The sequence below is a fragment of the Carassius auratus genome, unplaced genomic scaffold (genome assembly GCF_003368295.1).
Source record: "Carassius auratus strain Wakin unplaced genomic scaffold, ASM336829v1 scaf_tig00214714_1_2670353, whole genome shotgun sequence".
Taxonomy (NCBI): domain Eukaryota; kingdom Metazoa; phylum Chordata; class Actinopteri; order Cypriniformes; family Cyprinidae; genus Carassius; species Carassius auratus.
In genome coordinates, this window is record NW_020527778.1 from 2073043 (window position 1) to 2361400 (window position 288358).

At 35.1% G+C, this 288358-nt stretch overlaps 13 protein-coding genes and 2 long non-coding RNA genes across 27 annotated transcripts in view; 9 read left to right on the forward strand and 6 right to left on the reverse strand.

Moving 5' to 3' along the window:
- asb10 (ankyrin repeat and SOCS box containing 10) overlaps positions 1-4429 on the reverse strand; it is a 6801-nt gene extending 2372 nt beyond the window's left edge. The window contains exons 1-3 of one of the 2 annotated variants that reach the window (XM_026258531.1): positions 3991-4429; positions 2079-2346; positions 831-1335 (exon numbers count right to left, since the gene is read on the reverse strand). In XM_026258531.1, the coding sequence (XP_026114316.1) occupies positions 831-1335; positions 2079-2346; positions 3991-4285 (1068 nt within the window). In that variant the 5' untranslated portion in view covers positions 4286-4429. Of the gene's footprint in view, positions 1-830; positions 1336-2078; positions 2347-3466; positions 3904-3990 lie in introns of those variants that run through there. The other variant, XM_026258532.1, reaches the window with a different exon arrangement.
- Positions 4430-16526: 12097 nt separating this feature from the next.
- On the forward strand, positions 16527-83978 carry asic1c (acid-sensing (proton-gated) ion channel 1c). 5 transcript variants are annotated; one of them, XM_026258426.1, is made up of 12 exons: positions 16528-18050; positions 71450-71600; positions 72423-72550; positions 74779-74929; positions 75497-75553; positions 75724-75877; positions 76002-76093; positions 76180-76259; positions 76345-76416; positions 77802-77854; positions 78031-78066; positions 81066-82974. In XM_026258426.1, the coding sequence occupies exons 1-12, from the start codon at positions 17487-17489 to the stop codon at positions 81142-81144; spliced, it is 1617 nt and encodes a 538-aa protein (XP_026114211.1). In that variant the 5' UTR covers positions 16528-17486; the 3' UTR covers positions 81145-82974. The 5 variants fall into 5 exon arrangements, with proteins under 5 accessions (XP_026114212.1, XP_026114211.1, XP_026114208.1 ...); XM_026258423.1 differs by lacking the exon at positions 16528-18050 and adding an exon at positions 66741-67519 and having other exon boundaries at positions 81066-83978; XM_026258424.1 differs by lacking the exons at positions 16528-18050; positions 78031-78066 and adding an exon at positions 66742-67519 and having other exon boundaries at positions 81066-83978.
- A 451-nt stretch (positions 83979-84429) lies between these two features.
- Positions 84430-97922, reverse strand: LOC113092840 (autophagy-related protein 9A-like). The gene is made up of 15 exons (XM_026258607.1): positions 97831-97922; positions 97245-97395; positions 97063-97106; positions 96721-96785; positions 96447-96617; positions 94605-94746; positions 93225-93973; positions 91690-91843; positions 90333-90512; positions 89932-90177; positions 88438-88676; positions 88224-88326; positions 88059-88137; positions 86596-86760; positions 84430-86432 (listed from the first exon to the last, which is right to left on the reverse strand). The coding sequence occupies exons 2-14, from the start codon at positions 97351-97353 to the stop codon at positions 86615-86617; spliced, it is 2427 nt and encodes an 808-aa protein (XP_026114392.1). The 5' UTR covers positions 97354-97395; positions 97831-97922; the 3' UTR covers positions 84430-86432; positions 86596-86614.
- Positions 97923-98440: 518 nt separating this feature from the next.
- On the forward strand, positions 98441-105566 carry abcb8 (ATP-binding cassette, sub-family B (MDR/TAP), member 8). Its single transcript, XM_026258528.1, has 16 exons — positions 98441-98682; positions 99009-99336; positions 99427-99582; positions 100044-100138; positions 100240-100345; positions 100440-100601; positions 100681-100766; positions 101874-101971; positions 102056-102161; positions 102303-102336; positions 102413-102549; positions 102650-102744; positions 103916-104049; positions 104154-104301; positions 104773-105023; positions 105112-105566. Exons 1-16 carry the CDS (start codon positions 98576-98578, stop codon positions 105193-105195), a joined length of 2127 nt encoding a protein of 708 aa, XP_026114313.1. The 5' UTR covers positions 98441-98575; the 3' UTR covers positions 105196-105566.
- Positions 105567-105749: 183 nt separating this feature from the next.
- On the forward strand, positions 105750-111297 carry cdk5 (cyclin dependent kinase 5). The gene is made up of 12 exons (XM_026258530.1): positions 105750-105974; positions 106913-107001; positions 107078-107145; positions 107859-107919; positions 107997-108053; positions 108191-108286; positions 108479-108553; positions 108627-108723; positions 108813-108882; positions 109313-109373; positions 109554-109634; positions 109714-111297. The coding sequence occupies exons 1-12, from the start codon at positions 105938-105940 to the stop codon at positions 109798-109800; spliced, it is 879 nt and encodes a 292-aa protein (XP_026114315.1). The 5' UTR covers positions 105750-105937; the 3' UTR covers positions 109801-111297.
- A 2457-nt stretch (positions 111298-113754) lies between these two features.
- tmeff1b (transmembrane protein with EGF-like and two follistatin-like domains 1b) lies at positions 113755-129134 on the forward strand. Its single transcript, XM_026258563.1, has 10 exons — positions 113755-114375; positions 122865-122974; positions 124148-124277; positions 124911-124937; positions 125542-125641; positions 126875-127023; positions 127138-127188; positions 127710-127830; positions 127943-128104; positions 128349-129134. Exons 1-10 carry the CDS (start codon positions 114222-114224, stop codon positions 128419-128421), a joined length of 1077 nt encoding a protein of 358 aa, XP_026114348.1. The 5' UTR covers positions 113755-114221; the 3' UTR covers positions 128422-129134.
- On the reverse strand, positions 127997-141330 carry LOC113092816 (uncharacterized). 3 transcript variants are annotated; one of them, XR_003287624.1, is made up of 10 exons: positions 139689-141330; positions 139143-139276; positions 138905-139037; positions 138408-138498; positions 137380-137570; positions 137077-137202; positions 136772-136946; positions 136538-136669; positions 136216-136386; positions 127997-128111 (listed from the first exon to the last, which is right to left on the reverse strand). It is a non-coding gene; the product is annotated as an uncharacterized LOC113092816 (long non-coding RNA). The 3 variants fall into 3 exon arrangements; XR_003287622.1 differs by having other exon boundaries at positions 138905-139276; XR_003287623.1 differs by having other exon boundaries at positions 138666-139276.
- cavin4b (caveolae associated protein 4b) lies at positions 130247-134782 on the forward strand. The gene is made up of 2 exons (XM_026258564.1): positions 130247-130905; positions 133162-134782. Exons 1-2 carry the CDS (start codon positions 130540-130542, stop codon positions 133750-133752), a joined length of 957 nt encoding a protein of 318 aa, XP_026114349.1. The 5' UTR covers positions 130247-130539; the 3' UTR covers positions 133753-134782.
- Positions 141331-143255: 1925 nt separating the features above from the next.
- LOC113092823 (uncharacterized) lies at positions 143256-144373 on the reverse strand. The gene is made up of 3 exons (XR_003287625.1): positions 144249-144373; positions 143579-143662; positions 143256-143482 (listed from the first exon to the last, which is right to left on the reverse strand). It is a non-coding gene; the product is annotated as an uncharacterized LOC113092823 (long non-coding RNA).
- Positions 144374-147161: 2788 nt separating this feature from the next.
- Positions 147162-167896, forward strand: LOC113092711 (epidermal growth factor receptor). Of its 2 annotated transcripts, XM_026258405.1 has the most exons (27): positions 147162-147410; positions 154013-154164; positions 154309-154516; positions 154702-154827; positions 155015-155083; positions 155169-155287; positions 156065-156206; positions 156862-156978; positions 157092-157218; positions 157310-157383; positions 157809-157899; positions 158028-158230; positions 158342-158474; positions 159321-159411; positions 159949-160106; positions 160179-160217; positions 161475-161616; positions 161694-161816; positions 162538-162636; positions 162706-162891; positions 163817-163972; positions 164113-164188; positions 164974-165120; positions 165319-165416; positions 165544-165714; positions 165799-165868; positions 166828-167896. In XM_026258405.1, exons 1-27 carry the CDS (start codon positions 147308-147310, stop codon positions 167124-167126), a joined length of 3519 nt encoding a protein of 1172 aa, XP_026114190.1. In that variant the 5' UTR covers positions 147162-147307; the 3' UTR covers positions 167127-167896. The 2 variants fall into 2 exon arrangements, 1 of the variants encoding a protein (XP_026114190.1); XR_003287618.1 differs by lacking the exons at positions 159949-160106; positions 160179-160217; positions 161475-161616; ... (8 more) ...; positions 165799-165868; positions 166828-167896 and having other exon boundaries at positions 158347-158474; positions 159321-159410.
- Positions 167897-169681: 1785 nt separating this feature from the next.
- Positions 169682-178414, reverse strand: LOC113092714 (regulator of MON1-CCZ1 complex-like). Its single transcript, XM_026258407.1, has 20 exons — positions 178230-178414; positions 177556-177632; positions 177231-177315; positions 177085-177141; positions 176554-176640; positions 176300-176440; positions 176044-176147; positions 175785-175874; positions 175583-175688; positions 174966-175074; positions 174411-174455; positions 174267-174320; positions 173701-173829; positions 173449-173555; positions 173241-173360; positions 173054-173131; positions 171361-171465; positions 171148-171216; positions 170174-170399; positions 169682-170061 (listed from the first exon to the last, which is right to left on the reverse strand). Exons 1-20 carry the CDS (start codon positions 178326-178328, stop codon positions 169982-169984), a joined length of 1968 nt encoding a protein of 655 aa, XP_026114192.1. The 5' UTR covers positions 178329-178414; the 3' UTR covers positions 169682-169981.
- A 10-nt stretch (positions 178415-178424) lies between these two features.
- On the forward strand, positions 178425-191171 carry LOC113092737 (V-type proton ATPase 116 kDa subunit a). The gene is made up of 23 exons (XM_026258418.1): positions 178425-178562; positions 178990-179085; positions 179437-179900; positions 180119-180834; positions 181303-181381; positions 181877-181974; positions 182107-182235; positions 182869-182990; positions 183102-183228; positions 183644-183726; positions 184310-184403; positions 184519-184731; positions 184865-185015; positions 185875-186008; positions 186143-186303; positions 186395-186488; positions 186925-187043; positions 187410-187617; positions 187706-187813; positions 188936-189013; positions 189167-189284; positions 190453-190624; positions 190985-191171. Exons 4-23 carry the CDS (start codon positions 180718-180720, stop codon positions 191070-191072), a joined length of 2493 nt encoding a protein of 830 aa, XP_026114203.1. The 5' UTR covers positions 178425-178562; positions 178990-179085; positions 179437-179900; positions 180119-180717; the 3' UTR covers positions 191073-191171.
- Positions 191172-191836: 665 nt separating this feature from the next.
- LOC113092713 (uncharacterized) lies at positions 191837-205793 on the reverse strand. Its single transcript, XM_026258406.1, has 17 exons — positions 205637-205793; positions 204307-204413; positions 203951-204084; positions 203562-203722; positions 203186-203338; positions 202633-203092; positions 200482-200583; positions 198186-198276; positions 197752-197969; positions 197412-197654; positions 196628-196726; positions 196351-196544; positions 195065-195239; positions 194764-194920; positions 193880-194033; positions 193599-193710; positions 191837-193517 (listed from the first exon to the last, which is right to left on the reverse strand). Exons 1-17 carry the CDS (start codon positions 205649-205651, stop codon positions 193315-193317), a joined length of 2778 nt encoding a protein of 925 aa, XP_026114191.1. The 5' UTR covers positions 205652-205793; the 3' UTR covers positions 191837-193314.
- A 925-nt stretch (positions 205794-206718) lies between these two features.
- LOC113092647 (anion exchange protein 2-like) lies at positions 206719-243020 on the forward strand. Of its 5 annotated transcripts, none has more exons than XM_026258315.1 (25): positions 206719-206802; positions 214144-214353; positions 214464-214528; positions 219278-219460; positions 225701-225851; positions 227000-227217; positions 227376-227503; positions 229969-230168; positions 231328-231467; positions 233220-233400; positions 234343-234478; positions 234708-234900; positions 235568-235673; positions 235928-236112; positions 236230-236446; positions 237006-237212; positions 237690-237838; positions 238140-238334; positions 238414-238659; positions 238779-238868; positions 239528-239694; positions 239843-240096; positions 240495-240664; positions 240849-241022; positions 241472-243020. In XM_026258315.1, the coding sequence occupies exons 4-25, from the start codon at positions 219401-219403 to the stop codon at positions 241550-241552; spliced, it is 3648 nt and encodes a 1215-aa protein (XP_026114100.1). In that variant the 5' UTR covers positions 206719-206802; positions 214144-214353; positions 214464-214528; positions 219278-219400; the 3' UTR covers positions 241553-243020. The 5 variants fall into 5 exon arrangements, with proteins under 5 accessions (XP_026114100.1, XP_026114103.1, XP_026114101.1 ...); XM_026258316.1 differs by lacking the exon at positions 206719-206802 and adding an exon at positions 206827-207237; XM_026258318.1 differs by lacking the exon at positions 214144-214353 and having other exon boundaries at positions 206721-206802.
- A 29832-nt stretch (positions 243021-272852) lies between these two features.
- Positions 272853-288358, forward strand: part of LOC113092790 (nuclear receptor-binding protein 2-like) — a 17537-nt gene continuing 2031 nt past the window's right edge. The window contains exons 1-12 of the mRNA XM_026258529.1: positions 272853-273275; positions 283046-283168; positions 283850-283951; positions 284369-284458; positions 284545-284585; positions 284673-284767; positions 285036-285059; positions 286387-286473; positions 286574-286629; positions 286736-286831; positions 287609-287741; positions 288298-288358. The exon at positions 288298-288358 is cut by the window's right edge and continues 42 nt beyond it. Of these exons, the coding sequence (XP_026114314.1) occupies positions 273156-273275; positions 283046-283168; positions 283850-283951; positions 284369-284458; positions 284545-284585; positions 284673-284767; positions 285036-285059; positions 286387-286473; positions 286574-286629; positions 286736-286831; positions 287609-287741; positions 288298-288358 (1028 nt within the window). The 5' untranslated portion in view covers positions 272853-273155. The remainder of the gene's footprint in view (positions 273276-283045; positions 283169-283849; positions 283952-284368; positions 284459-284544; positions 284586-284672; positions 284768-285035; positions 285060-286386; positions 286474-286573; positions 286630-286735; positions 286832-287608; positions 287742-288297) is intronic.

A 288358-nucleotide genomic window follows, 5' to 3' on the forward strand; every position in this document is an offset into this window, starting at 1 on the left:
TTAGTGTGTTGCAGCCATCAACATAAAGCTTTGGAAATCTTTTCTTTGTACTTTTGTCAAATAAAAAAAGATTAAAGAGAATTTACAAATCCCAGATTATAGATTTTATTGCATTTTCCAACTTTACTGGAATTGGAGTTGTAGTAGTCAGTAATGTATACACCTCAGAAAATCTGAATTTTAACAGAATTGAATAATAATTTGGAACCAGTCCTGATTAGATATTTAAACAAATAGTCAAAATAAGAGTAAAACAGGTAAAATGTGGATAAATATATGAAAAATATAAAATTTAGTATATCCACCAGGTCAGGTCCACTTGAGTGACTATAAAGATTTTATTCCCCATAAAATTGGTTCAAAATTATTATGAAACGAATTAGCATTCCTCGACTACACACTAAAAAATGGTGCTAAATAACACTGAAAACGGTTCCTTGGCTCTTAAACAAATTGGAACCACTTTAAGTGCTATACAGCAGCTTTGTCAAATGGTGCTATATAGAACCATAAGAGGAACCCCATTCTCCTCTTTCGATTTTAGACTTAGTACTCCACTCTCCATTTGTTTTCTATGAATGGGAATTTACTACAGTGGCAAAAGCTGTTTTGAATTCACTGTTATGCTTTTCTGAAAAAAGCCTTGTTAAAAGTTTGATAACCTAAGAGAGTAAGAAAGCGTTAGAGAACCTTTAAAGAACTATACAGGGCTTAACAGGGTTTTTGTATGGCATTGGTTCTATATAGCACCTCAACTACCCCAAAGAACAGCTTAAGCACCAAATTCTTTTTGTGTGTAGGGATATAGAAATATAGAAATATATCCTGACCTTGGGGAGAGCTCCAGGCCACACCCTGATGGATCCATAATTGAGAAGTGCCTGTACGATCCTCTCGGGCTCATGGTCCGTCTTGTAGGCTACTACCTTCAAGATGTTATGCATTGGTGCATCGCCTCCATAATCCATTTCGTTGACCAAGGCTTTATACTGAAGCAGTAGATCCACTACGTCAGGGTTGGCATTTTTACATGCCATGTGTAGTGGAGTCTGCTTGTCCGCGTCACTGATATGAATGTCTGCCCCAGCAGCCACCAGCATGTGACAAACACGACTGTAGCGCTCCAGAGAAGTGCAGTCCTGTGGCTGGGAGCAGGCGGTGTTCAGCGGTGTGTTTCCATCGTCATTTTGTAGGTTCAGCGCAGCTCCGTGATGTAAGTAGAGCTCCACGTGATCAGGAAGGCCATGGCGGGCCGCCACATGAAGGGGTGTGTTGTTATCATCCAAGCTTTGACCATTGATCAAAGCACCGAATGCCAGTAGATGTTTGGCACACCTGGACAAAACAGGAAAAAACTAAAGTCTGGCTTTAACTCTACCAGTCAAAAGTTTGGAATAATTATTATTTTTTAAATGTTTTTAAAAGACGTCTCTCATGCTGATCAAGGCTGCATTTCCTTGATCCATAATGCATTAAAAACAGTAATAGTGTGAAATACTATTAAAATAAAAAATAGGTGTTTTCTATATGAAAAAAAAAAATTATAATATATATATATGTCATTTATTCCTGTGATGCAAAGTTGAATATTCGGCATCATCACTCCAGTCTTCAGTGTCACATGATCCTTCAGAAATCATTCTAATATGCTGATTTAGTGCTCAAGAAACATTTCTTATTTATTCTTATCAATCAAAGTTCAGTTCTGTAGCTTATTATTTTTGCAGAAATCCATGATACAGTATAATTCAAAAGTTTAAGGTACGACGGGCTAAGTTAAAAAAATAAATAAAAATTAAATAAACTAGACTAGACTGACTAAATATTCAGCTTTGCATCAAATATATATATATATATATATATATATATATATATATATATATATATATATATATATATATATATATATATATATATATATATATAATTACTGTATTTTCAAATACATGCAGCCTTGGTGAGCAGAAGAGCCTTTATTAAAATATAATAAATAATAATTATTCCAATCTGTCAGTCATTTGAAATCACAGAATTCCCCACAGGTGTTCCTGTAATTACTGTACTGATCAAGCACTTACTCAAGTGACTGGAGCTCAGTGCATACGTGCAGGGGCATCTGGCCGTCTTCATTGGTTGCGTTGGGATTGGCTCTGTACTGCAGCAACAGCTTGACACACTCGGGCTGGCACTCCACACAGGCCTCATGCAGGGCAGTGGTGCCCCCAGGTGTCAGGTCCACTCGAGCGCCCCTCAGGAGGAGATGCCGCAAACATTCGGTGAAACCCCGGCCAGCGGTGATGTGCAGTGGTGTGGTCAGCTCTTGTTCATATGTCAGCGACCACAGTCCTGAAAAAAGAAGACTTTTTATTATCAATATTACAGTTGCAAAACACGTGAAAACCCTGATTAAAATAAATATGATTTTATAAATGGAAAGTTTAAAAGAACAACATTTATTTGAAATAGAAATCTTCTATAGAATTCTAAATCCCTTTACTGTCAATTTTGATCAATTTAATTTGTCCTTTTAATTATTTATTTACCTATTATTTTCAAGCCAGATCCAAACCATATGTGGTTGTTTTTCATCATTCAATTTCATGTGACTGTAATGTCATAGTCAAAGTGCAATAGCAGTCTCCTATGAAATACTTATTTTTGTGATCAGTATCAGGAAGTTTCATAGGAACACACATATACACAAACTTATAAAAAGACCCCAAGACAACCTCAAAGACACAGTCGGGGTGGGTGCAATCTGTGCGTAACCGAATCACAAAGGGGAACCAATGACTATGACAGCAGGTGAGTCTGATGTGGAAATACTGGAAATGAAGATGAGCTACTGTAGTGTGACAAAGTTTGAGTGCTTGTGTACACATGCAGGAATCTGTACATTGCTGTGATACTCATCCACAACTAAATGGCCATGACACAAAAGAGAACAGAAATTAATTACAATTAAAATTCTTCTTGTTTCACACCTTTTTATTCTATTTTCTGTGCTAGTAATTCATTTTATGTAGTCAGGTTTGAGATTTCACCCTAGTTTCTTATTTTCATACTTATAAGATTGTCTTATCATCCTATCTACCTCAAAAGCATAAAAATACAGGCAATGTAATTTTCCTCATAAGCTGAAACTGAACACTAGGCATAAAAGTTTCTGCCAAAAAAATGGTTTCATGGTAATAATTCTTTGGTAATAAATCTCTATAAAGCCACTCAGGCAGTTTCAGTTAATGCAACAAAAATGATTAATATAGTCACAACACAACTACATTCCACAAAATAACTAAACTTCACATTTATGTATTTTAATGGATTAAACACAATGAAATTAGATTGTGATAAAATACTCATTTAGCTCATTTGAATTCAGTAAACCGAACAAGCAGACTAAATATATTGTATAGCAAGCTATCTCAACAAACACCAGAACGTCATTTGTGTCCCTGCAGCATACTTAGCCCTCTGTAGTTGAACCTGAAGTTCTTCCACTCCTCTATGTCGCTGGTGTAATATATGGCATCTAAGAGAAAAGCATATTCTGGCTCATCAATGATGCTAACAACAGTGAGGTCATCTCCGACCAGAAGTGCATTCCAGAACTGGAGGATACGTCCTGATGCCTGAGCCGTCGCAATTACATCGCTGTGATATTTCTTTTGTTTGCGAAATGTATTCTTCGGCCCCATGTGTGAAGTAAAGCCAGGAGCAGATGAGAATCCAGCTTTGACTCTGATTGCCTAGGTTAGTCTTAAAACAAGGCACAGTGTTGCAGATGATTGCCCTCAATATATTTGCTTAGTCTGTTGCCTGTTTTTGAAAGAGGCTATTTAAAGGCCGCCTGCCATGACCTTTAGAAAGCTCCTGAAACCCGAGGCTGCAGATCCGAGAGGTAAACAGTCCAAGTAATCATGCCAATTTAAAGACATCTCTTGGGATAGGAGACAATTGCACAGTTAACTCAATCAAACTTGTCCTTACCTCTCACTTTTCCATTTGCACTCCAGCGCATGGCTCCTCCCTGAGGCTGGATGAACAAGTCTGAAGGAAAGCCTTTGGAGAAGATCTCTTTCACGGCTTTTACATTTCCAGTGTACAGGGCATTTTGGACAACAGGGTCCTGGCACACCATCGGAGGGTTTCCCGCGGTCTGCCTCGAAGACGTCCCCCTGTCCCAGGCTTCTTTCCTCAGCAGGTATCCACTGAGAACTGGGGCAGCCAGTCTCATCTGGTGCCTTTCCTGCTCTAAAGAGCACAGAGAGCTTGGTTTATACATGAGACTCCTTCTAGACACGAAGCTGATTGTGCCTTCCTTCACACTAGTTTATTAGAAGACTTTAGGTCTAGTCACTTAAAGGCCTGGGATCTTTTAAATGGCCTTCTGCTTCTTCTCTTTGGGGGTGTTTTGATATCTGAGTAGGAACTTTGCCATGTGCAAACAGAACTATTTTTACAGTGTCACATGGGTGGCTTGCTGTGACTTGATGTTTATATCAGAACAGATGTTTACCAGCAGGTCAGCTCTGTGGAAACCTTTGTTAGTATCTACCCCTTAAACTTTAAATGCATTTGAAATGTTTTTCAAAACTTTTAAATAAGGCTTGGCTGCTTTTTATTTAATGTTTCTATATTTGTACAGTATATTTAAAGCTGCAGTCGGTAACTTTTGACGCTCTAGCGGTTAATAAACAGAACTGCTTGCGTCTTGCGGAAGAACATCGTAGCCGGAACTACTTCTCTCTGTTTATGTCTATGAAGAATCACAAAGGTACTGGGTTACTCCGCCGCGGTACCCCTGAAGCAATCTAAAATAGTCAGAATATAAACACTTATTATAGGTGTACCCTAGTGATTCAGGACAAGCCAAAAACACGGATTGGAAAACGGATTCATGGTGTACTCGCTTATTATATAAATTTTTCTACATTTTGAACACAAACAAAGTTACGGACCGCAGCTCTGATTGGTTGTTTCTTAACGGGAGCGATGTATTTCTGCAAATGGCAATAGGAGCACTGGGAGGAGCCTGATTTTTTTCACAGATTATCTGTCTCATATTCTACTGTCAGGACATAATGACAGGTTTAACAAATATGTAAAAAATATTTTTTTACAAAAGTTACCTACTGCAGCTTTAACTGATTTTAATTAGGCAATTCTGCATCCTGTTCGCTATCTCAGTTCTATTCAAATTTGAATTTAAAATGCTTTCTCATGTCTTCTATATATCTTTTTATGTTTCCTCAATATAAAAATGCATCATAATGCAATAATTATGAATATAATAAATTTCTTAAATGACAATCAGCCATCTCTTTTTTTCCCAAGAAATTTCCAGATTTCGGTTTCTTGTAAAAACACTGACTCGCGATGTCTTATCCATATGTTAATGACCCTGCCAATAGGAATATAAATGACACTTATTCCATTTTGCCATGCAGTAATAGCTGTCACATTGACTGAAGGCGTCAAAAAGTTGCGACTTTGCGAACACACATTACAGGCGAGGCAGAGAATGGGAAGATTGTTTTGCTGCTGGAGTACATCCTTTTAAATGATACACATAATGAGTTTATAATATGCATCTGGGCTACCTCCTCACTACTTTGATGTCTTCCAAATGGCCCGGGTATCATCAGCAAAACATGTAGGCACTTTCCCGCCCCATTGCCTCCCAAATGTATTTTAAATATCATTCCTTGTAACGCAATTATTTAAAACGTTGAACTAAACACTTACTAATGGGGGAAAAAGACAGTGGCTTCCATGAATTCATTTCTCAAATGGTGGACATTCAATTTTTGTGGAGGCAGGACTTTCTCAAGCAAGAAAAAGAAAGAAGTGCATTGAATCAGCACTCCTTCGACTCGTTCGTCTCACTCCCTGCGGACAACACACACACACAAACACACACGCAACACGCATATACATATGCACGTACACAGACACACACTCGTTTGTCTTGCTCCCCGTGGATGGATGTATGTCATTTTGTCCTGCCGTGATCTTAACAGTGAGGCCATCTGTAAGGTTAGGATGGTCTGGTCAGACAGTCACTCGCTGCTGAGGACCGGACTTCCAGGAACAGGCTAATGACCGTAACCTTCATCAGTGCAATTAGACAATTAGTTCCTGCTGATTATCCTCCACTTAATACTGCCATCACTGCTGCGCCTCATGTTAAAATCATAAGAATACATTGCTGAAACATCTACTTGGCGTGCAACACTAGACGGTACTAATGAATTTACTAATTAAAGGAACAAAGAGCAGACCAAGAATTAGAAATGCAAGCTAATTGGTTGAAACTAATTGATAACAATTAATATTTTTTTGAGGAATAACCAACATGATTATGAGCTGTTTACATGGTGGGATGAGATGAAATCTGCCCTGGTGAAGCAAAGACCACCATGAAGCATTCAAGAGCATTAGTTTGTGTTTGTGCATACTGAACATCTATTAGACTTCTATCATTCCTCCAGTCTTCAGTGTCACGTGATCCTTCAGAAATCATTCTAATATGCTGATTTACTGCTCATAAATATTTCTTATAATTAATAACACAATGCTTTTTTTTGTGCAAACTGATGTTATTTTTTTACATCGTTTGAATGACAAGGTCCAAAAGAAGGAGAGCACTCATTTGAAATAGAAACCTTTTTTAAAATTCTAAATGTCTTTTAATTGATTAGTTTAATGCATCCATGCCTAACAAAATTATTAATTTGTTTAATTAATTATTAAAGCTGCAGACGGTAACTTTTGACGCTCTAGCAGTTAATAAACAGAACTGCTTGCGTCTTGCGGAAGAACATCGTAGCCGGAACTACTTCTCTCTGTTTATGTCTATGAAGAATCACAAAGGTACTGGGTTACTCCGCCGCGGTACCCCGAAGCAATCTAAAATAGTCCGAATATAAACACTTATTGTAGGTGCACCCTAGTGATTCAGGACAAGCCACGGTTTGGAAAATGGATTCATGGTGTACTCGCTTATTATATACATTTTTCTACATTTTGAACACAAACAAAGTTACGGACCGCAGCTCTGATTGGTTATTTTTTACCCGGGAGCGGATGTATTTCTGCAAATGGCAATAGGACCACTGGGAGGAGCCAGAGGAGCTTGATTTTTTTTCACAGATTATCTGTCTCATATTCTACTGTCAGGACAGGTTTAACAAATATGTAAAAAATATATTTTTACAAAAGCTTTAATTAAACTTCTGAACAGTAGTTTACTAGGACGCCTAATGAGAAACGCAACTTTCAGCATCTGCTAATAGATCTTTAAAATAACTTACAAAGTCATTATTCTGAATTGTTCCATCATAGGTCCTAAAAGAAGGTGCTGTAGGCTGATATACAAGTTGCAACAATTTGAAACTGATCTAACAATACAACAGCAACTTTAATGTGGTACCAGACAGTGTCTTCCATTGCTCTCCTCAAGATTGGGCTCTGTTCAGTTCCGAAACATTAACTTTGGGGGATTAATTGAATTTCCGAGGCTAAGACTCATCAATATGCCTCAGTAGAGAATATTATATCAAATTAATTTATGCAGCGAGTTTGCCAAAATTGTGAGTCAACGTTGGCGCCGCCATCAAAAGTTAGCTGACATTATTAGACGTAATTCTTCACGAGACTGGCGTTTATGATATAGTCACATTGTCCCGTTGCTCAAAAAAAGCTTGCAATTCTGTTTTATAGCTGGTTGGTCCTAACATTTTGAGTAGATTATTGAAATTTAGTAACGAGGTGAAATTTGTAAAGATGTTAGGCAGAAGCGCTTGTATTTTCTTTTCTGCAAAATTGCTTTCTGTCATTCTTTCGAGCGCCCGGATCCCGCAATGCACGGTGTATGTTGCTCTGTTGATTGTGTACGATTGGGCACCCTCTTCATTATGGCAATTGAGAGGTTCATATTTCAACCTAATAGCTCTCGATAACTTTAACAATTGATCACAACCTCATTTTATTGCGAGCCGAGTTAATACACGCTTCCCTGCCAAGTAGAACATTTTCTAATGATGTACTTGTGCACCAAAACAATGCGGGGCCCAGCGCCTGCATTAGTTACTAATGTCCCCATCCGTAATGTGTTTATACCACCCAAAAGAGGGGGGGGGGGGGATTGTGTGTGCAGAAATGAGCGCATGGGGATCTATGAGGAAACCAGAAGATCAAGGGGAACATGGTGATGATGACGATAACGCTTAAGACATTGTCATTAATGACACCATCACCCTCGCTGTAATATGTCCATAGACATGCCATCATTAGCATATATAAGATCATCTGTAAAGCTTATCGTAGGAGTCAGGGAGAGAGCGCAGGGAATAGGAAACAACATGTCTGGGCCCAGTATTCCTCAGACTTCCCTGATTAATGAAGGGCAAAGTGTGATTTGTTTCCACCAAAGCTTCCCTCTGTGAAATACTTCATTGGTCAGCTACTAGACTGTAAAATGGACAAGTTATTATTTCAGCATTTTAAATATGAAAATAAAATTGTATTTAAAGCTTCTTATTCTGGTTTATCAAATGCATGTCTCTCTCACAAGGCATGTGTGAATCAGAGCTTTGCATCTTTCACCATAAATATTGTTTCATGTACATAAATACATAAATAAGCTTCAAAGAGAAATGTATTAAAAGTGTTTTTCTTTTGGCAATTTATGTAAAGTTATTACAATTTAATCTCTCTCTCTCTCACACACACACACAGATATATATATATATATATATATATATATATATATATATATATATATATATATATATATATATATATATATATATATATATTACCTTTGCTTCTAAGAATCATAAAATTATTTATTTTTCAGTAATTCAGTAATTTCAGTAATTTCAGTAACAGTAATTGTGATTTGCTAATTGTTTTGTGTTGTAGTTAAGTCTTTGTATTAATTTACCCATACAAATAATTAACCCAGTGTGGAAAAAATACTCACATAGCATATGAGAGTGTTGCTCTATTCCTTCCCAATCTGTGACTAACATCACCAGATTCTGTGAAAATGTTTGCAATATTCCTGCTCCAGTCTTAATAGTGTTAAAATGACTCCATCTAGTGGCAAAAATAGAACGCTACATTGTGAAAGATTTCTACACATGACTTGGTGTAAATATCCAGGGTCACAGACCTAGAGGGTAAACCGAGGTATTCATACATTGATTTGCAAGATATTACACATTACAAACTGCATGTGATCACAAAATATATAAGCTATAAAGCCCTTTATTAAATTGGAGAAGTTTAGTAGAACAAGAATGCAGCATTAATGAAAAACCTTTAGATTTCATTTGCCACAAAATTACATTAAAACCAAATTATACCCTCATATGCTATAAACATATGGTATAATGTCCACATTATATCATATATGTCCACGTATATATATATATATATATATATATATATATATATATATATATATATATATATATACATATACAGAACTTCGTCCTGACAAAATTGTAAAATTTAGTTCCATAGTCTTCATTGTAGGTATGGTATATGGTCGTTCAATATAATTTTTTCCCTCTTTTTCCTCCTCCTTGAGCAAAACAAAATAACATTTCAAATAAAACTGTAAACCATAATTCACTGCAAAAAGCCACTTACAACCTAGACATAAATTTACATTAAAAATTTACATTTTATTGGATGGAAATGTTATTGCATGTTTTAATAATATATATTATTTAATACAATTAGTTTTCGCATGGGGACTGTCAAAATTGTCATGCATTGGTTCCTGAACTGAAACAAACGGTTCTTGGTTCAGTGACTTACAAAGGAATGACTCGAGAGTTGCCCTATCACATACTGTCAAAAAACACACAACTTGAGCTTACATTTCCAATGTGATGAATGAGAACATTAACTTTTATATGCCAACTAATTTTATGCTATAATGGCAAAGTTAGACATTGTCAGAATGCAGTTGAATGTCCAGTGTTGTTCTGTTGCATTGCAGGGTGCTTTGTGCGGATAGTTCTTGAACAATGTAATTCATGTATTTGTATGATTTGAGTTCAGCTTCAGAGACTCAGTTTCAGAGACTCACCCTGTTTGTTATTTGCGGTTTATTGATATTTTTGTAGATTCAACCATACTTGCACCCAATCTACAGCAAATGCACTTTTGAAATCCACAAAACACCTGGCCAGAGAAGGCACAGGGTTCAGGTGGTGAGAGGATGTAAATTGCTCGTCCCGCCTACAGTTAATTAGCTTCCGGCATAATATGGCAATTATGTTAAAGAGCTGCACCTGCAGATACCCATTACAGAACAGCAAGTTATGAGAGCCTCTCATATCTGTGCAACATTTAATTTTGGCCTCAATGCTTTTCAGGAGAGCATACTTAATAAATAATTGAGTTTTGTCTTAGTGTGTATTATACGTGAGTGTTATCAATCAAGTGCTGCTGTTAAAATATTATAGCTTCATTTAGATTAGATTTAGAGTGTGTAACCTACTGAACAGTGGTTGACCAATATTAGTTTTTAAGAGCACGGTGCAAGTGATGATATAATTCTGATGTTACATAGACAGTCCAATTTAACAACTGAGATGTCTAAATATATTGTGAAAATAATTGTGTATTTAATTTTCATTTACTCAGTTTACTAATGTATTTGAAATGAAGATATTGTCCATTGATTGACTAGGCATTCTGGTAGGTTTTGGAGGATTTGACACAAGGAAGCACTGCTGCTTCTCTTAGAGGAACACTCCGACTTTTGGGACTTTAGCTTATTCACAGTATCCCCCAGAGTTAGATAAGTCCATACATACCTTTTTCATTTCTGTTCGTTCTGTAAGTGTTATTTGACGCACCCACCGCTAGCCTAGCTTAGCACAAAGACTGGATGTAAATGGATAATGGTAGCATAGTAATCCCAATAAGTGACAAAATAATGCAAACATTTTCCTATTTACATGATGTGATCTGTATAGTTACAGCGTGTACAAATAACAAGGCTATATGAGACAGAGACCATTTTTAATCGTATAAATACTGGGAACTATATTCTCACTAGGCGTAGGAGCAGCTAACACTTGGGCGGAGTGATAGCGCAGCACACGAGACGCGCCGTGGTGAGGAGCAGAGAGTTCGCACGGAGTTGGAGTCAGCAAATACTAGATAGTAAATTTATAGTGTACAATCATGGGTCTTTGCTGTATTGTAAAAAGCTGCGACAACAAACAGGGGAGAACAGGTAATACTATGATGTTTCATAGAATTCCAACCAAAAACGCTGACCTGATGAATCGATGGCTACTTGTTCTGGGTAAGTTATAGTTCCAAACACACCTGTAAACACCATCACAAAGTATTTCATTTGCTCTGAACATTTTACTGTAGATGACTATTTTGAAAAAATGCAAGTGGCCACACGGACCATGAAACGTGTGCTAAAGGATACAGCCATCCCATCGATAAAGACAGGACAAATTGGATCACCTGTTGCTGAGGTAAGTGTTACGTTATGTTTTGAGATGACTAACATTAGCCATACTGTAACAGTGCCATGCTAATGTAATATAACCTTAGTAGTGACACTATTGTCAATAGGGGCTCCGTGTATCCCCTTTATTGTTATTATTGTGTTGTCATTAACACACTGTATTGCTCAATAACAAATGAGCGGCGCTAAATGTAACTCTCAGGACTAATACCAGTCCCTCCAGAAAAACGTGGATTTTTTTTGTGATTGTTGTGGGCAAAAAAAATTGATTTTGCGGCAGGTTTTCTTAAAAAATGAAGCGAGAGCGCAGCGATATTTTTGCAATCTTATGCGATGAAATTGGGGAACTTGCAAAAACTGCGGTTTGATGAAAAAGAGAAAAAAAGGTGCCCCCCCCCACACCAACACCCTGTTCTCACTAGGCTACTACCTTACTGTAATGAGTCATTTCTTATGACTTCCTATAATAAGCAAGCATACTAAATCACATAATATTTAAGTTCTCATTCTGTTTTATTTCAGACCTTACACACATGGCTCAAACTTGCAAAACATTGAGTCAAACAAGTTCTATGGGAAGTCGTGGCCTAATGGTTGGAGAGTCAGACTCCCAATCGAAAGGTTGTGAGTTTGAGTCCTGGGCCGGCAGGAATTGTGGGTGGGGGGAGTGCATGAACAGCTCTCTCTCCACCTTCAATACCACGACTTAGGTGCCCTTGAGCAAGGCAATGAACCCACAACTGCTCCCCGGGCGCCGCAGCATAAATAGCTGCCCACTGCTCCGGGTGTGTGATCACAGTGTGTGTGTGTGTGTGTGTTCACTGCTCTGTGTGTGTGCACTTCGGATGGGTTAAATGCAGAGCACAAATTCTGAGTATGGGTCACCATACTTGGCTGAATGTCACGTCACGTCACTCTAGCTTTACAAAAGGAATATTCAACTACTTCTGTAAAAATGAATACAAATAAAATATACACAAAAATATACAAATGTGGTTTTACAGGAATTGCAAAGTGCAATCTCTTACTGCTACGTAAATTATTTTACATACTACTAATATACTTACAACTGTAAGGTTTTGGTACTATTCTGTAACAAAAAAGTACAATCTTACAACTGTAGAGGTGCATCAACTTCTGAATGAAACTACAACAGTCCACTGTGAAAATGAAAGCTAACTGCGTAGCCTTTAACACTGGCCTATCATTCGCCATCCTCATCCCTCTCTCAAAATAACTGCCCCCATGTAAATGTAAATAGGAAAATGTTTGCATTATTTTGTCACTTATTGGGATCACTATGCTACCATTATCCATTTACATCCAGTCTTTGTACAAATACTTAGCACAAAGACATTTTCCTATTTACATGTTGTGATCTGTATAGTCACAGCGTGTACAAATAACAAGGCTATATGAGACAGAGACCATTTTTAATCGTATAAATACTGGGAACTATATTCTCACTAGGCGTAGTCCCAAAAGTCGGAGTGTTCCTTTAAGCCTGCTGTATAATACGGTTTTGCTGTCTGAGACAAATTATAGGACTTAAAGGGATCATATGATGCAATTTCAAGTTTTCCTTTCTCTTTGGAGTGTTACAAGCTGTTTGTGACTAGATAAGATCCCTTAAGTTGCAAAGACCAAAGTCTCAAACCCAAAGAGATATTATTGATTTTGTTGCTGCCAATCTGTCCTTCCAGCTGTCAGTGGGTGGTAATGCAAAAATGTGGAAGATCTGTAGTTTTTACAAAAGCCCGTGAGCTGTCAAAAGTTTGGTGGAGTGCATAATGACTTGTTTTGGACCATGTAGCGGAGTGGATGACAAATAAACAGGGATATCTGGGAAGAGGTTACAAGTAGTCATTTAAATATTTTACCGACATTGAAGCAATGCATAGCTGGTTGAAATTCTGTAAACATATTCTTTAAATATGTTGTTGTTTAGTGTCCCCTAATGTTCATGATCATTGATGATTCTGTAGCTGAGAGCCCATCTGGTTTCATTGCCTGTGATCTGTGTGCACTGACTCTTGGTCCTGTTGTCTGTGATTATGATCCACTTTGCCCAAAGATTATCCATCCGAAAGCTTTCCAAAAAAGATTAGTTCTCAGTAAAGACTATGTAGAGAGGTAAAAATTTAACAGCTTGTTTTGTATACCTTCATCCCTGAGTGATAAGTATGAGTGTTGTGTATCTCATTAGGAATTGACTCATATGTTTGCACTGCCGTTCGCTGAGAAAGGTCATCTTGTGCAGTCATCAAACTGCAGTGTGAATTGCATGTGAATTAAGTCAGAGCTTCATAAGCAAGCAAATAAGAAAAAAAAACTGTATTTAGAATATGTGACATTTTAAAAATGCATATATATTTCTATATGTTTACAGTGCTTTGTTAGGTGTGCATGTCTCGTTTAGAAATTGCTTCTGCATGCATTTATTTGCACAGTTCACTTTAATTATAATAGCTTTATAAAAAAAAGCTGCCTTTTTTTCTGCCTTTCAGTTTGTGACCAGTGTTTTGGGTGCTGCGGGGTATTCCAGCTTATGCTCAATTTCACGTTTTTGTTACTGGACAAGACCTTTTGATATTTTCAATTTCACAGTTCCTCCGATCTGACAAGTTCATTGTACGACAGGACTGATGGGTAGCCTCAGGACTAAAGCTTCTCTCCACTCTCAAGAAAGGAGGTATATCCTTTCTTTCATGCCTTCACCAAGCCCACAGTAAAGTGTGTGATTACTTGATGCAAGACCACCTCATAGTGTTGAAACATTCTTTTGGTCAGTCTGTATGTAAAGACATTCTTTTGTCATTTTACAAATGATTTGCTCTTTCAAGAATGCATTTACCAGGAGCAGTGTTATCTTAATATTAATTATATGATAAATAGTATTTATTAATATTTGTATACAATTTTTATTGTCATATTAATAAGTTCATATGAAGCTATTTCAAGTTTCCTTTCTCTTTGGAGTGTTACAAGCTGTTTGTGGACAGAGATTGCAAAGACTAAAGTCTCAAACCCAAAGAGATATTATTAATAAAAGTTTAGACTTGTCCATGCCCTCCTAAAATGCCTCATTTAAACACGGCCCACATGTCTGCGTCACGATGTGGAAAGATTTGCATAATGCTGCCCAACTGTTCACTCAAAGAAAGAAGGTGTAAGGCATGTTGTGGAGACACTGTTTCATTGTGTAATGAAAACACTTGGTTTACCTTTCCAAAATAGGACACCTCAGTGGATAAGTTGTATTTACAACACTGTTCCAGAACAGTCCAACCCAAATATTCAGATGTTTGCAGCACATTTTATCCTGGTAGAGCAGACTACAATGCCGGCGCTTCTGACTCACAGTCTGTAAGCAAGTTTACATATGTAAAGGATTTTCCACTGATGATTCAAATGTGAGTTTTGACCAGTGTAGAGTAGCACTTGTTTGTCATTTCTCAGATCACAAATGCAGACATGGTTTTATGTTTACGCAGCATGATGCAACACAACTCGTAAAAACACAGTATAATTCATTATAATCATATGTCCCCACTGCATGCAACAATAGGTTCGTTTGTAATGGGTTTTATTTTTTTTGTCTTGTCGAAACGGTGTTCTGACTAGGACTTAATTAAACCCAAGTTCTTCACCACAAGTAAAAAAGCCCTCAAAATTACAATGTTATAGCAAGTCGAAGCAAAATTCTTCACGTCGATGTAGTAGACCAATAAACAATCAAACAAAAAGCTTGCAAGTGATTTTCTGCCATATAGTGGCTTAAACTAGCTAATAGTCTGCAATTTTTTAACATTTGCTTTGAGCAGATCTGTTTTATGGTGGATTTGTTGGTGATTTATTGTGTCGCTGATATGACTTCAGCCATCGATCAACTGGTGACTATGTATAATCTTTTATTAATTAAACCCTCAGGTGAAATTAGAAACATATTTAAAACAACAATCACTATCTCCCAGCAGTGGAAATAAAGCAATTAGCACATTCGGTCAGGCCAGTACCATGTAAAATGTTCAATAGTGATGTTTTGATGTGGGAGGCAGCGCCCCCTCTCTAATAATGCTCTGTTCCTCCTTTTTAAGTCCAGCTTTAAGATTAAATCTGTATTTCAGTAACACTGTTTTCCCATCTTTTGCTTTTCATTCTTCATAGTGTGTCTCAATAATATTGCTCTTGTATTTTGCCTTGCTAACAAATAGCTAAATCGGATTAGTCGCATCCAGTAATGTATGGTAATCAATCATGTAGAGGTATGTGAAATATAAACCATTTTTAGTTGTTGCATCTGTCTGCCTTTTACTCAAAGATTGTTTCGGATATGCTACCTACACATGGCAAGCTTTCTGAGTCTAAACATAACAACCAATTCATACAGGTAGTATGCTGTTCACAGTAATTTTCATGTAGAAATATGCAGAATATTATTGTAATATGCTAATCCTCACACTCAGCATATTTGCTATAATGGAGAGACTGTAAACAGGATCCAGACATTACAATATTTGCAAAAGTCAGAATATGAATGCATATGCATGCACAAACGCCAACTGGGATCTGTGAAGAGTTCGGAAAGCTATTTTTATTTCCTATTGGACAGCAAACGAGTGCAAACAAAATTTGACATCAATCAAAATGCATCTATTTAAAAAGGAGACCCTGAAACAAGTAAGTATAAATATAAAATATTATGTCTTTTACTCCCAGCCTCTTGGGATTTTGATTGGATATTGATTTAATTCAGTGGAGTAAGATCTCTAACCCTGGCCATTCAGCCATTGTTATGGTAATTTATCTCCATTGAGCATCACAGCACTTTAGGCTGGATTTGCAAGTGTGCTTGGAAGGGATCCCTGAACTATTAACCTCAAATTGTTCTCTAATGACCAACATGTCTGTTGCCACTCATATTGTGTCTTTTAAAAAAAATACAAAAATGATCTCAAATTTCTTGTCAAACTCCAGCTACATTAATATGCAGGTTTAGTGTGGAAAATGAGGATGAGCTTCCCTGCAAATCCAACATCCTTGGATACAATCAAATGGCACAGATGGTTGCTTCTCTGCAACTACCTGTAGCCGAAATACAGCATTGCACATTGAGAGCTTTTTTCTTTCATACGAAACCAAAGCACCCCCAGCCCCCCTAGCACCCTCCCCCCATGCTTCTTCCACACACACAGGCTGTGGCGAAGCAGACGCTCAGCAGTGGGATGGATCCTGACTACTAAAGAGCAATGGATAGAGAGGAGGGGTGGCAGGCAGCCGGCAGAGGTGCATAAATCCTCATTTCCAGATCTGGAGGAAGAAACGTTCGCCGTCCGGGGTGAGACCACCACATTGGCTTTCCGAAATATCAAGAGGCAGCACTCCCCGCAGCTTTCTGTGAATCTAAGAGAGACAAGGAACCCGGCTGAGGCTGTCAAACACAGAGGTGGGCTAGGAGGAGGTCTATGACCCTTGGTTTTCAGCAGGGGAGTGGCGCAGGGGGATGTAGCTGGCGACGAGCAACAGACGCTTGACTCCTGTAATCTTCCCATTCACTAATTCATTCCATGCCATTGTCATAGCGATGTAAAGCCATTCTGTGCCGACTGGAGGAGGCACACTCCAATCAGCTGCTCTCGCCAAGCGAGATCTTTCATTTCCATCAGTGTCTACTGGTTTCCCTTTACGTCTTTGTGCTTCGTCTCTCAGAAACCGAACGGCGTCACTCTTGTCTTTTCATGTGCCTTGGTCTTTCTGGAGCTGTCATTGTGTTTGGTTCTGCATGGAATGACAGCTGCTTTCTCAGAGACGGCGGAAGAGGTCGCAGATGGAGTGAGGACTGCCACTAACTGGAAAGCTCCTTGAGAAATCGTAAAGAACCTCTTCAAAGGCTTGCTGCTTTTTCAAGCATTTAGACTCGCCTCGTTGCACACATTCTACCATTCGTCTCAGCTATTATCGCTGGATACCAATGACAGCTATGAAGGGAGACTCCGAAGACAGCATTGAAAGCATGAGGCCGTCCAGCTTGCAAGTTTTCGCCAACTCCTCCACGTTACATGGCATGAGCCACATATTCGCCTATGGCCACATGACGTTCCGTCGCTGCCTATGGACGCTGTCCTTCATGGGCTCTCTGGGTCTGCTGATGTTCGTATGCCTGGACCGAGTCTACTACTACTTCGAGTTCCCCCACGTCACCAAACTTGACGAGGTAGCGACGACCAACCTCACCTTTCCAGCGGTCACCTTCTGCAACCTCAATGAGTTTCGTTTCTCAAAGATCACAAAGAACGATCTGTACCACGTCGGGGAGCTGCTGGCGCTGCTCAACGAGAACTATCAGATCGCTAACCCTCACCTAGCTGAGCCGGAAGTCCTCGCTTTCTTGAAGGAGAAGGCTAATTTTGTCAACTTCAACCACAAGCAGTTCAATATGACGGATTTCTACAACCGCACGGGCCATGACATCAACGAAATGCTCTTGCAGTGCACCTTCAGAGGGGAGGAATGCTTCCCTCTAAACTTCACATCTGTAAGTTATCATGGTGGTATATTCTTCTATTGCAGTTGAAAGTTGTGGCAAATTGAAGTTCAAATACTGTTGGTTTATATGCAAATATTGCTCAACATGAGCTACACAGGGCCATTGACTGAGATGGTGTGTACTGAATTATGCAAACAATTTTTTCCCCCTTCAGACTACTACTTTGTTGACGAGAGACTTCTCAGTTTTTGCTGTGTAGCTTTTTTCATTTTGAAGGCATCTGCAGCAGAAAAATCTATAGGTTGAAATACGCAATTGCTTTTATGAATCAATGGCTGCTGGGCAATAAAAATCAAGAATAGATGTCGAATGGCTACTTCTCAAAAGACATTACAAGAGTGCATGCTCTCACTCAGTTATTGACCAAGTACAACTAATTGCATAAATGTACAACCAAACCAAGCAGTAAAGAAATTGGAACATTAAAATGGGAACATGTATAATATATGTATGCTAATGTTTGTAAATTTTCAGTGAGAAAAGCAAGCAGATCTAATCCTAAGAAAACTAAATGTATGAAAATAGTCACTGCTTCCAGATCCCTTATGGGCTAGTTTAAATTAAAATGCATATGATCACTACATAAAATATACATATATATATATATATATATATATTGCATGTAGATTGACACATGCAGCATGTTCTGAGCTACACTGATGAACTTCATTGAAAAGCTTTGCATTAAAATGGTTTATTTTGTCCATGGTACGTGTAGGCTAAAGCATGTTGCACATTTGTGTTATTTAATATTTTTAACTTCATTTAATTGGGATTTTAGTGTTTTCTTTTAGATGATATCTCCTGTGATATTTTCTGTATTTTTCTATTTGCTGCTTTTTCATTTCCTTTTAATCTGGTGTATATGCATGGCTTTTAGAGTTACAGTATGTGACAGATATGACGGATACAAATCCTGTGACTGATTCTAATTTATTCTGTTCTGAACATGTGGAACAGATTACTTCAGCTATCATTATGGTCTAAATTATGATGATGCTGAACATTGAGGTTAATGGAGGTCCACACCTCCTAGGATGAGGCTTTATGTATGCTTTTAAATATCAGCATGCACAATCATAATATGAATTTTGTAGGTGTCAAAAATGGATAGGGTAAGAAATGAGAGTTTTCTGTATGCCTATGAAGTCCACACTTGTTCAAACATACATTTGCATCTTTTACGTATTTGTGACAAGTGAATGCGTTAAGATTGAAGGAATTATTCACCCCAGAATGTAATCTCATGTCATTTCAAATCCATCCTGTTATGACCTTCCCTTTATTTGAATTAAAAGCTCTAATGACCAGGCAAATAAACCTATATGCACGATATGCCAAGTTCTCTGAAGTCATGCAATATCTTTGTGTCAGATGCAAACTGACAGGTTTTTATTCATCATATAGTTTCAGAAAGCTTTGAATATAGTAAATCTTAGAGACTGCTTTAGCTTGCTTTGCCATGTTTTTTGAAGCCTGAGTGTCTCAGTCCCCATTCATAGTAATGCGTTTTAATATTATTTTTACTCCACATTCATAGTAATTGCATGGAATAGAGTGACCAGTTAAGATTTCTCCTTTTGTGTTCCATGCTTTGAAGTCATACAAGTTTGCAAAGACATGAGGGTAAATAAATGACAGAATTTAAATTATTGGGTGAACCATTCCACTGAAATGTCAGTAGGCTGTGCAAGCTAATTTGGCACAATGGCCTTTTAATATTTAAGATACTTCGCAGAGATTATTTGGTATGTTCAGCATACCCAGCTTCCAATTTTGTATCATTTCACTTTAATTTCCATGCAAAGTATCCTAAATGACCAAAAATTAGGTAGAATGTGGCAGTCATTAACTGGACTCCATAACCTCTGCGTGCAAACATTATGCTAATTACACTAAATCTCTAAATAGTGGCTTCAGATTGACTAATGAAAATAAGTATTGCAATCAGGTATCTACAATATGGTCTCCTGAAAATATATTCATCAATGCTTAGAACCAGCGTAAAACCTCTGGACCCAGAGCGCACTTTACCTAGAGAAATCGGTGCTTAATGAAAATTAAGCGTACTCAGGAAAACCCAAGTACCTATTAACATTCAGTGTTGTTCTTGAAACCCTCAAGGGCTGGATCCTGGTCTTTAGCATTCAAAAGCACAATCCTCAACACCTTGAGTATGCCTCAACACCTTCGCTGTTATCCAGCTCGTTTTCAAGCCTCCCGTCTGTCGGCCGAATAACGTGTCCTATACTTTTTTACTTAGGGCTTTCTTCATTAACATGAGTGTTGCCTGGCAACAAGGCATTGCAATGCACTGCAAATCATTCATGGGTAATTGCTATTGTTGTGCGTGATGACAAACACTCACTAGGTAGTTGAGATGACTCAAAAGCTGTCACTTTGTGCATTTGTGTGTGCTTGTACACAAACATGTGCGTATGTATATTGCTTTGTGAAAGTACTGTAATAGCTGTCAGATTACTGCTGGACACAAACATTCATGCTGAGATTCATGATGTTCTGCCCTTAAACAAATCCATTATGTGAGAGACCGAGTAATGCATTATATATTCCTTGTCAAACATTGCACATTATGTATTGCAGTGCTTGTGCTGCTCGAACAGTTTAGGTGTAATAGATGCATTGTCTTTCTTCAGTCCACTAAAACATTTTATGAGCATATAACAGTTATGTTCTGATTAAATAAAAAAAGTCAGAGTGAATGCTTTATGTGGCATTGTCAATATGTAGTGGTTTGCAGCTGATAATGATTATAACAAAAAAATGGGCTGCATTGTTTTCTCACTTTTTTATATAATGCATTATGTGGCTAATAATGATTGTAACACTGAAACTGCATGAATTGTTTTCCCATTAAAACTATTTTTTCAGTGCATTTACATAGAGTGGCATTTATGCATTTCTTTTTTACATTTTATTTAAATTTTATTTTTTAAAGTGTATGTACAGTACATGATATCTCTTGCATAGAATTTAAATAAAACTAAATTGCATATATTTAGGAATTATATTATAGAAAATAATTTTCATGGATAGATTATTAATTAAATTCTATGTGAATTAGGAGCTTGCATTAAATATTTTGCCTCACCTGAGATGGGATTCAGCATTTGACACATGCATAAACACATTGAGCTGTAATGCCCATGTGGGACTCACAGACTCGGGTTAAACATAGGACCGATTTGGATGTTGCCTCTGGGCCTTGAAGTCTAAAGGGCCTTAAGCTGCAACCAGGTTTTTGTTTGTCCAGCCATGCAGTGATTCATTCTAAACAGCTTCATCACTTCATGTTGAACGGGTTTAGTCAGGTTTTTCAAGCAACACAATGACTTTACTGATGGATGTGTGTTTATTTTCACAATGCTGTAAGTTCTGGAAAGTCTTTAATCTATTTGTGGCTGTAAGAATGTTTAAGGTTGTAAGGGAGAGTGTGTGCGCAGAGGTTGTGCTACAAATAGTCAAAGTGTCACTTTGATGGACTGGGATGTACATTTTCGATCATGCTTTATATTGTACTGTCATGAGCTATTAGGTTCACCTGTTGGACCCCATTGGGTAACTGTTTGAAAATGCCTGATGAATAATTATATTTGTTTGTTTGTGTGTTTGAAAATTATTTTTTTTTAGCAAGGATGCATTCAATTGATCAAAAGTATCCTACAAAAAAGTAAAGCAGCACAACTGTTTTCAACAATGATGATAATAAGAAATGTTTCTTAGGCAGGAGATCAGTATATTAGAATGATTTCTGAAATCATGTGACACTGAAGACTGCAGTAATAATGCTGAAAATTCAGCTTTGCATCAAAGGAATAAATTTTAAATCCACATTTTAAATTGTAATATTTCACAACATTACTGTTTTTAATATATATATATATATTTTAAAGTAGCCTTTGTGAGCAGAAGAGACTTCTTTTAAAAAACATTCAAATAAAAATCTTACCAGCCACAGTCTATTGAAAGGTATGTGTGCTGGCATTTTAAAAGCCATTAAAGGTTTAATAACATTGAGGTGACATCCTTTTTGATGGATTTTTGTTCAGGCACTGAATTGAATAGAATTAAAAGTTCTTTCAGCCGATGGAACTGCTTTGGATTCAGTTCACCACAGACTGAATGGTGCATGACTGTGTCATGGAATTATTGTGCTTTATATTTCTATGTGAAAAGAGGCACAAGCTCTTTTACCAATTGGGATTTTACAAGGTTTTTGAAGGAAATAGAATTTATTTGCTTCATTCCTGTATTTTCCTTTTTATTCTGCTCTCACTATGTGAAAAAGACAATAGTTACTGTGTGGACTTGTGATCATGGTCAGATGATTTAATGAACAATATTTATCAAATTATTTCACTGGAATGCATATTTTCTCACTCACATCTCTATCCTAGTTAATTTTTCCTGGAGGTGATTTATTTAAAAATTGATGTGCTCTTGTTTTCACTTCTGATCTTCTTTATCCTCCTTATCATCATCTTCTTCCTCCCTTGATTTTCTGCCCTCTCTCTAAAGTCTCCATAAATAACAAGTGGGAAAGCCCAAATCAGTTGAGGATTTATGAATCTCTGTTTTAGGAGTCTTAAAGGTGCTGTTAGACTCGGCTATTAGTTCCCCTGTCTTCATGTCTTCAACCACATGCCCTCTCTGCAAAACCTCAATGTGCAAACTGATTGACCTGCATAGTGACTGGCAATGACTTTATTTAGCACCGACATCTCAAGACACATTTTATGTGTAGCACCTTTAATTGTTTGAATTAGATTTAAGGTTAAGTTTGTTTGACAGGAATGTTGTTCCAGGACCGACAAAAGATGTTGACTTAGGCAGAGTCACAGTCTCAGATTTCATCTACGCTCAATCTTAGCACAAAATTGGTGTTTTTATATCGTCCAACGAATTGAGTGTTCAAATTGGAGATTTGTTGTTCCGTAATGCACATTACTCAATAAAACACATACACATATTTGATTGTTGCATCATAGCATTCTTCAATGCACAATAAAAGAAAAAGCTCTTCGCACTACAGGAAAACACGTTGTCTAATTGGCCCGTTCACACTAAGAAAATATAAAGAGGTAGAGGATCAACTTTAAGAACAAAACATCACATAATGGATGTCTTTTGAACGGTACCTTTCAAGAACCTTCCGTCTTTATAACACCGTGTTCTGTTTAATGTCAGAAGATCAGCGAGAGCAACTCAACTGCTCATGATTGTAATTACGTAATTTTACTTTCATGCCCTTTCGATTTAAGCCGACATGCTGGAATTCACTCTAGATTACACTATTGTTCACACATCTGTTGTATTTCTGTCGCAAGTTTGATACGGAGTGCTTTAAGAAACCGTGTAAACAAAGCAAGGCCTTCGCACTAGCATGCATCATTATGCGAGCAGAATTATCTTGTGTTCATCATACAAACAGACTTTAGAGTCCCACAAGACGCTTATGTGATTCTTTTTTGCTTTGTCGCCAATTACAAGCTTTTTTTTTTTTTCGTTCACTAATTCAAGTATTTGTCGCTATTACCACTTGCGAATGACAGCTGCTGAAGTCTAATCAGGTACTTTCTCTAAACCCGGATCCTTTTTTTTTTACCTTCTTTGATCAATATTCATCTTGACCTGCTGTTCACAGTCCTCTTTGAGATGAGATTCACTTCGCTTTTTATTTTTCTCACGCTAACAGTTTCTGAGCCTCAGAGACCTGAACAGATTGAGGCAGACTTCAGAAGACGGCGGCACTCGTCTCACGCTCGTCGTTCTTATGATGTTGATGTTCACTGTTTGACTTGAGGGTGATTCGCCAGAAGTGTTGTCATAAATCAGACTACATCAATAACTTTTATGATGCTTTTGGGAAACGACACCATTTTTTCGAGGATCTTCCTGATGCTATCATTCTCCTGAAGTGCGCGAGGGCTGCGTTATAAATGAGTCATGAGAGCCAAAGGCCAGTGTTTCTAGCAGGAGAATGAATGCCGCCACCGTTAAAGGTAATGCCAGGTCAGCATGCCTCAAAATATGTTCACACATTTGCAGTGGCTTGTAAAAAGTGACACTGAGCCATATGTGAACATGGGTTTCTTGGGAGTTCGTGCGTGGGAATTCATTCAGTGGTTTATGCAGATATTCTCAGTTCTGATGCAGTGTGAATAATAAAGCAATCACTCGACAACAGGGTTGGGGGAAGTGATTCACTGATGCATTGTCAAGACAGTCAGAGACCGCTATCTGTTATTAACAGATTGTATGTCAGATGATTTTGTCAAAGCAAATGAATGCATCTTACGGTGGTTGTATTTATCTTTCAAACCTTAATCATAAGTTCTTCCGTGATCAGTTGAACATTGGTGTTGCACTTTGAGTCATAGTTCACCAAGAAAATATTGTCCAGCTGGCTGAAATAGATGAAGGTTTGTTGAATTTGCAGTTCTTTTCGAAGAATTTCTTGGGAAATATCAGTTTGGATAGGTGAAATTCTGAACAAATAATGTTTATTTTAAATATTTAATTGATATTTATGTAAATAATATTCAAAGTAAATAATTTTAAACAAATATTTTAAATAATACATATTTAATAAATAATTATTTTAATCAGATAATTATTTTAAATGTTTGTTTATATAAATAAATACAATTGTAATATTATTAAAATATCATAATGACATAATATTACATAATTTAATAATTGCATATTCATATTTGTATAATATTTAAAAAATACTACTTATAATAATAATAAAAGTTTATATCATATGCCATTAGTTTTTCTTAAAAGTGTGATTATGAATTTTGTTGCAGTGTTGCAAAAAATAATTGAAAATGTTGGCAAATCATACTGACCTAATCAGCACTGGACCAGACTTCCTTATTGTTAAAGAGAAGAAGAAGAATATAAATACGATAAAATCCTGTTAGGAAATGCTTTGGATAAGTGCCATATCTATAAACTCATTTCCAAACAGTATTCTATAGAACAACTTTGCCTTCATTAAAATGACATGTGTTTGTAAAAATGAGAGCAGCAACTCAGTTAAAGAACGCAGTAAAGCTGTGTGAGCTGAGGGGCTTGCTGTAATCTCCTCCTCCTCCTCAACCGTCCCGCTCACGGATGCCTGACTGTGCGTCTGATAGTCACTCTTCACTCAGCTCTCATGGTGCTTATATTAATGGATTTCATGCTAAGAATTTGTGCTGATTTTCTCCATGACTTAAGCTCAGACATTGTAGAGAGATGTTATTAATTTACCAAGTGAGCAGTATTTCATTGATTCTTACTTATTAATCATGTTCCACATGGCTTTGCCGTGAGATGTGTTTTTAAAACAGAAACAGAAATACATGATGCACATGTGAATAATAATTTCAGGATTTTTTTATTTAAATATTGATGCAGCTATAATAGTTTCCAGTTAAATGATACAAATTAATTATCATCTAAATATTAATAATTTACAGAAAAAAACATATAAACATTCCAGAATTTTATTTATTTATAAATTTTTAATTTATAAAAAAAATTGTTACTGTCAAAATAATGGAAAATGGGGCACAATTATTTGTATTTTTATTTTATTATTATTATTTTTTTAAGTTTAATTTGACTTAAGTTACTGACAGCCATTGAAAAGTTTGGGGTCAGATTTTTTATATACATTTTTATGATAATATTTTATTATTTTATATTATTATAATTTTTTGCAACTAATAGAAGATGGGGCATAGTATTTATTTGTTTTTTTTATATAAATTAGTATTTTTTGTTTTATATAATTTTTTCCTGTAGTGGAGGCAGGGAAGATTTATTATTTATATTAATTTGTATGATTTTTATTTTGTAATGTTCTTTTTTTTATTGGGCACAATTATTATAGTTTTTTATAATTTCTTTATTATATAAAAAACAATAAATAAAATTGCATCTGTGTATTTGTAGGTATATTTTCATGTATTTCATTCATTTTATTGTGTTTTCCTTTATATATGGTGCTTACATAGCTTCTAGCAGATGTAATGACTTTAGTTGTCAAATAATTACCCATAAATAAGTTAATATACTTTCTTAACCTTTGTGCCTGTACATTCGATTATATCCAGAAAAGGGCTCCTGCTCTGTGCGCTGTCTCTAGGCAAAGACTATGGCTTAAATGTCCTTTAAATGCCCATCATTATCGATTTGATCCCACTGACCTGTCCATTTTGCTTTAAACAATGCATTCGGCATTGACCTGCTTTAATCTCGATATATATTTTTTTCTTGAGGATTTGCGTCCACTGGAGTGTGGAATTAGTCTTTTGTTTCTATCAGTGACATCTCGGCTCAATTTGAAGAGCACGTTTGGATTATAACTACACCGAGAGATCTGATGGTTTCGTGAACTCCCACGTCACACCACTGCCAGGGAAGAAGCCAGTAATCAAATTAGACGAAGCAGTGATCTCGTCTCGCTCGAACTAGACTATTGTCTGCTGAAGAGGCCTTCAGTGACTCGAGGGGGCAAAGAAATAAGAAAGAGACAAAAAAAAGCCTGCTTTGATGTGGGTTTGTGAATATCGCTGTTGAAGAGGATGATTTCGAAATCTCACTTTTGAGACGGTCTGCCTCAGGTTTGTAGGTGCACGGTTAATGTTCAGTCGGTCAAGGCAAATTCATAAGATGATGAAAGATTACTAGTTTTCTCTGACAAATCATGAGTCAAGACCATGGATGTGCAAACAGGACCAGTTTTGTTTTCATATTGGTTTTAAACCCTTTTATTCCCATATGAAGATGAAAACGAGGCAAAGTTTCAAATATATATGGAGCTAAAGTACAAAATATTTCTTGCTGTTGTCTGTGACTCATTTTGCTCTGAGGGCACAAGCAATATGGGACACATATGTGTTTTTCCATTTCATTTTAGTTACTGTAAGAAAGTGTTCTCTCTTGGGACGTGTTATGATTCTAAAACTGAAGGCTATGAAATATTGTTTTGTCAGGGGACCACACTGAGAAATGTGAAGATGAGTGTGTAAATAATTGTCTGTATTACATCAGTGCATTTCCATGAAAAAAGCCAGTGTGGAAAGTCTTTTCTCATGATTGTGCTTCCTAGACATTGGAATTGTCTCAGTCTAGAAAGTCAGAAATTGTCAATGAAGCATGTATTGATATGCTGCGCTCCATCGGTGCATGAAACCAGGATCATTTCTGAATCATTCACCGAGATGAGCTAATAAGGATAGGAAGGTGGAATGAAAAAGCATTAATGGATCGGAAGGTCGAGCGGTTATGGCTTTGTTTCGAGCACGGTTAGCTCCGTAATGAAGGCGAGAGTGTCTCCCTCCAGCTAGATCTCTTAAATCTTCATTCATGAAAACATTATGAAGACACATATGGGTTATCAAGCCAGGGACTCGGGACAGATAATAAACTATCGTGTTTGATGTTTGAGCAATCTGTCAGATGTATCCAGAAGCAGTTGGTCGTATCTTACGATTGATCTGTTGTTGGTGTATCTTACGTAAGACTCTGGGAAAAGACGTGTTTACTTGGTGTTAGGATCATACTTTCAAGCTAATACTGTTTGCTTGCCAAGTTAGATCCTACTATGTTAAAGCTGCAGTAGGTAACTTTTGTAAAAATATATTTTTTGCATATTTGTTAAACCTGTCATTATGTCCTGACAGTAGAATATGAGACAGATAATCTGTGAAAAAATCAAGCTCCTCTGGCTCCTCCCAGTGCTCCTATTGCCATTTGCAGGAAAACATCGCTCCCGGTAAGAAAACAACCAATCAGAGCTGCGGTCCGTAACTTTGTTTGTGTTCAAAATGTAGAAAAATGTATATAATAAGCGAGTACACCATGAATCCATTTTCCAAACGTGTTTTTAGCTTGTCCTGAATCACTAGGGTGCACCTATAATAAGGGTTTATATTCGGACTATTTTAGATTGCTTCGGGGGTACCGCGGCGGATTAACCCAGTACCTTTGTGATTCTTCATAGACATAAACAGAGAGAAGTAGTTCCGGCTACAATGTTCTTCTGCAAGACGCAAGCAGTTCTGTTTATTAACCGCTAGAGCGTCAAAAGTTACCGACTGCAGCTTTAATCTAAAGTCAAGCTACCTTTTACTTTTTACTACTTTATTTTAGTAGCATGTATTGAACATCTACATTTGTAATTTATTAATGCAGTACATACATTGGAGAAGTTTAAATTCATTAGAAAATATAATTTTTAAATAAAAGTGTGTGGTTGGTAGGATTATTTAAATGTTTTTTCTTCTTTTTTCTTCTTCTTTTTATTAAGTCACCAAGGGTGCATTTATTTAATTAAAACTACAATTTAATTATTCTTGCTTATGCATGTGTATTTATCTTTGGAGTTGTTTCTATATATATTTAAAGCAAAATTCATGTCGCACAATATTTTGCAGACTTGCTGTTAAATGATTGTATTTCTGGAAAGCACATTGTACATTGACAATGTAAATATTGAATAAACATAAAATGTGGGTCATAGACTAAATAAAAAAAATTATAGTTAAAAAAGTAATATTGTGAAATGTTTTCTATGTTAATAAATGTTAAAATATAATTTATCAAAGCTGAATTTTCAGCATCATTACTCCAGTCTTCAGTGTCACATAATCCTTCAGAAATATTTCTAATATGCTGTTTTGCTGCATGCATAAATTATTTATTATTATTATTAATGTTGAAAACAGTTGTGCTGCTTAATTGTTTTATGAAAACCGTGATACATTTAGTTTTTCAAGATTTTTTGATGATTAGAAAGTTAAAAAGAACAGCATTTATTTCAAATGTATATATTTTTGTAATGTTTTTGTATATATATATAATTTTACTGTCACTGTTTGTTAATTTAATGCATGCTTTCTGAATAAAAGTATTGATTTCTTTCAAAACCCCAAACTTTTAATGACCTTTGACCTGTCAGAGAAGTGTCACAGTTCCCTGTCTTCTATATATTATAGTGATGTTTAATGCAGTGAGTCTGACCTTTTGAGTAGCTCTAGAGGCAGATTTCAAGATTTAAGGCTGTTAGTTGTGGTTTGGGCAGATAGAGAGTCTCACATTGTGTACTGGATCAATGCCATCGATGGTATTTGCTGGGATTAGATGCTCTGATTTCTCTGTGAGGTTGGAGATGTGTGAGAGCAGATGAACATAAGGAAGTCCTAGACATCTGAAATCATTTCTGTGCCGAAGCTTATCTGCTCAAGCTTTCTCAGAACTGAACCTGCAACTCTGCCATTGTGTGAGACAGCGACATCAAACTCATTGACACCACATGGTCCTCAATCACTCGCAATAGCCCTAAGTGAAGAGTATGTCATGTGTAACTTCTGACAGAAATGAAAACGAGGCTAATAGTTGAGGTGATGAAAAATCTTTCAGTGTATAAAGCAGTTCAAAAATGTGAAGAAAAAAAAACATTCAAAGGGCTGTTGTAAAAAAAGAAAAAAAAGAAGTTGTTTTCATGAATTTGATTATCTAGATATGATTTTTGATTATTTAAATTAAATAATTATTAAAAAGGGAATCCACAGAAATGATCCAGAAACTGAAATATATTTAATTTGATTAAAAAAAAAGACATGTATTTCATAGGGCCGATAAATTATTGTGAAATTGTGTCAGTATCATTATTTGAATTAATCAGACCTTTTGATTACAAAAATTTTATTCAACCATTAAACCATTAAAATGAAAAAAAAGGGAAAAAACCTAATGGATTTCATAGCACCCTAGATGTATAAATATTAAATATTAACCTTATTTATATTAATCTTTTTAACTTTAATCTTAAATTTAATCATAGATTTGAATACTGTATTTATATAAATAAACTTACTGCTAACATCTCTTATTAGCTATGTATTAATCATACATTTAATAATTATGTAATAAAAAAGAATCGTGTTGCTTTGTAACATTTTAATTTATTGTTAAATGCAAATGTTTTCATTTTTATATATATATATATATATATATATATATATATATATATATATATTTACATTTTTATAAGTATATTAGATTTTCATTTTTATTTATTTGTATTTGTGTATGTGTATATATTTTTATCTATGATTTGGCTAGAAAGAGTAGTCACTATTGTCAATGACCGAACTAAATAATGCAGAGTTATTTCCAGGAACACAACTGAATGGTTATATAAATAAATCTGAAACAACAACAACAAAAAATTTGAATGAACCAACTAGCTAAAATGATTCAGACCTCTTAATTAATTCATTTCATTGCAAGGCTGTGTAAATGCATGATCGTGACGTGAAAACAGCTGTTTAACACTGCACTGCTGGAAAAGTTTCTGGAAAAATTACAGTATGTAGCTGAGCTGAAATGCAGTTTAATTAGTCATTAGTTTCTACATTTATGATCATGAGCATTACAAGATACAATCCCAATGCAACAGACTCCTACAGTGAAACACTGTTCCTATGATTTATATTTCTCTTATATTTCCTTGCGGAATTTGCTGTTCTCATTGTTTTATGGATATATAATTAATGTTAATTATTACAGACATTCAGTGTGATCTTTTATGAATTCGGGGGAGTATTTCATGCAGAGTTTTGTTATTGAATACAAGCAGTAGGCCTTGAGAATGCATTCAAAATGAATATTTGATTGCGTTTAGTCATGCATTATTTGTCAGAATGGAAACGAGGAGACATTGTTTACTTCAATACACTTGCTGTTGCGGTAAACACTTAAAACGAGTTCATTGTGCGTGTGCTTAAAAACACATTCTGACACCTGAAGCTATTTAAGTGCTTAAACTGCCACAATATAAACACCCCTAAAATCCCACAGAAAGACAGGATTTCCACTCAGACGACTTTATCTCGCCAAGCATATTGGATAAATATAGGAAAATAAAAAAGTACACTATATGCAAATAAGGAGGCCAGCGCTGACTGTCGGATTAGAGTTTGTACCAGTGCTTCTTCGTATAGGCTTCAAGACGCTCCGAGAGCTATCGCACTTTAACACATGACAGAAAATGATTAGAAGTGTCAACTTAGCAGTAGAAAAGGCAGAATATTTCAAACCCAGGGCGCTAATTACGCAGGTCTGAACAATAAGCATGCTTTTGCACGTCGCAAGGTCACGGTGAATACTGGATATGTTGAAGGAGCTGCACGCTTTATTTATTTGAGAAATAGCCAAGCCTGCTTTCTCATGTAGCAACCCAATGCTTCAATCATCAGATAACAATCAAGTACATTCAGATACACTGTTGCCTTGGTAACAGCACACGGCTTGTGATAGTCTGCAGTGGGCCTTATTCATTGCAGTTTAAAACCAATAGTCTTTTATCAGAAAGCTGCCTCTCGAGAGGATATTTCTATCAACTTGAGGCAAAATGTAAAAGAGATTTATGTCCTTAATGCAGGAAGTACTTCAAGTATGAAAATGCTAATTTTAATGTATGATCAAATCAGGCTGCATAAACCAAAATTCTCTTTTAACTGGATTGCATGTACTGTATTTGTATCTCGAAGACTGTGACACGATCGAAATGGTGTGTATCAGTCAGTTGTATTCTGGTCGAGGCCACGCTGAATGGCTTATATAATAATGTTGCCATGAGAACTGTAAAAAGCATTGCAATGATTTCAGTCCCACATTTGTCCCAGGTACTGAAATGTGCAGTTATGATAGTTTTGACTGTTGTTGAGGCCTATAGATTGAACATACAGATTCATTATTTTGTTTATTGTATCGGCTAGCTTGAGCATGTAGCTTAAGTGTATTCAGTTCACAACGAAGGAACGATAGAGGATCATTTAATGTACGTAATAAATTGTAAAAAAAAAAATTGACTTTACGCTTTCATTTATTTTTCTTTTATGCATTTCGCAGACACTTCTATTAAAAAATAAATTATTTTTTAATTTGTATATTTGTATATAATTTCTTTCTTTGTTTTATGTTGGGTTTTAATTATTTGATTTTGTGTTTTATTAGATCTTTTTATTATTTTTATTATTATTTGCTTTTATTTAGTTTTATTTGTGTGTGTTTTCTTTGTTTTATGATTAATGTTTTTAATTATTTACTTTTTATTTGTTATATCTTTATAGTTTTGTGCCATTTTATTTGTATTTTATTCCTGTATTTTATATATATATATGTGTGTGTACATATGTATGTGTATTTAAAATTCCACTTTTTCACATTTTTATTTTTATTTTTATTTTATTTACTTTTGTGTATTTTGTTCATATCTTTTTTATATTTAATTTTTAGGTATTAAGTCATGTCATATCATGACTCTAAATTGATTATTTTTGTTGTTAAATTAATCCGAAAATGCAATTATCTAACAGACTAATAGTCGACACAGCTGTCTAATAAGATGCTTCCCATGCAGTGTTAAAATAACAGTCAGAGTAAAATTATTATTTATATAATTGTTCAATTTGTAAATGAAGGAATTGTTTTGGGCATTAGATCAAATTATTAACTTCCATATTTTGGACATGTTTCTATGGCTTCCTTCTGTTCTGTTAGCAGAATCTCTAATGACACATGCTATTTCTGTGCAATGCTCTTATGTTGATAATGAAGGTATCTCAGAGACATCTGAAGATTTTGTATAATAGCGAGAAGAACTCAAATGGCTGAAACATTGCCTTCAGTGAATTGTAGTTTGAAAGCAACATTTCTCATTTTTAAAATATCATTATGTTACAGGATTCATGCAGATGAAAACCTAACGGATTCATGTGTCTGTGACTGATCTCTCTAGTGCTTTCCAAATGTTATCAGTGTAATTTATTGCTTGGAACTAAACGAATTAAGAAAACATTACAGAACAGAGCTGGATGGTGGTTAAGCATCTATCATCCATTTCACTTTTGAGACAAATTCAACAATGTGCTTTTGAGATTGCCTTAATTCAGTACGGCCAGCGTGAGAAGAAACGAGTCGATGCGTCACCAGTCGCTGACTCAGGTCCAAAGGGAGATCTTTTCCGGGCCATAAATTAAGCAGAGACTTCACTACCTTCAACCACATTTCCTGAGATACTGAGAGCTGTTAACAGAGACAGAGTCACATGTGCAAGAGCTTGTGTCAAGTGCTCATGTCAGCAGATTTAGGGTCATTCGGACGCACTGCGTGATTTAGGTGATGCATTTTTAGCAAAAACAACTCAAGTACCCAATAGACAATCTTGGTTATGATACTGTTATCTAGCTTAGCAAATTGATCATTTTAATTTATGTATTTTATGTATGTTCTTTTGTTTTATTAGCTTTTTTTTTGTTTTTTACTTAAATATAACAAAACTAGCAATAAGAAATAAAAGTAGTATTTACTTTTCTTTTTAAAAATGTACTTTGTGGTGTGTTTTCATTTATTTAATTTTATTTGTGTTTTTATGTTTTTTCATGTATTTAATTTTATGTTTGGTGTGTTTTTTTCCGTCATTTTAGATTAGATTTTTTTTGTATTATTTCTGACCTATACAGATATCAAATCGAATTGCATCACAAGTAATAAGGTACGATCACAGTACTACTATCTAGCTTTGCAAATTATGAGCCTTGTATAATGCTCTCAGTCAGATCTGTGTAGGAGAACGTATTCGTTGACGTTTATTCCCAATTTCATTATCTCAAGCTGTGTTATTGTGTTAATAACTGTTAAATTCTTCTTGAGCTCAGTGCCATCTTCTATTACAGTAATGTGAGATTTTTTCAAATGATTAGTTTACAAACAGTTTAAAGTCTTGACATTGTAGGCAATCAATAACCTTTCTAGCAACCGCTTCTCCATGTTTAATTTCACAGAGATAAAGTTGGTGGGTCACATGTGAGAAAGTAATCGGCGCTGCGGGTGAGAATGATGCAGTCTACTTTGTGAAGCACTTTGACAGTGTCTGCAGCTTTTTTGATTACGGTGGAGTGAGTTTGTTGTGTCCCAGCATGCCGCTGGCAGCATATATCAGGTGTGCTGACAGCGCTGTGGCGGCGAGTTTCTCACATACCACATTAAAGTAAATAAAGGTGTAAATAACATAATTTTGCTAGCAAAGAAGATTCTCTTCACTGTTGATTTGATGAAAAACATCAGTTAGACAGATTCTTAAAGGAATAGTTCACCCAAAAATAAAGATAAATCATGTTTTTCTAAACATGCAATTTTCTTGCTTCTGTCAGACAAAGTCAGACACAAAATAAATGTATCAATCAGTCAGTGTTACTTGGCATGCAGTGAAAGTGAATGGTGACCACATATTGTACTTCACAAGCTGCATGAGGAACAGATAAAAAATGTAACGTTATTCTATGAAATTTTCTTTCAATATTTTCTCACCCTTCACTCTCATTATATGTAAAAGAGCAGCAGGCAGATTATACAAAATTGATTTAGTTTTTGGTTGTAGAAAGAAAATTCTATGAATTTGTATTATTATTTTTATTATTATTATTGTATAATATTTTTATAATATTACCTATTATAGAAAATTCCATGGGAAAATCAAAATTTATTAATATTATTATTAAACATGTACAGATAATTTTTGGAGGAATGTTATTATTATTTATACTAATATCTTTAAGCATTTTCACAGATTATAGCATAATAGGTGCCAGATTCAGTTGTGGGATTGCAAATCTAGATTTGACTTGTTACGGCACAAAAGACATGCAGCTACTCCTTTAAAGGAATAACATTTAATAACAATTTGTTTTTGTTTTTTTACTTTAGTATTGGTTCATTGCACTGATGAAATTGTTTGATTTTGAAATTGATTGAGTGTGTTCGTTTCCATCAAACATCAAAACCAAAGGTTTGCTAAACACTGGTTTGAACCCCGCAGATGACACATTTTCTGCACAGCCAATTTGCATGTATTTATCACCACCACGACCCCTGCGAGAGAGGGCCGTCTGTTTGAATGGCGCAAATATCACGACCATTTAAATATCACATATCATTGGTATTCTGCGTCCTGAGTCTGTGAGCTTCCGAGGGGAATGAACAATGCCTTTTGAGCTAGACGCAAATCAATGAGACAAATATGCAGGTCCGAATGTCACAGCTTCCATTCACAAGAGGACCGTTCAATTACTCTCTGTTATAAGCTTGGAGACTAATACTGATATGCCCAGCATCAGTCATTCTGTTTTGAAAAAGCACACGCTTCTCACATACGTACATTCATTCATAACACTACAACACTCTTTATCATGCAGGAGTAAACCGAATGTTCGTTATACACTATATTGCCATGAGCTGCATAGACTGATCATTTATGCTTTACAGAATGATTATGTGTCTCTTAACCTGTCCATGTCGGCCTCTGCTACATTTAACTAGCTTCTGCAGGTGACAGATGAATTAGCGTCAAGATACTGTAATGTGTTTGTCTGGATGCACAGCTTTTAATGTTAACAACAGAATATATAGGAAGTAGGTTTGTCACAATACAACAACATATCAGTCTTTATCAATACTAGTGAAATTTTACAGCACCATTTCTGATACTACGGGAGTTTGGTTTAGTGCCATGATGTTTCCTTGCAGGAATATTACATATTATAAACATCTTTATTCAAGGAAATATAAAAAGATAAAATACTAAATTCTACTACCATTTTTTATATTATTATTATTGTTGATAAATCATTATCTTTAAATATTCCAATAGAATCCTTTGTAGTAATTATTACAATGGTATAGTATCATTTTAAACTTATTATTCAAATTAATAAAATGATTTATAAAAAGTATAATCATCAATTTAATATTGATTTATTACAGTTGTATAATAATAATACATTTTTATTATTATATTATAATTAATTTTTTTAAGCATATGTATAGATCTGTCAATATTCACATGTTTAAAGCAATCAGATCAAGTGCTTTGATCATTTACATGGGAATATCTTATATTTGTTATTAGCTGATATTAGACAGTTTTAACATATCAATATTGTGTATAATATAAATTCTTATTTTATCAGCAAACTGTATTTAATTTAGGATTATTAATATAATATACATTGTATCTTTAATAGTGCATGCTCATTTCTCCTATTTTTAGTTGGATTCTGTTTAATTTTATATGATTTGCATTTTATAGAACTGTCTTTATGAGGTTTATGTCAAACTAAATTGAAAATCTGTTAGAAGGGACTATTACAAGGGTTTACAGACAGGTGGACATATAATTTAACAGTTTAGATGTATGCATTAAGCAGATGCTTTTATCTAAAGCAATGTACAAAAAGTAATTCATTAAATAATTTGGCAAATGTTGCTAAATGTGTAAATGTACTGTTAATTAAATGTTGCATTTCCAACTGTTTCTACTGAATAGATGTCTTATCACTGCACTTGCTTCTTTTCCTATTGACAGGCATGCAAAAGCAGCCTTGTATTGTATTGATGAAATTATCTTTGCATGCAACATGTATTTCATTATATTCCAATATATGTTGCACCAGCGCACAATTATTTTTGAGGCTAGAAATATACAAGCAAGTAATTGACTTATATTTTCCGCCTGCTGCCTTTGACGTCATGTTGTCAAGATTTAATTTCCTGTGGCTTCAGAATCCCACTGTTTTCACGTAATCGACTGTAGAGTCGTGTGGCCTTATGAGCAAACATTGCCAGCTTCAGATTGTGTTTTTGTGCAGTTCTGATGACTGTGAATGCTGACAAATGCTAGTTTTCTCCTCTTATTGAGAAGACCTGATTCAGATCTAATTAGCATTCTGAAACAAAAGAGAGCAAAAGCTAGAAAGCAGCCTTGAAAAGCAAAGGCAAAGTGACTCAGTGTACCAGTGCGTGACTGAATACATATTTACAGATCCAATATCAAATAGCAAAGCAACATGTTGTGATTTGTTGTTGAACTGTGGAAATCAGTCTGTCAGACGAGTGACATCAATGCCCAATAGCTAAAAAAAATGACACCGCTAGTACAGCCCTGTGAAAGCGGTGTCTGTTTGACCTGCAGTTCTCACTTTTGCACATCTCGCCGTATCTTCTCAAGCAGCTCATCTCATACGCTCAATGCCTGAACTTCAAAGCGCTAGTCTAGGCTCTTTGAAAGGACTGTGAGAGCCATCAGAGGTTATGCGCGTCTTAGAGTTGAATCGGTTCATTTGAGATGAACTGTACAAGTCATATGAATGACTGTAGATGTATCAGATATGTCGTGCACAACACAATGAATTGAATTCAAACGCAACTAAAAATCATAATGTTGTTCAAACCATCTTTTCTTTTTGTTTCTTACACGGAACACAAAATGTTTTGATGAATGTTTACACAGCTTTTAAGTTAACTTTGATGATAGCTTTTTGTGATTCATTTTTTTTTAATGAATACTTTTATTAAACAAGAAAGCAATAAAAATAGATCAAAAGTGATCAGTAATGATTAAAATGGTTTTTATTTCAGACTTTGTTCTTTTAAACTTTCCATTCATCAAAGAAAATTGGGAAAAAATGTATCGCGGTTTCCACAAAAATATTAAATACACTACTGTGTGTGTGTGTGTGTGGTCTTGTGTCATATCAGGACACATCTCTGTATAATGACATGGGTATGACACAGGTATTACAAGGTGAAGGTGACTTATGAAGACATAACCCATGTCCCCATTTTTCAAAACGCTTATAAATCATACAGAATGAATTTTTTTGAAAAAGTAAAAATGCACAGTTTCCTGTGAGGGTTAGGGTTAGGTGTAGGGTTGGTGAAGGGCCATAGAATATACAGTTTTTACAGAATAAAAACCATTACGCCTTTGGGATGTCCCCACTTTTCTCAAAAACAAACGTGTGTGTGTGTGTGTGTGTGTGTGTGTGTGTGTGTGTGTGTGTGTGTGACTTTTCAGCATTTAGAAATGTTTCCAACAAATCTGCATATTAGAATGACTTCTGAAGGGTCATGTGACACTGGGACTGGAGTAATGGCTAGATTATCGTAACGGATAAATTACATTTTAAGATATATTCACATAAAAATAATAATAATTGTAGTAATATTTCCAGAGATTACTGTTTTTACTGTATTTCTGATCAAATATATGGAGTCTTCTTTCAGAAGCATTAAAGAATTAAAATGGGTTAAATATTCTTGAACTTTGACTGAATTTGTCTGAAAACCTGGTGGCTACAGTTTTTTTTTTAATTCTGGTCTGTGCACACATGCAGATGGACTTTTTTATTCTTTAGCATCTTGTACTGTGAGCATTCCATCTTAAAAGCATCATGCTCCGTTAAAAATAGTGTTTAAAGCATGTAAAAACACATCATGTGTGAGGGCGTCCTTAAGACTAACTAGTCAGATACGTGTATTTGTGCATTCCAAAAATTACACACAAAAATAAAACAGTGATGCAAATTAGTGGTGAAAAGTATAAGCTGGGAGTATGTTCAGTTAATACAAGATTTTGAACACAATCGGATTTGCCATAAACAGTTCCAGACGTGATATTGGAGCACATGACAGCTAGAGCAGAGATCGATATTTTGAATTGAACGTGTGATTTAAAAACATTTTTTTATTGCAAAAATCTATGCTTGGCCTCACCCGTTCCCCATCTCGTTTAATGATCCACTTTTTATTCTTGAAAGCTTCTCTGCGCTGTAGTATGCATTTCCCATTTTCAGGCATCCTCTCCGTATGAGGCGATGAGTCACTCGTTGGCAGATGCACGGCCGTTACCAGTGGCCACCAGAGAGAGACCCAGCATCCACCTTTATTATTGCGGTGCAGACCTGAGCCCTTTGAAATGACTGTAATTATCTGCTTCAGTCACTACCGTTACAGCCGGCCAAAAATAGATACAGACAGGACAGGAAAGCTAGAATTGTAGCACATACGCCCAGCAGTTCAAGTGTGCGCTTCGGCAGGTTTGATCTGCAGAGCTCATTAGCTGATGTGTTGGGGAAATATTTCTCAGAGCAGAGCGTGGCACTAAATATACTCTCCATAACCCTGCTGCAGTTAAGGAGGTGGTGATGGATGCCTCTAAACGCTGGATAAAGGACTGATGGCCATTGGTCTGTGAAGTCCATTTATCTCTCATGCCAGCACTGTGTACACAGAGCACAGAATACAACAATATTTCAATCAGCTCAGCGCTGGTGCTCAGCTAACCGTTGCATGTCTCTGAAAGTGAACATCCGACGCTGGCTACAGCTGCCAACTTCAACAGAGCAAAATAAGGGACACTCGGTTTCTTTTTTTAGGAGAATGAGGTACACTCTATTCATGTGCCATTTTAGATTTAGCCCTTGTTCTGAGGTGAAAATCCTTTACCTAATTTGGTGTTTCATGTCAAGCATGAGCAACCCTCTAAAAACTGCTTGTAGATCTCTCACTGTGCTTTTTAGCACCAAGTTTTGGATTTAATCTTTTCGTGAACTTGTTTTCTTTCAATTAGCACAGGTTTCGTCTGAATGGTTGTAGGCATCAAACTGTTTTTGAGAGAATATTGGCAAAATTTTCCACAAATATTATTATTTTTTTTACTCAAACACTGAGGTGCATAAGCTCAGAACAATTACGCCTACAATCAATCATTTTGTTAAAAAAGATTGAATCCACTATATGACAATAATACAGCATAACAAGAAATTTTAAAGCAATTTTTTGTAGGTGTAAGTGTAGGAAGGTAAAAAAAAATATTTGTGACATTGTTATATTCTGTGAGAGTAAAGTCAGTAGGGTTTAGTACGATGCAACAGCATTGACCAGCTTTTTTTCGGGAAAAAGAAAATCCTCTCCAGGTCAAAATGGCCAAGACACAACATGAGCATTAATCTATCGGTAACAGATGACATTGTGAACACATTGTATGTTGTGTATAAAAAGAGAGTCAAAAAGGCTGAATTAAGTGCTAAATACGTTTTGGCCTGAATTAACATACACTGTTTAGATTAAGCCAGATTAGTTAAATTATGATATTTTGTAGTTTTTGTTATTTTATTTTTTATGCGCTTTAGAAAAAAACACATTACTGTTATGCATCTTGATACAAATCAATGACACTGACATTGTAAGATATTTCAGTGCAAGGTGATTTAAATTAAAACAGCTCAGGCATGCGTTTTAGTCTGAGACTAGCTGGAAACTGGATACTGATGTTTAAATGTATTTATATTTTTATATGTATGCATTTGCCATTTATGCAAAAATACTTGCATTGCATTTATATTCTACATTTGATCAGTTCAAGCATTCCCTGGGTTTCAAAACCACATTTTGGTGTTGCTAGCGTCATGCAGTACGGGTTTGAGCACATTAATGTTAAATGTTAAAAGTCATTGCATTTATTGTAATATACTGTATTTTAAGATGAACAAATCCAACTTTTAAGCAAAAGTCAGACATTTTAAAGGAATAGTTGACCCAAAAATTGTCATTCCAAATGTGCATGAATTTGTTCGTTGTTAAAGACAAATTAAATGAAAGCCAAAGCTTCAATGAAATCCAATCTTTTTCAAAAGAAAAATAAATCTCCTATGCTCACCAAGGTTGCATTTATTTGATAAAAAAAAATAGAGTAACAAGGTAATATAATGAAATATTGTTACAAACGTTAATAAAATGTATTCAGATAGCAGTAATTATGTAATTTATTCCTGTGATGCCGAGCTGAATTTTCAGCATCATTACTTCAGTTTTCAGTGTCACATGATCCTTCACAAATTATTATAATATGCTGATTTGCTGCTCGAGAAACATTTCCAATAATTATCAATGTTGAAAATAGTTATGCTACTTAATATTTTTGTGGAAACATTTCCTTTTTCAGAATTCTAGAATTCTTTGATGAATAGGAATTTAAAAAGAACAGCATTTATTTGAATTAGAGGTTTTTCCTAAAATTAGAAATGTTTTTACCATCTCTTACCATCATAGTGCAGCTAATTTTCTGTTAAGCAGAAAAAAAGAGGAAGTCATAGAGATTTGAAACGACATGTATAAGTAGAATATTCATTTTTGGATCAACTATCCCTTTAATTTCAACTTGGCAACAAATTCAGTGAAACATGCACTTGTAAAATGCACTAAAATTGGACTGACTGTCTTTGGCACCTTTTACAGAAACACATTGTGATGCGCCTTACATCCAAAAGTGCACAAATCCAACAGATAAAAGTTGGATAGTAGAGTTACTCTTCCTTGATCTTCCTTGATCCTCTTCCCGCTGTCAAGTGTAGTAGCAGCCAATGTCAGGGCTCTCGCACTTCATCCATCTTTCACAAGTCGTTTTTCATTCAAATATGTCTTTTTAACATTGACACTTGAATTAGAAACTGACTGCAGTGCAATAAATACTGACGTGTCCTCAGCTGTTTGGCTGTAAGACGTTCAAATGCAACCTGTGCTTCATATGGATGTAATACCGAATGTAATTTGTTTCTCTTAAATAGAGGACCATTCTGCCTTGACATCCATAATTCAGACTGTCTTGGCTTGTCTTCTAAAATGGCTATAAGAAGGCTTGTTTTGAATTGTTGGCAACTGCTGAATGCGGTTCAATCCTGCGAGCTGTTTGGATGGAAATGAGAAATGTCAATGTGTGTGGTGCAGTTTGTGTGAGTTATTGGAAAGAAAGTTAAACATATCTGCGGAAGGTCATTGGGTTTTCTTTCTTTAAAAAGCCCCCAAAAATGTCAAATAAGACCTCTGGCATTCCCAAAATTCCCCATGTTAAAACATGGATCGTGCACACCGTTGTTGTATTGATGTTTTTAACATTTAAATAAATTAATAAGCACTTGATGGCAACCAAACAAGTGTTTTTTTCACAAAATCATTTTCCTGTTTCACATTATTCCAGAACGTTCTTTTGAATCACAGAAAGCTTTTGTCTCAAGCTCAAAAGAGCCGCTTGATTATGTGCCTTCTGCGAGTTGGTGATAAGAAGCAGTTTCATGTGGATGACTCATCACAGCTGAAAAAGAAGGTATTTAGCTTTTATATTTGTACCCCCTACAAGTTTCATTTCATCTCTCGGTTTACAGTATGTGATGCTTATATCACAGTCCAAAAAATACAGTTTCCTCAAAGATAAACAACAAAAAACAGGGTTGTTCGTGATATTATGTTAATGTGAACAAAATGAGTTTGTAAATGAAGTAGAACTATGCATAGCAGAATAATGTTTTCAACTCTCTCATCTTTGTCTTCAGACTTTTAATCATTTATTCAAACTTTTAGCACAACTTGGCTCTGCACAGCGTCTTGTTGTCTTCGGAGCATCTATGTCGTTTTATTTCTGTGTAAACCTGCATTTGCCTCTCAATATTTACACTACATGCGTGCATCGGTGGGCGTGGCTAAACAAGCAGTGATGTAGAACCAGGCGTTAATGTTCTCTGTGGAGGCGGGGTATTTTATAACTATTCGGTTATAAAGTGGCAAATTGCACAATCTGTTGTTTTGGCAGAATGGCTTCAATATAAGCTGTTTTTAGAATAACAAGACCATTTTGAGTTCTGAAACTTACAGGATGTTTTTATAGTGCAGAGACCTCTGATGTATCTTATAAGTTGTTGTTTTTTCTCACTTTTAACATACAGTTAATTGCAGTGCATTAGAGAAGCGATAAGAATTTTGCAAGTTGAAGTCAATATGTTACCAGTAGGAAGACAGAGATTTTATTTTATTTTATTTTTACTGTAATTAATATTTACTTTAAATGCATTTAATTTAATATTTAAATTACATTATTATTATAAATATTATTTGAATGTTATTTAAATGTTATTTCAACATATTATTTAAATGTTATTCAATTAAATATTCACTATTTTATGCAAATTTATAAACGCTGTTGTGTTTGAATGATTTTGGAAACACATTTTCAACATGTACATCACAACATGTTTCAGTTAAGGAAAAAACACAACAACATTTTTTGTATATGTTATGTTGTTATGTTATGCTATGCTACGCTATGCTACGCTATGCTATGCTATGCTATGCTGTGCTATGCTGTGTTATGCTATGCTATGCTATGCTATGCTATGCTATGCTATGCTATGTTATGTGTTAGCCTTCTGGACTTCACCAGTATGAATGATGTACTTCCTGTTTTTAAGTAATTTGATCATTTTCACAGTGTCCTCCTTGTTTCATAAAGTCTGACCCTAGTTCTTGAGTTACATTCATATCTAGATACCCCAGCAATTGCCCCTCATGAGAGATGTTTCTTTTAAGTTGCTGTGGTATAAAAAATGTCTACTGAGATCAAATGTAACTGTAAATGTACAGTAGGCATGAAATCATTGATAAATGATCCGTGCAAAAATTGGTGCTAGAGCAGCTATAAATTGTCAACTCTTACACTGAATGTCTCTATTATTCAATAATAAAACATAGGAGTGTGAAAAGAATTGCATAGATCATCACTTCATGTTAAGGTGAAGGGGAAAGTGATGGTTTAAAGGTATATTTCACAAAAAAATATATATATTTTTAAGTCACCCCTATTTTTTCATTAAAGTACAAAATGAGAATTAACGTATTAATTTATGAATGTTTTTTGGTTGATAAATAAATAAATACACAGTTGTTCAAAAGTTTTGGGTTGGTAAGACCTTTTTATGTTTTTAAAATAAATATCTTAATAAAGATTCATGTATTTGATCAAAAATACAATAAAAATAAAATTGTGATTTAAAATGTTTTTTCTTCTGGAAAAAAAATCATTACTCCAGTCTTCAGTGTCACATGAAACCTTCAGAAATGATTCTGCTCAAGAAAAAATGTCTTCTTATAATCAATGTTGAAAGCAATTATTTTTGTGAAAATCAGAATACTTTTTTCAGTATTTCTCGATGAATAGAAAGTTTAAGAGAACAGCGTTTATTTGAAATAGAAGTCTTTCGTAAAAATGTAAACATCTTTACTGTTACTTTTATTCAATTTAATACATATTTGCTTTTTTTTAAATCAATAATTAGGTAACATATAATTAAAAAAAATTAATGGCCACATATTTGATCTGGCACAACCCCAATCATGTATGATAAATACTACATTTTATTATATTATTTAAAATAAAATATGTTTTATGCTTTTACCATTTTTGAGCCAAAATCTGACGAGTTTTTGCAAAATGAAAGATTATTGGTGAATAACAACAAAAACGATGACTGTTCTTCGTACAAAGCTATTGTGTGTTACCAGAAGATTTAATTGTAATAATATCCCACATGAGTCATACATACTTTAATGATTCTTTTACTCTACAATTTGGTCTTTTTTGTAGTTTGAAAGCATGAATCAGTTTTATACGTAGAAGAGCAGCGTGAGCCGTATCTTTTTAGCTACATGCAACTCATTATGAGTTCTCTCCCTGAACAGACATGTTTTCTCTCCATTTCTAAAGAGTTAAAAGGTCAGAAATTATTCATCACATCATACGATCATTAGTCTAAAACGTCCTTCGGGATCTGCGAGTCAGAACTAAAATAAAAAAAAAATAATAAATCAGTTAAGTGGGCTTTAAATGTACATTTGCATATTCAGACAGCCGTTTGAAAGACTGACGTCGGTCATCAGCGATTATGGATTTATGAATGTAGATTTATGCTCTTCTATTAAAACCCTGGAATTACTTTAATTCTGAAGTTCATAATTACCACCATGTTATGTCAAAGAGACTCTTACTCACCATGTTGTGTTATTTATGATGCATTATTTGCTTTCGGCTTGAATTTTCCCACCCTTCTCATGATGCTCGAGGTCGTACGGTTATATTTTGATGGCCCTTGAAACCTCGCTGGTTGTGCTGAATGACTATGTGGGATGTTTACTCTCCTGTAGACATTAAGGTACAGTAGAGTGAATACATTAACACCTGCCTCCGATTCCTTTTAACCAGCTCTCCACTTCTACCCCAAGAGACTCGCTGTCTCCCTTCTGCATCATCATCCCTGTAGCTATCAGCAAAGCCTGTTAAAGAGCCATGGAGGATGTTCATTTACCTAGTACGCTAAAGGTATAGTTCAGCTACAAATAAATCTTCACTGTTTATTCACCTCCACACTCTTAAAAATACTGCTCCTTTATTGGCATTGATGGTTTCATGAAGAACCTTTAACATCCATGGAATCTTTCCATTCCATTCCTTCATAGTGGAAAGATGTTTTTTAGATTATTAAACTATTCTTTATACTTAGAAAAACATGGATCTTTTTATAACTGATCACTGAAAGGTTCTTTGGGGAACCAAAAATGGTTCTTCTATGGCATCACTGTGAAATCTCTATTGGAGCCTTTATTTTTAATGCTTTTTATTTCTATAAAATAGCCAAAAGAGACAAGGACAACAACACAAATCCATCAAATATTATACAATATGAACACTGAAATTCAGCCTTTGTGCTGTGCTAAAAAAATAAATTTGTACCTATTTTGGTTAAAATTTGCATGTAAATCTCTGTTTATGCTGTATTATCACCAAACCTTGGATAATTATGCTATATTATCACCAAACCCCAAAACTAACCCTAATCTTTCAATCTCAAAGTACAAAAATTATCCAATAATTTTGGGTAGTAAAAAAAAACTGTCTGCAAAGCAAATTGGTTTTTAACTAACTAACATTTTCGAAAAAAAAAAAAAATTACCTCCTGGTCAAAATGAGCAGAACACAACAAAAAGGTTAAGTCACTACTGAATGAAAATCTTCCCCTCAGATATCACACTTTTCTAAGAGAAATCTGCATGATGTGTTGAGTAAACAATGACAGAATTTGGACATTTAAGTGCTTATTTTGAGACTGACATGAGCCAAAGCATGTTTGATTTCCATTCAGAAAGGCTGGTCTATTCAGTGTCCCAAATCCAGCCCTCTGTTTCTACATTCTCATTAAAGGACAGCGATCTCGCTTTCGCCACAAATGTCTTTGATAAGACAGATTCTGACTGAAGGCAGATTCATTAGCTCTCAGTTCATTCCCACAGAATGGCTCTTCATAAAGTTACCTCAGGGACTGGTCACCTTTCCCCTTTCAAATGCGAATACATTTTTCTGCTTGAAAGGAATTCACGTCAAACTATCAGGAGAGTGCCAGCGCATGACTGTTAGAGTGTCCTTTTGTTTCTTAGGAATTACCTGATGGATGGATAATATTTTGTAATTTTAACAGAATGCTATTTGTTCTGTTGAATCAAGTGGGATTTCTGATATGGTGGCATTAAAGTTAATAATATTACAAAAGATTTTTAATATCAAAGTTCTTTTGAACTTTCCGTTCATTCTAGAATCCAGAATTTTTTTTTATCATGGTTTGCAAAATATTAAGCAGCACAACTGTTTTCAACACTGATAATTATAAATGTTTCTTAAGCAGCAAATCGGCATATTACAATGATTTCTGAAGAATCATGGGATGCTGAAGAATAAATTACATTTTAAAATGTCATAACATATAAAACAGTTATTTCAAATTGTAAAAATATTTCACAATATTAATGTTTTATTTAGTAATTTTTATGTATTTTGGTAAAAAGCAAAATCCTTGGTGAGAATTAAATATTTTAATATTTATTTTCACAGCTGCCTTTGCTCATTTTTGGGGTGCCAATCGTGGAGCGCACTGTGTTGAATTTTAAATTCATATTGGCCATTGCATTACATAACAAAATGCAAGGTTCCCAAAGTCATAAAGAAAATCTTACTAACCATGGAAAAGGTATGGACATTTCTACAGCAAAATATATAATTTTCTGGTGTAGAGCTGCTTTACGATATTTCATCTGCTCATGTTACTTTTGTGTGCAAGTGAAAACTTGATTTGTGAGTGAGCCATTATTTTGAGTTTCTTATGAATGATTTATTTGTAAATCTGTATGAATCAAAACTATTTTTAAAAACCATTGATTACGACCTTGGCATTACCAAAAACTAGAAATGTTAAAAAGTTTGGGAACATCATTCAGCTGCATATATATATGTATATATATATATATATAATTTTTTTTTTCATGACAATTTGTCGTTGTGAAACATTAATGGAATATAACGATAAATCCTGGGTTAAATTTTGGTTTGAATTGCAAAAATGTATTCATGTGAAGTTTTATTTCTGAAAACAACTCTAGCATCATTTCTTTTGCAGATGCCACTTTTTTATAGCTTGCAAAGACCACTTTGAATATTATGTAATGCAATGACATTCAGATATTTTGAGTAGCTTATGCAGGTATGACCAAATGCCTTTTGTGTCTTTTTTAATTGTGCGGCACATTATACATTCAGGTCAGTATTTGAAAGGTCTTGTTCATGCTATTGGAGACGGCCTCTTGTGCTCTAATTAAAAGAAATGCTTGACTCAGCAGGGAAAATAACCAACAGGAGGCAGTATTGAACGTCCGTAGGCTATGATGCCAAATGTCACATTTTAAAGCAGCAAATCATTGGATTTGATGATAATTAAAATCTAGAGTCTGGTTCTCAGTAAGATGATGTGTTGTATACAGTAGCAGCATTCTGTCTTTTATGTCACTTATTACATAATCTAATCCTGTAAATTTAAACCATGCTTCTTTTGGGATCCCTGTCTGTCGGGTTCCCCTGCCTGATGGATTTTCTCTCCTGGCTGCTCTGTACTCCGGTGGTTTAAGACTTGGCTTTTATAGGAGCTAAGTGGATTTGGCGCTCTTCATATACTAACATTGACATTTCCTGCATGTCTGGGAAACAGGGTGAGGGATGTGAAAGCTCGTGCAGGCTGAGATCAGTAATCTGAACACGTGTGAATGCAGCTCTCTGGATGCTGAAAGGGGGTGAAGACTCATTTGGGCCCCTGTACACTGAAATGCTGATGTAAAGGAAGCGGCATGTTAAGGCTTCAGATTATGAGCGTCTGCTGTGCTCCACTGATTTCAGAATTGCAGTGACCGAATGCTGCTCGGGAGATTAACTGCTGAACGCACGTGGCTGTTTGGCTATTTGGGAAGATCAATTAGATCCGTAATAGACAGAAGACAATAGCTAGATAGGTAAATGGATAGATGCAATTTGGGAACAATAAAACTTTAAAAAATCTATCAGACACTGTTGGGTTTTAAGCTGCACTGGTGTAAATAACTCAAACAATCAATTTTGTCTCTAAGCAAGTAAACATTCCATCTTCTGCTTCATTATTTATAGGGAGCGTTTAAAGGGATAGTTCACCCAAAAATTACAATTCTGTTATCATTTATTCACCCTCATTTCGTTCTAACCCTACATGATTGATAGGTTTAGGTCACAAAAGATTCTTCATTATAACAACAGTTGCAATCGATTGATAATAAATGTTCCACTTCCTTCTTATGCTGATGCTTTACAATATTATCAGACATTTGCATAGTGTTTTTTTATTATTTATCAGCATTTAAGAATGCTTTAAATCGGTCAAAAGTGACAGCAGACTTTTGTAATGTTACAAAAGATTTCTGATTCAGATGAATGCTTTTCTGTTGAACTTTCTATCCGTCAAAGAAAAAGGGGGTCAAATTATCAGGGTGTCCAGAACAATGGTTTTCAACACTGATAATAATAATAAATGTTCCTTGAGAAGCAAATCACCATACTAGAATGATTTCTGAAGGATCATGTGACACTGAAGACTGGAGTAATGATGCTGAGAATTCAGCTTTGCAGTATGTACTAATATTCTAAATTATATTTATTAGCAAATAGATGCATCTTTATTTCATTTCACGAATGGTGCAAGACAAAGTTTAATACTCTAGGTAATGACCTATAGACCAATTGCCTGACATTTCTCTCTGTTTGCTATTGGATTTTTTTTTCTTCATTATTGATTAATTTCTATGGTTTCTCATGGGCATCTCCTCATCCTTTATCTATTAATGGGCTAAGTTTCATCCCCACGAAACCCAATCTTTGGCCTTATTTGCCCTCCAAGAATGCACAAAATGGAAACCGCTGTCGGCATCAAAATAGCCATCTCATGTATCTGAACCTCCCCTCGTGGACGGGGGTGTTATGACCTAGCGCCTGTATAGACCGCACCACCCTCACTTCCGAACAATCTAGACTTCGCAGAGGTTAGATTTAGATCGCTAGCTCACTGTTCAGTCCACAGAAACGCAATGGGTTCCACCGAAGAGGAAGAGCAACCCCGGCCATCAGACATCACTGTCTTCGGAGCCAACTGCACCCTCCATGGCCTGAGCCACATCTTCCTGCCCGGAGGAGTGACCATTAGACGCCTGCTCTGGGCAGCAGCGTTCCTCTTCTCTCTGTCCATCTTCCTCTACCACGTGGCTGGAGCCGTGATGGACTACCTCAGCTATCCTCACGTCACCATCCTGGACGAAATGGACAGTCCCGTCATGTACTTTCCAGCCATCACTATGTGCAACTACAACAGCTTCAGACGCTCCAAAATGATCCGCAACGATCTCTTCTGGATGGCGGGGATGCTCGGTGTGGAGCAAAGCGACTTCGATGACTTCATGGCCGCCCTGGGACAGCCGGTGGACGATAGCAAGTTCTTCCCCAGCAAGACCTTCAACATGCTGGAGTTCGTGCAGAGGACCAGCCACAGCATCGATGAAATGCTCCTGGACTGCAAGTATCGTGGAAAAGACTGCGGGCCGGAGAACTTCACAACTGTGAGTAAAGCTGGAGAGATGTCAACTGAATGGACAGGGCTTAGGCATTTTAACCGCTTTTGACTGAGGTGATCACTGTGTTAAGCTCTTTGATAGTCATTTGGTCATTTTTCGTTGGTCATTTGATAACTATTTATATATTATTATGAAGTGATGACTAAATTTATTTTATTGACCTTATTTTTTATTAATTTTGAAAAATAGATTGGCTGTAGATAATTGGCCATAACTGTATTTTCTTTAAAATGTAAAAAATTTGAGGGTGCAAAAAAACCTTTGAAGTTATCCAAATTAATTCGTAGCAATGCATACCACTAATAAAAAATTAAGTTTTGATTTATTTAGGGTAGGAAATTTACTAAATATCTTCATGGAACATGATCTTTACTTAATATCCTAATGATTTTTGGCATGAAAGAAAAATCGATAATTTTGACCCATACAATGTTTTTTTGGCTATTGTTAAAAATATACCCCAGAGACTTAAGACTGGTCTTGTGCTCCACGGTCACTTATAATATATATATATATATATATATATATATATATATATATATATATATATATATATATATATATATATATATATATATATATATATATATATATATATATATATATATATATATATATATATATATATATATAATAAATTCTATGATAATATAATTTATAATTCTAATAATATATAGTATATTTTGACATATATATATTATGGGCAATTATGTATGAACAGCCAAATCTATTTTGTATATATTTTACATACGTGTGTGTATGTTTATTAAATATAATATTATATACAAATCCAATGAATATTTTGAATATTTATAATTATCTAATTTTGGTACACTGATACCATATATAATAAAAAAAAATTATAATGATGAATGTAAAATAATGTCAATTCATTCCTAGTCCTGAGGGTGTCCAATCATCAAATAAAGAAGATAAACCAATATACCCCTACAGTGCAAGTAGTGGTTATTTCAAATTTTGAGGTTAATCTTGATTGTTGTTTAATTGAAACGACAGAAAAAGTCAATGCTACTTCTGAAATGCCACCTTCCACTTTCTTTAAATATGGCCAAAAATGTGAACCTTCTAGGCAATTAGAAAGTGTGTGCATGTGACTTTACGTTTGTTCTCTGTTGAAGGAACTGGTGCTAGAAAACGTCTTAGTCTGCCTGCAAATGGCTGTCAAAGCCTGAAGAAAAAGGATTGCATTTCAATGATATGGCCCATTGATTTGAGTAATGAAAGTGGAGCTGCGCACAGGGTCTGTTGCTCTAAAAAGAATCTGTCCTTTTGCACTGATCAAGTGTCTGCGTCATATCCAAAACTTCATCTTATCCATCATAGTAGAAGCCGCTGAGCTGCTGTTGGACTGTCGGAAGACGGTCTGCTTTTATAAAGACCAGGGTTCAGGATGACACAGACGTCACGAGCCAAAGCTTCTGCTTTTGGGTGTGTGAATATGATGGATTTGTCACATTCGCTGGACTTTCGATTTGAGCTGAATTTCGGTAATTCAAGCTGTGCAGTCAGCTCTAAGTTTAGAGGGATTTGATTAAATATGTATGAATGCCTTCATCGAGTGCATATGTTTCCCAAGCCTTGGGCACAGTGGTCTGATAGTCTGGTAGAGATCCTTAGCAAGAAATACATCCATCAGTTCGCTGCTAATGCTGCGGGGTTGTTCCAGCTCATGAAATGACTTGTAATTGCTGCATTAATACAACCAAGTCCATCAAAAACAAGTAGAGAAATAACAATATATGTTCTAACATTTCATTACCTGTAAAAAAAAAAAAAATGAAATGCAACAAATGCAATCGATAAAGCAGTCGATGAGCTGATAAGGTTTGTGTAAAACAATCCAAAAAGTCATTTACTCCAGAGTTTCTGCACCAGATCATTTTAGAAGTGTTTGTATCTGATGCCTCGTGTAAAGTGGCTGCTGTCCATTACTTAACGGAGACACTGCCACAAGCATTGATCGTCTAAGTCAGCCGTGTGTCATGATGATGCTTGTCTCTCAGTCTGCTGTCCAGACTCGAGACTAATTGTTTTGTTGGCAGTGGACGTGTCTACATAATGTCTTTCATCTAGCAGTGAAGTGTGCAGTTTCCTACCACAGGATTGTCTTTCAGTGGTCAGTGTAATCAGTGTTGTGTGCGAGAATGTTGCTTCAATGTTTTAATGACAGCGCTCAAATAAATAATGATACTAGAATCAGGAAAATTGGAAGTTGTTGTATAAACCACTTAAAATTTCATTTTCATTGTGTAAGAACATGATCATATTTACATTACGTTGCAACTTGGTTGATTGTTAAAAACACGGCATATTGGTCTTGGTCTCATGTATTTTTTTATAATGGAAATAATTGCTATTTAAACTAACAAAAAAGCATGTGACCTAAAGTTGGCTCAAATGAAATAGCATTTTATTGTAAAATGTACTCCAATAACCTTTATTTTTTTTAGGTTTTACTCAATTTTAAAGCATATTCTTACACTATTATATTATGAAAACTACAGTGACTGTATATGAATACAGTACTTCCAAGAATACCATGGTTTTACCATGTTAATTGTCAAGAAAACAAGGCATAAGGAGGTCTATACTATACTAGGCTTTGTAGGCCATGCTAACAAACGAATTGGATAATTGTCTCAGTGTGCGTTAATTGGAAATAATCACTATTTAGTTTAAACACACAAGTGATATAGTTAGCTAAACAGCTTAGCGTTCCTACATTAGCTTTGGCCAGCAGTAGTAAGTTACAAAAGGATTTGTCACTGCAGTATGTGTTGGTCTGAATGCCTCTGTTGAAACCTTTTACTTCAGCGGGAACTTTCATGCCCAGCAGGACTCTTTAGTTTGTGTAATGCGTAAATGAGCAAGTCAGTTAAGAGCGGCTCAAAATATTAGCTTCCTGCCAACTTGGCGTACCCAAGGCAACAGTGGAAAGAGTATTATGGTTTACATTCTGGTCACTCCAGGGTAATCGTGCAAGGAAAACAGTGTGACTGCGCAGTGCATCTGACACAGAAGCTGTTTTACAGCCACATCACACTAGCTGACTAATAATGGGATGGCATGCTCTGCTTCATTATAGCATTAGATGCTCTGGTCTCTTCAGGCGCAGGACTCATCTTCCAGCACAAACAACAAGTACTGTGTTATTAAATGGTTTTTGGACATGCTTTAAGGGTGATGTGAACATCCAAGTGAAAGATATAACACCAACATGTCAAAGAAAAACAAGGGAGTTGGAAAATACTAAGTGTAAATATATATACCACTTTATTAGGTACACTTGTTCAATTACTTGGTAACACAAATTACTTATCAGCCAATCAGATGGCAGCAACTTAATGCATTTAGGCATCTAGATGTGGTGAAGACGACTTGCTGAAGTTCACACCGAGCATCAGAATGGAGAAGAAAGGGGATTTAAGTGACTTTGAACAAGGAATGGTTGTTGGTGCCAGACGGACTGGTCTGAGTATTTCAAAAACTGCTCATCTTCTGGGATTTTCACACACAACCATCTCTAGGGTTTACAGAGAATGGTCCGAAAAAGAAAATTTGCCTTGAGCGGCAGCTGTGTGGACGAAAATGCAGAGAAGAATGGACAGACAGGTTAGAGATCATAGAAATGCAAGTAACTCAAATAAAGTTACAACCAAGGTATGCAGAATACCATCTCTGAGCGCACAACACGTCTAACCCTGAAGCAGATGAGCTACAGAAGCAGAAGACCACACCGGGTGCTGCTCCTGTCAGCTAAGAACAGGAAACAGAGGCTACAATTCACACAGGCTCACCAGAATTGGACAACAGAAGATTGGAAAACCGTTGCCTGGTCTGATGAGTCTTGATTTCCGCTGCGACATTCAGATGGTAGGGTCAGAATTTGGGGTAAAGAACGTGAAAGCATGAATCCATCCTAACTTGTCTCAGTGGTTCAGGCTGGTGGTAGTGTAATGGTGTGGGGGATATTTTCTTGGCAGCAGAGCATCGTTTAACGCCAGCCTAATGTTTCTGTCATGTCCATCCCTTTATGACTACAGTGTACCTATCTTCTGATGGCTACTTCCAGCATTATAATGCACCATGTCACAAAGCTCAAATCATCTCAGACTGGTTTCTTGAACATGACAATAAGTTCACTGTATTAAAATGGCCTCCACAGTCACTAGATCTCAACCCAGTAGAGCAGCCTTGGGATGTGGCGGAACGGGAGATTCAGCCGACAAATCTGCAGCAACTGCGTGATGCTATCATGTTAATATGGACCAAAATCTCTGAGGGATGTTTCTAACACCTTGATGAATCTATGCCACAAAGAATTAACACAGTTCTGAAGGCAAAAGGGAGTCCAACCCAGTACTAGCAAGCTAATAAAGTGTCCATTGTGTGTGTGTGTGTGTGTGTGTGTGTGTGTGTCTATATATATATATATATATGTATGCATGTATGCATGTATGCATGTATGCATGTATGCATGCATGCATGCCAAAAGTTTGCTATTACTATTTTTAATGTTTTTGAAAGAAGTTTCTTCTGCTCATCAAGTCTGCATTTATTTGATCAAAAATACAGAAAAAACAGTAATATTGTGAAATATTATTACAACCTAAAATTATAGTTTTCTATTTGAATATACTTTAAAACAAATAATTTATTCCTGTGATGCAAAGCTGAATTTTCAGCATCATTACTCCAGCTTCAGTGTCACATGTAACATCAGTCGATCACATGATCATTTAGAAATCATTCTAATATTCTGATTTATTATCAGTGTTGGAAACAGTTCTGCGATCTAATATATTTGATGAAATAAAGGTTAAAAAGAACTGCATTTATAAAAAAAAAAAATTAATAATATATATTCTAATGATATATTTTCTTTACTATAAATTTTTATCAATTTAACACATCCATGCTGAATAAAAGATTTTATTTAAAAAAAAGAAAGACAAAAAAATTTACTGACCCCAAATTACTTACCAGTAGTGTATATTGTTATTACAAAATATTTATATTTTAAAAACATAGCTTCTTTTTTTTTTTTTTTTACTTTTTATTCATCAAAGTATCCTAAAAAAGTATCACATGTTCTGAAACAACATTAAGCAGCAGAACTGTTTGCAACTTTGATAATGAATCATCATATTAGAATGATTTCTAAAGGATCATGTGATAATGATCCTAAAAATTCAGCTTTGCATCACAGAAATAAATGATCATTTAAAGTATAATAAATTTAAAAACAATTATTTTACATTATAATAATATATCACAATATAACATTTTTTTCTGTATTTTTTATCAAATAAATGCAGGCTTGATGAACAGAAGAAACTTCTTTCAAAAACATTAAAAATAGTAATGTTTCCAAACTTTTGATCTGTATAAATATATAAATACTATATATATGATATGATATTTAAGTTTTGGACTGAAAGAAAAATTGCAGATGCAAAAACAGATGGAAATGGTGTAGCATTTGTTCTGCCATAAGCTTGTTTTGAAATGAAGGCATGTCTGAACAGATCTCATGATGATAGGTTGTAGCAGTGGCTCTGGAAATGAAAGGAGGATGATGGTTAGTAGATGGAGTATTATGGCATGAGATGGGTGTAAAGATGCCTTTGAGATTCTGGTTGAGTATAAGGGTGAGCCGAAATGAGATGGGGCTGGGATGGAGTGATTTGGGGATGAAATGTATGGATGTGGCATTGATTTAGTGCTGTAGGAAGAGATGGAGCGAACAGAAGCAGAATGTACTGAGCCCCTTTCCTTTCCATCTTAGTCACTCAGCCAGCAGCTGCCCACACTAATGAGCTTGTTTCTGCCAGCCGGGAGTCTGAATCGCTCTAAACAGAAACTGCAAACCAAAAGCATCTCATTTTCCAGGCTAAGGTCTTTTGCTGGACTGAATTAGACTTTTAAATGGCTGTTAGTTGACAAATACGATTTAATTATTCTTGAAACCCAAAATGCATTAGGGAAGCCACCTTTATTAGACACCAAATGGGTTTCTTCTGAACTGAAATAATGTGCCTTTACTTGAAGTTTATTATTTGAAATGTTAGAGATATTACAGATATTACATATTACAGAGGGGTTTGGGGTCTTTGGGTGGTGGGAGGTGATTGTTATAGATTTTATACAATGCATGTGTTATTTTATTTTATTTTGAATAAGCACAAATAAAACAGATTATCTAAAATATATAAATACATAGAAATATACAAGTTTTAGTAGTTTTATGTATGCATATTTATTATTAGATTATGCCTATTAATTATTTATATTTGATTTTATTTGTGTATTTACATAAATATAATATTTTATAATTGTTTTATTATATACATTGACTATTGATTTGTACAATTTTATTTTATTTATTTATGTATGTATTGTTTTTGTTGCTTTTCATAAAATGTGTCAATATTGCAAATTCCAGAATTGAAGGAATCTCAAATCTGACCAGTTAAATTCTGCCTAAATCATCATTTAAAAATAAAAGGTTGCGGATCAATGTCGAACGCTTCCGCTATAGACTTCTTGACTGATCATCCTAATTTCAGGGCTTGACTCTGACAGTTTATTACCCGTATGTTAAATTATCAGAGAGTGCTTATTTTACTAATGCCACATTTCAGAAGTTGCGTTATAAATCACAGGATCATTATGATGGATTCCTTTCATTGTGAATCTTAAAAAGCATAAAAAATAAACAATAAACAGGAAATGGCTCAGGAAATAAATCCATCGATCAGACAGCTAGTGTCACAAACCCTGTGAAAAATCCCAAAACGTTTTAGATGATCCTTCTGAAGGTTTGCATCCTTTTAGAGGGCACAGACTGGCCTTTTTCTATTTTATCTTATTTATTTTTTTGTTTTGTTTTGTTTCTGAATCACAAATGAGGCCTCATGTCCTTTCCATCAGTGTGACCTTGTGACTCGGATTACTTTTCTATGTGCAGAGCTTTTGTTTCCTATAAAGCTGTAACCGATCTATAGCACACATCTTAGTCAGTTCACCTCCATCAACACTCGTGGATTTCATTACAACTTCAGTGTAAACTGAGATTTCCCCAAATAATACGTGCCCTTTTGTATAGCTGATTAAAATCTTCACTTCCTGGACTTTCGGTATACTGTTCGTGGCATGAAAATCTCAGGAGTAATTGCTCAAATGCATGAGCAAGCATTTCAAATCTCTTTTAAAGTATCTGTAATTAATTTAGATTGTGATTAATACTCCGGGGTTGAACTTTTGGCCAGTATGTTCTCAGCTAATGATTTCATTTGCGTCTGATGCAGCCCGGGATGGAAATGCTTGTCGGCTGTGGATGTAATCTTCTGCTGATGGTCATTTCAGATGAGATGGTATCAGCATCTGTGTCACTGTGGGAAATGAATACAGCGAGGCTCAGCTGTGGTCTGTTTGATTCTGTGGACACATGCCTAATTTGATCAATAGCTGCAGCAATGATTTTATATGGGCCTCTTGAATATTTATCATGATGTTGTGTTTTGTTCTGGCACAGAGAGTCATGTAATGATATGCCAAACTCACAGCTTGCCAACACGGCACATTAAATGAAACATTAGGTTACAATACAAACTTTACTGGTCACATTTGTGAACCACAGAAAATAATTTTTACGCAAATCATGATGCACTTACAGTGGAAGTCAATAAGGGTGCATGTTAAAATGCACACTGTTGAAAATGCACACTGTTTTCACATGACTAATGAGTTTGCTTGCTAATTTTGTGTGAAGTGCGTTTACTGTAAATAAATGCATTAAAAAATAAATTGATTTTTAAGAAAGAAAAAAAAAATATATATATATATATATATTTTTTTTATTCTTCAGAAAATATGCCAGCATGCACTTTAAAATAATTTTAGAATTAAAAATAATTATAGAAATAATTATAAATGTGTTTGTGTGATGTTACAAATCGCCTTAAACATTTATTTATTTATTCATTTATTTATAATGACATTTATAGAATATGATTATTTTATAACATAAATATAATATACAGTGGGGATCGAAAGTTTGGGCACCCCTTGCAGAATCTGTGAAAATATGAGTAATTTTCAAAAAATAAGAGAGATCATACTAAATGCATGTTATATTTTATTTAGTACTGTCCTGAGTAAGATATTGTACATAAAAGATATTAACATTTAGTCCACAAGACAAAATAATTGCTGAAATTATTCAAATAACCCCCTCAAAAGTTTGGGAACCCTTGGTTCTTAGTACTGTGTTCTGTTACCTGATGATCCTCGACTGTCTTTCTGTTTTGTGATGGTTGTGCATGAGTCCCTTGTTTGTTCTGAACAGTTAAACTGAGCAGCGTTCTTCAGAAAATTTTTAAGGTCCTGCAGATTCTTCAGTTTTCCAGCATTTTTACATATTTGAACCCTTTCCAGCAGTGACTTTATGATTTTGAGATACATCTTATCACACTGAGGACATTTGAGGGACTCAAACACAACAATTTAAAAAGATTCAAACATTCACTGATAAACATACATACATACATCAGTGAGTGACAGAACTGGTCTGTTCAGGCTGTGCTCAGCACTGCTCTCTCATACGAGAGCCGCAGAACAAGATCCTGGGTTTGAAGAAAACAGCATCTGTTATTCACTGATACAGACACACTCGTCTCCCAGCAGACTCTGTGTTTAGGGAATACAGAAGCAGCCAGGCAGCGGTGCAACTCATTTGATTCCTCCGCTGGCTTCTGACTCGCTCAGTCATTTTGATGGAGTGCCTTGGGTCTTCCTTTAACAATTTTAAAGTAAAATCTACTCTGATCACTGTTTGTAACTAATGTTTTTATGTATTGCAGTATGGCTAGGGCACACACTTTTTGGTTCGGTTTTTAATCCAATTTGTATGTATTTAAAGTATGCTTTCATAAATATATCTTTTTTTGCACTAGTAACATTATTATTTATGACCAACCACACAGGTTAGCTTCTAGTTTTCAAGTGTTGTGTGCGCTTGTGGCCACAAGATGGGGCTGTTTCCAAATTCAAACATTCCAGATTCAATGTTTCCCATCGCAAACTGAAACATTATTGTATTTTAGATAGACTACATGAACTGCACAAAGAATATTTTTTTATCCCCAATCTGGGTCTGTCTCTGGATTTGAGGCTAAATATGTTTTTGGTTGACTACGGGGAGGTGAGGATTCTTGAGACAGATTTAACAGGCTTTTTTTTTTTTTTTCTCAATGAAGTTGGCCTGAGGTCATTTAAGATAAAAGACTTGTTTTTGATTTTCAGTTTTGTTCAATATTATTGAATTTACTTTTTTTTCAGTAACTGTGAAAAAGTTAAATATTCTTTGAACATGTAATTAAATGAATTAATTTAAGTAGGCTATGTTTGTTTTTGTGAAAAGTGGTGACATCCCATAGGCGTAATGGTTTTTATTCTGTACAAACTGTATATTCTATGGCCCTACACCAACCCTACACCTAACCCTAACCCTCACAGGAAACTTTGTGCATTTTTACTTTCTCAAAAAAACTCATTCTGTATGATTTATAAGCGTTTTGAAAAATGGGGACATGGGTTATGTCCTCATAAGTCACCCTCTCCTTGTAATACCTGTGTCATACCCATGTCATTATACACAGTTGTGTCCTGATATGTCACAAAAACAAGAGCACTTATATTTATAAATAATGAAATCTGAATGAATAAATAAACGAAAAAAAAAGCTGTGTGATGCCACAAAGAAAAATATTTAAATATATTTAAATCCAATATATTTTATATAAATAAAATAATGTAATATATGTAATAAATAATGTGATGTAAATACATTAATATAAAGAAAAGGAACATTTGTGACAACACACAGAAACAATATGTGTATGTGTGTATACATCTATATATATATATATATATATATATATATATATATATATGCATAATCATACATAAATATAAAATATATAAAATGGAGTATTTTAGGGTAGAAACCAACCTGTTATTTGTTCAAATAGGCCTCCAAAAATGCTTTAAAAAGGGCCTTTTCAAAGCTAATTTAAATTGGCAAGGGAGGGAAATGCAAAATGCCTGGGCTGTTTTCAGTAAGTTTACCGAAATTGTAAAGGATGTGCAAGATGTGCCACAACTAAAGGTTCACTCGTGAGATATGAATATAGAGATGAGGATTGTGAAGGAATTGATTAATCATGCAGCATTTGGCCTAAGGTTGTTTGCTAGTTTAAGCTGGTCTCCTGAACTGGTTTTTATCTGATTCTCATCTGAAAAGTACAGTATTCAAACAGACCAGTTTGACCAGTGGTCATCTAAAACCAACACAATCACATGAGTCTGATTTAAGACGTGATTTTCAGCAGGGCTAGATGCTTTCTAACACATGAGTTGTGAAACAGAAAAGCTTCTTCCTATCTGTAGAAAGTTACAGATAAATCCCTCTGTAGGCCCCAAACTGCAAAGCAGCGGAAAACAATAATTGCCACAAAATCTTTTTTTTCACTTTAGCTCTCAGTAAATGGAGATAAATCAGCTGTGATCCCTGCAGAGCAGTTTCAGGACCTCTTATTTCCAGCTTAAATAGAAGCATCTTCACAAGAGGACGGGTCGTCCTTGTCCACTCTTCACTAGTCTGAGCGCTGCCTCCCTGTAAAGCTCACACACGACTGGAGATGCGATTTTAACATTTCATTGACACCCCCCCCCCCCAAAGATACTTGATATGATTTAGTGATGTGCAGCGGTACGACAGACCAACCGTCTGTTGAAATGTTAACACTGCTCTCATCAAACCGCTCACATATATCTCACACATGTGCCCTGGGTTGATGCACGCAATAAAACTGCTATGATGAATTCAGTTAAAGTCTTGAAATATGGAGCATGGACCTATAAAGAAAAAGGGAAGGATTGAATTTCGGGACTTCTAGACTTCTATCTGGACAGCATTAGTCTTATAGGAAATAGCGCTTAAGGCCCTTTCGATTTTTTTTCTGCTGCATATTTTAAATAAACTTATGTAAATGTTTTTGCGTTTTAGTTTTAGTGGTTGCTGAAAGCATGATTAAATGTGTCCAAATCTGCAGATATAGAAAATCATGTGGATAATATTTGCTACAGCTTTGATTTGTTACAAATTCTGTTGAAGAAAATGCAAGGGGTGACATTATTTTGGCTATGATTTTTAGTTGAAAATGAATATAAAAGTCTTCTGCTAACTAAACTGTAATGGAAAGTTGCTGACCACTAAGACTCGAGGAGTCTACATTCATGTATTCATTTTGCTTTAATTTGAGTAGTGGTTTTTGGGCAAACGGCATCAGATGAGAACGTGTGAGTACTGATCATTTCAGTTGGGACTCATTTTGCACACTTTAGATGATCAAAATTAAATGACCAAAATGCAAGTTGAATATTATTTTAGAAACTGAGCTCAGAGGAATAAGTTAATGATCCAAGACAGAGAAATATTGACTGTGGCTCCAGTTAGCCGCCGCTCATATATCTATATTTATATCAGCGTGCACTGAAACATTTTACCTGAGAAAGTCTTTAATCTTGAGGAGTCTGGTAAATAAACACAAGAATGGAGTATTATGGAGCACAGCTGTAATATTATGGAATAATGATGATGACATTGAGATATATAGCTACTAAGCAGCTGCAAATGTTATTGATTAGAAGATTAATATCATCTCTTTTCAGCACTAATGAGCTCATGAAATTACCCAGTTTATTTTCTGCTGAAGTAAATGGGCTAGATGGACTTTGTAATTAGTTTCTTTTAGGACGAAAAAATCATGGCAAAGGTTGTGGGGTCAGATCTTTTGAAAGACACTTATGTTTGTGGCAAGCAAACTACAGTATGTATCCACAAGACGGTAAATTTGTTTCACGTTCTGCCTATGACATAATCTTTATTTATTACTGTCGAATGTACATGAAGTCTACAGGTGTTTTGTGCATTTTTCCACACCAGTTTATTATTGAGGCAGCCTCTAAATGGCAAATAAATGCTAAATAAACTGTAGTTGGTTGCATTAAATGTAGGTCAGATGTTTTGTCTCTTTCTATGTGGGCAGCTCTTTATCAGGGTTTATTCAGGGTTAATTCACCCTTCCATAAATTAAAGCCTTAAAAAGGTCTTACTCCAGAGCAGAACGCTTTGAATTGATAATGTTGTGGCATTAAATGTTATATGCATTGCTTAAAATTCATATCTTGCTCTGCATTTTTGTCTTGTTGTTCCTTAAGCTAAAGTGCAACAGCTTTTTTTTTGTCAAATTAATAAAAAAGCAAGAGAAGTTTTGTTTTCAAACTTTAAAGTGTTGCTAATACAACTCGTTTGTCCTCATTAGACATTTGCATAGATATGTTCCCTCCAATCTATTCCTTAAATCTTCTTTACTTAAACATCTTTAAAAAGTATAAGATTTAGATTTAGATAAGTATTAGATAAGATTTAGCCGGGAGTCACAAAAAACTGGACCGTGTTTGTTTCGTATGGCATTGGTCAATACCAGATCAGTCACGAATAAGACGTTTATCCTTAATGATTTTTTTATGATAAATAATCTTGACTTTTTTATGCTGACTGAGACCTGGCTGAAACCAGGGGAAAATGGTGCTTTTACGGAGCTCCTCCCACCCGGTTGCTCTTTTTTTAATACTCCGCGAGCTTCAGGTCGAGGTGGCGGTTTGGCTTCTCTTTTTAAGGACGATTATAGATGCAGATTATTACCTGCTTACTGTTATGCTAGTTTTGAGCTACAATTGTTAGTGGTTGACCTGAATTCACCTGTTTTATTTGCTGTCATTTATCGTCCACCTAAACCCAGCAAAGATTTTATCTGTGAATTTTCTGAGTTTTTGGCTGATGTCATTCCTAAATTTGATAAGCTCCTGATTTGTGGGGACTTCAACATTCATGTTTGTTGCCCCTTAAATGCCTTTGCTAATGATTTTAAAAATGTGATAAACTCTTTTGGGCTTAACCAATGTGTAAACAGGCCAACACATAATCTAGGCCATACCTTGGATCTTATTATTTCCCTTGGTCTTTCAGTTTCAGTCACAGAAATATTAGAATCAGGTTTTTCAGATCACTTTCCCATTAAATTTGAGATCACTGTTCCACAACCTCCTAAACTTGTACTTTCAGTTTCTAAGCGTCGCTGTTTCACACCCTCTTCAGCAGGAGAGTTTGCTTCGATGTTCTTGGACTCTCAGTTTTATGCCAAAAACGGTATGGTTCTTCCATCGTCCTCAGATAACCTTCTCTCTGCTTTCTATTCAACAACTGTAGAAATTCTAGATACAGTTGCCCCTTACCGGCTTAAGTCTATTAAACCTAAACCGGATCCCTGGTTAAATGACAACACAAGAGCCAGTAGGCAACATTGCAGACAAGCTGAAAGGAAGTGGAAGAAGGACAAATTGCAAGTTTCTTTGGGAATGTTAAGGGATAGTCTTGTAGAGTATCAGAGGGCAGTAAAGATGGCAAAGACGGATTATCTCTCATCTGTCATATCTAATAGCTGTCATGTACCTAAGGTCTTATTTAACACTATAAGCTCTGTTTTAAATCCACGTACGTTAGCTTTGACAGAGTCTTCAACCAGTATGTGTGAAAAGTTTTTATGTTACTTTGTTGATAAAGTAGCTTCAGTTAGGCAAAATGCCAGTGTTGATCTTAGTGAGTTTGTGCCTGATGCTCCTTTGCACTATGCTGTTTTTGGGGAATTTACACCTATCTCTTTGTCATTGCTCTCTCAGGTTGTACACCATATGAAACCTACCAGTTGTAGTTTAGATATTGTTCCTGGCTGGTTGCTCAAAGAAGTTTTTAGCACTGTTGGGCCGAGTTTACTCACGTTTTTAAATTCTTGTCTCAGTTCTGGCTCAGTCCCGGATGCATTTAAACATGCTGTGGTTAGCCCCCTGCTTAAAAAACCAAATCTTGATCCTAATGTTTTGTCGAATTTTAGACCAGTCTCACATCTGTCTTTCATTTCGAAAGTGTTAGAAAAGCTTGTTTTTAATCAGTTACAAGCTTTTCTACAACATAATTCTGTGTTTGAGAAGTTTCAATCTGGTTTTAGATCACGTCATAGCACTGAATCGGCACTGTTAAGGGTTCAAAACGATATAGCACTATCCGTAGATTCAGGGGACCCTACTGTATTAGTGCTCCTGGATTTAACGGCAGCATTTGATACAGTGGACCATTCAATTCTTCTTGCACGTCTTGAGCATTGTGTAGGCATTCAAGGCTCCGCACTTAAATGGTTCAGGTCATATTTAACAAATAGGAGTTTTGCTGTTACAATGGGAGATTGCTCATCATCGTCCGCCCCCCTCTATTGTGGTGTGCCCCAAGGTTCAATTCTGGGCCCCACCCTGTTTTCTTTATATATGTTGCCACTAGGGGCTATAATAAACAAGCATAATCTGTCATTTCATTGTTATGCAGATGATCTGCAGATTTACCTGCCTTTAAAATCAAATGACAGTGTCGCATTAAACCGCTTGCAAAATTGCATTAATCAAATTAAGCTGTGGCTTTCTCGCAATTTCCTTACTTTAAACGAAGATAAAACTGAATGCATTGTTTTCAATACAAGACGCATGTCAGCAAATTCAAGTTTAAGTTTGGGAGCTTTGACTCCATGTGCCAAACAAACTGTCAGGAATTTGGGCGTGACTTTCGATTGCAGCATGAAATTTGATACACAGATTAGCAATGTAGTAAAAATGAGCTTCTTCCAACTTCGTTTGCTTAGTAAAGTTAAGCCTTTTCTTACAAGGCACGATTTGGAAAAAGCTTTACATGCCTTTATTAGTTCAAGGCTTGATTATTGCAATGCTCTTTATGTCGGTCTGAGTCAAACATCTCTTTCCCGTCTGCAACTTGTACAAAATGCTGCTGCTCGCTTTTTAACCAGTACTCCTAGAAGAGCACACATTACTCCGGTTTTAGCTACTCTCCACTGGCTTCCAGTGCGTTTTAGGATTGATTTTAAGATTTTATTGTTTGTTTTTAAAGCTCTAAATGGGCTAGCCCCTGAGTACTTGTCTGAGCTTTTAACTCTGGGTGGACAAAATCGGCGCTTGCGATCTTCTGATCAATGCACTTTACAGGTCCCTAAGTCGAAGCATAAACAGTGGGGTGATAGGGCCTTTGCTGTTGCTGGCCCTAAGCTTTGGAACACGCTCCCCCCTGACATGCGCACTGAAACAGACATTGTACTTTTTAAAACTAAACTTAAAACGTATTTGTTTAAATTGGCATTTGATACGCAGTAGCGGTGTAACATTGTAACATTGTATTTTTCTACTCTATTCGAATATTGTGTTCAAATGATGTGTTATTTGTATCTCATGTGAAGCACTTTGGACACCTTGTGGCTGCTGTAAAGGGCTATAGAAATAAAGTTTGATTGATTGATTGATTGATTTACCTTCATAAAACCTGCAGAAATCCTGTTCATGCAGCTCAACAGAGAGTCCAGTGGTTGATAAAAAAGAGCATGATAAACTGGATTGGATGCTCAGACGTATTGGCAGACAAACGAGGACAGACTACAATCTTCGAAAACAGTGATTTGCAGTGATAAATAGTTAGAGAGAGGTGATTTTATGTTCCAGAATGCCCTTGTGTTGTTTTTAAAGACAAACTTAATGGACAGATGAGTATTATTTTGATGACGTCAGTCACATTCAGCTGAAGCTGATAATGTCACCGATGCCTGAAATTATTATTGTTTTTTTTTATATAGGCAGTTTTCTTTCAGGAAGGCAAGGAAGGTTATGGAGCAAAAAAAATAATAATAAAGTGAAAGCATAAACAGAGATTTAACTGGGATTTTACAGATGATAATATATGAAAATACTTTCCTGGTGTGTTTAACTAAATGCATCATCCTGAAAACATGCTGGATTGTACATGATAATGTCTAAGACCGCTTGAATTCTTACATTATTCATTTTTTTTTATTACAGTTTGTATTCTAATCCTATTTTGAGAGAAAAGATTTACATCAGTTTCAGCATTTAAATTAAATTAATTAAAAATCTGATATTTGATGTGATCTCAGACTTTTTGGCCCTACTGTACATATAGAGTTTAATATTCGATAATACAGAAGTAAAATAGCAGTTTACAGGATTTTGTCAAACGGACGATCAGCTGCCTGTCCACTTTATCAGTTTTGCGTCATTCGTAACCAGTAAACAACAGTTCATCTGACCTCACTTGAGTTGATTGAATCCATTATAACGAAATAAATATTATACTAATAAAACTAATATGTCCCATGAGAAGACTGTTGATATTAATATAAAATAAATAACTGTGAAAGGTGCCCAAAGCATCAACGAAGACCAAAAAACAAACAGGTCTGATAAATGACAAACCCTCCAGGGATCTCTTGTGCGCTCTCAGTTGGCCTTTTTTTTTTCTTTAATACAAAAAAACATGTAAGCTTCTGGGTTTCCCGATCGAGGAAGGCAAGAAGCAGGGACAAATGGATCTATATGCCTTCTGCAAATCCTTTGACAGAATAATTTGAGCCGAGCGGGAGGGGCTGGGCGCTCTCACACAAACGGGAACGCAACAAGAATCTGCAGCCAGCCTCACATAGTTGTTCTGTCCAAAAAATGAAGGCGAAGAAGAGAGAAGAGGTGAAGGATTGGAGAGAAAACTCAATCTGATCGGTTCGAGCAACTTCTCTGCAAGACAAATTAACCTGAGGATCCTGGAGAAACTAGGTTGTGAGTGAGACTGAAATTAGCTGTATTTATCTTAATGAGCTTTGTTGGAGCACAGCTTGGTAATGTACAAATCTCTTTTATTATTTGTTTTCTTGCCTTTTTAAATTTTTCTTTGCATGGACAGGCAATGGTGCCAAATATTAAAGCTTAATGAATTAAACTAATTTGATTAATGTGATCATTAGCCTCGGGATCATGTTTCTACATCGAGACCAAATGCATGATGCATCTTGAAACTTTGCAGCCAAGGTTCAGAGTTTAACAACACTATGGAGGATTTGTCTGCGTCCAATCAGGAGGCAATAAACAAAGACTCTCTGATGGATGATGCCAAGAGAAGCGCCAGCCGGCAAAGACTCAGAATGACTTTAACCCACAGCGTTAAGGATGCAACGGCCGCGTTTGTTCTTAGAACAAAAGTCCACGGGCTAAAGCATGCATTCTCACCACACAAATCTAAAAGCCAACACTTGTTTTGGCTCTTGGCTATTTTTGTCTGCTTGGGGCTCCTCTTCACATGGTCGAGGAATCGAATCCTGTATCTTCTTTCCTACCCGGCCGTGACCAAGATCTACATGGTTTGGTCTCACAACATGACGTTTCCAGCCATTACTTTCTGCAACCAGAACCTCCTCCGCGTATCCAGCCTCACCAAAGCTGACCTCTACCACAGCGGCTACTGGATGGACATCATGCACCTGAACCACACGGTCAACCGTCAGAGCGTTTCCATGCTCAAACTCAGTCGACACCGCGAGAGGATGCTACACCTTCTGGACTTCTCCAACTACAGCCCGCCTCCTGACCACCAGCACAACACCACAGAGATGATTGACAGGCTGGGCCACCAATTAGAAGACATGCTGCTGGACTGCAGATTCCGGGGAGAAAACTGCACTCACAAGAACTTCACCCCTGTATGTAAACAGCACTTTCACCTTGATCAACAGTTCAGATGACACATTTGGATTTAGCATTCGTTGCACGGGATAAGCCAGTAAAGTTGAAATTAAAAGCTCTTAAAGCAATTAATCAGACTACCTGAATAAAATCAGCTGAGGGGCTTTTGTTTTGTTTCTACGAATGCCTGAGAAAAGCACAGGGCAAGGTGATAAATTGGATTAGAAATGAGAGTGTTTCCCATTTTATCAGCTCAGAGTCTATCAGATGAGAGCGCAAGAACCATTTTCACTGCATTTACGTGTTTTATGTGTCGATGGCTGCATCTTAAAATCAAAAGATTCACCTCAAAATCAAAGAGGAAGAAAATAAATATAGAAATTTAAATATGTATAATATAACTATTGAAATGTATTTAAATGGTAAAATATTTGTAATAATTATATATTAAATTCTAATTATATATATATATATATATATATATATATATATATATATATATATATATATATATATATATATATATATATATATATATAATATGCATGAAAAAATACTAGGTTTAAAAAAATTGTGAAGCTTCTCACTTCACTTCCATGTAATTCTTATTTCTCTCAATGGCAGCAGATTCTCATTATTTTTTATAAATTAAAAACAATTAAAGAAGTAAATCTAACCGTAAATTAAATGCATTATATTTAACATTACTGTTTTGTATAAATATACATAAATAAATATAATATATATATATATATATTAAATTATATGAATAAAGTAATATAACATTTTTGTATTTGAAATTAAAATATGTAACATTTATAATATTATGTAATATGAATTATGTATTTTTCTAATATACATTTGTTATTTTTATTTATTTATTTTTTGCATCATAACAAGAATGAGTTTTTTTTTTTTGCGTTTTTAATAATTGCCCTGTTTTTTTTAATAAGTAAAATGTTCACTTCCAATAATTTATTTGCAAAACTGAAGGCTGCATTTGTATATATATATATATATATATATATATATATATATATATATATATATATATATATATATATATATATATATATATATATATATATACATATATATATATATACACACATATATATATATATATATATATATACATATATATATATACACACATATATATACATATATACATATATATATATATATACACACATATATATATATATATATATATATATATATATATATATATATATATATATATATATATATATTTTTTTTTTTTTTTATGTTTTCTTTTCTTTTGTGGAGACGTATGGCAGATATAGAAGACTGTTCACAGAAATCCTGAGGCTAAAAACCTCAGTAACATCTACTAGTACAGAAACTGCACTGTACTGTATTTCTGGGTAGAAGACACATGAATTATTTAACAGCTGAGGGTGCTTTGCACAGATGTGTTTAAAACCTGCCTCCAGCTAAACTCCCTTGCTCAATATCTTGATCCTTGTTCTCCATTATCCGATAGAAAACCAATCTCCCTCTCATAATTCCAAAATCCTTTCCAGTGTTTAACCATATGAAATTGTACGCATAGCTAAAATCTGATGTGAAATCAACATGACTGCTTTCAACGAATCCACTCTCACTTGTAGATTACATATGCACAAAGCTCTGAATCATCAGTCTAAATGAGTTTTCGCCTGGTGCGGCGCGAGCTTCGTTAATTACTTGGGAAACAAGGAAGAGAGATTGGCTTCCACTATTGTTCAGAAACATTGTGCTCGTTTGGTGCATTTTGGTAAACCGTGAACTCGACATGGCGAACACCAATTCTCTGTGATGCAGCGATGTGCTGACGACAACGGTTCATTTTAGCTTGAAGCACTTCATGTAAATTGAGATTTTAAGATAATCAACCTCAACCTCACATCACTCGTCAGACGCTTGATAAGAATGCAACAGCAACATCAGAAATTATACATCACTTGAAAACTTAAAACTTAAAATATGTCCATTTAAGATGTCCAAATATATCCTCTAGATGATTTTCTAAGAACTTGATGCAAATCATTTTCTAAGAAGCCAGGACGTCTAAGAAACTAAAATAACATTTCCATCTCACACTTGTCTTGAACACACACACACACACACACACACATTTGTTTTTGAGAAAAGTGGGGAGATCCCATAGGAGTAATGGTTTTTATTCTGTACAAACTGTATATTCTATGGCCCTACACCAACCCTACACCTAACCCTAACCCTCACAGGTAACTTTGTGCATTTTTACTTTCTCAAAAAAACTCATTCTGTATGATTTATAAGCGTTTTGAAAAATGGGGACATGGGTTAGGTCCTCTTAAGTCACCCTCTCCTTCTAATACCTGTGTCATACCCATGTCATTATACAGAGTTTTGTCCTGATATATCACCAAAACACGAGCACACACACACATCAAATGGATTTTCTGTTATCTCTCAGCTCATCGAAAACTCAAGCATACTGAAGCACTCAAGTCTAAAAAACACTCTTTAGTGAAGCAAATAATACTACTAATAATATAATAATTACAATAATAATAATAAATCATTTGTGTTTGTATGTGATTATTAGTCCGTTCTTTTAAATGAAAACATTAGAATGGCTTACTTGTAATCTGTGTACATTTAGATAAGAGAACCTGTTTTAACCCTGAACCACTGAATCACATCATCTTTCAGTAACGTCAGGTGTTCTTTATCTTCAGCCGCTGTGTTTGCCCTTCATTATCCTGCTTTTATTCATCATTCTCTTGCTGAAACGCCTTAGAGCCCACAGGGATGAAGTAGGCAGAATGTAGCTGTACCTTGTTGGAGTATTTTGAGCTTGTTTCCTGAGCAGTGAGTGGGAGACAGTCCTTGTCGAAACCCTGGAGCCTGAAGATCTCCCACTCATTAGTGTCACAGCGGGGTCAGGAAACCATGACTGAACACTGTTACCGGTGTCTCTACCTACATCACTGTCAAAACACTGTCAGGACCAGCAGATTTAAGCAGCTATTATCTACAAAAGAGATGAAACCTGTTCTTTAAATTGCTGTCAGTTAATTGGATTTCCCAACCCGATCTCACGGCAATTCGTACATTTTTCACAAGGTGGCTTATTCGTACGAATTCATACGACCACACTCGTACAAATTCATACGATTTTTGCAAAATCGTACATATTTTACGAATTGCACAGTTTGTATTAATTTGTACGAATGACCTACACCTAACCCCGCCCCTAAATCTAACCGTCACTGGGGTTTAGACAAATCGTATAAAATCGCACAATTTTGAGTGAGGTCGTACAAATTCGTACGAATAAGCCCACTCGTAAAATACGTACAAATTGGTCATGAGATAGCGTTGGATTTCCTTAAAGTGAAAGTGTGTCGACATCAACCGAGAGGTCATCTCATCATTTTTCTTGCTCTGAATATGTGAGGAATTGTGATCAGCAAATCATCTCAGTTGATTAGGGATCAGGAAGATGCATTTATTTGTTCAGAAAAACAGTAGAAACGGTAATATAGTAAAATATTGAGTACAGTTTAAAATGGCTGTTTAATATTTGAAAATATTTTAAAATGTAATTTATTCCTGTATTTTTAGCATCATTACATCACACGATCCTTCAGAAATCATTCTAATATACTGATTTGTCCATTATATATTATGATTATATTATGTTGAAAACAGTTCATATAATTTTGTGGAATAATTTTTTTTTTTTTTTTATAAATGTGTCAAAAGTATTCATTTCTATCAAAAAAAATAAAAATCCAACCTCAAACTTTTGAAAAGTATTATACAGTATAGGATTAACATGTAAATACCATTGGATATTGCTATAAATATATAATTTCTGTTATATATTTATAGTATAATTTTTGGGGGGTATTTTTATATTTATTTTTTTATGGTTTGTCCACCCACAGATTTACACAAGATATGGGAAATGTTACACGTTCAACTCTGGTCTGGATGGAAACCCCTTGTTGACAACTTTAAAAGGCGGAACAGGAAATGGGCTGGAAATCATGCTGGACATTCAACAGGATGAGTACTTACCGGTTTGGGGTGACACAGGTAATCAATACTTAAAAAAGACATCAGTGATGTGTTTCTCATCATTTATTTACTGATGAACAGCCACCATTTCATTCATATTACTGACATGTTTCTTCAATAATTGTTTCAATTCAGAAGTTTCAGACAGAAAGTTGCATAATATCCAAACATGATGTATTAAATGAAACCTCATGACAATATGCATCCCTCCAGGCTTGAAATGCTGCCACATTTTAAATAAGACAAAACCAGTGCATTGAATTATGTTCCAAAAAGTATTATGCTTTCAAAAAGACAAGATGCATCTGATATGCAGCATTGCTCATTAGCATAATACACCCATAAGTGCTCGCCCCAAAATGATTTCACTTGTGGAAGAACATTAAGAGATGGAGATAACAAGGTTAAGTCTTTGTTTTGTTTTTTTGGTCATTTTTTACTGAGTACACCTGCCCTATTACTGCTGCGTCAGACGCCCCGTTTATTTTCTGTGGCATGCTACGATTTAATCATGCACAGAAAATAAATATGAAACAAAGAGTAATGAGTATCAAAGTGCAGTTTAATCAACTATAGATGACATGCGGTCAGTGCTCAGAATTGATGTACTTGTATGCTAGTGAAGATTAAGTATTTATAACCTATTAATCTTAGTCATTTTAATGGCTCTAGAGCAGGCTTTTTACATCTAGTAGCAAAACATGGATTGGCATTCTGGATAAAGTAATTATAAAGTTCATTATAAACTCATTATATATTATATATATAGATATATGCCTCGAGGCAGTAGACATCAAATCTCAGACTCTGTAAATAATCTGGTTTATTGTCTCCCCGCAGATGAAACCTCGTACGAGGCGGGCATCAAAGTTCAGATCCACAGCCAGGATGAGCCGCCCTTCATAGATCAGCTGGGATTTGGTGTGGCCCCTGGTTTTCAAACTTTTGTGTCTTGTCAGCAACAACTGGTACCTAATGCTAAACATATCGCATTTATCACATGTTCATCTTATTTTAGCTGCCCTGCTTATTCTCCATCCACACTATCATCTCTTTAAACCTGGAGAGAAATAGACATGTTATTTTTGCTCATAATATTAAGAAACACAAAAGGTTTTAATATTGATCGTAATAAATGTATGCAACTTGAATGCATACAAACTTCTGTGGAGTAAAGTGACAGTGGAGATATAATAATAATGGATAATTATAATAATTGCAATGTTTAAATGGTTTAAAAGGTGCATTTAAAATGTATTCATTTACTATTATTATTTTATTTTTAGTTGAAAAATACATTTTTAAATAAACCATTTTAAATGTCTACTTTTTGTTAAACATGTAAACAACTTTTAAATATGTATGGTATTTTGTGCATTTAAAAAGTGATTTATCAATTTTTATTTGTGAATTACAGGGTGCATTTAAAAATTATTTATTCATTCATTGTTTTAAGTAATATTTGCACATTTAAAAAGTGTTTTATTCATTTCTATTTTGTATAAGTGTTATTGTATTGTATAGTGTTCCTGTAGCTCAACTGGTAGAGCACTGCGCTAGCAAGCAAGCGCAAGGTTGTGGGTTCGATTCCCCGGGAACACATGATATGTAAAAATTGATAGCCTGAATGCACTGTAAGTCACTTTGGATAAAAGCGTCTACTAAATGCATAAATTTAATTTAATTAAATTTTAATTTATTTGTGTATTACAAGGTGCATTTCAAAATTATTAATTAATTAAATTTTTCAAGGTGTTTTTTACTATTTAATTTAATTTAATTAAATAGACATTTAAAACTCATTTCATTCTATGACATTTTCAAACACAAATTGAATAAACAATTGTTAATGTCTTGTTTTATTTATTTCATTTATATCCTCCTAGTCCTCTGCAGTGTTTCTGTTATTGAGTTAATCACAGCCGTGCAAGCAGTGTTTATTTCTATGCATGGTTGTGTGCACTGAGGTCATGTGACTCCTCATGAGTATCTAATTCAGTTTCTAGGGAACATTAATTGGCAGGAGGTCAGGAAAAGCGCTCGTTTACAGGCTTCACTGGATCAAAGGCAAAAGCAGCTCTCACGGCCAAGATCAATATGTCTTCATTCATGGACTTAGCAATAGATCAATTAGCTGAAATAATCAAGTGCTAAAGGCAACTGGGGGCTCCTAATCTTGCTTTCAATTTACTGACCTTCATTTTCTACTTCCTCTTCATTTTTAACTTCAAAGCACTCAGAATCCATCATAAACTCTCTGTTATGTGATGCTTTTTGCAGTCAACTTCAAAAAGCGACTTAATTTAATGGGAGTATAATCTCTTTTTCTGGTGCCATTAGATATGCAAAATGATATAAAATCCAATTATTTTTTTTATACTATTCTTATTAAAAGGCTCTTAAATTTAATAATAAGAGAATAATATAATTTTAATGACTTAAGAAATGAGCAGTAATGTTGCTTCCAGTAACTGAACTGTTACGAAGCCCCGCCTTTATTACGTTATTGACCAATCCTGCCTCAGCAACTGTTTTTCTATTTTCTAGTGGATCCGTGTTTGTATCTTTTTATGGAAATTATCCCCTAAAAATTCTCATTTGCATATTAATTATGATCATTGCAGTGTTGATAGTAACTAAGAGTGTGATCACATTTAAATGAGGCTTTTCCTTTTTCAGGTGATTTTATTAATTTATTATTTAGTTGTTTTATTTAGCTATATGTTTAACTGTTTTAAAGATCTATTTATTTTTCAATTTAAAAAAAAGATTTACTTATTGTATCATTTAATTTAACTACATAAATTGTTTTAAATGTCTAGTTATTTAATGCTGCAGACATAAACTGATATATATATATATATATATATAATATATATATATATATATATATATATATATATATATATATACTGTGCATATAACAGCATTCATTTCTTGTTTAGAAACAGTAACCAAGCAAAGAGTTAATATTTTCCTTAAGTTTCACTGATTTCCATCATGTTCTTTCTATGCAATTTTGCATTCAAAACCCAGATGCTTTTGTAGATTGTGAAAAGTGGCTGATTGCAGTGTGGGTTTTATTATATTCAGCTGATGTCCTCTGCTGTTAGTCCTTTGATTGCGTCTCAGTGTGTTTTGATTTGTCATTGAATAGCTTTATCCTGCCAGTAATGAATAAAACTTTATGTTCTAGCTCCAGTATCTTCCTCCACCGTGGGGCGACTGCAGATCTGAACCGATGGACTCTGAATACTTCTCCACTTACAGCATCACGGCCTGTCGCATCGACTGTGAGACCCGCTACCTGCTAGAAAACTGCAACTGCAGAATGGTGCATATGCCAGGTGTGGAGACGGCACATTACCAGACAGACCCAGACCTTTACTGCTTAAGCATTGAAACAATAATCCACAGTAGAAGGAAACAAGATGCTTATGTAGATTTATATAGATTACAAAAACAATGCATTTTCATTTCAGCGCCCATATTACCAACTTTTAAATTTCTTTGATATATTTTTGAATGTGCAGATTTCTTAACTTTTTTGTATTTTTCTCATAAAATATTTTGGATGTAGAGTTTTTTTTATTTAAATTATTTTATTTTATTATTTTTTTTACAGATGATTAGCAATTTGAACAATATTTTGCCTTTTTTTATTTTTTTATTTCTTAACTTATTTATTATTATTATTATTATTATTATTATTAACTTAACTTATTTCTTAACTTATTTATTATTATTATTATTATTATTATTATTATTATTTATTTTCTTTTTTCATAAAATATTTTGGATGTAGAGTTTTTTTATTTAAATTATTTTATGTAATTTTTACAGATGATTAGCAATTTGAACAATATTTTGCCATTTTTTTAACATTTTTTTATTTTATTTGCTTTCTATCACAGGCACTTCCACCGTCTGCACACCTGAACAGTACAAAGACTGTGCTGATCCAGCTTTAGGTAAGAGGACATATGGACTAATTTGTGTATTTTCATTATACTATGTATTTCTGTCTCTATTAAATAATGTGTATAAGTCATGTCAGACCTTTGCAGATTTTATAAAATAATCTAATTGTAATAATGTTCTTTTTAATAACTGTAATAATAATAAAAACAATAATTGACAGATTTTCTAGTGGAGAAGGACAACGATTACTGCGTTTGCGAAACGCCGTGCAACATGACTCGATACGGTAAAGAGCTGTCCATGGTGAAAATACCCAGCAAGGCTTCGGCCAAATATCTCGCCAAGAAGTTCAACAAAACTGAACAGTATATTGGGTGAGTTTACATTATAATTCATATTAACTACACACTGAATTCGATTTGATTTATTGTGTTGTTTTTTATTTATGTCCTGGAAAGTTCATCTGAACAGCCGTTAGCCATGCATTTAATCTTACAGGGACAACATATTGGTGTTGGATATCTTTTTTGAAGCTCTGAACTATGAGAAAATTGAACAAAAGAAAGCATATGAAGTGGCTGGATTACTTGGTAAGTGCGCAGAAAATCCACAAATTCTACACCATGCCTTCCGCTTTCATATATTTTATTTTTTATTATATTGTATATTCTTTCAGGTGACATTGGTGGTCAGATGGGTCTGTTTATTGGAGCCAGTGTCTTGACAATATTGGAGATATTCGATTATTTGTATGAGGTCTGTTGCGTTGTCCTTTTTCTTTGCTTTAATGTGCTCATGGTTACAAATAATTTGCTGACAGAATATTTTATAAATGTTGCAGGTTTTTAAGGACAAAGTGCTGGGACCTTTCCTACGTAAGAGACGGCCACAACGTAGCACTAGTGACAATCTGGTAATTGTGCTCTCCGTGTTGCTCTGCATGCTCAAAAAAGATCGTCACAGAAATGTTTTTGGTTTGTGTTGATGTTTTTATCATTTCCTTTTTTCTTTTTTTTTCTCTTGAGCGCTGCATGCATCTACTTGCCTTTTGTCTTTGGCTCAAATTCTGGGAAATGATTGATGAAGATGGCCTTTCCACAAAAAAAAAAAAAAAAGGGCTTATATTTGAGTAAGGGCAAATATCAAAACCAGAAATGGGTACGTTTTAGAAATATTAAGCATGTTCATCGCTGAAAATCAATTAGAACCTCATGTCACCCAATTAATATGCACAGCCCAAGCTAATAAAGTTTATATATGTTTTCTCTCTGTCCTTCAGATCATGCCTATGGCATTGGAGGCTATACATGGGTTATATTTAATACTTTAATTTTGGAACATTTGATCTATTTTAAATAGTATATTAGTTGATGAGAAAGGACTGGGATTGAGATTATTTCACATCGTTTAGTCATCCTCATATCAAACTATTTTGACTTCCTTTATCCTTTCCATGGAAAACAAAAGAGGATGCTCTGTGTCAAAGCCTATAACCATCAGAGGCTGTCAGTCAAGCTCTTCTAGAGGACAAAAATCCACCTAAAAGCACTGCTACTGTGGCTTCTGAAGGACTCTTTTTGGTGATTTTAGCTTGTTTTTGAAACTTGACAGCCGTGTTGCCATTGTATGATAAAGAGCTGTTGAGTAAATGATGACCGAACGCTCATTTTTATACGAGCAATATGACAGGACATTGAAATACTGTAGCACAACATCAGTGTCATTCACCATTATCATACCATAGCAGACACAACAATCCATCGTTTATGCCTTCCCAGCATGCACCAGGACAGACTGACCAAACATTAACATGACTTTAGAATTAACATGAAGTTAGTTTAGGTTTGGTATTCAAAGTGTTTTCCATTATAAAGTATGCTCGTGATTTTGAAATCATGGCAGATGCTGTTTTATTGTTTTATATTATGTTTTGACGTTATTAGCAACCATTCAAATAATTGGATTACATGTTTAACTTTAAATAATATATGTAAAATGCATATTTTTAAAGAAACAACATGATTTTAAACAGTTGGACCATTGCTCTTTTCAGCGCGGGATTATTTTGTCATAAATCTGGTGAAGGGTCAATTCATTTTCAAATCAAATAAATGCAAAATATTTCAAATATGTATTTATAGAAATGTAATGACACCTGGTCAAATATATTTAATTGGTAAATATATTTATTTAATGACATATGTCTTAGTTTCATATTAACAATACAGTCAGTTGGAAGTGAATTGGCCTCAGCCTGGGTTTGGTCATCTTCATCTCTTTCCATCGTGTTTATTTCAGGATTTCCCCGAGAATCCCACCAGCCCTGGTGTCACGCCTAACCATGTCCCCAGGTAGCGCCGCCATTAAGAATATACCAGAAAAATTTCATTCTGTCCTTCTGTAAAATCCCTGCATTATTCACATCATTTCGAGTCTTTTCCCTTCGTGACATTTAATGTCAGTAGTTCTAGACATGCACAAATGTCATTGTTACACATTCTAAGATCCCTTTCTCAAAACCCTGTAGCTTTCAAGATGGAGATGATGTTTTGCAGAAGTCCAGGTAAAACGACACCTGTAGCTTTCATTTGCTTTTTCTTTCTTTCGGTTTTCCTCCCAACATGTTTTGATTCCTTTTTCCAAAAATGTTGCTGTTTAACAACAAATGTTTATTTCTCAATGCTATCAATGCTATTATAACCAATTCGTACGTATTTTACGAGGTGACTTATTTGTACGATTTTGTACGACCTCACTCATACGATTTTCTACGATTTTTCTAAAACCCCAGTGACGGTTAGGTTTAGGGTCGGGGATAGGTGTAGGTCATTCGTACAAATTCATAAGAATTGTGCAACTCGTAAAATATACATACGATTTGGCAAAAATCGTATGAATTTGCACGAGTATGGTCGTCCGAATTAGACACCTCGTAAAATATGTATGAATTGCCGTGAGATCGGGCTGATATTTTTTGTATCATAGTTACTATACCCTTCAAAAATCTGGGGTCAGTGAAATAACCAATATTAAAATGACATGTAAAATATGAAAATAAAATACAAAATTAATACATCAGTCAAAAGTGTTATACAAATATATTTGTTCTCTTTAAATTTGTATTTTATCAAAAAATCTTCTCAGTTCCCACAAAAATATTAAGCAGCACAACTGTTGTCAACATTAAAAATAATAATAAATGTTTCTTAAGCAGTAAATCAGCATATTAGAGTGATTTCTGAAGGATCATGTGACACTGAAGACTGATGAAAATTGAGCTTTGATCACAGCAATAAATCACATTTTACAATAAATTCAAATAGAAAAAATATTTTTAAATATAATTTTTTCTCACAATTTTACTGTTTATGCTGTATATTTGATCAAATATTATTGCAACTTTGGTGAGCAGAAGAGTCTTGTTTCAGAAACATAAAAATAAATGAATATATAAAAATTTACAAACTCCAAACTTTTGAACAGTATATATATATATATATATATATATATATATATATATATATATATATATATATATATATATATATATATATATATATAATGTGCTGCAAAAACGATTGCAGAAGAAAGAAGAAAAAAAAAGTGAGAGTAAGTTTTTCAGTTAAGGTTTCTCAAATATTTGCACAATTATACAGGTTTTCTCAGGCTTATATCATTAACTACAGAAATGTTTCCAGCCTAGTAAAGATATGGTATGGAAACTACTTAAGCAGTTGTAAGTTTGGAGTGTTTTGTTGATAAGTGAAGAACCATATCTGGTATGTTTTTGCCTGTTGATGAAATGATTCCTGCTGACAAGGACTTCTGGTTCTCCGCTTCATGTATTCTATAGTGACGACACCAGGGCATTATTAGGGCAAGATTTAGATGATGTATATTTTGGTTGAAGCTTGTGTTATTTTGAAGGACTTGATGATGTCTGTCAGACAGATGAATGATGATCAAGGTAGTAATGTGATGGAAAAGGACGTCTTATAAGAGAAAGTTCCCATTTATCAAGCTCTTGATGCGTAAATACGGCTCATTGCATGAATTTTTAACATACATGAAATTAATTTGTGTGTATTCATTATATATTAGACTGTAATCCAAGAACTAATCTGAATATGTTCGTCATAAACAAAGCAGTGTTATAGGATGCTATAGGAAATGTTAAGTGAAGAGGAGACGAGCTTCAGAGGTTTATTTCAGACAGAGTAATTATTTCCACCCAACGACACCTTTCATAAATCTGTCTACAAGACTCGGCTTATGAAATATGAAAAACAAGCCCACTTGTCAGAGAAATTACTGCTACACTGTTTTTATCTTTTTTTTATCATATAATTTTTAGCAGTCGAAATCCAGGGTATTGCAGTTTCAAAACAAGTGAACCTCTTTTTTTTGCATATGTGATATGCTTTTAATAACCACAGATCATTTCAGTTCATCCTTCATTTCATTAAAGCAAGCGTGCACTTACAGTGAAACACTGTTGCACTAACTTTAAATGACACGGTTTTATTGATTTGTTTATACAAAGTATAAAGTTGTATAATTTTTTTTTTTAATTGAAGATCCAGTTAAAGTTTAAGTACTAAATACTAAATTATAATTCTGTTATAATTAACAGAAGTGCTTTAACAAATATACAAGCTGCATTTAATTTAATTCATATAAAAATATACAAGTTGCATTTTATTTTTTATTCACAATGTACAAATATACAAGCTGTATTTATTTTATTCTATTATATTTCTTGCCTTTACAAACAAAAAAATTATTTACATTTATTATGTGGCAATCAATAGGAAGATGATTCCTACTGTGTTGTGTGTATATACTGTATATATATTACTGTATATATATTACTGTATATATATATATATATATATATATATATATATATATATATATATATATATATATATATATGTTTATATATATATGTATGTTTATATAAGAATATAAGTTTATAAAAGTATATAAGAAATGATTTTATGTCTTTACTATAAATTTAATGGGGAAGATAAATCCAGAGTTTATTCTGTTTGATCAAAATTTGAGTCTGAAAGGCTGAACTGGCTTCCATTGTTTCACTGTGATGAGATCTGTGTCCAGTAACATCACTAGATGCATCTCTGTTATGAGTATGACTATGACACACACACACACACACACACACACACACACACACACACACACACACGGTTCAGTTGAATGACACTGAATTATTTCTATGCATCCTGCTGAGTTGTGATTGCAAAGTTCGCCGGTAGATTTCCAGAGCTATAGAAACCAAACTAAGAAAACTTCTTCCTTCCCCACTCCCCTCCATCCATACCACTTTATCCATAAATTCGTCCTCCTTTTGTTCAAATATGACATGCATTCTTCATTACTGATGTTCTGTTTTCTGCCACGTTTTATTCACACCCCTTGTTTATTTACTTATTTCCATTGTTATAAATGGGTGTCACTGACGTGAATTCATCTCAACCCCTCATCTGATCTTCTCGTATCCCTCCCATCCCTCGAAATCTTCTGTTTCCTCTCTTTCAGAGCACATGTGACACACTCCGGAGTCACTCGGACAGTCTCGGATTCGCGCCGAACGTGCTACCTAGTCACCCGGCTATAGGCAACTTCGAGGAATTCGCTTGTTGATGACAACAGGCGACGGGACCACAAAGGGACGGTTTGGGATATGACGGAAAACTGTGAAATATATATCAAATAGACTCCAAAAGAAGTGTAAGTCCACGAAAATGTACATGTTAAATAGTTAAAAAACGAAACAAAAAACACCTGATTAGAATCAGTATATCATCATCAAGTACAAATAGGCAACACTTCCGAAACCAAACTCAGGTTTTATTAACATCACAGCCACTGTTTTTTGTTTTGTTTTGTTTTTGACATTGTGGAAAATCCTGGTAGATTTCATGCTATTTCTTTTCAGGTGATTTCAAATGAACAAATACTGTGACGGTATTTCATAGAGATTATTTCAGTATTTCCAAGAGAGTATTATTTTTTTTTTTCTCTGTGCTTTTCTGAATCCTGTACAAACACTGTGGGCCTAATTAGATCAAGCCGCCTTAAACAAATCTGAAAAATAATATTTGCACAAAAATTGTTATAGATACAGTCGGTTTGGCCGAGGTTTAAATCTATTTTGGCATTTCTTTTGTACAAAAACCATGTGAGCTTTAACCACGTTTTGACTGAACTCAGCCCTGCGATAGTACTCGAAAATATGTAATCATTTAAAATGTTTGTCTCTGTTCATATTTTGTTTATATAAGTGCAATAATATGCATAATGTGTTAATGTTACCGTATATTACCTTCAAGTCTTAATTATTAGCTGTCAGGTAAACAGAAGCCACCTGAGTTACCAGCAATTTGCTTTTCATGTCGTTTTATTCCAACGCGCTGATGTTACTCTTATTTATTTTGATTTCCATCCACTAGGCTGTGATGAGATGGGATGTTATTGAATGATGCATTATATGTGTAATATTCATAAGTTTCACTTATCCAATCCCACATGTGAATCCATTCATCAGATTGTCTCCTCCGAGAGTTATTTCATTAGTGGCAAAGACTGTATGCGATGTGTTGATGTTAAAGTCAAATCATCAGTCGCTGAAAAGCTCTTGACTTGACGAGTTTCATGCTTGCATTAATTATAATGAACATTAAAAATAGACCACAGTTCCACATCCACTAGGAAATATTCAATTATTTTAGATGATACAGTTGAAAAACTAGACACATTACTCGAAAACTGTTTGATTTTGATTATTTTATGTTTTGGGGGTCTACCTTGAAGTTACAGGTGTATTCCTTCTTCTAGCATGAACTGCTCATATATACATGTTTATATATATATAGCCCAAAAAGTATCTGGACACTTAAAAGTAAAAGTTAACCTAAAATGAGTTTTTTCCTTCATCAGAACAGATTTGAAGAAATGAAGCATTCAATCACTTGCTCACCAATGGATCCTCTGCAGTGAATGGGTGCCGTCAGAATGAGAGACCAAACAGCTGATAAAAACATTGCTTCAAACAGTTGCTTCCAGCCAAAATATGAGTTTAATATTGCTTTCTCCAGTGAAAAAGTTGCCTGTCTGATTTAGGAGAGAAATATGCATAGATCAAGCACCGTAACAAGTGAAAACAGTCCAAAAACATGTTGGTGAGACAACAGGAGATGGACTTGAACTTGACAACTTGACAACTGGAGCAATGATCTTGATTATGAATTATGATTATGAACTCGTATTTTGGTTTCAAGTTAGAACATCATTATGATGTATGTGTTTTTTACAAACATGCAGCATTTCATTTCACAGGATGTTAATTGATGGACTGTAGATTATGGTGATGTTTTTATCAGCTGTTGAACTCTCATTCTGGCGGCACCCATTCACTACAGAGGATCTATTGGCGATCAAGTGATGTAATGCTAAATTTCTCAAAATCTGATCTAAAACAAAACAAAACAAAAAATCTCATCTGTATCTTGAATGGCAAATTTTAATTTCTGGGTGAACTGTTCATTTAAAAAAAATGTCTGAAAGTCTTTGCTTTAGATAAAAATGATCAAACCAAGCGGCATTCATTTGAAAGAAACATAGCACAAGCACACTTTCAAAGCAAAACATTTCACAAACTGAGGTTGTTAGGTGTCAAATGGTAACAGATATATTGCACAACATGAAGACAATGGATCATCATTCGTGTGATGAACTACAAAAATCCTCAGTATTATAAATAGCTTGGAAAAATCTATTTAGTTATAATGCAGTGGTATTTTTGAGTGTCCAGGTACGTTTTGGGGCACGTCAGCTTCACTACAGTACATTGCAATATGGTAAAAGGCAAGATATCATCTTCATTTATGTTTTCTGCACTCAGCTAATGTATTATTGTATTGTTTTATATAAACTACAATGGGATTTCTAGTACAGATATCACAATTTTAAAACAGAGAGTTGTGACATGTAAATGATCCAGTATAATAAACAATATATTTAACCATCTCTTAACATGTTGTCTGTCTGTTGATTCTGTATGTAATCCAGTGCTGCTTTTGTCCAATTATATGTAGATGTTTTGTTGTCCTAGTCATGTGCCTATAAAATATATATATATAAAACATATATATTACATACATATTAAAATTTTACATGCAACATAGATAAAGTCATAGAAATTAATAGCTACACAAAGTATTGTGATCCTAAAATTCAAGTGTCCTTGCAATCTCTGTCATGCTCGAATAGTCGATTGTTTCCTACAGCGGCGACTAGTGGTTGAAGTAGTCGATCACTCCACTAGTCTATGGAAGCCTTTATATATACACACACACATACATATATATATTTGAGCTTTGCTCCAATTACCAAAATGTTTTAATGAATAAATCTTGTAATTTTTGTATTTTTATTTTAATGAATAAATCTTTTAACAAAATTACTAAAATAAACGTAAAATTAAAACTAAAATTCCAATTAAAAATATTCTTACCGTATTTTCCGCACTATAAGTCGCACTTTTTTTCATAGTTTGGCTGATCCTGCGACTTATTTATCAAATTTAATTTGACATGAACCAAGAGTTCACATTACCGTTTCCAGCCGCCAGAGGGCGCTCTATGCTGCTCCTGTAGTCTACACTGTAAACATAGATGTAACGCCCTCTCGTGGCTGGAGACAGTAATGTTTTCTCTTGGTTCTTAGTTCTAAACGAATGCGACTTATAATCCAGTGCGACTTGTATATGTTTTTTTCCTTTTCGTGACGTATTTTTGGACTAATGCGACTTATAGTCCGAAAAATACGGTAAATACTACAGTTGTACACAAGTAATACTAGAACAACACTGGTGCGTGCAAAAGTAAACCAAGACAGCAAATCCCAGTAGATAAGGTTTATTTTTTTCTAGAGTTATTTCGATCAGACAAAAAAAAAAATTGATAAATATTAAAACAAATTAAATATACACATTCATAGCACCTGACACAGTCCAACCGCAGACTGTTAAAACAGAAAATTATGATAACAGAGCTTTAAAACAATGTGTTTCACTTACACAGTCTTGTGTGGAAACCCCTCGAATCCTTAACACTGTAAACTGCACGTCTGCAACTACATCCTGATGACGTTTGTTCAATAATGTCCCACACAAATAAATACTGTACATACACAGGAGGTATTTCAGTGGGTCTGATATAGATGTCGTTATCTTTATTAACTACGCTTGAAGCTACTCTCTAACTGCAGTATTTCAAGTAGATGATATCTTAAAGCATATGTGGCCATGCTCTGGTCACAGGAAGTTCAGTGTTTTACAAGAACTGTGGGTATATCTCTGACCAGAGTGTCATATACCATGTGTAAACTGTCAAAAGCCCTTAGGTTCTCGTGGTAGTACTATATTACAGAACCAAGCCTTCCTACGCTTTGAGAGAGTGCATTAGTTAAAATCTATTTTGTTCTTGATAATGGCAGATCCTAGTGTGAGAATTGACCGAACTTTTAATCGCAAACACAGCACAAAAAACACACTCTTCAGTTTTGGTAGACACGGACACAGGACAATAACAGCTTAAACTGATGAATTCTGTGATACGACTTCTCAGATCATCGGTCAGATGTGTAATATTTAATTCAACACGCTGGAAGAGATTGTTATCAGTTAGGTACGGAGTACAAATCCTAAACCAACATCAAAAACACCACACTAACATCTTCAACCTGCTTTTTATCTTAAATAGAGTTTAATTTTAACTTCTTAAGTGGTTCAATAATCTGCGGTTTACAAGTATTTTAGAAATAATGTCCCAATGGCTGTGAACTGGGACTAATGTCTGGCTTTCATTTTAATCATTTACTCTTTTTTTTTTCACATGAACTCTTCAGTTTGATAGTTAATCATTCTCATAGCTTTAGCATTATTTAAATTAAATTAAATGTATGCATTTAGCAGACGCTTTTATCCAAAGCGACTTACAGTGCATATTCATTCTATCAATTTTTACATAACCAAAATCCTTTAATGCAGTCATAAAGTCGTCTAAGATGTCTATTTGTTGCTGTAGATGAAATGCTACTTTTAGACAAACCACAAAAAATAAGACTTTTACAATTTTTATTTAGTTTAAGAACTTGTGCGTTCCCCTGCAAATCAAAAGCTTTTTGGTAAATCAAGATACATTTTTTTGCTAAAATCTTTTTTTGTTTACATTTTTATTCAAGTGGTTATTGATAAGATTTATCAAAACATTTGCAAATGCAAATTTAATTTTAATTCAAATTTTAAATAAGGCAAAAATCCTTAAGTGTATTTATATTTTCTTTAAGGAAAAAAAAAATCATATGTTTTATAATTTTGAGAATTTGTTTCTTTTTTTCCTAAAGAGGCAACTGGTATGATTTTACATTCAGTGATATTTTCTGTGACATAAAAGTGAAACTAGCAATAATACACCAAAGGGATGTTTTCATTCAAAAGTAAATACTCCCTGGCTCTCATTCAAATCCGAGAGGCGGAAAACATAACTTGCTCAAACCCAAATAAAACGGACATTGCATGAAAGAGAATGCAATGGAAATAAATACTGTAAAACAAGTGTCACCCTGTTGTGTCATAAACAAAACAAACACACACACACACTCCAACACACAGCACTCTGAAATATAAATGTAAGTGACGTGACGAGGGAGGGAAGTGGCAGACATACTCTTTCAGTCCGTTATGTCACAGTTCCTCTAAACTGGAAGATCCAGAGAAGCATCCAGAGAACCGAACGGCTCCGACGGGCTTCTTGAACGACATGCTTTGTGTGGCGTCCCAACATGCTCAATCAAAGGCTTTCAAACCAAAGTGAGGCCACAACTACCAGAAATGAACAAGAACTGCAAACCAGGAAGAGAGAGATGATGTTAAAATACTTAAACACTAATTAGATATGTAATGATATGAACTAGTTTGAGTCAAAATGGAATCCTGTGGATTGATAATGCAATGCAAGTATTTTGTGCTGTGTTTGATTGGCTGAAGGGATGTGGTGAAACACACTGTTCAGGTTGAAGGCACTTCAGCTGCTCCCTCTGCTGGTCTGATCCAGCACAGGGTTGGTGTTTATCTCCTCCTCCTCTTCCTGTTCAGCCCAGCCGCCCAAGCGGCCAGAAGCGGGCGGCACCAAGGTGACTGTCTGTGCAGACTGTATCTGAGGACCTTCAGCTGAAAGAAAGAAAAGAAGCCTTCAGATCCTTTTGCATCATTTAACCATGACCAGGTACGCAAAATGAGACATTAACCAAAAGATTCAACGTTTGATGTCTGGGTCTGTCTGCAGCTAATTCTGAAGAAACACTCACTCATGTGAAGGTCCGACTGGTCAATAAATAATACCAAAAACTTTGTGGTTAAGAGTGATGGATTTTATTGCTCAAATATTTATTTCTTGTTTAAATTTAGCTTTTTTTTATGTAGAGAGAGGTATGCAAAGCGATGACGCAAAGATTTAACTTGACTGACTGGGACTGTCTGCAGTTTGTTCTGGTTTAGAAACACTCGCTCATGCAAAAGGCCGACTGAATAACTCGTAAAGCATCCAACCATAATCTGAAAAATAATTGATTAGTCGAATAACATCCGTGGTAAAACAATAGCACATTATAATAAGGGTAAAATCGTCAGTATTTGTTCATGCATTCTGTATCATGAACTAGCAATAAAAAAATGTTTTCACTTATATTAATTCCAAAACATTTTTACTTAAGCTAACACATGAACATGTCAAGTTGTATAGATTAACAAACTATAATATTAATATTGATCTTGAACTAGCTATGAAAAATATGTTTATTTATAAATTATTATATATATATATATATATATATATATATATATATATATATATAATTATGCCGTATATACACAAACACACACATATTAACATTTATGAATTATTGTTAATGAATTAACAATGAAAAATAATAGATTTATTTAGAAATATTTAATTTATATTTATATATTAATAAATCATACAATGTATACTGTACGTATACATATCATTTATATATTTCTTAAACTTGACATGTAAATTGATTAATAAATTCTGATACTTAATGCATTAACTAATGCCAACAAATGTAACCTTACTGTAAAGTGTTAAAATATGTCAAATTAAATTTCCATGAAATATTGCTAATTACTTTTTCATATGTTTTTAACATTTTTCATCATAATTTGACCTGTTGTTCATACACATTAAATATATTTTCTCACCAAATCTCTTATCAGTCTCGCTTTTAATAAATGCATTGTGCAGCACTGTGACTGTGTGGAATGTGGAAGATGATGCGGTGTGCTTTCAGGGGCGCCAAATGGCAATATTTCCATTCTAATTGATATATCTGATCCTTTTAGCATTGTTTTAAAGTTTTAGAGTACTTAACTTATGTCCATCACTATCTGATGCATCTGAAAGCCATTTTACATGCATCTCATACATGAGACGATTCGTTTAGACTCACCACAGTTGGTGCTCAAGTCCTTCATTGGCACACAGGTCTGAATTGGTCCAGATGGATGCTGGGTCTTTTGCTGATGTACCTGAGGGAATGACCAAAAACTATTGGAAAACTATACTGGATTATGAACGATTTCTTTTAGTATTTGAGTATATTGTGACCGGTCACCTCGTGCATGTATATAGCATGCAGGCTCATCTCGGTTGATGCGAACTCTGACGCCAGGGCCGAATGAGACTGGCTGAGCACTCTGGACTCACTTGCAGACATACTAATGAAAAGGTAACATCGATTACTTTAACCTTACACAGATCTGAATCGAAGAGTGCAGGCATTTAAACAGAAATGGCTTTGTTTTTTTCGAGTGTTTAATGGCTGTTACCTGTGGTCCACAGTGTGGTCGCTGCAGTACATGGTGCTGTCGTGGTGCAGTCGGGACGGCAGGAGAGTGTGTGAGCGAGAACGGCCGGCGTGGGGCTGCTGAGAAAACGAAAGGGACGCCAGGACACTAGCAGCAGCGGAAGCCGCACTGCTCGGAGGGATAAAGCGCCGATTCCTCCCAGGAAGTCCAGAGGCGGTCAGTACGGGGTGAGCCAACACACTGGCTAACAGGTTATCAGGCTGAAGCACAAAAATAATACAAAAACACATGCATCTCATTAAGAGAAGTGAAAAAAGTCTCTGTGCTCAGGATTATGATCCGTGAAATAACCAATCTGAGCAATGCAGAGGCATGAAATGAAATGTCAATATTTCTTGTCTTCTGGCAGGTTTTTTAATAGACTGAATGCCTTTTTTTCTTTCATTTTCCCTTCGCAATGGAGTGTTACTAAGTGTGTCCCTCTCAGTAAATAAAAGCTCTACTCTGGAGGAGTATCTCCACTGAACTACCACAACTATCCACTTCAAGATAAAAAATGTTTAGATAAACTTTTCACATGAAGGTTTAAAAAAAAAAAAAGATTCATTCAGATGAAGTTTGTAAAACAAAACTAAAGCTTGATTACTATTAATAAACACTTTATTAAGTCTGTTGGATGTACAGTATATTATAATAAAAATAAAATAATAACAATAATTATATGTTTTTTAATAATAATAATAATCACTTTATATTTACACTACCATTCTAAAACGTTTGGGGCCAGTAATTGTCTTTTTTTTTTTTAAAGAAATTACCACTTTTATTTTTTATTTCTATTCAGAAAGAAAAGAATACTTGTGTTTTATTTATCTTAAGAACATATTGATAATGTTATAAAATATTCATCTGAACTGAAGAATTCTTAAAAAACGTCTGAACGGTAGTGTACGTCTGTATATATCTTAATAAATATTTCAGTAAGTGTCCCTGGCATGATTTTGATGATTCATCACTGCACATTTACATAGCAATTTATTACATTTTCATATAGTTTATTAATAATAATACAATATATCATTTTTGCATAAAGAAAATTGATTTAAAACTAAAAATATTTTTTGCATTATTTATTTTATGATACTTTTCTCACCTAAATTAGTTACTGTTAGATAATAATAAAAATCACCAAAACCCCAATGGTAGAAACAGGTATTTATATATCAGGGTAATATTTATTGTTTTTAGCTTAATTATGAGTTACACTTTAAAAAATTATGAAGAAATCTTAATTATTTAAAAAAAGATATCAATGCAAAAAGATCTTGATGAAAAGATTAAGTCCTAAAAAAGTTACAATATAATTTGTGTGTGTGTGTGTGTGTGATTACAGCAGTTAAATGTGTTGTGAATGCAGTGTAAAAAAGTGAAATTGATTGGAACAGATAATAGAAGATCCTTATACAGTCAAGACAGTGGCATGTTTCATGATAAACATGATAAAGCGTGACTTACACCCGTGGCGGACTCATTGGACAGCAGCGAGGTACAGAGAGGAGCCTCGGACAGCAGCAGCTGAGGAGACGGTCCTGTCTGAGCGTCCTGATGCACCTTCTCCTTCAGGTGGCTGATGAACACTGAGCTCTCCTGTGGGGGCTCCCAGCGTGGGTTTTTAATGGTGAAATGCATCAGCGACAGCTCCGTCTTCCCATTCTCAGCCTGCTGGTACACTGAGGCCTCCGTCTGACCTTCAGACATCCACTGAGCGAGAGGGGAAAAACAAACCATGAAGCCTGTTAGGATACCAAGAAGCAGCTTTCACATAACAACACACTTTTATGATTTTACCCCCCAAAGGGCGCTGGATTACTGCGAGCTGAAGCATTAATAACATGCATGCATGCGCTCTTTGATACCTGTGGATTTCCATGGCGCCTGATGTCCATCTGGGCGAATGAGCAAATGTCTCCCACCCCTGCCACATCAACGGTGAAGTTACGGAAGAAGTCGATGATTTCTAAAGACTTGCTCCGCAGGGGGAAGATGAGGATGAAGGGGGTGATTATGGGACTCAGAAGCTCCTCCAATATAAAGACCTGCAGAAAAATAAGAGAAACTCGGTAAGTGGAACTCATAAAAACAGCAGCGCAGGTGTGAAACAGTGCTGGAAACAGATGCAGTGAAGACTAAAACCTACTCAACAGTTGTGCAAAACTCTGACAAACCTCTAGGCAACAGGTGCAGAGCGCTAAGGTGTAATTTCATACTTCAAATAACTCAGAATACTCAAAACTCTTAGAGTTACTCGTCATGTATGAGGAAAAAAAAATACGTCATGATGAGGAAAAAAAACAAATATAAGTCGCACCGGACTATGAGTCGCATTTATTTAGAACCAAGAACCGAGAGAAAACATTACCGTCTACAGACACGAGAGGGCGCTCTATGTCTTCAGTGTAGACTACAGGAGCACTGAGCAGCATAGAGCGCCCTCTCGCGGCTGGAGACGGTAATGTTTTCTCTCGGTTAATGTCAAATTAATTTTGATAAATAAGTCGCACCTGACTTTAAGTCGCAGGACCAGCCAAACTATGAAAAAAAGTGGGACTTATAGTCCGGAAAATACGGTATATAACTTCAATAGACTACAGACTAAAAGAAGTCAAATCCAGACTATTGTAACCTTATTGTTATTTAAATAAATTACTCTAATTTATGTTTCTGCCTGTAGGAATGCACTAATTAAGGGGTTTCCAAACTTCAAAATATTGTCACATACAAACAAAAGGATTTTTTTTTTTTTTAAATAAATGATTAGCTGTTTGTTGGTACTAAAGCCTAATTTAAAACATTTAAAACATATTCCACTCAAATTTATTTGTATAGCACTTTTCATATTGAATATAATTCCAAGACAACTACAAATTCATGAAATAGTGCCATACAACTAGTAAGCAAACTAAAAGTGACAACAGTAAGAAAAACAATGCAAATAAAAACAACTCTTGAAAATATATACTTTGCTATGAAAGGGAGATTTTTTATTATTATTATTTATTATGCTGTAATAAAAATACTATATGCAATTTTTACCTACAAAACAAATTCTCACCAAGCCAATATTTATTTGATCAAAAATATGATAAAACTGTATAATAAAGTCTAATATTATAACGATTTAAAATAACCGTTTTCCATTTGTCAGCATCATTCCTCCAGTCTTCAGTGTCACATGATTACAATAATAATCTGCCTATATCATGCAGTTCTTACGGTTTTATATTGGTAAAGCTGTGCCATCTCGTCGCGGGTCTCGCTCTTGTTGGCGTTGCCCTTCCAGTGGTCGGGCATGTAGTGGATGTGGGCCAGGACGCACTGAAGCAGCTGTTCAGGACACCACACCATATGTTCATCTGGAATAAACGACCTGTAAGACAGTCAGACGCATTACTGAAGCCAGGGGCTGAGAGCGGGCCATTCACTGTACAGCTCAGAATTATAATGCTTGGGTGTAACAAGGTCAACGGAGCACATGAAACAGCACTTATTCTTTGACCTGACGTTAGAGCTGCGGAGAGTAATCGTCTTTTAGACCAATATGTTTTGTGTCACATGAGTTTACAGCACAAATCATTTCCCATATTAGCCCTGTCCCAAAACAAAGAGAGCTGCCTCGATGTCTATTTTGACTGATTTTGAAACTCTACACAGGCAGCAGCAATTAAGAACGGAACAAAATATATTTTAGAACATTTCTTAATGGTAAAACTAAAACTGCTAAATTGTTAAACATAACTAAAAAAAAAAAAAAAAAAATTGAAACACAAAACAAAGATTAAAAATGTTGCTGGCAAGTAACTAAAATAAAATAAGTTTAAGCATTAAATTGACTAATATTTTTAATGTTTTTGAAAGAAGTTTCTTCTGCTCATCAAGCCTGCATTTATTTGATCAAAAATACAGAAAAAAAAATGTAATATTGTGGTATTTTATTACAATTTAAAATAATTGTTTTTAAATTTATTATACTTTAAATGATCATTTATTTCTGTGATGCAAAGCTGAATTTTTAGGATCATGATTTATGATGATTCATTATCAAAGTTGCAAACAGTTCTGCTGCTTAATATTTTTTCAGAACATGTGATATTTTTTAGGATACTTTGATGAATAAAAAGTAAAAAAAAAAAAAAAAGCTGTTTTTAAAATATAAATATTTTGTAATAACAATATACACTACTGGTCACTAATTTGGGGTCAGTAATTTTTTTCTTTCTTTTTTTTTTTTAATAAAATCAATACTTTTATTCAGCAAGGATGTGTTAAATTGATAAAAAGTGATAGTAAAGAAAATATATCATTAGAATATATATTATTAGAATTTTCCTTTTTTCTTTTTGAATAAATGCAGTTATTTTTAACCTTTTATTCATCAAATATATTAGACAGCAGAACTGTTTCCAACACTCATAATAAATCAGAATATTAGAATGATTTCTAAATGATCGTGTGACTGATGTTACATGTGACACTGAAGGCTGGAGGAATGATGCTGAAAATTCAGCTTTGCATCACAGGAATATTATATTCAAATAGAAAACTATTATTTTAAGTTGTAATAATTTTTCACAATATTACTGTTTTTTCTGTATTTTTGATCAAATAAAGGACGCCTTGATGAGCAGAAGAAACTTTAAAAATAGTAATGTTTCCAAACTTTTGGTCTGTACTGTAAATATATATAATAATGCATTTTCTTGAGATGGTTTTTGTCCTTATAATGAATAAATGTTAAAGTCTTGACATACCTGCTGATGGTGATGACCACACCAAGTACGGTGATGGCCGTCAGGATGTGTTGCACGGTCAGCACGTCTTCATCGTACACCGTCAGAGCGATGAGCACGGCGAGAACCGAGCCGGAGAAGAAAGCCACGTTCTTGGCCAGCACCGCCAACAGAGGAGAAACGAAAGAATTCATGTATTTCGCGGCAGTTTTGTACCCACGTCCCAGCCGGCCTTGCAGCTCGTGATCCAGCTCGTTAAAGTGGCGCAGGTAGAGACGGCCGTACAGCGACCAGCGCCGGGCTCCCAAACTTCCCGGCTCACGCTTGATGACTTCAGCGTAGCTAAAGAAGGCGTACAGCACCTGCCACACCAGCACGAATGGACACAGCAGCAGATTGACCAGACCCGTCAACAGGATGACACGGCTGAGCTGCTTGGCCAGCTCCTGCCGGTTTGCCGCCCGCTTGTATTTGGGATCCAGACTCCATTTGTTCTGGAAGAGCGACAGAGGTCCCCAGAACAGAATGAGCTCAAAGTTGTATTTCAGGCCCTGCGTGAGGAAGATCATGTCACCCAAGAAGGGCACACGCAGTCTGACGGGCAGCAGGGACTTGTTGATCATGGCCACTGTGTAGTTTTTAAAGCGCAGGATGCGGTGGTAGATGTCTAGTTCAGAAAGATCACGCTTCTGGACACACATGGGCTGCTCGCGCTGCAGGCGGATCAAACGGCCTTGAACTTCTTGCCACGTGAAGTTGCAAAGTTCATCCTAAAATTCATAAAAAAAATAAAAATCAATACATATTATAATACTAATATAAATATTTTATAATTACATTTTAATGCATATATACATATAATTTGCTTATAAATAATATTACATATAAAGTAAATATTTATATTAGTTGATTGATTTGTTTAATATATATAATCAAATAAATATTTATATTAGTTGATGTTGATTTGTTTAACTAATATTAATATTTTATTTATTTACATTTTAAATAATAAATATTTACCATTTATATTTAAGCGTGATGAATGAAGGTGATTAACAGTGTTCTTATTTATTAAAATAAATAATTTTTTAAATATGAAAAATACATTTTCAACAACCTCATTGCTGCAAAAGAAAAACTGGTTAAACTACAGTATTCTTAAATGAGCAGTTTCAGATTAAACCGCATTTTTTTTCAGAATTGCATGAATATTGTACATGCCTTTTTGTGACTTCATTAACTGACAGACAACATTTGACTTTTAAAGCTTTGTCCCACTGTCTGACCATTTCAAATGATCTATCAAAGGAAAGAAAAGTGTGACAAAGAACTATGAAAAGCCAGACACCGCATGTTAAATATGCACTTCAAACTATAATCCTGTTGGTGGACATCTCTCACCATCTGTATGTTCAGTGCTTTTTTATAAAACTGTCGGATCTCCCAGTAGCTGATGACATTGCAGATCACCTTCACGAGCCGATAGACCCAGAATATGGCTGCCATTATCAAGAGGAAGATGATCCAGCTGTTTCCTTGAATCCTGATAGGGAGATGAAGATCATCACTGTGATGGGATTGCTCAAAGTTCATGACATTAGAAGAATAAAGTCACTTATCAATAACTCAGCCTCGAATGTAACAAAACTGATGCTAAATACTAAAGTCATACGCAATATGTGATTTAGTGAGAGAAAAGCCGTCTATAATGTAACAAAGGATTTATATTACCGCTCTTTTGTTTCCACAAAAATATGAAGCAGCACAAGCATTTATAACACTGACACTAATAATAAAAAAATGTTACTTGAGAACCAAATCAGCATTTGGAAAATAATATGGCTGGGCAAATGAGAATGTTTACCAAGTCTTAATTACTGTATGACAGCACAAGATGTTCCTTGAATGAGTCTCACTGAAGTGAGTCAGCTATGATATTAATATGTTTGTGTTGCATATCCGTATCTGTCAGCAACACATCTCGATCAGGTTTCTCTGTGTCGAAACATTAGGAGTCCATGAAAAGGTCTACAAAGTAAAACTCTGAGAATCAAGCATAATAGTTATTCAATGTCAAATGGAGCAAAACATCACGTGGTCTATTTAAATCCCACGAGCACTACGTAACGCACAGTTTCAGTATCATCGACGGCCACAGAAATAGAATGGCAGGGTCTGAGGGGCTTGATTACAGCTCGCTTATTTTGGAGCCACTGTCTGAGAAGTAGGAAACAAATCAGGTGAAGCTGAACAGAGTTCCAGTGTGATGCGATGTATGACATGCGAGAGAACAGCATTCTCACCCAGTGCTTTAGGGCATGTTTGCTTTCTGGCTACTATGGAAATTGAGCTTGAAAAACCAAGAAAATGGCAATAAGAACTTTGAAGCTTTGAAAACTGAACACAAAATATGTGCATTAAGATCCAAACCTGAAGTGAAATAAACCTTGAGTGGTGCATTACAATAAAAGTTCACATGCAATATCAAAATATTTTATTTGTAATATCAGAAAACTGTCTATCAAAAAAGTTTTGTAAAAATATACCTATTTGATATTTTCTAAGACATTATATTTTTAAAAATATATATTGCACAAGTGTCAAAACCTGGTTTACACCCTGAACTTTGCCTGCTTCAGTGAGAGAAAAAAAAAAACTTTTTTTCTAAACTAGGATTTTAAGCATTATTACAATATATTTGAAATAGGTCAAATTTTACTTTAATATTATTTGTATAGTAATTAAGTATTTTGAATTAGCTTTTTTTATATTTAGCATTAAATTAAATTTTAAATTAGCATTTTTATATTTTGAGTTTTTATTTTAATAAGTGACTTGAGTATTTTTTTTTATTTAGTTTTAGTAATTTGTATACTTCAACTTAATCTTATTTTACTTCAGTTAGTTGCCAATGCAATTTTTTTTAACAATAATTTAAGTTAAAATGTTTTATCTAATACTTGTATCTCATTTAGTTTAATTATTTTGTTATGTCATTTTATTGTTTTAATGATTTATTATTTTATTTGTATATCTCGATTTAGCTTATTTAAGTTATTTTAAGCCGGTTTATTTATTTTATTACTTTAACTTAACCTTATTTTACTTACTTTTTAAGTTTTACATCTAATGAAAAACTAGCTAATGATACAAACACTGAATTGGTCAAGGATGTAAGCAGTTGTTTAAATAAATACAAATTTAAAGTTACTTGCTTTGCAAATTGCTAAAAGTAAAGCTGACCTCTCAGTGCACTGCTCGGTGGGTAAAATCGCGTCAGGAAGGGTGACCTTGTTCCTGTCCAGAGGACCGAGGCTCTGACCCGTGTGGTTGACCACTCGGTTGGCGAAGAGAACATCATATTCCACACAGTTGAAGAGAAAGGTTGTAAACGTGACCACAAACAGGAATTGCCTGAATATGGGAATGCAAAAACAGACAGGATTAGTTCTTACTAATAAGTATGCAATCCTACTTTAAAGAATTAACGCTTCAGTCAAATATAAACATAACTTACACAAGTTCAAAAAACTCTGATAACACCATACAGGTGAATCCATTCCTCTGATGGAAATGATAGATGTGAGCATGTTAAAGACTCTTGCATTCCAACGATAGCTGTTTTAAAGAAGTACAGCAGTGTTCTGCCATTAATGTTACATGCCAGAGCGTAACATAATATTAATACCTAATCATGAATGGAGACGGTGTTTTCAAGAACATGAGAAATAATACCAATCTGGGAGTTTATAGCTATTGCACAAATCCTGACTTAAGGGTGAAAAAAGGCAGGAATTTTCCCATTCCGCCTATGAAATAACACTGCATGTTGTTTTAATATTTTATAATTAAAGGATATTCTTGTGAAGAAATTGTCGAGATTCTTGATATGATGCCACGGGTCTGCAATGTAACAAAGACATTGTTATGAAGTTAAATGATAAAGAAAGAATGTATATATATATATATATATATATATATATAATATATTTGTTTGACATGTGTAATGTGTAATGTACTGTAAAAGTGAACAGTACTTACCTCTTCTGCCGTCTGGCACATGGATGAGTAATTCTTCCTCTCCTGGAGGAGAGTCTTCATCATAATCTTCTATTCGCTGATACTCCTGGTACGTTTCAAAACCAGCCATCGTGTTTCACATTCTACCTCTCTATGATGTTCACCATAAGTCCTGAATAACAGATTTAACATTAATGTGATGTGACAGCATACTAGAAACAAGAGTCATACACTGATGCAAAACCAGCTCAAACTGACCAAGTTCCCTGTAAGTTATTTACAAGACTATTATTGTCTCTTTTTTGACAAAAATCACAATCACATGGTTAGTTTCAAAACAGATAAGTCAAGGACAGACTCGAGTGCATCATTACAAAGACACAAGTTTTCTTCACAGATGGATATGGCGTACAAATGTATCAATTATTATTAATTATATTTAATCATTTTATGCGGTGTCTGCAAACGGGACGGTTGAGCATCACACATCAACCTCGTGCTGACAAAACTGCTCGGTATTTGCTTGTACTGATTTCTTTATTGAAAACATTTCTATTAAAAGAACACTGAAAGGAAATAAATACTTAAATCGCTAAATTGGTCTCACCGTCCGAGCAGAGATGATCCTCGCCTTCGCTCTTCACAACAAAAACAGATATGACAACAAACATAGCATGTCGTCACTTTGGTTTATAGTCGCGTCACTTCCGGGGAAACTTTTATTCTGAAATTTAATGTAAATTGCTATATTCATTATATGAATGCATTATGCAACATTTATTTTACTTGTGTATTATGTACTTTTGCTGGAAAAAAAATCCCAAAAGGTGTTTGCACTATTGTTATTATTTTTTTATGTATTTGAATATGCATATTTTGCAATTAATTCGTTTATTTTTGTAAATAAAACAAGAAATTTTCCAAGAACTTTTCAATTAATCTCTATTTTCGATCCTTGTTGGTTATATTTAAGTTATGTTTCAATTTAACCTGCAAAATAGGTAAATCTTCTTTGACCAACGGACTAATATATATATGTTTATTTTTTAAATATTATATATATATATATATATATATATATATATATATATATATATATATATATATATATATATATATATATATATATATTTATATATATTCATGTATATATACGTTACCATTATTTATGCGGGGAAAAAAGTGAACGTATTTTTACCTTTACGCCTCGATGACGTACAGGGTTAGCGTGGTCACGCCGGAGATGGGATTGCGTAAACATGGCGGCCTACATGTAAATCCTTGAATTCATTTTACTTCATAAACTGTCTTAGTTTCTTATTCCTGCCGTCATTTCAAAACAATACAACAGCATGTTTCATTTTGCACGCTGCAGTCGACTGACACGCGGCAATGTCACGTCAGATCGACTGTTGAACTCCCAGAAAACAAGAGGTTTCACGATCCACCACCTTTATAGGTACACGAGATTTATCTTTGTTTATTATATTAGATAGAAACTATTGTCAAAACACAGTAATCATTTTTATATAATTTGTCTTTTAATTTCAATTAATTTTGCATAATAACACAACTGATCGTATATGTAATCAAACAGCCATTACATGTGGAAATAGGTAATTTAAGCATGCAGAAGGTAATTTATAACATTTTATATGGCTTTAACTAAGGAATAAATATTGTACGATAGTCATGTTATGCTCTTTGTGAAAAAGAAGCACATTTCATCACACTTTATGTTGTATAATGCAACACTGTCTTTTTCCATTATCTTTTATATTTAAGGCGTGGCCAGCATACAGTACCATGGAGCGGTTCACAAATACCATCCACACAGATCACCTTTAACACTCCTGCTCGCATATTGAGACAAGCTCAAAAAGTGTTCCGTCTAGCATCCAGAAAGCAGCCTAGGCCACCAAACATCCCTCTGAGATTCATATTAGGACCTGCTGCTTTGACAGTGACTGCACGCTTGCTTCATACCGGAGCTCACTGTGAAGCAGATGTGAACAACAACGTCCCGGTGAGAGAGAGCATTCCTGAATTCAGCTGGGCCATCCTTTGGGAGTTCGTTCGGCCCCAACTTCTTGCTCTTATAGGAGCCATTATCGTAAGTAAACAAGTAAATTGTGTTTTTTGGCCATATTATGAATAGCTTTGGTATATTGTGCTGTGATATCTCTGTCGTGTCCTGTTTCAGCTTGCGTTTGGAGCAGCAGCCCTTAATATTCAGATTCCTCTGATGTTGGGGGACCTGGTGAATGTTGTCGCTCGCCACATGAGAGAACAAGCAGGGCATTACATAAGAGACATTAAAGCACCTGCAGTAAAGCTGCTCGGACTCTATGGTTTACAGGTACGTTAAGTCACACAGTCAAGCTCTATAAGCAATATTTGCATTTCTATTGCAAATAAACTTCTATTTGTTTTATTAAACTTTCTATTCATTAAAGAATCCAGAAAAAAAGTGTAACAGTGTCCACAAAAATGCTTTTTAAGAAGCAAATCAGCATATGTTCCTGTGGCTCAGTGGTAAAGCATTGTGTTAGTAGTGCAGAAGGTTGTGGGTTCAATTCCCAGGGAACACACATACTGGTAAAAAAAAAAAAAAAATGTAAAGCCTGAATGCATGTGAATTCGGTTTGGATAAAAGCATCTGCTAAATGCATAAATGTTAACATTATATTGATTTCTGAAGGATCATGTGACACTGAACACTGGAGTAATGATGCTGATGAAAAAAAAATCAAAATTTTTTAATTGTAATAATATTACACAATATTAAATGATAGTATTTTGTTTATATTTATCTCCCAGGGTCTGTTGACCAGTGGCTACATCATTCTTCTGTCTAGAGTTGGAGAGAGAGTGGCAGCTGACATGAGGACAGCTCTCTTTACCTCTTTGCTTCGGTTTGTAATACAGTTTTTGTTTTAGATGTTTAAAGTGCTGAAACACTTGGGGTATTAGACAGAAATCTTTCTAATCATCTTGTCTAAATGTCATGTTGCAGACAAGATGTTGCATTTTTTGATGCAAACAAGACCGGGCAGCTGGTTAATCGGCTGACATCAGACATCCAGGAGTTCAAATCTTCCTTCAAGTTGGTTATTTCTCAGGTAGGAGGTTTTAGATGAGAACAAGTATGTTTTAAAAACCCTAGCAAGAACATATGGACGTACCACATGCATTTGATTATGTGATGTGTTACAGGGTTTACGCAGTGCCACACAGACGGTGGGGTGTTTTGTGTCGCTGTACGTCATCTCTCCCAAACTCACGGGTCTCACTGTGGTCGTCCTGCCATGTCTGGTGGGGGCTGGTGCTCTGATCGGTTCTTTTCTCCGTAAACTATCGCGCAAAGCACAGGAACAGGTAACGGCACCCTGGAGGAGAAGAACAGATTGTTGTTTTGTTGCTCTTTTTTGCTAACTCCCCAATTTTCTTCTTTTAGGTTGCTAAAGCTACAGGAGTGGCTGACGAGGCTCTTGGTAACGTGCGGACAGTGAGAGCTTTTGCCATGGAGGATCGAGAACTAGAGTATGATTACAGATTCTTGACTTTTTTCCACATTTTGTGTGGAAAAAGTTTTAAATCTGAAAGTGTGCCGTGTATAAAGTTATTGTCTCTCAAAAGTAAGAGTCGACTCTGAAGCCGTTTCATGTTGACGTAATCGTGAAACATTAGCATGTTACCCACCCACTCATTGGTTGAATCAAAACACAGATTCATTCCTTGCCACTAGGTGCCGCTTTTGGAGCAGTAAAATAGCGGTTTCCTGGTAACGCAGTACACAAAGCAGCACTGCGCTCACAAACACTGTTTTATCAGGCATTTCAGGCACGATGACATTAAAATGAGAACAAACGAACCAATCACCACAGATTAGTGTCATGCAAAGGAGGGGTTTGGAAAAAATAATTTGTTGAGCGAATCGTTTGGGAGTCATTGATCAAGTAAGGTTAAAAATAAATGCATATAATAAGACAACGAAAGTGTTTTTTTTTACCTTGCATGCATGTCAACCTGTTGTTGGGGAATACTATGAACCTTTCATAACCTATAATAGGGGCACTATAATGTATTATAATTGACCAAGCTACTTGAACTACCAAAATCTGCTTATTACCTTAAAATCCACTGATAATCGTATAAAGAATCATCATGAGTTCAACTACACAAAGACAAAACGCCATCAGGTTAACACACAACACTAAAATAATGAAATAAACATGAACAACAGAAAATGTAGCAAAAATACTGTAATGTACATTACTTATAATAAAAAAATATAATCATATGTGATGTCACACGGTGACTTCTGGGAATGTAATTTTACTGTTTTTCTCCTTGAATTCGAAGGTTCATAAATTATAAAATACGATAATTGTTTTTGCTTGCAAAAACCATTAATTTGACTGTATTTTATAATAAACATAGAGTACATTTAAATTGTTTACTATAGCATTGTGCAGTTTTTCCTGAACAAATGCCAAACATTTTTACAGAGTATGGTCTTTTTTTGTCCAACATTGAAGTGCTAACGCTGATATTTTCAGGATAACAAAACTAATCATGACATGTGTAATCAAAGCTTTTTATTATTGAACAAAACCTAACAGTTGTGATATTCACCTTCTTTCACAGGATGTATGCAGCTGAAGTCCAGAAGTCAGCTGCGATGAATGAGACGCTGGGCACAGGAATAGCCATATTTCAGGGCCTGTCTAACGTTGTCCTGAACTGTGAGTAACAATGCACTTTCCCTGATTCACAACCAATGACCACATCATGAACTAAAGCTGTTCAATATTTCCCTTCTTCAACAGGCATTGTTCTAGGCACTATTTATGCTGGTGGGTCTTTGATGGCTCGTAATGACATGTCGCCAGGTGACCTAATGTCATTTTTGGTCGCCTCTCAAACAGTTCAGAGGTGGGAGTGTGCAAAGAGTCTTAATATACATATTAAGTATATTTTATCCCACACATAATTTAGAAGGAACTAACACTGAGCTGAACCAGTCTCTATTATATCAAATGTAAAATAATCGCTTCTCTCTCTCTCTCTCTATAGATCTCTTGCTAGCATTTCAATTCTCTTTGGACAGGTGAGGAGACGTTTCTGTGTCTTCATATATAGTGTGTTATCTATATATACATACATTGATGTGTGGTTTGTGTCAGATGGTTCGAGGTATGAGTGCAGGGGCACGTGTGTTTGAGTACTTGGCTCTAGAGCCCACCGTTCCTCTCACCGGAGGGGGTCGTATCCCTCTCAAGTCTCTGACGGGAAGAGTTGAATTCATGAACATCAATTTCAGGTTGGTCTCGTGTTTGTGCTCATGCAAACACGGCAAGGCTTGAATTTAATCGAAAGAGTTTTATTCTCTGTTATTTGATGTTTTCTTCAATGTTTCTCAGTTACCCAACAAGACCTGGAAACCAGATCCTTAAGAACTTCAATCTGACTCTACCTCCCTATAAAACCGTCGCTATTGTTGGCGAGTCAGGCGGAGGTCAAGTATCTATCTATTTGTCTGTCTGTCTGTCTCTCTGTCTGTCTATTGTCTGTCTGTCTCTCTGTCAAGGTCAAGTTGCTTTATTGGCATGACATTTGAGTTACAGTATTGCCAAAGCAATAAAAAAAATGTCTGTCTGTCTGTATATTGTCTGTCTGTTGTCCGTCTCTGTCTGTCTCTGTCTGTTGTCTGTCTCTCTGTCTGTCTGTTGTCTGTCACTCTGTCTGTCTGTCTGTTGTCTGTCTGTCTGTCTGTTATCTGTCTGTCTGTTATCTGTCTGTCCGTCTCTCTGTCACTCTGTCTGTCTGACTTTCTGTCTGTCTATTGTCTGTCTGCATGTTGTCTGTCTCTCTGTCTGTATGTCTTACTGTTGTCTGTCTGTCTAACTGTCTGTTGTCTGTCTGTCTGTCTGTCTGTCTGTTGTCTGTCTGTCTGTTTGTCTGTCTGTTGTCTGTCTCTCTCTGTCTGTCTGTCTGTTGTCTGTCTCTCTGTCAAATTTTCTAATTCAAATGAGCTTTATTGGCTTGACTTGCACAGTATTGCCAAAGCATTGTACATTACATGAATAATTACATGTTGACTCTCTGTCTGTCTATCTGTCTGTATGTCTTTCTGTTGTCTGTGTCTGTCTGTCACTCTGTCTGTTGTCTGTCTGTCTGTCTGTCTGTCTGTTAGTCTGTATGTTTTTCTGTCTGTCTGTTGTCTGTCTCTCTGTCTGTCTGTCTGTCTCTCTGTCTGTCTGTCTGTCTCTCTTTCTGTCTGTCTGTCTGTCTCTCTTTCTGTCTGTCTGTCTGTTAGTCTGTATGTCTGTTGTCTGTCTGTCTGTCTCTTTGTCTGTTGTCTGTCTGTCTGTCTGTCTCTCTGTCTGTCTGTTGTCTGTCACTCTGTCTGTCTGTCTGTCTGTTGTCTGTCTGTCACTCTGTCTGTCTGTCTCTTTCTCTCTGTCTGTCACTCTGTATGTCTTTCTGTTGTCTGTCTGTCTGTCACTCTGTCTGTCTGTCTGTTGTCTGTCTGTCTTTTGTCTGTCTTTCTGTCTGTCTGTTGTCTGTCACTCTGTCTCTCTGTCTGTCTGACTTTCTGTCCGTCTGTCTGTCACAACATAAAAGATAACAACCATGCATTGTTATTATCAATAACGTATTAGTAATTTTTTTCCCTCTGTGTTCAGGCAAATCCACAGTGGCTGCGTTATTGGAGCGGTTTTATGAGCCCAGCAGTGGTGTGGTGATGTTGGATGGGCTGGACATCAGAACACTGGACCCATCCTGGTTAAGAGGTCATGTCATTGGGTTCATTAGTCAGGTACATTTTATTCTCTCTCACTATTCACATTTCAGCTTCCTCTTATGTTATATGTGTGTGAAATGGAATATAAATCTTACAGTTCTGTTTTGTCATTCATACAGGAACCTGTTCTTTTTGGTACCTCTGTGATGGAGAATATCAGGTTTGGAAAGCCCAGTGCAACAGACCCTGAGGTCATGGCTGCGGCCAAACAAGCCAATGCTCATAATTTCATCACAGGATTCCCAGATGGGTACAACACTGTGGTTGGTAAGCACTGTTACATAAAATCAGAAAAAAATAAAAATAAAATGTGACCCTGGAGCACAAAAGCAGTCTTAAGTCGCTGGGGTATATTTGTAGCAGTAACCAAAAAAAACATTGTATGGGTCAAGATCATCGATTTTTCAAAATATGATCAAAATCATTAGGATATTAAGTAAAAATCATGTTCCATGAAGGTATTTTGTACATCTCCTACCATCAATATATCAAAACTTAATTTTTTATTAGTAATATGCATTGCTAAGAATTCATTTGGACAGCTTCAAAGTTGATTTTTTTGCACGCTCAGATTCCACATTTTCAAATAGTTGTATCTCGGCCAAATATTGTCCGATCCTAATAAACAATACATCGATGGAAAGCTTATTTATTCAACTTTTCAGATTGACATAAGACTGGTTTTGTGGTCCAGGGTCATTCATTTAAAAAAAAAAAAATTTGTAAAAATGTCTTCAGGTGAACGTGGAGTGACCCTGTCCGGGGGCCAAAAGCAGCGAATCGCGATTGCTCGAGCCCTGATCAAAAACCCCAGCGTCCTGATCCTGGATGAGGCCACCAGTGCGTTAGACGCCGAGTCTGAGCGTGTGGTTCAGGAGGCGTTGGACAGAGCCACGACGGGACGCACCGTTCTGATTATCGCTCACCGTCTCAGCACCATACAGGGAGCCGATCTCATCTGCGTCATGAGCAATGGACGTATCGTTGAGGTTAGGAAGGACTTTACAAATGTAACTGCAGACTTAATATGTGTGGACACTGTGATGATGTTTAATGCTATTATTTATGTTTTCAAAGGCTGGAACACACTTGGATTTACTGAGCAAAGGAGGACTGTATGCAGAACTCATAAAGAGACAACGATCTGATGGTCACAAATAAATAACTGTATTACTGTGCATATTCCACTAAACAAAGACAATTTCATTTGGAGCTCTGGCGTAGATATACGTTTTAGTGAATATTCTCTGTTTTGAGTTGTATATATCATAAAATAGAAAAATGTCAGTGTTGTGTAATGATTATAAAACTGTTTTTAAATGCTGTTTAATTTAGAAACTCTTGACTGAAAGTATTCAAATCTTTTTCGGTTTTAAAGGAAAGAGGTAAATAAAGCAAGCTGTACATTTTATTTTTTTAATATTATTGTATATCAATACCATTGCCTTCCTTGAAAATTGAGGTAATAAAATATACCTCATTTATTGTTGGTTGGTTTATACTTCATATAAATAAATGTGTAATTAATTATATAATTAAACTATCTCAATATCATTGTGTTTTCATTTATTTAAATGTTTTGGATTGTGTTAGATTTTATTTATTATTAAGGTAAGCCAACTTTTTTCAATTACTGTTTAATTTACAAACTCTAGACTAAAATGTTTATTATTATTGCATTTTTATCGACCCAGAAGTCGATTTACAAACGATGCTTTTATTTTGAAGTGTCTCTCAGTAAATCGTCATCTTTGAATCTCTCTTCATGTTACGTACTACGCCCCTTGTTGATAAAAAAGACAGTAATCAGATGTACAATTAAAACCTTTTTTTTATTATTATTCGTGGGGAAAATAAGGAGCCAGTACGCTTTATTTAAAAGCTACTGTAACTGGCCAAAACCATGCAAAAGTATGAGAAGTTGGAGAAAATAGGAGAGGGTGAGTGAATGGATTGTCTGGCCTGACTGGCTCTGTCTGCATTGGAGATTAATAGTGTATTAACAATCATGAATGTTTGCCGTTTAATATAGAGCTTACAGCGACGGACAGTCAGTGATTTATGCCTTCGTAAGCATATGTTAAGATTGAAGTCTCAGCTAGAGCTAGCAAGCTCGTGGAGGGATGATGCACCTGGCTTTAGATCAATCAGAACAGCATTTGCACAGCTGTTTAATGATGCGATCGCTGTTGTTCAGAGGAATGGAGCTGTTGCATTGATAAACTCTAGTTAAACTGATCGATCATTCATTGTTGCACCGTTATCAGGCTTCTCTTTGATTCTCATTCAGCTGTAAACGTTAACTCTGTTTTACGAAGTGTTTCTTCCTCCAGGGGGCGCATGGAGACTCAAAGTGCGCTGTTCTCCATTGAGCTGCATTCAAATCTCAGGACGATTTGTAATTTACTGGCGAGATTTGTACACTAAATATACTAAATCAAACATATTAATTGAATTGAATTGATAGTTGAATGATAGGTGAGAATTCGGTCACGAAATTATACGAAATTATAGAATATGCTCATGCATTAATCAAAAAAGACTGTGATTGGTCAATCCCGATGTTCGATGAGAAAAAAATATTTTATAAATTAAAATATTGTTCCGGACAATAATTTACACCTGTATAAATATTTAGAGAGCGTTCAGTATCCATTAAACAGCAAATCAAGCAATTGAGAGTCTAAATATAATTTTTATTTCCCACATGGCACTTTAAAGACGACTTATTGTAGCTAGGCCATGCCTATTTTAAAATTGATATTTTGCCAATGCATTATATTTCTACTGTCATTTTTCTAATTCATGCTTTGAAGTCAGACTGTCATGTCTAATATTATTCTCAGTTAATTTAATGCATTTTCTACTCTGTCACCAGGTACTTATGGGACCGTTTTCAAGGCTAAAAACAGAGAAACACATGAGATTGTGGCCCTCAAACGAGTGAGATTGGACGATGATGATGAGGTAGGAGAGCTCAGACTGCTGGGGGTCAAGTCATACTAAAAGCAATTTGTCACATTATCTTTTAATCCTATTACAGGGGGTTCCAAGTTCAGCATTACGAGAAATTTGCCTCCTGAAAGAACTGAAGCATAAAAACATTGTAAGGTGTGTTTGTTTTTCATTTTTTAATTGTATTGCAGATTTAGTTTCGTTCATAATACAAAATAAATGTTGTTAACTTTTTCATTATTATTTCATTAAAATATTATCATTAAAATGATTGCATTCAGATTATTGCAATTAGTGTATTTTTATTTTTTTAATTAAAACAAATCGCGTATTTAAGTATTTTAAATAGTTTTTAAAAATGATTAGTTATATAATTAATTATTTACTGCATAATTAATATTTTCAACCATATACAATCAGTTTGTATTGTTGTGAGGAATTTTGAATAAGCATATTAAAATAATTATTAATATAAATGAAATCGGAATGGTGCAACTTGTTTTATGCTGCATTACAACATACAAAATAATGTGAATTTGTTGTTAATTAATAAATACTTAAGTACTTTTTTTAAATTTCTCTTGGATTAGTTTTTTATATTATTATATCATTTTTAAAATTAAAATTAATTAAAATTATTTAAAATAAAATTAAAATTATTTAAAATAATTGCATTCAGATTCTTGCAATTAACACTTTTTTCTTTCTCTTGGACTGTTTTAAAAAAAATTGTATGCTAAATGTATTCCTTTAGTATATTAACTATTTAATGCCAGGTTAAGTTGTTTGCAAGTTATTTTTTTTTAATAAGCAAATAAATTGTGATGAAACAGAAATGGTGCATTAACAGGTATTACTTGTTTTTGCAGGTTGCATGACGTCCTTCACAGTGATAAGAAGCTGACATTAGTGTTTGAGTATTGTGATCAGGTAGGAACCTGATTCCAGTGATCTTGCAGAGAGATCAGTAAATGCATGTGATCAGTATGTGATTTTCATTCAAACAGGATTTGAAGAAATACTTTGACAGCTGTAATGGCGACTTGGATCCAGAGATTGTCAAGGTTTGATTTGTTTTTTAATCTTTTTTTTTTATATATATGTATGAAACCCTGAAAAGAATATATCAGGAGAGCATTTCATGCTTACATTTTTAATGTTTGAGGTGTCAGATAATGCAGTTTTACTTCTTTCCTCGCAGTCTTTTATGTACCAGTTATTGAAGGGTCTTGCCTTCTGCCACAGCCGAAATGTTCTCCACCGAGACCTTAAACCACAAAATCTGCTCATCAACAGAGTGAGTAAATGAACCAAAGTGCCTCTAAAATGACTCTAAATCGCCATTGTTCATGATAAGTGTCATCAAATGCCTGTAGGTCTGCATTATATATGACTTTAACATTTGAATTATGTTGTTAAAATGGATTTAGTTTCTTTATTTCTGCTGCATTCTCACAAACATCTTTCTGTATTGTGTGGTTGTCATCAGAACGGTGAACTGAAGTTAGCTGACTTTGGCTTGGCCAGAGCGTTTGGGATACCTGTACGTTGTTATTCTGCAGAGGTAAAGCGACCTGTCGTCTTCAGATTCAGCGTGGTGTTTCTCAGTGTTTTCACTTCATCCTGATTGTGTTCAGGTGGTGACGCTGTGGTACAGGCCTCCAGACGTGCTGTTTGGTGCTAAGCTATACTCTACCTCTATTGACATGTGGTCCGCAGGGTGTATATTTGCAGGTACGGAGGGCTTCATTGTAAAGCATAATCATTTCTTGTAGCATATGATTTGATTTTTCAGTATTTTTTTTTTTTGTGCTATTTTTCAGAATTGGCAAATGCAGGACGGCCCTTATTTCCTGGTAATGATGTGGACGACCAACTAAAAAGGATCTTTAGATATCCTTTACCCTCAGATTACTGTTGGGATTATACATTCAGATTGAACTATGACTCCTAAAGTCATAATGATGTAGTCATTTTATATATATATATATATATATATATATATATATATGTGTGTGTGTGTTATAGATTATTATAAACTATTGTAGTTTTTTTAATTAGATTAAAAAATTAAATGTCACTTAATTTTTTACATTTAGTTAGATTTTTTTAAATGTAATTTACTTTATTTTGTGTGAGTCCTTATTATATATATATATATTATAATTTCATTTCAAAAAAATTTATTTCGGTGTTTATTAATGCCCATTTAGTGATTTTAATGCTTTACTGAAAGAAAGAAAGAAAGAAAGAAGGAAAGACAGAAAGAAAGAGAGAAAGAAAGAAACAATGAAATAGCTGATGAACTTTAACGTTTTGGCACGTTGCTGGGAACACCGACAGAAGAACAGTGGCAGACTATGAATAAACTTCCAGATTATAAGGTATAACACTCATTCCTCTAAAAGTTAATGTACAATGTACAAGAAAACCAGGTATCATTGTTATTATAAACATAGTTTTCAGTTCGCTACTTTAACCCTTACTTTATGTTGAAACATTTATTCTGCATTCCATTTTAATTATTTAAATATATATACATTTTTTTTTTATTATTTTGACAGCCGTACCCAATGTACCCAGCTACTACATCACTTTTGAATGTCGTCCCGAAGCTCAGCAGCACTGGCAGAGACCTACTACAGGTACAGTACTTTCACTGTTCTAACAAGCAGTTCATGATTTCATGCTCTAGCTGGATTTTTCTGTGTTTTCACATTGCAGAATCTTCTGAAATGCAATCCAGTTCAGCGAATTTCAGCAGAGGAAGCCCTGCAGCACCCGTATTTTGCCGATTTCTGCCCACCCTAAATGTCAGATCCCTTCAGCATCGTTTAGGAACACAGATGGGCCAGTCTTACCTCGTGAAACACCTTCAGCACCTCCAGCGTTCAGTTATCTGTCAGTTCCTGTGCAGGATAGAGGGACCCCGAAACACTCCTCCCTCCAAATGCTTATTATGTTTGATAATATGAATATGATTATGATAGTGACACTCTCTAATTCACTTGTAGTTACCAAGATGTCAGACGTCCTGGCCCTGCAGATTTCATTTGGTTGCCATTTGGTGCTTCATAGATCTTTAATGGTTTACAAAATGCTGCTGTGAAGACTACTGAAAGCAGCGTTTTTGTTTTTTTGTGAAAGATCAAATGTGCAGTGTAATTTAAAAAGGTACAGCGCACATATTTGATTTAGTTTGTCACAATATGTAATATTTAAAAAAAAGTTACTTTTCCACGTTTGTTTTGTGTTGTACGTTTCAATAAGGATATAAGGGAAAGTGTAGAGTTATTGTGTGACTGTCATTTTGTACGAAAGAGATTTTAGAAGAAATTTTAACAATTCTGTTAGTGTTTTTTTTTCTTCCTACTAAATTTCAGCAGATCTTGTAATATTGCAAACTGACTTTGAATAGGATTGAATTTGAATATGGATTGTGTTCAACTCCTGTATAGGAAAGGAACCATTCAACCCAAAATGAAAATTTGCTGATAATTTACTCAATTTTAGGCTATTCAAAACATAGATGAGTTTGATCTTTATCTGAGGATATTAAACATTACATCACTTGCTCACCAGGGGATGCTCTGCAGTGAATGGGTGCCGTCAGAATGAGAGCTAAATAATAAAATAAATAAAAACATCACAATAATCCAAAAGTAATCCAAATAATTTGTAAAAAGAAGAAAAGATGGATTTTTTTCACATGGAGGAAGTGCTATTATGGATTAAGTACTAGTGTTTCAGTTGGACACAACAGTTTGAAGTGTAAAAAAAGTTTTAATGATGGATTTTATTTTTAAAAACACAGTTTTTTACTTCACAAGACTTTTACTGACGGACTGGAGCATTGTGCATTATTGTGATGCGTTTATCAGATGTTTGGACTCTCATTCTGACGGCACCCATTCACTGCAGAGGATCCACCAGTGAGCAAGTGATGCAATGCTACATTTCTCCAAACCTGTTCTAATTAAGAAACAAATGCATCTACATCTTGGATGACCTAATGGTAAGTAAATCAGATCCTCATCTTTTGGATCCTTTAAAAAATGTATTTTTGTATAGTGGACCACACGATTTGCCTTCAACAGTCTGAGCAATAGATATGTGTAAAAGAACAATGTTTTTGTAAGACCTCATATTTAAAGTATTCATATTTCAGTGCATGCCAGTGTGGTCATTACACTACATGTGAAGTTGCACATGTGGGATAGGATAAGACTTAAATTTACCCTCAGTTTTGCTTTGTATTTCTCATCAGCTGTAGTAGGTATACATTTTTAGTAAAGATAATCAACATCACAACTTTCAGGCCTTTCGTAATGATTATTATGTTATGGATATGAACATATGTGTACTATATTTATTTGAAACCCATTTAGATTGTATTGAGATAGTGAATGATTGCATTTTTCTGTTTTTTTTTTTTTTTTTTTAAACACTGTGAAGCTTTTATTTATTCATATAACATCAATAGGTTTAAGTTTCAAATTAAGTTGACCAGTAGGCAACCATTTATGAAATATTTGGACAGATCTTTCATGATAAAAAAAAAAAAAGCAGCAGGTTTGTAATTAATGTGTGAACAACAGCCTGCATATTATGTTTCAAGAATGTAGCAGAACTTCTCCATCAAGTTATCACTGATTATTATTTTTTATGGTGTACTTTGATCATTTGCAAACCACATGTAGAAATTGTTTGAAAAATTCTGCACCAGTTTATTAAAAATGTCTTCTCTAAACAAAACGTCTCCTAAATGTCCAGCATGAGTGAAATCAGTAAAGATGGGCTGTTGCACAGAAGTTCAACTTGCTAAAAAATGCTCTTGCTTTGATGGTTTTAAGGAGGACTTGGCATGCACTTGTGCTGAAGTCTAGACTTGACACAGTTATAAAGGCTGTTTCAAAGGCACCTGTCCACATTTTCTTGTCCGTTTTAGTGTTAAGAACTATAGCAGTTTCCAACAGAGCAATGAATTGTCACTTCAACCCATCTATGTATTAATTTATCAATTTATTGCATATTATTATATAGATCAATATGAACCGAAGATTGACATTGAAATGAATAAAAATGAGTTTGCACTATATGCACTAGAAAGTGTACATGCTACTAAAAGCAGACTATATTTAAAAAAAAAAATAAATCAATGGACGCTATTAAGGTTATTTGACAATCTGAGAAATGAATCATAACATAAAAACTAAAAAAAAAATCATACCTGAAAGAGTTTTTACATAGTTGATGACCTTATGATGCTCAGTTACATTTCCAGCTCCAATGTCATTTGGTTCAAGTTTAACAACAAAGATTTTGTGCCCACTTTAGACAAGCTGTAACCACTCAAGCAGTACAAAGGCTACTCACATCTTTAAACTGAACCAATCCAAGATGTCAAAGTTCACTGATGCAACTGTGAGCCGATTCGGTTTGACACATCTCCTCACTACGAAATAAAGAACTCGTTCTGGAGTTTGTTCTGGATAGTTTGGAGGAACAGAAACAGCTCACATACTTCTGGTTGAGCAGCAGCGACTGTCTGGTTTTGGTAAGTCAGCCTGTTAAATGTCTGTCCGTGAGATCAATAGTGTTCTCCTGTGGCCTCGGGATCAGTATTGACACCGCTAGTGCATCTGGGCCATCCAGACCAAATTATGATTAATAGCCCTGCAGCACAGCATGCATTTAGATATGGGGCATCTACTGCAATTGCATACATATATACATAAATGTTATTCCACACGCCACATTTCAAGATTTACTGCACATTACTGCATTGTTTGTATTTTAATCCTTTAATGGACCCTCGTGTGTGGAACTGTTATTAAACAGTGTTAAACATCATAATAGGCCACAATTACATGGATGACATTTAGTGCATCTGGAGGAAATAATCCATTAATCTGCATTTCAGAGTTAATAGTTGAAAATGACAGAAATTTATGACTATAGATTTAAAATATTTGAGGTGAGTAAAAGCACTGCTGATGCATGTCTCAGAGCATCATTATGACTGTCACCAAATCAAAACATTTATCATGCAATTCAGCATGAATAACTGTAACCATGGCTAAATATGTGTATACATGTGAACAATATTTGTCTATAGAAAGATGGATGGATGGATAGATAGATAGATAGACAGTCGTTTTTAATTTAGCAACAGTTCATGGTGATAAAGTTACAAAAAATGTTAATGTGCATTGTCCCTTTAAAAAAAAAAAAAAAGAAAAAGTACAGATATTAATATAATAATATTTTTAATTCTATCAATAATTATTTGTAAGCATTTATGTGACAAAATCACGGAATAAATGGTGTTCCTTCAACCGTGTAACAGGGTTATTATCATTAACTAAAATTAAGAACCTTTAAAACACACACACACACACACACACACACACACACACACACACACAATTTTTTACTTATTCAGGGCAAAATATCAAATGTTTTGTTTAGTTTGGTAAACTAAAACTAAAATAAAAGTGATAAAACTATATCATTATTTAACTATATATATAAAATAGCTAATTCAAAATATTAGTAAATCTATGATAGTATGTGATAATAAAAATAACTGCTGTGTAACGCCAACTGGAAAATGAATTAATATTAGCCTAATAAACTCATTCCCACCCCACGCGACTGATTGAGCCACAATTGACCGCCACCTGAAGATGAACTGCATCCTAATAATGACCCAACTGTAGCCTTGCAGATTTTCAGGGGTCCTGCATTTCCTCCGGGAATTGGGGGAGGAGGTGGTTCAAGAGTCACGTGACTGCAACCCATCCGTACCGACCCTTTGTTGTTGGGATTTTGGGCAGGGAGAATCTCAAAATTTCCCGTACACGAAAGGATAGCAAAGAGAACCGAGGACGAACGATTACTAAAAGACGGAAACAGTCGATACGCGTCGCCTTTTCCCTCACAACTAGCAAACAACCAGACGCGCGAGAGATGCACACAAAGACAGACCGAGAGGCGTCCGCGAGCTGTTATTGAGACGCGCGAGAGCTCAACAGCGAATCCCCGCAAATGTGCCTATGAGTGAAATGCACCGTTGTTTTTAACCGGAGTGATGCTCATAAGGCTCAGCTGGCCTTCCTGGGACACAAACACGTTTTAAAAGGGATATTTTCCGCATTCTGCACAGCTTGCTTCTCTTTTGTTCCCCTGCACCTTTATTTAACAGGTCAAAGAGGAGAGATAGATACATCATGTTGGTGGGCACCGGGATTGTAAGGTGGACCCGACCAGACCTGTCTGTGTTCTGCTTGTTGACCATCATCCTCAGTCCAGCGCTGGGATCCGTCCAGGCATCCTACCAGCAGAACCCTGATTGTGTGTCCGGCAAAGGCAAAGGCTGCTTAGGTAACGTTATGCCCTCACAATTGAATATGTTGCATGAAAATCAAAGCATGCTCACTTTGTATCCTTGTTGCAGATATTGCACATTTGTTGAAGATGGAGATTCGAGCATGGCCTCTGGAGGCTTACGAGATGCAGGCAGTGTAGGGATGCTTAAATTAAACTACCAATGTGTTCCTGTCTAATAAACTGATGCATGGGGTTATTCTGAATTGTGTGCAAACATTACCTCACTTTTGAATGGGCTGGCGTAAAGCATCCATCTTTTGGTGCACCAGATCAGGTGAGACAATATAAAGGGAAGCGTGAACCCCACCCTATACCATCACTATCATCAGATCAGGCTCGGTGGTAACCACAAATTCTCTTCAACTAAGGAAAGTGCTTTCAATAAATAAGATTCTGTTGGGGTTTTTTATAGCTTTGTGTATTGTTATTCCTTTATGGACAAGGATGGGTCAGTTGTTATGTTTAAAGCCACATGCATGTGTTTTGGGAAGGCAACATTGAGCCCCGCTGTCCATATACTGTCCCGTATGGCGACCAATGGGGGGCTTTCAGGCACGAGGCCCGTTTGAAAAGGTGTTGTGATCATAATTATTGTTTTGGATGTCCTTCCAGACCTTTAGAAACACATGCTTATTGTCCTATAGATTGGACAATGGATGTTTCCAACCGTATCCAAGTAATTGTCTTAAAGATTAGTGCAGTTAATGCCTTGTCATGGCAGTTGAATTGCAACATTTGGTGATTTTTAGGGTATTTGCAAATGTATAAAGCTTTAACTTGTTTATAAGAATATTAAAGACCGATATAATTTCACATTTTAGGCCTGTTGATTCAACTAGTATGCTTACACCTGATGACTTTTTATGCACTGACTGTATGTGAAGTATTAAAAATAAGTAGGCGTTTAAAACGTAACCTTTTAACACAATGCTCATCTCTGGCTTTTGGGTCATTATATATAATGTAAACTCTCCAGATGGGCTTCTTTCCCCTCGCTGTCTTTTCTTTTTTAAATCCTGACACCCTTTTTGTCACCTAGAATTAATAGAAGGAAAAGCAGCTGACAATAGCGGCCATTGTGCGCCACTGTTTTCAGATTCAAAGCTCCAGGCACCAGTGGTTTAATCGGTGGCTGTTCTGCATAAGCAACGGGCTGGTTATAAAAGACAGGAACACAATGGAGCAAGTCTCAGGGGCATCCAAATTGCCCTCAGCAGTTGGGATAGTACTGACCACAAGCAGAAAAGCACCCTTCATTGACGCCCTTCTCCTTAGTGTCACTTATTCACTAGACATGCTATTTTTGGCCACCGTGTTAATGTTGTTTCTTTTATTAAAGGGCCTAGTGCAGTTCTAGATATATTATGGCAAGTTGACAAAGTTGCCAACCTTGAGGAAATTGCATTTAATTGTTGTGTTAGTTTTTGCATTCTGTGAATTCTGTATTGATGATGTTCCTGGAATTTGATCCTGGATCTCAGTTAATCAATATTAATGCGTGCATTTCAGCATTTATTTATTGCTTTTACTTGTCAGCAAATGATAAATTAGAATGCATTTATTTCGCCCTCATATTTGTATATAAATATCAAATTGCTTACCTGATTTAGGAGAGCGGTTTTGCCTCAGGAGCTTAATTGTTATATTGAATTGGTGATGCAACTCAGTTTCGAAGTTTGTTTAGCATAACAAAAAAAGTAAAACAAATGCTTTTGTGTGAAAAATATGCTAAATTATTAACTTGGCGTGAGCGAAATAGGAAAAGAAAAATTTGCCAGAGTAAAATATATTGTTATAAATCACACCAATTTAATTTACCAGCCTAAAGAAATTGGGCAATATATCATATTAGTATACTACCAAGTGACATAAATTACACAAAATATAATATTTATTTGTATTTATGCATAGAAGTCGACGATAAGCAAGAGAACAGAAACTTCAGTAGTTTACTTTTAAGTGTTTCTAATTTCTATTATTCTTTAAATATGCCATTTGAATTTTAGGTGATGTCATTAGATAATGTGTTTTAAATAGCATTTAATGTTGAGTCCATCCTGTGCACTTACCAATCAGAGCTCGAATCTTTGTCTGATCTGGACAGAGAATGGAGAATCTCTGAAGCTGCATAGGATGATTTCTTTAAGTACTCTTCAGCCTATTTCTAGACCGCTCTTGAAACATGCATCGCTCACAACACAAAGCGCACTCATCTGAGAGAATATCAATTGGCATTCAGCTGCCGTTTTGTATTCAAGGATGCTGGGGTTCTAAAGCAAGGCTGGATATGAAAAACCCAACTCTTATTCTCATCAGTCAATTTAATGGCTTTCCATTGAACAGACAAACGGCCTCTAAATCACTCCAGTGCGAGAGAGATGCTTTATGCACATAGCTTCCCTGCAGCCCATAGGTCTGAAATCAATGGCGTCCACAGTGACAGGGCGAGGGGTCGACCGAAGGGAAGCGGTATTGCAAAGCTTTGCATAATGCATGTGTGTGCATGCAGCGGGCGTGAGCCCATTTAAGGCTATATGTTCACCCTGTGTGTTGTTGCGCTATTTTAGCCCATCCTTGGTGGCTTTCTGTTTTAGACGGCAAAATATTGTGCTGTGCATAGTAGAATGTAAGCTGAAAATGTTTAAGCAGATCGAATGTAATTCTTCAGCTGGTTTGGACATTGAAGTCAGCGGCAAATATTTGAAGGACTAGCTGAGTTGAGGCTGCTCTCATTGGTAAACATGAGCACTGAGCGCCCGCTGATCGAGTGGAGCTGATCGTCTCCGAAATCAGCGAAGCATATCTTCAGATAAATGCTTTTATAAAAAAAACACAGATTTGAGTTTTAAACAACTACATTTTCGCCTGAAATATTTTTAATACTACATTTCACGGCACAATTACAGTAGTATTTAAAAAACAATAAAATTATAAAAAATTATGCTAATGGTGGTTGAAATACAATGCTGTGTGAACTCAACCAATCAGCATGTTCAGCGCTTAAGTCCTGCCCCCAAAAGTTCCAGAACTTTGAAAAAGTACTTCCTCGCGAACAGGGACTTTCTTACTTTTCTTTTTAATGTTTTTTAGATTATTAAAATTTCCATTACACTGAATAATTTTTTTTTAGTTCTTTAGGGAAAATGGTTCTTTCTGTGGCATCCCTTAAAACAAATAATCATCTTAAAAATTTTTGGATGTGCTCATTTAGGATATTTCTTGTACTTCTTGTTTTTGTCATGAAACATTATGCATTGTACCATCAAAGTGTGTTTTGGTCCTAAAGTACTCAACTCTGATGTCATGCTTGAGGATTCTGAGGATTATTCCGGCGAATAATTAGGAGGCAATTATTTTAAGGAACCCTTCACAGATGGTGCCTTCGAAGAGGCCCAGCCCACAGTAAACCACAATTACTCCAACCCACAGACACTGCTAAATGGACCATGCTGGTAGGGCTTTTGTTTCCTTCTTCATCTGTAGTTAAACCATCATTTTGATGGTTAAAGTTCTCCTCGCGTACTTCAGAAGAACCGGTTCCTACCTCTAGTTAATGGATATAGGTTGTATATATAGTTGTGGTATTCTTTACCACAAGACTATAGCCTGTTGGGATTGCGATGAAATACATTTAAGATGTTAGAAGATATATTTCTCCAAATAATTCACTGCCAAACAGAGGTTGAACCGAGTTTATCACTTTAAATTAATGTTACTACCCATCTTGCAGATCAAAGCAGCGGTGGTTCCTGACCACTAGACTGTACAAACGTTGTACTCCTTCACAGTAATGGCTCATAGCTTCATACCTTTGAATCTTTGATCTCACAACATTAGACTAAGAGATCCGTATCATGGCTTGTTTGATCTCAAAGACCCGGCTGATCTAATGAGAACAGTACAAGTCAACTGCAGTGGATTCTGGTTTGGACTCATTAACAACAGCAAGAAACTCAACCCTCAAACCAAAAGTGATACATTTTGCTACTTTGAAGTAGCTTTAAGTGTCTCTGTACTTTAACTTTACCCATCTCTCTTCTGTGCTATAACAGTCTTGCCTCTTAGTACGTATATATATGCCTTTGGCATATCAGGAACACGCTCAAAAATAAATAAATAAATAAATATGGATATATATATATATATATATATATATATATATATATATATATCCATATTTATTTATTTATTTATTTTTGAGCGTGTTCCTGATATGCCAAAGGCAAAGAGGCACTACAGAATGGAGAACACTCATGTAATGCTCTGGTCCCTCACAGTAGTTTACAGTTGTACAGTTCAAGCATGAGCAGAACATTGAAATGATTAGCATTTATTTGAAACTTAAAACTTGAAATCTTATTATTATTTCTTCTTATTATGTTGAAAACATTTGTGCTGTTTTTTGTGAAAACCAGGATCCTTAGTAATAAGATTTTTTTTTCATTAATATTTTTGTTTCATTATAAATATATTTACTTAATATATCACTTTTGACCAATTTATTGTATCCTAGCTAAATAAAAGTAATAATAATATTATATATTCTATGTGTTTTAAGCCGATTATATATATATATATATATATATATATATATATATATATATATAATCGGCTTAAAACACATCTCTTCCATCTTTATTTGACCATCTAACTTTAACACTCACTATTCTAATTCTATTCTTTAAAAAAATCTAACTACCTTTCTAATCTTTTTGTATTCTATTTTCTTTTCAATTATTATGCCATTGTGTGTGTGTGTGTGTACAGACCTCTAACACTAGCTTTTTACCTGTTTTCTTTTTATTTATTATATTATTTAAAAGCTCTTGCTACGTGTACTGTTAACCTAACTGAGACTTGTTATAGTACTTATATATCATTGCTTTTTTGTTGTTGTTTTTGATTGCTTCCACTGTCTTCATCTGTAAGACGCTTTGGATAAAAGTGTCTGCTAAATTAATAAATGTAAATGTAAATATAAATATGTATATGTATGTATATATATAAATACATACGTTTGACATAATTGCATGTAAAGCTATATTTTGACCCAACTCTTACCACATGCTGTGCTTTTAATGCTGTATTCGCAGCGCTGGACTCCACAAGAATCCCTGCTGAAAAGTCATGCTTGAATGTTCATACTGGTTCAGGCTGGTTTATGTTGCCGGTCTAGCCGTGTCATTAAAGTTGCATTTGCATAACATGGCAAAAGCAGCACAGCTCCCTTTAGACTCATATTTACATTGAACTTCTTTCAAAAATGTCTCTAATCTGTGAAATGTTATGAGCTGTTGAAGAAGGAGAAAAGTAACTTGCATAAGATGCAGTTAAAGGGCCTTGAAATGGGAATGTGTGCCCAAAGTTGAGCTATAATGTCACAGCTTCCTTCTTTTTATAAGAGACACTTTGCAGGGTCTGTTGACCCATTGAGGAGATGATGAGTATCGACTGGTCTCCAGCGGATGGGCTACAGGCAATGGACTGATGTCCTTATCTTTCAAACGGCATTGATTTCCGTCGCCGCTCTGATTATCTTTGTGCACTGTGAGATCTGGGTCTCCCCTCTGCCCCTCACACTTTGTGCTTTGTGTTTGTTCGGAGATCTGCAGTTGGAAATGGGTCAGTGCAGATGAGGGACGTTTAAGGAACATCACATGAAGGAACTAGGAGTTGAATCTGGTTAGTTTTGAAGGTTAGGTCTTACTGGAGTGGGGATATGTCTCAGTGAGTTCTGAGAAATTTGTTTGTAAATATTAAACAGACTAGCATGAATGTCCTAATTGTAAAATTAATGCTATAGCATAGTTTTACATTGAAAACTGAACTAAAATAACAACAACCTTAAATATTGCTCAACCTGCTATGGAACATAAAGGGATAATTCACCCAAAAATGACTCTGTTTTTTGGATCTTGTACTACTGTCATAGTCTAATACTTTTTTTTGTTCTTCTTTTAGACATGGTTAACCATGGTGTTTTGGACATATAACATATTAAATATTATGTAAATGAATATAACTGTATATTAAAAAAAAAAATCTAATATTATATGTAATTTCCTACCATGGTATATATCAAAGTACCATGATATTGTCATTTGATACCATCTCTCAGATGTCTTTTTATGTTTTCCCCCCTCCTGAACCGAACTTTACAGTTTTATTCCTGTCTATATTCTGAAGAGATCTGTTCAAGTATAATTTGACTAATTTATAGAACATTTTATACCTACAAATGTGAGATATCCAAAATCCTCTGTAAAAACCTGTATCTCTTATGTATAAAGACTAACAAGACTTGAATCTGGCTTTATCCATTGTTTAGAAAAGTATGCAAATGAGCGCATATTTATTTTGAAAAGACCTCATTTGCATATTTAATCACAACTTGTCAGAAGACTTGTAGTACAAAACATTTGTCTTAATGTACTGTTATTAATCAAGTGTTTGTGTGTGAACATAGTATTCCTCATTGCTTTTAAATCTGTTATTACTGTACAGGCATTACTGTACTCAGGCTGTGAAATCCAGTTTGCTTTGACAGTGTATTTGTAATCAGTGGTTCAATTCCCACATGTGCCAGACCCAACACATCATCTATAACACCTCCACAGATTAACCTCTCATCTCATTTAAACAGCCTTATTAACTTCCAAAGCTGCTCCTCCAAACTTCTCTCGTTTGAAGTCTGTGCATTGGTTTGATTGGAACACTTCTTTTCTACAAAACCACTTGGCTGGGTTTCTGTGGCCGCAGCATTTAAGCAGTTTTTTTTAATACACGCACGACTCGGCCGAATGCCAGGAAGCGTCTGTAGTGGCTTTAAGTGTCTGCTTCTCATTAGTGGGCTGTCTTGTGCCTCGTCTCACCTGCCTGCATTTACACGAGGTTTACTGCTGCCCGCTGCCCTGCATTTGCATAAAGAATGACCTGCTTTGAGGTGCTTTGTTTTTAATTTAAATGAAATCTCCATTCATATCCTGGGGATAACAGCAAGAATGGTTATTATAGGCTACCTAGCTTGCTTTGAAGTGCTTTGTTTTGCTACTTTAAAACTCAGAATTATGAAAATTTTAAACATTTAAAAAATTCATGTAATATAACACACCCATTCATTGACTATAATACACAATAATTTGATTTGGCTTTGAAACAGTATTTATTTGATCAAACTGATCTATTTCAAATTGTAATAATAATTTACATTATTATGGTATATCTGATTAAATTCACTGTAATATTGTGAAATATCATTACAATTTAAAAATAATTGTTTATTGTTAATTGAATATATTTTAAAATGCAATTTATTTCTTGTGATCAAAGCTGTACTTTCAGCAAAATTACTCCAGTCTTCAGTGTGCCATGATCCTTCAGAAATCATGCTGATTTGCTGATTTATTGCTCAAGAAAAAAACATTTAGTATTATCAACGCTTATACCTTTATGAATAGAACATTTGAATGATTAGGATTTGTTTGAAACGGAAATCTGTCATCTTTATTGTCATATTTAATTAATTTAATGCATCCTTTCTGAATAAAAGTATTCATTTCTTTTTAATATACGGATGGGTATAAAACCTGTTCATAATACCATTGAGCTTTATTGTGTATCATTATGATACCATTTTAATATATTCATACACAACTGTAGTTACACTTAACTGTAAGTTACTATAAATAGTACCATGTTATAATATGGGCTGTGATTGTCCAGGGTTTCCAAGCTATGTCTGGGTTTTTAAAAATATATATATTTTGTGGTAATATATCATTCCAAACCTGTAAGTCTTTTTTTCTGTTGAGCATAAATGAAGTTTTTTTCCAAAACATCACTGGAAGGCAAAACACAGAGGCATTTTTCAAAATATCTGTATGTTCCACAGAAGAAAGAAAGTCATACTGGTTTGAAACACCACAAGGGTAAATAAATAATCACAGACACTTCATTGTTGGGAGAATAATTTTTGAACTGACAAAGGTTTGTCAGTCCCAGCTGTGTGTCAGATGGAGGATCTGGCCTTGCTTAATTTCTGTTAATAGGCTTCTACTCACAGCTAGTGGTCTGAAATGTGTTGGACACATGCTCTCTCCAGGGCAGCAGTCTGATTTCAGAGCAGTATTTTTCACAGCTTTGATATTGGGTGGATGAAGCTGATCCTAGACTAGAATTTTAACTTTAAAGTAACTTCCTGCTTCCAAATATAGAAGGTTGGTTAATGGTATATGGGTGAACATTCATATGGACCCTCATTAACACAACATGGTAACATGTAGACTCATTAAACACAGACATTTGTCGGCCACCTGAACTTGTAGTAGGGGCGTCAGTGGCATTCTGTGGCATAAAAGGGCTTCCATGCATTTTACTCCATGAGAAAAGTAAAAAAAAAAAAAAAAACAAGCCATAAAAATGGTTTAATTCCTTGCAATATGATCAAGATCAAAAAGTTTGTCAATGTTTTGTCTTATTGTCAGATCTGTCAGAGAAGAAGAGTGACCTGCGTGTGTGTGATGCCACCACGTGCCGTTTCAATGGCATCTGCCAAAACAACGGTGGTGACATCAAATGCGTATGCCAGTTTGAGGTACACATTTTACTTCTTTCATTTATAACTTTGCAATGATGTTTGTTTTTATAAAACAAAAACCTTTTGAAAATTTGCTGAAACTACTCGCTCTCAGGCCATCCGAGATGTAGATGAATTTGTTTCTTCATTAGAACAGATTTGGAGAAATGTAGCATTACATCACTTGCTCACCAATGGATCCTCTGCAGTGAATGGGTGCCGTCAGAATGAGAGTCCAAACAGCTGATAAACACATCACAATAATCCACAAGTGATCCACACCACTCCAGTATATTAATTAATATCTTGTGAACTGAAAAGCTGCATGCTTGTAAAAAAAAAAAAAGTTGATTGAAGAAAAAAATGAAGATGTTTTTAGCCTCAAAGCATTGCTTCTGGTTCAAATGAGTCCTCTATCCATAATATATTTTTTTCCAGGGAAAAGTTGTCTTATCTAAATCAGGACAGAAATATGCACAGAATACAAGCACCATTTATAAGTGAAAACAGTCCTAAACAAATATGGTGGTGGATTATCATGTGAGAGGAAAACAGAGGACTGATTTTTTTATTTTTTTTCCACTGGAAGAAGTGTTATTGATTATGCACTTGTATTTTTGCCAGATGTGATGTTTTAAAGCTAGAAACATATTAATGATGGATGTTTCTTACAAACATGCATCTTTTAACTTCACAAGACATTAGCTGATAGACTGGAGTGACGTGGATTACTGTAATTTTTTTTATCAGCTGTTTGGACTCTCATTCTGACGGCACCCATTCACTGCAGAGAATCCATTGGTGAGCGAATGATCGAATGTTATAATTATTCACATCTGATGAAGAAACAAACTCATCTACATTTTAGATGGCCTGAGGATGAGTACATTCTCAGCAAATTTTATTTTTAGGTAAACTATTCCTTTGGTTCACAGCCTATCATGGACTTAATGTTGGTTCGACGGCTTCTGTCCACTTCTGAATTTTCTGTGATTGTGCTTCAGCAGATCACTCAAATTATAATGCTGAATCAATGCTGAAGCATTTACCTGCATTCATTTTACCCGTCATTGATCACTGAGCCATCTCAAACATATTAATGTAAAAAATCAGAAGTGGCTGAACTCAATACTGCGTTCGAAACCACACATTTGTCTGTGAAGCCTCTCACATGTATTGTGTTTGCCGCAGTGCTCTAAGAACTACGTCCCTGTGTGTGGTTCAAACGGAGACACCTATCAGAACGAGTGCTATCTGAAACAAGCAGCCTGTAACCAGCAGAGAGCCATCGCTCTGGCCTCTGAGGGCCCCTGCTATCCTGGTAAGTCCAGACCATCTCCTTCACTTCCTGAAATCAAAAGCATTTTAAGATGCTGCAACAATCACCATTGGTCTGTGATGAGGATTTTTTTGGGGTAGCTGGAATTTCAGGGCTTTTCTGTCATTTTCAGTGACATTTTCCATAATGTTGCACCATTATTGTATTTTGTACATTAAATGAAATACATTTTTATATTTATTTGTATATGAATTATGCACATTATCAAGATATTTATTCGCATACAATTTTTGATGGGCCTCTAACTGGCCACTTGTGACAAAATTGGCATCAAGAAACATAGAGATGAGCCACTTTTACAAATTAGATCGATTTTTCTGGGGTCCAGGAATGCTATTTTAAAATCCTGTGTATATGCAGAAGCTTTATATTAGAGACTTGTGAGCAGTGTGATCTGATACATGACAACCTTTATTTTTAGCTCCTAAAATTATTAATCTCCTGATTACTTTTCATCCACAAATTACATGCCATGGCTCATAATAATTTGATATGCACATTAATAATACATAATGCAAGGACTATGCACTACTGCGCTGCTGCTATCACTGTATGGACTATTGATATGTTTATAAATGGAAAGTTATAATTAGTCCTACTTGTTTCTTGTTCCAGATAGCAGCTCAGGATCTGGAGATGGAGGTTTGTTTTCTTTTCCATCCTTTTTTCGGACCATAAAGCAGCAACAGTAATATCAAGGAAATTGAAACGTGGTCATATCTGGGATTTTGACCTACAGACTTCAAATTATCCCAGAAACGGGTCACCTCCCATCACTGTGGAACGCTGTAGATCAGCCAAAACATGCCATCTGAGGTTATTTTTAGCCCCATCATGCTGGAGTTGCCAGTTCTGTGATAAAAGAGTGACCCGGCGCTGCGCTGGGTTTGAACCTCCCCTGGAGCGGGTTTGAAAGATGAAGGCTTGTGCTTACGGGACGCTCTAGAGCTGTCATTACAGCAAATTACAGACCACTGCAGGAACACAACTCAAGTTTCATATTTCAATTTCAAGTATTTCAAAGTGCCTTTAATTAAAAAATAAGCCTTCATTTAGAATCAAGTGGACAACTGTGAAGGATAAATAAGAGGGGAACAGTTGGTACAAACAATACAGTAAAAATGTATAACGTAAATAAGGCAGGAGCAGAAATTCAGAGAGTTCCTCAGTGCTAATAATAATGCTTTAATAAAATGTTTTTTTTTTAAATAACCTCAATTTAACTTGTGTTATCACTGTCTTACAGAATTTGAGGGATCAGGCACGGATTCGGGCAAGAAAGTCACAAAATGCAGCAACTGCAAGTACGGTGCTGAATGTGATGAAGACGCAGAGGATGAGGACACGTATGTGCTGCATTATTTCCTTTATGATTTCTGTATTTATGATGCTGTCTGGCCAGATTTATGAGTATCCAGGAGTTTTTAATGAATAAGTCCTATGCTATTTCATGCCAGCTTTTTAAAGGTTTATTTTATTATTTTTTGGAATATTGGAAAACAACTGTCAGTTCTATCAAAGCCGTGAAAATAACATTTCTCCCATGAGATGGGGAAGCATTGCAAAACTATTTTTTATCAAAAGTTTTTCTGCCTGGTTCATGGTCCTTTTGCATTTTCTTGCCAAGCGCTAATGAATAGTATGGACTAACTCCAGGAAGCACTGCAGCTTCCAAGGAGCTCGGGGAAAAAGAATCCTACATCAGCTCTCAAAACACTCCCAGCTAATTAGAGTTCTGTGACATCAGCCAGCAGGGGGAGACAATCACACAGGACAGCTGATGTAGGGCCAGATTTACAGCCGATTTTAATAGGGACCAAATTTACTAAGCATTACAACTTAGTGTTATTTTAGTAGCACTGATATGCTATTATAGCTATTGCTAATATTTTGAATTAGGTTTTATTTTTATATTTTGTTTTAATAAAATGTTGTTGTTTTTTTGAGTATTTTTTTATTATTATTAGGTTTAGTTTTTTCATTTCTATTTTTTATTTTAGTTTGTGTTATTTAAGTACTTCAAGTAAATGAAATGAAATGTTGCCTTGACAACTTCCTAAAATAAATGTAATTTTTAAAAGTTTATTTTATGTTTTAGTTAGCAATAACAGCCTTGACTGACGAAAGCCTATTTCTGCCACAGAATAAAAAAAAAGGGAATTGTGACTTTTTTATATCAAAATAAAGAAAAAAAAGGCAGAGTTGCAAAATATGAACTCAGAACTCTCACCAAATTTCTCATCATTCCAAATTTACATCTGACATTTGACCTTTTCTCAGAATTTTGAGTTTAGATCTCCCAGTTTTGAAAATTACGAAAGGTAATCGTGACTTTTTATCTCACAATTCAGAATTGTACGTTTTTATAGCACAGTTGTGAGATACAAACAAAATTCATAATCGTGAGATAAAAAGTTGTGATTACCTTTTAAAGAAAAATTGATGCTGTGTTTGAAAAAAGCTTCCACACTGAAGATTTATCAAAAACATTAATGTTGTATCAGCTAAATGTTTTGCCTTTGAATAATTCATAGCACAATTAATTTAAAATTGTCTGTTGTTCTTTTTGAATGTTGCAGCTGTTCGTGTAAAATCGACTGCAGTGGGCACAATGAGAATCCAGTGTGTGGCACAGATGGAAACTCCTACCACAACCCCTGCCTGGTGCGAGAGGCGTCCTGCATGAAGCAGGAACAGATTGATGTCAAACATTTAGGGAGATGCCCAGGTCAGATCCTGTCAGTCACAGCACTGCAGATAATGCAGTCACAGGTTTTTTACGTTAGATTTGGAAAGATAGTTTGTCTACCAAAGCCAATCCCTGTTTGTTTTTATCATTTAGATAAAGACAAAGCTAAGAAAAGTGGACTTCCATACAAACCAGAATCGACTGGTAAGTTCATTTCTAATCATCACTTCCATAATGTGAAATATCTCAGGGTGGAGAACATCTAATGAGAAAAATAAATGGTTCTATCCACTTGGAATTGATTGGATAGTGAAAAGAGTCACTATATGACATGGTCGGAGGGGAGGGGCTGAAAAGAGTTTGGTCATATCAATCAAAAACAGAAGGCATTTCAGAGAGATTTATCTTATGCTAACCAAGGCTGATTTTATTTAATGGAGTATAGATTAAAAAAAAAATTGAAATAAATATAAATGTTAAATATGTTAGTAAAAAAAAAAAAAACTATTTTCTATTAAAATATATATAAACAAAATGTAATTTATTCCTGTGATGCAAAGCTGAATTTTCAGCATTATTGCTCCAGTTTTGCTGGATTTGCTGCCGATTTGTGAAGATTATCACATACCCTTAATAAACTGCAGTCCTCAATCTTAAGTGTTAAAAACAAAGCTAAATCTGCTACTTTCAGCAATGGAGTTAAAAAATGAGTGTTGTATTTTTAGACCCAGCAAAAGCCGGTGAAGAGAAAGGATATGGCTGGATGCCCATTCCCTGCACAGATGACGACGCCAACTTCTGTGTTCATGGCCAGTGTGAAATGAATTTCGGCATCGCCTCCTGCCAGTGAGCGTCTTGTATTTGATTGCACAGAACCATGTGCATCCTTTTCAGGTGTTCATTAAAAAAGGACATTGGTTGGAAAATGAGTTTCAGGTGGTGTCTTGTATTTCCACAGGTGTGATTCAGGTTACATGGGGATACAGTGTGATGAGATCGCTGACTTTAACATCCTGTATGTAGTACCCAGCGGTCAGAAACTTCATTATGTGCTCATAGCTGCTATCATCGGAGCCGTGCAGATCGCCATTATTGTGGCAGTTGTCATGTGTATTACCAGGTAAATGCTGGAGGAAAAAAAATTGATAACATTTCACTACAATAACATTTGGTTTATTAGATAAAAATGTGAAATATATATAAATGTATACAATTGATTCATTAAAAAAATTGAAAATATCTAAAATAAAATAATATAACAATGTATATATAATATAGCTATTTTATAATTGTGTGTGTGTGTATATATATATATATATATATATATATATATATATATTTTATTTTATTTATTTTTTTTATAGGAAATGTCCTAAGAACAATCGTGGAAGACGGCAAAAGCAGAACTTTTCATCAAACGCCTCAAGGATGATGTAGCTTGTTTTTATTTTATTTTTTTTATACTTTTTGTACCGAGTGGATTACAAAATCAATGTGCTTTTTTTTTTTTTTTTGCTTTCTTGACTCTGGACAATAAGGTCATTATCAATTTTAATTTATTTTATTTTATTGGATGGTGCCTTATTGTTTTCAGGACATTTAGGTACTTGATGTCAGTGACAAACACTGTCAAATGAATGATAAAAGCCAGCTCTTTTTTGTCGATTTTTTGTTTGTTTTTATTTTTCCTTTAGATTGTGGTACCAGTTATTTTCACATATTGTTAAATGTAACTCTCGGCACACAAACTGTACCACAAAAACGGACTTCCTCGATTTTCATGGAATGTGCTTCTTTACTGAAAATATTAACTCTGAACTGTCTTTAACAGCCCCCTTTGATTTGATTTTTATTTCCTCAAATCAAACATAGCTGAACACCAAATTTAATTGGACATGAACAAGTGCGCCGACGAAGTGATGACGTTTACAGTTTCTTTATGAAGGGAATTCCAGAGAATGAAATGCGTGTTTGACTAGCTAATCTTATCAATGTTGAAATGTTTGTAGTTTTTATGTTCTAATGTTATCAGTGTTGTTAATGTTGAAAGAAACATTATTGACATTAATTTAATTCTATGAACTGCATATCGCATGACCTGTGAAACTGTGTCCAGTGCTGTAGATTTAATAAAATTTAATTCTGTCTTATTTTTGTTGGTTGTACACATGCTGTACACACGGTGTATAGTTGGTTGTTAAACCTCGAGTAATTCAGATGTGGCCTGTACTAAGTCATACAATCTCTCAGAGTAATCTAATTGAATCCAGTTCAAGTACTTTGTAATGTGACATCTTGAAATCATTAGCATCATGTGTCAAGACTTCAGGTTTGAACCAGTTTGAGCATGTTTACAATTTTAAAACGGATCTTGATGTCTTAAAGGGATTATTTACTCACTTTCATGTCGTTCCAAACCTGTATGACATTTCATCTGTTGAACACAAAAAAGATATTTTGAAAAAAATGTCAGTTGTGTGGACAAAATCACGATTCAAAATATTTTCTTGTGTTTCACAGACGAAAGAAAGCCATAAAGGTTTGGTTTGGGGTGAACTATCCCTTTAAGTGTGACATCTTGGCTTCTCAGATTTTAAACTGACAGATTGCATCGAGAAGCAGCTATTCGCAGAACAAGGATCTGACCACAAAACTTTGACTGTTTGCTCACATTAAATTTTGTGTGTAGGAAAGTGGTGTCAAGTATCAGCTGAATGAAGAGTTCTGGGGAATTAAGTAGCCTCGCTCATCTATGACATGAGTGATGAGTAATTATAGACTAACTCTTGGTTTAAGAATAGACTGCAGCTGGTGGCATCATTTCATGGGTTTGGACAGCCTATCTTAAGGTGGATCATCTTCCCCAGGTCACCACGTGGATGTTAAAATCATGCTAGAGTTGACCTTAAAGCATTGTGGACATGGTTGTAGGCAAATTGCTCCCTCAGTTGGGAAATTTCCAACTTCAGAATTTGGTAACGGTGAAGCTGAAACCTTTTGTGCAAAGTTGAACAATCAGGTGACTGTCAGTGATAGAACATCTTGGTATCGTATGTGCTATTCTTTTTGTCAAAATATGGCCATGCCATTAGATTTTCATTGAGGAAACTTAGCTCTTTGTATAATAAATAGTGCGGTTGAGAACGAAGGGGGTTTCCATTATCTCAGCTGCACACGCATCTTCTAAAAATGACGAGGTGTCACCTTACTGTGGATATTTATAACACTAAATTCATGGTGAGTTGGTTTGGTGCCTCCTTCCAACCCCTCTGCCCTCTTTTCCAGTCAATCCCTGTGTGTCTGGCCTTTGAACCTTGTGTTCCCTATATACAGGAAGGGTGGAGCTTCTATATTCTCCAGAACGTCCATGAAGATCCAGTCAGAGGGCGAGTCCGTCACATCCAAGCGTCTTCCAGGGCCCACCACGGCCCCACGATCCAGCAACCCACCCCATAACCCAATACCCCCTTGTGCACCAACAGAAATCCACCAAAGCAGGACCTGAGACCTTCAGCAGTTCAATTCTAGGGGCCTTTCTGGGTTACAAGGACAAGCATGGCCGACAAACTGGGACTGGCAGGTGTGGCGGACGAGCCCAGTGCCCTGAACATCTTCACTCTGTTGGAGAGGGTGTCCGGGATCATAGATAATGTGCAAGCGTGCCAGCAACGCATGGAGGACCGGCAGCTGGAGCTGGAGAACACCGTGAAGACCATCCAGGCGGACGTGGTGAAGTTGACGAAGGAGCACACGGTGACGAGTAGCACCGTGGACAAACTTCTAGAGAAAACACGCAAAGTCAGCTGCCACGTCAAGGACGTCCGTGTACGGGTGGAGAAGCAGAACATACGTGTCAAGAAAGTGGAGGAAACTCAAGGCGAGCTGCTGAACAAGAACAAGTTCCGTGTTGTCATCTACCAGGTAAGACTCTTTGCTTTTAGTGGCATGCAAATGTTTTCTTTTGGACAGGATTTTTGGGGTGGGGTCTCTAAAGCAGGTCCAGTCTCGGAAACGTACCTTAGAATAGTGGAACTTTTTCCTTTGCTCATGGCTAAACTCCATGCATTGATAATTTTTGACTCTGACCTTGTCCTACGACATTTTATCTTGAGCAAATGGGGTTATTAAAGATAAGACAGATTATTTCAAGATACAAGGTAATCCAAGATAAATCCTGGTGCATTAGAAGGTCATGTGGCCTACAGCCAAAAGCAATACAGCAGGAATGTACTGCCAGTCCCTCAGAGAACGGAGGATTAGATTGGTGGCCATTATATCTGATATGTGGCAGTAATACACAGATAAACCATGTAATGTGATACATGAATGAGTACAGAATTATGACATCATAGGGGAATGTTTTATTGCTAAATGTGGAAATACTGTTTCATACATCTGCAATGGATCGGCTATTTTTTAAATATCTTGATAATTATTTGGGAGCTTTTATTATGACGGCCAAATTAGGTGTACAAAAGCACTTAACAATGAATTAAATTAATAGAAAAATCAGCACAATTATTAACCATATTTTATTAATAATTATAACCCTAAAGTAATAGGATATAACATATATTGAGAGGATTTAAAAAAAATGTTGATTATTTAAGTTTAGGCCTAAGTTTAAGTCCGTTTGAATTTAAGACACTGCATTACTCAAAATTCCACTTGTTTTCAGATACATAATTATGGAAAATGTACAATTTCAGTGATTTAGTTTAAGATTTATCAAATTTTCTGAAGATTTATCATAGAAAATAGGCTAGTGTTCTGCATTTTCTATATCATAGACCATTTTCTTGAGGACTAATAGGCTACTAGTTTAGGCTACTTAGATCGGCTAATATTTTCTTTGTCTAACAATCTTTTTTTAATTAGTCCCCATGGGTTTAATGATCTCTTGTACCGTGAAGAGAACAGCTGACAGATTTGTTCAGGGTTATTCTGAGAGCTGAACTGAAGCTTCATGTCCTAATATAGTGCCATTGCGTGATGTTGAGTGATGGTTAAAAAAGCTGTCGACAGTCTTTAATAACCGAATGAACATTGGCCGTTTGTTATCAATAGTCCTAATCTAATATATATATATATATATATATATATATATATATATATATATATATATATATATACACGGTGTCAATTGCACGAATATGCGGGATATTGGTCCACCATTTAAGTTGGTGGTTGTGAAGCTGTACAACCATCGAATTACAAGTGGTTTGAAATGAAAGATCAGGTACATTTTTAATCTGTTTCAAAAGGGTTTACATTACAATAATATCTATCTATATATAATTCGATGGTTGTACAGCTTCACAACTCAATAGTATGCTGTGCAGATAAGTGGTAATGGACTATTTTGTTTAAGCGGAAGGTTTAAGAGAGCAAGTAATATTATACAAAAATATATATATTTACTTTGGTAAGTAACCAGTCACATTATAATTTATGCTCTGTTTTGCTATCCTGTTGATTATATGGTTGGTATATACATTAGAGATGAGATAAAGCGTAGTGGTCAACTTGGATCAGGTGTGCCTTAATAACCAATCACATTACAGCCTTAACGTCATTAAGTTTCGGTCAGAGTTGTGCAACATTCAATCGGAATGGGAAATGCAGTAAATTGAATCCCACCTGTCTCAAAAAGTCAGTGACTTCTCTAATAAAACGGTATTTTTTTGGTGTTAACTCGAAAAATAGTTAAATCCAAAAGTATTGTTTATTGTAAAACATGTTGAAGATTAGCTAATAGGCTGTCGGTTCATTAAATGATAAGCTGTTTCCTATAAAAAAGCTGTTTATTCAGCATATTGAAGGAACTGACATCCATAAAAAAAAGGACTCTGGTCTTCTTTCTCACGTACTGCCAAAAGTGGAAGCATTAGCATTATCCTGTACGCTATTTTTGGCTAAAGGTTGCAGGCTTGCCTTTTAGTGGCTTTGGCTCCTAGTATGCCAGTTAAGACCATAATTAGCTGGTTTAGGTGTGTTTAATTAGTGTTGGAGCAGGTAACTTTGGACCAGGACCCTGGAGAACCCTGCTGTAAACTTATGAGATGGGTTGTCCATTATGAGCTTTTTTTTATTTTAAATAGTCTAAAACCATTTGATTTAATGTCTCAACTGTGCTATATGTGGTAAAAGTATGGTAAATGTATTCTCTTCCCACAGGGAGATAACGAGGTCCCAGCTGTAGCTGCTCCTAAAGCATCTCCGAAGGGAGCAATGGGTGGAGACACTCCCATAGACCCAGATGCCCCGGACGCTCCGCTTCCCGACTCGGATGAGGAATACATGGTCGTTGAGGAGGCCGACTCGTCTACTGCTGCCAAAGTAAAGAAGACCGGCCTGAAGCGCTTTGAAAGCCTGAAGCAGACCTTCTCCCGTGAGAACATGACTAAGACCAAAGATAATCTGGGCACCAAGGTCAACAAGCTGGGTATGCGCATAGTAACAGCAGAACGACGTGAGAAAATCCGCCAGTCTGGGGAACGGCTGAAACACTCTGGTGAGCGTTTCAAGGAAACCATCACGAAAACCGTGCCAGCAAAACTCAACCTGAAGAAGGAAAGGACGGTGGCTGAAGGTCAGGAGGGAGCTGAAGGGACCACGGAAGGAACAGCACCCATCCCACCACCGAAAGGCCGCAAGGCCAGCCCCGGTGTGGCCTACTCAGAGCCAACGGAGAAACAAGAAGGTCCAGATGAGGGCAAGAGCGAGGAATCGGAAGTGCCAATGTATGATATGAAGCAGCTTTCTTAAGCCGCAAGTCTTGACAGTCACATTTGGGGAAGACTTTCGTACAGATATGAATTTGATTATGGAGAACTTGAAGGTGGAAAGATTGTACATTTCAGAGATCTTGCATCTAAACATGAATTAGTGGATGGTTACGACAATTGAATGAACGGAATAAGGAAGTTGTACATTACAAACAATACCCAGAGGTGTTTTTTTTTTCTTGTTTACATCTATTATGGACTATGAAGGGTTATGAATGCTAAACCAGTGTACTGAGATGACTAGGCTACGGTTTTTAATTTAAGTAAAGCTAAAAACATGGTGCACTCAGGGATTTTCTTTGTCTTTATACTGCCACCTATTGGAGTGGATGCAGCATCATGAAAAATCAAGGTAGGAGATAATATTTGTAAGACACTGATGTCTCTACTCATTCTTCAGGGGTAAATGTTGAGGACAAATCACTGAGTGCACCTTTTACAAATTGATATTATCTGTTAGGTGTGTGTAAAAATATTTGTAAGAAATTTCTCTGAATAGCAGAATTTACAAATAATTCACAGAGGAGTGCATTTTGGGCTTTTTCTGGAGAAATTCATATATTGTGGTGTGGACTGACATCCAGCATGTCAACAGTGAATGAGTTTAGAATTACATTTAGATGTTGTAGTGTTTTTTTTTTTTTTTTTTTGGAATATAACTACCTGTGCAGACAAGTCATTTATAAACAATATTTTTCTGTGCCACTCTGTGTAAAATCTGAAAAACAACTTTTGCAGTCTAAATTTTTAAATAAACATATTAACTCAATCAGCTGGTTTCTGAAGAGTTTCTGGTAGAAATGCATTTAGTGTATTAGTAATCAAGACTGATTATAAGAGCTTTGCAATCAGTCTGATTTTTAAGGATCTCAGTAGTAACAAAGTGTTGCTGTATGGCACTTTTTTACTATTATGCAGGTGCCTAACCTTTTTTTATTGGGGGATGGAGAAAATCATCACAGACAACATGGTTGTAATGACAATAAAAATCCTGGACTGGCACCATGAAATTGTCTTTACATTGTTTGTTTTTATCACACTTTAAGCTTTACGATGTGCTTGATAAATGCATGTATTATTTTCACCATATATAGACATAGTTTGGACACCGCTGCTGTTAAAGTGAATTAACATAAATGCACTGCCAAAATAGCAATCCCGGATAGTAGACCACTAATGAGGCATTTCTGAATAGTTCAAGAAAAAATGCTAGACGCACCTCTATATGTGCAAATAATTGTGTATATTTCAACGTATTTTATTGCTGCCTTCAAACAAGAGAAAAAAAACAAACATATTTCACAATAAAATCCCTTCCATCGCATGTGAAAATTCAAGTGTTAAAAACAACTGTATAAAAGACAAGTAGTCATATTATTGATAATTAGTCGAGAAAAAAAACAGTGGCTTACACCAAACTCGTACGTCATATGCCTGGAACTGCATCCATTTACACTATTGAGCGTAAACTAGATTAAAGCCACAGGAGGCCTATGTTCACCCCGCGGAGCCATGTGAGACACTGTCTTTTTAATGGATGGGCACTTTTTATTGAACTTCTTTTGGACTGATGCATGCAACACACGCTGAGGTGCATTAAATTGCTTGAAAGATCAAAGACAATTTTTAATATAACTGACTGGATTCGTCATATACACCTAGAATGCCACAGGGGTGAGTAATACACAGCCTACTTTTCATTTTTTTGCGTGAACTAACCCTTTAAGACAAAACTAAATAATAATAATTAGAATTGTTTGCATTTGTTTCTTAAAATTCATTATAAATATATAATCTTTAACTTCATTAAATTAAGATAACCAACCACTGTTATTTCGTATAATTGACATATTAATATTTTTATTAATATTAAATTTATTTTTATATTTTCTGTTTTCATTTTCAATTGTCATTCCGTTTTTAGTAATTTTGTTGTTTTTGTCATTTAAAAAAAATATAGTTTTGAATAACTCAGCTTCCAACTTGCCTTAGTTCCCAATATTTCAGAATTTTTCAGTAATTGCGTTTAGAATTCTTATAAACATCTTACATAAAGTTTAAGATTTTCATGAATACAGTCCCAGGTGTGTTAGTGTTAGCCAGTCTTGATTTTGTGTTAATAACATCTGAAACAGCCAAACCTTTTATTCATAAACTTATGGCCATGTATTGTCTTAATTTATCCTTCCCCTGAATACATTTGGTGATAATTCTGTCAGTTTTGCATTTTTTTTTTATCCAACTCAGCACCTTCCAGATAGAGGCCATCTTTGTTCATCATGCGTGTGACATTGATGAGTAGGATGACGATGTCTAGGGTCCAGCCTTTAGATTGATTAATTTGAGTGTTCTCTTGATGCATCAATGTTAGGAACAGTATGCTAATAGAGAAACCTGAATTAAATTAAACCTGAACCTGAGTCAAATGAGATAATTGACCCACCTGTGGATTGAAAAACCCTGTGAGCCAAAACTGATGAGGTCAACCACTAAAAGTCCAGTTGTGGGACTGCTGAACTCTCAAGGAGTTTGGTGAACCAGAAACCCAGTGAGGCAGCTTCCCAAGAGATCTTCTGCCAGGACTTTATGGGCTGTCCAGAGCGTCACAGAGATTCTTTGACATTATTATAAAAAAAATAATTGGGTTACAATTTAAGCATATTTTTATAGACATTTCTGATGGCATTGTTAATATTTCTCCTCTTATTATTATTAAAATCATGAATTTATTTTCTGCACTGTAGATGAAAGTTTCCAGAACTCACCATCAATGGCAAGTTTAAGTTCAATGAGGGCACTGCGGACACAACCAATGACACGCTGCATTCTGTCAAGCTCTTGACGAAGAAATATAGTCATGGGCTGGAACTCTCCCATTTTTGTGTGTGACTCATCACCTACATAGAGTCATTTGAAAGTTTATGGTCTGCCTTTGAATAAAACACAAATATGCATAGCTTAATAAAGAGGTGGCCCAATAACTTCATCTTTATCTTCACCTCATGTGGCACACAGTCAGCAGGAAGTTAGGTCAGCAGGAAGGACAGATGACTCCCTGATCTCGCCCTCCCTGCAACTGCTGTCCTTGGGTTGGATGTTGAGGATTGTGCTCATGGTTTCATTAGCCATGTTTGTCTGGCAGGTGATGTCAGCATTGGAATAGATGCCAAATACCTATTGGATGAAATTCAATTCAATAGGTTATAAGTTCTGGGACCACCCAGCTGCCCCATCACACCATATAGAAAATAACAATAGAGTAAGTAGAGTTTATGAAAAACTAAAACTGTTCAGCTGTCCTAACCTGGACTGTGGTGTGGAGGAAGGCCACAGCGTAGAAAAGAAACAAGTCTCCACTGAGGCATGTTGGAGATCTCCAGCTGTTCCTGGGTCACACTATTGCATGTCTGCTTCAGTCCGGCCTTCATCCCTACACCGCAGATCATTAACCCACATTATCAGTCTATGCATGCGTAGTGTTTCATTTCCTGTTTTATTTCTTTTTTTAATGAGATGTTGATAGTTAAGAGCTAGAAAGAAATTCTGATAACAATAATGATAAATCTAGCAAATAAGGAAGTAAAAGCATAATTTTCCCCTTCTCTACCTTGTGGAGGCTCGTTGGTGAATTTAATTGAAGACCTCTGTGGTCACCCACAAGCTGAAATTGTCATGGATGTTCTCTGTTGTAGTAATGCCATCTGCCATCCCAGATGGCATTTCTGCAGAAGTAACCAACCTCCATCAGACATGTCCTGCCTGTCCCTGTCCCATGGAGATAGGCTTGCAAGGAACACCCTGAAATCAACAAGAAAACTGTTGAGCAACATTTGGATCTCAAAACATATCAATCAAACCTTCACATCAAGTTATATCATATTTTAAATGCTAAAAGTGAGACTGCAAATTAATATGAAGGTGGCACCAGTCTTTACAAATAGTTTGACATACAAATATTTGACTTTTAACTTTGTATTATTATAAATTTAAATAAATAAATGTAGGCATTTAGCAGATGCTTTTATCCAAAGTGACTTACAGTGTATTCAGGCTATCAATTTTTACCTATCATGTGTTCCCGGGGAATCGAACCCCCATCATATGCTTGATAACGCAATGCTCTAACACTTGAGCTACAGGAACACTATTCTTTGTGTAATATTTGACTTTGAAGACTTCCTAGCTTGCATTCTCTATATTTAGTCTTGTGAATAACAAACACACACACACGGTCAGTGAGAGGTCAGTGACTTCTTGTCACTGCTTTGAATTTGTCTCAGCAGCTGTTAGAGATAAATGCATGCTGTTATGCTATAAATAATTAATATTATATGCATGTTAAATATAATGGTTAATTAAACACAATATTCAAAGTCGAAATTTAAACTAATCACTGCCAATAGTGAGACAGTGTTTGCAAACCAAGAATCACATTACAGTAAGATTCGATTTCTTAATCTTGTCTTTACATGTAATATGAAATCTTTGGACAATAAATATTTCACCACAGTACAACATGTGAGTGTTGCTGTTAAAATAGTATCTCACATAATCCAGTGAGTGATGGGGGGTGAACAGGTGAACTGGGAAAGCTACAGTATGCGTTTAACTCATTAGTTGATTAAAGTGGTTAACCTCTTAAATATTTGACACTGCATCAGTGTTGTGTCCAGCATGCAGTGCCTTGGCTTGGGCTTGACAGAGTTTAGGTCCAGAGATGCTACGCCTGCAAGAAGGTAAAAAAATTAATAATTACTTGGCCTGAAATAAGTTCTTAAATGGACAATATTTTCTGATTATATTGAAGTTAACTGTTGTTAAAATGATTTGTGATATTGAGATAAACAGCAAACTGTAAGTAGGCAACATCTGCTAAAACATTATGATTCAAACCTTTTATGAAGGTCTGAAATTCATTGTGGGAAACATTTTTGTCTTGTAGGTCTATTTTTAAATTTAGAAGCAGCGTACAAAGGAACTTGTGATCTTCATCGAGTCCTCGAGCTGTATATTGAAACACTTCAAAAGTGAGATACTCCATGATGTTGTCTAGTCTTTTAGCTGTAATGTGGGACATATCAATGATGTCCAGAAACTGACGTGGTGAAGTTACACACGTATATCACACTGACCAAGCTCATCTCCACAAGGGGTGCTCCCCCTGGTTGCCACTGAATGGTACTCCTCTTGAGTGTGGTTTGTTCATTTCAGTCTCTGCAGCAACTGTTAGCTTTTGACTTACCAAGGGATGGCAGGAGATTTTAGCTATCAAAACAGAATTGTGATTCAGCTTTTTAAGTCATTTTAAAAGCACATGACTATAACAGAAGAAAGTACTTCCTGTGCAATAGTCTTGGTGACTCTGAGCACCTCAATAAGAGATTCATCTTCCCCTAGAGAGCCCTGAACGCTGGTTAACTTGTACAGAAGATTGCTCTCCAACTCCTACATCTTCTGTTCGATGTCACTTCCTCCAAGAGCTTCACTCGTTCAGCCTCCTTTTCCTTCATTGGAGAATAATTGATTAAGTCAATAGTACATCTGAAAGCTATGCTTTGATATATTTATTGCTTGCTTGGATGAATAGAAAGTAAAAAAAAATAGCATTTGTTTTTAATAGAAATGTTTATTACAATATTTATTACAAAGTCTTTAATGTCAATTTTGATCAATTTAGTGGTTCCTGGAAAAAATCCTGACCCCAAAGTTTTGAATGGTAGTGTATATAAAATATATTGCAAGAGCTAAACAATATTAATGCAGCTCAACATTTTTCTTTGAATCATACTGACCACAAGATGGCACCATTTTCTAATAATTTGGCCCACTCAAATTTGGAAGAAATGACATATTCCCACCCCTACATTTCATGTTCGAAAAGCAATACCTCTTTTGATCATATTATGAAGGCAGTACCTTAGCTTCGACCGTTTGCCACACTCTCAAGGGCACTCTCCAGGTGGGGACCAGGGCAGCAGCTAGAGGTCACCTCTTCCAGGAAGCCTCTGTCTGAGCAGAAATATACACTGGCCAGTGTTTAAAAGATCTCATCTATGGAGGGGTCGGATGGCTGAGTGCAGTTAAACACACAGAACTGGCGTTTGAGTCATTGGGGGATATTATTGCGGCCACCTCCAGGGTGGTTCATTTCAGCCACCAGATGCAAGTCGACTGCGCTGATGAATTCCCCAGATTGTCCCGGGCTTTAAAAACCTCCTTGCATCATCAAACAATCTGGTTAGTAATATGAGTCATGAACAAAAACACAGGAGGCTCATTCATAGAAAAATAGGATGCTATCGAGTGCTGTAGGGATAACATATTTTTGTAGGCCAAATCCCGGAAACTGAAGTTAATGGGTTTTTATCAGGGGGCATTAAATGTCACCAGGCCTCACTTTTCTGCTTTCATAGCTTCTTTGTGTTTTTAATTGCACTCTTGCAAACTATTTGAGCTCAAACCTTCAGGGAAAATGTTTTTAAAAGACTGAAAGTGTCAGAAGCTTAGTGATGATGTTAGTGAAACTAGACTTGTGCAGTTCCTTTACAAGGCTACGGTTATTGTATTTAGGTTTCAAAATGCATACAAGTTGAGTTCATATGTGAACATTATCATGATAAACAAAACGTGTAAGAATCATAAACTTCCATTGCCCACGGAGCTTATTTTCTACTATATTCCAAATGATAATGGAAAAATCCTATTATGTTTTTGTCGAGGGAACCAGGGTGATTTGAACTTCCAGGTTGGCTAACAAACATTTGTCATCACTGCAGTGCTCTATAATTTTTTTACTTGTTAAAATGCTTTATTTCATTTATTAATTATGCCTTGTTATTTGGCAGATAACTCCAAAACTACGGTCTTTATCTGTTGAGGTCATCTGTATGATATAAGTAACTCTTGATAGTCTGCTGGAACATGCCAGGCAGAGTGACTGAGGAGAAGTTTATGCTTTTGCTCAAATGTTTTTCCGGCTCATACTTGCTCATGTAGCCCTGTGGCTCATGGTCTGGTTGCCCTGTGTGCTGGGCAGGTCCAACATGGCATTGTGCTGTTTAAAGAATACCTCCATCTTGGCTCGATCATCTAATTCCAGCAAAGCACCATTTGCCATTCAATAACATGAATTAAACAGAGCTTTAGTGTGTCTAAAATTCTAACTGATAGTGTATATTAATTAAAAAAGCCACTCAAGCTTTATTTCATTATACTCTAAAATAATTGTGACTGTGCATCAGAAATGACCTGTAATAAATTAGTTTTTTGCTTGATGTACATACACTCAATTAGCTGCATTTTAGGGGAAACCACAGTGAAGACAAGTCACCAAATCCTGAGGAAAATAGTCAATAGTATTTGTGAGGGCTTTTCAAAACTATGTACAAAATCCTCTCTGACCTTTCCTTAGGCAATGCCAAAAAAATCAATGGAGATTTTTATATTCATAATGGCTTAAATGGTTTTACAAACATTGTATTGACATGTAGATAGAGTTGAAGGAGGCCAGCAGCACTTTAGCTGTGTTGCTGGGATCTTTTGCAACCAGACCTTCAGTATGGGTTAATAATAATAATAATAATAATAATACTTTACATTTATATAGCGCTTTTCTAGGCACTGAAAGCGCTTTACATTGTCAGGGGGGGTATCTCCTCAACCACCACCAGTGTGCAGAATCCACCTGGATGATGTGACGGCAGCCATAGTGAGCCAGAACGCTCACCACACACCAGCTTACTGGTGAGAGGAGACAGAGTGATGAAGCCAATCAGTGGATATGGGGATATACCTCTACTCTTTTCGAAAGTCAGGACCTCGGTTTAACGTCTCATCCGAAGGACGGTGCATGTTGACAGTATAGTGTCCCTATCACTACACTGGGGCACTAGGACCCACATAGACCACAGGGTGAGCACCCCTACTGGCCTCACTAGCACCTCTTCCAGCAGCAACCTAGTTTTCTCAGGAGGTCTCCCATCCAGGTACTAACCAGGCTCAGCCCTGCTTAGCTTCAGTGGGCAACCGGTCTTGGGCTCCAGGGTAATATGGCTGCCGGCTGGGTTGCCAGTCCAGAACAGAGGAGCTCATGAAGACCGTTCAATTGCGAGACACAGTGGCAGGAGATGCATTGTTGATGTTGTGTGGCTCAAATACCACCTTGCAGTTGGGAGCCATTGGAATTCGGTCTCCATTTGCCAGGGTGAGGGTTTTTTTTTTGTCATCTAAGTTGGAAGTTGATGTTTTCAATCCAGATAGCATCGACTGAACCATCAAGAACAATCCATATGTGTTCTCCCTGTAAAATATTTTACCATTCACCATGGAGTAATTTAATTGGCATTTTAAATACTCACAAGTGAAATGTCACAGGCACCATAAATATTTAACTAATGATAAATTACAGAAAACTGCTTATTGCCAATAGATTCAAAGTTAAAGGTGACATAAACATGTCATTAATTTACTTTAAATTGTTTGTTGATGCAACTCTCTCACCTTCTTGGCCTTTTAAAGTTTTCCTCCACAGTGTGTAGAAGACACCATCTGTCCAGTCATTTGTAGCCACATACAATGTGCCAAACTTCTGGGATGCAGTAATAGCCTTGGGATTCATCCTCCTCATTTCTTTGTGTGGACTTCCACAGTTTCTCATGGCGTTCATTAGAGTGTGGATACATGTGGTCTTTCTTGTTCCACTGGGACCACTGAGTCATCATCCCTACACACAGAAAACAAAGAGATGGTGTGAGGATCAATGTCCTCATCAGCAAAACTGTGTATGCCTACAGCCAGGGCATATGACAAAACTCATTCCTATAATTTTAATAAAAGTAAAACAGATAATGGCTAACACGCCTCACTCTCTGTGCATCATATACAGTTTTAGAATCCAGCGTGGGTGTGCAATCAGTCCATTTTTTTCAGCTTGTTTGGTAATAGCAGTTTCCATCTCCAGATAACCAGCCTTATCCAGCTGGGTGCCTGGAAACAAGTCATTTATCAGACTCATAAACTATAAAAGTGAGTCTTGAATTGTGCAGAAGAGTTCTTCTCTCTTTGGTAGTTTGCGCACAAACTCAAGGTCAATTTCATACCGTTGCAGATCTACCATATACTTCTGGGTGAGGTCCATTTGTCTGCCCAGACCACTCACAGATTTGGACAACAGGTCAAGGACCTGCTTTACTTTTAGTGTAGGAGGAATATATTTACGTAATCTTTTGGTCATAAACTGCAATAACTGGATCAGCCATTCAAATTTTCAATTAATAATCTTTCACCTAGGTGACAAAAAGGGCCTTACAATGAGTGGATGTTGATGCACAGTGTCAATTGCATTAAGAGACTGATAAAAGCCCAGGATTTGTTTTCTGAGCTCAGTGTAGTCATTGTCAAAAAAAAAAACCTTTTTATATGAGAGATGGATCATGTCTACAAAAAAAAAAAAAAAAAAATACTTATCTAAATCTTCGACTATACAGTCATAAGAGACCTTAACTCTCATTTGCGGTGGTCAAACACATTGTAGATCTTGGATTTGATCCTGGTCAAAATCTTTTGGTAGAGCATGCATATTTTCTCAGCACCTTCTACTTTCATAAACTGCAGGCTTCAAAAATCTAGTTAGGCCAAGGGTGGTGGCCATGTCTGTGATCTTGTACAGATGTTTGCAGAATGTGTCGAACTTTCCAAAGATGTAATTTTCACTGTTGGAATGACACAGCAGAGCTCATTTAAAGTAAATACAGGGTTAAGTTTTGATTTTGAGTTGACTGTGGTCTGTAAAGCTGTGGTTTACAAACCTCAATTCAAATTGTCATTCAAGATGGTTATCCTGTAATTTCTCTTTTATTTGGTGGAAGCATTGCTGGTACTCCTGGTACTTCCTAAATGTGAATAAAGACCAATGAATTTTGTCTATTCAAATTTAGAGATGCAGTTCAGGATCTTACATATGACCAACCTGTCCCAGTCCCATATTTTTGTTGCCTTTTATTTTAAAATAAAAATCATTATAGCCAAACAGGATAACAATAATAAAAGTGAGATTTATTAAGCAAAAAAACACTTAAAACTCAGTCTAATTTTAAAAACTTAAATTACTGTCTAATACAACAAATGTTAATGGCTTTAAAAATAGACAGCATTTTTGTGTAAAACATAATTAGTTACTTTTTTCCTTTTGATTTTAAAATATGTTTTCTCTTCATGTAAATGTAAGAATATATATATATATATATATATATATATATATATATATATATATATATATATATATATATATATATATATATATATATATATAAAAGTATGAAAATGCAAAGGACAACATAGCATCTTTACTAAACTATTCAAATATTTATATTAACGTATGGTCCAACAAAGTAAGCAGTGATTTACATATCCTATCCTATACAGGCCTTTTTCATTCATCATTCATCAAATTTCTGAAATAATACAGTATATTTATACCTCTTGTGCTTTGAGGGCTTGGTTCATGACCCGAGTAAAAAGAAACTCCAAACTGTGAAGAACACTTGCCCCTGAGCAGTCAAGCATTCCAAAATTCACCTCCACAGAGAATGATATAAGAGAATTGAATGACCTATAGACGATACAAAACAGGAAGCTACACTTGAAAAAAAAAAGAACCGGCCCACTTCAACCCACACTGATCTGGGCTATGTTTGTGGTTGTTATGGCCTTGTACGTGATTCTCATGGAGAACAAACACTGCCCGGTAAGACCCTGCAATCAGTGAATGAAAAGCAACCCAGTTCTTTGTTCTCCTTAGCAACATGCATATATATTTACTTAGTCACTCACCACTTAGGGCATGCTGCCCATCTAAAGCTACTTAAATTGCATTAATTGCAGGGATAATCCTTCTGGCTGTCTAGTTGGCTTGTCTTATTATGAATACCATAAATTAGCCTAAGTTAGCCAATTAGATTTTACACATCTAATTACTAGTCCTCCTGTGACTCAACCCACTAAACATTGGATGTCGGATAGACGTGCAGATCATGTCTATATTAGGTCCATCGGTCCATGACCATTTCTGAACATCATGAACAACATTTGACCTTTGAACAGGGTAATTTTTTTGGACGTCATTTGGACGTCTATAACAGGTGCAGGAAATTTACATGATTAATATGTAATATTTGTTTTATAGGGCCTATCAACATGATTAATACATGAAGAGTTCAGATGCAAAAGCCTCTAAGTGCCATCTGAAATTTCTTCTAGAATGATCATTTTTATCAAGCTTGTATATTTAAATTCATTAATTTAACTTAAATGGCAATGCAAATGACCTATCAATTAATAACTATACATGCTTTATAAAAAATGATCATTCTAGAAGAAATTCAGATGGCACTTCACATACAGATTATTTATAAACAAACACAATTTATTATGGGAATGCCTATTTATTTATTCAGGCCATGTGGGGTTTTAAACCACAAGCAAAATAATCTACTATTTAAGATAATAAAATGAAATTTAATTTATGTATTTAGCAGACGCTTTTATCCAAAGCGACTTACAGTGCATTCAGGCTATCAATTTTTACATATCATGTTTTTTAATAAAATTAAAATAATTACTAACAGCAGTGTCTGGGATCCCTGTCTGGTATATATCAGCTGGTGTTGCCTGAGTGATGTTTTTTTTTTTTTTTACCTTTTGTGTTCCAATTCTTCTGTGTCTACCCACACCTATATTTAATAAGATGAACAATACAAAGAATTCTGCTAAACAATATATATATATAAGACGTATCATTATAAAATGTCACAAAAACTAATCAACATCATTTTCTTTGTCTTGAGTTGACATGGTACTTTCCTCTCCAAATCCTTGTTTTTTATATTCGTCGTAGACGCCAGGTACTGTCTATTTCTCTCTGCCATTGGAATCAGTAGGGACAGATTTTTCATTTTCTGACATTTTTTGTTAATCTCTTCCTGTAAGTTAAAAATCAGTAGCTTTAAATTAGGCTTTTTTTATCACTCAAGGACACCCAGGGTTTACATGGCACGTACAACTATATGAATATAATTGAATGTAATTGCAAAAAAAATTACAGTTTAGTGTTCCTTTCTGTAAAATTTAGCGGGAGAATTCACCCGCGTGCAACTTTTTAGGACGATTACACGCGTTTAAATTTGAAACGTTTGTAAGCAGGGGTTATGTTTAACAGACATAACGAACCTCCAAATGTAAATCAATGGGACTTTTTTGTAATCATGCCATACACGAAAAAAGTACCTTCAATTAATTTCCAGTAAAGTAAGTAATCCTAGCTTTAACGGGACAACATAATAACAGTGAAATAACATATTTTATCGATAGTCTTTACTAAAAATTAAATAATAACGTTACTTCCTTGTTGCTCAAGATAGCTCCTTAGACGGTTAGGCTTCGTCAAACAATTGAACAAGCGAAGGTTTAAAAAGTTTGTCACATTCGTGGCATAATTTCCTCACTTAGACACTTAACTTACCTTGACCGAGAATCTGAGTGAACAAACTGAAAGCATGAGGCTAAGTTTACTGTTGCTACGGTAACTGACGCGTGAGCAGGAGACGCACAAAAAGAAACAATTATAGAAGATGAACATGAGCCTGTTTGAAGGAACATTTCATTATTATTATATTAATTATAGCAATAAATTATGCATTAATTCACCTTAATCAAAAAAGCACACAGCATATATGAGACTGCAAATAGCATAGCAGAGTTTATCTTACAAAATTATACTGATGGTTATTGAACGGGTTTTTAAAAATGTCTTGTTACCGTTTTGAGGGGAATTTATATATTTTATAATCAGGATTAGGATTATATAATAATAATAATATAACAATAATAAAAAGACACAAAAATACATCAAACCAAATATTAATATCTCCTCAAAAAATTATTTTGTTATTAATTAATCTTAGTGATTAAATGAAATGTTCTACTTCACATAGGAAATCTATAAAAGTAGTTTTTTTCTTAAGAAATCTCTGTTTGTGAAAATAGAACTTTGCCACAAGGATAAGAAAGTTAACAGTTGATTCTAAAGATTTGTTTGGGTTTTTAAAAAAAGCAAACAACATCCATAATGTGTAAATTACTTTAGAGAAACTATAGGAGCTCAAATCTTTCCAGAAAAGTGATGAAACATAGGCTACACGAGAAAAAATAAATGACAAACACTTTTTTTCAGATACATCACAAAATTTACACAAGAAAGTGCACTTTTTCACTTTATTCTTTTGAATCAGCAAGGTGCATTTAGTGTCAGATGACGTCCCAAAAATTGCACGAGCTGTAAGTGCCTACACACACCCACAATATGAGAGCGTTGTGATTCAGTCGCGTCGCGTTCAGTGAAGGTGAGCTGCGTCACGTCAAAGAGAAGCGCTCAGACACGTTGCGTGAGCTGAACGGAACCTACCTCTGGAAAACTATCTAACTTTCGAGCTAAATCTTGTTCATTTGCGGGAACATCTGACCAAGAATAATGCTTTAAAATGATTCCACTGTTAAACATGAAGCTAATTCTGTTCCGTGAATTGGGAATCGTCTGTCTTCTGCTGACAAGCGCGGTGTGGTGCTCCGTTTCTGAGAGGAAAGGTGAGTGAAGTAACTTAACTGTTGCTAACAAAAATCTCATATCCGTCCTGAACAGATATATGTTTGTCTGTCTACATAAAACGTATTTTAAAACCGTGCCAAATGAAAAGTTTAATAATAGGAGAAGGAAATAAATGACGTACATTTACTAAAACGTCCACACCTTTGACAGTGTAAACAAACAGATAGATAGATAGATAGATAGATAGATAGATAGATAGTATTTAAGGGTCTTTCATAAACGTTCTTATCAATTATATGATGCTTGATAGATAAATTATTTATTTACATTATTAATAATGTATGTAAAGGTATGATTAAAGTTTTAATGACTTTACTTTTTACATGTATAGTAATTAATTTTCTGAAAAGTAGCCTATTAGGTAGATTAGAGAACTGGCATGACATTATTAATCATATAACCAGCTGCAGGTTTGTCTTTAACCCCAGCAAGGGACCTTAAGACAAGGTGTCACTAATGTGCTTATGGAGGTAATTAAGTATCAAACATAAAAATACTTGATGAACTTTGTTGAACCAAAAGAGGTCAGCTGCAGCAGACTGAGTGGGGTCTGGGCCCTCAGCGTCCGTTTGTGGTCCAGACTCTGGTCTGCCCAAACAGACTCTGTTTAACATGCTGTTTGAGGTTTCTTGCCAGTTTAGAAATGAACAGCAGATGGTGAACACCAAAACTGTCCCAGAACAAACCAAGCAGAAATGGGTTAAATCCATTTGGATCCTGTGGTGACAGCTGGATTGAAATCAGAATCAAAATCAAAAGAAATGCAGAAAAAAATGGTTTGCATATCGTAAATGATTCACAGGCGAATTGTAACATTAAAACAAAGCAGCATCAGTAATGTATCTTAAGTAAATGTGTCTAAAATGGAGAGATCAGCCTCTAGAATTGGCTTAATGCATTATTAAAATATTTTGATGTACACCTACAGTATGACCATAGGTTAAGAGTGGCAGATTTTTGTTATCTGATAAGCAGCACACCTTTCAAACACAAAAGAACTTTTGCGTGCTGTCCAGGACATTCTGATCATACTTTCAGCACATAAACCTATGACGCAGACTATACATCTCAAGTAGATTTCATCTGCATTTCCTTCAACAGTTCAAAGACAGCAGGCGAATTATATATTTTATTTTAAATGCTGAGTAAAAAACAATGAATTGTGAATTCTAATGTTTGTCCACGACTCGTGCTGCTGTGTGATGAAAAGCTGTGTTTGTGGATCACCTTTTTTCCATTTATAATTATATAAATATTTTCTCTTTAGCATTTGTTCATGCACTTCAGTATTGCAGATAAATACGAATAATTAACTTAATCCATTTTACCTTTGTCCCTTTGTCCCTTTGTTTTTATTTTTCTAGTTAACTTTCAAGTGCCAATCAATTAATTACAAGAGTTATTGAATAATTAAGCCAATGAGAAAACGTTATACTTCAAAAATATACTTCAATGCCAATACATTATTGTGGCCTTAGCAGTTTTGCAACCAAATCAGTCTCTCCAACAGATCCCCCAAAAAATCATTCATCATACCAAACATATATATACACTATATTCACACCTTTTGGTTGACTATCCCTATAAAAGTGAAGTGTTAAATAAAAAATAAAAAAGTGGTGCAAACATTGTCATGCTATCAAAACATTGCTTTGTTCGTTTAAGCATCCCAATCAGCCCAGCACAGCAACTCTGGCTCCGCCAATGGTGGGAGTATCCGTTTTGTGACCAATGGCAGAGCTCAAGAAAACTGTCATTATTTCTTGCAAGTCTTTTTGGTTAAATTACACACTTCACCTTTAATGACCTGTCAATTGAAAAGCCTTCTGGCGATGTGCCTGTGGTATGCATGTGTCAGCATAACCTGTCAGTCAGTATTATCTCTGGGATATCTCATACTTGTTTCATTGTCACAGCCTGTGGCAGAAAATAAAAGGTTAGAATAAAGGCTCAGAAAGGTTATTACAAAACAGATACTTTTCTTCTACTGTCTTGATGACATCAAGCATCATTAACGTAATAGTTCACCCATAAATTTAAATTTGCTGAAAATTTACTCAACCTCAGGCCATCAAAGACCCAAGAGTCCAAACATCATCACAATAATCCACAAGTAACTACATTACTTCTTGAATTAACGTCTTGTGAAGTGAAAAGCTGCATGTTTGTGATGAACAAATTGATCAAGTTTAAACTTTAAACCGTCACTTTTGACCAAATCCATAACAATGCTTCCTCTAGTGAAGTCGATCCCCTGTTATTGTTTCACATCAAAATCAACCCCAATTTTATTTTATTTTTTATTGCTTTGGACCATTTTAGCTTGTAAACGGTACTTGACCTATATGCATATTTCTCTCCTGATTCAGATGAGATTACTTTTTCACTGGAGATAGCATTATTATGGATAGAGGACTCATATTTTAGCTGGAAGCAATGGCTTGAAGCTAAAGAAATCTTAATGATGAATTTGTTTATTGCAAACATGCAGCTTTTCACTTCACAAGAAGTTAGTTGATGGACTGGAGTTAGCTATGTGAACTATTCTTGAGTGAACTGTTCCTTTAACTGGAAGGAGACTGCACCCATTCATGTGAATCCTGATTGTGGATAGACAAGTGGTTGACGTAGGTGTGGATTACTGTCCTAAGATTAATCGAAAGACAAAGCGAAATACCGTGGTAAAGTACAACCCTGCCAATATCAGATCTTGTATTTGTTCACAGATTAGTTGGCATGCAGAGTCAGGCCCAGAGTTTGACAAATTATGTCACAACATCTATTTGGCACTGTTTTCTACAAAACCATTAAACATACTCAGCGGTAGATATCAGATATCTCTGGTCAAACACAAAGATGCATATTTTATACTGAACGTGTTGTGATGACTATCATTGTTTCCATTGAGAAGCAAAAGGCTAATATGCATCACCCCAAAAAAATCATGTTATGTTTCATATTTTTGTGCTTAATCCATTTGTCATTTAGTTCATTTTAAAAGAATGAAAACGAAACAACAACTTGGATAGGAACATCCAATCATCATGCATCTTTCACATTCAGTATGAGCTGGTATAAATGCATTGTATCTGAATACAGATTCATTTTCTTAGTCCACATGTATGCGCTATTCTCTAGTGTCCTCCTTCTGCCCAGCTTCTGTTGTAATTTGTTCTAGACATCACCATTTGATCTAAATCTAATAGTCTTTGAAACTCTTTGCAGACTTATAAATATCCAGAGTTTTAACTAAAGACTAGAAAAGTACTCCTGTTTACAAGCATCACGCTCTCTGACCACCAACTACAAGGGTAAACTGAAAGTAAAGTAATGCAGTCAGTCAGTGTAAATGAATACATAACTGCAATCTATTATTGTTGAAAATGCCAAAATAGTTCTCGTCATCAATCTAAGCCCCATATTGAATTGATCTATTAAGTGGTATGAAACGTTTCATTGATTCTCATTTAAAAAATGTGGGCAAAATCAATTTTAGTCTGTGAGATGCCAGTATATATTTAGTCAATAATGTGTTTCTTACATTTTGATAACTGTAGGTGACTGAGTTCCCTAAAATTATAATTTTCAACATTGATAATAATAAGAAATGTTTCTTGAACAGCAAACCAGCGTATATATTAAAATGATTTCTGAAGGATCATGTGACACTGAAGACTGAAGTAATGATGCTGAAAATTCAGCTTTGTGTCACAGGAACAAATAACATCTTAAAATATATTAGAAAATGTTGAATTGTAATAATACTTGACAATATTGCCTTTTTTGTTCAGCATTTTTAACGGCCTTAATGAGCAGAAGAGGCAAGCTTTTGAATGCTAGTGTATGCATGTTTATTCTTATCTTAAGGATTTGTGTTATTTACGAGACAAGACATTAACATCTAACTGCAAAAATAGCTGGATTTTAGGATTTACAGACCATGATAAACCAAGGCCATAGCCTTGAGGCTTTATATAAATGTGTTTATTTTGTAAACAGAAGCCATGGAAGATGCCTGAAATCGTGAGGCCTCTTCAGGGGATGTGTGCTGTTATTGTTCAAATTAGCACTGAAAAAAAAAACTCCACTAATGTAACTAACCAAAACACCATGGCAAAAGCATTGCAACTCCCTAGCAACATTTAAACTTCTTAGTGGCTGCAACTTTTACACTGGAAAACAGCTATAAAACAACATTTCATGGATTCTTGTCTTCTTCAACAAAATATGTGAATTTACTAAAATTCATGTCTCATGTTGTTTACAAAATGCACTGATTATGCCATGTTTTCACTTCTGCAGTCAGCAAATCACTGCATAGACAAAGAGCTGAATTCATACAATTGTTGAATTTTGTCACAAACAGACAATACGTTGCTTATTTGATTAAGACAGACCCTGTTTGTTTAAAAAAAAAAGAAAAGAAGCACACAGTCATGGAGCGAGACATCTCTGTCTCAGGCTGTAAATTGTATTTACTACAATTCAGTTAGACTGCATTTTATCCACATGTCTCTCATTTAGGATGACAACAGTGAACTCTATTGCATGCTAAAGAGAAACAGAAATGTAAGAAACAAAATTTATTTGCTCAAAAATACCTTAAAATCAGTAATATTGTGAAATATTATTATTGTTTAAAATAACTTTTTTGGGGGGCTATTTGGTAAAATGTAAATTATTCCTGTGATGCAAAGCTGAATTTTTTTAGCAACATTTCTCCAATCTTCAGAGTCGCCCGAAACCTTCAGAAATCATTCTAATATGTTGCTTTGCTTCTCAGTAAACATCTCTTACTATTATTTATGTTGAAAACGGTTTAGCTACTTTTTTTGATTAAAAAAAAAGCTGGATTTATTTGAAAAAAAAAAATAGTTTGTAACATTATTATTTTAACTGTCACTTTTGATCAATTTCAGGCATCCTTGCTAATTAAAGTATTAATTTCCTTTAAAAAGAAAATCTTGTGACCTCAAACTATTTATTTACACAGTAAAATTTAATTTCTGTAACATCCTGCTGGTACTGTCACTAAGGAAGTGACAGTACTTCTCAAGTCTTGTGTTTTTTGCACTGATGAGAGCTCAATAACCCTTGTGTCGCCTTTGCATCATTTGCAAAAGATAAAACACTTGAGTTTATCATAGTCAGAATGCTGTTCTCAGTTCCAGATGGTTAGACTGATGTGAGTTAAGGTGTTCCTCCATAAATATTTTTTCAAGGAGCAACCTGTTCAGTCACATCCCATGTTCGGGCTCATGCCTCAGGCAGTGCTGCTGATCTGAAAAAGTACGCCTGATTATTTCTTCCGTTTCTGACATCAACTGTTAATATTTTTCATGTCATAACCTTGATGAATTTAGACATGCTGGATTTTCAGAAAGCAATTCATGCAAGAGCAGCATGTCTTGACAAGGTTTGTTGGTTCTGACCGTCTCACGTCTCACATGACAGCTTCACAGGTAGAGCTATGATACCAAAAATGACAGAAATGTAACTCTTGCAAAAATGGAAATACCCTTCATGTGCGCCGTCATGACGTAATGAAGAATCAAAGAAACGTAGTTTGCACTTTCATTGTGTTTTTTCATATTTTGTTCAGATTAAATTTTAACATAGTCCGATTTAAGACCGAATAAATATGTAGTCAAATATTAAACCTCATATCAAAGTTACAATTTAAATATCTGTCTTTTGGACTGTTTAGTTTCTTATATATGCACTACCTCTGTTCCAAAACCTCAAGCAAAATGGCTTGATGTGATTTAAGAAAAAAAGCATACTTTAAAATAAATTAAAATGGCTAAAAATCTAAATGCAAGCCTGTGTAAATGAGAGAATTTAAAAAATGTGACCTGGAAAATTCATGGTAAAATCAAAAAAAAAAAAAAAGAAACATTTTTAATTTGTATTTTATTTTATAATGAATGTAATTTTTCTAGCTATGTATAAAAATAAATAAAAATAAATCGACAGACATCTCAGGATCTCCAATCTATTAGTTCCCCACCACACACTTTATTGATCCCAGAGGGGAAATAGATGATACTTGAGTTGTTACTTGCATTGTGTGGAAACACAACCCACATCTTGCACGTGGCAAACAAGAATTCAACCAGTTCTTAAGTTGAGCAACACTTGAGTGCAATATTTGAGTCTCACCCCTGGTGAACCACATTCTTGATCACGGTGTTCCTGCCCCCAAAACTTGCTCTTCCGCTAGACATGAGACACTTAACGTTGACTGCAGGAATTCAACACCTGCATGACAGGAGACGACGAAACAAGCGTTTTTTTTTCCACTGTAGCTTTTACCTTCACAATGAGTTTTGGAAAGTATCATTTCTTGGATACAAGATCATACCATGTTAAATATGTAAAAGGGTAATATAACGAAGACTCACCAAATCCCGATGTTCAGGAGGTAGAACTTTATTTGAAATAGATACAGTCTTAATAAGCAGAAAAGGCTTCTTATAAAATCTTAGTTATTCCTGACTTTTGTGTATGGTTATCTTGAGTATGTTCTGTCATACCTTCACTACCCGAGTTTGGATTTCACCTCTCCTTTGTTCTCCAGTATGTCAGGGAACCAATAATAAGCTGACTCTGCTGGCACAGCCAGACGATCACTACAGATCCATGGTGCGGATGTACAGTAACTGCACAGTCGTGCTGGAGAACCTGGAGATAACCAATGTTCAGGAGTACCACGACCTCTCCTTCCTCAGAGTGAGTGCTATAACACACCAGATCATTAGTTATATACTACTACTTGCTCAGATCTTTAACTAACTGGTTAAATTATTGATTGAAGTCAGAAGACTTTTTAAAAGGTATTTAGGGGGCCTGACAGAAATAGTCTTTCTGTCATAGAGCATTGAAGAAGTTGGTGGCTACGTGCTAATAGGAATAAACCATGTGGATGTGATACCCCTGGAAAACCTGCGCCTCATTCGTGGACATTCTCTCTTCGATGGCAAGTACGGCCTTGCTGTGGTGGCAAACTTCCACAGGAATGAGTCTTTAGAGAACAACAGCATCACCAGCGGCCTCCGAGAGCTGCACTTGAGAAGCCTCGCAGGTAAAGCATTTATATGTATTCAATGAGTAGATGCTTTTATGCAAAGTGATTTGAGAAGCACAAGAAGCATGTTTATAGATTCCCAAGCACCACAATGTGTTGAATACAGCATGCAATATGTATATAAAGTCACATTTCTGTTATTTACATTGATGGGGAATAATTTTTTCTTCTTTATCTGGCAGAAATTCTCAAAGGTGGAGTTAAAATAGCCCATAATCCTTTGCTTTGCAATGTGGAGACCATACAGTGGTTGGACATCGTGCAGGATGACAGAGATGTGTCTGTGTTGGGAGGGAATGACTCTCATTGTAAATGTTTATAGAGTTTTACAAACATAAATTATGCAATTTATTTCAAAACATTCATATACAAAACAATTGTTTTAAATTGTAGTAATATTTTACAATATTACTCTTTATAATTTTTTTATAAGTCTTGGTGCATATAAATAATAATAATATAGTAATATATATTACACTTTCTTTCGTACCTCAGGTAGACGATGTGACTCGGGATGCGATAATGGTTCGTGTTGGGCTCCAGGACCAGAGAACTGCCAGATCTGTAAATTCAGTTGTATATAATTCTCTAAAGGAAAATGTATGAGTAAACTACATCCTAACAAGCATTTTTTCATCTTCACTATCAGTGACTAGGTTGAACTGTGCCGAGCAGTGCTCACGGAGGTGTAAGGGTCCCAAACCCATCGACTGCTGCAGTGAACATTGCGCTGCAGGCTGCACCGGACCCCAACCAACAGACTGTCTGGTGAGTGGAGCGCTTTTCAAAAGTCTTCAAGGAGATTCTTAAAACAAACACGATCTAACATTTTAAAAGAAGCATGGGTGCTTATTTTTCTTGTATATTATTTACTGATCGCATTAAACCTACAAAGAAAATATAATAATATATAATGTTAAAGTATTTTATTATATATTTAAAGGTAAAGTTATAATATTTTAATATAGCCTAGCTTTGACGATCAGCATTTCTTCTTCTAATTTATATATATATTTCTGGCATAAAATAAAAATCTATTAATTTTGACCCATACAATGTTTATATATATATATATATATATATATATATATATATATATATATATATATATATAAACATTGTATGGGTCAAAATTAATTGATTTTTCTTTTATGCAAAAAATCATTAGGGTGTTAAGTAAGGATCAGGTTCCATGAAAATATATAGTAAATTTTGTACCGTAAATATATAAAAAAAATACTATAAAATTTTATTAGTAATATGCATTCCTAAGGAGTTCATTTGGACAACTTTAAAGGTGATTTTCTCAATATTTAGATTTTTTTTGCACCCCTCAGATTCCAGATTTTCAAATAGTTGTATCTTGGCCAAATATTGTCTGATCCTAATAAACCATACATCAATGGAAAGCGTATTTAGTCAGTATATCAGTTTCCAAAAACTGACCCTTATGACTGGTTTTCTGGTCCAGGGTCACATTTATAGTTGTGATACCTAATGATCAGTATAGGGAACAAATGTTGTTTATGATGACTTTTTCTGCAGGCCTGCAGAGACTTCCAGGATGATGGGAAGTGCAAGGATGCATGTCCACGTCTTATGCTGTATGACCCCAACACTCACCAACTTGTTCCCAATCCTGACGGGAAGTATAACTTTGGAGCCACCTGTGTGAAGAAGTGCCCTTGTGAGTCTTAACTCAAATCAAACTAAGATCACTATGACAAGAGTATGTAATTCTTTTCATTAAAAACCTTTAGTTTGTAAATCTAAGTGCCCCAAAAGTCATGGAGGTATACTGGCTCATTGCTATTGTGCATGCCACCATTAACATTATCCAAATAGCACTGGTCTTTAGCCAGTTATGATTGCAAATACACAAGCAAAGACACACCCAGAGATTATGCGCTGTGTGAACAAAGAGCTACTGTTCTCTGAGTTGTCAATGTTTATTTTAAGTAAACACTTAAAAAAATTGCTTTAGCCCTAAAATAAATTGTGTTGCTATTGATAAATATAATGAATGAATAAAATATTTATTGCAAAAGACCTCACGCGTGTCTCCTCTAGAGTTTCAGAAGATATGTCAACAATGACTCAAACGGCTTCAGATGGCAAGATTCCAAAGTCTGCAGTCAGAATTCCGAGATCTCAATTTAAATTTAAATTCTCTCAAATTCAAATAATCTAAGCTATACTATTTAATGCTAATAGTACAGCTCTATTCTACATGATGTCAGTAAGGTCTCATTAGTGCCTTTTTTATTTAAGGAGAACCATCTAGGAGAAACAGCATCTATACTTAACTGAAACATAACTGAAAATGCCTCTATCTGCTGCAGATAACTTTGTGGCGACCGATCATGACGCCTGCGTCCGAACCTGCAGCAGTAACATGCATGAAGTGGAGGAGAACGGAATAAGAAAGTGCAAACAATGTGACGGCCTGTGCCCGAAAGGTCAGCAATGTCATTAATAAATTCATTGTGTTGTTTTTGACATGTTTAATCAATTTTGCATAACACGGATATCTAATAAATGTTAAATAAATTGAATGTGTGTTTTATTTTAGTCTGTGATGGTCTTGGGACGGGGGCACTTGTTAAAACCATCGCAGTCAGTGCAACCAACATCGATTCATTTATCAACTGCACCAAAATAAATGGGCACATTACAATAATGCAGATGACTTTTCAAGGGTGAGATTTTATGGACTACTTTCTGACTGAATCAGTAAGCCTTGTTTTCATGCTATACATTTAATCTAACACTATAAATATTATTTTCAAGGGATGTTTTTACAAATACTCCCAGCATGGACCCTGTGAAACTTGATTATTTCAAAACAGTGAAGGAAATTTCAGGTAAACTATATATGTTTGCATGTACATTATATATATTTGCATTTATATTTTCTTGTATAATTATACATATGTTATAAAATAATTTATATTATAATTAAAATTATAAATACTGCGCATCATTTGCATTTATTTTATACCTATTTTATTCTCAAGTAATATTAGAATTCAATTTTAAATTATTTGTATGTAATATATAATTATAAGTGTAGAGCATTGCGTTAGCAAGCGCAAGGTTGGGGGTTTGAATCCCAGGGAACACATGTTAGGAGAAAATTGTTAGCTTGTATGTAATGTAAGTCACTTTGGAATAAAAGTGTCTGCTCAATGCATACATTTATTAATATACCAATATACCATCTTGGCATATGAATGGCATTTGTCTTTGACTAAAGCCTTATTTAGCTGTGCTATTTTATTTTCCCCAGGGTTTCTGTTAATCCAAGACTGGCCTGAACACCTCAATTCCCTCAGTCCCTTTGAGAACCTACAGATCATCAGAGGAAGAACTAAACAACAGTGAGTTCTAGACATGTTTACTTACAATTAAGTCGTTTTCTCTGCATATTAAACCCATTTTGTCATGGAACAAAAAATATATTTTCCACCTTTAAATGTTTCTCTCTTTACCTCTCTCATAAATGAAGAGGAACGTTCAGTTTTGCCGCCTTGAACATACCGCACCTGGATCATCTCGGCCTGCGTTCGCTGAAGGAGATCAGTGATGGCGACGTGGTGATCAAGAACAACCCCCGTCTATGTTACGTTGAAGGCAGCTACTGGCATAAGCTGTTCAGATCAAAGAACCAGCGCATACGAACTGGAAACAACGCAGCAATGCACAGCTGTGGTACGGGACTGAACTCAAATATATTTATTTTTACAATTTATTTGTTGGCAAGGAATTGTGAGGTCGCAGTGCTTATATTTTCAAACAAAACCTCTCTTGTGTGCTCTTCAGAGCAGCAGAACAGCACTTGTGATAGTATGTGTGGAGAGGAAGGCTGCTGGGGTCCGGGGCCGTCCATGTGCGTCTCCTGCCAGCATTTCAGCCGTAGGGGGCGCTGTGTCAGTCACTGCAATCTGCTGGATGGGTGAGTGTCTTATTTTAAAAATAGGTCATCATAATGTGAACGGGTCAATAAAAGCATTGACTAGGCTTTTTACAACAAATACTTTACTTGTTCACCCCAGTACCTCCCCCACTGTTGTTTAGCTTTTTTGTAAAAATAAAAATCATTTAGTTTAGTTGGACAATGGCCGCTACAATTGAAAACTGAAAGCATCTGCTCTGCTCCATACAGCGCATGCTGCAGAGCCGTGGCACAGTGCACAAAAACAACACTAATACTGAGAAAACGATGGCACACGGATGATTTGGTTTTCAAGAGAAATTTAAAAGTAAAGTAAAACACCACTTTTAAACCAGGGAAAGTGAACGACATGTAGGTTTTCTTGGCAAAAAAACATGCAAGCACTGTCACTAACATCCAATTTAGATTTCAATTTCAGTTTTTATTTTGAAAAGCCTGTTGCCTTTGCTGTTTACCCGATGTTATTTTACGGAGGCTTTTTTCTTCTTTTTCTTTATTTCATTCCAGTTTTTGCTAAACTTTCTGTAATTTGTTAGTCGATATATAGTACAGCATGTGGTGTATGCAATGCCCCTTCTTATTCGTCTTTGTTAATAAACGTTATATGAGTTAGTTTGTAATTGTACTGGTTTATTGTTGTTTTGCTTTTCATTAAGAATAATAATGAATCCATCTTTCAAGTATTGATTTTAGTCTTAGAAAGTGGGAGGTCTAAAGACGTTAAGTGCAGAAGACAACTATCTTTCTTTGTAAAATATGACACCAAGTTTGCAAATTCAAGTTGCAGTGTGAAATAAAGGAGTTATTACACTCCTGTTGACTGATGTATTTGATATGTTTCTACAGAGACCCCCGCGAGTATGTGTCAGAGAACATGTGTTTGGAATGTAACCCTGAATGCAAGATCATGAATAAGACACCAAGCTGCCATGGGCCAGTACGTCGCACTAAGTCAATGTTTTATATCCCATATAAACTGTATTATTAGTGATGCTTGCTCACACTCTGAACAAACCCCATAACCCAAAGTATGAAACTTGTTGGTGTAATTCATCAGTGACACCTAAAATCACACGCCTTGTTGAGGTGTTCTGTTACTTTTCTGATACATTAGTCTTGCGATTTCAGTAGTCTGGCAGTCTATTTTGAGCAAATGTTTCCAAACTTGGTCCTGAAGGGCCGGTGTCCTGCAGAGTTTAGCTCCAACTTGTCTCTACACACCTCGCTGGACATTTCTAGTATGCCTAGTAAGTCCTTGGTTAGATGGTCCAGGTGTGTTTAATTAGGGTTGGAATTCAACCCTGCAGGACACCAGCCCTCCAGGACTAAGTTTGGAGACCCCTGATTTTGAACAACACTAATACAACCATCACATTTTCATCAGAAAATGTCCAAATTGGTGTGTGTTATCTACAGTAATAATGGTAAGATGTGTAAGTGGTTCTTGTTGCTTTCTCTGTATCCCTCTATCTAGGGAGCTGATCAGTGTACTGAGTGTGCTCACTTCAAAGATGGGACGCAGTGCGTGGCACAGTGTGCCCAGGGTGTGCAAGGCCTTTATAACAGGCTTGTCTGGACATACCCAGACAAAAATGGACAGTGTCAGCCATGCCATGCCAACTGCACGCAAGGGTAGGAACAAGTCAAACCATGAGTTATAATGATTAAAGTGACATAATAATCATAATGTTTCTGTTATAACAGGTGCAATGGACCAGGACTGGAAGGTTGTGAACTGAAAGGGTACAGTAGTTCATGTGTTGTTATTACTAGACTTTAGGGGTGTAACGGTACGCAAAAATCACGGTTCGGTACGTACCTCGGTTTTTAAAGTAACGGTTCGGTTCATTTTCGGTACAGTAAGGGAAAGAAATGCAAACATTTAACTGCAGTTTGTTTATTACTATAAACTTTTTTTTTTTTTACAATTTGTTTACACTTTTTTAAATACTTTTTAATAAAATATATATAAAATAAAAAAAAGAATAAGAAATAAAATACTGCTGCAAAGTTCTCCACTAAATAAAATACTCTCATTCTCAAACCAATATCATATGATGATAAAATAATGAAAAATATATAATGAAAAATATAATGAAAAATATAAATAACTATGTAATAATATAAATAAATAATATAAATATAAATAAATATCTATGATTACAGTGCAGCATTACCAATCCCAGCTTGTAGGCCTGCTCATATTTAAAAAAATATATATATAACTTTTCCAAAGTGTAAAGTGCAGCATGAACAGTTTCAGTTTTTAGACCTGCTCAGATTTCGTAATTGCGTTTAAGAGCAAAGGTCTGTTTAAATGCCGACGGGAGCTGCGTTTGAATTACAATCGTTTTTTTCCTAGTTGTAGTGATGTTCACACTCGCGTGATGCCTTTTGAAAACCTTAGGCCGGATCCTGGTCTGTCGGCGGCCTCCTTCTATGTCACCTACAGTAGCAGCATCGCGCCAGCACCGCGTCAGGCACAGTTCTGGTGTGTAAAGACACAGAAAACTCGAAGCAGCCGTCACGCAACTGACACGTAGCAGAAACGACACGCTCACACCACGCATCCAGTGTGTCACCGGCCTTAGAATCAGCTGCAGGGCAGAATTTAAGCTGAACGCAGAGACTTCCGCCACTTAACATGTTCGTTTGGAAACTTGAAAATGTACCTATGTTCCATAAACAAAATATTGCATTCGGTCATTCTGTACACACATGCACTGTACCGAAAGCCCTGTACCGAAACGGTCCTGTACGAATGCATGTACCGTTACACCCTTACTAGACTTCATTAAGTACAGAAGTCATATAAAAGTCATTAACAGCCAAGCAAATCGAGAATGATTAAAAAATGTAAACACGGATGTTTTTTCTGAATTAAAGTTTACTTGTTGAATACCCTGTTTCACTCAGAAGTACATTAGAATATTGAAGTAAACTGGCTTGTGAATACGGTTTAAGTAATGAAAGTAAATGACTTGATAATCGTCTTTCTAGATCTCACATGCCTGTAGTGGCAGCTGGTCTTGTTGGAGGCATGCTACTGCTCATGGTCCTCCTCCTTTTCATCTTCGTCATTTTCCGCAGACGATACATCCGTCGAAAGAGGACCCTACGGCGCCTGCTTCAGGAGAGAGAGGTAAGACACGAAAATGAATTAGAAGTTAAGCATGACATATGATCCCCATATATAACCGTGTTTACTTCATACTGCAGTTGGTCCAACCGCTGACTCCTAGAGGGGATGCACCCAACCAGGCTCTCCTTCGCATCCTAAAGGAAACAGAACTGAAGAAAATAAAAGTCCTTGGGTCTGGAGCATTTGGCACTGTCTTTAAGGTACATTTATAATTACATTTATGCACACTACAGTAATTTAGGAGGACTAATGAAGATGTTTAAATGATCAATGTGACTTTCAGAGAAATCTGTCAAAATTTAAGATTAATGTTTTAATAATGCAAAAACACCTGACAATGGGTTATGAAAAATATTATGAAAAATATTGTTAGAGAATGAACTTGCATTTTTGTTCAGCCGGTCTGTTGATTTTGTTCAGATCAATGTGAAAATCAGACTGAATTTTCACACAGCATTTTCACACAGTGCTGTCAAATTTAACTGGTTACTTATATGAAAATGTCTAAATAAGCTAATATATGTCCTAGAAATCGAAACAATTCAAATAATAAGTTATCTAGTATTACTCATGTATTTTGAAGCGTCCATGATAACACTGTGAATGACGCTGACACTGTTGTTTTACACTAGCATAGCGCCTTTAACACGCACACAAAATGCTGAATTAAATCTGATTCATAGAATTAAAGATGCAATTATCTCTTTTTGTTCCTATTGTAAGATGGGAGTGCAATTTTGAAGAAGAAAAAAAGCAATCCTTCATAAATGAATAAAATTGCTCCACCTCTGAAACTTTACTGTTTTACATGGAACTACGTCACATTTCAGACATTTCAAACTTCAAATTCCTCAGTCAGCATGGAAGTTCTAAGAAATGTTTTCAGGATAGAAATAATTATCTTTCCTGTTTTTGTCCTAGGGTTTGTGGATCCCAGAGGGTGAGGATGTGAAAGTTCCTGTTGCTATCAAAGTTCTGAAAGAGGTTGCATCTCCCAGAGCCAACAAAGAGATCTTAGATGTGGGTATCTTCCTTTTTACTAATGATTAATAGTTGTCTTGGATTTAAACTTGTATTTTGGTCTTTCAGGAGGCTTATGTAATGGCCGGTGTGGATCATCCTCACGTGTGTCGCCTGTTGGGAATATGCCTCACGTCCAGCGTCCAACTCATAACCCAGATCATGCCTTTGGGCTCCCTGCTGGATTACGTACAGGAGAATAAAGACAATATCTGCTCACAGACTCTGTTAAACTGGTGTGTGCAGATTGCCAAAGTGAGTTCAAAGTTGTTTGTGTGTCCTCCTATGTCAGCTTAACCCTCGATATCCAAAAAATTAATTATATATATATATATATATATATATATATATATATATATATATATATATAAGTAACTCTAAATCAGGATGCATAAATATGTTTGCTCTATAAATTAACTTACCATTCAGAAGTTTGGGGTCAGTAAGATTTTTTTAATGTTTTTGAAAGAATTCACCTATGCTCACCAAGGCTGCATTTAAAAAAAAAAAAAAAAAATATATATATATATATATATATATATATATATAGTGTATATAGTAAATTAATATTGTAAAATATTATTACAACTTAAAACCATTATTTTCTTTTTTAATATATTTAAAAATGTTATTTATTCCTATGATGAAAAGCAGAATTTTCAGCAACATTGCTCCAGTCTTCAGTGTCACATGATCCTTCAGAAATCATTCTAAAATGCTGATTTAGTACTCAAGAAACATTTCTTATTATTATCGGTGTTGAAATCAGTTGTGCTGCTTAATATTTATGAGGAAACTGTTACATTTTTTTCAGGATTCTTTGATGAACAGAAAGTTCAAAAGAACAACATTTATTTTAAATAGAGTATTAATTATAAGTTCCTTAAAAAAAAATCTTACTGACCTCAAAATGTTGAACAGTAGTCTTGCATAAACTTGTACATATAAATAAACACAGAAATAAACATTTATGCATTAAATATGTAGAAATAATTAACTCCCACTCCTGCTTTCACAACCCTCTCAAAAATAAATTCACTGCATTTGGTCTTGAAAACAACAAAATAGCGATTCTGAAAGTGCTGAGTCTCTTGGAATGAGCTGATTGGACGCACGCAGCATTCACTGACATCTATGCACATACTTGGGATTTCAAAAACATTCTGACCCTTCTCAACAGGGAATGAACTTCTTGGAGGAGCATCACCTGGTTCATCGTGATTTAGCGGCCAGGAATGTGCTGGTGAAGACTCCTCACCATGTGAAGATCACGGACTTTGGCCTGGCCAGACTGCTGGGGGCAGAGGAGAAGGAACACCATGCTGATGGAGGGAAAGTAGGTCACGCTTCAACAAACCACTGATTCAAAATCATCAACTGTAAAAGAAATAAACCGGAATGTATTGGTGCATATACACATATGTGGATATTTACAAGAAAGTTGACTTATTTTGGCTGCCTTTGCTTATTTTTTAGGTGCCTATAAAGTGGATGGCACTAGAGTCAATCCGTCATTGGACTTATACTCATCAAAGTGATGTTTGGAGTTACGGTCAGTGCTCATCTCTACATATAAAACAAACTGCATTCATTATTACATCACAGACAAAATTGCATAGACGAGTATATAAATTAAAGCAATCGTTCACTCAAAAAAAAAAAAAAATTGCTGAATACTTTCTCACCAATGGATCCTCTGCAGTGAATGGGTGCCGTCAGAATGAGTCCAAACAGCTGATTAAAAAATCACAATAATCCACACCAGTCCATCAAGATGTTTTAATTTAAATAAAACCCATCCCTTCTGGCCAAAAAAGGAATGCATAATCCGTAATAACGCTTCCTCCAGTCCATCCACTGCCACAATCAACTGTTACGGACTGTTTTCACTTGTTTACAGTGTTTGATCTATGCATATTTCTCACCTGATTCCGGCAAAATGACTTTTTTCACTGGAGAAAACAACATTGTGGATAGAGGACTTTAGAGGATTTTAGCTTGTAACAATGGTTTGCAGATAAAAACGTCTTAATGATAGATATGTTTCTTACAAACATAAGATATTAATTGATGCAATTAAAACTGGAGTCGTGTGGATTTGCAGTTTTTATCCGCTGTTTGGACTCTCATTCTGACGGCACCCATTCACTGCTGAGGATCCATTGGTGAAGAAGTGACAGAATGCTAAAGTTCTGATGAAGAAACAAACTCATATGGCTTCAGTAATTCAGCATTAACACAGATTAATAAATGCTGTGAAAAAGTTTATGATAGCTCATTTAATTTATCACAGTCGAACCGTATTGTAAAGTGGTATTTAATTCATTAACTCTTCAGGGGTCACCGTGTGGGAGATGATGACATTTGGATCTAACCCATACGACGGAATCCCAGCCAGAGAGATTGCAGATATTCTGGAGAAAGGAGAGCGTTTGCCACAGCCGTCCATCTGCACTATAGATGTATATATGATCATGGTCAAATGTGAGTGCTACAGTTGTAATAGAGAGGAGAACAGAAGAGCATGTGATGGTACTGTAGCTACAGTGCAGCTTTTTGGCATATTATGCAACATTTCAGATGATCATGAGAATAGACATTGTGAATTGTGATTGGTATATAACATAATAGCAGCTGAACGTCAGTTGAAATGACAGGATATGAATGTATGTCTGTCTCTAGGTTGGATGATTGACGCTGACAGCAGACCTCACTTCCGCGAACTTGTAGCAGAGTTTTCAAAAATGGCCCGAGATCCATCCCGCTACCTTGTCATTCAGGTAGCTCACGAAAAAGATCTGTGCATTGCTTTTTAGGAATGGAAAATAAAACACATAATTGTAGAAGTTTCTATATTTTAATGGTGAATTATTCAAACGAGAGTTTTTGATTCGGCATTATACACAGGGAGATGATCACATGCACCAGCTCAGCCCGACGGATTCGAAGTTCTGCATGTCGTGGATCAGTACAGAAGATATGGTTGGTGTGGTAGATGCGGAGGAATACCTGCTACCCAACAAACGATTCTTCAACCAATCACAGCCTCCACCGATGCCTCAGTATCACAACACTGAAGTCAGTATCTCCCTCTATGGAATATTGTCAGTTAAAATCTTATTAGCCAATATGATTCACTGATGCTTTGTCTATTGTTTTAAGGACAACTACACGAATGATGTGATGTTGCCCTACATTACAGTCCCCACGCTTAAAGACCTCATGCTGCCAGGTATTACCAGAAAGTTAATGAGATTTAGAAATGACTTCTGAAACCAAACTGAGGCAGTATAAACCAATGTTATTTTAGTATTATTTATATGCTCTTATAGTATTTATTAATATTTATTATATATATACACAAACACACACACACACTTTTACATATGTTTGTTTATTTGAATAATTTTGAGATTTTAAAAAAATATTTTTTTATATGCCTGTTGTTTTAATACATTTTTTAGTTTTAGTAATTTCATTATTGCAACTTAAATGTAAGTTTTTTTTTTTTTAATCTAATATTTATATTGTATTTCGGCTTAATTTCAGGTAGCAAAAATATTTTTTTATAGTTTTATCTTTTATTTTAGTTAACAATAAGAATAATGGTATGGACTGTCACACTTACCAGTGTTGTTTATGTTAACAACCTATATAAATGGCAATTATTTATTATCATCTCTTAATTATATTTTTTTGCCATTATATTAATGACAGCACTCATTAATCAACAAATAAAACTGAAACCGTTAACTATAAAAAGTCTCATTCATCTGTTGTCCCTGTCCAGTTCTTAAGCAGCAAAAAAAAAAAACCAAAAAAAACATTATTATAAATATAACAAAATAGCCCAAGATTCATCTAGATAATTTATAGTTCATTTAGTTCACAAAGAGATCTGTCTTCCACCTAGAAATGAAAAATAAAATAACCTTGTACTGATTATTTTTTGCTAAGAAATTATTTAAAATTGTAATTTTCGTGATTTATTTTAAAATGATTTATTTATTTAATCAATTTTTTTTTTCTTTTTTTATTAATCTTACTTAAAAAAAATTTAAAATATTATATTGATTGATCACACTGACATTTATTTTATTTATATAATCTGTTTGCTTTGGCCAGTTTTTGGCCCGGCAAACTAAATATAAAAAATAATCAAAAAATGATGACAAATCTCTTTCCCCACAGAGTACATTAACCAGGATGTAACCGCCACAAGCAATATGATAAACCCAATCTACGATGGTCCGGCCCATGGACAGACAGAAATCGGATATATAGACACGTACGGATGTACACCTGACGGGCCGGAGTACCTGAACACGTCCTGTGCTACTCTACCTCGCTCCCCATGTGCCACCCTGGATAACCCGGACTACCAGCAGAACTTCCTGCCCTCGTCCACCACTGATGTCCTTTTCCTCCCTGCAGCGGAGAACTTGCAGTACCTGGGGCTCAGCAAAGCCATGCAGTCTCACATACGTTAGATCAACGGTATGAAAGTATGAACTGCACTGCTTGAACTTCTCTGTGAACGTGTCGGTATTGCAGCTACGTTGAGAACAGTGAGGACGTCAGGTCTGGATATGCTTGAAGGCGAATGCCGTAATGATCTGGTTCTTAAAGGAGGTGCGAGACATCACGCTGAGAGTAATGTGTTGAATGTCAAGCTAGAGCACATTTCAGTATTTCTGTATATTATGGGTAATAGTTAATGCTTTGGATGAATGTTGTCATCTGATGTAGCTTAATTTATTGAACTAAAACATAATTGAGCTATTAAGTTAAACTTTCATCATTTTTACACTGATTTAGTGTAAAGTATTTTAGTGTAATCCTCTAGGAAAATTGTGACAGAAACGGCACTCGCGACCCCCATGTTTACTTCTGCGACATACAGCGTTCAAAACGTTTATTCATTGTTATTATAAATTATTATTTATTGTGTTAGTTGCTACTTTTTCTCCCAAATTTCTCCCTCTTAATTCTAAGTTTGTATCTCATGATGTAGACTTTTTGTTTTCTCGGAATCGTGAGGCTATAAACTCTAAACATCTCCAAGTTTACATCTTGCGCTTGAGTTTATATCTCACAATTCTGACTTTTCTCTAAATCCCGGGCTTACATCTCACGTTTTTATTTTATTTTTTATTATATTTGGAAATGTTTCATGAGAAGCAAATTAGCATATTAGAATGATTTCTGAAGGATCATGAGACTCTAAAGAATTGAGTAATAATACAAAACAAATTCAGCTTTGCATCACAAGAATAAATTACAGTTTAAAATAAATTTTAAATAGTAAACTTTTATTTTAAATTGTAATAATATTTCACAATATTAAAATTTTTACCGTATTGTTAATCAAATAAATGCAGCCTTAGTAAGCATAAGAGAATTAATTCGAAAACATTCAAATAATCGTATTGACCCCACACTTTTGAACAGTAGTGTAATTCGGAATGAAATAAAACAAAATAATTTTATTGTTACCAGAATGGAGAAGGCTAGAAGAGAGGAACACATGATGACTGAAAAGGAAAAGGTTTCAGCTACAGTATCGACTGAAAAGTATTTTAGAGGCAAAGCAGGTTATAACATTTTGATGAAAGATTACTAAAACAAATGTTTTTATTTCGAATAAGGTACACCAATGATTTGTGCGCAATATTGTGAAGAATGCACATTAAGAATGTAAATAATACAAACATTCTATTTAAATATTCAAGCCTCTCCTCTGTAAATATAACAATTTTATGTCCACGACACGTAAAATTCACAAACACGATGTAAATAAAAGCTATTTGCAGTCATACAAACACTGACTTTTAAACCTGGACTGCAGTTAATGGACCCTCGAATTAATTTTTCAAGTGACCGTCCACATTCGGTTTCAATCATTTAACAACTGTTGTATTAATTGAAAGAAACAGGCTTTCTGATGTTAAAAGGTTCTTGTAAAACTTTACTATTTTGGTTTAAATGGCTGAGTTATCAAATCAGAAACATTCACCCAAGTGTGCACTTATCACATGATCTACTTCTAAAATTACACGTAAAAACAGGCCATCATGATATTTGAACTGTACGGGATCCCAATAATATTTAATAGTTACTTAAAATTCATTGGCCATATCCACTGCCCAAAAATGTTGAATATAGTCAGAAAGAAGTCTTGAAATGTAAGTTTGACTGTGAAACCTGTTCTACTTCACTGTGAGACATCCATATTTAGTAGAGTACGTAAATGTACTTCATGTAGCACAATCCTCCTGAGATCTACAGTATTACACACCTGTGAATGTCAGTTTTAGGATTTTAAAATGTGATTTAAATCTGTAAGGAAACTTTGTTACATTGCAGTGTTATTAAAATAGTGTTTAAATGTGAAAGTTAAGTCTTTTTTTTGTGACACCGGCACAAACATTACTGATGCACGATGGACCCTTTTCACAGACTGTGATGATGCATTTCCAGAATTATTAACATCTAGTATAGTTTTCTATGATTTAATAAAAACAAAAATTGAGTGTACATTTATAAATCGATACTTATTTCATTAAATTCTTCAAAACTAGTTAAGACTGCTGTGACTGTTTCTAATACACCGGCGAAGGATATTAAGTATATTGTTTATTTTTCTTTTGCAGTAAACAGTAAAATGTTGTCATTACCATTCATCACCACTAGGGGTGCACCGATAACACTTTTTCCAGTACTCGCCCAAAACCGATACTTTTATTTTTGGTACTTGCCGATAGTATGATGAGTTTAGCTTCTGAAATCTCTGGAAATGTGAAAAGGGTACATTGCCAGAAGTCATCTGTTTAGACAGAACAATGCATAAGTTACATTCGGCACAGAGAAGCATCTTATTACCGATCCCAGATATCTGTGGATTAAAGGGCTGAATCATTTCCGTGGATAATCATCATGCCAAAAATGATGAACCGAAAACAATCGCCTTGACTTGTTCCAGTGCTTGGCCTGCTCATTCATTTCTTTTTTTGTAAAGAATCTCACAAAGCATATTACATATTTGTACATAATATATTTATTATATATACACACTATAAAAGATTTTTAATATATATACATGATCAGCTTTCATACATACAGACCATTTAGTAAAGCACTTTCGATGTGGCCATATTATTAATTAATCTCCATTTAAATCTGTTCCTGCTAAAACCATCTGAACTTCATGGCAAACATGCATACAAGATGATAAAGTGTCTCTTTTAAGTCTCTTGTAATGTGAGCTTAATTTGGTTTTCATTTTGCTCAAAGCAATACCGTTTCCTCCTGGTTAAACCATCGTTCCAGCTGCTACTGTAGGCTTTCATGCCGTGGCTTGTTTCATCAAAGCATTCTCTCCAAACACTTGCTTAAAGTAGGCCACATGCTCCTCACAGTGCTCTCCTGAAACAGGAAGATGATATCAGAGGAAGTCCACTCATGTGCTGACGTTTCTGCTCCAAATCAATGAGAATGAAGTATATCTCAGCACATTTCATTCGTCAAAATCGCCTACCTTGGTTGAAACCAGGATTTCCACGCAATCGCATATTCCTCTGCTCGAAGCAGCGGAAGATGGTGTAGAACAACATAGTGTCGTTTGTTTGCCGCGCGGCGTCCAGAAACTTCCGAGCAGAGATGTTATCGTGGGCGCCGACGCTTCGAATGAAACGCAGAGCGCCTAAAACCTGCTGCTTGGACAGAAGAACCTCCACGATCTCATCATTAGCAGTGGAGAGCCTCTGAAAAACACACACAAACCCACGCATGGAGCACTTGAGAACAGCAAAGCCAAAATTAAGCTTAAAGGGTTAGTTCACCCGAGAATGAAAGTTTGTCCATCTTCTACTCACCCCGAAGCATCCTAGGTTTATGTGACTTTCTTCTTTCAGAATAATCCAATCGGAGTTATATAAAAAATTGTCCTTGCACTTCCAAGCCTTTCAATGTGTGTAAGCTAGTGTTTGTTGTCAACAGTTCAGAAGACGTGAAATAAAGTGCGCGCATCTGTAATAAAACGTCTCTCACGCGGCTCCAGGGGGTGAATAAAGCCCCCCTGTAGTGAATAAAAATTTATGTAACATAAATATCCAGATTTCAACCATAAACATAAACTAGAAGTGAGGAAAAAAGTGTTTATTACATTTGAAACCTGGATATTTATCTTTAAAAACGCATGGATTCACTACAGGGGGACTTTATTCACCCCCCGGAGCCATGTGAGGGGCATTTTATTACAGATGCGCACACTTTATTAAACATCTTTTGTACTGTTGAAAACAAACACCCACTTACCCCCAATGAAAGGCTTGGAAGAGCAAGGACAATTTTTAATATAACCCCGATTGGATTATTCTGAATGAAGAAAGTCACATACACATAGGATGCTTCGGGGTGAGTAGAAGATGGACGAATTTTCATCTTGGGTGAACTAACCCTTTAAATCATCTGCACTGAACATATATGTGAGTGTAAAGCAGTTTTTCGTACCTTCAGCATGTCCAGAGAGAGCTGGTGGGCAGGTGGATACGTGCTCTCCAGAGACAGCAGCAAACAAGCCTGGAAGCACAAAAAACCTGAGTCAGCCACATCAAGAAGTTCTTACTGAAGCAAAGAGTCATTGGTTTTTACAGACAAGAAGAATGAATGTACATCAAGGAATGTTCTAGTGTAAGAAATTGAGTTCCAATAACTTAATCTCACCAGTGGTTTGGAGTCGCTGAGGACGTGATACTGAAGAAACTGGTGCAGCATGTAGAAGAGGTTGTGCTGGACCAGAGTTTTGATGACTAGCTCATACAAATAGTGCTGGAAAGATCAGAACAACGATGAGAAGAGTCACTGTATACAACACAACTTTGACTAATATGCAGTTTGACTCGGTTATGATTCTTTAGTAAATAATGCAAACGTAACATTAAATACTCGAACCCAACACTATAAAAAGAAAAGAAATCAAGCTTTATATACATAATTATTAAACATTTTATGAATTCTAAGCCTTATTATACCAAATTAGTTATAAACTTAAAATGACTTATCAAAATATAATTGCTCACATGTAACGCATTAAGGCAGGAAACTCTTATATTAGTATTATTTATATACAATCATAATATTTTTTTCATTTTTTAAATAGACTTTTTTTTAATATTAGTTTTAAGTTTCAATAGTTTTAAACTTTATTTATGTTTTTGTACTTTAGTACTTTGTTAACTGCCAATGCTACATTTTTAACATTCATTTAAGTTTTTCCATCTAATATTTATATTTATTTTACTTCAGCTTCATTTCAATTAATGACATTTTTTATTGTTTTAATTTTAGTTAACAACGAACAGTGATTCCCAATTTATCTTAACTGAACCCTTTTGACTAAACATATTTAGTTATTAAATATTTACGTGTTTTACTTGTAGACACTTACATATTTATTGAAATATTTCAATAATTTAACAACACATAAGCATGTTCATGCTTCTCTGATGTTGCTTAATGATCACGTAAGATGAAAATAAACTACATTTTTCAGATTTTGTAAATTTTTGTTTAATTTTTTTTATAGTAATGGGAAGATCAGATCATATTCATTTATTTATAAAAAGTTTGTCCCATTGCACTAACTCTCTCTCCACGTTTCCCCACACCGTCCTACAAATGAAGTCTAAGAAGCTCATAAACAAAGTTTGCTGCCTTAAGTCAAGTTCAGTCATAACTTTACTGAAACTCATGCAGTTGGTGTATGTCACTCTATATGTGAATAGTCTTCTAAACGTCAGGCAACAAATTAATTTTCCTACATATTTCATTCAAAGGCACAGGTTATGGAATGCCCTCAATATAAAAGATGATGAAGTGCAATGCTGGAGGCCACAGCAAAGATTATCATCAGTTACTGTAGACGCTCAAAGCAGAATGTGTCTAAGCAACCAAAACGCCTAGCAAAACACCCAACAAGCCCCAACACCTGGGTCAGGGGAAGGTGAACCCGGGACACAATTTACAGTTACACCACAGCTTACCACTGGAGTGAATGGTTCAGATATACCAACCTCAGACTACTACCTACGGTTATTGTTTTGCAATGTTAACATATGTTAATCATCCACACGTCATTTATTATTTAGATGAGTTTGTTTCTTCATCAGAACAGATTTTGAGAAATCTAGCATTGCATCACTTGCTCACCAATAGATCCTCTGCAGTGAATGGGTGCCGTCAGAATGAATGTTTGGACTCTCTTTCTGACGGCACCCATTCACTACAGAGGATCCACTGGTGTGCAAGTGATGCAATGCTACATTTCTCCAAATCTGATGAAGAAACAAACTCGCCTACATCTGGTATGGCCTGAGGACGCGCACATTTTCCAGAAATATTCATTTTTAGTTCATACCTGAACAGGGATCTGAAACTGGTTAAGAGAACGGATGTACTCCATAAGAACTGCAATTATGAACTTATGCTTCACTCCCTGTTCAAAGAAGACAATTTACAGCATTAGAATAAGAAACAACGATTTTGGAGACTTGCAGAACATGGTAAAAAAATGCATACGTTTAAAAAGTACAATGCTTGTTTACCTTCTTCTCCGTGAAGTCAGACAGCACGTGTGTGTACATGTCTGACTGGTCTATCACCGCCTGGGTCCGGACGGGCCTTTTAGAAGAAGTGCTGGAGCGACTGGGACCTGATTCCATAGCCTGAGGAGAGAGAAAAACATTTCTATAAATACCACATTCATATATACATATATAGAAAATGCAGTGTAATAAAACAATCTGTACTGACCGCAGTATACGCTTGCTCTGCATCCAGGTATTCTTTGTACACTTGGTTGAGTTTATCAAACACTGTTGCCACCACAGACAGATTCCCTTTATCTCCTTCTGTAAGCACTGAAGAACAAGACATTCATCATGAAACATAATCCTAATATCTAATATACTACAAACATCATATCGTACTATAACTCTTTTGTAGATATTGTTTTGCAGTGTTATTTTAGAAAGCATTTTCATTATACAGCTCTCTGCTGCTTACTTTGCGAGCACACAGACAAGATGACCATTTTGCAGTCTCGTCTCCGCAACAGGAAGTCCATGAGTTTGCCTTTATCCAGCAGGAGTTTCAATGTGGGCTGGAGCTTCACCTGGAGGTACCACAGATACCCTGACAAACAGAGAACATATGTGACCCTGGACCACACAATCAGCCTTAAGTGTCCATTTTTGAGCTGCGTTAATAAGATTTCCACTGATGTGCGTTTATTAGGACTGAACAACATTAGGCCGAGATACAACTATTTGAAAATCTGGAATCTGAAGGTGCAAAAAAATCTAAATACTGAGAAAATCGCATTTGAAGATTCAAAAATTACGTTTTGATATATTTACGGTAGGACATTTTCTTGGAACATGATCTTTACTTAATATACTAATGATTTTTGGCATAAAAGAAAAGTCAATAATTCTAACCCATTCAATGTTTTGTTTGGCTGTTGCTAAAAATATACCACAGCGACTTAAGACTTTGTGCTCCAGGGTCACAAATAATCATTCTCCATCATGCCAGATTTGATTTCATCTGTGTGCCGTTTAGTAAAGTACCTTCGCTGGCACTGATGATGATATCCGGTTGGAAAACACTCCAGGAAGATGAGTCTTGAATGTAAAGGAAAAGTTCGAAAAGGGCAAGTACATATGGTATAGTTCACATATGAACATAAGTTAGGATATCCTTTGTAAGGATACAGAGTTCACAGGGCACTGGGGCCTGACTTGGAGCGGCCGCAGGTCCTGTAAAGGTGTGGAAAGAAAGATTATGTTCCTTACACTCTCAGAACAGCATTCATTAAAAACAAGCCAAAACAGGTGTGTAAAAACGTGTAATATTGGTACCGTCAAAAGTGTGGTGTCGCTTTCAAAATGAATTACTGTAATTTTTGGACTATAAGTCGCACCTGAGTACAAGTCGTATCAGTCCAAAAATACGTCATGATGAGGAAAAAAACACATATAAGTCGCATTTATTTAGAACCAAGAGAAAACATTACCGTCTACAGCCGCGAGAGGGCGCTCTATGTCTGCAGTGTAGACTACACGAGCACTGACTCGAGCAGCATGGAGCGCCCTCTCGTGGCTAGAGACGGTAATGTTTTCTCTTGGTTCATCTCTCTTAGTTAATTTCTCTTGGTTCATGTCAAATTAATTTTGATAAATAAGTCGCACCTGACTTTAAGTCGCAGGACCAGCCAAACTATGAAAAAAAAGTGCAACTTATAGTCCGGAAAATACGGTACATGTCACCTGTGAGATGGATCTTGTAGGGGTTGATGGACTGGGCAGGAAGCACAGGCTGATGCACATTTAATGCACCATCTGATTCCCTCAGTTTTATATCATAAATGAGTGAAGACTGAAATACAATAAGACAAGCATTTCAAACAATTGCAGAGCAGATCAGACCTTTATTTTAAGCAGGTTTGCTGATAAGAGTATATCATGCTTTCACATATTTTTTTTAGGGAGGCACTTTATTGGTACAAATATTCTAGAGATTTTTTATATTTATTTCTGCATGCTCGTTTCCCCTAATTTCACATGTGGATTACATCTGACGTCATTTACCATTCACTTTAAGTTTATCTTTAAAAACGCTTACATTGTTAAATGTAATCTTCATCAAATCTCAAAATGAATATGTTTTTATATAATGCTGCAATGAATTATTTACATTTTTAATGTATTCAGACAAAATAGTGATTGATATCAACTTGAATTTTAATATCAGCGCATCCATATTATTCAAAATAAAATAATGAAAATGCCAGAGGACTAGCAGAGCAGACTGTTAAGAGACTAGCTCTCGTCATGAACTCCACAAATGTGTTAATATCACCTGACTGACAACTTGTTAAACTCACCTGTGAGCTCTGATGGTGCACCACAACTAGGTTATCCACCACGTTCAGGGCAAACATGCCCGTGGTGTTTAGTTTGAGCACATGAGTCTTCCTACACGTGCCTTCTCTACAGTTAAAAGAAAGAAGAATCGGGTAAAGAAAAACAAACATGATCAAAAATAGAGCGGAACGCTTTTATTGGACAGTAAGTTATCTGTTGTACCTAGGCAGATGATAGAGGACCACCTCTGCTCCAGGACTGTTGGTGGCTCTGGAGTGATGCTTCAGATACATCACATAGAGCTGATCATAACTACAGGAGAGAGAGAGAGAGAGAGAGAATAGACTGGGTTTCACAGCCGATTTTTCACACATTATTGCAATTTATTTCATAAACTATTAACCAACATATGATGTGCAGAATACATTTGTTCAGAGTTGGATGTCTAGTGTTGGCTCAGGTGTCCATACACACGTCTTACATTGTAGCCACAGCGATGTCACGTTCAGAGAGGCTGAGTTTGGCTGGTTTGGGCACCGCTGGCAGTTCAATCTCAAACTTGGACATCTTTGACATGGTCGCGCTCTAGAGAACATGATGTTGAGATTAGAGCAGTATGTGTTCAGATTTAACAGCCAGATATCAGAGCTACTGTTGCCCTCTTCTGGTTTAAGTCTGCAGATGCAAAACTCTTGCATGCTTTCAATCAACGTTAAAGAATAAGACATCGAACTCACCTTGAAAGCAAATGGCTGTAGCACATTACCCTGTACAGTGGTGGAAAGGAGAAGAACGGCCGTCTCTGGACAATACATGTACCAGTTCACATTGATGCTCTGGCTCTTTAAGAGCTTCAGGGTTCGTTTATCTGGCAGCACCTGAAACAGAGCAAAAACAAGGATTCTGATTACCTTTGGTAGAAAGAATGACTTCTAAAAATAAGAATTACTTCAATCTTACTTGCTGAACTGATGTAAGGGTGTCACCTCACCTGATAGAATTCTATTCCCTGGTCAGTGACAAATACGATCTCGTTCCAGTTGGTCCAACAAAACCCGAGAATACTGGCATTCTTTGTCTGAAAAAAAAAAAAAAAAAAGATTTTTCAATAGAATTAATTCCTGCGAAGCAAAGCTGAATTTTCAGCATCATTCCTCGGATCTTCAATGTCACATGATCCTTCAGAAATCATTTGAATATGACGCTCAAGAAACATTTATTATTATCCTTAACAGTTGCTTAATAGTATTGTGGAAAGCATGATTAGCCTTTTTCGTGATTCTTCGCTAAATTCGAAGCTCAACGTTTTCAAAACACAAGTCATTTGAAATACAGAATTATAGAAAAATCGTTTGTAACGTTATGATTTTTTGTTACTGTCACTTTTGACAAATTTAATGCATTTTTGCTGAATAAAATCTTTTTAATTTTCACTGAATAAAATCTTTTTTATTTATAGTTTATTCATAAATGCATACATTAATTATTTAATTAATCATAGCCAATCTCTTTTGGGATGTACCTTGCACTCATGGGAAAATTCCAAGTGTGGATAGTCAGGAATGAAATTCATAAAATCCTAAAAAAGAGAAAGAAAGAAATTCACTTATAGAGAACCATTGCACAACAATTGCATTTACTGAGATAGCAACCATCACTGATACTTACAACTGATTTTGTAGTGCGCTGTACAGCTAAGATTTTGTTCCCCAATGAGAATTTGATACACTTCACCTCTCCTTTGTCATCCATTCTGTCAAACAAAATAGTGTTTAAGAATGTTTGCCAATTTTGTTATTGTTAACAAAATATATATTAAAAAGAACAATAATAATATAATACAAATTACAAAAGTAAATTAAATTACTAGAAAGACTATTCAAAGTATTAACAAATACTATGCAGTATATATATAATACTATATATGAGACTGAGTGATCTTTAAATGATGCATGTAGGATATAGATGCATGAGGAAAGTCTAGGGGTCTTACCTGAAAGCCACCGAGCTCTTGTCATCTGGCCCTTTAACCACGACTCCTGTGGCCCCTCCAGATCGTACTGCAAACACCTGCAAACACACAAAACACAACTATTACACTCAGAAAGCATAATGTATAATGGCAGATGACCACTAAACATATTGTAAATAACGTTACATATGAATATAATATTAATTCAAGCCCATAGTATGTAAAAAAGTATCATCTGATACCAAGCCACAGTACTTTTTTGATATACTGTATTAACAGATGACACTGTAACCACTGTAACCATAAATCATAAAACTAGCAAATAAAATACGCGAAAGAAAGGTATAGCAAATAATAGGGTTACATTCATAGAGTTAACATGCATCTAAATAGAATTTCATTCATAAATAAAGCCTAATATAATTATGTATTTAACGCATTAAAATGTCTTCTACGTAATGTTACATGCATTGAATTTGAAGACCTCTGCACAGGAAACCTCACGTGCCACTCTAATCATTTGTTAATAGGTTTTATGGAAGCATTCAACTACGTCTATATTATGACTGAGACAGCGACAGCATTCAAAATGCACCTATGTTGTCCAAAAATGGACATATTTTGAAACAACGTCATTATATCGTTTTATCATGTCATATAGTTATTATACTTCAAATTATTAAACGTGTCCTCACCTGTTTATTCGCCTCGTCGAAAAAAACATTGTTAACGCTCGATGCGTTCTCAAACTGCACGGGGTTTTCACTGAGCTCTAGATAATATTCGTCGCTCATATTGTTTTATAAAGAGACGTTTATTCCGCTGCGCTGCGTTTTTACTTCAGCTAGTGTTTCCACTTCCGCGCCCGTCGTCATGTGATGCTCCAGCGGTCATGTGACGTGTCCTGCTTACAGTTTATTTTTTTATTATTTATTTATTTTTTAGTTCCGTCACAGGCAAGTAGAAGGCACTTATAAGGCAATGTTTACAACTCTAAATGAACTTTGATGTGACTTCAAATAACAAAAGTATGTCTGTTTTAATTCATTTTAAATTTTATTTTTAATTAAATGATTTTATGTAAAGAAAAAACGTAAGAGTACACGTTCCTTATAAGTTCTATAAATTATTCCTTTATTATATATATTTATTTATTTATTTATTCCAGCTGATAGTGGCATAGAATTATGTTTTTTTTTTTTTTTCGTTGTTGTAAACTCATGTTACCAAAAAGCAACTAACGACATTCAGTATAGATCAAATCTATGTTAATGGTGTTTTAAAATCGTTATTCTAAAAAGATTTTTTCGCATAGAATAATTTTTAAACAAACGCGAGCAAAGCAGTCATTTCATTTTGTCTTTCACAACACCAGCGCTGCGTTTTTAAACAGCAGTTTGTCCGATTCATTGGCTCAGTTTTTAAAAAATGCATCTCTTTGGTCCATGAAATTAGAAGGCGATCATGTTCAGTTCAGTCTGTTTTCATCGATGACTGTCGCAGCAGACGGTGCGTGGATCACCTGAGCTCTGGAGAACAGCTCAGCAGCAGGTGATACTGAAAACACAACACTGTCCAGGGCCCTGTGATAAACTCTTCTGTGGTGTAGAGTAGGCCAACACCTAGATAAACTTTACCGTACATTTTATTGACGGCGGGGTACAAGGAACTCCACAGCTCTATAATTATATAAATTATTTTGACACTTAATTATATTATTTTATTAAAAATAACAATAAAAGTATGTTTGATTAAAAAAAATGAATATGCATGTTTATGAATGTATGTTATGTAAAATCAATATTCTTATTTTCTTAGTTATATTTTAATCTTATAAATGTATAATTTTCTTTTAGTTCTAGGTTGTGTTAACTCACCTATTTGTTTTTCTGCGCTTTATAGTAACATACAAAAAGGAAGATGAAAAATGGAATGTTTTTCATTCTTCCAGCGAGTATGGAAGGCTCTGAAGCGTCCCTTCAGATGGAATCAAGTGGAGTCTTCTGTGCCTCTCTCTGAGATGGTCAGTCCTGAGCCATCGGCCATCATCCCTCATCATTCCTCAGGTTTCGAGTCCATCTCGTTCAGCTTTACACTGGACAACATGTCCAAAACATCTTCGACCCTCTCTGAGGACAATATAGATGAGAGAGAAGGTGACTATACCTGTAGCTGCACCATGCGGGCCAATAGGAGACCCAGCCTGCATATTGTTAGTATTATGAAACAGGGTATGTGGGGCCAAGACGGCATTTCCAGCATCCCAAAGTTGACTTTGCCAGATGAAGTGCCTGTCAGTGTGCCATCAGTTATCCTGAGTGCTCAGAGTGGCACAGATGCTTCTCCTGTGGAGAACACTGCACCAGGTGAGACAGAATTTAAATTGAATTTGAGTTTAATTTAATTTAATTTTAATAAAATGTTGTTAAAGGGTGATAATATAACTATATCCAAAAGTGATACAGAAGTAAAGTACATTTTTACTTTTTAAATTTTAGTCTTTATCATTTTAAAAATGCAATACAAATATCTCTTTCATTTTAAGGACGGAGTTGCGTTTTCCTTTTCTTTTTCCTCACTTTAGTGAAACAAACAAATAACGAGGAGAGAAGGTTCTTCAGCAGAGCGTGGATGGTTTACTTACGGCTGTGCTGCATACAGCTATCAGATTCAGTCGAGTCTGTCTCTCTGAACTCTGAATTGTACTGCACATACTGAGGACAAGTGTAGATGAGAGAGGAGGGATGATAACTGGAGCATGCGAGTCGATAGGACAAGCGGCCTGGATATTCTCAGTATTTCAAGCCGAGCGTATGACAAAACTACAGCAGCAAGCAAAATGCAGAGGAATGTTTGCCAATAAATGTTTACAAATGAGATTAATGTTTCATTGTGATCATATGCCATAACAATTATATAAGGTTAAGGTTATTTACTTACTTGAAATGATCAAATTAAAGGAAATGCGTACTGTGCTGCATGGGTTGTTAATCATAATTTGGTCTGGATGGCCCAGATGCACTAGCGGTGTCAATACTGATCCCGAGGCCACAGGAGAACACTATTGATCTCACGGACAGACATTTAACAGGCTGACTTACCAAAACCAGACAGTCGCTGCTGCTCAACCAGAAGTATGTGAGCTGTTTCTGTTCCTCCAAACTATCCAGAACAAACTCCAGAATGAGTTCTTTATTCCGTAGTGAGGAGATGTGTCTCGTGCAGCTGTTTTTTCAAACCGAATCGGCTCACAATTGCATCAGTGAACTTGGACATCTTGGATTGGTTCAGTTTAAAGATGTGAGTAAGCTTTGTACTGCTTGAGTGATGTGTGTGTGTGTGTGTGACTCCATTCGGATGTTTATGTGGCTTGTGAACCAAATGACATTATAGCTAAAAAAAATAGGCCATCATTTATTTTGACATTTGTCTGATTGTCAAGTAACCATACTGCATCCATTGATTTATAAAGATAGTCTAGTCTGCTTTTGGCAGCGTGCACACTTTCTAGTGCATACAGTGCAAACTCGCTGCATCATTCTCCAGTTCATATTGAACGGTCATTGACACAGAATTTGACTTCTCACCATCACTGAATCAATCAATGCATAACACTGCAGAACCAGAAAAAAATTATTGTGATAACTGTATGTATGTAAATTAATAAGGGACTAATTTAAGCAGCTAATATGGCTTCAGTCACCTGAATTCTGCCCCGATGTGTTAGAATTTCTTTATGTATTAAACTTGTTTAAAATGATCTCACAGCTGAATCCAGGTGTAACAACCTTTCAGAGGCGATTTGTGAAAGAAGTGAAGAAATGTGAAGAAATGGAGAGAATTCTGAGTAAGTTTGTGTTTTATTATAAGATGCACTAAGAACTCCGAATAAACATTTCTGCTGTATATTTTTTAAGCCCTAATGGTGAGTTGCTTATTTTTCAAAAATCCATATTTCGTCCATTTTACATTTTGAATCATTCATAATGCTGCAGAAGGGATCTAACAATAATATTTTGGTTACAGTTGACTCATACTCCTTATATTCATTTAAACATCTGTATGTAAGTTTTTCTTACTTTGAAATTTCGATTTCAATGTCATTCTGATGTTTCTTATAACTTCTGTTTCTGAGAGAATATAAGCTTGGTCAACAGATGCATGTGTATCCACTGTAATTATGAAAGCGTTATATTTATGACTGAAAATGTCACTCATTTAACTTTAGGGGGTTCCAAAGTCGCAAAAAACACACATACAGCTGCTTTAAAATTATATAATTTAATCATGCATAATTAAATCATGCAGTCAGGCTGGTTTCTCTTGAAATGATGTCATTTAGGGTATCTTGAGAAGGAGATGGTGAAATCTAACATTGTAATTGCTGCAACAAAGGAGAAGGAGATGGTGCCATGTGCCAGAGATGTTCTGGAGCTTGAGGTGAAAAACAGTTTTGTTTTGGCCTTTACCAAATAAACACACGTTCTCTTACTCTGTATTAACAAAATTTGACACACAAAAATAAATTCAGAAAGCTATACTGTGACACAATGCTTGCCTTCAAACCTTTAGTCCACATTTGAGAAGTTGGAGCGGGAACTGCGAGAAATCAACCGTAACCATGCCACACTCCGACAGAACCTCGTTGAGCTGATGGACATTGACTCTCTGCTGAGGATGACTGAATACTTCTTTGAAGAGGTCCAGATCTTGAGATCAGTTGTAGTTTTTTAGTTTTCATTCTATATTAATATTAGTATGCATTCATATTTTGAATAAGCTTTTTTGTATATTTGCTCTTCATTTTAATTTAAGTACGTCTTTTTATGAGATTTTACATTTTTTTATATATTTTAATTGAAAGCTAATATAGAAATATTGGCTACTTTTATTGTTATTTAAAGTTTTAACTTTACATGATTTATCTCAGTTACTTGCCAAGGTTTTTTATTTGAATTTATTTTTTTTGTCTCATATACAGTATATGTATTTTTTTTTATCTTTTATCTTTATTTTTTTTTAGCTCTCTTAATTTGTTTTAGCTTTATTTAAATTACCAATTTTTTATAAGGTTTAGTTTTAGCTTATCTAATAGCTGTGTTTGACTTATTTATAAAAAAAAAAAAAAAAATTCAATCAAACTAAATGTATTTGAAGGCCATGATTTAGAATTAATATTTGAACATTCTCAAACACTTGATGTAAAGTTCACCCAAAAATAAAATTTCTGCCTCCTGTTTTTGTTGTTGTATGAAACAGAAAGGAGTTGTCCATACTCATTTCCATGCAGTGAAAGTGAATGTTTTCTGTGTGTTATGATTGCTTGTGTACCAGGCCGAGTCGCTGCTGACCTACTCTGAGCCCCCCTCTGAAGACTCTGTGTCTATGACCGTCTCATCACACATAACCAGCCGCAGAAACAGCAACTCCAGCACCTCTGGAGCTCTACATCTTAGGTACTGTACATTTCACATATCTTGTCCCACTGATACACAAAGGTTCCAGTTAAAACCTAAAAAGATAGCACCGTACCACTTATGACATACTCTGTGTGTGCACATTTAAAGCTTTATTGCAGGTGTTATCAAACAAGAAAGGTTTCCAGCTTTTGAAAAGGTTCTTTGGCGCCTTTTTCATGGAAATTTCGTCCTTCGGCATGCAGAGATCCAGGCCACCGAGGAACTACAAGCGGTGGTGAGAATATCATATTCTTATATTCCCATACTCCTGTTTTTAAGTTTGATTTATTATTGATGTTCTTTCACACTCAAAACATGAATTGTCAACACTTCTGCAAAATATATGCACTGCTAACACCAACATTATAATTACTTTCAACACTATCCAGAATTTATAGGTCTCTTCATAAGTGATTTTGAATATTTAAAGCAATCGATAGCTTGGGATCAGATTGTAAATATACGTCACACATGCTGCTATATCACTTGTTTGACATTGATCCATTTTATATATATATACATATATACATATATACCATATATATATATATATTTTATTATTATTATTTAGGACAGATGGTGAAAGCTCATGTACAGTTTGGTTTATATTGTCAGAAAATGTTTATTAAACATATGTTTCTTTTAAACAGAGGGGAGCTGTGAAGAAGGACGTGTTCATTATTTTTGTCCAGGGAGGTCGTGTGCGAGAAAAAATCAGAAAAGTCTGTGAAGGGTGAGAGAATCTGGGTATATACCATCAGTGGATTCATTCTCGAAAAATATTGAGTTTCTCGAATTAAAAAATTCTGTTTTTCTTTATTTTAGAATTTATTTTTAGGGTTGCAGCATCACTAATGGAATGCTTATATCAATACAAAATAATCTGTATACTTTATATATATCTTATTTATTTATTCTGTATATTTACAAAAATAATCAATGTAAAGACAAAGAAAAAATAACTAAAATTAAAAAATGTACTACATAAAAAAAAAACTTCTTGATTGCATCTTTTTACTTTTCAACAACATTTTGAATTTTTAAAATACAATTTTAATGTTGATAACACCAATGATGTACAGACTTTAATGAATGAATGAGTCAGACAACCCTTAAAACACCCTTTAATATTATTTCACATTATTATAATTTTTATATGATTTCATAAATTGTAGGTTTATAGATTAATGGCTATATATTTTTCATGATATGTCACCATGAGAATATTAATTTTATTCGATGTCCTTATTCACATTGGCTAGATTTGAATTCTAAATGAAATTTCTTCATCAACATTGTTTCTACAATCCTTAAAGATTTCGTGCCAGCTTGTACTCATGCCCCAAAACTCTGTATGAGCGCAAGCAAATGAGCAACAGCGTAATGACACAAATGCAAGATCTTCGAATGGTGAGTCACGTTATTGATTATTTTCAATTGCAAGTGTCTTTTCAAGTGTGAGACAATCAGTATTCATAAATAAATCGAGGAAACAGCTGTTTTTATGTCCAAATCTGTTGTAAAGATCCTGAGAAGAACTGAAGAATATCGTGCCAGTGTCTTGACCCGAGCAGCGGAGCACGTCCAGGAGTGGAGCAGTAAAGTGAAGAAGATGAAGGCCATCTACTACACCCTCAATCTCTGCAACATAGACATCACGCAGAAGCTGATCGTGGCAGAGATCTGGTGTCCTGTGTCAGATCTCGCTATAGTTCAAAACGCCCTGATTAAGGGATCTGTGAGTATGTTTATATGCTTCCTCAAATAAATATTCTTCAAACCATCACTAATACAGTATTTAAAAATCAAATATTTGATCAAGTGGTTTTATGACCAGGTATTCCTCCTCTTGGTTTCTCTTTCTCTCTTAGGAGCAGAGCGGATCCAGTGTGACTCCAGTACTGAACCGAATCCAAACCCAGCAAACTCCACCGACCTTCAACAGAACCAACACATTTACTGAGGGATTCCAGACTATTATTGATGCCTATGGGGTCGGCACTTATCAGGAGATCAATCCAGGTATTTGACTCTAAAATTAAATATGTTATTTCATTGCAACATTTAATATATATTAATAACATATTGTTTTATAATATGTTTGCATATATTTTATAATATGTTAATATATTTAATGCATTATTTCATTGCAACATTATATATATATATATATATATATATATATATATATATATATAAATAAATATATATATATATATATATATATATATATATATGGGTGTGTGTGTGTGTGTGTGTGACCCTGGACCACAAAACCTTTCTTAAGTGTCAATTTTTCAAAAATAAGCTATCCATTGATGTGTGGTTTATTAGGATCGGACAATATTTGGTCGAGATACAACTATTTGAAAATCTGGAATCTGAGGGTGCAAAAAATTTAAATACTGAGAAAATCACCTTCTAAATTGTCCAAATGATTTTCTTAACATTGTATATTACTAATCAAAAATTCAGTTTTAATATATTTACAATAGGAAATTTACAAAATATCTTCATGAACACGATCTTTACTTAATATCCTAATGATTTTTGGCATAAAAGAAAAATAAATAATTTTGACCCATACAATGTATTTTTGGCTACTGCTACGAATATTCCTCAGCGAGTTAAGACTGCTTTTGTGCTCCAGGGTCACCACATACAGTACATATATATATGTGTTCTTGTAGCTCAAGTGGTAGAGCATTGGGTTATCAAGTGCAAGGTTGTGGGTTCGATTCCCTGGGAACACATGATAAGTAAAAATTGATAGCCTGAATACACTGTAAGTCGCTTTTGATAAAAGCGTCTGCTAAATGCATAAATTTAATTTAATATACGTGTGTGTATTATAATTGACTTGCTCCATTTATTTTCTCAGCTCCATGCACTATTGTAACCTTCCCTTTCCTGTTTGCGGTGATGTTTGGAGATTGTGGTCATGGACTGGTGATGACGCTATTTGCAGTCTGGGTCATTTCACAGGCTGAATCCTTCAGGAAATGGAAAAATGAGGTATTGAATGGTGTTAAAGGTGCTCCGATCTTTTGTTTGCATAATCAGACAACTTTTTTTTTACTCTGATTAGTGTCTTTTAAAGCATTTTTACTTATTATTTTCACTAGTCATTATTGTCTTTCTTCTTCCAGGTCACAGATGTCTTGATCGGGGGACGCTATATAATCCTGCTCATGGGAATGTTCTCCATTTACACTGGTCTGATTTACAACGACTGCTTCTCCAAGTCCTTCAACATCTTCGGCTCTTCCTGGTGTGTTCGGCCCATGTTTCATCCTCATGGCCCTTGGCAGTACGTATGCTAGAGACCTGCAGACTTTAAAGTAGCCGCTTGCTCTTTTCCATTCTGATATGTATTTTGTATTTTTTTTTTTTTATCTCAGAAACGAAACGCTGCAAGAGTATAACCATCTTCAGCTGAACCCATTTGTGCCTGGAGTTTATTCTGGAGACCCGTATGTGTTTGGAATTGACCCGGTCAGTGCCTGTAAAATCTTGTTGGTACAACATTATTTCTTTCCTTGGTCAGTTTTGGTTAAGGCATACATTTAAGTTTAGCTTTTGTTGTTTTTCATACATCATGTGATCTTGGAGTGGGATTTGAGAGTTTGAACAGGAGCTTGGGTGTCAGGATTTATACTGTTCTGATGCTATGCAATGCTAAGCTAAGTTCACGCCATGCAAGGGAATAGAGGAGTACTTTTAACAGCAAGTGAATATAATAATGATAATAAATAAATAAAATAAATAATATGACTGCATTCTATTTAAATATATATTTTAATGTAATTTATTCCTGTGGGGCAAAGCTGAATTCTCACCATCAGTATTCCAGTCTTCAATGTCGCTATTATTCCAAACTTCAGAAATGTGTGGATTTACACAATGAAGCACTGATTTATTTTTGTTTCAGGTTTGGAATATTGCATCAAACAAGCTGTCATTTCTCAACTCCTTCAAGATGAAGATGTCAGTCATACTGGGAGTCAGTCACATGCTCTTTGGAGTCTCCCTGAGTTTGGTCAACTTTGTGTGGGTATTTGTTCTCTTATAAATGGAAGACAAAATATTTTTTTGTTGTCAAATCCTAATGCAAACATTAATCCTCTTTTAAAGACATATAAGTTGTTATACTGAAATTTTATGATGTAATAATGTAGCTTTTGTCTATCTTGTCTAAAGTAGAAAAATTAGATGCTACTTGTATATAAATCTACACTGTAAAAAATTATATGATCGATCAATAAGTCATGGCAACATATGTTTTTCCTTTAGTTTAACCCATTAAAATAATGTAACAAATTTCAACAGCACTTTTTAATTTAGACGAGATTCAGCTTACCAGAAAATAATAATAATAATAATCTGTGACATTTTGCTTTTCGTTGCCTCATTCAGACATTTCCGAAAATTCCAGGCCATTTTCCTTCAGTTTGTTCCCCAGCTGATCTTCATGCTGTCTCTCTTTGGATACCTGATCTTCCTCATCCTCTATAAATGGTGCATCACTCTACGCTCTGAAACGGCTCCCAGCATTCTGCTGCTCTTCATCAACATGATGCTGTTTGATTACCAGTCTGAACATCTGCTTCTCTACGGAGGACAGGTTTGGATTCCCGCTCCTCTAGAAGCAGTTCTTTACTCCTGAAGTACTCAGTGTGTCAGATCATGTCCGATGCTGTAATGCTCTACAGAAAGGGCTTCAGATCTTCTTGGTTTTGACGGCGGTGCTCATGGTTCCTGTGCTGCTCCTGGTCAAACCCTTCCTCATCTACAGGACCCGCATGAAGACCAGACACCAGGTAAGTGAGCGGAGCAGAGCAACATTGTCCTAAGAACAGCAAATACCTATTTCAACCAAGGTTAATAGAGCTAAATAAAACTAAAACTATACCAAACTTTCATCATTAAATATATATATATATATATATATATATATATATATATATATATATATTGTTTAAAAACTAAAATGTATTTATTTCCATTAATTGCCAAGGTAGTATTTCTCATTTTCATTTGGTTTAACTTGATGTACTAAGGTAACAAAAACTAAAACTGAAAAATAAATTAACTAATAAAAATAACAAAAACACACAACAAAATAACCACAAATAACTAAAATATATAATGAAATGAAAACAATGATAATAATGTATTAATAATGATTTTTATAATGAAAACAAAAATTTTAAAAATAAAAACTAATTCAAAATATTATCAAAATTAAATTATGCACATTTTAAATGTAAACAAAATCCTTACATTTAAAAAAAAACTGTATATTTTTATAAACATGTGGCTTTCCTTTTTTAGTAAAATGTATAAAATGTTAAGTTAGTTATATTATTAAAATAAAAACATTAAACACAATATAAATGTAATTATACAAAGTTTGTACAATGGTTGTATAAATATTTAAATATATTAAGTTTGTGTAAAGTACTAGTAATTAAGTTCAGTAGTCTACGATATTTTCTTTGAACTTTAATATTGAATTTTAATATTATATAACATTGAGCTGTACATATATATTTACATATAAGACTAACATTTATATTTATTAGTTATTTATATTTATATAATTATTTTTAAATTATACATTTCAATACTGCAATTTTAGCATAAATCCTTTTTTGTTGTTATTTTTTGTCATATTCAAAGTGGGACCATCTTTTAAATGTGAATAGTGTGTGTGTGTCTATATATATATATATATATATATAAAAATAATTAAATATAAATATATATATATAAATAAAAAATACACACACGCTAGTAAACATTTAAAGTGGATCAAAACCTTTCACCAGAGTTGTCCTAAAACCTAAATGCATTCTTGATTAACTTTTTTGATCCACTTCAAATGTTGACTTCATAATATTTTTATGTAAGTGATTGTGAATAATAAGGTCTCTACACAGGTGTTGGGGAACAATCTGAATGATCAGCATGGCACAGATACACGCTCGTCCTTCTCACATCATCAGAGTGATGAGATGGTAAGCTTTTGCTATATGGTACGTCTTTAAATGTTGTTTAAAACCTACCGAACGCTGCTACTTTATCTCTTAAACACAACATATATGCTCAAACGTCTTAACTATGCTGTACAACCAAAGAGGAAAGCTAATGTCATCTGTTTTCTTCTTCAGGTAAGTATGGGAGACATCTTTGTGTATCAGGCCATCCACACAGTCGAGTTCTGCCTGGGCTGCATCTCCAACACGGCCTCGTATCTCCGGCTCTGGGCGCTCAGTCTGGCTCACGCAGGTTTGTCCTGTCGCAGTAGTGCACGGTAATAAAACAAACTACACGATCAGTACAGAGATAAACGGCTTCGGTTGTATTATCTGTGTTCTTGATGTTTAACTTTTGTGTCTGCGTGACTGATTGTATCAACAGTGAAATGATTTATGAGTAAATGAAGGAGTGCAGTTTATGAGGACACATACGAAGAACAAGAACACAGAACGTGGTTTACCTTTTTTTTTTTTTTTTACCTTCCCTAATTTCTCGCATATTCATTTAATGGAATACATGACCAAGTGCTTTTCAGAATTTAGTTCTGAAAATACACTATTGGTCAAGTTTGTAATAATAAAATTTATTATTATTATTATTATTTTAATGTTTTTAAAAGTTATCTGAAAGAAATGCTATGCATTGATTTGATACAGTATAACAGTAATATTTTAAAATATTATTACAATTGAAAATAACTTTTTGCTGTTTTCCATTTTAATATAATTTAAAAAGCAATCTTTTCTGTCATTCTGAATGCTGATTTGGAGCTCAATAAATATTTATCATCATCAACGTTGATGTTAAAGAGCGGCTTAATATTTTTGTTTAAACCGTGAAACATACCATTTAAAAAAAAGTATTTTTATTCAGTAAGGATGCATTAAATGTATCAAAAGTGACAATTATAATGTTAATGTCAAATAAATGCCTTTTTTTTTTTTTTTTACTTTCCATTAATCAAAGAATCCTTAAAAAAGTTTCCACAAAAGCATAAAATTAGCAAAAGATGTTTTCAGGATTATTAATAATAAGAACCATTATTAATAATTGAACAGCAAATCAGCATATCAGAATGATGTTTAAAAAAGCCTTTAGTTATTGAGGTTATTAGTATATTTATGTTTCAGTAAACACGCGGCAAAGGGAATAGATCACCTCAGATCAATAGATCAAATGTGTTTCCAAACACACTTGATTTTTTTTTCACTGTGCAACACAAAAGTACATATTTACATAAAACAACTGTTGAAATTTCATTCTGCTCTTCTTCACACAACACAATTACTCTTATTATAAGAATGACTTGAGAGTGAGTAAATAATGACAGAGTATTCATTTTTGGGTGAACTATCCCATTAAAAAAAGCAGACTGGCTGAGTGAAATGAGGTTAATTGAAGGCCATATGTTCTGCAGAGCTGTCGGAGGTGCTTTGGAGGATGGTTCTCCAGGTGGGCCTGAAGATCTCCTCTGGTATGGGTTCACTCATGCTGGTGGTGCTGTTTGCAGCTTTCGCTGTTCTCACCGTGACTATTCTTCTGGTTATGGAGGGCCTGTCTGCCTTTCTGCATGCTTTACGACTACACTGGTGAGAACAACACATGATTCACAAGCTACGAGTATGAGTCTTCACTTTAACAAAGATGTTATGAGAGTTATCATGCATATAACTACCTTGCACTTGTAAGCTGCATGTTAGTTAAGGTATTTGACTCATTCCTTACCTTTGACATGGGGCATGCTTGTCTGTCTATATAAAAATATACATATATCCTGCCCAAAGGTCTATTGTTTCTGTACTTGAAGTGTGTCCAAATACTACTAATCACAACAAATGTTTGATCTGTTTACAAAGTATGTGTAAATGTGAGAAAAATGTGAGAAAAAATACATAGCACAAAGTGATATGAATGTAGGTAAAGTGACATTTTCATGTGTTTGTTTTCAGGGTTGAATTCCAGAACAAGTTTTACGAGGGATCCGGCTACAAGTTCGCACCCTTGTCCTTTGACAGCCTGTTAAAAACACAGCAGTAATAGCTTGTATTCGTGCTATTCTTGTAGTTTTTATTGTAAAAATAGTTTCGTGAATGTAACAAATGCATATTTCAAATCAGGAGTCTTCAACAGGGATCTCGCTAGAATGGTGTAAAATGAAATTTTTTAAATTGCAAGATTTAGATGAGTTTGTTAGTTCATCAGAACAGATTTGGAGAAATGTATAGCGTTAGAGTACATCACATTACAATGGATCCTCTGCAGTGAATGGGTGCCGTCAGAATGAGAGTTCAAACAGCTGATTAAAAACATCACAATAATCCACAAGTAATCCAGTCCATCAATTAAAATCTTAAGAAGTGAAAAGCCAACATTGCTTCTGGCTAAAATATTAAACATTTTGATGTGAGAGGACAAAATGAGATTGGCTCTTTTACTGGAGGAAGCTTTATTATGGATTATGGACTGGTATTTTGGCCAGAAGTGACAGGTTAACATCAAAACACTTTAATGATGGATTTGTTTATTAGAAACATGCATATTTTAATTTAACAGACATTAAATGTGTGGATAGACTCATGTGGATTACTGTGATTTTTAGACTCTCATTCTGACGGCACCCATTCACTGCAGAGAATCCATTGGTGAGCAATTGACGTAATGCTACATTTCTCCAAATCTGTTCTGATGAAGAAACAAACTCTATTTCTGTTTACAGTACACAGTAATACTGTAACTTCAACATTAATGTAAATGTTCTTTTTTATTATTATAGAAAACATTTGTCAATATATAAATAAAAATTATAGATAAAAAAAAAAAAAGCCACGAAAAGACAATTGCAAAATGTAGCTTATATTAATGCTGTTGACCTAAAGTATAAAATAGTTTTAGGCCATCCTAGTTAGCTGCAAAATAAACTGTACAAATGTGGAGCAGACTGAATGAGTTTACTTTGTAACATGCATCTAATACGATCTGTGTCATATAATCATACACAAGAGGTGGATTCATGAATTTATGTTACTAAACTACACTTGGTGTGTGTATTTTTTGTATACTTGAATATTACCTAAAGGATGTACAGAACTAAGATTTTCTAAGACAGCATTCACTGGGTGAAATACCGATTTTGGGGTTGTAGGATCATGCACATTGAAAATTGATGGGATTTTAAATAAACATGAATAAGATGCTACCATGTTCATGATCCGCCATTGACTGGCTCCTGAATGTAAAAAACAGCAACATGGGTTTGTGTCTCATTTCAATTTAGACTAGACAACTGTTGACAACAAGAATGCATCTGACATTTCGTGCATTCGAGGTATGTTTCGAATTTAGAACTTGACAATTTTTCAACATAGACCTTTTTTCCAGATACGGTTGAGACCTTTATGATTTTGTATTTTTAAATGTTATTGCATTTACACGCTTAAAGGTACAACACTGATGCATACAGAAACAGTCGAATGCCAATGTGATGATGCTGCTATTAATTTGTTTGGTATTTCACAATTCAGAACTTTATCATATCATATGAAAAACTGTGTAAGTTAAAGACAGATGCATGTTAGCGTAAACCTGGATCCAGTTATTCCCAGCAGACTAATAAATCCTCTAATTAAAAAAAAACAAGAAAAAAAACAGAAATACTAATAAACTTAAATCCAACATGAATATACATGTAGGAGTAAAACTTTTGCTAGATCCAGTAACATCCCAGTAAAATGACACTGACTTTGGTTATACTTAAATGCCAACTTCCAGTCCAAAATGACTTTCCACTTCAGCCATTCAGATGCATTTATCCAAAATATATCTACATAAAATATTCATTCGGTCATTCATTAACACCTATATTTTCATTCATTTTTTTTAAATAAAAATATCATGTTCATGCACAGCTCCGCAATACACAATGTAAAAGATTCAAATACTTCTACATCTGTCATGCAAAGTGTTGCTTATCAATATTGGAGCATCATTATTACTAAATTATGACGCCTTCTGCTTTTTTTTTTTTTATTCTGTATTACAAGTATCCGTATGTTTAAATGAAATTAATTTTATTTTACAAAAAAATCAACATTTGGAAGTGTGCATGTCCATGGCACTTTTAAAGCTCCAGACAAAACTCATTACGCTGTATTTCAACTTGATTGTCTACCCCAAGTGAGATTGTAGTGCTACTAATGGAAAAAGGAAGCTCTGAATAATCTGCCCTCTGAGAAACAGCTGAAGGGTACTATGCCCATGTTTGAAGAATACACACAGACATCTAGGACCGTCTGGCATCGGTGCCATTATCGTTATCGCTGTCGTCGTCAGACTGTTGGTCTGGAGGAATGGCGCGGGTTTGGCTGGCTCGTACGCTGATCAGATGAGGGCAGGCGGAGATCAGGTTGGCAATGCCAACAAGAGTTACACCTGTGCCATCCAGGTTCACTTGACTCAGCTGCATACGGCACAGGAACTTCAGACCTGAGCAATACAATTCGGCATGTTAGAAGCGTTTGTTTTACTAGTGAATGATCATGGAGGAAATAAGACTGCACAACGTACCCTGATCTGTGATTCTGGTTCTGCTGAGATTGAGTTTCAGCAGCTGAGGACAGTGAACCAGACCTCGTCTGATCACCGTGTCGCCCACCTGTGTACTGGCCAAACCCATCACCTAAAAAACAAAAAAACATGTACATTTAATCCATGCACATTCATCATATATATGTGTTAGTGTTCCTGTAGCTCAAGTGGTAGTGCATTGCATTAGCAGCGCAAGGTTGTGGGTTCGATTCCCGTCTGCTAAATGCATGAATAAATTTATATTTTTTCTTCTACCGTACCTGCAGATGTGGTAGGTGTGTGATCAAGGCTGCAACGCCCCTGCTGGTGACGGCTGTACGGTCAAGACACAGCTCCTGGAGCTCTTTTAGACTGATCAGTCCCTGCAGCCCGCTGTCACTCACCTGAGTGTTGCTAAGAGACAGCTTCTTCAACCTATCAAGTAAAAGGGGGCGGGTCATCATTACCATTACTGGAAAAATTTAAAAAGACTTCTGAACACTGCTCTAATAAAAGGGTGAAATGAATCGCAAACGAAAGCTCTGTAGGACAATGCTAATTTGAATTGCTTTAAAGCAGTCACATAGCCATATACTGATAAACTGTTTTTTACTCAGAATGCTGGAAAACATACAATACTAAAGCAACTTATTGAGGTTTTTCAATAAACCGTACAAAAAACAACAACGACACTATATTTGTTGACAAAAAACAACAGTGTGAATTAGGTTTACAAAAGTGGATTGATTTTCAAGTCTTCTTTGTGGCACATATTTGCTCTTGGTGTGAATAGATCTTTACATATAAATCAGGGTTCCCACAATTTCTGACCTAAGAATTTCCATTATTTTCCATCTGTTACTAAAGAATGGACAAGGAATTTGAAAACTCATTTCATTAAGTAAAGAGTAAATTCTAGCTAAAGGAAGAGCCGAGCATAACTTTTCCAGACACTTTTGAAATTCTCTAATATTTCCAGGTTTTTCATGGCCGTGGGAAACAATGGGCTACAACAATTTGGGATGTGTCTTGTGATTTCCTAAATAACCGTAAGTAAGCCTACTCCTAAGATTTGCATGGTTGCATTGCACCAAATTAAACCAGAACCAAAGTTTCTTTTTTAATTTGGTGTACTACACGAACACTTTTGGACCTTAAGCTCTACCTGCTCATGCTGGAAAGCTGTGTAATGCCGTGGTCGCTGAGCTGAGTGTAGTCAGTCAGGTCGAGCTCTAAAAGCAAAGTCTGTCTGGAGAGAAACAGAAGTCCACTGTCCGTCACAGTGTGCCTGCCAGGCAGGGTGAGCTGGGTAAGCCTGAGGCCTGCATGGAGAAATCAGACAAAGTAGTAAATGATCTTACTTCACTACCCCAAACAGCATTGACTCACTTTAATGCAAAAAAAATTGATGCATGCATAAATGATGCATAAAAGCCAGAATTAAAAATAGCTGAATTTGGCTGCACCTGAAATGATCTCCAGCGTGCGGTCTCCATCCGCGACTGGTATGCCGGCCAGGCTGAGAGCTGATAGGCTGGGGTGGGTTGCTAGGCACTGGAGAGTATCTTCTCGTACACCTGTGCCGTCCAGGTGAAGCGTCTGCAGGCTTCGGAGCTCTGCGAGTGCAGACACGTCACTCACCTCATAGAAAAAGGAAACAAAAGCAAAATAAATACAGAGCAAACATATAGTGAATTCCATTATGCCTTTCTCTCACAGTCTAAAATAAATCAACCTTACAAACAAACCCTGTGACGACTTCATGACTGATTGCGCAAACTAACCGGAGCTCGTTTGAAGGGACAAATACAGTCTACGGTTCATGAGGATATACTAAATAGATCAAAAGTGATAGTTTAAAAACTATTCAAAATAGTTTATAGTAATAATTTAGGTAAATATTTCTATAGCTGTTCTTTTGAACTTTCTATTCTTAAAATAAAAAAAATAAATAAAAATCATAGTTTCCACAAAAATATTAAGCAGCATAACTGATTTTGATATTGATAACAATAATAAACATGTCCAAAAGCAACAAATTAGAATGATTGACTAGAGTAAACTGGAGATAAATTACATTTTAAAATCAATTCAAATAGAAAACAGTTCTTTTAAATTATAATCATATTTTTTTTTGATCAAACAAGTGCAGCTTTGGTAGAGAAGAGAGCAGAAGAGACATCATAAAAAATAAATAATAATAATAATTTAATTTAAATATTGCCAACTTCAGACTTTTAACAATAAAAAAAAAAAAAAAAAAAAAAAAATTACATATATATTTTTTATTATTATTTTGAAGTTTGAAGTTATTTTGCAGGCCCCATCACAATTTATATTGCTCAACATGACAAAAAAGAAAATCACAACTGGTTACATAAATCAGATTAATATGGAATATGTCACTTATTGCCGGTAAATAAATCCATACATTTGGATAGACAGAAATTCCTATATTATATACACATTTGCTGCATTATTTATTAATTTATTTTCTTAACATTTTTTTTTTTTTTTGCATACCTTTCACAGAATTCTGCAGGAATATTTGAGGACGTTTGGTTAGTCTGTAATTGTGATATAATCTATGTTAGATAACCCCATCTATAAATGGCATGTATATCTAAAACAAACTGTGGGATTGAACCTGCAAACCCTATATTTCTATACATTTTGATCCCATAAATAAACAAATATAAATACAATTTAAATGTGCATTTTTTTTTTAAAAGCTTGTGTATGCACACATTACCTTGGTGTGTTTAATACTGAGTGTTCGTAGCTGTGGTACACATGTGGGCAGCGCTCTCAGTGTGCTCTCAGTGATGGCCGTGTGATTGAGGCTGAGCTGACACAGCGCTAGAGAACCTGACCCCAGATACATCAGCAGACCTGCATCGCTTACTTTGGTCTGGTCCAGAGCCAGGAACGTCAGGCTGCGGAGACCTGAGATCACACACACAAATAAGAGGATGCATTTATTCATGATAATAATCACTTATGGACTGGTTTCTGACACGCTGTCTCACCTGCGATGTGCTGCAAACAGCTGTCTGTTAGTTTGTTACAAGACGACAGGTTGAGATGCTGAAGTTTGGAGAGGTTGGACAAAACCGAAAGACCAGCGTCTGCGAAATGAAACGGGAAATGATGATATCACAGCTTTACAAATCACGTACAAGCAAATCAAGCCTATAATAAATAGAAATATGTCATACAGAAGTGTAAACATCTTTCTCACAAAGATAACCAGACATATTTCAACCAATATCAATATATAAACATATTTGGTGAAATCATTTTTAAGATGATTCTTTTCATTGTTTTCATGACAAATAAGCACATTTTCTCCCAAATTCTTACTAATGCGATTTAAAAAGCAAAAAAAAAAAAAAAAAATCAGTGGTTCTCAATTCTAGTCCTCACGTACACAGTTCACAGTTTATGCATGGAGCTAGTTATCTGAATCAGGTGTGTTAAATAAGAGACATGCAAAAAAATACAGAGCGATGGTAGGCAAGGACTGTAATTGAGAACCACTGTTATAAGCAATGTACTAAGATTTATTGTATATTGTATCATATTACATATTATTAAACATTATTTTACTTAGCAATTATTAAAAAAAATCAATAAATTATATAGTATTTTTTTTATATTAAAACAATTTTTTTTATTAATTATTATACAGCCATCTCTTTTATTACTTAATATACAGCCGTCTAATATAAAATCAACATAACAGATTTTTTTTTTTTTTTACGTAACACTATTGAGAGTTTTGGGCAACTTATTTGGGCTATATATACACACCTGTGATGAGTGGAGAGTTGACAAAGCTGAGATGTTTAAGGGAGGAAAACGCTCTCAGTTGCCGCAGCAGCTCATTGGTGGTATAAGGATAGCAGTTTAGGACGAACTTTTGCAGTGGGCAGCCAAAGAACAGCTCCAGCGTACGCGGTCGGAGGAGACGTTCACGTGCCATATGAGTCAACAAGAGTTCGACCAGCTCGGGAGTCAAACAGGACAGGCTGCTGCTGTACTGCATGCTGGGAGCTGAAAGAGCAAGATTATGGTCCAAATCTTGACCTGAGCACTAATGTAATGAGTCAAGGTAATGTCAGCAAACAACATTAGGCAGTCTCTTTCTGACCTGTCATGAGGGAAACGGTGGCCCTGGTGGCCATCGAACAGAGAGGGGGCACGCGGGGGGTCTTGAAGGCTTTTTTGGGGGGTGAGGGATGCCCGTGTGATGACGACTGCTCGTCGTGATGGGCGGCTTGTTGTAAACGCTCTACTGCTGCTTGACCCGCAGCTCCACGCAACGCACGGCCTTCCTCAGGGTCTGCTGGGTCATCAGGCTCCGCCTCCCTTCAACACAACCAATTGTAGTCACTTAAAGGGACAGTCCACAAATTCTGTCATATTTTTCAGTGGGGCCCAAAACCATTTGATGATTGTAAATTATCTTCTTTTGTGTTGTACAAAAGAAAGGAAGCCATGCAGATTTGTAACATAAGGATGAGTAAATGATGACTCAGTTTTCATTTTTTCAATTTCACACCCTTCAGGCCCAAATCGCCCTACCGGAGTCTGTTGCCCTGCTCCGGCCAGTGATGTCTCGGCTCCAGTCCTACTCTTCCCCTGTTCTCCAGGAAGAAGGGCAACTGTGGCAGTCCTGTCAGAGTGAGAGGGAGATTATCTCTAAATTGTATTGATTATTTTGATTTTATATATATATTTTTTTTATTAAAATGTACTATTTATTTGTATGATCCATAAGGACATCAGGCAAACTAATTAAACAAATTGCATCTTGCTACTACCAAATTAACCAAGCATTCAATTACACCGCCTCAATATCAAAACAGTTGCACTGGAACTAACTGCATATTAAGCTAATTACCATATATTAGCATGTTCACAGGCCTGTCTGGTAAATCTATTCAGCTGCAGTTAATTCCTGAGTGTATCTCGTGTGCAAATTAACATATGCTTGTCTTGACAGTGTCTTAAAATATTTTATAAAGCTGTCAGCTGCTTTCTTTCCCAGCATTTAAAAAATCCCACTCATTAAACTTCCAGAGAAAAGAGCCGATATATAGAACATATGCAGATCTAACACATGAGAGGACAGTTTTATCATTTAAAAGAGGTGAATGAGTTTTTACTTCTAACCGGATCTAAACTAAGACAACTAAGGGCATTAACCTTTTAACCAATATGGGCTTTCCTGAGTTTCTCACACTTTGGTCACTCGCTAAAGACCTAAAAACTAGAGCTCGACCGATATTGTTTTTTTGTGGAGGCCGATACTGATATTAGAGGGTAAAAAAGATAAAAATATCGGCCGATATTCTTTGTGTATTATAGTACAGTACCAGTCAAAAGTTTGGACATTTTCCCATTTGTGTGTCCAAACATTTGACTGGTCCTATATATAGAATACAGCATATACATAATGCAGTATATACTGTACATAGAGTACAGTATATACACAAACACATTTTTTGTAATGATCACCCAAATGTTGTGATCAAACACCCAAAATGATGTGACAGAGTAATAAAGGAAAGACATTTAACAATTTAACAATAAATTGTATTATCTAAAATTGGTCTGAAATCAGTCCACTGAACAGAAAAGTTAAAGTTAACAGGTTAAAGCTTTGCATCCAGGTTGCCATTAGCAAACAAAGCAACATATGGACAAACTAAGTAATTACACCATTTCAAGCATTTTATCTGCATTATATGTTCTGTACAAATAAATAAATATATTGGATATATCGGTGACAGGGTCATATCGGCCGATAATATCGGCAAAACAATATATCGGTCAGGCTCTACTAAAAACTCAAAGTTACTGAACAAAGATCTATGATTCAGACTGACCCGAGCACAGCAGTCCAAAGGCAAAAATTCTGTGATTGTTGAAGATAAACTACGCTATATGATCAGTTACATCTCAGAGAACACACAACTTTCCCCTAATGTTAGCTTCAACATTCCAGGAATGTTCTTCATGGAAAAGAAAAGTTGGGATGAGGTTGCATCTATATGATTAAAACAGCAGCTACTGTAATATAAATTTTAAACAAAGCTTTTGCAGAGTCATGAACAGTGACCTTTAATGGGAGCAGATATGAATGTTTTGAAGGATAAAAGCCCTTGAAGAAATGTTGGCAGACTGTCCATTCATTACCATTCTGGTCCTCCTTTATTAGATTATGGCTTTTTCTGATTCAGTGAAGTCCAAAAAGCAGCTGCTTTTTAATCCGTTCAAGACAAACAGATATCAACATCTTTTGTTTACAGTCTCATCAGGAACTTTCCTTTTGATCGTGGCCTGAAGTGCTCGCCTTACCTCACGGTTTTTGGAGTTTCATCCAGAATGGAGTTCACTGTTATCAAGCCAATTCTAATAATGATGTTAATTGAGATGATTTAATTACTGAGAAATTAGAAACTAATTTTCACACTCATCTTATTCATTATTAATGGTGCTGACTAATGCAAGGATCACTATTATTAATGCTCATACTTAAGCAGACCCAAGCCTCAAGTATTAAACTTCAGCACTCAACTCTTCTTGCAACTGTGCTAAAACATGAATAGTACCTCAAAATGACGTGGCTACAAGTTTTCTAATTTTTCCTGGCAAACAATAAAAAGGTAGAAAAAAATCTCATGGATTTAGAGAGGAAGGAGGAGGTACCTGAGCCATAACTAGAGTCCAGAATACCATAGACTTTGGACTCTTTTTACCTGAGAAGCCGTCTAGAAACCCCCCCCCCAACAAACTAACAAACCCTTAGAACACCCTTGCATCCATATAACAACACCCGGTCAAAATCTACTGTAAAAAGTAGCCGTTTATATACCATTGAGATTAAATGGAGGTAGAACTACTTCTTCTGGTTGCTCCTCATTTTCCACATGTTCCACATTTTCTGCTTCACCTCGCACCAGTTTATGGCCTCGTCCTGTCCGAAACAGATTTTTAATAACACAATATTACTTGCATTGAAGTAAAGTTTATGAAGAGCAGGGATTATTATCGTTTTGTTAATTCAGGTAAAACTGAATATAAAATAAGGTGAAATACTTGTAATAATGGAACTGAATGTTATAAAAATAAATTATACCTAAAATAAATGAATAAACTTACATGTTAAGCAACAATAATATATAAATATATATATATATATATATATATATATATATATATATATATATATATTAGGGGTGTAACGGTTCACAAAATTCACGGTTCGGTTCGATACGATACACTGATGTCACGGTTCGGTTCGGTTCGATACGTTTTAGATACAGCAAAATGTAAAAACATCTCAACTTTTCAGAATGCCGCAAGCGCACCGCGGGTCATGTGACAAGAACTAACCAATCAGCTTCATCCTTTCCCGTAACAACGTTGAGAGCTCAGCCAAGATGAAGGATCAGCTGATCATAGTTGTATATGGATTGCAATTTTGAAATAAATTTAGTAGCAGAGCTACTGCAAGCGATTTTTAGAGCTGCAAATCCATTTATCCTTCGCTGAAATTTCCGCGTCTCATGGAGAGAGCACGTCATTGTTGCTTAGCAAAGACAGACGCCTCATGAGCGCTTCTGCCCAAGCGCTTTGGAAAGGAGGAGAAAGACGCGCTTAGCGTTTTCCATGCGTTTTTAGGCACGATATGTGAACGGCCCCTAAGGCGCTCGCTCACTCAGCACGCGCTGAAGGCTCGTTGCAAAATGTCGAATGCCTTTAACAGACCAGAAATATAAGATCCTAAAATAACCAACAGGTCTGGTGTTTGGGTTGGATTCCCTGTAAGCTATAGTTTCTAAATGCTGCAGGGATAGTTTGCTGCCTGCATGTTTCTCCTTTTTTTCGTCTTTTCCCAGATAGTACTGACGCATATATCCCAGATATTCCCGCTGGTGTTTTTTTTTTTTTTTTTGTATTCCCGCTGGTGTACCCTGTCATGTTGCAGATGCGACATACCGTTGTTTTTTTATCCACCACTCTCTTGCCATCACCATTATAGGGAATCCAAAGTGCACCCAAACCCCAGACCTGTTGGTTATTGGGGGATCTTCTCATTTCTAGTCTGTTAAACGCATTGGCTATTTTGCAACGAGCCTTCAGCGCGTACTGAGTGAGCGAGCGCCTGCTGAGTAGCCTAACATAAACATATAAGATGGTGTTTTTTTCTTCTTCGGGAGTGTCAGGGGCGTTGCCTGTTACGTTGTTTGGGTTATTGGGCTACCTTGTTGAACGCATATCATTATATTTCTCTCTCTCTCTTTTTTTTTTTTTTTTCAAATATAATTAATTACTCCAACGAACCGTTCGGTATACCTAATGCGTACCGCGTACCGAACCGAAAGCGTCGTACCGAACGGTTCAATACGAATACGCGTATCGTTACACCCCTAATATATATATATATATATATAAAATCATGAAGTAAAACTACAGTAACACTACTGAAAACATTTTTAATTCAAAAGATCAAAAAAAAAATCAAATATAAATATTAGCTGAAAATGTTAAAATGAATAAATACAAAAACAAAATAAAACAAAAACTAAATGGAACTAAAGCCAAAATAAAACTTAAATATAAAATAAATAAACTTACATTTATAACAATCTTAAATTTAGTTTTTTTTTTAAATAATCAATAATTAAAAAATATATAAACTAATAAAAATTTAAAAAGTTCATAAAAATAAAAAAATATACTAAAACTGAACATCTAAGCATAAAAGTCAATAGAGTGCTGCAGTCTTGACATTCAAATCTTCCATGGGATTCCCTCAAGATTTTCCTGTGTGTTTTTATAATGTTATTTTTCATTGTACGAGTGTGGTAAATAAAAATTTACGATACTTGGACTTTTGCAGTCAACTCTGCAGCACTCAAAATATTATATTCAAAATATCACTAACTAAAAACAAGTATACAAAAAAAATAATAATAATAACTGTGTGGTGCATTCACAAATTAGTAAAAGTAAATCTCACCCCAGTAGTGAGAGGGTCCTGACAGCGGAGGTTCGACCCCAGGAATCCCAGCATACCCCACTGCTTCCTCCCACAGCTGATGGGGCAGAGGAGGAGGTATCTCAAGTTCCTCTAAAGCTCTGTCCTCCACCTGGGGTTGCTCATGCGGTGGCTCTACCGGCTCTTCCTGTGGCTCCGCCTCTGCCTGCCCTACAACAGCCAATCGGGACACTGGACTAGGCGGGTCCTGAGGCGTTACAGGGGGTGTGGTCTGTATGCAAAGTGCAGCATTGGGAGTCAGTCCCAGACACCGGAGGGAGCAGGTTAGCTCAGCGTCCCCAAAGCGCTTTCGAGGAAACCCTTGCAGGAGGGAAAAAGCGGGTAGTGAAGGGTGGCGGCTGGCAATGTATTCGACGACGTGACTTAAGGGAGTGTCCGCAGGAAAACGCTCACGCATTGATTCCCCAGAGGGAAGACGAATCTATAACAGACACAAACAAAACAAAACAGGTCTGTTGAAATAAAGCTAACAGCAGATCTTAGAAAGCAGTGGAAAAAAGATGAAATCTTGCACCATAAGGATGCAGTGGTTGTCCAAGCTGGTCTCCACACGTCCACCCAGTCTCTGTCCACTTGATGGAGAGGTCTCGGCCGTGGCTTCGCTTTGGGTTTTCTCCTGCTGACTACGCCGGTCCTCTGCTATCCTCTTCAATACCAACTCACGCTCCTGATCAAAGGACAACCGTTACGGTTACTGAACTGGGATAATAATAATTACTAATATTGTAAACAATCTTTAAAACAGCCATTGGTCACAAATGATGTTGTGTTTTAAAGAACAGATTTTGTGCTTCAAAGAAGAAATCTTGGAATGACGTGAGCAGATTCACTTTTGAGTGGACTTTCTTCTGGAGCTTTACTGTAAGAATGTGAACTTTTTACTGATTCACCTGCTTCTTCTGTGTCTTTTCTGCCCGTGCCTCTTGGGCCACTCGCTGCCTCTGCTGCTCGTGGAAATTACTCTTATCCTGCTTGATCCGTGTTTCCAGGGGTGGATGCTCTTTTGCTGTGGGAGCGTTCACAGAAGGTGGTACCAAGACCAATGAAGCACCTAAAAGCAGACAATTCCTTTGTATTGCATAACATTTCAGATTCCATTATTAGTACTAATAATGATCTGCAGCACACTAAACACAAAATCACATAAACTGTGAGTCACATGGGAGTTTATTTGCACGGTAAATCTCATTTTCCTTCTCAGAAGCATGTTGACGCTCTACTGAAAGAAGTCTGTTTATATCATACAAATGAGTAAATGAAGAAACTGTGCTGTTAGTACCTGTTTCATCAGACTGTGAGTTGTTGTTGGAGCAGAGAGCATCTTTGGGAGGGTTAAATGCAGAAAATGCCGTCTCTAAAGGACCTGAAGGCTGCTTGAATAGCTTATGCCGTGGACTCCCACCCTGCAAAAGCCTACAGCGCAAATGTGATAATAAATAAGAGGGCTGGTGCTTCATCATGAACAATGCTGTCTAATAAAACTTTCAATATTCCCTAAAGCCACTGCACATAACCAGACAGGTCTACGACTAGCCTAAACTGTTACATAACTGGTCACATTTTTCTCTCTTGGGACAAAAGTCAAGACTAACCTATAAAGCTTATTTCATTGTATTCATCCGTAAAAACATTTACCAATCAGCTGCGTCTGGTACAGAGAAGAATCCTGCCTGTATCGCCGCCTGTATCTGATCCTCACTGAAGCCCATCTCAGTCAGAGTGCTGACGAACCCTCCTATGGTCTAGAAACACCACAAAAATCTGAGCTCCAGTGCAAAGGTATGAAAAAGTAATTAAATTTAGCTTAAATAAGATCATTTTGACCTCACATTTTTGGAGATGATAAATGCTCACTGCCACGTGACATACTTCCACTTGTGTTATTTCAGAATTTTTAATGACAAGACAACTAAAAATTCATTTAAATGTTTGAATTTAATTTGTATTATTATTATTAAATTATATAACAAATTTACATTTCATTTAATATTGCACAGAAAAATTACACTTGATAAGTTTGTACTTCCAGATATAATAAAATAATTTAACAAAGAATCCTGTTTTAAGCCTGCTTTAATATAGTCGTGGACATTCATGCATTTGGCAGATGCTTTTATCCAAAGAAACTTAACTTTTATAAAATTAGTATATTTTATTTATAACACATTCCTAAATAAAAGATGTAGATACAATCAGCTCAAATAAAAGGCTGTAACAAGTCTGTTTAACATGTGAAGGTGATGACATGAACACTTCTCATACTGATAGCATTTATCATGCACACTGCACTGTGATGCTGTCATCACGGACATCACATGATATCACAGGGGACTTTGCTCGGACACCTTGAGACAGTCTGGTTTCTTTTTCTGTTCATGCATTCTTGTTGGACATCAAAAGTGACATATTTGATATACGTACAATAGTTTCTTAACAAGCAGTGTTTGCATTTGATCATAATTATGATTGACGTTAAGAGCATGCATTAGTTCACATGCAAATATAATTTATTTCCATATTGTTCTTATTTCAATCTACCCATGTTGCCCAGCGAGAGTAGGCCAAGTCAATTCAGTTTTAAGTAACGTTAGCTGAAGAACACTTAAAGCACCTAAAAAGGTGAAATGTGTTTATTATCTGATTGCATCGGTCATTAATCTATTTATTTGACAAGGCAATAAACATGCGTCCATGTAAAATCACTCAAGAGGCTTTCCTATTGATTTAGGCCTAAGTTACTGTTCATTTCCTCGTAAGCATAAAAGAGTTACAATTACAATGTCCCGTATAGCTAAAAGCATCACGAGGCAACAATAAAAGGTTGTGCATTATGCTGCACTACAGAAACTTAATTCACGTGTCAGTTTATCACGTTTTATCCATGTCGGGTAAGCTAATATAGCAATGTGATAAGCATTACAAAAAACATTACGGCCATCTCTGATCAACCTTATGTTTAACTTACCGATGTGGAGTCCATAATTGTATTGAATACCCTCAAAAGTGCTCGATATATGGTTTTGTTGTCACTTTGCAGAAGATGTTTATTGATTGTCCGCACAGTAGAATGGTAGTTGCTTACGTCACGGGTTCTGCTCCGTCCAGACAGCACGCTCAACGCTGATTGGATGAGTACAGTTGGAAACGCCCCTTTAGGGACATGTCAATCACAGTGCGTCAGAATTATTTTAAAGAAGCAGCCGCGTCTCTATGGGGTTAAGGTTAGTTCACTTAACCAAAAACAACTATTGTTTGCCTACAAAAACTAATTTCTTTGTATGTGGGTATTATTTATGTGGGTATTATTTATTTATATATTATATATATATTATTTAGTGGGTATTGACATGCATTGTGTGTCTTATTGACCGGCAGATGTCATATTTGGTAAACAGGGTTTTGGAACTAGATTAAGTATAACATAATAATTTAATAAGAAATAAATGTTCTTTTGCCGCAATTTGTCAAATCTTCAATTCTGTATGAGCCATTTTATTTTCTATTTTTTAAGGGGTTTACAACCATTTTACTACTACTACTATTACAAAAAAAGTGTATATAAATGAAAGAATAACAGTTTTTTGTATATTTTAAGTCAGTTATTTATTATTAATTGTATAACGTGTATCGAGTTCGTGGAATGTGCAATTTATCGCGTGGATTACAATAAATTAATTGTTCTTTTTGTTTTATTCTATTAGTTTGTTTACCCGACATGCGTTAATTTCAAATGCAGTCATGTTTTAAGCATCCCTGCTATTAATTAATGTCATTGCTCTTTTTATTATTCAAACTACATATGAAGTTTCAAAAGTACAATAAGAGGACGGCAAAAGCATCCCTGCTATTAATTAATGTCATTGCTCTTTTTATTATTCAAACTAAGTTACATATGAAGTTTCAAAAGTACAATAAGAGGACGGCTTTAGGAAATTATTCGAAATTGGGTTAGAGTTATGCATTTTTCACATGGATCTCTCGTGACTTGTCCATTCACGAATACAGTGTATAAAAGCCTGGAGATTTTTTTTTTTTTTAAAGGGAAGGATTTCCTCAGTCGAGATGTGTATGACTAGCACGCGCGCGTCAGATGTAAGTTAGCTCATCGGTGAGGAGGGGAGATCGGCTGAGGTAGGACATATTTCAGACATGCGTAGGGTTTTATACGCTCAGATACGGAAAAGACTGTGAGCAGCATTAAGTGTTCTGCTCGAATCGACAAGGTATAACGAGTTCGGGTGCATAAAAAGTGATTTTCTGACCGGATTGTAAGCACGCACGCGCGCCATCGTAAGTGATCGGTTAGCTCGAGCTAGCTCTCAGGTGAAATAACTATAAACTGGGATATCTTAAATGAACATGGGCTGAAAATACAGCGATATGTGGCGATGAAGCCGTCTGCTTCCGTCTCCTGGGTTCGTTTGTGCGAGTCCTGGTCCTGGGACTGCTGTCAAACTAAACTCGAGTGTAACGTTAGAGACGTCTAATCAGAAAAGCCATCTGCCACGTGACACCCTCGGGGGAAATACAGAGTTACAGAAACACAGCGGGAAAAAGGAACTAACGGTAAAGCCACAAGTCGTTCAGTGACTTTATTTATATAGAAGTTGAATACAGACACCATTTATACAGGTCTCAACATTAACGCTTGTCAGGGACAAATGTATTTTGTGAAGGATCAAATGAAAGAGAGTTGTACTTGCCCGACCGGACAAGTAACCTGATCAAAATTTTGATAACAAACAGCACGGAAACTTTGGCACGAATAATTCAAATTGTATTACTTTCATTGTAAACGGTGACTAATGACGGATAATGTTTTGAAAGTATCAAGATCGCGGAAGATACATTTTCTATATAATATGTAACATCACACGACCAAGAGTCTTGTTTTCCCGACTTTCAGCACGATTGCAAATGTGTTGTTGATTTTAAACAACTTTAATTCAATAAACAAAAAATATAAACTGACTTGACCCATAGAACAGTCGCGCAACACAGCGGTCTTTAGTTACTGAGTGATTCGGCATTTTTGAACGAGTCAATGATTCAGTAAGCCATTCATAAAGACAGTCACTTGATTCATTTATTGAGTGAATCCGCCGTTTGAACGAATCGGTTGAATCATTGATTCACTCATTTAGACACTGACTTGCCACCGCCTGCTGGTGGTTTAATTTCATATTTAAAAGAATCATTGCATTTTTCCAACATTTCATATTTGTATGTCAAAACAAAATAAAACATTAAAGCTACAGTCGGTAACTTTTGATGCTCTAGCGGTTAATAAACAGAACTGCTTGCGTCTTGCGGAAGAACATTGTAGCCGGAGCTACTTCTCTCTGTTTATGTCTATGAAGAATCACAACGGTACTGGGTTACTCCGCTGCGGTACCCCTGAAGCAATCTAAAATAGTCCGAATATAAACACTTATTATAGATGTACCCTAATGATTCAGGACAAGCTAAAAACACGGTTTGGAAAATGGATTCATGGTGTACTCGCTTATTATATACATTTTGTAAATCTTGAACACACAAAAAAAGTTACGGACCGCAGCTCTGATTGGTTGTTTCTTACCGGGAGCGGATGAATTTCTGCAAATGGCAATAGGACCACTGGGAGGAGCCAGAGGAGCTTGATTTTTTTCACGGATTATCTATCTCATATTCTACTGTCAGGACAGGTTTCAAAAATACATTTTTACAAAAGTTAATAACATTATTTATGCATTTGCAATTCTGAGTAAATTAATTCATGGAACCTCTTATCTTCATTAAATACAGTTGGAGTAAATACATCTAAATGGCACTTTTGACACAGCTTCTGTTTCCTCTGCAGTGGAAAGATGGAGTTTGTTGATACTGATTTCATTTGAATCGTAAACAACCATATACTTTCTTATTATTCTAACTTAATGTATTGATAAAATGTAAGAATTTGCCGTAAATGGTGACATCTACATTTAATCAGGTTAGGAAAATATTGTCCTTCATAAATTTAAAAAGTGTAACCGCAAACAATTTAAGGCGAATATAAAAAATATACTGATTAAAGTACTGTAATACCAGATAGAGTACTGATGAGACTATTGCTTAGAATATATATATATATATATATATATATATATATATATATATATATATATATATATATATATATATATATACTTTAAGCTTTTGTGCTTGGTGTGTGCTTGTTTCCAGGGGTCAGCATGGATTTAGGTCAAATCATTGTTGTAAAGCCATCAAGGAGTCAGATTTCTTAGATGAACAAAGCCCTGACTTGGTGGAACCGGTGCCTGCCAGCTTTAAATTGGCAACTTTTTGCCAAGTGTGATTAAGGCATAATGCCAGAAGCCAGCAAATTGGTGCAGATTACAGTAAAGAAAGAAATATCTTTGTAGCTCTTTCTCTATCTGTGCTTATCAGAGCATGACTGATATGTCAACCTTCTTCAGTAATACAGTGAAGATGGAATGCCATTTGTACATTTTTAGCTGCTTATTTATGTAATTCATTTTTTATTTAAACAGGATGACATTATTAGAGAAAGATGCGGTTTTTTTTATTTATTAGACTGTTTTCATCTGATTTACCTCCCGTGGATTGGTTTTACAAACTCTAGACTTTAAAAAAAAATAGTTATTATATAATGAAATAAGCTTTATTCCTGAAAGCATTCCAGTGCAGATGAGCTGCATTTTCCTGCGGGGCTAAGGTTGTTTTCAGAAGTCCTGCATTGCGCTTTTAATAATTGTCTGCACAGCTGGAGACACTAATAAGCTGAAAAATATTTTTAAGGCCGTTGTTCTCAAGTAGTCCACTTTTATACAAATCTGACTCAGCAATTTTTTGAATCGGTCTGCCTTGGGTGGCTCGACTTAACACTTGTTCAGGGGCTCCTGTGTGGTTTTTACAGCACTGTATTTCCCAGGATATGTGTTACTGTATTCAATTTGTCGTGAGCCGGTTCGATATTTAATTGTGATTGTTTGTTTTGGTGTGGCTCAAGGTATGAATGACTGTGTTCCTCTGGTCAGGGCTTGCTTGTTGGGTTTGTTTGCTGCTGTCATATTACAAAGACATGATTGTCCGCTCCAAGTTAAACACATAGAGTATGAGAACTCAGGCGGCGCTTTTGTGTGTTCGAAACCCGAGTCTGTGAAACTCATGCTGACCGGTGTGCAGAGAAAAACACCTTTAGAGAGCCATTCCAGGGATGTTTAGTCTTGAAGTGATAATTAAATACGCTTCGTTTGAGTTTCACCTGTGCTCCTGTCGTTTCTCTCTTGCACAACATCAGAATCATTCGTAAATACATTTTTGAGTAGTTCAACATTTGCATCTTGCATTTTGCTCACCCTCATGTTGTTTTTCTTCCGTGGAACAAAGAGGGAGAATATTTGATGTCTGAATTTCTTTGCTGTCTTCCGTGAAATCACGGAAGAACTGGGAGTTTTTTTCCTTGTCTTTGACTCTTGTCCTTGTCTTTTTCCTTGTTATTTTAGTGTCATTGATATAATTTTGTAAGTAGATTATGCTTTATACTTTTTTTTGTTTACTTTCTGTTAAAGTTTAAGGAAAATTGTGTGTGTTTTCCTTCACTTTCGTTAATTTTATTTATTTTTAATTTTTATAGTGTCTATCCACCTTATTTTTCCTGTAAGACCGGGCACAAGAATTTGTACTTTTTATGGGTCTAGATTGAGATCTCATCTATTTTTAGCTGTACATATCGCTCCTTTTGCTGCTTGATATTGCAAATTGGTGTGTCTTACCATATTATTTATAACAGTTTTACCGTTTACTACACTTTGATATTCTTCTCGTTATTTCTAATGAACCAGAAGTCTCACACATCGTCTTACTTCTGTATTAAAGTATAATGTGAATATATCGTTATAGGTTTCTTTTTAGTTTAAGTTATATTGACTCTTTCCCCGCCAGCCACCGCAAGTGATTTTGATTAAATATACTCCAATATGCAACACACCAAAATAAAGATCAGAGCCTCTACTTTTCTAACGATCGCGTTATTTTTTAATATACATCTGTTTACTCGTTAAGAAGATGTGTAATAGCGCCCCCAAGTGTATAACAGTGAAAACACGAAAAGCCGTAAAAACTTGTCAGTTGGCGGAAATGATTGACTCTTGGAATATTCTGTTCATTGACCAAGTAACCACAATGATCAGCTTTAGGAGCACTGAAAATCATCACCATTATTTTTATCACTATTTTTTCCCTAAAATATCCTGGGAATTTATTAAGTGTATCAGGTAACTTTTAAACTTATGATAAGGCAAGTTTTGAGACGTTACACCAGTGATTTGTTTAATTTAGATCTCACGATCCACTCAATTGAAAACGAAACACTCAGGAAACAGCTTAGGAAGCGTAACTACTAACAGAAGTTCGTAACTTCTGCCAGATGGTGTGTACGCAAGGCTTGCGACAGCATTGTTTTGATTACAATTCAGCGCGAGCTGTGAAGTCTGTTGAAAGTTTCCAATGTGTTTGTGCCAAAACAATAGCATCGAGCCCTTGTTTGTTGTTGCTAGTGCATTTAGCGTGGATCTGTTTTTCTAGTCTTTCTCAAGTATAGAGAAATCCAAATAAATTCATGCATTTTACGTAATATATTTTTTTCCCGAAGCAATAAAGCCATATTTTTCACTGCAGGTGTATTTTAGGCCATGTTCTCAGTGTTGGTGCTTTATCAGTTTGTGGCTATAGAGATGTTTCTCAAACATTCCCAATGAAGAACTAACTTTACATTGTTGTGCCAAAGGCAAATCTAGCCAAGTAGTAGATTGCTGTGAAATCTGGTTAAAAAGAACTGCAAACCATGACTGTGGCTTTGGACAGTCAACTGTGAGAGTGAATTCACTGGAGTGAGAAATACAGTAATGTTCTTCCGTTTTCTGTGGATTTGGATGTTGTTGCCGCTCTGTGTAATCGGAAGGCATCTGCATTTTGATGTAATCACATTTTGTCTCCGTTATCTTGCGTTATGCATGCCACTGTACGTTTATGCAATAGCTCTTCTTCATTTACCAGTGTTTTGACAGTCTCCTGCGTTTGCTTTAACTGACTTCCCTGTTTATCATGACCAGAGCAGTTTGCTGACAGATGAAAAGTTAACGTGACAGGAAAACTGTGAAGGATGTGCTGTTTTCAGCAGGTTTTGTTGCTGAATTGTGAGTTCCCAGAACTTAGAATTTGTTAAATGTAAGATAGATTTTTCGAATCTTTTGTTTTGTCAAAAAATTACGTAAATGTCCTATAATATGTCATATATATTTATATTCTTCCATTCATCAGTATCTTTCACAGATTCAGTACCAAAAACCTCACAAACTTTGGCACATCCAGTCAGTAGTGAAAAGCCCCTTTCACACTGCCATTCCGGCAAATACAGGGGTAAAGTGTTCCCGGGTCGCTAGATTTTGCACTTTCACACTGCCAGTGATGACTCGGTATATGTGCGTGCTTTCACACACAACCCTTGAAGATCCTGTAACGACACGTGAAATCATCGCGTGACGTGTAATGTAATGAGTCGACGACGCTAGGCACGTTATACTTTCACTGAAGCAAGCAAACGATCTCTGCATCAGCACGGAAAGTGAGGAACTAACTGATCTCTGCTTCATTACAGTTTGCACATATGTTTTCGTCGCGAACGTTGATCTTCCTTCAAAACAGCCGGTAAAAGAGTCGCGCGATAACGGGCGTCATCACTTCGACACGGAATTAGATCTGGCTTTTGTTCACACAGCGCTCGTCCCGGGTCGAACCCCACAATGTTACTAGGTCCCCAACCCGGGTTCAATGTGGTAATCAATCCCGGGACGTGGTTGCTTTCACACAGAAGGCGACCCGGCAATTTTCCGGAAATATTGCGGGTCTGACGTGCAGTGTGAAAGGGGCTAAAGTGACATGACATTCAGCCAAGTATGGTGACCCATACTCAGAATTTGTGCTCTGCATTTAACCCTTCCAAAGTGCACAAACACAGAGCAGTGAACACACACACACACACACACACACCCGGAGCAGCACCTAAGTTTGTTATTGCTGGCCTGAGATTCGAACCCACAACCCTAGGGTTAGGAGTCAAACTCTCTAATCACTAGGCCATGACTTCCCTAACTAGTAATTCCTCTGAGGTGCTAATGATAAAATCTACCTAACCTGAGTCCTGGGGTCCGTTCTTTGTACCTCGCTTAATACTGAGATGATTTGAACGATTCCAGATCTAGTAAACGTGATAACTGATCTCTGGCTAATTTGGTTCTTCAATCGAATTTACAGATTTGATTAAAATATCTGGATTAAGTTGTTTAAGATTCGCATGCATTCTTGTGTTCCCCAAAAGGGACAGATATATTGAGCTCACCCAAAATTAAAAATTACCCCATGATTTAGTCACCCACAAGCTAGGTGACTTCCTCCTTTCAGACAAATACAGTCAGAGCTATATGTACAAAAAATGCCCTGGCTCTTCCATGCTTTATAATGGCAGTGAATGGTGGTTTAGACTTTGAATCCCAAAAAAGTGCATTCATGCATCAAAAAAAGTGCTCCATACTGCTCCGGGTTAATAAAAGTTTTGTGAAGTGAAGTGATACATTTTTGTGAGAAAAATATCCATATTTAAAACTTTATTAATCATAATCTCTAGCTTTTGATTACTGTAAGTGGGTTTACGAGAGAATGGCGTTCCAGTTGTTGTAGGCATAGTGTGATCGGGTGAAGGATTATTTGTTTTGCATTATTAAAATCAGAAAACAAGTTTGAATAATAATAATGGTAATTATTTTAGCACATTATTGTTACTAATCATCAGCATCATGAATAATAATAATAATGTGAAAATGAAAAATATAACGATCTAGTCATTTTCAAAAAGTAAGTTCTTATTGGTTGTCAGGCATCTAAAAAAAAGCGAGTTTGCAACAAAAACAACAATTGTATTTTCAATGTAATTATTATTAATTTAAAAAACAACTGTTCATATATTGATTATTACATATAATTAGTTATTATCAATTTAATTATGCTAGTAATAATAATAATAATACAAATTATTATACTGTAATTATTTTATCATATTATTATTATTATTATTATTATTACTAATTATCATTATCATCATAATAATCATCATGTATTATGGTCATGTAAATAAAAGATAAGATTAATAAAATTATTTACTCATTTGTAACAATTATTCAATATTGTCAAAAAGCAGAAATAAAATAAAAATATGTTCTACATATTGATTATTAGAAAAAAAATCCTCACTCTGGTTAAGGTAGTAAACTAACAATTTAACATCTTTAGCCGATGTTACACAAGAATATCAAAGAGCCTGTTAAAGCTTGTTAAGTCACTGGTAAATGAATGAAGCTCCTGTCCTGGAATTGGGCTTTAAGAGTGTTTTTTGTTGTGTTATGCTTTCAGTGCTGTTAAACCATCAGAAGATGATGCACGGATGGGTGTGAGATGTGTGAGGATATGTGAGTGTGTGTGTGTGTGTGTGTGATAGCTGACTCATTTTTGAGCAGCGACAAAGTCCTTGTCTCTGGCAGCGGTCACATGTCTGGTCGTTAGAGGTCTAGGTGAGGAAACCTAATCCAGCAACAGAAGCGATTCACCTGTCAGTGCTGGAGTGTGAGTGTGTGAGGGAAACATTGCAGATATACAGTGCTTTATATGCTATCACCCAGCTCTGACTCTCTCTCTCTCTCTCTCTCTCTCTCTCTCTGGCGTTCTGTACACAGTGGCTGTTGGCTTTGCTTTACAGTTAAGATGTCAGCGGCAGCTTCTCTGCAGTGAGCACATTGAGGTAAGTTAGTACATTGTACATTTCAATGGCTTTTGCATTGTGTTTGTTTAACTGTTCACTTATTTTTTTTAAACATGCATTTTAACACGCCAGTCAGATGACATTTGATTTACTATTTTAACTCTAGTTGCTATTTTAACAATTGGTGGTCTTTATCATTTACCAATTCAGTTGATCTAACAAAACTTTGTTTTGGATAAACATTTGTGCATAAAGTTTTCTAAGAGTGTCTAACCGTTATAAAGCTGTTGTTTGGTAATTACCAGTTTAATTTTAAAATCACCTTTTTTGTGAGTTTTATGAAATTTGACAAACATGCATAATGTTGAAAGCAACTAACTTTTTTCTAAGAGATGTTTATATCAACATAACATTGTACTATTAATTTATGACTTGGCATCTAGAAGTGATATTCAAATAGTCAGCATATCATGACGGATCACTAGACATTGTTAAGTCAACAGTGAAAGTCCACTGGTTTACTGATAAAGCTCAGTCATCACGTAGTGTGTACTTTTGTTTTTCTTTTCTGTATTTTATACTTTTAACATTCGAAATTTAATGAGTGTTAATGATTGTATTAATCAAATCATCAAGAGATGTGATTTGTGTGTTTGTATGTAAAGTTCAGAGGCTGCGTGGCATGTCTTGTGAGTTTGATAAAGTCATTAAATATCACTAATCTCACAGCAGTGAGCGTCTCGTAATATCCAGCACTCTGCTGTATTTAAACAATGTTTTAATTAAAAATATAAAGTCAAAAATAACTTTTATAATTATTATTATTATGTTTTTATTATTAAAAATAATAGTGTTTTTTTGTAGATGCTAGTGCTTAACTGATATTTGGTACAGTTGCACTTTGTATGGTTAAGTTACTTCGGCAGAAGCTTTTGCTAAACCAATAATTGTAAATAATGGGGATGGTTCACTGTGGTCCATTAATTGACCTGTCATCCAACAGTTGAATAGTTAGTGAAGTTGACTTGTTAGTCATACACTCAGATGAACCTCTTTGGCCAAAAAACTCAAGCGTCATGCCTCAATCTGCTGTATCATGTCAAAAAACTGTTTAACTTCCATTTCGTTGTGCAGTTTTTTTTACGCAACAAAGTATATTATTTAAACTTCTTTTATTTTTTGAACATATCTTGTAAATTTATGAATTAAAAAGATTCATAAGTGAAAATTGGTACAATTACAAACATCTGATTGGCTATTGATATGAACTCTTGTCGTGACCATTTGAGTTAATTTATTCATTGGAAAAACGACATTAAAATGCATTAAACAGTCCCATAGACTTCCATTATGAGTGCTTTTTTATGTACGCAAGTTTTTATTTATTTGTATTTTTATTCATATTACTTCTTACAAACACGGAAATTAGAGTTCTTTGACTTGATGATCAATTTTTTTAAATGTAATTACTTAATTTAAAATAACATTCCTTTGCAGTAACCTGAGATTAAGTCTTGATCATGAACACAAAGTTGATAGCTCATCTGTCAATACTTTGAACCTGCAACCTTTCAGTTTCCAGCCCAGATTTTTTACCACTAAGCCACACCATAGAGTATAACGCATTGTCACGTAACCATTCATGCAGTTACAGCCATAGATATGAATAGCTAGATTTCTTATTATTTAAATCGCAGACGCGTTTACATGCTCGGAGCAATCGAATGGGGAACAATGTGCATCAGTTTACACGCTCATCAAGGATACAAAACGTGAATGTGGGTAGCCACGCCGTATTTTTCAAAGGTCTCGGTTTTGGTACGTTTACACTGAAATGCAACTCCGGAGTTTTAAAACTAAAACAGGGTCTTCAGCATTTTCAAAAGTCTCGGTTTTCAAGGGTCGAAAACGCCGGAGTAGTGTAATTGATAGGCATAGCTGTAGCAAGTTATGCATTTTAAAAGTAAAATGCACTAGTGTAAATGGGGCCTAAGTTTAACTTACAAACATGTCTTTCATTTGAATGTGCCAGTGGTCACTAGTAAAGTAAGAATTCTAGATTTGCTGAACTATACTGTAATTAAGCGTTTTATATTTTTACGTTTCCGCATTTGGATTTTAATGTCTATTTGCAGAATGGCATCTTTATTGGCTGCCTTTTCTTTGACTGAAATTATATTTTTAAGACATGCTTGAATGTGATCCAATAAGCATGTTTGCCTTTCACAAAACAATAACGATTTTCCCAACTGAGAACTGTTGATGCTGTGGTCTCTGTTTAGAACCGGATAACTTTAACTTAGATAAAAAAAATTACAAATTGCATTTACAGTGGCTTGAACTGCATACCTGTCTGACAATAAATTAGCTGTATTTTATTCCACTTTCTTTATTCTTGCCAAGTTGGACCATATCCACCAAGAGCTAATGCTTTGAATTTCAAAAGATAAAGTCTTTTGTGTTCACATTCAAGGTGTACAAAATGGTCCAGTGAATTGGCAAATATGTGGTTAAGTGTGATAGACAGAAACACAGTGGCTAGAAGTAAAATATCATTGTTAAATTGAATAAGCCATGTGTGGGTGTCTGTATCTCAATTGTTGAAGCAATTACCAAGTTGACCTCTGGAGGAAATCTAGAGGGAAATTAAGCAACAAACAACATTATTGCTTTACTCCTGAATAATAAACTATGCAGTTACAGTATGTTCTTTGTAAAACTGTGTTTTTCAATGCAAAGGTGAAGTTTGCACACTATAAAAATAGATATTTATATGGTTGAAATTACTTGATTGTTGGTGGCTACATTTGATCAACATCACAACAGCAAGTTAAAGATCATAGAATGGATGGTCCTATCTTTCATTGTGCAATTGTAGATACTTCCTGTTTTCAAAGCACTTCCTTTTTTAAACAGAAAAACTTATTAATTTTCTCAATGTTAAAGTACTTTGTTGAGGAAACCAGTTTGAAAACAGTCTTTATTTGATGAATTCAATTGGTTGTTGAAAGAGGATTTTGTTGTGTTTAGGATTTTTGGTATCTGAAGACTTGAGCTTTCATGATTTGTGAAATCATTTTTGTTACTGTTATCAACCAATTTACATTGTTGGCTTAGCATCCTTACTTTTTGTAAAGTTGCAATGAAATTGGTCTGAAACCCAAACTTTGAGATATTTCAACATTTACTGCACAACGGCCCAGTTTTGTATTCCTATTGTATTCCTAACTATTGACTAACATGCCACTCATAGAGCAATTGAGTCATGCGGTTGAAGAACTGGTCTGAAAAAACTTTTCTGGAATCGTTGACCTTCCAACAAAGTTGATGTAACTTCACAGAGGAACAGCCTGTATCTAAAAATAGCAACTAACAAGACATTGCAACTTTACAATATCGTACACTCTATATTAAGAAAACTCTTAAAGATACTGGGACCAAGTTTCTTAGAACTCTGTTGCAAGGTGACTATAAAATATTGCAAGGAGGATTTCTGTTGTATTTAATTTTATAATAAAGTGCGTTTGAACTTGGTATTGCAATGATGCTGTCTGAGTTGAGTAACTGAGCAGGTCCTGCAAATGAACAAACATGTGACTCCAGTCATAAGAGTCAACTGCATTAACAAATAATAACAAGGTCAAGTTATTTTGAGCTTGCATTACCAGATTACTTTATCACTACAGTATTACATACTTGGATTACTTTCTTATTCAAAACCTTTTATGACGATAATGCTCATATCTGGCATATTATTGATTTGATTTACTTCAATAAATTGTTACAGCTGTTTCGCACAATAAAAGTGTTTTTATTTTTTATTTTATTTTTTTTTTTAAACCATGTGTGAAGATGTTTAGTTAAGCCATGGTAGAAATTTTACATGTTTGATGCAAGACCTTAACTTTTGAGCATTAACAGGAACTGGATCAAGATAGCTAAAGGTTAAAGCGCTCCATATATCAAGAAGTTTTGCCACAAAACCTCCTATTACCAAAGAGCTTAGATGAAAACACAATTGTTGCTTTCAGCATTATAGTTATGGGAAACTCTTAGATGAATCAACAAAAGAAAGACTAGATGTCCTTGAATGTTCTGGTTAGAGGTCAAACCTCAACGCAACAGTTGAACAATTGTAGTTTTTGACTACTTCTCCAACGCAAATTTTACTTCCAGAAAGTACTAGTTATAAGCAATTTAAAAAAAGTTGTTTTTATATTTAATGCATTTATAAATATTTGTTAATGTTACATAATAAAATACAATTGTATATTAGTTAATTATTAGTGTACCTTAACTAATGTTAATAGATACATTTGATTTTGAAAATGTATTAGTTAATATTGAAGAACTGTTAATATTGTATTGATTATTGTAAATTCATGAAAAATAATGGTAGCTCATGTTAATATATGGAACCTTACTGTAAAGTGTTATTGTTTTGTCTTGTATTCAATCTGAACTGTTGTAATTCTTCTATGGTGTTCAGTCAAATTAATGAAAGTTGAGCAAATCTACTGTTAAATCACATCCAGTATTTTATGGTTATTTCCGGCATGAGTCTCTTATCTTTGTGTCCTTACGGTAGCAACTTTTTTTTATCTGGTTGTTATCAGTCTTTGGATACGAGGGGGCTGTTATGTTGTAGTTTAAGTCCATTTACTCCATCAGTGCAGCAGAAAATTGTTTAACCACATTGCAAACTTTTTTACGATTTGACCGGTGTAACGTAAAGGTTATGATTAGCAGTGAACAAATTAATTAACAGATATTTCAAACTGCTTGCAGGTTATGCTGCCTATAAACTCCTGCTTGAGTCTCAGTGAGAAAGAGAAAGGCTAAAGCCTGTGCAGATCCGAGCATTGTTGAGCGTCTCCTGTGCTGCTTCACCACAGTGTCCTGACGTCAGCCATGAGTGACCCTGTGACTTCAGATGAACACACCAATGATGTGGCTTCAGTTGTTCACAAAGTAAGTCAACTGCTTTATTGATTTAAAGAGTTGTGCAAATGTTCAAAGCTATTCAGGATGAACTGTGGGGTTTTATTTGTTTCTAGCCTTTATGATCTGATGGTTATACTATAATACCTACTGTACTAGAAGCATTATAATTTCTATAAACTTACCCGTTCAAAAAGATTAAATAAGGATTTGTTTTAAATATTTTTGAAAGAGGTCAATTATGCTCTGCAAGGCTGCATTTATTTGACCAAAAATGCAGTAGAAAAGCCAAACAAAGAAAAAATATATTATTATCTAATATTATTATAATTTAAAACAACTATTTTCTATTACAAAATATTCTAAAATGTAATTCATTTCTGATGCTGATGCAAAGCTGCATTCTCAGATTCACTCTTCTAGTCTTTATTGCCATATGATCCTTTAGAAATCATTGTAATATGCTGATTTATTACTAATTTCTAATTTCTTACTTTCAGCTGCAATAAAAACATTTGTTTCTGCTTAATATTTTTGTTTAAACAGTGTTATACAGTATTATACAGTATTATACTATATATTGCAATATATTAAAATAGCAAATAGCTATTTTAAATTGTAATAAATGCAGTCTATGTAAGCATAAGTATTCTTTTTTCTTTTTTTTGTGATTGTAGTGTATAATGCAATTTATAAATCAGTTTTATTTATGTATTTTCTTGCAACATGTTGAAAGATTTCTGTGGGATTTACATGTTTCTCCAATAGTAATTGACTATAAGTATATATGCAGTTGGTATGTATGCAGTCGCATATACATCAAAATATACATTTTTACACTGTAAATGAATTTAATTGCACAGTAATTGCTAGAAATTCACTAAAAATAAGGAAAATGTACATTTATATTGATGATTTTATAAGACTGCGGGAAGGTAGAGCTAACTCATCTGCACATAAGCAGATGCTAATAAATATTGACTTATTTATTGATATTACCATAGAACCAAGTCCAAAAAACTTGGTCAAACTATAGTAGTCTTTTGTAATTCATGTTGTAATTCATGTAAATGCATGTTTAAATATAAATAATTGATCCTAGATTTCCATCAGTAGTGTCTTCTGTGCTTGTCCTTTACATGTGAACCATATTTCATGTACTTTATTCTTTGAAAGGGTATAGCATTTAAGATCCAGGCAGACGTCCCAAACAAACCTCTGCATTGTAATTATTCGTGTGGTCTTTAACGGTCCAGTATCACTGACAGGTACTATAAAACTCACTCGGGCAACTCGAGGGAAACTCAGAGACCTTCTCACCCACAAAATTGACGGTTTTTTTTTCTTTCTGCTGAAGTGTTTGCATTGATATGCGGCAACTTTCTGTGTCTTGAATTGCATGCTTTTCAAACCCACACTCAGCCGAGTCAGCATTCCCAGGGTTTTGCCTTTAAAGAGCCAGCTTTCTTTTGACACTAATGTAATCTCTTCAGTCGAGTTCTTCTTCACTATTTTGGGCCTGTAGTTTGAATAGTTGTCTGTGTATGTTTGATTCTTCCTAGAACCATTTTTAATGACAAAAATACAAATTTTAAGTACAGAGCTCAACTGGTTAACTGACATTGACTGGCCTCTTCATGGCAGGCAACTGTTGATCCGTAAGGTTAATGATCAACCCAACGACATGACTGCAGGTTTTGGGTGTGTGGATGATGGGTGTGTTTGGGGGAAGACCAGACACTCAGCGATTGGAGTTCGATTGTGAAATGGGGCTATGCCCTCTTCCTGCTGCCGTCATGTGACGACGGTTTCTGTTTGCTCATCTTTTAGATTTGTTTGGGAAACTAGATTCTTTTAGCTCTCGTGTTTAGACGTGATAGATGACCAATGGAGTTCCTGTACAAGGTAAACGTCAGTCATTTACTCGGTTAAAAAACTGTCTGTATAGGTTTAAATTAGCTGTAGTATTGAATCTGTTACCTTGACCATCCTTATGGTTCACAATGAGGTATGTTGCATCTGATAGCTCTCTGATATCAGCCATTGTTACTGTATTTTTGTGATATTTCATGATCAGATCTTACAAATCAATGCTTGGCAAACATTTTAAAAGGAAGGTAATTTTGGAAGGCCAAGGTCTGGTGGATCTTGCCTCATCGCTGAGTAAATATTGAAAGGGGGTGTTTCTACGAGTTATCTAGGCTAACAAATGTGATCAATATCATGCTAGGATAATATTGCTATCTTAAGTGTTTAGCTTATGTTGTACAGTTTTGCAACTTAGAAGTCAGTGTTACAACTGTTTCAATTATAAATAACATATCTGGAATATTTGTAAAAATCAGAGCATTTTATAATAATTGTAAATATTTGTATTAAAAATGAAAAAAAAAACCGTTATAATTAGCATATTAAATAATATGTATATTATTATATGCATTATATTATTATATGAAGCAAAGATTAAATATTGAGTGAAATTGTTGGAAATATAAATATGTAAATATTAATATTTTACTTGCAAAAACAAAATAGTTTAGGCCAAAATCAAAGTAACTGCAAAGTCTGAAAACAACCAGATAAATGATAAATGATTAAATTAATACAATTAAGTAAATAAAATGAAATGGTTTTTGACTATCTAAAGTTTGCATACTTGTAACTCTAAAAAATAGTCAAGATATTAAATTTTTTTTTTAGATTCTCGTTCTTAATAAATATTTCTTTTGAAGTCCTAAAAATAATATAATGATGCTGCCATCTTTCTCGAGTCATTTTTACCCCCTCCTTTGATCTAGTTTAGAATCTCGGGTGAAAACTATTGTTTTGAACCCATGCCCCCACCCTCCCTCTCAATAAAATAGTGGATTACTCCATAAATAAACATCTATGCCATTTAATATTTTGGCTTTCGTCACTATTTATGTTAATCTTTTTACTGAAAACATATTAACAAAATGAAAAATTTGAGCCGGGGAATCTTCCATAATTTGGTTGATTTGAGATGGAATGAATATCTCCTTCTGACTTTCTTCACCATTCAATATTTGCATTCTGATTTTGATTGGTCTCTTGCATAAAGATGCAGAATTTGTGATTTCATTTTCCTTTCTAGCATTTATTAATCTATAGTTGTCAACTGTCTGAGACGACTGCCTATATTCCTTCTTTTGAAGCATATAGGTCTTCATAGCAATACTCTTGCACTCTTAATATTATTTGATAGATGCTTGTAGAAGCAAGAGTTGCATGAGCTCAGTAAAGCTATCTCTGCCCCCAGCTCTCCAGAACGCTTCCCTCTCTTGCTGAGTCAGTGGGATTTCAGACACCTCACAGTCACTGATCTGTGTGGCTAATCGCTCGCTGGCCGTGCGCTCAGACCAAAAGTCTTTGCTTTGGCCAGTGGCTCTTCATGTGAACTGACACTAATGCAGCACAGAAGCTGCTGCTGATACAAGCCACTGCTTCTCCTCAAAGAGTTTGGCTGCTCTGGAGTGGTCTTGTGGGACGTCAAACGGTTTACTTTGGGTTCAGCTTGCTGTCTTGTTGCCCTGAGCATTGTGGGTCAATGTATATGCCTATTATTAGGCACAGAGCCAGACCTCAGTGTAATTTCATTGTAGACCAAAGTATTTCATGTGAGTTTGTAACAAGATTGTTTAGTCAGCAGGATGTTGCATTCATTTCTTGAATTTGCTCCCTTCATAAGTGTTATTTTTTTATTATTGATATAATATTATTCTGAATCTATTCCTTTGTAATCTATTTTATTTGAAGCTTTTAATACAATTTGCCTTCCCCCATGCCTGCTGATCAAAAATCAGAAAGATATAAAGAATAAGTAAATAAATAAATCAGGAAAAAAAATCTATTGTTTATACTGTGTGTATTACTTTTTTAGTTAGTTTAGTACATTAAGTTAAATTAAATTGAGAAATTTTGCCTTGAAAACCCGATGAATTAAAAAAAAACAGTTAATGTTTATATTATTTCAAGTAACAAATTTTTATTTATTTTTTTGAGCTAACCTGCTTCATACGTTGAGCCAAAAATTATTTATAGGACCTTCAAGTATTATCTTTGTCCTGTAATTTTTAGAAGTGTAAATCACCTTTTATGCATTTGGAAAAAGTTAATAACCTGAGCAAAATCAGTTAAATTTAGATTAAACAAAGTCTTGAGACTGGTCAATCTGTTATTCCCACATGCCAATGAAAGTATTAAACGTGCCAGTAAAGTCTCCGATCAAATTAAAGCAGATTTGAAGTCAAGGTAACGTAACATGATGAATGTTTTCTGGAGAGTGTCAATATTTGACTGTTGAAAATGTTGAAGTGTGGCTGAGGAGATTACAGTATACTGTTCTGAACAATTGAAACCGTGCGCCTTTCTTCCAAATAGTGTCTGTTTTTAATCGCTCTGTGGAGAAAGACTATCAGCCCTTCAATGACAGCAGAAACACAATGAGTTTGAGACCGGTGTTTAACACTGGTGGTTTAGACCCCAATATCCTGTGCAGACTCTTATGTTCTTGTTAGTTGGTTGGAACAGATCTAAGATGGACAAAAAGACTCAAGGGTATTGTATAATTTGAATGACTTGGGTAATTGCTGTTATCAGACTTGGGCTGCCCTTATGAAACAAAAATATATTGCAGTATATTGGAAAATATCATGTAATATATTAGGCATATATTCTTATATATATTTATGTTTTCCAATATATTGCAATATATTGAAAGCGGCAATCATTTTGTATATTTTGCAATATATTATATAATATATGTGTCATCAATATATTATTAAATGTATTCAAATATATAAAATATTAGAAATAAAAAGGGAAAATAATATATTACAATATATCACAATATATTTTAAGAAATATATTGGTAAATATATTTTCCTTTCGTAAGGGTGCACGATTAATAGAGATAAAACCAAAAATGCAATATGGCTTAGTGCAATTATCAATTATCATTGAAAAATATAAGCACCATGTATTTAAAAGTGTTCAAAATAGTGGCAAATAATTTAGTCCAGATTCAGAACAACTGTCTCTAGTCACCAAATCATGCATGTCATACAAAAACTGCTGTGGTACTTAATATGCACCATGGTATACATGATGTATACACCATTATAAATGATTATCTGGCAGAAATTAGTGAAGTGTGTGAGATGGTACAGTAATGACTGATCTTCTTGTGAATACAGGTTTAGATGAAGGAATTTAAATAGAAAAGGTTTGTTGTGTCTGATATTTAGGGTCATTTCTTTTTGTGTTATGGTTATATTGCTTGTGAGAAACAAGTAGATTTTCAAGTAGTTTTATGGAACGGCTGCATGGAATGAATTACAGATCATGTTTTATTCGTTTGTTTGTTTGCGTATTTATTGAGCAAATGTGAGCGCTTCATTGTGGTGTAGCTAATGAATTTGTTTTTGACTTGAGATTATTTGCTCGTGTCGTTGCAGTAAGCGCAGCACTGAGCTGTAAAACCTCTAGTGTTTGCATTTGTTTGACATAATATCATGATTTCCATTTCATTAAGAAATAGATTAACTACTGTAAAAACTATATGGGGAACTCTGGCAGGGATCATTACAATCAGTATAGTTTCTTATTTTGAAATGTCAAAGTTACTGATCTGAAATGTGACCCTGAAACACAAAAGCAGTCTTAAGTCGCTGGGGTATATTTGTAGCAACAGCCAAAAAAACATAGTATGGGTCAAAATGATCGATTTTTCTTTTATGCCAAAAATGATCAAGTAAAGATCATGTTCCATGAAGATATTTTCTACTCATCCTACTGTAAATATATTAAAACTTATGTTTTGATAAGTTATGTGCATTGCTAAGAACTTAATTTAACTTTAAAGGTGATTTTTTTTTTTTTTTGCACACTCAATATTCCAGAATTTCCAATAGTTGTATCTCGGCCAAATATTGTCAGATTCTAACAAAACATGCATCAATGGAAATATTATTTATTCAGCTTTCAGATGACCTATAAATCCCAATTTTGAAGAATTGACCCTTATTTCTGGTTTTGTGGTCCAGGGTCACAAATGAGACGACTGTAGCTAATGCTTTTGACCATGACTCCATCTAGTGATCGTTTAAGGATGCTTTTAACCATGGCTTGATTTGTCACTCACTTGACTGTCACTGTTTTATCAGAAACAGTTGACCATCAGAATTTTTATTTATTTGTGTTTTTTTCAATTGTTTGGATGTGTCCTCATCTTATGTGCTCCCCCTCCAGCCCGAGTCTGTCCGAGTGCCACAGAGGGAGGAAGAGGAGGAAGGTGACCTGAATAAAGCATTAGGTGTTCAACGCTTCCAGCAGATCCTGAGCCCCACTCCCAGAGTTCACAGCAAGCAGCACCGCTCCTACAGTGAGGAAGACTTTGAATGTAAGTTTGCATCCCCTGTAATTAATATTTTATTTTAAATATTTAATCTTATCTATTACATATTATTTATTATTTTCTCACATTTTATTTATTTTTATTTTATTTTATACTTTAATTTTTCTTATTTTTCTTTTGCATAAAAAAAATGAAAAAGATGCACACACACACATATTCACACATAATTTTTATGTGATCCTGGAGTCTTTAATCGCTGGGGTATATTTGTAGCAAAAGTCAAAAAAAACATTGTATGGGTCAAAATTATCTATTTTTCTTTTATGCCAAAAATCATAAGGATATTAAGTAAAGATCATGTTCCATGAAGATATTTATAATATTTCCTACCGTTATTATATCAAAACCTAATTTTTGTTTAGTGATATGCATTGCTAAGAATTCATTTGGACAACTTTAAAGGTGATTTTCTCAATATTTAATTTTTTTTGCACCCTCAGATTCCAGATTCCAAATAGTTTAAAGTTTAAGTTTAGTATCCTGGCCAAATATTGGCCGATCCTAATAAACCATACATCAATGGAAAGCTTATTTTTTCAGCTTTTAGATGATGTATAAATCTCAATTTCTAAAATTTCGACTTGTTTTGTGGTCCAGGGTCACATATATACATTTTAAGTAGAGCTAGTGTTATAGTATCATTAATATACTTTATTATAGTTTTTGTAAATTTTTTCACTTTCATTTTGTTTTAGTTTGAATAATTTAGCTGTTTTTGTGTGTTTTTTTATGTCTATATAGTTTTTATTGATTTGTATTTCTTAGTTTTAGTTTATTTAGGTTTAGTTATAATAGTAATACAAGTTAAACTAAACAAAAATTAGAAGTTTTGCCTCTGCAACTAGCTGAATTTTTTTATTTTATTTTTTTTATTTAGTTAAACCTTTTATTTTATTCCAAGTAATGAAAATGTTTTATTATGGTCTTAGTTAAATATATTAGGATCCAGCAATAATACAAAAGCAATATATAATAGTATTAACAACTGTACAAATAAAAACATCATCTTATAGGAGCACATGTCACTAGATGTTTCAATTTTATACCTTGATTACACAATTTCAAAACATAATTTTACAACTCCTGATAAATGTTGAAAGCCGAAAATGCAGAACTGAACCTCTGTTCTCCAGATCACCGGCACTCGTCCCATCACATCCACCACCCTCTGTCCAAACTACCGGGAGACTGCAGGAGGAAGAAGAGTGGGAGGAAGAGGAGACGGTGCAGCAGTCAGGACCACCGAGTGTGTTTCAGCCCCAGCGGTGATTTAGCCATCGAGGAGGGTGAAGATGAGGAGGAGGAGGAAGATGAAGAAGCCACCCCAGCACCTACAAAAAACACTGTTCAGGTAAGTTCAGCATTCAATTCAATATTTTAATTTGTTGAAATATCGATAAACAGCCCTTTTTAATAATACAATCTCAAGTTCGAAGAGCTTTTTTACTGTTTTTGAATGACTAGCTGTAAAAGATTTGGGTTATTTCTCTCATTTTATCTCTCGTCCAGTTCTTCTTGTTCGATGACGAGCCTCATGTATCCACACCCGAGACTTCAGAACCTCTTCCTGCGAGAGAAATCCTGATCGTCCCGTCTTCTGCTGTGTGTGCAGAGCCTCAGGACAGCACTTCCACTGAGTGAGTCCAAAAAATGCAAAATATGCAGATGGATTATCATTTTATGATTGCTTGGAGGCAAAACTTTGACATGTTGCACACCATTCAGCTACATAGTTCATAATCACAAGTTCATATTCAGTAGTTATTGTTACTACAGTAAAGGTAAAAAATAGTAATATTTGGAGGGTTAATGGAAATCCAATATTAATGTATTTTCATCATATGTGTAATGTGTGATGATTTTAGTATACGATAACTACTATGCGATGGTAATAAACGATACTATAGTAATAAATCTCACAAAAGCTGTCAAGAACACGTCCAGGTCCAGATTTTGCATAAAAAATAAATTAAAAGATAAATTATAGTTTTGTTTACTGTTAATCAGTGTTATTTTAGTATAATTGAAATACTGTTATCTTTATATATATATATATATATATATATATAAGTTCTTAGTTTTGTATTTTCTGTTTTAATATTAGTGTTGGTTCAAGTTTTAATAATCTTGTTCAGTTTGACATTTTTCTTTTAATATATATATGTGTGTGTGTGTGTGTGTGTGTGTGTGTGTGTATATATATATATATATATATATATATATATATATATATATATATATATATATATATATATATATATATATATATATATATATATATATATATATATATATATATATATATATATATATATAAAATATAATTTATATATATAATTTATTTATTTTTTTTAATCTGTCTGTATCATTTTTAATAATTTTTATTTCAGTTTTAATGTTTTAGTACTTTAAGTCAGTCTAAATAAAATTGAGAAATGGCAACTACCTGAAATAAAACAAGTTTATTTACATGTATATTTATATATTATTTATTTATTATTGTTCTTATAGTTTATTATGCTTATTATTATAAATATCATTATTGTTATTATAGTTTTAGTTAACTATAATAACCTTATAATATACTTTGTGCTTTAGGGCCCAAGTTCAAAATAATTTAATAAATATACAAAGTTAGAAGTTAAATATTTTCATGGCAATTAAGGATACTTTCCCCTAAATTGTCATTAATTTAATGCTTAAAAATAAAATAAAAAAATCTCATTCTCATTGCTTCCAAAAAAATTTCAGCTCATTAGAATGATAATACTATTAAAAAGTTATTGAAATTTGAAAATTCTTTTTTGTTAAATTAAGCTCAGCACTAAAATATGTAATCGGCTAGAAATTGCTCCTTGAAATATCTATAAAATGTTATTCATACATCCTGAAAAAAAAAGAGGTAAATCACGCACAGGCATTTCAGTAATGAGAATATGGCTGTAATATGTTCTTAATTGTCATGAAATATACATAATACTGCAATAAAAAAAAAAAAACTGTGAAAACTGTCAAAGATTTTTCAAGGGAAGTTCTCAGAGTGTTGCATACTTTCTTAGTCTTCATTTTGCAGTTCTGTTGCAGTATTAACTCATTTGAAGTGTTAGACATTGCATCTTTCGTAGCCTGACCTGTAAAGCATCCACACTTCAGCTTGTGTCTTCCTCTCTGGTCTTGGTTTACTGTAAATCGTAACATTAGTTCTGTTGGTTACCTAGTACCAGTTATTACAGAGAGCAGCGGGGTATCAGCCGCTCTCCAGACCTTCATCTCTACTGTCAACATCACTCACCCGTTACTACTGCCAACCGCACTTTGCTTTTATAAAGCGCTCTCCACCTTTCCTTTCTGCTTTCTCGTATTTTTAAACGCAGGGGAGTCTTTACAAGTATCGGATTCATTGTCAGATCATTGCAGCAGGTTGTTTTCTCCTGTTCTTCAGTAAAGTTAACACTAATAGGGGTTTTGGGTCTAAGAAGCTTTCAGAAAGATAACTCTATAAACTAAAGGTAAGTGCTCATGAAGATGGATTTGTTAAATTAATGCAAAATCAATCAAAAAACAAAAAAAAAATCTGAAGGGAATATACAGACTTTCTGTGATGTAAGCTTTTCGTGTCAGAATTTTAGTGACATGCATCCTTTTTTTTTTTTTTGGTGGACAAAATTTATTATTTTACTCTTAAAAAATAGTAACTCTTATATTATTTTTGTCAACTTTCTATGAAGTTTTGCTTGTTTATAATGCTTATAATGTTTATCGTACTTTTGTATGATGATAATCTGATTTAACTAAATACTTTATTCTTGTTCTTATATTGATATTATATTTTCAATCTAATGACCCTTACTTTATTTACGACAAAATATTAATAACAGCATGACATTTTTTGATTACTTCTATGTACTCCATATAATAGGTTTTGCATTATTTCCATGTTAATAAGGGTCTTTGTTAGCTAGGCATTACTGTAAAAACACGTACACTTCAAAGATAGTAACTCTTTTATACGTTTTGTTGACTTTCCATGAAGTTTATAAATGCCTTCATATTTGTGGTTTAATGAAAAGTAGTTGACATAGTCTCATTTTGTCTGTTGTAGGACATCGGACCCTGTTTCTCCGACTCCTAGCGCCACTGATCCCAGCTCTCTTCCTCGTGTGTCGAGTCGCAGCTACGACCTTCAGGAGAGACGTCGCACGGGCAACATGACGGGGGCCGAGCAGGCCAAATACCAGCGGATCCCCACTGATGAGTTTGAGGCACAGACCCTGGCCTCGGCTGACCTGGACGGCATTAAAAGTGAGCTTTTAATGCACATACCAAGTAGAATTTAGCTTTGCATCATAGGAATAAATTACATTTTTACATATATTCAAAAAGAAAAACATGTTACTGTTTTTACTGCGTGTTTGATCAAATAAATGCAACCTTAGTATGCATAAGAAACTTCTTTAAACCTTTTTAAACACTGGTGTTTTTGGTAGTTCTTGTTTTGACTAATATATTAGCAAATAAAGCACAAATCCATGCATGACCTGATCTCCTGGGATTGCAACATCTAGAAGTCAGAGTTTCCACTAGTTTCATCGTCTCTCATGAGATTTGTGTGCATGCTTCACAGCAAGAGTCTTTTGTGGCCCAGCGGGACAAACCTTTATCAGACTTCAGCTGTATATCAGTGGTTCCTGTAATATACTCCATTAGCTTTCTCCGTCTTACACGGTTACGGTCTACCGTTTCTTCTGACCCGTGGATGTTAGAACATCAGTTCATAGATAAAACAGTTAATCAACAGTAAGTTAAACTCTGCTTGATTCCAGTCACTGTCAGCTCTCATCTGTCATTGCAAATCACTCTCAGAGTGTGAATGCCTTTTTTTGATAATGTAAAAGTGAATTTCAGCTTACTATGAAGAGTTTGTTCCTACACTCACACTAGTTCGTCAAATCCCCTGACCTTTTTACCCTGAATGTCTTTGGCCACTGGCCCATCCTGTAATTTCATCCTGATCCTGAACAAAGGCGATGACCTCCCTCTCAACCCTTACAATGAGATTTTACCTAGTGAATGTGGTCATTTGACTGATTTGGGTTATACTGCAGGGACTGTACATGCACCCTGGGAGAAATGTATCTTGAATGAAAATCTGAAAAAATACTTTATAGTACAGTGCAATGTTTTGGATTTTTTAATGTGGTACATAATCATTTTAAGTCCTCACTTACATTTACGTTCTACAGTTTGGGGTTAGTAGTTTTTAATGCTTTTATTTAGCAAGTATACATTAAACTGCTAAAAAATGACAGTAAAGATATTAATGGTGTTACAAAAGATTGCTATTTCATACAAAGCTGTTCTTTGCATGGAAGCGCATAAGAGACCTCTTTTAAGTCTTAAACAGCAAACCGTAGCCTGTTATTTAAATGATATAGATGCGTTTATTGGTCTATTCTTCCAGGCCATCGTTTTGAAGATGTTCCTGGAGTACGTCGACACCTGGTCAGGAAAAGCATGAAGGGTCAGGTGGTGCACATCAGCAAAGACCAAAAAGAGCCCAGCACACGCAGCAGTCGCAAGCTGGACCGGACGCCACACGAGGTCAGACACTAGTTACTGGTTTTTCTAGCTTGGTTACTAGTTAATGTCTGTAATTTGGCTGAAACTAGTATATAAACCCTGCCTGAACTCTCAAGGACCATGAAAAACCAGAAAAAATTAATATATAAAATAAAAATACACTTATAATAAAAAAAAATCTGTATATATTAAAGTTTTTTATTATTATTTTATTTATATATTTATATTTAAATATACACACACACATATAATAATATATATTATAACGTGATGTGCTAACATGGATGCAGCTGAAGCCGCTGGGTTTGCTTCAGGGAATTTTTTATTTTTTTAAGAAGCTTCCCAATGGAAACCTCGACAAGACGCAAGCCTTTTTCACACATGCTCCATCTGCAGTGCGTATGCAGTCCGTGTGCGTTACGTACATGCATTTTGGAAACAGGAGACAAGCCCCTGGTCTAATGCACCACCCTGCTTGAGAAACCCGTTCTAAAAGAATAAACGTTACTTTTAATCATTATTTTATTTGGGTAACACACACATTCTGAATGCCTTCGGCAGAATTCAAATGAGCCATTTTAATCTAGATTAATCTAGATTAATTCCAAGATTACAGTGAGATTAATCTAAAATTTATCTATGCCCACCACTAATATTTATTAATATACATAGATTTTTTTATTTATTATAAATGTGTGTGTGTGTGTGTGTGTGTGTGTGTGTGTGTGTGTGTGTGTATGTATGTATGTATGTATGTATGTATGTATGTATGTATGTATGTATGTATATATATATATATATATATATATATATATATATATATATATATACATATATATATATATATATATATATAATGGCATCAAATAAAATAAGAGCACTTTAAAAATTCAATCATAAACAACTGGATCAATAAAAAGTGGTGGATATTAATTTGTCCAAATGTGGGAATCCTCATGTAATTTTGGTCACTAAGTGGACATAAATGCTTGTTTAAGGTGTAACCAAATGTTCTGTAAAAAAGTTTTAGTGCCATTCCCTCTGACTGGGATTTTGGGACAAATTTGTTATCGTATACACAACTAGCCAGGTTTCAGGTGTCTTTACAAAGTCCTGATTGGTTGTGTCTTTAGTCCGTTTCCCAGATTGAGGCTCATTCACTGCATTCCCACTTTATTTCGTAGAAGCCCGTGCCCTTCACAACAAATAAGAGGAGGATTTTAGGGGGCAGGACCTGATTAAAAATGAATGAACTTCTTTCCTTTCACACACCTCGAAATAAAGAAAAGATCAGCTCAGGTAACGGGACACTGCGAGCCTTCAGACTCAGCCATGTTTTATTAACGCCGTCAGATTGCCCTCTAGACAGGTACACCAGCTCGGTCTTAGGCTAAATAAGTACTTATGGACCCTTTACTTCTAAACAACACCAGTGGATGTTCACACCGCTCCCTGACATCTCATCAGTCAATCCTACTTTAACAGGATGGTCCTTTTAGACTTCTCCAGACGGCTTGCTAAACATCAGAAGGTCAGGAAATGCTGTGTTGATGTACACGCACAGGCTGGAGACATTGTGTCTTAGGCAGATCAAAGCATTGTTAACTTGAGTTGAGTTACGAGCTACTTGGGTTGAAATGCATAGCTGGTGTCTGTAGCTTTTATAACCTTAGCAAGTTGCTTTCATCCAAAGAAAGAAAACCTGAGATAGTTGAAGGCTTTTTGATTGTAAGGCGTTTTAATAGCTGTTTATTGCATGTTGTTTGGCACCAGGTGTTTGTGGAGCTGAACGAGCTGATCATGGATAAAAACCAGGAAATGCAGTGGAGAGAAACGGCTCGCTGGATCAAGTTTGAAGAGGATGTGGAGGAGGAGACGGACCGCTGGGGGAAACCGCACGTTGCTTCGCTGTCATTCCGCAGTCTGCTGGAGCTGAGAAAAACCATCTCTCACGGTGAGAACCTGGAGAAACCTGCAGAAAAGTCTGTTTTATAGTGAAGAGCTAATGTCAAGTTAAGAGCCTTTTATTCTGGTATCAGTGTTTGATAGCATAATTAATTGCAAAAGCACCACAGTGTAATGCTGCATGACGTGCTATGCTACTAAAACGGCTTTAAACTACTATATATATATATACACCGTATTTTTCGGACTATAAGTCGCACCTGAGTATAAGTCGCATCAGTCCAAAAATACGTCATGATGAGGAAAAAAACATATATAAGTCGCACTGGACTATAAGTCGCATTTATTTAGAGCCAAGAACCAAGAGAAAACATTACCATCTCCAGCCGTGAGAGGGCGCTCTATGTCTGCAGTGTAGACTACAGGAGCACTGAGCAGCATAAAGCTCCGTCTGGCGGCTGGAGATGGTGATGTTTTCTCTTGGTTAATGTCAAATTAATTTTAATAAATAAGTGACACCTGACTTTAAGTCGCAGGACCAGCCAAACTATGAAAAAAAGTGTGACTTATAGTCCGGAAAATACGATATTACTGTATTCATTGAGAGGCTACAAGGAATATATCTGCCAAAAAATAGTTTTACTATTTAAATAAAAAAGCTGAAAAGTGAGCAATAATGTGGATTATGGATAAAATATTATGTAATTTAAAAAACAGTGAACAGTAACAGTAATATATATTTATAAATGAATATATATATATATATATATATATATATATATATATGTATGTATATATATATATATATATATATAAACATTTTATTTATTAGAGGATCAACCCCATGAGATGAAACATCTCGTATTCAGATGTTCTCAGATCATGTCCAATGGTTGTCATGTTCATGTCCAACCGTTATAGTTAACGGTTATAACATGTTTTATTATATTAATTAATGAAGATTAAATGGAAGTTTGATTTCTCTCATTAGGAGCTGTGCTGTTGGACTTGGACCAGAAGACTCTCCCTGGCATCGCCCATCAGGTGGTGGAACAGATGATCATCTCAGATCAGATCAAAGCCGAGGACAGAGCCAATGTCCTCCGTGCTCTTCTACTCAAGCACAGGTAGAGCTCGGATATTTGTACAATAATCAGTATCTAAGAAATAGCATGTGATTTCGATGTCTGAATCGGTTTACCCCACTTATAGTCTTTTATTCTCATATAATCTATTGCTTTCTATTCTAATCCATTGGCCATGCCACCACCCGTCCCTGTGTAGATTCACACATGACCCTTCGCAGTCTCTCCTAGTGTCTCTTACCCGCTGGCTCCCTTTCTCTCCCTCCCTTAGTCACCCGAGCGATGAGAAGGAGCACAGCTCCTCATTCCCCAGAAACATCTCAGCAGCGAACCTGGGCTCTCTGATCACCCATCACCAGAGCAGCAGTAACCATCTGTCCCCAGTCCCCGAACTCTCCATCACAGAGCCACTCATGGGGTCCAGTCAAGACAGCTCACTTCACATTGACATTGAGAAGAACGAGGTAATTGGTTGAAAGTGTCTAAGCTGGATTATGTTTTAAATGAGAAGGGCAACCTCTCACTCACTCTCTCTCTCTCTCTCTCTCTCTATACACACACACACTTATGTAATTCTATATCATAAATTACATAAATGTGTGTGTGTGTGTGTGTGTGTGTGTGTGTGTATGTGTGTGTGTGTGTGTGTGTGTATATATATATATATATATATATATGTGTGTGTGTGTGTGTGTGTGTGTGTATATATATGTGTATATATATTGGCACTATAGAAATAATTTTTCGCAAATAATATTTCACAGTATTACTATTTATTGCTCGAATAAAGTCTTGGTGAGCATAAGATACATTAAAATTAATAAATTGATAGTAAAATTTATTTTTAATTATTATTATTGCACCTTAAAATTGAAAAATAAAGAAAAAAAGATAAAATCACCACCAAAAGAACACTAAAATGTTCATGCTGTAATGCTGATTTTAAATACATTTTTAAATAAAAAATGTATTTGCTAAATTAGCATCATTTATTTTATATTTTATGATGGTATGGTGTGTTATGTTTGTTTGTTTATTTTTTGTATTTTGGACTGAAAGCTATCTCTTAAAATCTTTTTTTTGTTGTTTTGTTTTTGTTTTTTGAGTGTTCTTATGTCTCATTATTTGCAGAAAGATTCTGCTCCATCCATAGGCATGCACCGATCCAAATCCAAACATGAACTTAAGCTTCTGGAGAAAATTCCGGAAAATGCTGAAGCCACTGTCGTACTTGTTGGTAAGCAATAATAGTCTGATTCTGAATCCTGTTGGATATCTATCATAATTTGGAACCAGTCCTAAATGACTCAAATAAGACTTCTATAAGAATTGAAAAATAAACTGGAAGAATCAGTTCATTCATTTAAAGACTTAAGAATTGGTTGTAAATTACTACTGAATCCAAGATTATTACAGATTAACAGCAGCATGAACAAACAGTGAATTATTTCACAGAACAACAGAAAATGAAATGTACTGATGTCTTGCTAGGCAGTGTTGACTTCCTGGAGCAGCCCACCATGGCATTTGTTCGACTTCAGGAAGCTGTAGAACTGGACTCTGTGTTGGAGGTTCCAGTTCCTGTTCGCTTTCTCTTTGTGCTGCTTGGTCCTCCCAGCACCAGCATGGACTACCACCAGATCGGACGCTCCATCTCAACACTCATGTCTGACAAGGTGAGAAAGATGGGTGCGAGTCACCACTGCACAAAGTAAAATGAAGCATTGTTCCAAGCCAAAAATTCAGACTGTAATGCCTCGATCCAGTGTTAACCCGATCGCATCTCTCTGCAGCAATTTCATGAATCTGCGTACCTGGCAGATGATCGGCAGGACCTGCTCAATGCCATCAATGGCTTTCTGGACTGCAGTATTGTTCTGCCTCCATCAGAGCTAGGCGGTGAAGATCTCCTGCGGTCTGTCGCTCACTTCCAAAGAGAGATGCTGCGCAAGAGAGAGGAGCAAGAAGTGGCTTTACTGTCCAAAGAGCCCAAGAGCCTTGAAGAGAAAGGTCGGCATTGACCTGTGCTGCTTTGGTTCCAGTTCAGCTTTTATTTGGGTTTTCTTTTATATTTGTGTGTGTTTGTTTGTTTTGATTTCAATTTATATCATCTTTTTTTGTGCTTTAGTATTTTTTATTTGTTTTTCTTTTGCTCTTGCATTTCTTTTCTTTGTGCTTGGTTTTTTCTTTTGCCTTTGGTTTTTGTTTGTTTTTTTATTTGTGCTTTTGATGTTTTTTCATTTTATTTAAACGTTTGGTTTTGTGTTTTGTTTTTCTTTTGCTTTTCTTTATTGATTTTGTATTTGTGCTTGTTTTGATTTTTTTTTGTGTAGTTTTTCATTTTATGTAGACTTCTTTTTTGTGCTTTTTGCTTTTTATACTTTTGCTTTTACTTTGTCTTTTCACTTTTTTATTGAATGTTTTCTTTCTTTCTTTCTCTCTCTCTCCCTCTCTCTTTCTGTGTCTGTGTGTTTATGGGTGCATTTTGTTTTATTTTGCAACTTCAGTGTCTATTTCAGTATCCTGTTTTATTAATAATATCCAATATTCTCTCTTTGTGTGCAATCAGAGGCTTTGCTGGCACCCTTAAAACTAGAAGACGACCCTTTACGACGCACAGGCCGTCTGTTTGGTGGGCTGATCCGTGACGCCCAGCGCCGTTACCCAAAGTACATCAGTGACTTCAAGGATGCACTGAACCCCCAGTGCATGGCTGCTGTCATCTTTATTTATTTTGCTGCTCTTTCTCCCACCATCACATTCGGAGGCCTTCTAGGTCAGTTACACTACCGCTCTCCATATTGTCTGTGCTCTTACTGACAGAAACATATTGAGAAGATAGACAGTGTTTTAAAATGTAAATTATTGTAAAGGCAAATTTATTTGGAAGTCGACTTTCAAAGAAGGCTTCAACTCTTGATGCAAATAAATGTTTTGATGTTGCATAAGGGTTTTGTAACAATGACAAGATGAATGCACACTGTAATCAGAGCTAAAGACTGTCTTTTTTTGACCAGGCAGTGTACACAGTATGTCTTCAGATCTTCTAAATGTAATCGGTGGATTGCTTCCAGAACTGACTTAAATGACTTCAGACAGTCACAATCAGTTATGAAACAAAAGGTTATCAAACAATCAGTAACTCTGATCCTGATTAAGAATTTTGGATTACTTAAGCTTGAGCTCCAGACAGTGTGTGTGTGTGTGTGTGTGTCCGACTTCTCCGTTTAACACTTCAGTCTTGTGTGTCCAGGGGAGAAGACTGAAGGCCTCATTGGCGTGTCGGAGCTGATTGTGGCCACTTGTGTTCAGGGTGTGTTGTTTTGCCTGCTCGGGGTTCAGCCACTTCTGGTGGTGGGCTTCTCTGGACCAATCCTGGTGTTTGAAGAAGCTTTCTTCTCTGTGAGTCTACACTACCTGGTTCTCCACCAAAAACAAAAAATATCATAGATATGCTGTCAGGTTCACCCCAAAATAACCATTGATTCTATTATTTATTCAGTGTTTCCTTAGTCCATGATAAATTAGCTCATTGGTATTTATTGATGCGTGAAGAATTTATGATTAAGATAGTATAGTAGTAGTTAGTCTTTAAATGTTTCATGTTTTTAGAATGTTGAATCTATCTGTCGTAGTATGCATAAATAAAATTGCATATGATAACATGAATGAATAAATGATCCTCTGTCCTCATCTTCTCCAGTTCTGTAAGGGCTATAATATGGAGTACCTGACAGGTCGGGTTTGGATCGGTTTTTGGCTCATCATCATCGTAGTAGTGATGGTGGCCTTTGAGGGCAGCTTCCTGGTCCGATTTGTCTCGCGTTTCACCCAGGAGATCTTCTCCATCCTCATCTCTCTCATCTTCATCTACGAGACCTTCTCGAAACTGGTCAAGGTAGTTTGGATCATCTTTTGACTGTGTTTGTCTGCATATATGATCATGAAGTCCTCTTGACTGCTGGTGTTTCCCACAGATATTCCAGGAACATCCTCTGAGACGCTGCTCTGCTACGCTTGTTGATGTGAACAGCTCAACATATAACTCAAGCATGGAGGATGTCACTTTAAGTCCATTAGCATTGAACAGTAGTACGCCAGAGACGGTGAAGGTGGTCGGTGAACCTAATACTGCTCTGCTTTCCTTGGTGCTCATGTCTGGGACCTTCTTCATCGCCTTCTACCTCCGCAAGTTCAAAAACAGTGCCTTCTTTCCTGGCAGTGTAAGATGCTATCAGATGAAGTGAAACCAATATTGATTGATTAGAACTTTACAAAGGAACGTGAAGTTGTTATTTGTCATCTTCTGTCTAAAATAAGTAAATCTATTTTTTTTTTACAGCTAAGAAGAGTTATTGGAGATTTTGGAGTTCCTATTGCCATTCTTATCATGGTTTTGGTAGACTACAGCATTCAAGACACGTACTCACAGGTGAGGATGGATAGTTTTCACTTTGCAGGTGATTTGATGAATTTGTTTTATGGATATATAAAATCGTCCAGTTTGTTAATGAGATGAGTTATGTTCTTTATTATAAGCACAAAGAATGTATTTTTCTACTTCATTTTTTATGTTTTATGTCCATTATTATTATTTTCTTCTATTTCTTGCTTTTATTTTATATATTCTTTTTGCCTTTACACTCTTTATATTTTATTAATATGAAGTGTTCCTGTGGCTCAGTGGTAGAGCTTTGCGTTAGCAAAGCAAAAGGTTGTGGGTTCGATTCCCAGGCCTGAATGCACTGTAAGGCGATTTGGATAAAAGCATCTGCTAAGTGCATTAATTTAATTTAATTTTAATTTATTAGTTTTTATTTTATTTTTTGATTGACTTTTTGAATTAATTTTCTTTATTATTATTTTGTATTATTGTAATTATTTTTATTGTAATTTATTTATTTTAATGTTCCAGCCTTTATAATGTATTTTTTATTTTAATTTTTATTTACTTTATTTTTATATTTTTTTATTTTAAGTAGTTGTTGTAGTAGTAGTATTTTATTAATTAATTTTTTTTCTTATTATTTTATTCACATATGTATTCTGTCTTTTTTTAAAAATTGTAATTTTTTATGCTGCACCCTGCAGAAACTGAGCGTACCCCGAGGTTTTTCAGTGACTAGTCCTGACAAGCGAGGTTGGATAGTCAATCCTCTGGGCTCTGATGGTCAGTTCCCTATCTGGATGATGTTTGCCAGCATCCTTCCAGCTCTGCTCGTCTTTATTCTCATCTTTATGGAGACACAAATCACAACGTGAGTCCCCTGCCATGTTTTGTCTCATAATAAGTGTCTCATTATATGTGAACATTTTGTGGAAAAGAATTATTACACAACAAATATAGGACTAAACAAATGTATCTCTGATTTATGGTACAGTATTAAAGATGCTCTCTCCGTCTAGGTTGATAGTCAGTAATAAAGAGCGAATGCTGGTCAAGGGTTCAGGTTTCCATCTGGATCTGTTGCTCATCGTGACTCTCGGTGGCACCAGCGCTCTGTTCGGCCTGCCGTGGATGGCCGCGGCCACGGTCCGCTCTGTAACCCATGCCAATGCCCTCACCGTAATGAGCAAAGCCGTCGCCCCAGGAGACAAACCTCGAATCCAGGAGGTCAAGGAGCAGAGGGTGACCGGGTTACTGGTGGCAATATTTGTAGGTGGGTTCCAACAATTACGGATTCTAACATTTTTTCATTTATACACATCCAGATACAACACAAACTGCTGGTAACTTAAAAAAAAAAAACAATTATTAGCAGTTTTATTATTTGATAGACATTTATGTATTTTTTTTAATTTGCTGTTGCCAGTGTTTTAGAAAAAATAAGCAACCAAAGACCTACCAGTACAGTCTATTTCTTGTTTTACCACAATTTAAGGTAAAATCACTGTAACACTTAGTATCTTGTGGCATATTTCTACTACATTGCAAAATATTTCTTAACATGCACATTAAATCAGTGTTAAAATGACTAGTGTATGTATTTGTGTATGAATGAAATAAATGAAAAAGTCTATAAAATGTCTTCATACTGCAAATTGTGGTTGGCTGTAGGTCTCTCCATAGTAATTGGCGATCTGCTTCGTCAAATCCCCATCGCTGTGCTGTTTGGTATCTTCCTTTATATGGGTGTGATGTCACTGAATGGAATCCAGATGACAGAACGGATTCTGCTGCTGCTGATGCCCCCTAAATACCACCCTGATCACACCTATGTGCGCAAGGTCAGGACTCCAATCTGATTTTTGTTTATTAATAAAGAGGATTTTCAATCATTGTTCCCTTAAAAAGGTAGTGTGGCAGTAACATACTGCAGTACTAGTATCAGATGCAGACATCTTTATGGTTGTAACTAACAGTACGGAAGGTAGAACTGATTTGTTCTGTGTATCTTGACTGAATCCTCAGGTGCGGACCCTGCGGATGCATCTGTTCACTGCGATACAGGTGATCTGTCTTGCCGTCCTCTGGGTGGTCATGTCTACTGTGGCATCGCTGGCTTTCCCGTTCGTTCTCATCATGACCGTACCTGTCAAGATGTTTCTTCTGCCGCGCATCTTTAGCACTCGTGAAATGCAGTGTGTAAGGACGTTTGCATGCTCAAAAACCACATACAAAGAATTATGAGTCTATAATTTGCAATTGCGAATTTATATTATGCATCTCTGAGGAAAAAAAACAGAATTGCGAGAACTGGCAATTGTAAGAAAGTATTTTTTTCTTCAGAACTGGACTTTATAACTCGCTATTGTATGTTTATATCTCTATTCTGAGAAAAGAGGTCAGAATTGTGAGCCATAAACTCGAAATTGCAAGAAAAAAGTCAGAAATGCAAGATTGTATCACTCAATTCTGAGTTTATAAGTCAGAACTGTTAGATAAAAAGTTGCTATTACCCTGTTTTATTCATAGTTCAGTGGTGGAAACTGGCTTCCATAGTGCACAGATGTATCAAGCACAAAAATATATATTCAAAATCATGCTGACTAATGCTGTTTGTGTGTATTTTCTGTCTCTCTTCTTATTCTCAGTTGGACGCTGATGATGCAGAGCCTACTTTTGACGAGAAGGAAGGACAGGACGAATACACAGAGATGCACATGCCAGTCTGATCCACGCTCGCAGCTGTCCGTCTCTTGCCTGTCTTCCTGTCAGTCACGCTATTGGCCAATAGGACAGTTGCTTTAAAAACCTTGATAAACCAAATGGTACGGCGAGTCCCGACGTGCTATAGAAGCGAGAATAGTGCATTACGTGGATCTGATCTCCACCCTGCATTTCTAGAGACTCATTTCATGTGTATTAGAGAGTTTGAGCTGCTATCACGCCGTTTAGCCTTAAACAAGCGTGTTTGTCTTCTGTGAGGAACACGAATGTAACTTATGGGGTCAACTGGAGGTTCCTAGCACCATTCAGGGCCCATGCAATATTATAGTAATTTATAGTGAGTATTCATGATCAAGAAGGATTCCCAAGGTCCATTTCATGCTGCATGTGTGTCTGTGCTTTTAATAGTTTTACCAGCTTCTCTTTTATTTTCTGATTTATGACCCAGCATATATTAATTCACACATTTGACAGTATTTTTTTTTCTTCGTTGCCATCCGATCGTGACACTTTTTTCCCTTTCGAAATTCCATCTAAAGAGGTGTTTTCTCTGCTATAATGCATACGTCACACAAACCCCTAACCTCTCATAATAACTCCAGATGTGCAGTTTCTGTATATTATATATACTGTATATGTTACATGCAGAGCGACTGAACTCTGTTTTAGAGAATGTATTTGGTGGTAAATGGTCCTGAGGGATTTTAAGATGCACTAGTGACCTACTTGGAGTCTGTAAACCCATTTTAAGAAAAAGAAAAGGTGCGTCCCTACAGATGATCACAGAATTGTAGTGTTAGGGTTCTGATTCAGTTTATCATGGTTTATTTATAAGACCTCAGCATTTTGACTTGATAAACTGGTACTTTCTACCACATCTACCACAAGTCTTTCCGAATACAACATTGAACTAACACTAAAACAGAAGCCTGTTCACCAGTTCACCAAACGCACTGTATAGATTTTGATTTACTTGGATGGGAACCGTATTATTTATGTAAGTTCATGAGGGATTTTGCCACAGAATTCCTGAATAATATCACTATTTATTTTTCTCATCATTCACAAATACCCCACTTTCACTCAGGTGAATCTGCACTAATAACATTTTGATTCAATACACTTCCACGAATGGTGTGCACAAACCATTAGGAATAAAAATGACAAATGTAACTTATTTGGTTACGTTAATTCAGTTAAGCATGTTATGTTTGTCATTTTAGCAGCATTACACATTTTTTCTGAATATTTTGTCGCTTTTTATCTGTTTTTTTGTTCACACTATTGTGCTTTAAACTACAAAACAAGTGCTTTACATCTTATTTACATTCCAAATGATGATTCCAGAATCGGATGCGTGTTAGGATCTTTTAATTCTAGGAAGATATTATGTTAGTTTTATATTGCTTGAGATCATGTATGCGCTAACTCATGACATCTGAAGAGCGAACTCAAAAATAAACTGTGTAGACGTAATTTTTTATCCGACTAGGAATGGGTTTGACGTTTTATGTCATTATTTGAGCGTACAACGTTATATAGATGAAGAGTATTTTTATAAAAGCATCCTCTTGGAAGGACATCTTTGTCAAAATGGAGTTATTCACGTGTTCTGTGCCAACTTATTAACATTATATGAAAGATTATTTTTAATGTTGTGTAAAATTTGGGGCTTTTTATTTAAAAAACAAAAAGGTACACAGTCGAATGGAATGTGAAAACTTTGAAGCTCAAGATTTCGGAAATACTCGGAATACAGAATACATCATACTTTGGCACTGTTGTTTATCTTTGACATTCCCTCTGCCCCGTATTCAGCGACTGGTTCCAGTTTAGCGTGACGTGTCTCGACACGTTTGGACCTGTTTTTATTCAGTCTATGGTTTGGACCCGCAGGACTCTGGGAAACCCGATCATAGAGCAGCACTTTGAGGTTGTGTGTGAATGCAGGCAGGAATATGGTTGTGTGCAGTGCTGCTAGCGTGTGGATGCTCCGCAGCACTTGTTTGTAGATGTGTTTATGGATGTTTTACGGGGTTTAAGACTGAAGGTTAATGTTGGAACACTGTGCTCATTTTAACGTTTGTTGATATTATTTACAAAAGCATGACCTGCTGTTTGGCAAAGGAAGGTGAGGGTCATTTATGCATTTGGGTTTAACTTATATGTTTATTGGATTATTAAATTTTCCTCTGTAAATAATGCAGTATTTACAGCAAATTCCAAATATTGCAAATAAAGTTAATTTTTCTATTTAAACTGGATATTCATATCTTTTTTCTTACATTTTTCTACTGATAATGTAGCAAAGCTTAAGGTTCGATACAATTATTCTGGGAGGATGCATTACATTTTTTATGACCTGTTACAAAATGACATTTATAATGTTACAAACATTTATTTCAAACATATGTTACAAATTTATCTACACAAATATGAAAAAATACAAAAATATGAAGCTGCACAATTGTGTTCAATATTGATAATAATCAGAAATGCTTTTTTAGCAGCAAATGAGCATATTAGAATGATTTCTGAAGAATTGTGGCACTGAAGATTGGAGTAATGACTGATGAAACAAAAGCCATAAACACTTTGGTTCTTTGAAATAAACTTTAGCTGAAATAAAACCTATATTTAAAAAGCTTACTTTAAAACTTATTTAAACCCTTTTTAATTTCAGCCAGTTGCCAAGTCAACATTTCTCATTTTTATTAAGTATAACGTGATAACTAAAGCTGAAATAAAAACGTTTAATTATATAGACATATTTTTTTAAACTAAAATCTAACGTACATCTACATCTTGGATGGCCTGAGGGTGAGCACATTTTTAATTTCTGGGTGAACCATTCCTGTAATTCACTCCAAGATGTACAAAACTTGAGCTGTGTGTAGACGTGACTCTTGCTATCAACATAATCGTTGTGTTATTGTACTTTTAAATGTACGGGTACGGGTTTTGGCAGTCTTACCCCGATTTCTGTGCCATTCACCGGATCCTAGAGAACAGCCGGAGGAGAAACATTATTTCACATCTGATGTTTTAAGATCTGCCGTGTTCATGACCTCAAACGCAGCATGTTTTAGCATGTCTGTTCTTTGTCAAATCAATTCTTCCCTCACATTTATCTGATTGTCACGAACTAAGGCCAAGAAGTCCTCAACTAAGGAGAGCGCCGTACAATTGAATATAGGGCGTGGCTTCATGTTTGCGCTCATCCTATCTGTTTCTCTCTCCTAACAAACTAACAGTTGGAGGGGCGTGGTTAAGGATATCCTGACCAAGCCGTCAAATTGACGTCATCAGTAAAGTAATATTCAGATTTTGATAAAAGATTACAAAGACAAGCTTTTTTTTTTCAGCGGATTAACTTGCACGGGTTAATTGTTTACATCAACAATGTGTGCTAGTAAAGTAAATAAAGTAAATTTTGATTTCATGAGGACTTTAATGTTTTTAATTTATTTTTATGTGCATAGTCCAGCGGATTTGTATTTTAAATAAACCAGATTTTTTTACATTTTCATAATTTTACACAAGACACTGAACCTAGTTAGCAAATAAAAGCAACTAAAAAAAAATTTAACCTCACTAACAGCCTGTTACCCAGCAATGATACATTCCTGGAACGAGGCTGTTTTGAGCGCCTGCAGCGGGAGCTCGTGCTCAGACTGGTTGAAGATGCCTCTGCTGCTGTTCGCTCTGCTGCTCGCTGCCGGAGTCTCGCTGAGCTCCGTCGAGGCTCAAAGCTCTTTCAGCAAACTCCCAGACTCCTACAAGAAAGGAGTGGAGCTCGTGGAGAAAAACGTGAACGCTCACGAAGGCGTCCAGCATCATTTTCTCTTCTTTAAAACCATTCAGAAGTCGCAAATTGATGTAAGCCTTTCTCTTTGTTTCTTGTTTCACTCTTCTCTTTGACTGCCTCCTCGTCCAATATGTGACTTGGAATGACGTCATACCGAGTTGTTGTTTTTTATTTTCAGTAAAACAAAAATATAATAGTAGCATGTCTATGTATATAGCAATTTAATATATTTATTATTTAACTATTCGTTATTTTTGAAGTTGCATTTTGTGGAATATTAATAAACTTTAAAATAAATACTTTTTAAAAATGTATTAATTGTAATTATTAATTGTAATTTACAAATAATGTAAATATTTAAAAAATGTTTTTGTTTGTTGATTAACATGCTAATTAACAAGATTAATAAATTGTGTGTAGACAAAAGTTTTGCTTGCTAAATCTGATCAAACTGGCTATTTTATAAATTTATTGCACATGTTATTTATTTTAGTACCACTTATTACTATGATAGTATTTGTTAATATAAAAATATATATTTTTCTAATATGTCTATTTAGTTTTTTATTTATTAAAATGTAGTTTTCAGCTTTTAGTGCTTCAAAATGAAAATGAAAAATGTTGCCTTGACAACTAGCTAAAAAAAATGTTTTAATGTTTCTTTTTATCATTTTTTTAAATAAAGAAAATGTATTTTTTATGGTTTTAGTTAATGATAATAACCCAGGTGTTCTGTTTATTGGATGAAATATTGTCTCTATATAGGCAGGGTTTGATGTCATCTACATCTACCATAACTTTTATCTGAAAGCCACCAAGTGCAAAAGAGGAACTGAGAACGCAGGTGCAACCACATGTGCGTTTAGGAATGATCGGGTAAGTAAAGTTTATATCGTCCAAAGTAACAGAGAATAATTTGCTCCGCCTCTGCACATTCTTGTATTATTAGTGAATACACCTTGAGGCTTAACACTGCAAAACAACTGTGCTTTCATTTATATAACATGCATGCAATACCATGAGAGCAAGACATTGTACCTTTTGATAGCAATCATGGCTAAAAATGGAATAGAATGAAACTTATGCTTATTTATTTCTCCAGCCTCTGATAGACTGTGCTGTCTGCTATAAGACCTACGCTGGAGCAATTGAGGAGGAACCCAAACCCTATGTGAGCTGTGTGCATAAACCTGCTCTCACTGAGGTGTGCTTCTCATATGCTTCATATTCTGCTCAACTAATACAGACCTCGTAACAAAACTTGAGCTCTGATACTGATAGTAATAATGCATTGCATCTGGTCATCATGGCACACCAGTGCTCCATAGTAAAATCTATAGTTTTGTTCATATTCTAATGGATATGAATATTATTAAATGACTTTTGCTGTGTTTTGCATGATCTATCTTAATGAACTAACACTGTCTAATTGTTCTTATCCCAAGGACATGAGGAAAGTCAGAATAGAGCACTGTAATAAGATGGGTTACAGCAGCGGATCCCCCACCCTGCTGGCTGTCATATCCTGAGACCACATCTGCTGTTTTTCTGCACTGAAGAGCACGGCAGTGTCCTTTGATCTGCCTTTTCTTGGCCAAACCAACTCTTTTTCATGCATATTTGATTCATAAGAACTGAAGTGATAGTAATTGTAACACTTACCACTTTAGTCATCACAGGCGAGCATCACTGTCACCCTGTGGTCTTGACTATTTTCTCTGTGACCTATGCCTATACATAAATACATACTGAAATGCATAGTTGCAATGTACCTAATCTTTAAATGTATAAACCATGTATAGGTGAATATTAAAAATCATATTATCCATAGCTTCAAGGGTAATAAAATAACAAACAAACGACTATACTGCATTGCAGTAAGTATACTTTTATATGCAGCTGTTACTTTTTTTGTATGTGTCTCATATGGTCTTAACATTAAAAAGGAAATACGGCTTTCATTTGTTATCATTTGTTAAGCAATAAGGTTTTCATTACTACATTAGTTAACACGAACTAACGATAAACAAAGCCTCTACAGCATTTATTAATCTTATATTTCTACATTTGGTAATAAATTTTTAAAATCAAAGGTTGCATATTAACATGAGTTATTAATGCAATTAATTTTCTGTGTATTTTCTAAATATCTTTAAAAAAATGTTGATTTTTTTTGATGCAGCAAATATTTAAAAAGAATAAAAATATACAAAGATAGATGATCTCAGGTTTAAGAAAATTAATTTAATTTATTAGATCTTTGTAATTTGCAGGATGAATAAAAGGTAGTTTAATAGCTCAACCAAAAATGAAAATTTGCTCAATATTTATTCATCCTCTGACAATCCGAGGGGTAGATGACTTTGCTTCTTCATGGGAACAGATTTGGAGAAATTTAGCTTTACATCACTTGCGAAGCAAAGGATCCTCTGCAGTGAATGGGTGCCGTCAGAACGAGAGTCCAAACAGCTGATAAAAACATCACAAGTGATCCACATAAATCCAGTCCATCAGTTAACATCTTTCGAAGTGAAAAGTTGCATGTTTATAAGACACAAATCCATTATTCTGATGGCACCCGTTTACTACAAATAAATGTTATTAACAAACAGTTCAAATGAAATCTCTTCTGGTTAGTTAATGTTCCTCTCTTTTGTTCATCATTTCATGTTACAACTTGTCAGTATGTGGAGCTGGATCACATCCAGTCCTGCCTACAGAGATGACTTGTATTTAAGTTATGTTTGTCATGAAACTTACGATGGCATTTCGTTTCAAGATTTTAAACCTACATCATTTAGTATTTTTCCCTTTATTAATTAAGCCAGTATCCTTAGTTTTTAGTGTCTGCTCTCCACTGGATGGCAGTCCGCTCAGCACGATCTCACATTCCCTCTGTATGTGAAATCAAAAACACAACGACAAAAAGAAGACTCACCCCACAAAAACATCCAATGATTGCACAATCTCTCCCTCTCTTCTCTCACTCCCTCCCTCATGTGCGGTGATTTAGATTCAACACATCCATCACTTTTTACATTCTTCTGAAGTTTTGCACTTTGTAACGTTGTATAACCTAAGATAAGCACGTCTGAGGGATTTTCTTGATTGAGCAAAAATGGCTCTGTTTCTGTTCCTCGTCCTGGTCAGCGCTGGAGTCTTTCTGGACACAACGGAGGCGCAGGAGGATCTCGGCAAGCTTCCTGAAAACTACAGGAAAGGTGTTGAACTGGCTATGGAACAAATCAACTCGCATCAGAAAATCCAAAGCGTTTTTCTCTTCTTCGAAAGTGAGGAAAAATCTGCCATTGATGTAAGTAACTTTTTTTTTAAAGCATTCTTTAACTAACCTTCTTTTTAAATAAAGTGATTTCCTTTCAGTTTTAAAAACTGCATTTTTTTACATTGTTAACCCTTTATATTGTGCTGAAAAAGCTTGACCTAATTTGAGGTTCCTGGTCAAAAATGATCTGGTTGAAAAGCTGCTTTTAAACCTCTAATTATATCACCAAATTTAACATCCAAACTTTTTGTCAACTTGTTTTCTTACACTTGAATAAAAACTGAAATTTTTAAACAATTGTTTTTTTTTCAGTATTTTTTTGAAAAGGAGCGCAAGTGTAAAAAATATTTGAAAAATTCCTAAAAATTCTGTATGAGCAATATCAGTATGTTTTAATCCAATGCGATAACATAAACTAGCATTTTCAGGAAAAATTATGTTTGTTCTGAGTCAAAATGACCAGATCACAACATGAGGGTGAAGTTAAATGTATTTTACTTTGTATCCGAGTCACAGAAACATTTAAACTGAAAGGGATGGTTTATCTTTTTTTTATTAATTGAAACAAATATTTCTGAGCTTGAATGTGTTTTGAAGTTATGATATCTCATAACCTGATTTATTTTAGGGTGGGTCTGGTGTTAGTTATATCTACCATCACTTCTACCTTAAAGCCACTACATGCCCTAAAGGAACTGCGAATGCAGACCCGACTAAATGTGCTTTCAGAAATGACAGAGTGAGTTGCTACAGAATTTACAGTCTCAAATTGAGCTTCCAATGTGTTTGTATAAATGTGATAGATAATATGTTCATTATCTGTCTATTCTTAGCCTCTGATTGACTGTGGAATCTGCTATAAGACACACGCTGGAGAGATCGAGAGTGAACCGAAGGCTTATGTTCACTGTATTCACAAACCACAGCTCACACAGGTCATTCATTCCACATGCAAACAAACACATACTGTAGAATGATTTGTTTGAAAATAAACATTGCAAACAGGTTGTTAACTGTTGGATTTGATATATAATAATTATGATGTTGATGTGTTTTAAGCGAGCAATTTTTTTTAACAAGAGCTTTTCTATCTCATACAAAATGCATGGATATACTTTACCATAGCTTTGAAACTAGCTAAATGTTAACTCTTTGGTTTGATTTTTGGATACCCATTCTTATAATATGAAAGCAAAGAAGAGATACTGAAATCTGGCACATTTGATTGAATGATCCCATTTTCAAAGAAACTGTATTGTGCAATATTGCAATGTCATTTCCAGGAAATCAGATCCATCTCTGTTCACTGAAAGAAAAACTGGATTCACTTTCCATTAACTTATATTTTAATATTTATATTTATTTATTTGCTGTTTTCATTCTTTCTTCTGTGCTCTCGTAAGTAATCAGTCGTGAAATTATATTTAAAAAATATTTTTTTTACAACACAGTTGAAGGAGGAAGTATTTAATCTTTGTTATCAACCTCTTCCAATTATTGAATATTACTGTTATTCTCATTTCAGAATTTGAAGAAAATGAGAATTGAGCACTGCAACAAAATGAGCTACGCTAACGGATCTCCATCTCTCCTGCTATTTGTTTAACATCATTTATTCATTTAAAAAACTGAATTCTTAAATGGAATGAATTACAAAAGGTTACAAAAGTCTGTGTTTTGGGTTGATGTTTAATCCCTTTCATTTTAATGATTTTCAATCCCTTTATTCTTTCATTTAGTCGTCATATTGATTTTAGGGCATTAATGCTAACATTGAACACTGGTGGTATTTGTTGCACTGTTCTCTAACAAATAAATATTTTTGAGCTACTGTATACGTGATGAATGATCGTTGGTTTGTTTTAAAGGAGAAAAGCAGAACATGTTGCTTTTGAATGCATTCACTGTTAGTAGGACCACTGCTAATAAGTGTTTAGTTGAGGCCAAATTATGGCCTTATACACACACACACACACACAAACACACACAGTCTTCCAGCACTCCATTAATGCTAATGAGAGGAGACTACTTTGACCCTGAAGTACTTTGACAGCTCACCCTCATTTATGAAATGTAACAATAACAAGTGCAATTTTTAGTAAGGCATTTGTTTAACCCTTGGCTGAACTGTTGCTCTTTTGTAACTATGCACTGGCATCATGCAGGGTTTCTGTCTGTTTAGGTTCATTCTATGCTCTTGATGCCGGTTTAGAAACTGGGTTTGTGTGTGCTGCTGCATTAATGCCCTCAAATTTGATTAGAAACAAACATATACAGTAGTTATCTGATGTTATATAATAGGGCTAAAATATAACCGGTTATGAATGTGTGTTGCCATTCTAAATGCATCCTTATTGTTCACATATAGCAAAATGTTGTGCTTCCATTGAATAATGGGAATTGTATTACTTTTCTACTGTATCTTTCTTTAGAATCTTCTGTATCTCTGTCAGCAGTTGATCAGAACCATGGACAGCACCTGTGTGCAAACCTGTGTGACATTACAAATATATGCTTAAATATGTTAGCGACACCAACGGTGACTTTATTCTCCCCTCAAACAGGCTGTTTCACTTTGTTCTAATGGATGTCAAAGATATACTTGAATCCCTATGATCATGTTAAAGATATGCTTTCATGGGAATGTAAAATTCTGACAAAATTAACAGTGGCAACAAATGCACATTATTTGTATTTGTTAGACATTTTATATTTATGCCTCAGTATTGAAGGGAATATCATATGCATATTAGCTAATATTTCAAATGGAGTTGTTTATTTGTGCTGAAATGTCCAATATTTGTGTCAGATATTAATGATAAATATTAACAAGTAAGATAAGAAAGTATAGTAAATAATTAACCAGAGTCTGAGTCTATATATATATATATATACATACATATACACATACATATACACAAACATATATAAAGAGTTAATGTTTTAGTAATTTTTTTTTAGTTGTGTGTTTTGTCAGTTTTACAGTTTTATTCATTTTTTTTCAGTTATTTGAGTAAAGTTATTTGAGTAAAGTTTACTTTTATTTAAATAGGTAAGTTAAACTTAATAAACAGTGTTGCTTTGGTAACTTGCTGAAACAAGAGATGCTATATTTTATTTTATTTCAAGTAACGCAACATAAATAGTTTTTATTGAAGTTATCCCTGCTGTGATGGATAGTCTTATATAACCTTTTTTTAAACATCACTTCTCCTGTTTTTACTATATTTATTTATAAAGACAGTGCATTTGTGTAAAACGTATATAGATAGATAGATAGATAGATAGATAGATAGATAGATAGATAGATAGATAGATAGATGGATAGATGGATGGATAGATATAGCTATAGATAGATACAAATATATATAAAATTGTGATTTTCTCTGACTCATTTTAAGAAGGATATTAGTAATGTATGTTGTAGTCGTGTTTTCTCCACTCATTACGGTAATCTTTGAGCCAACAGTTGCGCTCGGTGTTTGTCGTTTTAAAGCGGTAAACTGCTGAATGAGAGGACATTTTATTTTTAACAACCCTTATTCTAGTTTGATTTTGAATATGGAAACCACGAATGGTGTGCACAAACCATTAGGAATAAAAATGACAAATGTAACTTATTTGGTTACGTTAATTCAGTTAAGCATGTTATGTTTGTCATTTTAGCAGCATTACACATTTTTTCTGAATATTTTGTCGCTTTTTATCTGTTTTTTTGTTCACACTATTGTGCTTTAAACTACAAAACAAGTGCTTTACATCTTATTTACATTCCAAATGATGATTCCAGAATCGGATGCGTGTTAGGATCTTTTAATTCTAGGAAGATATTATGTTAGTTTTATATTGCTTGAGATCATGTATGCGCTAACTCATGGCATCTGAAGAGTGAACTCAAAAATAAACTGTGTAGACGTTATTTTTATCCGACTAGGAATGGGTTTGACGTTTTATGTCATTATTTGAGCGTACAACGTTATATAGATGAAGAGTATTTTTATAAAAGCATCCTCTTGGAAGGACATCTTTGTCAAAATGGAGTTATTCACGTGTTTTGTGCCAACTTATTAACATTATATGAAAGATTTTTTAATGTTGTGTAAAATTTTGGGCTTTTTATTTAAAAAAACAAAAAGGTACACAGTCGAATGGAATGCGAAAACTCTGAAGCTCAAGATTTCGGAACTACTCGGAATACAGATAGAAATGTTGTTTCATCATACTTTGGCACTGTTGTTTATCTTTGACATTCCCTCTGCCACGTATTCAGCGACTGGTTCCAGTTTAGCGTGACGTGTCTCGACACGTTTGGACCTGTTTTTATTCAGTCTATGGTTTGGACCCACAGGACTCTGGGAAACCCGATCATAGAGCAGCACTTTGAGGTTGTGTGTGAATGCAGGAAGGAATATGGTTGTGTGCAGTGCTGCTAGCGTGTGGATGCTCCGCAGCACTTGTTTGTAGATGTGTTTATGGATGTTTTACGGGGTTTAAGACTGAAGGTTAATGTTGGAACACTGTGCTCATTTTAAAGTTTGTTGATATTATTTACAAAAGCATGACCTGCTGTTTGGCAAAGGAAGGTGAGGGTCATTTATGCATTTGGGTTTAACTTATATGTTTATTGGATTATTAAATTTTCCTCTGTAAATAATGCAGTATTTACAGCAAATTCCAAATATTGCAGATAAAGTTAATTTTTCTATTTAAACTGGATATTCATATCTTTTTTCTTACATTTTTCTACTGATAATGTAGCAAAGCTTAAGGTTCGATACAATTATTCTGGGAGGATGCATTATATTTTTTATGACATGTTACAAAATGACATTTATAATGTTACAAACATTTATTTCAAACATATGTTACAAATTTATCTACACAAATATGAAAAAATACAAAAATATGAAGCTGCACAATTGTGTTCAATATTGATAATAATCAGAAATGTTTTTTAGCAGCAAATGAGCATATTAGAATGATTTCTGAAGAATTGTGACACTGAAGATTGGAGTAATGACTGATGAAACAAAAGCCATAAACACTTTGGTTCTTTGAAATAAACTTTAGCTGAAATAAAACCTATATTTAAAAAGCTTACTTTAAAACTTATTTAAACCCTTATTAATTTCAGCCAGTTGCCAAGTCAACATTTCTCATTTTTATTAAGTATAACGTGATAACTAAAGCTGAAATAAAAACGTTTAATTATATAGACATATTTTTTTAAACTAAAATCTACATCTACATCTTGGATGGCCTGAGGGTGAGCAAATTTTTCATTTCTGGGTGAAATATTCCTGTAATTCACTCCAAGATGTACAAAACTTGAGCTGTGTGTAGACCTGACTCTTGCTATCAACATAATCGTTGTGTTATTGTACTTTTAAATGTACGGGTACGGGTTTTGGCAGTCTTACCCCGATTTCTGTGCCATTCACCGGATCCTAGAGAACAGCCGGAGGAGAAACATTATTTCACATCTGATGTTTTAAGATCTGCCGTCTTCATGACCTCAAACGCAGCATGTTTTAGCATGTCTGTTCTTTGTCAAATCAATTCTTCCCTCACATTTATCTGATTGTCAAGAACTAAGGAGAGCACCGTACGATTGAATCTCTCCTAGCAAACTAACGGTTGGAGGGGCGTGGTTAAGGATATCCTGCTCAAGCCGTCAAACTGACGTCATCAGAAAAGTAATATTTAGATTTTGATAAAAGATTACAAAGACAAGCTTTTTTTCAGCGGTTTAACTTTCACGGATTAATTGTTTACATCAAGATCAACAAAGTGCGCTAGTAAAGTAAACAAAGTAAAATTTGATTTCATGCTGACTTTAATGTTTTCATTTATTTATTTTTATGTGCATAGTCCAGCTGATTTGTATTTTAAACAAAGTAGATTTTTTACATTTTCATAATTTTACACAAGACACTGAACCTAGTTAGCAAATAAAATCAACTAAAAAAAATTGTAACCCCACTAACAGCCGTATTATTCACTGTTACCCAGCAATGACACAAGAACAGTCCAGCCTTCCTGGAACGAGGCTGTTTTGAGCGCCTGCAGCGGGAGCTCGTGCTCAGACTGGTTGAAGATGCCTCTGCTGCTGTTCGCTCTGCTGCTCGCTGCCGGAGTCTCGCTGAGCTCCGTCGAGGCTCAAAGCTCCTTCAGCAAACTCCCAGACTCCTACAAGAAAGGAGTGGAGCTCGTGGAGAAAAACGTGAACGCTCACGAAGGCGTCCAGCATCATTTTCTCTTCTTTAAAACCATTCAGAAGTCGCAAATTGATGTAAGCCTTTCTCTTTGTTTCTTGTTTCACTCTTCTCTTTGACTGCCTCCTCGTCCAATATGTGACTTGGAATGACGTCATACCGAATTGTTGTTTTTTATTTTCAGTAAAACAAAAATATAATAGTAGCATGTCTATGTATATAGCAATTTAATATATTTATTATTTAACTATTCGTTATTTTTGAAGTTGCATTTTGTGGAATATTAATAAACTTTAAAATAAATACTTTTTAAAAATGTATTAATTGTAATTATTAATTGTAATTTACAAATAATGTAAATATTTAAAAAATGTTTTTGTTTGTTGATTAACATGCTAATTAACAAGATTAATAAATTGTGTGTAGACAAAAGTTTTGCTTGCTAAATCTGATCAAACTGGCTATTTTATAAATTTATTGCACGTTATTTATTTTAATACCCCTTATTACTATGATAGTATTTGTTAATATAAAAATATATTTTTTTCTAATATGTCTATTTAGTTTTTTATTTATTAAAATGTAGTTTTCAGCTTTTAGTGCTTCAAAATGAAAATGAAAAATATTGCCTTGACAACTAGCTAAAAAAAAATGTTTTAATGTTTCTTTTTATTATTTTTTTAAATAAAGAAAATGTATTTTTTTTATGGTTTTAGTTGATGATGATAACCCAGGTGTTCTGTTGATTGGATTAAATATTGTCTCTATATAGGCAGGGTTTGATGTAGTCTACATCTACCATAACTTTTATCTGAAAGCCACCAAGTGCAAAAGAGGAACTGAGAACGCAGGTGCAACCACATGTGCGTTTAGGAATGATCGGGTAAGTAAAGTTTATATTGTCCAAAGTAACAGAGAATAATTTGCTCCGCCTCTGCACATTCTTGTATTATTAGTGAATGGACCTTGAGGCTTGGCACTGCAAATCAACTGTGCTTTCATTTATATAACATGCATGCAATACCATAAGAGCAAGACATTGTACCTTTTGATAGCAATCATGGCTAAAAATGGAATAGAATGAAACTTATGCTTATTTATTTCTCCAGCCTCTGATAGACTGTGCTGTCTGCTATAAGACCTATGCTGGAGCAATTGAGGAGGAACCCAAACCCTATGTGAGCTGTGTGCATAAACCTGCTCTCACTGAGGTGTGCTTCTCATATGCTTCATATTCTGCTCAACTAATACAGACCTCGTAACAAAACTTGAGCTCTGATACTGATAGTAATAATGCATTGCATCTGGTCATCATGGCACACCAGTGCTCCATAATAAAATCTGTAGTTTTGTTCATATTCTAATGGATGTGAATATTATTAAATTACTTTTGCTGTGTTTTGCATGATCTATCTTAATGAACTAACACTGTCTAATTGTTCTTATCCCAAGGACATGAGGAAAGTCAGAATAGAGCACTGTAATAAGATGGGTTACAGCAGCGGATCCCCCACCCTGCTGGCTGTCATATCCTGAGACCACATCTGCTGTTTTTCTGCACTGAAGAGCACGGCAGTGTCCTTTGATCTGCCTTTTCTTGGCCAAACCAACTCTTTTTCATGCATATTTGATTCATAAGAACTGAAGTGATAGTAATTGTAACACTTACCACTTTAGTCATCACAGGCGAGCATCACTGTCACCCTGTGGTCTTGACTATTTTCTCTGTGACCTATGCCTATACATAAATACATACTGAAATGCATAGTTGCAATGTACCTAATCTTTAAATGTATAAACCATGTATAGGTGAATATTAAAAATCATATTATCCATAGCTTCAAGGGTAATAAAATAACAAACAAACGACTATACTGCATTGCAGTAAGTATACTTTTATATGCAGCTGTTACTTTTTTTGTATATGTCTCATATGGTCTTAACATTAAAAAGGTAATACGGCTTTCATTTGTTATCATTTGTTAAGCAATAAGGTTTTCATTACTACATTAGTTAACACGAACTAACGATAAACAAAGCTTCTACAGCATTTATTAATCCTATATTTCTACATTTGGTAATACATTTTTAAAATCAAAGGTTGCATATTAACATGAGTTATTAATGCAATTAATTTTCTGTGTATTTTCTAAATATCTTTAAAAAAATGTTGATTTTTTTTGATGCAGCAAATATTTAAAAAGAATAAAAATATACAAAGATAGATGATCTCCGGTTTAAGAAAATTAATTTAATTTATTAGATCTTTGTAATTTGCAGGATGAATAAAAGGTAGTTTAATAGCTCAACCAAAAATGAAAATTTGCTCAATATTTATTCATCCTCTGACAATCCGAGGGGTAGATGACTTTGCTTCTTCATGGGAACAGATTTGGAGAAATTTAGCTTTACATTACTTGCGAAGCAAAGGATCCTCTGCAGTGAATGGGTGCCGTCAGAACGAGAGTCCAAACAGCTGATAAAAACATCACAAGTGATCCACATAAATCAAGTCCATCAGTTAACATCTTTCGAAGTGAAAAGCTGCATGTTTATAAGACACAAATCCATTATTCTGATGGCACCCGTTTACTACAAATAAATGTTATTAACAAACAGTTCAAATGAAATCTCTTCTGGTTAGTTAATGTTCCTCTCTTTTGTTCATCATTTCATGTTACAACTTGTCAGTATGTGGAGCTGGATCACATCCAGTCCTGCCTACAGAGATGACTTGTATTTAAGTTATGTTTGTCATGAAACTTACGATGGCATTTCGTTTCAAGATTTTAAACCTACATCATTTAGTATTTTTCCCTTTATTAATTAAGCCAGTATCCTTAGTTTTTAGTGTCTGCTCTCCACTGGATGGCAGTCCGCTCAGCATGATCTCACATTCCCTCTGTATGTGAAATCAAAAACACAACGACAAAAAGAAGACTCACCCCACAAAAACATCCAATGATTGCACAATCTCTCCCTCTCTTCTCTCACTCCCTCCCTCATGTGCGGTGATTTAGATTCAACACATCCATCACTGTTTACATTCTTCTGAAGTTTTGCACTTTGTAACGTTGTATAACCTAAGATAAGCACGTCTGAGGGATTTTCTTGATTGAGCAAAAATGGCTCTGTTTCTGTTCCTCGTCCTGGTCAGCGCTGGAGTCTTTCTGGACACAACGGAGGCGCAGGAGGATCTCGGCAAGCTTCCTGAAAACTACAGGAAAGGTGTTGAACTGGCTATGGAACAAATCAACTCGCATCAGAAAATCCAAAGCGTTTTTCTCTTCTTCAAAAGTGAGAAAAAATCTGCCATTGATGTAAGTAACTTTTTTTTAAAGCATTCTTTAACTAACCTTCTTTTTAAATAAAGTAATTTCCTTTCAGTTTTAAAAACTGCATTTTTTTTACATTGTTAACCCTTTATATTGTGCTGAAAAAGCTTGACCTAATTTGAGGTTCCTGGTCAAAAATGATCTGGTTGAAAAGCTGCTTTTAAACCTCTAATTATATCACCAAATTTAACATCCAAACTTTTTGTCAACTTGTTTTCTTACACTTGAATAAAAACTGAAATTTTTAAACAATTGTTTTTTTTCAGTATTTTTTTGAAAAGGAGCGCAAGTGTAAAAAATATTTGAAAAATTCCTAAAAATTCTGTATGAGCAATATCAGTATATTTTAATCCAATGCGATAACATAAACTAGCATTTTCAGGAATAATAATGTTTGTTCTGAGTCAAAATGACCAGATCACAACATGAGGGTGAAGTTAAATGTATTTTACTTTGTATCCGAGTCACAGAAACATTTAAACTGAAAGGGATGGTTTATCTTTTTTTATTAATTGAAACAAATATTTCTGAGCTTGAATGTGTTTTGAAGTTATGATATCTCATAACCTGATTTATTTTAGGGTGGGTCTGGTGTTAGTTATATCTACCATCACTTCTACCTTAAAGCCACTACATGCCCTAAAGGAACTGCGAATGCAGACCCGACTAAATGTGCTTTCAGAAATGACAGAGTGAGTTGCTACAGAATTTGCAGTCTCAAATTGAGCTTCCAATGTGTTTGTATAAATGTGATAGATAATATGTTCATAATCCGTCTATTCTTAGCCTCTGATTGACTGTGGAATCTGCTATAAGACACACGCTGGAGAGATTGAGAGTGAACCGAAGGCTTATGTTCACTGTATTCACAAACCACAGCTCACACAGGTCATTCATTCCACATGCAAACAAACACATACTGTAGAATGATTTGTTTGAAAATAAACATTGCAAACAGGTTGTTAACTGTTGGATTTGATATATAATAATTATGATGTTGATGTGTTTTAAGCGAGCAATTTTTTTTAACAAGAGCTTTTCTATCTCATACAAAATGCATGGATATACTTGACCATAGCTTTGAAACTAGCTAAATGTTAACTCTTTGGTTTGATTTTTGGATACCCATTCTTATAATATGAAAGCAAAGAAGAGATACTGAAATCTGGCACATTTGATTGAATGATCCCATTTTCAAAGAAACTGTATTGTGCAATATTGCAATGTCATTTCCAGGAAATCAGATCCATCTCTGTTCGCTGAAAGAAAAACTGGATTCACTTTCCATTAACTTATATTTTAATATTTATATTTATTTATTTGCTGTTTTCATTCTTTCTTCTGTGCTCTCGTAAGTAATCAGTCGTGAAATTATATTTAAAAAATATTTTTTTTACAACACAGTTGAAGGAGGAAGTATTTAATCTTTGTTATCAACCTCTTCCAATTATTGAATATTACTGTTATTCTCATTTCAGAATTTGAAGAAAATGAGAATTGAGCACTGCAACAAAATGAGCTATGCTAACGGATCTCCATCTCTCCTGCTATTTGTTTAACATCATTTATTCATTTAAAAAACTGAATTCTTAAATGGAATGAATTACAAAAAGGTTACAAAAGTCTGTGTTTTGGGTTGATGTTTAATCCCTTTCATTTTAATGATTTTCAATCCATTTATTCTTTCATTTAGTCGTCATATTGATTTTAGGGCATTAATGCTAACATTGAACACTGGTGGTATTTGTTGCACTGTTCTCTAACAAATAAATATTTTTGAGCTACTGTATACGTGATGAATGATCGTTGGTTTGTTTTAAAGGAGAAAAGCAGAACATGTTGCTTTTGAATGCATTCACTGTTAGTAGGACCACTGCTAATAAGTGTTTAGTTGAGGCCAAATTATGGCCTTATACACACACACACACACAAACACACACAGTCTTCCAGCACTCCATTAATGCTAATGAGAGGAGACTACTTTGACCCTGAAGTACTTTGACAGCTCACCCTCATTTATGAAATGTAACAATAACAAGTGCAATTTTTAGTAAGGCATTTGTTTAACCCTTGGCTGAACTGTTGCTCTTTTGTAACTATGCACTGGCATCATGCAGGGTTTCTGTTTAGGTTCGTTCTATGCTCTTGATGCCGGTTTAGAAACTGGGTTTGTGTGTGCTGCTGCATTAATGCCCTCAAATCTGATTAGAAACAAACATATACAGTAGTTTTCTGATGTTATATAATAGGGCTAAAATATAACCGGTTATGAATGTGTGTTGCCATTCTAAATGCATCCTTATTGTTCACATATAGCAAAATGTTGTGCTTCCATTGAATAATGGGAATTGTATTACTTTTCTACTGTATCTTTCTTTAGAATCTTCTGTATCTCTGTCAGCAGTTGATCAGAACCATGGACAGCACCTGTGTGCAAACCTGTGTGACATTACAAATATATGCTTAAATATGTTAGCAACACCAACGGTGACTTTATTCTCCCCTCAAACAGGCTGTTTCACTTTGTTCTAATGGATGTCAAAGATATACTTGAATCCCTATGATCATGTTAAAGATAAAATTTCATAGCAATGTAAAATTATGACAAAATTAACAGTGGCAACAAATGCACATTATTTGTATTTGTTAGACATTTTATATTTATGCCTCAGTATTGAAGGGAATATCATATGCATATTAGCTAATATTTCAAATGGAGTTGTTTATTTGTGCTGAAATGTCCAATATTTGTGTCAGATATTAATGATAAATATTAACAAGTAAGATAAGAAAGTATAGTAAATAATTAACCAGAGTCTGAGTCTATATATATATATATATATATATATATATATATATACATATACACATACATACACACAAACATATATAAAGAGTTAATGTTTTAGTAATTTTTTTTTAGTTGTGTGTTTTGTCAGTTTTACAGTTTTATTCATTTTTTTTCAGTTTAAGTTATTTTAGTAAAGTTTACTTTTATTTAAATAGGTAAGTTAAACTTAATAAACAGTGTTGCTTTGGTTACTTGCTGAAACAAGAGATGCTATATTTTATTTTATTTCAAGTAACGCAACATAAATAGTTTTTATTGAAGTTATCCCTGCTGTGATGGATAGTCTTATATAACCTTTTTTTAAACATCACTTCTCCTGTTTTTACTATATTTATTTATAAAGACAGTGCATTTGTGTAAAACGTATATAGATAGATAGATAGATAGATATATATATAGATAGATGGATGGATAGATATAGCTATAGATAGATACAAATATATATAAAGTAGTGATTTTCTCTGACTCATTTTAAGAAGGATATTAGTAATGTATGTTGTAGTCGTGTTTTCTCCACTCATTACGGTAATCTTTGAGCCAACAGTTGCGCTCGGTGTTTGTCGTTTTAAAGCGGTAAACTGCTGAATGAGAGGACATTTTATTTTTAACAACCCTTATTCTAGTTTGATTTTGAATATGGAAACCACGAATGGTGTGCACAAACCATTAGGAATAAAAATGACAAATGTAACTTATTTGGTTACGTTAATTCAGTTAAGCATGTTATGTTTGTCATTTTAGCAGCATTACACATTTTTTCTGAATATTTTGTCGCTTTTTATCTGTTTTTTTGTTCACACTATTGTGCTTTAAACTACAAAACAAGTGCTTTACATCTTATTTACATTCCAAATGATGATTCCAGAATCGGATGCGTCTTAGGATCTTTTAATTCTAGGAAGATATTATGTTAGTTTTATATTGCTTGAGATCATGTATGCGCTAACTCATGACATCTGAAGAGCGAACTCAAAAAAAACTGTGTAGACGTTATTTTTTATCCGACTAGGAATGGGTTTGACGTTTTATGTCATTATTTGAGCGTACAACGTTATATAGATGAAGAGTATTTTTATAAAAGCATCCTCTTGGAAGGACATCTTTGTCAAAATGGAGTTATTCACGTGTTCTGTGCCAACTTATTAACATTATATGAAAGATTTTTTAATGTTGTGTAAAATTTGGGGCTTTTTATTTAAAAAACAAAAAGGTACACAGTCGAATGGAATGCGAAAACTCTGAAGCTCAAGATTTCGGAACTACTCGGAATACAGATAGAAATGTTGTTTCATCATACTTTGGCACTGTTGTTTATCTTTGACATTCCCTCTGCCCCGTATTCAGCGACTGGTTCCAGTTTAGCGTGACGTGTCTCGACACGTTTGGACCTGTTTTTATTCAGTCTATGGTTTGGACCCGCAGGACTCTGGGAAACCCGATCATAGAGCAGCACTTTGAGGTTGTGTGTGAATGCAGGCAGGAATATGGTTGTGTGCAGTGCTGCTAGTGTGTGGATGCTCCGCAGCACTTGTTTGTAGATGTGTTTATGGATGTTTTACGGGGTTTAAGACTGAAGGTTAATGTTGGAACACTGTGCTCATTTTAACGTTTGTTGATATTATTTACAAAAGCGTGACCTGCTGTTTGGCAAAGGAAAGTGAGGGTCATTTATGCATTTGAGTTTAATTGTATGTTTATTGGATTATTAAATTTTCCTCTGTAAATAATGCAGTATTTACAGCAAATTCCAAATATTGCAAATAAAGTTAATTTTTTTATTTAAACTGGATTTTTTTTTTTCTTGAATTTTTCTACTGATAATGTAACAAAGCTTAAGGTTCGATACAATTATTCTGAGAGGATGCATAAAATTTTTTATGACATTTATAATGTTAGAAAATTACATTTATAATGTTACAAACATTTATTTCAAACAAATGCTCTTCAAACTTTCTATTCCAAATGGATCTACAAAATATGAAAAAATGGAAAAATATGAAGCTGCACAATTGTGTTCAATATTGATAATAATCAGAAATGCTTTTTTAGCAGCAAATGAGCATATTAAAATGATTTCTGAAGAATTGTGTGACACTGAAGATTGGAGTAATGACTGATGAAACTAAAGCCATAAACACTTTGGTTCCTTGAAATAAACTTTAGCTGCAATAAAATCTATATTTAAAAAGCTTACTTTAAAATTTATTTTCAAACCTTTTTAATTTCAGCCAGTTGCCAAGTCAACATTTCTCATTTTTATTAAGTATAACGTGATAACTAAAGCTGAAATAAAAACGTTTAATTATATATATATATATATATATATATATATATATATATATATATATATATATATATATACAGTATTGTTCAAAATAATAGCAGTACAATGTGACTAACCAGAATAATCAAGGTTTTTCGTATATTTTTTTATTGCTACGTGGCAAACAAGTTACCAGTAGGTTCAGTAGATTCTCAGAAAACAAATGAGACCCAGCATTCATGATATGCACGCTCTTAAGGCTGTGCAATTGGGCAATTAGTTGAAAGGGGGGTGTTCAAAAAAATAGCAGTGTGGCATTCAATCACTGAGGTCATCAATTTTGTGAAGAAACAGGTGTGAATCAGGTGGCCCCTATTTAAGGATGAAGCCAACACTTGTTGAACATGCATTTGAAAGCTGAGGAAAATGGGTCGTTCAAGACATTGTTCAGAAGAACAGCGTACTTTGATTAAAAAGTTGATTAGAGAGGGGAAAACCTATAAAGAGGTGCAAAAAATGATAGGCTGTTCAGCTAAAATGATCTCCAATGCCTTAAAATGGAGAGCAAAACCAGAGAGACGTAGAAGAAAACGGAAGACAACCATCAAAATGGATAGAAGAATAACCAGAATGGCAAAGGCTCAGCCAATGATCACCTCCAGGATGATCAAAGACAGTCTGGAGTTACCTGTAAGTACTGTGACAGTTAGAAGACGTCTGTGTGAAGCTAATCTATTTTCAAGAATCCCCCGCAAAGTCCCTCTGTTAAAAAAAAGGCATGTGCAGAAGAGGTTACAATTTGCCAAAGAACACATCAACTGGCCTAAAGAGAAATGGAGGAACATTTTGTGGACTGATGAGAGTAAAATTGTTCTTTTTGGGTCCAAGGGCCACAGGCAGTTTGTGAGACGACCCCCAAACTCTGAATTCAAGCCACAGTACACAGTGAAGACAGTGAAGCATGGAGGTGCAAGCATCATGATATGGGCATGTTTCTCCTACTATGGTGTTGGGCCTATTTATCGCATACCAGGGATCATGGATCAGTTTGCATATGTTAAAATACTTGAAGAGGTCATGTTGCCCTATGCTGAAGAGGACATGCCCTTGAAATGGTTGTTTCAACAAAACAATGACCCAAAACACACTAGTAAACGGGCAAAGTCTTGGTTCCAAACCAACAAAATTAATGTTATGGAGTGGCCAGCCCAATCTCCAGACCTTAATCCAATTGAGAATTTGTGGGGTGATATAAAAAATGCTGTTTCTGAAGCAAAACCAAGAAATGTGAATGAATTGTGGAATGTTGTTAAAGAATCATGGAGTGGAATAACAGCTGAGAGGTGCCACAAGTTGGTTGACTCCATGCCACACAGATGTCAAGCAGTTTTAAAAAACTGTGGTCATACAACTAAATATTAGTTTAGTGATTCACAGGATTGCTAAATCCCAGAAAAAAAAAAATGTTTGTACAAAATAGTTTTGAGTTTGTACAGTCAAAGGTAGACACTGCTATTTTTTTGAACACCCCCCTTTCAACTAATTGCCCAATTGCACAGCCTTAAGAGCGTGCATATCATGAATGCTGGGTCTTGTTTGTTTTCTGACAATCTACTGAACCTACTGGTAACTTGTTTGCCACGTAGCAATAAAAAATATACTAAAAACCTTGATTATTCTGGTTAGTCACATTGTACTGCTATTATTTTGAACAATACTGTATATATATGTATGTGTGTGTATGTGTGTGTATGTGTGTATATATATCTTGGATGGCCTGAGGGTGAGCTAATTTTTTCATTTCTGGGTGAACCATTCCTGTAATTCACTCCAAGATGTACAAAACTTGAGCTGTGTGTAGACGTGACTCTTGCTGTCAACATAATCTTTGTGTTATTGTACTTTAAACACAAGGACAGCATGAGAGAGAGATTGGCTGTTTCCGTGCGGGTTTTGGCAGTCTTACCCCGATTTCTGTGCCATTCACCGGATCCTAGAGAACATCCGGAGGAGAAACATTATTTAACATCTGATGTTTTAAGACCTGCCGTCTTCATGACCTCAAACACAGCATATTTTAGCATGTCTGTTCTTTGTCAAATCAATTCTTCCCTCACATTTATCTGATTGTCACGAAGTGGAGAGCACCGTACAGTTGAATAGAGGGCGTGGCTTCATGTTTGCACTGATCCTATCTTGCCTCTCTCTCCTAGCAAACTAACAGTTGGAGAGGGGCGTGGTTAAAGATATCCTGCCCAAGCCGTCAAACTGACGTCATCAGAAAAGTAATATTCAGATTTTGATAAAAGATTACAAAGACAAGCTTTTTTTTTCAGCGTTTTAACTTTCACGGATTAATTGTTTACATCAAGATCAACAAAGTGCGCTAGTAAAGTAAATAAAGTAAATTTTGATTTCATGCTGACTTAAATTTTTTTATTTATTTATTTTTATGTGCATAGTCCAGCTGATTTGTATTTTAAACAAAGCAGATTTTTTACTTTTTCATAATTTTACACAAAACACTGAACCTAGTTAGCAAATAAAAGCAACTAAAAAAAATTGTAACCTCACTTAAAGCCGTATTATTCACTGTTACCCAGCAATGACACAAGAACAGTCCAGCCTTCCTGGAACGAGGCTGTTTTGAGCGCCTGCAACGGGAGCTCGTGCTCAGACAGGTTGAAGATGCCTCTGCTGCTGTTCGCTCTGCTGCTCGCTGCCGGAGTCTCACTGAGCTCCGTCGAGGCTCAAAGCTCTTTCAGCAAACTCCCAGACTCCTACAAGAAAGGAGTGGAGCTCGTGGAGAAAAACGTGAACGCTCACGAAGGCGTCCAGCATCATTTTCTCTTCTTTAAAACCATTCAGAAGTCGCAAATTGATGTAAGCCTTTCTCTTTGTTTCTTGTTTCACTCTTCTCTTTGACTGCCTCCTCGTCCAATATGTGACTTGGAATGACGTCATACCGAGTTGTTGTTTTTTATTTTCAGTAAAACAAAAATATAATCGTAGCATGTCTGTGTATGTATATAGCATTTTAATATATTTATTATTATAACTATTCGTTATTTTTGAAGTTGCATTTTGTGGAATATTAATAAACTTTAAAATAAATACTTTTTTGAAATGATTTAATTGTAATTATTGATTGTAGTTTACAAATTATGTAAATATATAAAAAAATATTTGTTTGTTTGTTGATTAACATGCTAATTAACATGTTATTTATTTTAGTACCACTTATTACTATTATAATATTTGTTAATATAAAATATATATATTTGTAATATGTCTATTTAGTTTTTTATTTATTATAATGTAGTTTTCAGCTTTTAGTGCTTTAAAATGGAAATGAAAAATGTTGCCTTGACAACTAGCAAAAAAAAAAATGTTTTAATGTTTCTTTTTATCATTTTTTTAAATAAAGAAAATGTATTTTTTATGGTTTTAGTTAATGATAATAACCCAGGTGTTCTGTTTATTGATTAAATATTGTCTCTATATAGGCAGGGTTTGATGTCGTCTACATCTACCATAACTTTTATCTGAAAGCCACCAAGTGCAAAAGAGGAACTGAGAACGCAGGTGCAACCACATGTGCGTTTAGGAATGATCGGGTAAGTAAAGTTTATATCGTCCAAAGTAACAGAGAATAATTTGCTCCGCCTCTGCACATTTTTGTATTATTAGTGAATACACCTTGAGGCTTAACACTGCAAAACAACTGCGCTTTCATTTATATAACATGCATGCAATACCATGAGAGCAAGACATTGTACCTTTTGATAGCAATCATGGCTAAAAATGGAATAGAATGAAACTTATGCTTATTTATTTCTCCAGCCTCTGATAGACTGTGCTGTCTGCTATAAGACCTACGCTGGAGCAATTGAGGAGGAACCCAAACCCTATGTGAGCTGTGTGCATAAACCTGCTCTCACTGAGGTGTGCTTCTCATATGCTTCATATTCTGCATACAGACCTCGTAACAAAACTTGAGCTCTGATAGTGATAGTAATAATGCATTGCATCTGGTCATCATGGCACACCAGTGCTCCATAGTAAAATCTATAGTTTTGTTCATATTCTAATGGATATGAATATTATTAAATGACTTTTGCTGTGTTTTGCATGATCTATCTTAATGAACTAACACTGTCTAATTGTTTTTATCCCAAGGACATGACAAAAGTCAGAATAGAGCACTGTAATAAGATGGGTTACAGCAGCGGATCCCCCACCCTGCTGGCTGTCATATCCTGAGACCACATCTGCTGTTTTTCTGCACTGAAGAGCACGGCAGTGTTCTTTGATCTGCCTTTTCTTGGCCAAACCAACTCTTTTTCATGCATATTTGATTCATAAGAACTGAAGTGATAGTAATTGTAACATTTTACCACTTTAGTCATCACAGGCGAGCATCACTGTCACCCTGTGGTCTTGACTATTTTCCCTGTGACCTAGGCCTATACAGAAATACATACTGAAATGCATAGTTGCAATGTATCTTTAAATGTATAAACCATGTATAGGTGAATATTAAAAATCATATTATCCATAGCTTCAAGGGTAATAAAAGAACAAACAAATGACTATACTGCATTGCAGTAAGTATACTTTTATATGCAGCTGTTACTTTTTTTTGTATGTGTCTCATATGGTCCTAACATTAACATGGGCTTTCATTTGTTATCATTTGTTAAGCAATAAGGTTTTCATTACTACATTAGTTAACATGAACTAACAATAAACAAAACTTCTACAGCATTTATTAATCTTATATTTCTACATTTGGTAATATATTTTTAAAATCAAAGGTTGCATGTTAACATGAGTTATAAATGCAATTAATTTTCTGTGTATTTTCTAAATATCTTAAAAAAAATGTTGATGCAGCAAATATTTAAAAAGAATAAAAATATACAAAGATAGATGATCTCCGGTTTAAGAAAATTAATTTAATTTATTAGATCTTTGTAATTTGCAGGATGAATAAAAGATAGTTTAATAGCTCAACCAAAAATGAAAATTTGCTCAATATTTATTCATCCTCTGACAATCCAAGGGGTAGATGACTTTGCTTGTTCATTTGGACAGATTTGGAAAATTTAGCTTTACATCACTTGCGAAGCAAAGGATCCTCTGCAGTGAATGGGTGCCGTCAGAACGAGAGTACAAACAGCTGATAAAAACATCACAAGTGATCCACATAAATCCAGTCCATCAGTTAACATCTTTCGAAGTGAAAAGTTGCATGTTTATAAGACACAAATCCATTATTCTGATGGCACCCGTTTACTACAAATAAATGTTATTAACAAACAGTTCAAATGAAATCTCTTCTGGTTAGTTAATGTTCCTCTCTTTTGTTCATCATTTCATGTTACAACTTGTCAGTATGTGGAGCTGGATCACATCCAGTCCTGCCTACAGAGATGACTTGTATTTAAGTTATGTTTGTCATGAAACTTACGATGGCATTTCGTTTCAAGATTTTAAACCTACATCATTTAGTATTTTTCCCTTTATTAATTAAGCCAGTATCCTTAGTTTTTAGTGTCTGCTCTCCACTGGATGGCAGTCCGCTCAGCATGATCTCACATTCCCTCTGTATGTGAAATCAAAAACACAACGACAAAAAGAAGACTCACCCCACAAAAACATCCAATGATTGCACAATCTCTCCCTCTCTTCTCTCACTCCCTCCCTCATGTGCGGTGATTTAGATTCAACACATCCATCACTGTTTACATTCTTCTGAAGTTTTGCACTTTGTAACGTTGTATAACCTAAGCTAAGCACGTCTGAGGGATTTTCTTGATTGAGCAAAAATGGCTGTGTTTCTGTTCCTCGTCCTGGTCAGCGCTGGAGTCTTTCTGGACACAACGGAGGCGCAGGAGGATCTCGGCAAGCTTCCTGAAAACTACAGGAAAGGTGTTGAACTGGCTATGGAACAAATCAACTCGCATCAGACAATCCAAAGCGTTTTTCTCTTCTTCAAAAGTGTGGAAAAATCTGCCATTGATGTAAGTAACTTTTTTTAAAGCATTCTTTAACTTACCTTCTTTTTAAATAAAGTAATTCCTTTAAGTTTTAAAAACGGCAATTTTTTACATTGTTAACCCTTTATATTGTGCTGAAAAAGCTTGACCTAATTTGAGGTTCCTGGTCAAAAATGATCTGGTTGAAAAGCTGCTTTTAAACCTCTCATTATATCACCAAATTGAGCATCCAAACTTTTTGTCAACTTGTTTTCTTACACTTGAATAAAAACTGAAATTTTTAAACAATTGTTTTTTTTCAGTATTTTTTTGAAAAGGAGCGCAAGTGTAAAAAATATTTGAAAAATTCCTAAAAATTCTGTATGAGCAATATCAGTACGTTTTAATCCAATGCGATAACATAAACTAGCATTTTCAGGAAAAATAATGTTTGTTCTGAGTCAAAATGACATACATTTAACTTTGTATTCGAGTCACAAAAACATTTAAACTGAAAGGGATGGTTTATCTTTTTTTTATTAATTGAAACAAATATTTCTGAGCTTGAATGTGTTTTGAAGTTATGATATCTGATAACCTGATTTATTTTAGGGTGGGTTTGGTGTTAGTTTTATCTACCATCGCTTCTACCTTAAAGCCACTACATGCCCTAAAGGAACTGCGAATGCAGACCCGACTAAATGTGCTTTCAGAAATGACAGAGTGAGTTGCTACAGAATTTACAGTCTCAAATTGAGCTTCAAATGTGTTTGTATAAATGTGATAGATAATATGTTCATAATCCGTCTATTCTTAGCCTCTGATTGACTGTGGAATCTGCTATAAGACACACGCTGGAGAGATTGAGAGTGAACCGAAGGCTTATGTTCACTGTATTCACAAACCACAGCTCACACAGGTCATTCATTCCACATGCAAACAAACACATACTGTAGAATGATTTGTTTGAAAATAAACATTGCAAACAGGTTGTTAACTGTTGGATTTGATATATAATTATGATGTTGATGTGTTTTAAGCGAGCATTTTTTTTAACAAGAGCTTTTCTATCTCATACAAAATGCATGGATATACTTTACCATAGCTTTGAAACTAGCTAAATGTTAACTCTTTGGTTTGATTTTTGGATACCCATTCTTATAATATGAAAGCAAAGAAGAGATACTGAAATCTGGCACATTTGATTGAATGATCCCATTTTCAAAGAAACTGTATTGTGCAATATTACAATGTCATTTCCAGGAAATCAGATCCATCTCTGTTCGCTGAAAGAAAAACTGGATTCACTTTCCATTAACTTATATTTTAATATTTATATTTATATTTATTTATTTGCTGTTTTCATTCTTTCTTTTGTGCTCTCGTAAGTAATCAGTCGTGAAATTATATTTAAAAAATATATTTTTTTACAACACAGTTGAAGGAGGAAGTATTTAATCTTTGTTATCAACCTCTTCCAATTATTGAATATTACTGTTATTCTCATTTCAGAATTTGCTGAAAATGAGATTTGAGCACTGCAACAAAATGAGCTACGCTAACGGATCTCCATCTCTCCTGGCATCTATGAACCCCGAGTAGATGAAACATATGACATATTCTTAAAAATACATTGGCAAGTATCAGCCACACTGCAGAATGTCTTTGCACTGTTCTTTTATCTGTTCTTGTTTATAAAATTAGCATCAGATATTATGAGCGATGCTATTTGTTTAAAATCATTTATTCATTTAAAAAACTGAATTCTTAAATAGAATGAATTACAAAAGGTTACAAAAGTCTGTGTTTTGGGTTGATGTTTAATCCCTTTCATTTTAATGATTTTCAATCCCTTTATTCTTTCATTTAGTCGTCATATTGATTTTAGGGCATTAATGCTAACATTGAACACTGGTGGTATTTGTTGCACTGTTCTCTAACAAATAAATATTTTTGAGCTACTGTATACGTGATGAATGATCGTTGGTTTGTTTTAAAGGAGAAAAGCAGAACATGTTGCTTTTGAATGCATTCACTGTTAGTAGGACCACTGCTAATAAGTGTTTAGTTGAGGCCAAATTATGGCCTTATACACACACACACACACAAACACACACAGTCTTCCAGCACTCCATTAATGCTAATGAGAGGAGACTACTTTGACCCTGAAGTACTTTGACAGCTCACCCTCATTTATGAAATGTAACAATAACAAGTGCAATTTTTAGTAAGGCATTTGTTTAACCCTTGGCTGAACTGTTGCTCTTTTGTAACTATGCACTGGCATCATGCAGGGTTTCTGTCTGTTTAGGTTCATTCTATGCTCTTGATGCCGGTTTAGAAACTGGGTTTGTGTGTGCTGCTGCATTAATGCCCTCAAATCTGATTAGAAACAAACATATACAGTAGTTATCTGATGTTAAATAATAGAGCTAAAATATAACCGGTTATGAATGTGTGTTGCCATTCTAAATGCATCCTTATTGTTCACATATAGCAAAATGTTGTGCTTCCATTGAATAATGGGAATTGTATTACTTTTCTACTGTATCTTTCTTTAGAATCTTCTGTATCTCTGTCAGCAGTTGATCAGAACCATGGACAGCACCTGTGTGCAAACCTGTGTGACATTACAAATATATGCTTAAATATGTTAGCGACACCAACGGTGACTTTATTCTCCCCTCAAACAGGCTGTTTCACTTTGTTCTAATGGATGTCAAAGATATACTTGAATCCCTATGATCATGTTAAAGATATGCTTTCATAGCAATGTAAAATTATGACAAAATTAACAGTGGCAACAAATGCACATTATTTGTATTTGTTAGACATTTTATATTTATGCCTCAGTATTGAAGGGAATATCATATGCATATTAGTTAATATTTCAAATGGAGTTGTTTATTTGTGCTGAAATGTCCAATATTTGTGTCAGATATTAATGATAAATATTAACAAGTAAGATAAGAAAGTATAGTAAATAATTAACCAGAGTCTGAGTCTATATATATATATATATATACACACATACATACACACAAACATATATAAAGAGTTAATGTTTTAGTAATTTTTTTTAGTTGTGTGTTTTGTCAGTTTTACAGTTTTATTCATTTTTTTCAGTTTAAGTTATTTTAGTAAAGTTTACTTTTATTTAAATAGGTAAGTTAAACTTAATAAACAGTGTTGCTTTGGTTACTTGCTGAAACAAGAGATGCTATATTTTATTTTATTTCAAGTAACGCAACATAAATAGTTTTTATTGAAGTTATCCCTGCTGTGATGGATAGTCTTATATAACCTTTTTTTAAACATCACTTCTCCTGTTTTTACTATATTTATTTATAAAGACAGTGCATTTGTGTAAAACGTATATAGATAGATAGATAGATAGATAGATAGATAGATAGATAGATAGATAGATAGATAGATAGATGGATGGATAGATATAGCTATAGATAGATACAAATATATATAAAGTAGTGATTTTCTCTGACTCATTTTAAGAAGGATGTTAGTAATGTATGTTGTAGTCGTGTTTTCTCCACTCATTACGGTAATCTTTGAGCCAACAGTTGCGCTCGGTGTTTGTCGTTTTAAAGCGGTAAACTGCTGAATGAGAGGACATTTTATTTTTAACAACCCTTATTCTATTTTGATTTTGAATATGGAAACCAGCTTGTCATTTCTTTTTGAATTGCAGTGAAATTAAAAATGAACGAGGCGCTCAGGGAACGACCGACATCAGTTCTTCCTGACAGAAAATAATGTCCCTGGACTGTAGCGCATTGATTATTGAGTCCGCGCGTCATTTCCACGCTGTTTTGAGCTGTTTCCTCGTTTAAGCGACGGTTATTCTGTGATATATAATGGCCATGTCAGTCTCGGAGAGAAACTCTGGATCTGAGGAGAAGGAAGAGGAGAGCGAGGATGAGAGTGAGATCGTGGAGGAGAGTCCGTGCGGTCGCTGGCAGAAGCGAAAAGAGCAGGTAACGATACCTGCTGCAGACACGACACTCGGTTTATCATCAGCCGTGTCTCAAACCCTCCCCAGCTGCCTAAATAATCAGCTCACGATCACAAATTAGCATGTTTTGGATGTGATACTCAGAAATGCTGCCTAGGTAACGTTAGACAGCTCACTGATGCTAGGCAGGGCGCTGTATGCTATGATGCCGTGCTGTCTAGCCTAGTTAGGCAGCACGCACCTCTACCCAAAAACGCTGTCTAGGTAGGTAGTGAGCCCATTATACGGTTTAAAAATGCTTTTTGTGCACTCACTAAGATCTGCAAGTAGGCAGCTTTCTTTAAAGTCCAAAAATGCTACCAGTCCAGGTATAGTAAGCTCACTGTGATGCACAAAGTTGGCTTACTCTTAGCTCTTTTTGAGATACAGGAAGGCAACTTATCTCAAAATGATGGCCAAAAAATGCTGGCTATTAAGTGGTGAGCTCTGTACTATAATGGCCAAAATGCAGCTTGCTTATGTAGACAGCTCCTTAAGATGACCCCAAATGCTGTCTAGGTAGGCAGCTCACTGTGTAGGCAACTTGATGCCCTGATCTGCTTGTTATGGTGTAAAAGCTGTGTGCGTAGGCATGCAACTCAGTATTTGTCATTCATCTGGCAAGGCTAACATGATTATTTAATAATTTTTGCGACATGGTCGTGGTTAGTAATCATTGTAGTCGTGGCTTAGATTTTAGAAAGAAAGTAATATTAAACTGAAAAGTGAAATTGTTTGTTAAATTTGTAGAATGTATGTACACAAATTAAATATCGTGTTAATTCATATTTATTTAATTGTTATATTGCATGAAGAATGAAATATAATGGAGGTTATACACAAACACAAACAAATTGGATGGGAAGTCTCATTGGTGTTCAGAATAAATTCAGTCTATTTGTCTCTTCAGACTTTAAAGTTCAGTGTCGATAAAAAGATAAGAACTCAGTGAAGTTTATCACAAGCTTCCGCACATTCTCATCATGCATATTAACCCTCCCCAATTTTTTTTTCCCCCATTTATAAGCAAGTGGGTGAGTAAAGTGGTGATATGAACAGCCGGCTTCATTAAACCACATTTCACTTGTAATAGTAAAAATACTACTTTTTCTGAAAAGTGACTAATTTTACTGGGAAGACTTTGATGGTCTTGTCTTGACGGAAGTTTCTCCTCATAGTGAGCTTATACTGTAGATGCATCAAATCTTTTTGCCTGTTTGATTTCTTTAACTTTGAAACGCAGATGCTGCTAAAAAAAAAGCACATTTAAAGTAAGAGAAATTTCCCCTTTCTAAAAAAGTAACAGGACTTCTCCTCCGGGCTCTCTTGGGAAGAGATCGTCACACTAGATGAACGGTGTTTTGTTCAGTATAGCATCAAGAGAAACCAAGAAATGATGACATACAGCTTCTTTAGTTATTAAATGATCATCCAACCATGAAAATGGAGCTCGGCACACACAGAAGTGCACATTTTCCATTGTGAAGATATTTTATGCCAGTAATCTAAAGATCATCTGCTGTCATCAAGGATCACATTTCTGCATAGACAGACGGTTTAGACCCAGTTGGACTAGTTTGAAGCAAGAGGAGTGTGTCAGTGAGTTTTAACTAATGCAGCAGCACTTAGATGTTATACTGTCTGAGAGCACATTATACCATTTGCCTGAGTGATGCTTTATCATGATGTTGCTTGGTGCAGTAATTGGCCTTGACTGGATACTTAGCAGGAGGATGTCTGACTCTGTTAGCATTGATATATCCTTCATGACATTATAGATGCAACGTATATCATATATGATCCCATACAGATTATTGTATAGTACTCAAACAGTGTAGCAGGACATACTCAAGCTAAAGGACAAAGAGTGGAAGAAACTCATTTATTTTATCTTATTTCATTACAATCTTTCATTTGTATTTTTTCTGCATAAATTCTTTTCAATGATTTCTGTGAATCAATTATTGAAAGGACACAAGTTCATTTTTTAATAGTAGGAACTTCCTGCATTTATACTATTTGGCTACTAGTAAAATCACAATTAATTTAATTTTTTGTTATAACTAATAACTCTACAGAGGGGCCTAAAAGTCCAATAGTGAAAGTACTAGTTTTCTTTCTTTCAATAACTATGATATTATCAGCAGAACAATTTTTAAGAAAATTTGAATTATAAAACTTAACAATCTGAACACTACATTTGCTGCTTGGATTAGGGACTAAATGTTTTTTTAAAGTTTAAAATGTTTTAAAACATATTAGCTTCAATTTTAAATGGAAAAAAATTCAGATGTACAATGTGGACTTTTGTAACCCACTGTATATTCCTATCTAATGACTTATTTGATGATTGACATCAAATATTTCTAAAACTTTTAAAATTGTAAAACTTCTTTTAAAGATGCAGATGCAAATGTAGACAGTAAGTCTATATAAGTTATTATTTTTTTCGAAGGGCAATGTAAAATTCATGGTGAAAGTTTCATTCTCTCGCATTAAACCGGAAGTGGAGTTGCATATAAATGTAGTGAGGTCGAGATCAGTCAGACAGGTGTGTGAGAGTGGATACTGTCACCAACACAAACCATGAGCTCCAATCCCACTGGAGCGGTCAGCTGAGCAAACAGCACTCTCGGCTTGTGTTAATTAAAGGAACAGCCCTCTATTTCCCATTCCTCACAAATGCTATTGAACATAGCAATTTAAACATCTATCATCAGTATTCCCAGCAGTAAAATAAACCCAGAGAGTTTTCAAAGCTAACTGCTGAAATGCAAAGCACAATTAGATAAACAGCACAGTCTGCATTAGAACTCATCAGAGAGTAATTGTATTATTGTATGCTTTGACATGTAAACACCATCAGTAGCTATTTCTGCCACTGAAAAATGATTTGAAAGTATATTTGTCAGAAACTCATTCTGAAGTCATGGGTTGTTGAATTGGAAGAGTTTTTGCTCTTCTGAAGATAAAATGTGAATGAAACAGGACTTAAACATACTGGGAAAGCTTGAAAAGGTAATTGCAACTATTTATGTCACAAGACTTTTTTCCCCCCTCAGAATTCTGTTTACATCTCGCAATTCTGACTTTTTCCTCAGAAATCTGAGTTAACATCTTGCAATTCTTGCATACATACAGTACAGACCAAAAGTTTGTACACAGCTTCTCATTCAGAGAGTTTTCTTTATTTTCATGACTATGAAAATGATAGATTCACACTGAAGGCATCAAAACTATGAACACATGTGGAATTATATATGGAATTATATACATAACAAAAAAGTGTGAAACAACTGAAAATATGTCATATTGTAGGTTCTTCAAAGTAGCCACCTTTTGCTTTGATCACTGCTTTGCACACTCTTGGCTTCTCTTGATGAGCTTCAAGAGTTAGACACCTGAAATGGTCTTCCAACAGTCTTGAAGGAGTTCCCCGAGAGATGTTTAGCACTTGTTGGCCTTTTTGCCTTCTGTCTGCAGTCCAGCTCACCCCTAAACCATCTGGATTGGGTTCAGGTCCGGTGACTGTGGAGGCCAGGTCATCTGGCGCAGCACCCCATCACTCTCCTTCTGGTCAAATAGCCCTTGATTACTTCAGTGTGACTCGACAATTTTCATAGTCATGAAAATTAAGAAAACTCTTTGAATGAGGAGATGTGTCCAAACTTTTGGTCTGTACTATATATATATATATATATATATATATATATATATATATATATATATATATATACACACATACACACATACACACACACACACACACACACACACATACAGTGCCAACCCACTAATATTGGCACCCTTGATAAATGGGGCATGGGGTACTTTTTTATCCCTTTTTGGACCAAACGCATCTGGTGGGTTTACTGCCAAAAAGCATTTTTTATTTATTTTAGTTTAATATTACAATATAAGCCAATTCGTGTTTGAAGTTCCAGTCATGTCTGACAACTGAATATGCTGGAGTTTTTTTTTGGATGAGTGAAGAGGATTTTTCCTGAAACCTTCCCGAACAACACGTGGTGATGTGGTTGTTCGGGCTGTTTGATTTTTTATTTTTTTTGTGCTTTCTGACTCCAAGATTGTCCAGCTTTGACCACTCAAACTCGCCTCTTTACTGTGCTTTAGGACGATATAGACACACGTGCTCTTCCAGGCAGATTTAGAATATTTTTAGTTGATTGGTACTTCTTAATTATTGCCCTGATGTTGGAAATGGGGATTTTGAATACAGCCACTTTCTATTATGTAAAGCTCAACTATCTTGTTCTGCACATCAGAACTATATTGTTTTAGTCTTTGTTATGGATTATTAAGGGAATTTGGCCTTTGTGTCCTTCTATTTATAATCCTGTGCAACAGGAAGTCATGGGTGGAGAATTCCATGCTCCTAGTCACCCTGGTGGGCTTAAAAAAATAGTGAATATGAACGGAAATATACTTCAGAGATATTTCAGAATTTCTAGGGGTGGCAATAATTGTGGCCAACATGAATTGGAGACAAAACATTTATTTCATAATATGAGTTTCCCCCTAATTTCAATTGTTTTACTTCAATGATAGGTTAGAATTTTGAACGGATTATCAAAAAGATAAACGATGAAGATTTATTTTCACAGTGGACTGGACACTGGACAACAAAATCAGTCATAAGGGTCAGTTATTTTTAAGAATTAAGAATTTTACATCATATAAAAAGCTTTCCATAAGATGTATGGTTTGTTAGGATTGGACAATATTTCGCTGAGATACAACTATTTGAATATCTGGAATCTGAGGGTGTAAAAAAATCTAAATATTTAGAAAATTGCCTTTAAAGTTGTCCAGATGAAATCCTTAGCAATGCATATTACTAATGATAATACATTTTGATATATTTACTGTAGGAAATTTACTAAATATCTTACTTACTTATGCTAATGATTATTGGCATAAAAGAAAAATCGATCATTTTGATCCATGCAGTTTATTCTTGGCTATTGCTACAAATAAACCTGTTCTGGTTTTGGTGGTTTATATATAGTTTATATATAACTATTAAAAAAGAAATCATTATAAAATACAAACTCAAAATTGTGAGCAAAAATTTTAGAATTGTGATATAATATATTGCAATTACCGTTTTATTTTATTTTATTCCTGGGCTGATAGCAAGCTTTCATACATTAGTACTAAGAATACATATTTCAGTAACAGTTAGTTCTGCATTATGAAAGCTGACTTCATTGTTTTCCTACACTGATGTCTGTTGAGGACATGTTTGGATTTGTTTCCATTGTCTGAGTTCCTCCAGGGAAGTGGAGGAAATGCAATGTCACGAACAAGTTTACAGTGTCTTAAATTAATCTGCCATCTTAATACTAAAGCATATGATCAAATATGAATAGGTTTTTGTTTCAGTAGTACGTCGTGACCTTTTTTATTTATTTATTTTATTATACTTATTCTCTTGTATCCTCATACAAACTAATTTACCTGGAAATCTCAGTCTTTCCTTCCAAAAGCATTTCTTTACTGAACTGTAACCCCCAATAAACCAACAGTTTATACAAATAACAGCTTGTTTTCTCTTTTTCACATGTTTGGTTAGGTAATGCTTTGGGTAGTGATTAATCTCTTTACAGGACTTACAGTATTAATGCTCCTTTCAAGAATGAGGCCTTCCCGTCATTGTAATTATTGATTCTTGGTTTTGGCCACAGCATGCTCTCGGTTGGCTGTGATGGACTTCCTAAAACCTCAGCCTGAATTCATTTACCTTTTTAAATTCAGTTTTCAGATGTTTGGAAAGATCTTTCTTTCCTAGAATGTGTTGCACTGAATTCGAAAAGACTAAAATTTGATAATAAAGATTGAACAAAAACGTAAAAATTGAAAATGCAATGTGCAGTCTAGTGATTTATAACATAAAAACTGATAAAATTGCAAAACGTTAAAACATTTTTTTTACATTTATTAAATTGTTAAATTATTACAATATTTTCTTTAGAACATGACTTAAAAGTACATTTTCAATTTGTATATAGATTTTTCTATTCAATTTCAAAACCTAGCATCTGGTTTCAATAAAGTGTCTTTTTTTCAGCAAATGTTTGTTATTTGAATCTTTTACGATGGCGATAACGCTCCCAGTTTAATTAATCAATGCTTGATTTGTTGATGATCTAGTTCAGAAAGTTCCCCTAGTCTCTCATTCACTAGGGTTGCGTACAGTCCAGATATACAGCATTAAGAAAAGAACCAACGGAAGATTTGGCAGTATATTTGAATATAAGCTTTATGATGATCTCATTATTTTACGTTGTAATGCCCTCAATGCTTTTAGTTTGTTTGTCTGAAGTGAATACCCTGAAACTCCCTCGGATAAAGATAGCAGGAGTCAGTCGGTAGTTGAATTTTATTGAATTCTTCGTAGTGTTTAATGCAGTAATACTGCATTACTGTTTCTGTAAAGAGTGATTTAAGGAGACTAGTAAATATTTCATGAGTTCTGTCAGATAGTGGCCTTCTAGCTTTGAATGCAGACACCTTTGACCTTTGAGTCTTACATAAATAATGTCTACAATTAAATCTGTCCAGTTTACCTTGTTTTACACTCTCACTAGACTGTGATATTGACTATTTTCAGTTTGCTTTCTCGTTTAAAAATAGTTTGTGTGTGAATATAGTAGTTTTAGTGTTTAGTGTTTTTACATAAATGTGTTTTTTTTTCTTCTCTTTTAACGTCTAATCTTTGCTGTGTTTTACAGCATATCTCACCCTGGTGCATTTCATTTTTGTGCATTTCACTAGAGACTCATTATTAGAGGACGCTGATGTACCTGTGCATGTTTTAGGTGCAATCACAGTCCAAATGTACTTTCAACACATTTCCAATCAGAAAAAATAAATGCATGCAAGGCATGCCTCAGGGTTTGCAAAACTATTTTAAAGCAGCGTTTTCTTTATTCAGGACAATTCCTCCATTGCTTCAAAAAATATTTTTATATCATGTTGCTGGTCAACAGAGGCTGGTATTACCTGGTAAATTACAGAGTTGTTTTTAATGTTACTACTGTACTATTAGTTATAAGTGTATAGTTTAATTTAATTTATCATTTTATGATTCTATGAACAAGAACCATTGTAATTTTGGAATCATTTTATTTTATATTTCAGTAAATGTATATACCATAAAAAGGAAATGATGCACATATGTGACATTTTCCCCCGGGTCGATGGCCAGTTGGTCTGTGATTAGGTTCAAATGATCCAGATTTAACCCAGACTAACCTCCCGGGTTCAGGGATGATCCCAGCGCTGTTCATCTGTTGAGAGCGGGACAGACCCAGTTGGTGCTCAGTGTCTGGATGTAGAGGTCAGCGTAAGGACACTGTCCCTCATCCACAGGATCTTTCAGCTTTTCAAACACACACACACACACACACACACGTACACCAGACGTGACCCTGATGGAAAGTGGCCTGCATAACCGAAGCTGTGAATGTGAGATTACACTGAGCTATTTTTAACCTCCACCATCTGTGAATTCTGAAGCTGAAAATTCAAGGTAAAATGCATGTTTGCAACAGGGACAGAAAAAGTACATAAAGAAATATTCTTACCTTAATGATACACGTCGAAGTGTGCAATTATGTAAAGAATAATGTCATTTTTAATAATGTCATTGTTTGGCCTTTAAGACTTGTTTTGTCAAAGTTTCTATAAATCCTCTATTGTTGCATTCCAACTTGCATTAAACCCACCATGGCCCCTGTGACCTCTTGACCTCTGAGATGAAACCCAGTTGTCGGCAATGAAAACAAAACCAAAGGATTGTGGGTAATCCATACAAATCAGTGCTCAGACTGGGAAGCTAGTACTGTACTTCTTTCATGGGGTTTTAAAATCATCCCAAAAAGCCTTTAAAGCTTTAACAGACCTGACAAAACAGCTCTTTGAGCTACAAAACCTGCATTTACTTTTTAAGACACATGGAGATTAATGTATTTGAAATAAAGTTTAAAGCATTTTAAGAACTAAATAAGTGTAATGTGATAGGTTGATAGGGAAGATAATTTATTAATATATTTTATGTATCTATTTTATTTCTATATAACTTAATATAACATTTTTATTTTAATTTCATATAACTTTACATTATTTAACAATTTAATTAGAGTAATTATCAGAACCAGTTATTTCAGAGTTGCAAAAAATGCTAGTTATCTAATAAACATGATTCTTTTATTTCACTTCATTTTTGTTCTGAAGGTTGGACGTTAAACTTGTTGATTAATTGATCAACTGAAGTTGAAAAAAAGTTGCAGTAGACCATATATATATTTTTTCACATCCTAATAGATTTAGACAGAATCTGGCTTTTGTTTCCAGGAGTTTATTTCTGGTTCCAAAGGGTTAAACTCCCAACATATTGGTTACCACCCTCAGAAAGCTACAGGAAAAGCACTTCTGTAGCCTTATTTATTTTTTGAGCGTGATATATATATATCTCGTGGTCTTTTGACTAGCGCTGGGCTGGATTCCCAGCTGATGACTCAATGGCTGTAGTGTGTCTGAATTCTGCAGTTCCTCCACAATTATAATCACATTATTGACCAAAGCATATGAAGCTGAGATGGACATATTATGGTCTGTTAAAATACCCAGCGGTTCTGCCATATGGATGCAATAGACACTTTTGATCTGATATCTCCTTTTATGGTCATCACTTTTTGATCCATATCTCAAGACAGCTAGGCTCAGCCTGCCAATCAGAAACATGTGTATCGTAAAGCACCTAATATAGGTGACCATATATCATTATAAATGGTGAAAACAGTGCTGCTTAATACATGTATGGAAACCAACTTATATGTTCTTTGTTGAAAGCCTAGCTACAAATGCATGTATTAGTTGTACAAGTACAGACACTTGCTCACATGCACAGGCAGAGATGATGGGTGAGACATGCATGACTCAGCAAAGACATGTGCTCCTTCTCACGATTTGCTGTCTCTCTCTTTTGTCTCATTATTCTTCTCTCAAGATGATCCACTCCGTGTCTCTCTGGCTTCATGCCTAATCTCTCTCTCTCTCTCTCTCTCTCTCTCTCTCTCTCAGGCTCTAATCCAGATCCCAATTCAGCATACTCCTGAAAAACACAAAAGATGGCTTTGAATTCAGAATTCAGATAAATTCTATTTTCAAAGTTTGATTTGAAGAGGTTAATCAAAATAAAAAAATGATATCCAAACAACTGATCGTTTAATTTAATGCAAGGTATTTACAAATAAGTTGTAAGCAAAAATTTATGAAAAATAAAATATGCATATTAAAATATATATTAAAGACATAAATTAATTTTATAAAATATAATACACATTATTAAAGCCATTTACATAATTTTGACTCAATGTTTATATATATATATATATATATATATATATATATATATATATATATATATATATATATATATATAAACCTGATTATTTATTTTTTAATAAAGGATTAATCTTGAAATGAGACTAGACAAAATGCTCTGTCAGTCTGTCTGATTAATATATATCACTTCCACTACAATCAGTGTAGCTGAGAGTATTTTAAATACTTGTCACATTTAAATTCAGCAGTTCATAATTTCCAGTACTCATATTATTTTTTAGATTACTTGAGATTAATTGGTATAATTTTATGGTCACTTGAGAAATATTAAATAGTAATGGCTCGTAAATGTTAAAAGTGCTTCTTTGTCTCCCCCTGCAGGTGAGTCAGGGGAATGTTTCTGGCGTGGAGAGAGCTTCTCTGGCCATGGACACTGAAGAGGGTGTTGAGGTGGTCTGGAACGAGGTTCTCTTCCAGGACAAGAAGGTCTTCAAGACAGTGGAGGTGAGAGCTCAAACCATTTCTGTTTACAGCACCATTCATGTTTGAATGTTTTTAAAATAAGTCTCTTTATGTTCACCATGGCTGCATTTAAATTAAATTAAATTAAATTAAATTAAATTAAATTAATGCATTTAGCAGACACTTTTATCTAAAGCGACTTATATTGCATTCAGGCTAACAATTTTCCCTAACGTTTATTTTATTGCGTTTATTTGATCTAAATACAGTAAAATAGTAATATTTTGTTATTGCAATTTAAAATAGCTTTCTATTTAAATATATTTAAAAATATTATTTATTCCTGTAATGCAAAGCGGAAATGTCAGCATCATTACTCCAGTCTTCAGTGTTACGTGATCCTTGAAAAATCATTCTAATATGCTGATTTATTATCCATGTTGGAAACAGTTATGCTGCTAAACATTCTTTTTTAAACCATGATGCATTTTTTTTAAAGATTCTTTGATGAATAGAAAGTTTAAAAGAACAGCATTTATGTGAAATATTATAAATTATATAATATTATAAATGCCCTTACTGTCACTTTTGATAAATTTAGTGCGTCCTTGGTGATCAATTTCTTTAAAAATTGTACTGACCCCAGACTTCTGAACAGTAGTGTATGTGATTTTGCTTTTTGCTATTGGATTTTGCTTATTTGTATCTGTTGTATTTGTGTAGGACAAAATGAAGGAGATGTTTGACAACCTGATGCAGGTGGATCATCCAAACATCGTCAAATTTCACAAATATTGGCTGGATATCGGAGACAATCATGCCCGGGTAACACACACACAGACACACTGCTCTCAGGTCACGCTATTGTTGTGACAGTGTCTCTAAAGCTGAATTGTGTCATTTTTTTAAATCATTATTTTTGTAGTTTGGTGCTGTGGCACAGAAATGACATGACTTACATCACTTGTTATTACATCAGTTACTTCACTTTTATATGCACAAAGACCAGTATGTAACTTAAAAGACCTTAAAAATCAATATTGAGTAAAAAAGTAATCAGTAAAATCAGTGGTGAGAGCATTGCTGAAGTCTCAAGCTTGATTAACCAAACAGAATCTGAACAGAAAAATCAGGTCTGGCTACATAAGCTTATATGGGAATATAATATATATTTTTTCTAAAACAACTTCTTATTTTGGTATAAAGCTATTGAATTAGCTTTTCTTGTTATATCCCTTACAGGTTGTGTTCATCACAGAGTACATGTCGTCTGGCAGCTTGAAACAGTTCCTCAAAAAGACCAAGAAAAACCACAAGAGCATGAATGTCAAGGTCGATGTCTAAATATATGATGTCCATGATTATTATTATGCAGTGCGGTGTTTTTTGTGTTCACGTGATACATTACTGTATTTCAGGCCTGGAAACGCTGGTGTACGCAGATCCTGTCTGCCCTCAGGTGACACACTCCTTCACTTGTGTGTGTGTGTGTTGAAGGTTGTGTGTGTGATTTGTTAACAAGCATGCAACTTCTTCCACTCATCAGTTACCTGCACTCCTGTGACCCTCCCATAATTCACGGCAACCTCACCTGTGACACCATCTTCATTCAGCACAACGGCCTCATTAAAATTGGATCAGGTATATTTCCCCCTGCATTTTAAGCCTTTTTATTTCTCCTTCAAGTGAAATATCTGGGTTTTAGTCTCATTTTTGACTGAGAAAGCGATTTATGCAAATTTTTTGTTTAAAAGAATTATGAAAAAAAGGTTTGTGCAAACATTTAGATCCATTTAAAAACAAATATTTCTTGACTGAAAGGTAAATCAGTATTTATGGAGCACGAATGAAGGTAATGAAATATAATCATCATCTGTAGTGTTCTTTCCATTCTGTTTTTTCTCTGTAGTTTGGCATCGGCTCTTTGTGAATGGTAAGATCATTTTAACTCCTCACTCAGTATGCAATTTATAGAAAGCAAAAGGCCTTTTTGTGTCATTTTAGTAACATCCACCTTCAAGGCCTAGTCTTTTCTGTAAAATCTTTAATGATCTGTAAACTTGAGAGTAGCTTTTATATTGTTAGTGAGAGCATTTTAACACCTCACTCAATATGCAATATGTACAAATTAACCATCAAATCTACACTGATAAAAACTTTATATTCAACTGTATGTTCAGTGGAAAAAAAACTGAGCATAGCAGTTTTTTTTTAAACTGAGCATATTTTTTGCATCAGGCTTTTATTGCTCATGTAGTATAACATGCAAGAGAATAAAAGATCATACTTAAGGAGGAAAAAACACATTTTATTTACAGGCTCAAACTGAGCAAATATAGGCAATCGTTGATATATATATGGTCCAAAAATGTATTTTCTATGGTCCAAAAAGAAATTTTAATAGCTTGTAAAGTAATGAGATCTTTCTAACAGTATAGTAGTATAGCCATAGACTGTATAAAAACATGGATGTAGTGTCCTTGAGGTTCTGAAGAGCGTTTTTTAAACATTGACATGTTTTTGAAGCTCAAAGTGGGCGGAGCCGGCCGTCACCACTCCCAGATCGTCGAAAATGGGCAAAAAGGCTGGAGCTGGTTGCTAAAGCCACGCCCACATAGTGCGACAGCACTGTCATCAGCGGAATTTCACCTGTCACTCAAGTGGCCACGCCCTTAATTTAGCAGAACTTTAAGGCTTAATATAATTAAAATGGATGAGTTATTAATGTTACAGTTTAAGTCACTTCCATATTGGCTTTACAAGAGAGAGAGAGAGAGAGAGAGAGAGCGGGAGGCTGCCGCTTGAGTACATCAGACTTATTAATACAAATTTTACTATATTATCTCCCAATAAGATGATACTTTAATGCTTAGTTTTATGATTAAAAGCACTGTATTTTCATTATGGGGCAAAACATAATGCAACACAATAAAATAATGATTGAAAGATCAAGTGAAGCTAAGGTGCTTCAGTGACATTTTTTAAAAATATTACTAACAATATAAAAAACATTTTTATATTTTAGATTTTTTTTATGGCAAAGATGTAGGTGGATGTTATTAAAATGGCACAAAAAAGGCCTTTTACTTGCTATAATAAAATAGACAATAAAAGCCATATAGTAGACTGTACATTTGTGCATCAAATATTATACATAAGGGCATTATAGGGTTAAATTGAATATAGTTTGCTAGTGAAACAACATTTTCCAAATCTCATGAAAGAAATGTTTTTAATGAGACTCGTCTGCTCTTACTCAGTGTTCCCAGAAGGGGGCGTCCAAGGTAAACTACACCAACACCGAGATGATAAGAGGAACCTGCACTTCTTCAGTCCAGAGTATGGCTGTGAGTGTGCCAACATCTTCACTAGGATTTCTACTGGATATTTGTGTAGACCGGACATATTTTTTGGGTTTATATATTTTACATTTGCTTTTTTTCATAGCATGTGAAGATGACTATGCTATTGACATCTTCTCTTTTGGGATTTGTGCTTTGGAGGTGAGATACCAACAAAGCATGACCTGGCAGTGTTATTACATACAGCTTTTTACTGAACTGAAACGTGACGAGTCCCTCATGAAGTAATATTTTAAAATTGCTTCAGATGGCCGTGTTGGAGATCCAGGCCAATGGAGATTCAGTTGTGTCCAAAGAGGCCATAACCAATGCGGGCCAATCATTGGAAGACCCGCTTATGAGGGTTTGTGTGCACAGTTGGGTTTAATGGGCATGATAAATGCATGTCTAAATCTAATCAAACTTATGATTTTTTCTTGGGAGATGATAAAATGGGTCAAAAAACAACACTACAGACGTACATTTTGTCACATCTAGTTGCTCATATTTTCTTTAGGAAAATACGATGCAGTTGTTTTTATTGGGTTCAAATGAAAATGTCTGCAACCTGAAAATTGTATGAAAGAACTACATTTTTAAGAAGGTTTGACCCATTCTGATCATCTGCTCTCACCCAATGTTTCCAGAAGGGGTCGTCCGTGGGATATTTTCATTAGAAAATATAAAAAATATATATTATTTTAGATTAAACCTGAATTTTCCTGTTACTGATTTAGCAGGGTTATTCCCATTAACTGAAACTAAAACATAAACCACAATTTCCATTATTTAAAATAAGCATAAACTGAAGTAAAATAAAATATAAAAAACGTAAACTTTTAATATTTCTACTATAGTTGCCAAATCATTTATCTGTTTGTTTTGAAGTACTAAAATACTCTACCTAAAAAAAGTTTATTAAAAACAAAACTCAAAATATTAAAAAAAATGGTTAAAACCTTTTTCACTAAGAAAGTGCTAGTAATTTTCCCAAACCATACAAAGAAACACATTTACAAAAACTGAAATATTATTTTTACTCCAGCAATCTTTGTTTGATTTTTTAACTTTGGAAATTCATTTTTTTTTTTTTTACACTGAATATCAATGATACTAAAATAACGGTGTTCCTGACTTTCAGGAGTTCACCCAGATGTGTGTGCGGCACAGTCCCAGACTCCGGCCGACGGCACATGACCTGCTGTTTCACCGCGTGCTGTTTGAAGTGCACTCACTCAAGCTGCTCGCAGCACACTGCCTCATCAACAACCAGTGTAAGCATGCTTCAAAATAATAATAATAAAATAATGTGTTGATTTTATTTTGTAGCCGCTCCAGAAAAAACATATTTCTTTCCTCCTTCTCTCTCACTTTATCAGTCTCTGTTTCATGTTTTTGTGTGTTTCTGCTCCGTGACCCAGTTTCTGTTTCCCGTTGATTGTGTTAATTTGATTCCAGGTGTATCTCGTTCTTCCCTGATTATAATGTGTTTAAAAGCCCCAGTGCATTCAGTCAGTGTTTGTCAGTTTAAATGTCCATCCATGTGTTCCTATGTCTCCTATGTTCCCCGTGTGTTTGGATTATTAAAGACCGTGATATTGAAGCACTACTTGCAGATTGATTGCCTAGTGACACACTTATAGTGACTGACCAATCACAATCAAGTATTTTGAGCCATTAAATAATGACACATTTATTTCAGATAGTTTTCTTGTGAAGGATTACCTAAATGGTACATAATAAGATTTATGGGATTTTAGGTCAAGTGGATTATTATTATTATTACTAAAATAATACAATTTAGCTTTTACATGTTATCTGGGTTTAAAGACATGCTTTCAGAGAACTGTGTGGAGGAGAAGACCAAATCATTTGACCCAAATGGAGTCAT

What these genes read in the sequence shown, in the direction of transcription:
- asic1c (XM_026258423.1), top strand. Translation starts at nt 66,872, where the DNA reads ATGGAGGATTTGTCTGCGTCCAATCAGGAGGCAATAAACAAAGACTCT. An exon ending in CAGAATGGTGCATATGCCAG is followed by an intron (nt 74,930 to 75,496) that starts GTGTGGAGACGG and finishes TTTCTATCACAG; the next exon opens with GCACTTCCACCGTCTGCACA. An exon ending in GTAGCACTAGTGACAATCTG is followed by an intron (nt 76,417 to 77,801) that starts GTAATTGTGCTC and finishes TGTTTATTTCAG; the next exon opens with GATTTCCCCGAGAATCCCAC.
- LOC113092840 (XM_026258607.1), bottom strand. Translation starts at nt 97,353, where the DNA reads ATGGCTGGTTTTGAAACGTACCAGGAGTATCAGCGAATAGAAGATTAT. An exon ending in ACCGAGCAGTGCACTGAGAG is followed by an intron (nt 94,747 to 96,446) that starts GTCAGCTTTACT and finishes TCTCCCTATCAG; the next exon opens with GATTCAAGGAAACAGCTGGA. An exon ending in ATGCTATATACATGCACGAG is followed by an intron (nt 88,138 to 88,223) that starts GTGACCGGTCAC and finishes TCATTCCCTCAG; the next exon opens with GTACATCAGCAAAAGACCCA.
- abcb8 (XM_026258528.1), top strand. Translation starts at nt 98,576, where the DNA reads ATGTTTCATTTTGCACGCTGCAGTCGACTGACACGCGGCAATGTCACG. An exon ending in ACGATCCACCACCTTTATAG is followed by an intron (nt 98,683 to 99,008) that starts GTACACGAGATT and finishes TTTATATTTAAG; the next exon opens with GCGTGGCCAGCATACAGTAC. An exon ending in GCAATGGACGTATCGTTGAG is followed by an intron (nt 105,024 to 105,111) that starts GTTAGGAAGGAC and finishes ATGTTTTCAAAG; the next exon opens with GCTGGAACACACTTGGATTT.
- cdk5 (XM_026258530.1), top strand. Translation starts at nt 105,938, where the DNA reads ATGCAAAAGTATGAGAAGTTGGAGAAAATAGGAGAGG. An exon ending in TGGATCCAGAGATTGTCAAG is followed by an intron (nt 108,054 to 108,190) that starts GTTTGATTTGTT and finishes CTTTCCTCGCAG; the next exon opens with TCTTTTATGTACCAGTTATT. An exon ending in CAACTAAAAAGGATCTTTAG is followed by an intron (nt 108,883 to 109,312) that starts ATATCCTTTACC and finishes ACGTTTTGGCAC; the next exon opens with GTTGCTGGGAACACCGACAG.
- tmeff1b (XM_026258563.1), top strand. Translation starts at nt 114,222, where the DNA reads ATGTTGGTGGGCACCGGGATTGTAAGGTGGACCCGACCAGACCTGTCT. An exon ending in AATGCGTATGCCAGTTTGAG is followed by an intron (nt 122,975 to 124,147) that starts GTACACATTTTA and finishes TGTTTGCCGCAG; the next exon opens with TGCTCTAAGAACTACGTCCC. An exon ending in TGAGGGCCCCTGCTATCCTG is followed by an intron (nt 124,278 to 124,910) that starts GTAAGTCCAGAC and finishes TTCTTGTTCCAG; the next exon opens with ATAGCAGCTCAGGATCTGGA.
- cavin4b (XM_026258564.1), top strand. Translation starts at nt 130,540, where the DNA reads ATGGCCGACAAACTGGGACTGGCAGGTGTGGCGGACGAGCCCAGTGCC. An exon ending in TCCGTGTTGTCATCTACCAG is followed by an intron (nt 130,906 to 133,161) that starts GTAAGACTCTTT and finishes CTCTTCCCACAG; the next exon opens with GGAGATAACGAGGTCCCAGC.
- LOC113092711 (XM_026258405.1), top strand. Translation starts at nt 147,308, where the DNA reads ATGATTCCACTGTTAAACATGAAGCTAATTCTGTTCCGTGAATTGGGA. An exon ending in GCCTGCTTCAGGAGAGAGAG is followed by an intron (nt 161,617 to 161,693) that starts GTAAGACACGAA and finishes TTCATACTGCAG; the next exon opens with TTGGTCCAACCGCTGACTCC. An exon ending in TAAAGACCTCATGCTGCCAG is followed by an intron (nt 165,869 to 166,827) that starts GTATTACCAGAA and finishes CTTTCCCCACAG; the next exon opens with AGTACATTAACCAGGATGTA.
- LOC113092714 (XM_026258407.1), bottom strand. Translation starts at nt 178,328, where the DNA reads ATGAGCGACGAATATTATCTAGAGCTCAGTGAAAACCCCGTGCAGTTT. An exon ending in AGGGAATAGAATTCTATCAG is followed by an intron (nt 176,441 to 176,553) that starts GTGAGGTGACAC and finishes GCTCTGTTTCAG; the next exon opens with GTGCTGCCAGATAAACGAAC. An exon ending in CTACAAGATCCATCTCACAG is followed by an intron (nt 174,456 to 174,965) that starts GTGACATGTACC and finishes ACACCTTTACAG; the next exon opens with GACCTGCGGCCGCTCCAAGT.
- LOC113092737 (XM_026258418.1), top strand. Translation starts at nt 180,718, where the DNA reads ATGAGTTCTTTATTCCGTAGTGAGGAGATGTGTCTCGTGCAGCTGTTT. An exon ending in TCTGGAGCTCTACATCTTAG is followed by an intron (nt 182,991 to 183,101) that starts GTACTGTACATT and finishes GCACATTTAAAG; the next exon opens with CTTTATTGCAGGTGTTATCA. An exon ending in CTGAGTTTGGTCAACTTTGT is followed by an intron (nt 187,044 to 187,409) that starts GTGGGTATTTGT and finishes TGCCTCATTCAG; the next exon opens with ACATTTCCGAAAATTCCAGG.
- LOC113092713 (XM_026258406.1), bottom strand. An exon ending in GTACCAGACGCAGCTGATTG is followed by an intron (nt 204,085 to 204,306) that starts GTAAATGTTTTT and finishes TTTGCGCTGTAG; the next exon opens with GCTTTTGCAGGGTGGGAGTC. An exon ending in CAGCTTTCCAGCATGAGCAG is followed by an intron (nt 194,034 to 194,763) that starts GTAGAGCTTAAG and finishes TTTACTTGATAG; the next exon opens with GTTGAAGAAGCTGTCTCTTA.
- LOC113092647 (XM_026258315.1), top strand. Translation starts at nt 219,401, where the DNA reads ATGAGTGACCCTGTGACTTCAGATGAACACACCAATGATGTGGCTTCA. An exon ending in GAGAAAAACCATCTCTCACG is followed by an intron (nt 233,401 to 234,342) that starts GTGAGAACCTGG and finishes TTCTCTCATTAG; the next exon opens with GAGCTGTGCTGTTGGACTTG. An exon ending in CACATTCGGAGGCCTTCTAG is followed by an intron (nt 237,213 to 237,689) that starts GTCAGTTACACT and finishes TTGTGTGTCCAG; the next exon opens with GGGAGAAGACTGAAGGCCTC.